This window comes from Limanda limanda, chromosome 6, assembly GCF_963576545.1.
Source record: "Limanda limanda chromosome 6, fLimLim1.1, whole genome shotgun sequence".
Taxonomy (NCBI): Eukaryota; Metazoa; Chordata; class Actinopteri; order Pleuronectiformes; family Pleuronectidae; genus Limanda; species Limanda limanda.
Window position 1 is genome coordinate 25,496,777 of NC_083641.1, and position 235,944 is coordinate 25,732,720.

The 235,944-nt window shown below is 43.3% G+C and overlaps 2 protein-coding genes and 1 non-coding gene across 11 annotated transcripts; 2 read left to right on the plus strand and 1 right to left on the minus strand.

Moving 5' to 3' along the window:
- Window positions 1–26,694: 26,694 nt before the first annotated feature.
- Window positions 26,695–162,082, plus strand: tenm4 (teneurin transmembrane protein 4). Of its 6 annotated transcripts, XM_061073111.1 has the most exons (31): window positions 26,695–26,917; window positions 27,779–28,051; window positions 61,740–61,989; window positions 65,903–66,001; window positions 66,936–67,171; window positions 76,601–76,765; window positions 77,416–77,421; window positions 78,719–78,933; window positions 80,802–81,012; window positions 87,412–87,513; window positions 88,417–88,611; window positions 91,978–92,178; window positions 96,861–97,046; window positions 100,396–100,422; window positions 105,348–105,494; window positions 106,778–106,994; window positions 112,660–112,779; window positions 116,952–117,213; window positions 119,304–119,571; window positions 119,666–119,809; window positions 123,153–123,402; window positions 123,760–123,780; window positions 128,767–128,999; window positions 129,677–129,831; window positions 135,152–136,029; window positions 140,833–141,005; window positions 144,771–145,006; window positions 149,863–150,159; window positions 151,141–152,755; window positions 155,993–156,135; window positions 161,324–162,082. In XM_061073111.1, exons 1-31 carry the CDS (start codon window positions 26,695–26,697, stop codon window positions 162,080–162,082), a joined length of 8,307 nt encoding a protein of 2,768 aa, XP_060929094.1. The 6 variants fall into 6 exon arrangements, with proteins under 6 accessions (XP_060929094.1, XP_060929096.1, XP_060929093.1 ...); XM_061073113.1 differs by lacking the exons at window positions 65,903–66,001; window positions 77,416–77,421; window positions 100,396–100,422 and adding an exon at window positions 47,257–47,271 and having other exon boundaries at window positions 61,746–61,989; window positions 76,601–76,729; XM_061073110.1 differs by lacking the exons at window positions 77,416–77,421; window positions 100,396–100,422; window positions 123,760–123,780 and adding an exon at window positions 50,733–50,960.
- On the minus strand, window positions 28,922–29,049 carry LOC133004053 (U6atac minor spliceosomal RNA). The gene has a single exon (XR_009678334.1). It is a non-coding gene; the product is annotated as a U6atac minor spliceosomal RNA (small nuclear RNA).
- Window positions 162,083–181,296: 19,214 nt separating the features above from the next.
- On the plus strand, window positions 181,297–232,466 carry LOC133003821 (probable asparagine--tRNA ligase, mitochondrial). Of its 4 annotated transcripts, XM_061073636.1 has the most exons (18): window positions 181,297–181,609; window positions 185,475–185,584; window positions 185,683–185,803; window positions 185,895–186,035; window positions 186,123–186,203; window positions 186,283–186,377; window positions 190,571–190,637; window positions 208,786–209,086; window positions 213,387–213,398; window positions 213,889–213,905; window positions 223,735–223,949; window positions 227,316–227,917; window positions 228,788–228,885; window positions 229,074–229,353; window positions 230,364–230,454; window positions 230,683–230,785; window positions 230,922–231,044; window positions 231,707–232,466. In XM_061073636.1, exons 1-18 carry the CDS (start codon window positions 181,457–181,459, stop codon window positions 231,848–231,850), a joined length of 2,754 nt encoding a protein of 917 aa, XP_060929619.1. In that variant the 5' UTR covers window positions 181,297–181,456; the 3' UTR covers window positions 231,851–232,466. The 4 variants fall into 4 exon arrangements, with proteins under 4 accessions (XP_060929619.1, XP_060929622.1, XP_060929621.1 ...); XM_061073639.1 differs by lacking the exons at window positions 190,571–190,637; window positions 208,786–209,086; window positions 213,387–213,398; ... (7 more) ...; window positions 230,922–231,044; window positions 231,707–232,466 and adding exons at window positions 186,879–187,011; window positions 187,182–187,280; window positions 187,420–187,457; ... (3 more) ...; window positions 188,625–188,651; window positions 188,750–188,912; XM_061073638.1 differs by lacking the exons at window positions 190,571–190,637; window positions 208,786–209,086; window positions 213,387–213,398; ... (7 more) ...; window positions 230,922–231,044; window positions 231,707–232,466 and adding exons at window positions 186,879–187,011; window positions 187,182–187,280; window positions 187,420–187,457; ... (2 more) ...; window positions 188,625–188,651; window positions 188,750–188,912.
- Window positions 232,467–235,944: the final 3,478 nt, after the last annotated feature.

Below are 235,944 nucleotides of genomic sequence, written 5' to 3' on the forward strand. Positions count from 1 at the left end.
CCAGATTTAAAACTGTTTATGTTCGAAAAGGGGACGAGAAGTTTCAGTGTGTGAAGTAGAAGTCTCGGGTCGAACCTTTGACTGAAAACTAGTGTTTAAAACAGCTTTCTTGACATGACATCATCATTATCCCTATTTTTTCCCATTCAGCCACAAGACGTCTCGGTCCCAGCTCTGTTAAAATGTCCTTTTCAAGTCTCTGTGTGAATGACATCAGGTTCCCGTGCAAGTCGTTAAATTAAATGGTGGTAAAAGTTTCTCCCTTGTTCGTGCAGAAAGAACCGGCACATTGTTTAAAAACCTGCTGCTGCGGCACACCTGCACACGGAGGGTTTCGCGGGGGGGGAAGCTGTGCTGAAAAGCAGTTGTCAATATATTTTGCAAGTGTTTGGCAGCAAAGCGGAGTGATAGCTCTCAAGGGGGCTGGCCTTAAGCTGCCATTCTATAAATATTAATAAAGCCCCACTAGCCTGCCTGGGAGGAAGCTAACAGTTTGCTCGTGTCACAAACTGGGCTTCGCCGTGACAAGTCGTGAAAAGAATGATGAGATGACAAAGAGGAGGTAAGGTGACATTTAGTGACAGGCCTCATTTTTCAAATATGAAATGCCGTCAGTGAGAATGGGAGCTGAGGCTGCTGACCTCTTCCTTACAAAACTGTGACACGATAAACAATAACCCTGCTGCGCTTTATTTATTTAGTTTAACATCGCCACATAATTAAATACTTTCATATAAACGCTCGGGAGAAGGTTGATCAAATTCATTTATATATTTTGACAGGTCTCTCATTAAGAAATAATACACTTGCAAAATTGTTGTGCACTTAAAATGTATTTGTTTTGCTTTCCTGGTTTCTTGATATTTTCAAATGTTATCTTGAATTTGAACACAGAGATTCAAGTGTTTGTCACCAAACGTCCAAAATAATGGTAGTTAGTTCAATAATTTAATAAACTGGCCCTAGATTGATGTTTATTAATATTTGAATATTTAAATGTCTATGTATCATACATTTTTCTTGTATGTAACTACCAGTGAATGTACTTTGTGAGTGGTCGGTCAGCCTTTAAAAGTATTTATATATTTGTTATCCGAGCATTTGACCTTGTTTTTTCCATGTTGGGATTGAAACGTTGGATCGATATGAACCAGCAATGAGAATCCGAATCAATAAAATTCAACCCAAACGCTTTCAGGCAGCAGCACAGAGCTTTGTTGGTATTTATTTTACAAACTATGTAACATGCAGATATTGTTTACTTAGAACAGCAAATACAAAGACACATGAAGAGTATTTAAGAATTATATATTATACCATATACAATTTGGATATTGTTTATATCGAAGATCTTCAGCCTGTTGAGATGTAGTGTTGATTTTTTGGATTTGGAGGTTGTCATCATCTCCCTCTGTATTAGTACATGCATTTAACATTTTGTGGTGGTTTGATGCCAATGCATTTTTAGAGAAGTCAACCATTTAAGTATTCAGAAGAACACCACCTCAGTTTGTTTACTGTGGGTCTGGCTGTGAGGAGAGTGGGTTGAGAATCTGTGGGATTATCCTTGGCAGAGGATTAAATTAACTTGTCGTCTCTTATTGTTTGTTGCTTCTGGGAAGTAGTACGTCAACACCCGCTTTGTTCTGGAATGTGCAGTAATCATGTGTTTGAGCCAAAGAAAAGAAGTGAAAGTAAATCAACTGAATACATTACGGTTTGGAATTAACGTTTCAATAATGAATAGGCATTTTTTCGATTCTCCAATATGCAATTATCAGCTCGTTAGGCCTCAGAAAGATACATTCTCAACATTATCCAATCTAAAGTCCATCGGTATGAACCAAAACAGTTAGTTTCCCCTGAAGAAGAGATTTACCATCGCTAATGAAAACCTAAAGCCAATGAAATGCAATAATCTCTCTCATTTCACACGCATCTATACGTTCTTTCTACATTTCTTTTACATCTTATTTAAATATTTATGCACCAAAGGGAAATTGTCTTTAATGGTGTGTGACGGCCTGGTTAGTTCTCCCCCCAGTGGCACCACTATACATTTAATGTGGACACATGATTTTCTCTTATCCAAAGAATAATGACCTGTATCTACAGACATGTTTACAGCCGAGCAGCCATTGTGCAGGAGCCTTTTTCTCTCTCTCTTGCTTTCCTGTTTCTGAAGTATTTTGTATTAACGGCATTTCACACCAGCGAGGAGATAATTCCTGTGTGGTAAGGTGTAAAATTGAGCAGCTTTGATGTGAAGCGTTTTTTATTTGAGATTCAAGATGAGGTTGAGGGTGTTAATTAGTTGACAAAAATCTTTTTGGGTTCTTGGATTTTTCTCCTGTAATCCCTGTGCCCTGAGATTAGATGACTACATTTGGAGTTGAAAGGTAAAAGATAAGATAACAACATGTAAAGCAGTGCACCTCTTTGCATTTGTAGTAATATTTGAATCACAGACGGCATCTTTAGGTTCCATTATTGTCCTCCATTAATTTCCAGAAGCTCGTGTGCTAATGTGGTTTGCATCTAGTGGAAAATTGCTTATGTTGCTCTCTGTAGGTGACTCATTTCTGCCTCATCTGCCAGAGCTGTCCCAGTGAGTGATAAAACTTGACCACAGCATCTATTTGCGATCCGTCTGCGGATGGATGTGAAGAGCCTCGGTGGATCGTGACAGCTGAATACACGGCGGGTCGAGCGGAGATATTAAAGGGCTCGGGGAATATTTATGTTGACAAGTTGTCGGGAAAAGCAAACGTTCTATTGAGGATTACACACAGAGGGTAACCACACCAAAAATACAGGAATAATTCCAAGTGTTCAATGTAATCAAACTGGGTTTTATATTTAATACAAAGGAGTGTGTGTCAAGTAGAGGAACATGTCATCATAACTTCATAATAACTTTATATATAGAGCAGAAATGATCACAAATCACAACAATTAAAAGACAACATTCATTTAAAATAACTCCCAAAGACATAAAAATCTTTTAAATGAGAGTTTTAGTACAATAGAATTCAAATTCATGTAGAATTTGGAAAGGATCTCCAATAAAAGTGTGTTTTAACAAAGGATTTAAAAGGGATATGGTTCATAAAATACTCAAAGTCAATAGAAGTCGATTATAAAACATACAGGGAGCCAGTGTAAAGGCACTGGAACAGGATGTGGTCATGATATATTTTGTGCTGGAGATGGACATGTTTGTTATAGTATTTAGAAAGAAAGAAGGTGAAAGCGTTGAATATCAGGACCTAGTGAACCCTGTCTCACCTCTATAATTATAGTGGATTCCCTAATGGTGGATATTCATCTGGCTGAGGCCCCGGAACTGTGTCAGGCAGCGGGCGACTGGGACTTCAGTGCAGAGACAACACTGCAGTTGTTTCCACATAAAGAGGAGGCAGGAGGATGTCGAAGGAGGTTCTACGTTGGTGAAGTGTAGAATATCGTGCCCGTGGAAAAACAGCATTACGGTCGTATATATGATGAGTCGGTTCCCAAACTCCGGCTGCCAGGTTTTGATGTGAGACGTACGTATATATGCAGAGGGAGCAATAAAGAGGAAGCAAAAGCAGAGGCCGGGCGGTAAAGAGGGAGTGAGTCACTGGATCAGTTCCTTCACTGCTCTGCTGGAACCCCAGGAAACTACTGAGGTGCCTGGAAGAACGTAAATATTACATGTGATGCAGAGCTGGATGATTGTGACAGAGAAATGTAATGGAGGCTTGACGTTTTTATGAAATCTATATATAAGAACTAGAAATAGAAAGAAAACACAATAACAACCCATCCATTTAGATTTTGAACAAGAAAATCTACTTTTTACGTAAAATGTAAATATAAATGCACATTTTCTGCTTTGTTTATTCTCTAAATATTAAGAAAACCAGTTTTTTCATGTCTGACACATCGGTTGACTTTCATTTCTAATTTAATATTTTGTGTTTGTAGCTCTAGGAGTTTAAAAAACAAGTTCTGTTACTTTGATTTTATCACTTCGTTATTAAAAACAAAGTCAATCTCATGAACCAGGTTTGTTCTGTTCAATATAACAGCGCAGATGCACATTTTGAAATACAGCCAGCTGTTCACAAAGAGTCACAGTGCGATGCTTGTGTGTCTGTGTGTGTGTAGATTTGCGTAACTGAGTAAAATAAAAGCGATGAGAACTCAGACACACAGAGAAAAGTCAGCTTTTAAACAGGCCGTTGGGTCTTTACATGCATTTTGTTGTGTGTGTGTGTGAAATTTATTAAAAACACTGATACTGACACTCACTGCCTTCCCCCCCGCCCATCATTTTGTCAGTGAATGCATCTAAATGGGCAATTTTTGGGGAAAGCCTCAGGTCCTGCGTATTATTGAGTTCAACTCTTTAATAGAGGACACATCACGTAACAATAACAGCCTTCATCGTGCACACGGCATATTGTGACAACCTAGTTGAAGATATAAAGCAAAGTGCTTCAGATTCTATGTTTCGTAAATAGAATAAATTGAAGAAAGTGACATTTTCATGGACGTGGAAACATTTGCATCTGTTGTCAGGGTTATTTCTAACTCGTATCTCACTGAGAGTTGTTAAAGTACATTAGGAGACATATTGTTTTTCCTTACAATCGAGTAAAAGGATACTTTAAACTCTTGTCTCTGGTGGTGTAACAGTTCTGCAACTCAGATGAATAAGGTTGATTGTGAAATCAAATATATATATTGTAAAATCACTTAAGTTTGGATGTGTCTTGCAACTTTTGGCCCAGTTGTGATTGATTGATCGTGCAGGAATGGTAAAGTTCTGCTAATTTGATAAGCTCAAGATGAATCTTCTTACCATCAGGAACGCCTGCAGGAGATTCCATTACATCCGGCCCCAGCGCCCATTTGGACTCAAGGATGACTTAATTAGAACTCGGTGGTCAGAGGTGAAAGGTCAAGATCACTCCGGCCTGACAGGAACACATTTAGAATTCGTACGCTAATTATGAGAAAGTCCTATTCCAATGTGCAACAGGTTGTAAGGATGAAGTGCCGACATTTTTAATGTGTAAAAGGTCAAAATGTCAACTTAACTGTGAAGTCACAATGTTCTGCAGATCTCTTTTCTGGCCATAACTCAGAAACCGGAGGAGCGAGAGAGAGAACATCTTTCACATTTGGTTCAGACACCGAGTTGGTGACAAAACTCTTGATTCTCCACCTTGAAACTGAAATTGAAAGTTCCCAGTACATATTTATGTCTGTTCTTTTTAACTTATCACTATTTTGTAAGTGATAAGTTAAACTTTGGAATGCTAAGATTCATTGAATGACCTTTTGACATAAAATATGAATAAGCTGACCGTTTCCAGCAAAGGTTACTGAGCGTAGTAACCATTCAGTGGATCTACAGGCTTGGGACCTTTTACACATTACTGCAGTGTATCCTTGGATCAGAGAGCATATTCTTAATTTCCCAGCTAGCTTGCATTTTCGGCATATCCTACGTGCAGTACTTTGTTGCCGTTTGATATGTAGTACATGTGCGCTGTGGAATAAGTAATGGCCTTGGCACAGCGTGCGTTTCATGCATTACCGGCGCCGATCAACAGAGATGCTCAGTGAAGTTGGCACCCACCGACTTCCCCGTGTGCCCTTACGCCTTTTTCGGTTTGAGGCATCTGTTTTAATGCTTCGCATAGGATTTATTTTATGTAAATATACGTGCAACCTATCAGCGGCACGGCAAAAAAGACGAGCCCCCGGCCCCTGGAGGGATGGCAGACCAGGAGACTGTTAAATATGAGGGAGCTGTGTGTAGTTTATTGATGCCACTTTATCGTTTCATATGCATCACGTTGTACTTTTGACCTTCCAATGCACTCAACATCATTTAGCTTAGCTTCTTTCAGCTTCTCAGTCTCACTCGTGGATGATATGCTTCCCTCCTGATGTCACAGATCCTGGAGTGTACCTGGCTGTCTCCTGCTCTCTCACTTGACTCCCGTGTTGCATAATTCTCATACAGAATCCATAAAGTTCAAGTCACCTTGTATTAAGCTGCTGCCACAGTTCTTCCAACAGGTGTCAGAATCCGACTGCTCCCGAAACACGTCCAATAAAAATCGGATTTGAGACGCCGTTGTCAAAATGTCACTTTGCAGCCACAAGCGTGAACATCACCCGGCGTTGAATCCAGGTTCTTCACTTCTTGCTCTTCGGGTTGAGCTTTAAGGACGAGGAAAAGTAGATCAGCATGTTTTTGTTTTGTGTATCCTACAGTTTTGTCCCTGACTTTCCGAGTATGTGCTTTTTTTGTATTTTAACGGTTTTAATCAGGAGGAAAAAAAAAGCTCTGGCACATCTCAGCCTGTCCCTCTTGCCCACTGTGCCACCCACACACCGCCTCATGTCTCTATTGCTTCTCATTGTTCAAATGCTGTGTTGTGTAAAATGAACAACTTGCTGGAAATGCTTTCTTGCTCATTTTCACAGCAGATACATTTTGGCCTTCCTCTAATGCTCCCTGGGTTGTTTATCCTCGGTTTGAAGCAGTACTCGTGAATGTGTTTGTTAATGTGCTCGGACCAACCGGGCCCCGGTGAATCTGCTGCCCTTGCAAAAAAACCCAAAAGTTTCTTATCGCAGTAATGATGGTAATTAATAGTGACGGCTCTGATGCATGGACATGATCATCAATGCACAAAAAAAAAAGTGTCTGACTAATCATTTATGTTTGCCTGTAATGAATTATTCCAATTACGTGACCTGTCAGTGGTTTTTTTTTCACTTTAAATGTTATCATGCTGCTCAGGTCAGCCGATGATGCTTTTAGTGCACATTATTTCCATAAAGTTTTATTTACTCTTCAGGCTGTGACCTGAAGCTGGCAGGTGTGACATCCATCAATCAAGGACTCCAGATGAGACACGTAGTTCTGCATATTAATGTGTAATTATGCCTCCGTGCCGACGACAGCTGAGCCCGAAGGCGTTGTCGTTTTTTATTTTTTTTCGGTTGTCAGTTCTTCTCGTTCTCATGAACTCTATCTCAGTCACATGTGGAGAGAATTACTACAAATTATGCTAAAAGTTCCACTTAAATTGAAGGATGACCTGATTAGATGTTAGTGAACAAAGGTCGTGGGTCAAGGTCACTGGGCCCTAATTTGACCATTTATCAAGAATTCATTATGCAAACTACAAGACATTTAAACTGGAGTCTAACAGGATGAAATAATTCTTTTTATCCAAAAGGTCAAATGGCAGTATCACTGGGACATTATATTTTTTCCATATTTAGTTGGAAACCACAACTTTATTTATTAACGCTTCAGTTATTCATTGATTGTTTGCATCACTTTCTTTATTCTAATAAAAACTCAAAACTAGGGCTTCCACCCAGAAACCAGATGGTTTTTATTTTTCCCTCTAAAGTGCGTAGAGTGAAAATGAGGGTGAAACAGGAGGAGACATGAAAAGTGCGAGTCCGGCTCAGACTGAAGTTGTGCTGGTTTGACTCACAGCCATCAGTTACCTGTATTTGCTTTCCAAGCCTTTAGTATTCCAGGCCAGTGGCTTCCGAGCTGTAAGTGGAGCTCCGTCTGTGCCTGAAATGTTTTCTTTCTTACTTTCCCCCGTCTGCGCCCGAACACGAGCAGAAACAATGAAGGAGAGCTCATGTGATTTGGATCATGACTGGGAAGGCTGCTGTTGTGCTGAGTTGGAAGAATATCACCGCAGAGGAAACCGCTGCGCCGTGGTACACGACTTGACCCGTAGCAGAGATTATTTATTGCTGTCTGCTCGTAACTCCATTTCTCTGTGATATATTTTGATTTGCTAACATCAGTTCAAGGACTGCTGCTGCACTGTGGGGCTGCCGGGGACATTCTGTGTCTACCAGAGGTTCCAGTGCCTCAGTAACTAACCTGAAAACAACAGCTTCTTTCTTTAGATCTGATATAAAGTTCAGCTGAGTTTGTTCCTTGAGAAAAAAACATAATCTGCTCCTTTTTTGAATATGTATGTTTGATAAATGATGTATCAAGTAGCACTGGCACAAAAAGAGGCAACTTCTTCAAATCCAATGAATCATAAATCGTTTTTGGAGATGAACTCTGCTTAATGTGCGTTTTTTTGCCTTTTAAATTTACAACGCAGCAGAACATTGTTGATTATGGTGAACACATTTTGCTGATTGTCTGCTTTTGGTCACGACATAGTCTTCGCTGACTCGTCCGGCTCTGGTCACATGACGTCTTCCAGGAGCAAACAAGAGGCATTATCCTCGGACACCAGAGTCAAGCACAACATGGATAATCAATTAACAGTGTTTCTGACCCAGTTGTCTTTGCAAACAGCTGTTGTGCAGTTAAAATTCTCCATTTTTACGATGATACAACTGCTAACATGAGTACCAGAAGCCATCTTGCTGCTACTGCAACTCAGAACACAATTTTTAGGTTTGAAAATACTGTTTTCAAATGAAAACGTAGTTGTATGGATGTCGCCCAAGTATTTGTCGACATGTTTTACGTGTATTCCACCTTTCTACATATTTGAAACGTCATGAACACGCCTACTCACTCACTGTTAACACTCCAGACATTTTCCTGCTGGATCGCGGCTCCCTCTCATATTTGAGGGGGCATTTTACCAGGGGCAGGAAAAGTTCCATCTGGAGCAGGTGACTATGATGTTTGTGAAGTTCAGTGTATTGTCTGTGAGCAGCAATACACTGTGACAAAGATAATGAGATAAAAGGGAACAACGAAGAACAAACTCAAGAACAAATTCAAGAACAAACTCAAGAACAAACTAAAGAACAAAAGACAACAGTCGAGTGGAGACAGTGAGCCGGCCTGTTTCTGCCACGAGACCACGTAGCTTTAATAGGCAAGAGACTATCAAATCCCCTGCTTATACAATCCTCTCACAGAGGTGGCTCATCTGCTTGTGAATTGAAAAATATTATACACCATAAATCAATCATTTAAATAGCTCCTTTAAACAAAAAACTGAAAAACACGTTAAGTGCTGTTTCTCTTTGTCCTGGAAATGCCACAGTAAAGAGAAATGTGGATCACCTGAATCTTGTGGGTCTTACGAATGAGTGCAGTTATATTCAGAGTTGGCAAGAAGGAAGACGCATTCAGAAAACTGCCGCCTCTCCAGGGACAAGGATAACCTGCATATCTTAATGTGAATGGGAGGACTGTAATTCATAGAGAACATATTTTTATATTTTATATGAATCGGTGGCCGGAAAAAAATACAGAGCTCGCACTTTATTTTGGATAAAAGAAAGAAAGAAAGTTAGGGAATGCTGAGTTTGGAAGTTGCAGGAACCATTTGTCCTTTTTATTTCTTTCTGGGGTAGATGCAGTGTGTGTCCTTTGTGTGAGCCTGGTTCCATTCAAGCAGGCTATTGATCTACAAAACCACGGGTTTGGTTTTTTTTTTATGCGTAAGAGCGATGATCCACCTGGACTCGATAAACAAGTTTCATCCCGTGTTGAAGGTCAAAAAGCAATGAAACCCAGTGAGATAAAGGAGAAGTAACAGTGTTCCACATAATTATGACGTCGGAGATTATGGTAGAACTGTCCTGGGTAATTATTCCGAGACAAGTGTGTCTTCGGAGGACGTCTTTGTGTGCAGCACTGAAAGCACTTATGCTCATTTACATCTCTATTGCACAAAAAACACCAACGGAGGGATTTTGTTTCATCTTTTTATTTTTTATCCTTGACACCTTAACTCTAGTTGCTTCAAAAAATGGCATTTAATTTATTATCCTTCAGTTTGAGTGCATTTAATCGAACAGAGGTTTCCTGGCTGATTCCCAATCCAGGGATTTGGGAGCATGATGGGCCACTGGTCTGATGTGAAGGTGAGTGGGGAGGAACTTACAAATAATAAAAAAAGTTTATTTATATGTGTTAAGCTGCTCTGCTTCTTGCTTTACCCCTTTTCAAATTAAGGCTGTGCTGATTGCAAATTGCTGTATTTGTCTTTTTTTATTTTTCTAATCTAATCTCCACTCTTTTACAATTCTACAACTATGGCCACCGGGGGCTGCAGCCTATGTCCTGCGTGATTTCATAGGAAGTAAGAGGAAAAGGTTCATATTTTAAATGTAAATTAGAGTCTAATTCAATTGGATGGCAAATTTATAAGAAGGGAAAAACAATACAGGCCGTCCACCCGAGCGAGACATCCAAGATATTCTCCGATACTTGGACAAGGCCCAAAAATAACGTTACTGGAATTCTCAGCGGTGGCCTTGGCTCTGAAACGGGCTTTTATTTTAACACAGCAAAGAAAACCGCTCTGCATGAGTGGGAGGGTTTTAAATAGTCAGATCTGTGAGTTTCTTTTTCATTCTTGGAGGAATTAGCATAAACTCTCGAAATCTCCTTTTCCAAGTTGTTATCTTTGCATGTGTATTTTAATTTGGTGTGTAACTCGCAGTGAATCCTCCACATTCTCTCCTGCTGTATTCTTGTATTCTCACATGAGTTTACTTGGACATGATCTAGAGTTTTCACTCAGGGGAGGAAACTCGCAGGAAGAACTCTTGACCGGAGCCTTTTAGTCGGACATTTGCATTCTGGTGTTCAGCCCCAGGACGATCACCGGAGTTCAGTGCCTGTCTCGAAGCAGCTTGAGAAGGATCTCAGTCTGTTTACCAGTGTTGCGGCACTGGGGAGAAAAACAAACGTTCACTCCGGGATCGTCTCCTGCTGTGGAGGAGCGGTGAGAAGAAGAAGCCGCCTCCTCCGATGGGGGACTGAAGGAAACTCCTGCTTGTTCCCTAACTTGTTAAACACAGAGATGGTGTTAACATGCTTTGTTCTAGCACCACTGCACCACCCCCACCTACCTACACACACACACACACACACACACACACACACACACACACACACACACACACACACACACACACACACACCCCTCCTCCAATCCCATATCCAAACACCCGCCCCTCCCTCTTCCCAAAGTTGAGTAAACCTGCAGAGTCGCAGCGGCAGGAGCTTGGCCCTGATTCCAGTGCAGTGGAGGATCGGGGGGGGGGGGTGGGGGGGTGGGCCCAGGGGACACTCAGGTTACCAGCATCGAATCCTGCAGCATTAGCAGGGCACAGTGAAATAACAGCCTGCCATCTGGAACCCATGCTAAAGCCATCCCAGCCTTGCAGCGCTCAATCACGCTGACCTCAATTAAGTGTTATTTGTGCAGTATATTTTTTTATATTCACTCCTTCCTCCGCCTGCAGATCTTTGTGTCTCTGCAGCCGACGGAAGCCTTAACGCACCGTGGCGGACCCAGAGTTCAGGTTTCCCTCTCCTGCTCTGGACCAGCGTTCCCGTTGGACTTTAAGCACGTCCACCTCACGAGAGGGTTTCAGGAGAGCGCACCTTGAGTGCAGGGGGGGGTGGGTGGGGGGGATAAAGCCTCTCTTTGTGTCGGGAGAGACACTGCATGGTATGCCGGGTTCAGAGCGGGTGTTTTTCGGTGCTCGTGACTCAACGTGGTCTCTCTGTCTTGACCCCACTTCAACAGGAGACAATGGACGCACTTGAGCAGGTCGTCCATGTTTTCAACCTCCATGCTTCTGATTCTGTCAAACTCACATTTTTATCTTTGCTTCTCATTGTCGGTGTGCTGTGAGAAAGTTAGGGCTCAAAATCGCCACGTTGGTAGATGTGGAAATTATTATATGTTATTTAGAAAATCCAATAGAATAGTTGTAGCATTAGAGGTAAAGTGTACTGCTCCTCTCGGCTGGTTTTATATTATTCTTAACGCCTAAAACCCCGTTTTCACTTCACCTCCGGCAGCTTCACTAACTTGTGGCTCTGTGTGAGTGGATGTGAGAAAGTTAGGGCTCAAAACACTCAGGAGGAAATAATCGCCACGTTGGTTGATGTGGAAATTATTATTAAAACATAGTTAAATCTTTATTTTTCTTGCTGACAATGGTCACACAGCTCTTATGATCTTCTCCACTTCAGAGGCTGATTTTTTATTTACCTGAGACGTGATTTAATTGAAACGAGTCAAATAAGTTTTCAACTTCAACTGAACTTGAGAGATTTTCTCACTGATAGAATGTGATGTCAGTAAGAAAATCCAATAGAATAGTTGTAGCAGTGGAGGTAAAGTGTTGGTTTTATATTATTCTTAACGCCTTTAACCCAAAAGGTTTTCACTTCACCTCCGGCAGCTTCACTCTCTTTGTGGCTCTGTGTGAGTAGATGTGGGCGGGGCCAATCCAGTGCGTGTGTGTGTGTGTTGTTAACTGAATACACTGCATATGTTTCATTGAAAAACTATCGGGGCATTTTGTCTCATTTATAATTTAGATAGTTCTAGTTTCTTATTCTGAGTTTATTTATTTAGCTTTGTTCTCTACATTGGTCTCGACTTGAGTACAGAATCACACCAGACAGATTTTAACTTCTTTTCTGTGAACTTTTTAAATATGACATTGCAGCATGGCTCTGATGAGAATTGGGAAAATGCTCCCGTCCTGTGTACTCATGTTTTTCTGAATCGGTCTCCCTGGCTACATTAAGCCTGCAGTTATTACACTTACAAAAAAAAAAAGTCAATTTTAATGGCAGTTCCTTGCCACTTAACTCCTCACAGATTGGATGTGGTTTGAGTGGAGGTCTTTTCCTTTTCCTCCCAAGCCAGGCTGAAGTTTGCAGCATTTTGAGAGACGTGGGGATTGAAGTTGTCTGTAACGATGACAAATTTCTGTCAATTAAATTCCGGAGATCAGTGAATATAAAAAAAAGGGGGCCGTTGGAACCCTTTTTAAAAATTACTGATGAAAAGGAAAGGACCCCACTTCCTTTACTCACAATTGTTACTACTTTATCCATTTTACTGGCAGTGGAAAACCTTCTGAAACAATAATAGTCTTTTTACGATGAGATAAGAGTCTTTTTACTACCCGATAATTTATCAGCATTCGCACTACTGTTATTCAAATCTATTGGTTTTAATGTTGCCTTTTGTTTAACGACGGCTAAAGGAAATGTAATGTTAACTGTCTGTTTAATGGAGCTGTGTATGTGCTGGATTGTCTCTGTTTGTTGTAGTTAACCAGAATGTCCCTGACGCTATGTGGAAGGTTTTCAATGGCTCGGGCCTTTATGCATCTTCTGTGAATTCAATCAGGAGCAATCGAGTACTTGATTTAAGTCTAATGAGGTCGTATTAACCCAGTGTACGGGATCCAAGGTGTCAATTTACAAGCTTGTTGTTGTTTGCTTCCAGGTTCTGGTGTTTTTTGTGTGTTTACAAAATGGACTCGTGTCTTCAAGTGTCTCAGCCTGGCTGATACATATGAACTAATTCATATTTGTGCAGCATATCTGTGCAGTGTAGAGCTGCGAGATGTTTGCAGAATGAACAATATTTCTGTGTCAGTTGATTCAGAATAATGCAGAAGCAGTGAGTATATGTAATTAAAGCTTCCTGGGAGAAGAATTTCTCTTTAAAGAAAAACATTCACACATCAATGAATAAAGTGCATTTCTGTGGTTTATTTAAAACGTCTTATATTCAGGGAGAATCAACAGGAATCAAATTAGCAGAAGACACTGAGTGTGACTGCAGCCTTGGTTGGCAGGTGATGGATCTCTTCCACTTTGTGCATTGAGGGATATCACCCAGAAAATCTTTTCTACCTTGCAGCAGCTACAAATATTATGCATGCATTTTCAGGAAAAGTTTTTAATCATTCAGATTTTTATGCTTTTCAGGTTTTGTTCTTTCTCTCTTATTAAAATTTCATCGTTGCTTCAGAGGCCGTGAAAAACATGGAAAGAGGAAAAGATGAAGAGTAGTGGGAATACATAATGCTGCCCCCCCTCACGGCAGAGGGGATTCGTCCAAACCAGCAAAGAGAAAATTAAATTAATAAGCTTTTTAACCTGATATATAATCACAACTGCTTTTTACTTTTTAAAGAATTAGTTAATTGCTTCCACCGAGGCTGTTATGTTTTGATTTGGCAAACACCTGAATGGATTATCAGATTATAAACTTGGTGGAAGTACGCTGCATCCAGATTAGATGGCGGATCTAGAATTATACATAGATATAGAAAGGTATAGATAGATTTAGGGTGTTTTCCCCATTTTCTCAGAGAATAATACAATCTGCATATTTAAGGAACTGATATTTAAGACTGTGTGAAATCTGGTCCAGCTTGACTGATTCTAAAGGGACCGTTGGGCCTCGGCGAAGTTTTGCGCTCTGTTGAATCACCCGCAGTCACACACCAGCACCCGGTGGGGTCCTGGAGAAATGAGAGGCTCCCTCATATCTGTGTTTACCTCTTGTGATGAGCGAGCTCCGGTCAGAAACTTTCCCGCTGCGCCGCCTCGCCGTCAGCGTGTCACAGCGCTGGCAGCTCGCCAGAGATGCCGAGGAGATACCGGCTGCACGACTGGCATTTTTGAATCCTCTACTAAATATCCCCTGCTATCAGTGACAGGCATCAACAGTGGAGTGTACTCTTAATGGCTGCAGAGGAATCCCCAAACAGGTGACACAGGGGGGGGGGGGGGGAAAGCTGACATTTCATAGTGCTTTCTGTTGGCATGGATTTTCAGTTTGAAGCGCGGAACGTCACAACTACTCAGGTGATGTGTTAAAACTGGTGGTGGGGGAAAAAAATCGATTCTGTTCAGTATCGCGATATTTTGCGCCCGCGATTATATCGATACCGTGGCAAGAAGTATTGCAATATTTAAAAAAAAAAAAAAAAATTCTTTATTTACAATTATATATGTAACAGCCAAGATGAGCACTTTAACATCTGAGCATGTTGACCAACTCCTTTTTCTGAACAAAAATGCCAATATTCCCAAATGAATTTAACATTTTGGGTCATGACCTTGCAGCCAACTGGACTGGACTCTAGTAGTAAACATTTGTTTATTTTTCTCAATTTGATTGAAGCTCTAGGTTACTCTTATTTATATGATTATTCTCAGGTTTATGTTACTCTATTATGTCTGCTTGATGTTACTGTATTGTATTTAAATAATTGTAAGTTATGTGCTAGGAGCTCAGGGTTCATGTGAGAGGTCTCCTATTCAGAAAATAATTACAAAGGTCCTGAATGTTCAAGGACAAAGTTTTTGCACTATCCTTTCTTAGTTTTTACACTTCAGTTAATGTGTAGAAGACAATGTTGTTCACAGAATTAAATGTGACATTTGAAGTGAGTGGAGCAGTCTTATTTTCCTCATTTTTTGTAATGCCTTTGAATAATATGGGGGACATGAATCGCAATATATCGCAGAATCGAATCGCAATACTTGCAGTATCGCAATATATCGCAGAATCGCAATACTTGAATCGTGGCCCAAATATCGCAATACTATTGAATCGTCACATTTTTGCCAATTCCCACCCTTAGTTAAAACCAGTGGAGCCAAAACCTCCATAATCAAATATTCTTATGGTAAAAGGAGTTGGATTTTCTTTTCACCCTCCGAGTCGTGTATCAAAACCTAATTTTTACATGAGTTTAAATCCAGATGGACGAGCACATTTCCCTCCGCCTCTGTTGTTAGCAAATACCAAAGAAGAATTCCAGCCCTGAAAGCCGCCCCCCCCTGTATCCATTTGGTTAATAGATCCATTAAGCAGCGTGGTGTGAGTGGAGTGCGGCTGCCGGGTGGATGCCCAGGATGACGTGTTAATTCTCTGTAATTTATTACCCTGGGTGTCGCTGGGCGAGCAGCTCCTGACGGATCCCGTCTCCCTGGGAATCGAACCCACGGGCTCCCGGGCGCTCGCTCTGCGTACGAGCAGCGGCTCCGGCGGCGTGTGCACGGTCACATCCGCTGATGCAAGTGTGATGTAAAAAGCCTCCGAGCCGGAAAAACAACAGTGAGGCTGCACACGGTTTATTGCCGAGTGGCGGTCTTTGAAGGTAGGTGGCTAAAAGCACACCTGTAGAGGGGGAGAGGGTAATAAAACCCCCCCCCACCCCAGTGTTATGAGCCCTTGCTGGCTCTCATATGGTTTTTATTTATGGGAGTATCCTTTTCTGTCTAGGGCCGGGTCCTGATTAGATCACGGATGCTGATTGTGGCCTAGAGCTGTGGTGATCAATCCTAATTTACTTGGAGAATTAAATTTATATCTGGGAGGAGGCCGGGCGCTGCCCCCTGGAAGATGAAAGGGCATTTCCCTCGTATGCATCAACAATCAAGATCCAGGGAAAAGAAACGAGACGGTTCTTCCATTTTGATTTGTTTTTTTTTTGGTCGTGCGTTTTATTTTAATAACGTATAACACCGAGGCTTTCACCGAGCTCCATTAAAGGCTGGTGGTGGATCAGCTGCAAGAAAAGGAAACTGAACGAGAGTTGGTGCATGAGGGTTTTTTTTTTTTTTTTTTGCCAACATCAGCACTGTCTAATGTTCAGCCAGCGGGATAAGGGAGTACAAACCTCGGGTACCTCGGAGGCAGAGGAAGGAGATTGTTCAGGTCAACACGGCACCGCCGAGCTGCCCGGTGGCCATTTCATGTCATAATCAGTTAGTGGGAAATCAGCATACACCAGCTCCCAGAGCCCCGGGAAAGATTCTCTCTGGATTCTTGTCTGTGCCGTATGAAAGGATGGCAAAATACATTTCATTCTTCCTGCTCCGTGACAGAGCACGGGCTGTTATGTGTGTTTGTGCTGCTCTATTTTCCGTCCCGTGTGTGTGTGGGTGTGTCGGTGTGTGTGTGTGTGTGTGCACAGTGGGCCACTGCAGCAGCCACGCCCTCCAGACGCTGCATCCTAACAGGCAGGAGTTCTCATCCAGTGGCTGATGAAGCTACTGAGTGATCGGCCCCACCCAGAGGCTGCTGCGACGGCAGAGGTGGGAGGTGTGTGGTTGTCAGAGCCGAGCTCGCGGAGATGACTCAGTCAGGCACTTAGAGGAAGATCATTACCATGCAGGAACCCTGCGTCTAGCTTTGCTGCGTGTGCTGTTTTCTTTCTTTTTTCTTTTTATTGTTTATATCGAACAGCCGCTGGTTTTATTGTCTCGAACAAAACAGTCGCGCTTGCAGCTTGTTGTGCACGAGGTTGTCGTATGGTTCTTCTGAAGTCTGCCTTGTGAGCCGATTCATTGTGAAAAGCCCGGCTAAGGTCTTTTCTTTTTTGCCGTTGTGAGAAAATTTAATTTGGTGTGTGTGTGTACTGTGCACTCGGACGGACAATGGCCTGACCATGACTAGCTGTCAGAGATCACCGGTTATTTCAGCAAAGCTCAACAACCAGGATGCTTCACATGATGCAATATTTTACAAAGAAATTACCAGAAAAGCAAAGACTATATAAGAAAGAGGAAATGTGAAGGAAGTGGCTTGGTTCCCTCTGTGGAGGTTCGAGTTTCCGCTGAGCTCAGTGGTGATCGGTGATGGGAGGACCTGACTCGCTCTGTGATCTTTGCAGAGCACTTCCTCCCTCCGGGTCTGCACGAGTTATCGTGAGGAAATCTCAGGACCCCCATTGTGAGTGGACTGTAAGTGGTATCCTGCAGGAGGACAGCACTATCTCAGTCTCTTTGCACTGCTGCTCAGTGCTGCTCCGTAAGAGAGAAATTCAGTGTTGTGTTAATGACCTTGTTTTCTTCAGCAGTCCACTACCACAGCTCCAGGGTGGGATCCGTGGAACTCCGATTTTGAAGATTACTGTGTTTTGGCTGATTAGATAAGAAGGGGACTGTTCTAAATACAGAGGTGACTGCAGCATGGACTGTAAATAAAGACTTCACATCCCACTGTACGGAAACTAAAGCCAAAATATCCCGGATATGGAGGCTGCCATCTTGTGTTTCTGATGAAATTTAGAGCCAGAGTCTGCAGAGTACTGATTCTGTTGTGGAGCCGCGGTATCGAGGTCCTCATCAAACACAATGCTTCAACAATCACGTCATGTCAGTCTCAGCTGTCAATCATTACGCTTCTCCCTGTTCTTACAGCATCAGACAACACATTTAAACAGAAGTTACAAGAAAAATTAATTCTTGAACGTGATTAGATTGACCTAAAGTTACTAATGTGTTCTTTGACCACTAACATGGAGGGCTGGGGTTTATGACCTATCCAGACATCCTGGGTTGAGACACTTTCGGCTTCACTTCCTGGAGCCGTCGTGTCGTCCATCTTTACAGTCTGTGGACTGAATCTACGAGGGTTTGAGAACATATTAATATCCAATATCCCGGCGGCACTTTGGAGGGATGGATGCAGAGACGACCGGGCCATACGTTGTGTTCTGTGAATACTCAACAACGTGCAGCTCTAGTCAGTTATTGCCGGCCGGACACAAATTGAAATGATTTACATGGTGTTTTGCAGAGTGGGCAGGGAAGTGAGATCCAAACACAAGTGGTCACTCGAGACAAAGGTCGGACGCCACGAGTCGACTGAAACCTATTGAGCTCGATTTATTGCACCTGTATGACTTCTTGGCTTCTTGGTGTTTTTAATTTGTTCTGTTCCTCCATCTTCACTGTGTCTCTGTGTCATCCTGCACCACATGTGTTTGGATTGGACCATGATTTATTTTCTATCCCTTTTTTTGAACAGAATCCCCATTAATGAGTAAATAGGTATATTCTACATAATCAGTGTGAGTTACACTCTCATCAGTGTGTTACACTGCCACATATGATGCCTGCTCTCTGATCACAAGCGGGAGCTGCAGGATCATTACTGGCATTAAGGTGCGATAACATCGGTGACTCATTTAGTAAACACTGGATTTTCAAAGGAACTGCAGACGTTTAATTTGACTATTTAAATACAACGTCAAGTGGAGGGAAGTAATCTCAGAGGCCGCCTCAATGTATGAATACTAATGTGACTTAAATTACTATTCATATATAATACTAATAATTGTGAGGCTAATGCAAAGCAGGTTTTTACAATGAGACCAAGCCAAATAGTATTTGATAAAGCCATTGGTGTATCACGTAGTAAAGAAGTAAAGAAAGAAGCAATATAACATTAAATGTCTGAAAACAAGGTCAACTAAAGAGCACACGGTTAATGATGTCATCAATCTTTCTGTTTTGATTGACAGGCCTCTAGCAGCTTAAGTTAGATGTTAATAAGTCATATTAGTTGTTAAATTTAGTTTAGTTTTTATATAATTTGTAGATATTTTGATATTTAAAATAATAGAGTGCCGAGTTCAGATCTACTCAAACAAACCGAGACATTGTTTTTATTTCCAATATTTTTTCTGTGTTGTTATGAATCATAGATTAGTGTTAAATACATGTTAATTTACGTTCGGCTGATGTGTCATGTTGGAGCAGAGGTCAACAGTAAGCTTGTATAAATATGTTATACTTCTTTTACCTCTCACACTAACTCACATTACAGGTAGTTTTGTTTTCACGTACTTAAGATCGAGATGAATGTTTCGTGCGTCTTCTGATCTTGTCTCTGAGCTAAATTGTTTTTGGACATTTCTTTGCGAAAGCCCTTGATGTCCACAACTTTCAAAGACTTCAACCTTTTATAGCTGAAGTCCAATTGACAGCACGGTCCATCAACTATTCAGATTGATTGCGACGTTGCCTCGTTAAAGTAATTTTTCAAACCTGTATGAGCAGCATAAATTATAAAAAAAATCCATTCACCTCCAATGCACCGGGGGCACGTCTCTCAAAACCTTGCATAGGAGACTCAGGTAATTTACCTGCAGGAAGAAAAATGTGTTGTGTCCGGTGACTCGACCCCTGAGGCGTTTCATCGGCACTTAAAATATTGAAGTCACAGCATCAATTATTCTCCAGCATGTTGGTCGTGGACTTTCCTGAGGCGACAGCTGCAAACCTTCAAATACTCGTACCAGCAAGTCTGACAGTTACAGATTCACACTAAGTTGATTATTACTCACTGGGTATTAGGTTTGGTTCGACTGCAGGCGATCTGTAGTTTTTTTTATACTGCAGTATAATGAGTATTAATTGTATCCTACTGAGAGACAGGTCGTTACCTGGGCGACCTCTGCACTCGCTGGCCAGGCTTGAAAACACAAACGCGTCAACCTACCGTTCAGAAGATTTGTTCTTTTACATTAAATCCTTTTAGAATTCGTGACTCTAGATCTACTCTGGATCTGCAGCATCAATTCAGCAAAACCTAGTAACGTATTATCGTTTAGCAGCAATATTGATATCGGATGAGTGGAAATCTCAGCCCGACGTGATCACTGCTAAAGTTTTTGCTGTATTAAGCGAAGGTCAGGGGCAAACATCGGTGCAGAATGTGAATAGAGAGACTTGCTTCTCCTCTCTCTTATTTACCAGGCTGATTTAAAAGCATTATTCCATTGGCTGCTCCCTCTGTCAGGACTAAACCTTGAATTGCTCAGAGTGATTAGTAGCACGGAGCGTGCTGCAGCCGAGCTCCCAGGCTACTTGTGTTTACGCTCAGGCCTTTTTACTCATTCTGTTCCATCGCTCGCTTTTGATCCCGCAAGGAGGTGGCTGCAGAAATACCCCACCGCTGTTCTCCCCCCTCCCTCCCAATTCAGTTTTGTTTGGCAAGCGATTCAGCACCCCCCACCCTCCTATACCCGCCCCATCTACCAAAGTCTCCATTGAAAACACACCTTTCTGTTGACCAAGGAGGCTTTTCTTTCTAAAGAGCCTCGGCATGTGAAAGATCTGCAGAGAAGAAGTAAGTGGGGCCTGTTTGGAGTTTTCCTTCCCTCTCAATGGACCTTGTAGACAATGTTCTTGATATCTGCCCAAATTCCCTCCACGCTGCTCTAAAGGCTGCTCGGGTGTGTGTGTGTGTGTGTGTGTGCAGTGTGTGAGCTAACTGCCAGCGAGCCTTTCACTCCTTCTATAAATATGTACACACAAGTTATTTTAATACGGTGTCACGCGCTTATTAAACAGTTGAGGATTTGACGGAATGTTGCTTTGTTCTGCGTGAGCTGCGGAGCCGCGATCACGTTTAAAGCTCGCGCTCAGAACATCAGCCGTCGTCTGTCTGAAACCTGTCATCGCTAATCAGCAACGCATTACGTCTCGATGTTAGTGATCAATCGTAATTAAGTGATTTCACAGACAAGTAATCATTTGAGATTATGCTGAACAACGTCACCCTCTGTGTTCCGCTGCTTTTTGTTGTTAGTTCACATTTAGTCCCCGGGTTTCTGCATGTTTTGAAAAATCGACGACATGTATAAAAAGCAGCCGACGGCTAATTATCATGGAGAACAGGGCTTGGCTCCGAGAGGGAAGGTTAGATTTATATGCAGCGGCACTGAATAGCAATTCTCAGCACACTGCTAATTGTCTGATGGATGGTACGCAGCCATTTGCATTTATATGGTAGCCCAAACTCCTCCCACCTATTTAGATCCCGTATTTAACTAACTCCTGACACTGGGGCAACGGTCACAACAGGCTGGCCGGCAGAAACCCCGGCGAGTGGGCTGGGCAACCCGCCGCTCACACTGTGGGGGGGTGGTTTTATGGGGTAGTTTGACAGATTTTGTAGAAGCTGCAATTGAATCGTCTGCGGCTGTAAAGTCAGAAACCTCTTTGCATTTTTGCGTTTGGCAATCCCTCGATTTTCAGGAGTCAGGATGTGCCAAATAAATTAAAACCAATTCAGAAAATAACTTAAACTGAAATCTCGACATTGTCCTTAGTTTTGTCAGAGGTACATGATCATCAAATATACAGCAAGTACACATTATACATATAAAAACTGAATTTAGGTTTTTAAGTAAGTAAGTTAAGTAATCAAACACTAATAAGTATTGATTGATACTAAAGATACTCCTTATTGCACCTTCTTGTTCTTGTAAATGAGTGTCTGTTTAACCTCAGTCCCACCACTGAATTGACGGTTTACGCAAAGATCTACAGTGATACAGATACATGATTTAAGACTTTTTAACATATAAGTGTAATGTCAGTTTAACCTATAGGAAATAAAAGCCTCGGTTGAAAATGGTTATTTTCTTTCTTTTTTGGCACCGGCACCACTTTAAAATATGTTTTTCCACAAGAGAGTTTAAACTTTGCTTTCTGTCGGGTGTACTCTGTATTAAATTGGTCTTAATCTATGATCACAAGCAGAGGAATCATACACAAAGGATGAAAAATGATCTGTCAAGACCAGGCAGAGGAAACGCAGAGGCTAGTGATGAAAAGCTGTCTGTTCCAACTCCACTCCTTTCATGCTACAGCTTGTGTAATGTTCGTTAGCTTCCCTGAACCGACAATTAAATCATTTCTGATGAAGCTTTTCTCATGAACTTATTTATGATGATGTGCTTTTAGCATAGTGCAGATTTGCTGATTATCATAATGTTATAGCTTTTACATGGTTTGCTTCCTATACTTGTTTGGTATTTCTGTATTTTATAATCTAAATAATTGCTTTCAGTCATGTACACGTCATGAATCCCATTACCAGAACAGATTGAGAATACATTTGATTATATATATAAGATGTTGTTGATATGCCACCTAATTTTTAGCAGCTTGCATGTTGTGGTGATGTTATCTAACTAGTGTGAACATTGGTAAGTTAGCTTAGTCGATGTAAATAGTTTTCATTGCTATTATTTAACTCATAATTATGTTACTCCCCACCCCCCCACACACACACACACAATCCTTCTCCACTGACTATACTTCCCCCCTCCACCCTGGCTTGGACTGCCACACCCCCTCCTCCAACAACTGAACATTTTCACATTCGTACATTTGCACTGACTGTTACTTTGTTTTTACTACTGTATTACAACGCCTATAGTATATTCATAATTATATATATTTATATTTTTATCCTGCTCATAGTGTATTCATCGTCCTTACATCTTACAATTCCTGTTAATACTGTAATATTCCATATATATTTCTACTGTACAGATCTTATTTATTTACATTTTCACTTTAATATGCACAATACTCTGCACTTTTACTGCCTTTTTTGCACTTCTGGTTAGACGCTAAACTGCATTTCGTTGTATAAGTACTTGTACTGTGCAATGACAATAAAGTTGAATCTAATCTAATCTAATCTAATCTAATCTAATCTATTTATCAAATTCGCTGAATTGCACGTGCAGAATAATGCCAAAATCATTCATTTCTGCTTCGTCGACAAACCGTGGACAATCTAAAAACTCTCGGTTGCACCTAAGTCTCCTCGGCCGCTGTCAGCCGGTGTTAACTCGGCTAACACCTGTTCCCGCTGTAGCTGTGCACGCTCCCATGACAGGCCTGCAGGTTGTTAATAGACGGGCGGAGCCGAGCTGAGGGCATCGGAGCAGCCGACAGGAACAAGCCAGGCTCCCGGATGACGTAATAGGAAACTGTTCGCAGCAACTTATTTCTTGAAAAATCAACTCCTCCGACAGTTTTCTGCCGGCCCACCAGTGGTGTGAGTCTGTCACTCAGTCAATCACGGGTATTTGTGTTGGCTTGGGGGGGGGGGAGCCGCGCTGCTATGCTCCGGCCAAAATCAGTTGGCACGTCCTGTGCATGCAGGGAGAACAGGAAGAGACACACACACACCGACCCTGCTGCCCCACACCCACGCAACTGAGAGGAAACAACTCACACACACTAAAACACTTCATTAGTCAAATTGCTCGTTGTGCTGTTTAATTGCAGGTAATTATGATTTTTTTGCTGGCATCAGTATTCTGTGCAAGGCGAGTTTTCTAAAGCTGCCGAACTCTTCTCGTTGATCACATTATTAGTAAAAATCAATACTGGAGTCTGCAGCCGCAACCTTCACACACGCGGTCCAACACACAACGATCTAACGCAACATCGCTGCATGTGATGACATCCAATCGACACAATTCATTGTTCGTCGCTGCCGGCAGCACTCGCTCTGCAGAAGCACATTATTGGTCGGCTCACAGCTGCCGTACACTTGCTTTACACGCACAGACAAACCTGACTCTTCCCCCGGCCGGTTGTAGACAATGCAATTCAGAAATGTAGAGTCTGCAGTTGTTTTAACGGGGGGGAAACAGACCATCCATCATTTCTTTTGTCTATCCAGAGAGACTTCAATTGATTTTGGATCATTGCATAGATAGGGGCGGTCGTCTCCTTCTCTGCAGCGCTGGAGCTCCTGCAGCTCTCAGGCTGCGGAGGGAACATTGTCTTTGAAATAACAGCATTCGATTGTTATCTTCATTTCAGAGATTTCAGTTCACGGAAGTCAATTTTGCACTGGTCTTTGTAAATAACTTTTTCCAACCGAGCCTTTGTGAACGTGCCCTCATTAACCTTTTTTCTTTCCGTGTTTCAAGCTACTTTTTCCTGCCACCTTATGTGTTAGCTTGAGATGAGAAAAACACTTTAAAAATAACCCTCTTATTATTACTTATGAAGGCACGTAGAGACACCTCGGTTAAATAAAACCTTCTGTTTATTATCCTCACGTACCAGTACAGTTAATACAATGCTGGCGTTTTGTCTGTTTTGGCTCTTTCTCTCAGGATTTAGACATAGACAGATGAACAAAAACAACAGCTTTTCTGTCTGGCGCTGAATTGTAATAATAATGCCAGATGTTGCCGATTTACGACGAACAAACGCTGTTCGGCTTCTACACTTTCCTCTTTTCGTGTGAAAGCTCTTACAGCTGCACATGAGGTGGACGCGTTTCCAGGATCCTGCATTTGCATCGCATATCATCCGTCTTTGTGGCCGGCCTGTTGCTTCATTGAAACACTTCTCTCGGTTTCCCAGGGCCTCAAAGGTACGTCTGGTTGCATACCAGCCGATTAATAATGAGGAGGAACGGCAGCCTCGGTGGAGCGGAGATGGCCGGAGCCCTGAGCTCTTTGGAAACAAAAACAATAAACTTTACAGAACCTTCTTCAAAACTTTAGAAAGCTGCTTGCTCTCTGCTCGCTCACATTTGCATAGCATCAAGGATCCTGAGCAAAAGGTAACAAAAAATTAGCAAACCCCTACAAGCCGCATCTGAAATCTTGAGAGCAGCTGAAGTGCTCTCGCGGCTGCAGAGTGGGAACACCCCCCCACCCTCCCCACCCTCCCCACCCTCCCCACCCCCCATGGGGCGGAGCTCCTGCTATTGAGGCCCATTGAGCCCCCAAGTCATTAATCATTGGGATCTTTTCAGCTGTCAATACGAACGAAAAGAAACCCACAAACCCAACAATGGCGTCTTAAATACAAAGTTTTTTTTTTTTTTTTTTTGGAAGCAGGGGCAGATATAGTTCACTGGGGATTATTGTTTACTGGTTTGTCCGGCACAGAATTCATAAAGAGCTTATCTGGAGGAGAAATCCCTGAGTGAACAACACGGCCATACTGTCAGTAAAAACCTATTTTTAAAGGAGCTGTGTTCCTCTTTGTGTGTTGACTCTTCGAGGGTGGTGAGCGAGTGGTGTAGGAGCAGATGAATAAAACGCTTCTCATGACCAGTGACCACGGATAGATTGTCGTGTCATTGCATTTGGACGCAATAGGGAAATATACAGTAATTCTGCGATACCTGGCTCATTAATCCCTGATGGTCAGTAAATGAGCTTCGGAGTAAACAGCCACCGAGCCTTTAATCAAGTTTACATCCGTATTGACATCTGTTAATCCAACTCGATAGTCTCTAAACCATGTGGTCGCTCGGAATGAGCTGTTTCCTCGACATTTACAATAATATATACTACTCATTTATCACATTTTTGTTATGTTGCAGTGAGATGATAGAGTCTCTTTGTGTCACGTTTGTTTTAAATGAGAATATTTGTATTTGTGTGTGTATATATAGATAAATACAGAGAGAGCAAAACCAAGAACACTTATACTAGATATTGTATTAAATCACGTGTCTTTTATTTTCCTGATTATTCAATCTTGTGTCCTTCAATACAAGAAAAATCCAAAGCAGCTCAGTGCTAAGTGCTGAAATCCCCCCATCCCCACCCCCCCTCTCTATTGATCTTGTTCTCCGTGTGCTATTTGACATTTGTAGTTTTATGTTTTGGATTATAATCATCTCTGCTGGTTCGGTTTAGCCCTGGATTTGTTCGGCTCCTCGGTTTTTTCTTTCCCGGCCAGTGATGATTTCTAACATATAAACAACACATTTCATGGAGGGACACCTGCCGCTTTTTACCGATGCTGCCGGCCCGGTAGTTCTGTGTGTGTCACATAAAATGGAATATTTGTGGGGGGACCTGTACCGTAAACTTTTATAGGAGCAAGATTTGTTGTGCCATGTCGTATTAAATCTAATCCTGGTGGTTCCTCATGTGTCTGTGTGCTGAGGCCTGCGTGCACGACTCCTACATGCACTTGCGTTTTATTTATATCCCTGATTGCCTCGTGTGTGTGTGTGTGTTTGTGTGTCTGTGTTGTGTGTAACGTGAACTAGTATGATGGCTCTCAGAGTAATCGTTGCTCATGGTTGCAAGCGATTAAATGTTTGCCTTAGACATGTTGTTCACATCGTGTAATGGAAAAAAAACAACAATGCATTCCGAGATTCCATTTTAAAAAAATCAACCCTTTTGTCAAAGCCTCTTTTCTAACAGCAAAATGTTTCTCCTGTGTTTCTCTTCTGCAGAATCCCTCAGACTAAACACGCCGTGGTGAACCCCTCGTTTGATGTTGAAGAGCGTGCGGAGGAAGCCATGGAAGTGAAGGAACGCAGACCCTACCGCTCGCTCACCGCCCGGCAGGACACCGAGCGCCGCTACACCAGCTCCTCCGCCGACAGCGAGGATGGGAAACCCAACCCCAAGTCCTACAGCTCCAGCGAGACCCTCAAGGCCTTCGACCACGACTCCAGGATGGCCTACGGGAGCCGCGTCAAAGAGATGGTCCATCACGAGGTGGACGAGTTCAGCCGGCAAGGTCTGTGCCAAGTAGTTCACACACTGCACTGGTATCTGACTGGAAGTGATTGTCATTGATACCGGTTCTGTCCATCGATAAGTATATTAGCGGTGCACGGTGGCATGAAAAGGCCAATTATTATTTTAAGGGCACGTTGCTCCGCGTCTCAATGTTTGCATCAGTGCATTTTCATTAAGGCGTCTCTGGGTAATTCACATTCAGCCCCTGTAGAGGTCACTCTGCAGAGTTCAACTATTAACACGACTTTCCATGCCAGTGTTAAATCTGCATGGGACTCATGTTTATCTCCACCTGCTCATTTACATAAATTATTGATCCTTCAGGAGTACTTCTCTGCAATTGTATGAAAAATATACTTCTTGATTGGGACGGCATGAGAAACAATGGGGGACTTAGGCTGAGATATATATATATATATAAAGTTCATATTAATATTCAATTATATGCATCAGTGACCTTTTATGGGGGATAAACTCAAAAAGAGCAAAGCGCTTCTTATTTAAATTGAACTGAATCTTCTGAGATTCGTAAATCACGGAGGTTTGTGTCTCCTGCCTCGTGGAGATTATTCTTATTACTTTGATAGAGAGAAAATTAAAGTGCCAGATATCTCAATTTTCAAATATAGCACAAAGTCACTCAACATTCTCACACGTGGGGAATTAAGAATACTTCCTGCACCTGCATCTTCACATAACTTCACAGCTTTGTGAAACTTTGAGATGATTGCTCCACGTCTCAAGGCCGGGACACTGCTGTGGTTTCATTCTGCTGTGAACACAGTTCATTATGTTAAGTGATGCAGTTAGCGGCAGGTTTAATCACCAGAGCCCTTTTGTGTTTATTGGCTCGCTGCAGGGGCCGACTTCTCCCTCCGAGACCTGGGCTTCGGGGAGGCGCTGCCGTCCCACGTGGCCACGTACCGGAGCGACCTGGGGATGCCGCACCGCGACTACTCGGTCAGCGTGGGCTCGGACGCCGACACGGAGACGGACGGCATCATGTCGCCGGAGCACGCCGTCCGGTTATGGGGACGCAGCAACACCAAGTCGGGCCGCAGCTCGTGCCTCTCCAGCAGGGCCAACTCCAACCTGACTCTCACCGACACCGAGCACGAGAACACAGAGAACGGTAGGCTCCTTGTTCCTTCTCTCTCTCTCTCTCTCGCTTCTCTCTGCCAGCTCTTCTCAGGCTGCCTGACTTCACACCGCCTGCTTCTACCACGTGGATTTGATTTGGGAGTTGAAATGAAACAGATACGTGCGTGTTCTTCCGACATGTTTTTCTGTTCATCGAGGCAGACAGAGAAACACAACACAGACGAGACCGCTCTGCGTGTCACTGAGACTGGAGGATGATTGTGTTGATTGTGGATTGGTTTTTTCTATTTGACGATCACCACATGAGCTGCATCTTCTCCGTCTGTGTGAATTTCTGGATGTGTTTTCATCCTCTGGAATTCCTTCTGTCCGACTAAATCGAAGTTGACAGATTGATAAAGCTGTTTGTAAACCGTCTCTGAATTTGGCTCCAGACCCAACATATATAGGATCTGAATTCTTAATGAAAAGACAACTTCTATTGTTTCAGCAAAAGCACAATACTCATCACTCTCAGATCACTTTGTTCCCTCTATATTTATTTTTATGGAGTCCGTGGTTATTTTTAAGATAAAGATACATTGATTTATCCCACACACATGCACAGACATGCACAGGCACACTCATGCAAGGAGGGAAATTAAACCTCTGCTTTTAACCCATCTGGTGCAGGACACACAGAGCAGTGGGCAGCCATGTACGGCGCCCGGGGAGCAGATGTTGGGGGAGTAAGGTGCCTTGCTCAGGGGCACTAGACAGGGTAGGGAGAATCCTCTTGGATTTTTGGACAGATCAATCCAGGTTCGTCTTTTTGTTGTTTCTCCGTGGAGTCGAACCGGAGACGAACCAGAGACCTTTTCTGCCCATAGTTCAAGTTTCTGCCACTAGTCCACCGCCTCTCCAAAAAACTTGGTTAGAGATGCCACGAAGTAGGTGACATTGCCTTAACCGTATATGTGTTGAAGACCACAAGGGCCTCTTCCATCCTTGTCAAGGGGAGTACTAACCTTCTCTCCTTTCATACAACACATGGTTATGTACGTTAACTTTGATAGAAATTGGCCTGACAGATTCCTCTTGATGACATCAGTGCCAGGAAAGTGTGCAGCCACATGCAGGGAGTTTATCTCTCCGTAGCTCGGTATCTCTAATTTGCCCTGAGGGCCTGACGCAGCCTGTGTGCTTACTCAGGTCACATGAGCTCAGATAATATGTAAATATGAACCGTGGCGAGTGCCAGAACGAGCCAGAAGATACGCCCGGTTCTGCTGAAGATACAGTATTCGTATTCAGTTTGGTAGATTAGCATACGATGAAGTAATGATATTAGAGAATTCTGTTTGGAAGCGAGAAATACCGTTTGGATTCTCGGCTCCGTCCCCCAGGCGCTTATTTGTCTTGCTTATTTGGCTCTTGAAGGGTTTTCAGTGCATTTGGGAGGCAGCACCTGGCAGACGGGTTTCCTCACGCCGCCCTTTTGCGTCCAAAATGCCGACTCCTCTCTGCATGTGTTTACCGGCGCTCCTGCCAGTTTTGGGATTTTCTTTTCCTCATCCTCCCTCGTTTTTTCTACCATCGTGTTGCTCCGTGGTGAAATTTAAGTTCTGCCCGACATTATGCATACATTACACTTCAGAGATAGTCGAACTCATCAAGGGGCCTGGCAGCGAAAATTCTAATTGCCCCTGCACAGCCTTGCCGAGAACCTTGTGAATAGCTTTGCATTTCAGAGTGTGTCACATTATGTATTAGCTTCTTATTATAACTGACAGAAATGACTCTTGGAAGTGGAATCCATTTGCCCCGATGACTCAGGCAGAGAACGTGGCATCCCTCCCCTTGCTTGATCATCTCAGATGCCAGGGGACTTGGGGTTTTTTGGCTGCATTGTACATAATTAAAGAGAATCTCCTCGGATGGCTGTACGCTGCAGGAATGTATTCGCTGCACCCGGCTTCTCGCTGCATCTGCAAGAGACCCAATCGAGATTCTAAGTAGCTTTTTATTCCACTCACCCGAGCAGCACGAGCACTTGTATTCCAGCGTTTAATTCAGTAATGCCTGATAACATACAATTTATATATGGCAAGTTAATTAAAAGCCATTGAGCGGACCTGCTTGTGTGTGTGCTTTAATCTCCGCGAATCAACAAACCATTTACTCTGCTTTAATGTATTCAAGCCGCTGGGCAGTCCCCCCCACTACCCCCCCGTCTTCACGTATGACTCACTTGACCCTGGTTTTAATTCATGCAAATAGGCAACAGCGAATATTCTTTGAGGGCTCGTGTGACTCCGAGGGCGTCCGTTACTGTACATGCTGTGAGGTAACCCCCCCTCCCACACCCCCTGCTGAACACGACTTTCTCTTAACTCCAGATGTTTTCCAGCTGTGACAAGATGATAACATTAGCTGCTCCGGTGATTGACAGAAAACATAAGTGATCCCCCTCGTATCGCTAGTGTTCAGGGGGTTCGAGCAATTATGTTCCCCACCTACTGTTCGAGCCGGGCTCATGTGTGTGTGTTCTGTCAACACGTATGGATGACTTGCTGTATGTGTGTACGCAGGTTGGTTAGTATTAATAATGCAGTATGTGGAGGTATGTGTGTAGCCGTACTGCCTCCGGTCCACAGGGAGCTCCTTAAGAACACATTCTGCTTGTGACTGCTGAGTCACCGCACATCCGAACCGAGGCCGAGCCGAGCCGAGCCGAGGCCGAGCCGACTCGCCTTGTTTGGGAGAGGGCTGCTGTTTCTGAGTTCGGGCCCATTAAAGCTTATCCAGATGTGTGCTCTAATCTCAGCCTTCCCCCCACTGTGTTGGCGAGACTATTCCATTTCTGTAACCATGAGAACCAGCAGTGGAGATGCAGCCACAAAAGCCTGCTGAGGGACTCTTGTTATTCATGGGTTCCATAACCTGTGGAGAGAAATAATGCGGCTGAGGCCTACGCACTTTTCCTTTTTGATGGGAAAAATGGTCGTGTGAGTGACACTGGTGTTTTTCTACGGACAAAATGTCATTAGTTCCAGTGGCTGGTTAGTTTGTGTACTGAGTTTGCTTTCCTTCCCCTTTCCACCTGGGAATACACACTACACAACACACACACACACACACACACACACTCTCCCACACACAGGTTCATGTACCCTATATATATGCCTACAGCAAACAGGATTTGAGTAATGACAAATAATTAAAAATTACTGTAAAATTTAGCTCCGAGGCTTTAGACCCCTAATAGGTTAAAAGCCTGTACCCAAGATGAACGAGAGAAACATAAGGAAATCCATACTGGCTCAAACAGTAAGAGGAGGGAGCAGGAGAAGGTTTAGATGTACCAGGGGCTGAAAGAACAACCTGGAACAGATGTGGAAGGAGAAATCTAAAGTGGTGCTTCGAGCATGTGGGGCTGTGACCCCAAAAACTCAAAGAGTGGAATCACCCAACATCTCAAATCCAACCCTTATCTGTAACGCCTCTCCTCTGAGGGTCTTGGGGGGGGAGCTGGAGCAGATCCCAGCTGGCAATGGGCGAGAGGCACCAGTCCAACACACCTATGGTTCATTTAAAGTCCCCTGAAGTTACCTTCACCTCCTGAGTATCTAGAGAAAACATGAGGAGAAGATACAAACTCCAAACGGAGAGAACCCAGCCTAACCAGTAACACATATATACGAGGGCAGTATGTTTTTGGAGTTTTATTTTGCCAATTTGGGACTCCAGAGTGTAACATATTTCTTTAAAAGCTAATTAATTTGAATCATTTCTCACGAATCGACTCCTGCCAGCTGCTCGGGCATCGCTTCGGGGGAAACCGCCTCCAGGAGCGCCGCTGAAATGTTTTATTGTGAAAGTTCGTTTCCACAACCTTTCGATTTGAATAACTGCAAAAATTCTCGAGCACATGTGCGCCTGTCGAGATCTTCACACGCGTCTCAAGTCTCCAGAATCGACTCCGATATTTGTCAAACTCATTCAAATTCCATCCGAGCGCCGACCTTGACTGTTGGTTTTCAGCACCGACGGAATCACAACACTTTCTTTTAGCAGACTTCTACCAGTAGCAGTAATTATATTGATGTTAATAACACTGAATGTGCAACAGAAACAGCCAATAACACATGATTAGCAGCCATGATGGCAAATGTCAAATTCACAACCATCATTGAAAAACGAGTGTATCCACAGGAAGGAGATTGAATGATGGAGGCCGGCTCCTTCTGCACTTCAACAAGTTCTCAATAAATTCTTGTGTTTATGGTTTATGGCGGCTCAAAGGGAATCGTATTAAAGCCGACCGGACATAACAAACATACAAATGGCAATTTCATGTTTTATTTTCGAGGAGGGAACCAGTTATGATCGTGAAACACTGAAAGAAAGACGTTTTTTTGAAAGCATAATCAGAATCATTCAAAAATAAGACAGAAAGTATAAATGTAGTGGCTTTTTGTTCATAGTTTTTTTATAGCATTTAACATTTTTATCACCAGACTACAACACTGACTAATGATATTAAGTGGCAAGCAAAAAAAAAAAAGAAGAAAAACCGACTTGAAGACAAATGATCGTCGTGTTTCTTAATTCAATTCTGCTTTTTTGTTCTTCGTGATTAAACTCGAGTCATCAATCTACATTTTTCACCTTCAAAGCAAATCGCGGCTAATTTGCTGATGTGATAGTGCTTTTAGTCGGGGGGGGGGGGGCGGAGCAACATTTATTGACGTTGAGTTGTCAGATGAAAAGTGTCCGGTCCTTTTCATCAGGCTTCATCGTGCACGTCCTATTTGCTTCTGCGTTTCTTTTTACACCGATTTGTTTACAGCTGTGGAGATTAGGATGTTTTCTTTCCTTACTGCTGATAAACCTTAGAACCTTAGATTATCGTACAGAGATATAAACGCCAACTTCTATTATTCAGATTACGTTATGCTAATGAGGCTTATCTGCTTTGCACGTTATCACACAAAATAAACCAATAGTGGCTTCGAATTAATACTTGATTACCTTTGTCTCTTTCGAATCATACTTACAGCTTCTCGTAAAAAACAAGAAAAATAATATTATAGCAATAATTAGAACTTCTTCTCCTAACAGGTGGAACGCTGTGTATCCCACAGTGAGGATGATTTATTCCCTCGCTGCCAAAACTTTGAACCGCTGGAGGGTTCGAGGTTAAAAGCTCCGGGGCGCCGCTCAGTTGCTAAATCTTTGAACATAGCGTGACTCCTGTTTGAGGGACAGGTGCTGTACGTCCACGCGTGTCACAGCCCTGAGAGGATGAAGGGATCTGAAAAGCAAATCTCTGGTGGATTTGAACTTGAGGCGGGGGGGGAACACATCAGTCCCCTGGCTGTGTTTGAGAGGGACGTATTGAAGGAACCTGTCCTCAGCTCTACTTGCTCCTGTTATTCTTGGCCCAAGCCACATTTCCGTTGTGAAATAGCAAAACACCTACTGAGCTCGAGGGTGATTGGTCAACGTGATTATTATTATTTTAGGAAATTTAACCTTTTTTAATGAGCTATTTTTTTCTGTTAAAAGGCTCTGGTTCTGTTTGTTTTACCCTGAGTTGACCCAGGAAGAGCTGCAGCGTCTGATCCTTCATCATCCAGAGGAGAATCAGCACGTTGCTTTGATGTATATTCCACATTTAAGATGTGATTTCTATCTTTGAACTTTTTTCCCCTGGAGCTTCAACACAACACACGGAGCTTGTGGGGTGAAGGGGAATCAGACTTCCAATTAGACGTTTCCTGTATAAGGGGGGGGGGGGGAGGTTAACGCTGTGTGGTCGGACCACAGAGATGGACTTTCTTGATTGTGCCTAAACACACAGGACAAGGTACATGACCACATCAAATTATGAATTACATTATTTATACATGAAATTAAAGACAGATTCATCTATTCTCATATTTGAGAGTCATATTGTGACTGAGTCTCATTAGTTTTTGTTTGAAAAAATGACATTTTGTCCATAAAGCCTTTCCATCTTTTATTCTAATTTCTTTATACACAAGCATTTAGTGGTTATCATAATATTATTTTAGCAAAGGAAACAAAAATATTCATACTATCACATTTACATATAAGCACGTTTAAGTGACAGGTAACTTTTGCACATTAAAATGTCATTATTCTCATATTACATAGAGATAAATACATATAAATAACATCTTTTATATAAGATGCTTAAACCTTGAATATTTTCAGAGTCTAAAAAAAATGATTTTAACTGACTATAGGGAATGATTGTCTTTTTAAATTTACCAAACTATTGATTGTAATTCTCTGAATGCTGTCGATTATTCAGTAAGAGCAGAACCAGTAACTCACATTACTGTACGTTTCTTTTATTAACCTATTTTTCTGAAACTAGCTTTTCCTAAATATTGCCATATTCTCTAATAAAACGCTTCCATTTCCAGAATTACACAGCGATCATTCAAAAGAGTTTGAAACTCACTTGAATCCAGATCAAGTGAAAACAGTACGATTTGTATCGGCTGAGTTATGACAGAAGCGACTCAAGTTGTCTTATGAAGAATCCCAGAAACAATTAAATCCTGTGCACAGTTGGGATTGCTAATGAGCCGCTGTCCTGCCGAGATGAATATAATCTCTTTTGTTAAAAAACAGTTGTATCCTGATGCATCGTCGCCTTTTGGCGTCTGTGACAGACACGGAGACTGTGATCATCTGCTGCCGGGGACATTGTTTCCCGTAACACCGGCTCCTGTAAGTTCCCTGCGTCCAGATCGAGCGCGACATGGAAGCTTGTTTCCGAATCGGTCACGGGCGTCGCGGCAGCAGAATATCAGGCAGAGCGATGACGCTTCAAAGAAATCTCCAGCGGCTCCCCAGCTCCCGGCCGCGGGTATTTCCACCCCCAGTATTTCTTGTGAAGTTATTTATTTGTTGACTTTTTTGGCAGAGTCGCAGCTCAGATCATGGATTAGTAGAGATATTCTCCGGCTCATTTGCAGGCTAATTTGCTGGGTTTTAGAGGCCCGGGTGGACAGTTTTGGGCCGTTATCTGTGGAGTTGCATGCCCACTCGCTGCCAGTGCCTCTGACAGACTAAACCAACAGCACATGGGGGCCCCTCTTCCACCCGGGGGCTCAGGGGTCTCGCTGCACGGAGCCGGATGAGCCCTCGTCCGCCGAGGATCATCCGCACGTCTGTCCCTCTGCACAGCAATATTCATTTTTAACATACAGTCACTTATCTGTGCTCATGTTATATTTATGCTCGGTCCGGGGGGAATACTTTCCCTGCTTAGCCGTGCGCTGACTCCTGATTCTGGATCTGCACATAATACTGACCTTAATAAACTGAGCAGGTACCCAGGTCATTTCTGAGGTGTTTTTTTGGGTATAAAATGTATTAGATAATTTCTACAGACCTTCTACAACAATATAATTGATTGAATATAAGTGAGCGGCTGTGCCTCAGGGGGTAGAGTGGGTCGTCCACTGTCTAGAAGGTCGGTCCCCAGTTCATCCATTCCACCGGCCAAAGGCAAGATACTGAACCCAGAAGTGGCCTCAGTTGTACCATTTGTGTGTAATGGAGACACAAAGATGCTGGGTGTATGAGAGTGTGTGTTTGTGTGTGAACGGGTTTATGGCAAAACCACGTTAATGCACTCTGAGCGTCATCAACACGAGAAAAGCTCGATATAGACACAGACCAATTTCCCAGTTATTTGATATTTCTTTGCCGGTAACACTATATATACTTTTGGCATAAAGTTGCAGACAATTCTAAATGTTCTCTTTAGTGAGAGCAATTAGCTGAAGTTCTTATTTTGAACTTGAAAGCATTCGATTGGAGCCACCTGGGACGCGGGATCCTGTGTGTGTGATAACTTTGATGATCATATATCCCAGCGATTAATTATTCGCAACACTCCCACTTCTTCTCTCAGGGTTTTGTCTTTCTTGCTACGTTTCCAAAATAACATAAGCCTTCTTAGAAACGGGGGCACACGCAGGATTTTTTTTGCGATTCCCGAAAACCTTGTTGTGCCGGACGGCTCAGGTTCTCCCTGGATCATTCGGCTCCCGGTGAAAGTGGCAGAGCACAGGGAAATGTCACTTCCTGTGCATGTTGAAGAAAATAGCCGCGGACATAAGCTCTAGATTTCTGCCTTTAGAGGTTCCCCTAAAGTGCTTCTGTCACGCTAGAGACATTAGTCTTATCTCAGCCGTATAAATTGCAGCAGGTCGCACCAGAGCTGCATCCTCTCCGTCTCCGAACCTCCACGCCTGCACTGTGGGAACAGTCAAGTTTTTTGGGGCATAGAGAGAAACGTGAGGCTATCGAGACAATTTGAGCAAACTCAGCGCTAATAGTGGTTCAGGGATGTTTAACAGTTTGAGCTTTTCGTTTGGTGCCAATAGGGAAACGACGGAAACATTTCTCCAGCCGAGTTCGGGACCGGACGGCAACCTGAAGCCAGACGTTCTCAAAATGTCAATATCAGCGGCTTGATTACGACTTAAATAAAAACCCTACAGAAAACAGCAGGAACAGGAAAGTGAGGAGCAAAGACCTTACCTTGTTTATGTTGCTAAATTAAATTACAATCATTTGTTTACATTCCGGGCGATGACCCCTGATGTCTGGGGCAGTTTTTTGTGAAGTGGAAGGATAGATCTCGGGCGTATTTCATCTTGCAGCAGAGTCTGTAGGATGCGGCTTGTTAGCCAACACTAAACGGACGCTCTGTGCTTTTCAATCCTGGGTCAGGCTTTCACTTTGGTGTTTTTTTTTGTATTAAATGTATTCATGTTCCACCCTTGTAATGGGTTTCATCATCTTTTCAGTGTCAGTCTTGCTTCAAAGACAGTGAAGAGGCAGCGGACTCCTCACCTCACGCAACCTTGGAGTCATACTAGGATCGTATATTTGGTTTATATAGAGTATTTGTAAGAATCCTTTTCTTATTGTCAATAAGCAAACAGATCGTAGCATAATTTAAGGAATGAAATCTTCCCCAACTCTCTCGGATGCCAGTCAATCTGTGGTTCTATTTCTAATTGGAGACTCGTGGCCAAATTATCTCGGAAAAGTCTTGCTCGTCAAGTCAGATGAATTTAATTGGTATGGGGGAGGGGGATATGTTTCATGGACACATAACATTACACACAGACCCTTTAATCTTGAAAACCGCAGAGCTGTAAAACGTGATTTGATCGGGGCGTCATAAAAACGCACAGAGGGAAGTTGTTTTTTGTTTGTTTTTTAATTAATTCATCGGACCGTTATTCGTGCGGCTCGGTCCAGTCACTGTTGTTTACTGTTGCACGGGCGCTCTGTATACACAAGGCAATAAAGCAGGCGTATTACATGCTGCATTTATGAGGGTGAAAAGAAACAGAAAAACAGACATTAAATATATAAAAAAAGAAAAAAATCTGTCTTTAAAATTGAATGTGGAGAAAACAGGATTCAATACAAGATACCTGTTTTACTTTAATGCTCAGTTGCTGTTTCTAAGCTTTTGGAAATAACATATTTAACACGGATGCATTTAATCCTGGAAAGTAATACAACAATAATAACAAGTGATAAAAGTTGCGGTGATTATAGGACTGTGGATCAGACTTCAAATTGTTTTAACTGATCAATAATTGGTCGCTCTGTTCCTGTGGATCAACTAAGGACAGGTTTGTTTATTTGTTTATCACGGTTTCGACACGTACAGATGTGTTTTACTGTATCTTCTTCATAAGAAAGTTATAAGTCAGAAGGAAGGTCTAGAGGCCTCATAAAGATGTTATAATAAAAAGGGTCTGCTGCAGGATACTGGTACTCCTCACTACCACTGCCTTTAATTAAAATAACCATGTGGTGGAGTTATATTCAGTGTTCGGCAACGAAAAAATATATTTGCAATCTGATTTACTGCAGGATTGACAGAATGTTAAAGGATTAATTGTCTTGTTTAAGTCTCCAGTTGCTCGGACTCCCTTCTACCCGAGGCAACGGCACTTCTATTCATCGCCTCAGTGGAAGTGATTCATTTAAATTGTCTCACCTCGTTATTTGGCCTAAGCCTCAACAATTGTATGAAAGTGTGCGCTGCCCTCACCACTGTGTTCCATACGAACTTGTGTATTTTTTCAGGAAAGGAGATGTGAAAGATACAGGTAGATATTTTGCACTGACGAGATCAGGATCCATATTTTTGCTCAGGTAATCAACTCAGCGTCAGAGCCTTGCTTCTCTTAACATCTCCTAACTACTCCCATTATAAACAATCCTTGTTTGCCGCGTTGCAGACTCTCACCGGCTCAGGCTTTACCATGCCATGAATTATAGAAGTACTTAGAAAACACTGGCCTCTTGACAGCATGTGTTTCAGATAGCCTTTTGAACTGTCATGCACTCAGTGGGAGCTGGGAGGCATTCACAAATCAATTCTTTAACACTGACAAAGTGTCTGAAATGAAAAACAGTGGGCTTTTTAACGTAAGCTATCTGGAGAGCACGATGAGGGGAGGAAATAATGTTTTGACAGAGGTGTGCGTACACATCACTGCAGTGTTTATACACAGCACGGCCAATCCGTACGAATTAAGTCAAACGTTACGGCCTCAATCCTCCCAGAACTCCCTCACTCCGTCTCTCATAAAATTTAGATTCAAGAAGTTTGGAAGCTGCGATGGTTTTGCAGCTGTTTTGAAGCAGTGCTTTAGCTCTTTACTATCTTTTATTGGGAGTGTAGCTTTTACTTAAGGGTATACTTTTGAATTTTATTAGGCCAGGCCTAAAATGTGCCAAGGAATGACAGGATGGGGATCTCGCCATCTTTGTTCAGCGAGGCCCCAGGCAAGCCACATGTAGCCCTAATGAGTCGCTTACAATTTCAGGCTCCGCTTGCTCTCAAACACCAAAAGTAAACTTTTGTCTCTTTTCCCCCCACACTATTCGGGGACCTTAAGAGGATTGTGGGGTCATTATTTATTCATGCCATTGTGTTTATTCACCAGCCTCTGTGTGTGATGGGAGTGGGAATAGAGCAGCCAGTGCAGACGGAGTAAAAGCTGATAATTATCCACTATTAGCATTGTTTTCTCAGCCACAGTTTAAGTCGGCTCAGTCGATGATCAAGCTATCTGAGGTCGAGGCCTAGAAACATCCATTTAAAGCTGATTAGCATGCGCACGTCTTTGAAGTCGGGATTGGGAGCGAATGCGTCCATAAGCCGGTTTTTATGGCACTTTTCGCAGTTGGAGGAGAATTCTGTGTGGAGTTTAGTCACAAACTGTCACCGGGAGATCCTGAGAATCGGCCATCACATGCCTGCAGGATGTTGTTAGCAGCCCAGAGGTGAGGAGATTGGAACCTTTACTTTTCATCCTCGAACAAAGAGAAGCCCCAGGGATGCTTGAATGGGGCTGCATGGAGGGATTTAGCCACGTCAGTCCATGTCAGAACCAACATTGATTCTTGAAGTAAAAGAGCAGAGGAAATTGAGCTTTGGAGTTTAAGAGGAAGAAGTCTTGAAAATGTGTTATTACTCAGTTCTTGCAGGAGGAGTTTGCTCATTCTGTTCTCCAGGTTTGTGTCCACTAAACATTTTGCAGGAGGTGAAATTGCTCCTCCCGGACTTTTCTCTGAAGCTCGCAGTGCAGCAGCAGCGCCGAGGTTTCTCCTCTCCAGCACAAGAAAGTTCCATTCGCTCCGTTTAGGGTTTCAATTTCACATTTCCAGCCCGATTCATCCTGTTTGTCGCAGAGAAGTAGAAACAGATGGTGTCTCTGGGCCGGAGCGCCGGGGCACACACGGCTCTCCAGCACAGAGAAATGGACTCGGTGGATGAGAGAGGCACAAGCCAGGCAGAGATGACTGTGGAGGAAGTCTGTGCTTATTATCAGCCAGAGAAGAAGAAAAGACATTTCTAGACCCAGCCACTTTCACTGCTCTTCTTCTTCCCAGGGAAATATTATATATATTCCTAGGTATGCATTCTGCTGTGTGCTACTGTTCTGGATATTCTCCTCCTCCTCCGTCATGCAGATGAATAGATTATCACTGAGTAATTACATTTTAATAATAGTGTCATTTGAAGAAGAGTGAGAGGCATATGCTTGATGTGTCTGGGATCCGTGGCTTGCGAACATATGGACAATGTGACAACTGCTAATTTCCTCTAAATCACACCTTTCTATCCAGCACTGCATTTGTGTTTGTTCTTCGCATGATGGCATTTCATCAATTTAAAGTTTCTCCTCTCAAAATGGGATTGTATTTAATTAAGCTTAAGTGGCAATTCAAGAGAACACGTCTTAAGAATGAAAAGCTGATTTTAGAAATGTACATATTGTCTCAAAATGGGGATGAAAATGAGGTTTAGTCCAGGTGCTCTTGTGATGAGATTCAATCCTTAATGATAGTTGTACTTAACAAGCTGTATTTCTAAGTCAGCTGGTTCTGTGCAATTATGAATATTTGGGATAAAAATGCTGTTTTTTAGGTTAAATCTTTCCCCATATGTAGAAAGTTTCTCTAGAACGACTCATGAACTCATCAGACTGAGGCCAAATCCTGGTCTGTGTAGATAACATATCCTCAAAAACTTTATAAATTCAAACCCAGTTGAAAATCGTCCTGTTCACTCTCTTCAGAAAACTATGCAACAAGAAAAACACATCTTCGACCCGTTGTTGGATTCAGAATCTGCTGCAATGTTCACACAACCTCAACACAACCTTAACAAACTCCTGAACAAAACAGCTTTGCTCCTCCAAATTAAAAACAACCATGTTGGAGCCCATATCTAACACGTGATCTTCCGGAAGGTGGAGATCTAATAAATTGCGTTTGCTCCTGGAGGAGATAACAGATCCTGGAGGTTCTTGGGATTTAAACCCACCACACGTCACGCATGTCAGGAAAGCCTTAAAGCCAATAAGAGGGGGGGGGTGTTCTGTTGTCACGGGGGTGATTCAGCCAGAGGAGAACTGCAGCACCTGAGTCAGAGAACTGCATCAGCTTTGCTCCTGGGAGCTTCGGACGTCACGTAAATCCTCCTTGTTTGTAACCTAATGCGATGATGGTATTGTTGTGACAGAACTTGATGCAGATGACGTGTTGATTCGGATTCTATCGTCCAAACTGTCCCGCAGGCGACACAACATCTATACTTTGAGTCAGAGATATTTCCTCTGCTTGTTTTCTGGTTGCATATTAGAGAAGCATTTATAATCTGTCTTTCAGCATCTCTCCTAAAGAGAGCGAACAGCAGTTGTAAGTAATGGATGCTGGGTTTAAAGTGCTGATAGAAATGTTGTGGGTCAGCCTTAAATGGAGTTGTGCCTGGTGTGGTTAATGCTTTTTTATTACGCTCATTTATAATTTTCCATTTTCTCAGTAATGGGCAGGCATGTCCACAAACATTTACAGGTGCAGGATTACAATTAGTTTTTCTTGCCTCATCATACATTATGTTCGCTGTGTAGATATTGATCCCGAGCAGGTAAACGGCAGAGTCAGAGAAATTGTTATCGTTTCTCCGATGTCGACTCATAAAAGCTCATTTTCCACTTCTTCTTTTCTTCCAAGTGTGTGTATGTGTGTTTCTCATCGTACAGTTTGAGTTTGGAACTTCTGCAGCTTGCATGACGAATCCATAACACTTGCACCGCATCAAACAGGTCAATTCTTGTGAAGAAACATTAATTTTACAATATTGCAATAAACACACACGTCTACAATGTTTGCACAATGATTACAATACAGCTCATCACTTACATGTGATGCTTCAGGCGTTTGTCTTTATCTGAACTCTCCCTTTGTGCTGCACGCTCAATTTTGTTTCTGGTTTTCTTGACTTAGATTAGATCACCTATCAAGTATTTATTCCATAAAAGGCTAGTTGTGGCTTGCAGCTGTGCAATAGAAAACAATTATGTCAATTTGAGAATCCTAATAATGCAAAATGCTGAATTAAGCCGTCAAGTTTGTACAGCCTGGAGAGGTCTGGTAATTATTACCTGAGCACAAACACCAATAACTTGTAAGGATTTCAAAACCTTTTCACATATTGAATTTATTTTTATTACTTTTTGGCACTACAATGGATTTAGATAATTCAGCTTCATCTTATTTATTCAAGCTACAGTGTGATTATTTATGATTTGGATTTCCATTGACCAGCTACAATCGTCGACCGGTATCATTACCATTATCAAGCACAAGTGATAAATTGGGTTCATGGATATGAATTACACATCTGAAAATCAAGAAACAAATTATCCTGTCAATTTAACATTGCCAAAGAGAAACCAAACAGTCCATTCAGTCCTAATACAGAAAATAATACTAAACACTGTTTATTGATTACAAGGCTCAGTTATCTCTGATTCTATTTGTTGCCATTTTGGACTTGTTTGACTTGTGTACTGTTATGTTCAGTCATTGTTCTTATGTTGAATGGATATAAATTTACTTTGTAAGTAATTCTGTTACTTATTTCTTCTTTCATAGTAATTTTCCTTCATACTTACCATACCAGTATGGTCGTGAAATAGGTCTTAAATTCTATTCAAAGTGGTCTTAAAAAGTCTAAATTTATCTTGTTAAAACCTGTAGGAACCCTGTTATCATTATCAAGCACAAGTGATAAATTGCGTTCATGCATATGAATTACATATCTGAAAATCAAGAAACAAATTATCCTGTAAATCCAACATTGCCAAAGAGGAACCAAACAGTCCTAATACAGAAAATAACATTACATACTGTCATTGTAGACGTTTGACAGATTTTTAATTTGATATAATTCTCTCTACAGTCATGTCACACGACCTCAGCCGCTGTGTGTGTCTGTTGTTGCCTCGTCTTTCATGTCACGTTACAAAAACACCTATGTGAAGCTTCATTTCCTCACTTACGTCACTAACACATTAAATTTCTAAGTTTGCCGGCGGCTCGACGCTGCCTCTCCACACGCTTTGAAGATCAGTCCAGACACAGAGCAGTGATACTACAGGCGAGTGGGGGGGGGGGGGGGGGGGGGGCACATTTAATCAGTGGTGGCAGCGTCACATACTGCCAGGGAGTTCGGGGGAAAAAAAAAACTCAAATCAAAAGGGGCATCAAGCGTCCTTTCAAGGGTTTAGCGACTCTAAGACCTTTGTGTTGCATGACATTTCCAGGACAACTTGATCCGGCCTTGTGAACATTCGTGTTGCAGACTGTAAACACTGGGACACTCGAGCCCAGCTACAGGACAGGGGGGGGGGACCATGTAAGAAGCGAAAAGGGAAATAGTTAAGGCGATTTAAAAGCTATTAAATGCTCAATTACGGTACCTTTGTCTGCCAAGGTCCCTTGTAGGCAAATGTAACTCAATTAATAGACTATTATTTGCATTAGGTTTGACATATTGAGCTTATTTATTAAACCACCTGCTTCCTTTTTCCCCATTTGAACATTTACAGTAGATCTCTGATGTTTTATTGCAACGCTCACATGACCGTGCACATTCGTTACTATGACTCAGCGTTCTTGTCTCAACAACAAGGTTCATTTCCACCCCAGAACTCCAGAGCCCACCCCTGCTCATGATTCATTATGATCACCCACTCTGTAATATTTAGTTTAGCCCCGGCAGTTACTTAAGGCCTGTGTGCAGGATTAATATCAACAGTGGACAGACATTCATAACAAGGTCCTCAGGACGCCCGAGTCCCCAACGCTGCAGCTGATTTAAACACGCGTCAGACATGTGAAGAATATCCAAACACAACTCTGACAGTTCACGAGAACACAGAAGTTTGTGCGTTGACTTTGCAAAGAGCTCCGTGCACGATTGAATCAAGGTTACCAGAGGATGTGGTTCCGGTAATCGCACTTTCACAATGTGTGCCACTCAAATTAGTAAACTGCAGAAGGAACAAATACCTGCCGCCTTCATGCGCCTCCAAAGGGAATCACTCAGCTGAAATGAACACTTTTCAAGAAGGTGTGCTTCCTCCAATTAGCCGTGTGAATGCCACAGAGCATCCTTGCAGCTGTGGTGCGCCGCTGACTCGGTGAGAGCAGGAAGGGGTGAGGAGAAAAGCTGTGGTGAGTTGTTCGCCCCTAAATCAACAATGTCCTGCTCTCCTGGCTGCCAGCGACAGGAAGGATTGTGTCAACGCTGCGGCACGTTACCGACGTTCACGGCAAAACACCGTGAAGGCTCCGGCAAGGAATACAAACCCACAGCACCTCAGGAAATACAGACTCCTGCCATGTGCATGCACAAGAACAGAGCTGTGCATGTCAGCGTGAGCAGGAAGAGCCCGAGTGAGGAAGAGGAGGAAGGTGATCAGAGTCAGACAGCTGCAGATATGACAAGAGCTTTGAACAAACTACCACAGGCTGAGAATCCTCCTATATAATACCTAATTTTACCAAATGATTACTATCAATATCCAATTTGGAAATGTTTAAGTATGGGGTGAACATTTTGAATTCTTGCTCAACAGATAACGGACGCATGTTAACTGTTTATTAACCATAAACCAACAGGATCAGAAAGATATTCACTGGACGAGTGTCTGATGCAACATCTGAGGAGGTTAATTGCAAACAGCAGCATAAACAGTTTGTCTCCGTCGGGGGAGGAATCCAGTGGACCGTAAAAAACGTCGATACCTCCAGGTTTTTTTAGCGTCTTAGGGAGGCTGACATCAGCGAACCTTTCTGCAGTGGCCACGCCCCTTCCTGAAGCCGTGACGGCCGAGCAGTCACCACGGCGTGCAAGAGAGGAAATTGCCGACGTGCACAGAAGGCAATCACCAAAATCACCCCTCATCAACAGGCCGGCTCAGATACAACCACATGTTCTGGGTTCAGTCTGGTGCACATCTGTCCAAATTCATATTTGTTGGCTAAAGTGTTAAACGGTTGATGGTTCGCACCATAGATTTATATATAAAGACTAGATGTCTCGTTCGACGGAGCCGGACGTCCGCACATGGCGGCCATCTTGCTACGGGGCATCTCGCTCACCCATAACATTGTGTTGGTAAATAACCATAACTTGCTCAATTTTCAACCGATTTTTTAAACGGTTTGATTTGTTATAAACGTCAGAGATGTAGTTATGACACTGCATAAATGATGTATTATTTTTTTTAGAAAATAACATAATTATTCATAAGTATTCAGTGTCATATCTACATCTCTGACGTTTATAACAAACCAAACCGTTTAAAATTGAGCAAGTTATGGTTATTTACCACTACCAACACAAGGTTATGGGTGAGCGAGCTGCCCCCTAGTAAGATGGCCGCCATGTGCGGACGTTCGTCTCCGTTGGCCGGCAACGCAGACGAGACATCTAGTCTTTATATATAAATCTATGGTTCGCACCCCCTGACTAAGATGTGAGTGCAGAATTAGCACCGAATAAAACACAATCTTCCTTTTACGAGAGCAGCGGAGTGATGATGCCTCTCTGAGTCCCGTGTGTCACCTTGGCGTCGGTCAACGCTGCAGGACGGTGGTTGAGCACACGGATATTTCCTGGCGCCACCGTGGAGCGAAACATCCACTTCACCACGCTCGGTACCGAGAGCGTGCAGCGCGGTTAACCAGCGTGGTTACGATGAATTGAAGAGCGAGGACTTTCATCTCCTCTGATCCATCTGAGTTTCAACGTATAGCCTCAGAATTCTTGGCAGTCGGAGGCGAAATGAGAACGATTAGCTTGGTTTTTGAGAGAGACGATTAAAAATAAGGACTCTTCAGTGGAGAGATGGCGTCTCCTCTCACTCCATTTCCTTCCCTCGTGATAGCATCCTCGCTCGGAAGTTTATTTTCCTCGAAGATAACTTAAACGTAAATGAATTAAATGTATATTTTCATGCGGTAGTAATGACTGATTCTGCCTCAGTGTCATGCACATGGTTTCCAGCGCATGATTCTGCATCCCAGTCCCCACATTAATGTTTGCAGTGGCCGTGGGGGTGTGGGCTGGAGTTTTCATCACTCAAAAACCATATATACACAACCAGAAACACACACACACACACACACACACACACACACACACACACACACACACACACACACACACACACACACACACACTTACACATGCATACACAGATTAAACCATTAACATAATATACAGAGGTTTTAAAATGTCTTTGAGCACAAAGTCTATCCACAAATCATTATGAAGTTTGTAATTGTTTATTGGTTTTAGTGCCGAAGCAATTAGTCGATTAATTGATTGGCGGATTGACGCAAAATGAATTACAAAGCAATTTTGAAAGCTCAATTTATTGTCAGCATCGTTAATAATGTTAGTGCCGGCCTTTTAAATGTGAGAATTAGCTTTTCGCTGTTGTTCTATGATTGTAAATTCGATATCTTTTGGGGTTTAAGAGCGTCAGACAACATTTGCAATGCTTTTACTGGAGCAAATTATCAACTTATTAATTTAACAACTGAATAATTTGGAGTAGTAGTAGCTGTTAGTTGCTGCCCTTGTGTTGCTATGAAGGTGTGTGGTGTCAAAGTGATGTGACAGATGGGAGATACTTTATCTTCAGCAGCTGTAAATCATGCTGTTGATAAAAAATCTTGCAGTGAGATTGTGTTAAAGGCAGAAACACATTTTTAATATTGATGCTCCTATTAGCTGATAGTTTGTCAATAATTCACACTTTCACAAAATTCACAAAATGGCCTTTTTAATGATTTATGTGGCCTTTTCCCAGAAGCTGATCTCGGCGGTTTGGGGAAGAGACGGTGACACAGCCTCGTGCTGGATGATATCACAGTTTATATAACCTCAGCTTTTAGAGATTTGTGAACCCATATGGATTTCTTAAGCTGCAGAGATAGCTTTCCCTTAAATATCTACACTTGTATTAGACACTTGCTGGGAAAGCTTTCAATCAGATGTGGAGATTTGATTTTTCTCTTCCTGACGCAGATTCTGATCCCAGAACTTCCTGCGTATCGGCCCGATAACGAGAATCGATCCCATGCCAGTGCATTTAAAAACAAAGCTTATATCACCCTGTGTGGAAGTGGTGGTTGCTATCGTTGTTTGGCCTTTGAAAAACAAATGCAGAATTTTATGCGGTTGCTAATAATCCATCGTTGGACTCTCAGGCTTGAAATGGCTGATATTTAACGCAGCTCTGGCTAATGCTATATCGCAATAATTTCATTATTCATTGAAAACTCTACTTGCCAGTGGCAGCTCAGCAGTTGTGGAGCAGCGTGTGATTTCCAGGAAAAAATAAATTTGCAGTTTAATCTACAGGAAAAAACATCCCCTGCAAACACAACTCCTCCGCCTCTGCAGGACTGCATCACACAGTGTCCTCTCTCAGTCTCCGAGTACAACACAGTCACACGCTCTTTCTTCTTTATTGTAAGTTGTAGGAAATATAAAAATATTGACGCACTGCCGTCCGCCCACATTCTCGTACTGGCACCACATACTGTTGTTGTTTTCCCTTGGAAATAAATGTCATTCTTTGAACCGGAGCTTTGATATAAAGTTTACTTCGTTTGAATTATTGTTGCGTGAGTCTCACAACGTCGACAGTTGGAATATAACACTATAATGATAATAAAAAACAGCTTTTAATGAATCTAATCAAAGTGAATCTACTTTAATATGATCAGAGGGTAAGATTTCATAATTATTCACTGATAGAATTAAATAATTACACCGTCGTGATATAAAATCCTTTATATTCCCAGACATGTATGTGGGATTGTGTCCTGTGGGAGAGGGTGTTGCACTAAATGCTCCGATATCATTTACCAGTAATCATCACCTGCAGATCACAGCCACCAATTTGTTCGTCTGGGATTTTAATTGGTTCACTAACGAGCTGATTAACACCTATAATGCAGTGAGTGGTGGTCAATGTTTGCAGTCGGGGCCAAAGTCACCGCTGCCTCTCCTGCAGCTGTCAGGAAGTAGAGCCGGGGGTTTGAAAGTAAAGGTTCCCTCTCTGCAGCCGGTACATCTCGAGTGAAGGTCGAAGTCATCAGCGCCCGAGCCACAGGAAGTCCTCCGGTGGTCTGGAGCGGCGGCGGCGTGCGTCTCTCCCGTCAGAGCGTGCGGCTCACGCATGAACCGGCCGTGTTAATTAAACACAGCGAGACAGTCAAACCCTTTGTGCGAAAGAATAACGTCCACGAAGCGTGACCACCTCGACCTCATTCAGGTTTTGACTTTGACCATTTTTAGCAGACTTTCATCTCCTCTTGTCTCATTGATCAACTCCCGCTTTAAGGTAAAAGCTGTAGTATTCAGCCGAGGACCTGGCGGAGCTCGGTTTTTTATCTTTTTTCTTTTCATGTCGACATTTTTCACTCTTGATCTTTCAAAGCGACGGATATAAACCAGCTCAACGGGCGCCACTTGGTTTCGGCGGCGAGGGTGTTGTTGTTTTGATGCACGTTAAATGCGAAGGGTCTCAGATGTTTATCTGAGTGATTCCGGGGAACGACTGTAATGACTGTTGTTTTCCAACAGCTCCTCTCCTCCCGCTCGTGTGGCGCTGTATATTCAAGCCCAGCCGTGTCACAGTCGTTAACCCGCAGCATGGCGACTGTGCCTCTGCAGCCATTACTGCATCGGCATCAGAGGGTTGAGGGAGAAATGAAGTGTGTGTCGTGGTGGTATATGGGAAGCACCAACTGTGACTCTCTGGGGCAGTGGACGTTTTGCTGCTGGTGTTGGAGGCTCTGGCTGATATGTTCATATCGCTAATTGTTTCCTAATTAGATGCGAGTCAGTGAGTCGTATTTTAATGCTCTTCAGGGATCATTACAGAGCGAGGGGAAATGTATCTTCGCCGCTGATGGATGACGGTCCAGTCAGCAGGAATTTCAGCATGGAGGCCGGGGGGGGGGGGGGAAGCACTAAACTGACGGCTTTGTTCGCCGCGGTCACGTTTTTCTGAAGTACTCCCATTTTCAGCGCCGAAATCAAAAGTTAATCATACATTAATAGGAGCTCTGTGGAGATTTAACATTCCATGACAGCGCTGGGATCGGAGTCAATAAGCCTGCGAGGGAGAGAATAGAGAGAAAGTGCGTGATGGGTAAGAATTGGGGTCGCACATCGGTATATAACAAGGGGCTATAAATAATCACACCTGTAAATTATTCATAGCGTGCTGTTCAGGTGAGTGTCCGGTCTGATGACTGAGGGAGTTTCTGCTACTGACGAGCAGGAAAGCTGAGACGGACACGGGAGCAGGAGGAAGGATTGGTTCAGGATGGAGTCATTTCTCGGCTGGCAGCGTTTTTTTAAAATTTTGATGTGTTTCCACGAGAGACTATATTAACGACTCCGCCTTGTTTCAAGAACGTATTTGAACGGCGGCTGAAACCACGTGTGAATCTGCCAGCGTCATTTGGAGAAGCGCAGTTTATCAGAAACATATTTACAACTAGGGTTGCAAAATTCCGGGAATATTCAAAGTTGGAAACTCTCCATGGGAATTAACGGGAATAAACGGGAATTTACGGGATATAAACTGGAAATGTTGTGGGTAATTTATATTAACTGTATTTACCTTGTCATATACAGACATTAATATAAACATTTTGTTTTGTCATAGGCTGATTTGAGCCCTGAGGAAACTTTGGGCACTTGACTATATGCCTCTGCATCGCTGTGTCATTCTTAACATAGATCTTTGCACAGTATTTGCAAATGTACACAGCCTTTCCTTCTACATTGGATGGGGTGAAGTGTCTCCACACATGAGAGAGTGCACGTGGCATTGTTCTGTAGAATAAGATGAAAAAAGTTTGTAAAAAAACACTAATGCAATGCCAGAGATATAAATAGTTAGCCAAACAATTGGAATTGTCTGTAAACATATTTTACAATTGATGGATAAATTAATGGAAATAGGCTAGATGAACAGATGAACAATCCTCAATCAGCATGCTAATATATTTTCCCCAGTAATATCATCGAAACTTATCTGACTAGTCCTTCACTCTACAGCAGGCCTCAAGAGCCCTGCTGTAGAGTGAAGGATGCTGGGAGTTATCTGTGCATGTGATGGAAGAATGCAGAGTGGAGGGTTGAAATTCAACGTTTCATACATCTTTAAAATAGAGTTTTGAATGATGTTTTTATTGCTCAGCGTTTAATTTGCGTATTTTTTTTTTTTTTTTTTTTCAAAATACCCCAAATTCCCGAGCTAAACTTCCCATGGAAAGTTTCCGGAAACTTTCCGCCCCTTTGCAACCCTATTTACAACTGAGTTCAAATTTTGTTTTAATTTGTTTTTATGAATTATCATGTGGCTCTGCTCTGATGTTTGCATGCTATAACCAATCAGCGTCTTTCTTTATAAGATTTGAGCTGCAACTGTTGTTTATATATTTTTCTTTAACTTCCTAAAAAGGCTGTTTCGTTGTTTTTCTTTCTCCAAACCGCTGGCACACGTTTACCTTTTCCATTCTCTCTCACACTCGTTTCACTTTTGTGTGTATTGTTCTTCCCAGCTGGTGGGGGTGGGGGGGCAGACACAAAGGCTGATGTGTCGCTGTTTTTCTTTCTCTTTCTTTTTTGAAGTGTCAGAATTAACTCTTGCATGTTTGTGTGTGTATGTGTGTGTTTGTGTGTTTTTGCTCTTATGTGATGTTGCCGTTGTTTGGGTGTGTTTCATCCCCCCCCCCCATGTGTTTGTGGTCTACAGGTCCTCCGCTGCATTGTTCATCCGCCTCCTCCTCCTCCTCCCCTGTCGAGCAGCTCCCATACCCTCCCCCTTCCATTGCAGCCAATCAGTACCAGGGAGGGTTGCTAGGTAACTGTGCGGCTCAGCCAGCCCAGGACTCTGACTCTGAGGATGAGTTTGGCCCCAATTCATTCTTAGTTAAAACTGGCTCAGGGAACCTGTATGCTCCTGCCACTGCGACTGCTGATGGTGAGTTGGTTTTCAAACTACTGTAGCTTTGTAGAGGTGAGCCTTCCCCCTGTTCCTGCACATGTTGTGTTATAGGTCATGCAGATGGCTACGGGCAAGAATATGTCCCTTTTTTTTTGTGCTTCTCTTCCCGAGCGCCACGAGAGAGAGAGCGTTGAAACTCCGAGTCAATATTTAGCCTCGGGAAATGCACAGAACTCTCCGAAGCAAGGTCTGCAAAGTTCAGAGCCGCAGTCACAGAGGTGGAGCAGTTCTGGTTCAGCGGGAGATATTTGTCACAGATATTTTCTCTTCAGTTTCTGCAACACGCTGGTGGGAGTAACCGGCCTGAACGCATCCTCTGCAGGTCAGAGAGGAAGCAGAGAAATCAGGAGAGCTGCTTCAGTGTTGTCTTCATCCTGCTGTTTATCACTTAAAGGACCTGAAGTTAAACTGAAATCAGTGTCAGCTCCGGCACTTTGTCTTTTTGATTAAACTCTTTTATGAGATTTGAACAATCCATATGTAGTTTTCTCATTAATTTACAATATTAATTCCTCTTGGGTTTCCTTGGCCTCACATTCATTCAAACTGAAAACACTGCATTTAGCACTGAAACAGTAGATTCACGTGGAAGCAGTGGACGTGCGTGACACTCGGCTCCAACTGTTAACTCGTCTCCTGTATATTTATTGGGAACATTTTATTTGACGTGTCACTCTGGACACTAATGAATCGTGTGTGTGTCAGATGATGCAGCTTGGGTGGTCTGTGGGGGTGAAACTGTGTAAGCGTGTTGTAGCTCTGGTATAATATTACTTGTGTGTCGCTATAGGCTCGAGTGGATTTATTACCGAGTGGGCCTCACGCTCAGTAACTCAATGTGCTTTGTTAATTATGCGGAAAACTCAGGGGGACAATACGATGATTTCAAGTCTTTCCTATAGGAGACGTCACGTTTAGAAGTGTTGCAGGTTAAACTCTCTGGTTTTATGATCCGGCAACATGAAGACGCCTCTTATATCTCATTACTCATCAATTTGCATGCTGAATTCGTTTATTTTTTTAATATCAGATCTCTTTCTACCCACTTCCCAAACAAAATAAAAACATGTAAATAATTGATTAAAGCTAAACTACCCAAAGGGTTGAATTATATCAAACTCCAAAGTCCCACCCCCCCTCCCTGGTTGCCCAAAGCTCAAAAAAACCCAGAGAATGAGTTATTAATCCTGTCACAAATCTCTCCCACCCCCACCCCTCCCCTAATTCCACAGCAGCAACAAGCCGGTCACCCAGCGGTGACATGGGCGGGGGGGGGGGGGACTGGCCTTTACCGCGGCAGATTTGTCTGATAACAATGACTCTGATTTGCATAGGTGCAGCGTTCAGGTGGGCCCGGGGGGGCACAGCAGAGGACTGAGGAGGGATCTGGTTGCTTCCTCCCTCGGCCTCGGGCTCGCTGAGACTCCGGTTCATTTGCAAAGCTCGGCGTGTTCCTGAGTCTCTGCAAAAAGACTTTCTCTCACTTTCATATCTCCAGAAAGTGTCCAACCAGTGCGGTACTCAAAATAAATTGAGTCTCTTCTCCACATCGAGGACGTTTCACCCCATCTGGTGTTTTTATATGAAATAAATAGTAAATTATCCAAAATGAGTTTTTCTTTGGCAACGCTCATCGTTTAGTTTCATGATATTTTTGACAGTAAGAAGCCAATTACAAGAAGTGAGAGAAAAGAAAATAACTTCTAACGAGCGATGTAAACCTGCTCATGCATTTCCACATCACAATCAAATACTTACACTTTACGTCCTTTCAAAGCAGCTATTCGAGTTTAGTGAGACCGGCCCAGTGGGAATGGGCTGTTGACTCTGCCTGTGGTGACGCTGGTTAATCTGTAAAAAGTGACTTGTAGTAATTGGTGAGCGGCTGCAGGAGTCAGTCCACAGAACCCTGGAGCTGCTCAGATGTTTGCTCAGAGTTCAGAGCTGCTTGACTCCGGAGGCAGAACCCAGAACTGGAGAGTCCCTCGTACCAGCTGTTTCAACGCTGCTCCTCCACGGACCCTTAATGATAAACACGCCAAGGGTTAAGCCCATAAGATGGATGGCCACTGAGATATGTGAGCCACAGAGAGACAAAGATCTATCTGGAATTCTTAGATAGATTGTGATATCTAATACAAATAACCCACATTCGATTTTTGATACAGATCTGAGAGTGGATCATGGATTTTCTGTTTTACTTTTTGATTGTTTTCATGATCCTAATTTAAGTTGGATATTGTTTTGTATCCTCCTCAGACACGTGTGTAGATTGTCACTAAAGAGAAAGTGATATCTCCTGGCTCCCTGTGAAAATTACCTCTAGCAGGGTTCCTACGGTCATGAAAAACCTGGAATAGTCATGGAATTGTAAAATGTGTATTTCCAGGCCTGGAAAAGTCCTGGAATTTCTTATATTCATATTTTCATGTCGTTCATTTACGCTGAGTTTTAAATAATTCATATGCTTTTAAAGAAATACACTCAAAATATAAGCAGGCATACGCTCTCAAACTAACTGAGTTGGTATGAGAGCCTATGCGTAAGGTATACTGTATGCCTTAGAATTCTCATTGCTAGTTTAATTACTTCACGATATCATTTATACACCGAGATTTCACAAAATGTTTGGACATGGAAATTTGGTTTAAAGTTGTTGAAAAGTCATGGAAAAGTCATGGAAATCCATTGGTGAAAATGTGTATGAACCCTGCTCTAGACAAATATTTGATAGAACTGAAGAAACTCCATCAACCCAGGCTGGTTCCACCATCTCAGGGAATGATGTAACTTTGCTGAAGCTACTTCGAAGTGTGTCGTGTCTTCGTTTCCCTTCAGCGACAAAACGACTAATCTTCTGAATGTGACAGAACCTCGGTTGTGGTGCAGATTTGGCAAAGACCAGGGTTATGAAGATTAAACCAGTTCTCTTGAATTGTAAACAAGGAATTTTCCGTTTCTGATGCAGATGTTGGAATTCCCGTTGTGGAAATGAAAACCCCTGCGTGGTGCCAAGTGTAATGTGATCTTGAATTAAGCATGCACGTCAGGTTTTCAGTTGGAATTACATGAGCAAGAAAAAAAAAAAAAGTAATTCAAAAGCCACCATGGTAAAAAAAAGAAAGATGACTGGAATATCAAATCAGATCTTTTTTCACACACGGGTCAGTTCCTTTTAGAAATATTCAAATTCCGAGTTGACACGCTACGAGAACTCTTTACTTTTGTGTTGTCGGTAAACTATCGCGGGACGGATAAATTGTATGCCTGGAAATAATTGTCTGGCGGCGTGTGTGTATCTGTTGCCGTGGGAAACAGGTGGCGTCTTATCACTGCAGATTCCATTTGCTCAAGGTCGTCTCTCCGAGCCCACACACAGGACTTCACATGTTCTGCTGGATCTGGAAGAAGTAAAACGCTTTCAGCCGCATGTCGTTATTCACATTAGTCGCCTCCGAGGTTGCGCTTGTGTTTATTTTTTGTTCCGAGGTGGTTTTTGTGGTTGGGTGCATGGGTGGGGGTCCCGTTTCTCCCTTTGGAGGATCACTGAGCCGGGGGTTTCTGTAAGCCCGGCGCGGCTGCTCGCTGAGGCCTGCAGTCCTTTTGTGCGGCATGTGTTTCACCGCGGCCCTCGGCTTTCTCTCGGGGGGCTTCTTCCCGGGGAGGCTGCCAGTGGGAGCCCGCCGCCACGCTGAGCCCAAAGATCTGAGCCCCCTGCAACCCTCCTAGCATTAGCATCTCTTAATGCAGAACAGCATGGGGGCCCGGGCCTAGTGTTGGCTTTCAGCGCGGCCCGGGCTCCCACTGGTGAAAGAGCCAAACGCACCACGACCCCGGCAGCTGACCAAGCAGGAATCCTGAGCCGGCCTTGGGGGGGGGGTGAGGGTGAGGCTCGGGGATGTGAATTTCAAATAAGTCTTCATTTGGAACTGCTTAATCTTCCCCCTGTGTCGGCAAGGACGGGGGGGGGGGGGGAATCTGGTTAAAAGAGGTCACACCAGAAAGTAATTTAGCCACAGACACCATGAGGGATGAAGCTATCTGAGGCCAGATAATAATTTAATGAGCAGCACATGGCACTGTCCCTGTTTCCCCTCAATATGTGCGAGCTCACTTTCGACATATCAAAAGGAATCTGTTTCCCCTTGATGTTGAGTCGAGTTTATCAATAAAGTGAAGCCAACAGACGATTTGTCCGGTTCCATTGAGCTGGCTGTTCGTCATGGATAATGCATTTTGCATACCTACATATCTTCTTTTCATTGACATAAATGGAGATGCATTACTTTCATTCCATGATAATTGCCCGACCATCTGTGCCCTCTAACAAAATCTTCAACCTCTTGATGGATCTGCGGCGGAGTGACACACACACACAGCGGAGCAGACGTAACCACTCGTCTTGTTCTCGCTCAAAAAAAAATTGACAGAAAATCCATTTGATCTCACAAAGGTGGAGGGAGGCAGATGCCGGGACCCTTAATGGATCAGGCTGCAGACTGCGGTGGGCCTGAGCTGGAGAGAAAGCAAATTGATTCGGAGAGTTTTTATTTCTCTTTAAATAGTTTCTTTTGTTTGTGTTTGAATTTTACTTTTGCAAGGACTCCTATTAGGGTTGCAAAATTCCGGGAATATTCAAAGTTGGAAACTTTCCATGGGAATTAACGGGAATATACGGGAAATAACGGGAATTAACGGGAATAAACTGGAAATGTTGTGGGTAATTTATACTAACTGTATTTACCTTGTCATATACAACATAAATATAAACATTTTGTTTTGTCATAGGCTGATTTGAGCCCTGAGGAAACTTTGGGCACTTGACTATAGGCTTCTGCTTTGTGTCATTCTTAACATAGGTCTTTCCACAGTATTTGCAAATGTACACAGCCTTTCCTTCTAAATTGGCTGGGGTGAAAGTTTCCGGAAAGTTTCCGGAAATGTACCGGAAACTTTCCACCCCTTTGCAACCCTAACTCCTATTACTATTTTACCCAGCATGCACTTAGAGTAAATAGCATGAAACTAATTCATTTTTTTTTTTAGTTCCATGCCTCATTTGGTGTCCTCTGTGAAAACCGGGGACAGGATGTTATACATGGGCCATTTTTTTTTCTTCCATCCTCCAGGTGCTAATGAAGGTGAACTTAAATTCAAATTACACAAGGTCCTTCTCCCCCTTTATTTTCATAGAGAGGAACCAGTGGAGAGCGGATTGTTAAGCCCACCTTGTGTTGTTTGTGTTGCCTGTTGTCTCTCACATGAGTCCAGGGGAGACATGATGCTATTCCCTCCCCCCCCGGTGCAGGAAAACGTCGAGGTCGGCGGAGAGAGCAGCTCCACTGCCCTCATGACAAATGCTATTTGTACTTTTATAGACAAACGGTGCTCAACTGGAAATTGTGCTCCTATGATTAGCCATAGGCGCTACAGCAGTAAGCAAGATTTAATGATTTATCCGGCTGCTGGATGGCTTTTGATTAATTCTGCATCGAATGGCTCACACCTCATTGCTTCGATGGGGTGTCCGGGGCCATGTCATATCACCTCATTTCATCAGGTGTGACCATCAGCGCTCTGTGTGATTTCTATCCTCCGCCCTGGTTCAGAAATAGACCTTCTCCCTGGAAACCGCACGGAGACGCTCATTAACTCGGAAAAGCAAGTGTTCCTGAATATGCGTGTGGTCAAAAAAATCGCACAACCTGATATTTGTAGTTTAAAAAATACAATTTAGTTCAAAATTGACCATTCTAGGTGGAGAACTACTCCAGCGGGGCCAAGTTTTTTATATTTCCTGTTTGAGTTTTATCTGAGCCGCTAAAAAAGACAGTGCTGCCTAATTACAAGTGCCACCATCTGGTTGCTCAATACACGAGGAAACGTGTATCCAGTAAAAAAGACTGGTGTACACACACACGCGTCTAACTGCTGCAGTTACAGTATATTGAAACTGTTTCCATGACGACTGTCGCTGACTCGTGGCCATGCGGGACGTACTGTACTACGCTGCTGATGTCTCAGGCTGGAGATCTGCTCCTCAGCTGCAGAGCGCCATCATTACTGACAAGTCAATTTCAGAGTGTGATTTTATGTAGTCCCACTCCCCCCCACTCCCTCCGCCCCATACACTAACTCATCTCCTGAGAAAAAGCATAGTTTGGGGTTTTGTAACTCAGCGAATTCACTAAGTTATTCTCATAATAAAAGCGTTAACATACTTTAGCTTTCACTGCACCACAGCATTTTAGCTGCAGGCTACTGGCTGTTGGCCAACTTGATGCACTAAGCACATTTTAGCCAATAAGAGGAGTATGGCCGTCCCTGAGGTGAATCAGGTTAATTAGAATATTTATGACATTTTGAATTATTTAGCACGTGGGATTTGTTTATTTGAATCACCTTTGGATGTGATTTAATGGAGAATTACCAAAAATGCACTCTTCAATCTGGGTTTGATGTGTTTTATGTTTTAAATAGATAAATTCAACTTGAAACTTTTAGAAACAGAAAGAATTCAGAAAGCAGCATCTGCTGACATGGGTCAAGAAAGAGCTTTTTCACATTTTCCACGATTTCCCAGGGAATCATGCAGATCTTAAAGACGTGAATCCAACATATTTATGAGTTTATGGGATTTGGTGCAGTTTTCTATAAGAGGACTGAATGCTGATTCTAGTTGTTGGTCTGGATCAACACAGAAACAAGTACTTCAGAGTCCTGAGATACATTTACGAGTTTGTAGTAGTTCATGAGTAAATAGCAACATTTTCAGAAAACACAAAATCACAGAAAACAAATCCTTAGCCAAAATAAAAAATAAAAATCCATTACTCAGTTTGTATCAGTTCAATATGGTTAAAAATTCCCTGCTGTCTTCTGTTTGAGTCGTGTTGTTATTTGTAATGAACGCCCTGGAAAGTTACCAGATTTAATTTCATAATGAAGCTACTTGATACCTCACTGGTTTGAAATAATAACATCTTACCATTAGTCAGACATTCCTGTGATCCCTCCCTTAGGGTGGGGGGGGGTGGGGGGGCGAGGTGGCGGCTAATGAAGTGGATTTGCCTTAATTACTTGTCTGGAAGAGCATCAGGAGGTCTCCACCGGTGCAGGCATCTGTTGGGAAGAAAAATGAAAAAGCGCATTCCCAGACTGAAAGGATATTCTTTAGGCCTCGGCTCTGAATGCCATGAGAACGTTTCGGCCATTGTGGCCAAGCCTCCTTCTCTGTCTCTCTGATAACAAATTAATCTCCCTTTTCCGCCGCTTCCTTGTGCGAAGCGGGTCAATAGAAAACCATTTATTTTCCCTTCTGTCCTTTGAATGCTGGTGAAAAATTCTTGCTGAGTCAGCACATCTGTGGGGGTCGTGCTGCTGCCGCCGCTTTGTCTCAGAAACAGTCGTGTTTCTCATCTTTCTGTTTATCACAACACAAAAAAACACAGCACGAGTTCTGATGTGGCTGGTGAAGGTTTAGTGGTTGGACAAGGACGAGCGACATACAGTCAGTTAATATATTCAAGTGACGATTCAGAGCTTATCTGGCTCCTTCTCTGAAGAACATGTTCTACTATGTATTATAATGGTAATAGCTTATATGCAAATGATTTAGCAAGTGGAGTCGACTGGTTTTGCAGACTGTTAAAGCATCTGGAGGAAGCTACATGTAAAACATAGTTAAACAAACTTCTTACTTTTAACTTGAATGCAGGTTTTGTCTTCACCAGGAAACTTTTGAATTTAGTATTGTAATTAAATATGTATGGCTGTTATGTTTAGGTTGAATAAACCTTCATTGCACTTAACATACATGTTAAAATAACAATTTTGTATTTAAATATACATTTCAATATTTATACATGTATATATATTAATATTTTAACTTCACGATTATTATTAGATTTGATTTATATAAGTGAATTTATGTTCTAATTTAATACATATCTTTAAGATTTCACTGTTCATCCCTGTATTTTTTTTTACTTTATAGTCTTAATAGATATCATAGTACAATTAAGATATCTTATCATTTCTAAAGAATATATTTTTCTAGATATTCTTTTATCAGCACAGAAGTTGGTGAGATATTATTTGCAAAAGTTTTGCTCCTGGTCATGAAAAAAATAATTTTTAAGTTAAATTGAACTTATAATACACAAAACAACAGAGTCACCAGACAGTGTGGAGTCTTAACCAGCATTAACAATACCTTTGTGTTAAGTTTATGGTACATATACATATATATATATGTATATACGATATATATTCATTCGCTTCTGTGGTAATTATTGAGTCCATAGTGCAACTTAAATCTGAATTACTTATTGCCTCACATCGGCTGGATCTTCCCAGGAGGTGAAGTATTTGTTTACTGGGCAGTGAATGAATTCCAGACCAGTGATGCATTTGTCCCTGTGATCTATTTCTCCGCATATGACTTTACTGTCCCCGACTCACATTAGCATAACCTTATTAATGGCTTTAGGGCTCAGGTACATTACCGAGCAGGAGGGAGGTCATCAACAACTGTTTGGGTTTCACCGTACAGCGGTCTATTGTTCAACAGGACGGAGGCAAGAGGCATACCTCTCTCTCTCTCTCTCTCTCTCCCTCTCTCACTCTCTCTCGCTTCCTCGTTCAGTGTCTCAGCTAATTACGAGGGCAGCATTGTGCTCAGTATGGAACCATCTGTCAGTGCGACAGATGCCGATAATAGCGCTTGCTCCAAAAAAAGAAGTAAAACAATTCCCATCACTGGTCCATCCTGAAAAAGTTTGTGAACCAGATTCAGAAATCCAGTCTGAAGGTGGGGATTCGAGTTCTCTGCTTTTTATTATTTTTCATTGATGACAAATGAATAGGTTGAAACACGGGTTTGTTTGTGAAGCACGTGTCTGTCGGGAGGTTTTACAGGATTAACCTCAACACGGCACATTTCTTCTGCCTTGTTTCTTGTTACCTGTAAACACGACAGGCTCGATTTTCCATTTCCCACCAAAATGCCTCAAGCGCTCAAACTTAGTGCCACTTTGTTCCCCCGCAAATCCGGCTCCCCCACCTCCAGCAGTTGTTTTCATTTGCCTTGATTGGCACGTGTAGATAAGGCAGCTTCATGCTCCTGACCCCTGAACTGACTCTTAGCTTCTCCACCGGCACGAGGAGCTGTTGCTCTAACGAAGGAGCTGATTATACAAAGTAAGCCTTCTCTCCCTGTGTGTGTCTGTATTCCACTCGTTCTGCTGTAAATTGGCAATTTAGTGTCGTGGATATCTGTGAAATAAAGGGAGGCTTGCCGCTCTAAAGAAAAGCCGCTCTTTCAACTCCGTGTAAAGCCAGGTCATTGATTGATGAATGGCTTAGCAGATGTGGAAATAAATGGAAACAGAGTGCACAAGGACATTGGTCTTCTATCTTGTGAAGTGCAGGGAGTATCAGATAGTGCATATAGGACCTCTGGGCACAATCTGTTCTCCTACACTTCATATCTAATAGTTTTAAATCCTCTGGTGAAAAGTGACAACAGAGCTTGTAAAAGACATAAAAAGAGTAAGTTTTTGCTGATAAAACGACACAAGATGGAATCGGTGTTTCTGAGGCTGAACACTGCAGATGTGAAGGTGACAAGCAGCTGATTCTTAGCAAATAGCTGCGAGTTATTACATATTGTTTTAAATCTTACATTTTGCTTCAGTTTAGGAAAGATTTGCTGGTTAGAACATGACTTAGCTCCTGTATGCGGCGGGAATTATGTGATTTCCGTTTACGGCAAATCAACGCCTGCATCGGCCCTTACCACCACAGCTCTTGAAACTCATCTTTCCAAGTTGCAATCTTTGCAGCCGTCTTCTACACGTATGGCTCCTCCTCTTCTTCATTCTGAGATGAATGTATTCTTCCGTTTTCAGATCAAGAGCAACTGACTCGGACATTCTCACGGAAATGTTTAGGAAACTGTCCAGGCTTCAGTGCATGTCTGATAGAGGATAGAGGAAGCCTGACATAAGCATGTTGTTTCCCAAAAAGCCAAATTCGGATGAAAAAGGAAAAGTTATTTTTGGGGGTTGGGTTCAGCCACGTTGAGTCGGCTATCTACCGATTCTTCTCAAGCTACCTGTAATCAGAGAAAACTTCGGGCTCAGGTCGGGTTGGGACACAAGGAAATAGAAAGTCTGCCGGCCCTAATGTCTGTGAGCAGCTCAAATGTTTCTATAAAAAGACTTCACAGACTCAAATTCCCTCCCCTGGCTGAATAAATGCCCCCCAAAAAACCCCCCTGTAAAGAACTGGTCAGTTTCCAGAAGAAGTCGGCTCGTGTGTTTACACAGGGGCCGCTATCTCGTCTGAGTAAACTTTCTCAGGTCTCTGTGGGAGGCAGAGGCCGCACGGAGATAGAAACCAGTCTGGAGAAATAATGAGCGGAGGACGGACTTGATGTGTTTCAGAGGGATTTGTGGCTCTCAAGTCGAAAGAGTCTTTAGGCGGGAATTAATGTGCTGCCGGTGAAACCACAACTAATCATTTATCAGTCCCAAAGTTGATGCGCTGGGAGTTAAAGAAACACCAGGAGGCGCTTGTAAATAATCCTGCCGGCACACACAGACGCACGCACGCGGCATCCAGAGAAATCCTCGCTGTGCCGGGGCCTCCGAAGAAAACCCAGATTCAAAAGTGCCTGGAAAACATCGGTGAACTGAGTTGTGTTTATTGTCTGTAACGTGTTTTTTATTGTTTTTCCTCTCTTCCTCTCAGACGGAGCCTTTCAAAACCACTCTCGGCTACGGACGCCTCCTCTCCCGCTCTCCCACTCCCACTCGCCCAACCATCAGCACCATGCGGCCTCCATTAACTCCTTGAACCGGGGCAACTACACGCCTCGGAGCAACCCGAGTCCGGCGCCCACAGACGGCTCCGTGCCCACCGAGGGTCCGGCCAGCGGTCAGGAGCCCGGCAGCGTGCAGGACAACTGGCTGCTCAACAGCAACATCCCCCTGGAGACAAGGTACCGTGCCGCTCGGCTCCCGGTGGCGTGTGGTGGCATCTGTGAGACTGTGAGCTTGACCCGGTGCCGTTGAACGCAGCCTTCTCATGCTGTCTGCACCATGTTGAATTAGCACTGTGCTTACAAGGAGTAAAAGCAATAGAATGGGAAATACCCTGCAAGGGGCAAAGGCCGACGTTTGTGATGAACATGATTTTGTGGCAAACAAGAGAAAAGTGCTGCTTTTGGGTCTTTGGTTTAATCAAGTTTTAAACATTAGAGAGATTTAAATCACGTTCAAAATGAAACAGTTGTTGGAAAGTTACTTTCCGAGCTCCTGCGCGTCAACCCAGTGGTTTATTAATTTCATATTAATCAGTATTCAGTGCTCTAGCACAGTTCTCAATAGGAGGCCCTCGTGTGAAGTAGATCTTTCAAGTGTTATTGTAACAGAGGGAATATGTGTTGGTATTTCTTCGGCTGTGAGGTGCTATGAAATCAGGAATAGCAAGGCGGAATTTTCTCAACCCTCCTGATGATCACGTTACACCGATCGCAGGAGAAAAAACTCCCCAAACAAAAACCCGACTTCTCAGCGGGAACAGGTTGCCCGCTGAGCAAATTTGAATAAAAAGACAGTAAAACCCCGTCTTTGATGGAACTTACTATAAAAACATCATTATTTAGATTATTTATATGTGTTTACCAAACTTTTTTCAAAGCACAGCAGCCGTTCTAAGGAATTGTCTTTCTTTTCTTCAGCCCCCTTGCAATCCAACACTCATTACAGCCCGCATACAGGCAGTTTCAACAGCTTTAAATATTGTTTTCCTCTTATATTTGTTCTAAAATGAAAGTATATTATATTTAAGCTGAGCTTGAGTGTACTGTTGCAGACACACTCTCTCAGAGCAGAGAGGGTGAAGCTCTGACCACCGAGCAGCAGTTTCTGGACAGATACGGTGTTTGGGAGATACCTCAGTTAATGCACTATCGCTGAATGATGGATATCCACAAGCGGCCCGAACGTGGCTCTAAGCCAAGCACTCAGTCTGTAAGGGTAGTGTTGCTGGTCAGCTCCCACTCGGGGGTCTCAGACCGTGACAATGTCTGAGGCGCATTTCTTTAAACTCTATGTCGCGTTTTTCTATTTTCCCGTCGCCTGCTTTGATTTACACAGTTTATTCCGTCTGCTGAGCCCCAGAAATCTCCGGAAAAGAGTTGTATTACCATGACAACTACTCACTGGGATGTCATGTTAAATTATTTTTTTATATTTGTTATGTTTTTCTGTTGATATATTCTGTTTATATTATTTATCCTTTATTTAACCAGGACCGTGGAGATATAATGAAGTCAAAATTGTCAAAATTGTCAAAATTAACAAATAAATATAGGGATTTAGAGTACAACAACAATATTGAACTAACATTTTTCTTTCTCCACACAATAGATATCATCATATCGCACAACCCTCAGTCACAACGAGGTGTATTAAACTCTTTGTCGTAAATCAAACCGGTATTGGCAGCAGACGAGCCGATACTGAAGTTGGCAGCGTAAACAAGCAGCCGTGAACAGACTCTCCGTCTCTTCCCACAGTTTTTTGTGGGACGGTTCAGTCAACAGGATAATGAGCATCAATTTCATCTGGTAGAAGGACAGTTAGAGCTATAATGAATGATTATGCGTCATCCAGCTCTGAGTTAATCCTACACAGGTATTCCCTGTGGAGCAGAAACCAGATGGTGAGGAGAGTGGATCTGCAACAGGAGAGAGCTCTTGCTTTAAACCGCATGGAAAGTCTCTTATGATCTACTGCCTTGAAAAGAGGATCAACTACCAAAGTTGCGATAATGAAATTGAAACCATTAGTAATACCCACACGGACCCTGAAATATTAAATGTCACTTTTGCTTAGTTAATCGTATAGCAATGGCCCTCTCTCGTCACTTTTATGGAATGTAATGGCCCTGATAAATTCTGTGCTGGTGGGTCTTATCCCGCTCTGCCACTGGAGAGACGCCAGCAGTTGGCTGGCCTTTCCCGGGCTGAACGCTTTCTGCCAGGCGTCTCTCTTTCTCTCTCCTCTTCATTAAAAAGTTGCATTCTTCCCCGAGAACTGTCTTCACGAGCGCTCGGGCCTCGATGGGCCGGAGATAAAACGACAGCGAAACAACCAGAAGGCTTTTCTCTTGTAGCACTGGACATGTTCAGCCTGCCCCATCGCATGTGGACGGTTCATTTCTCCATTGCATTGCCGCAGTGTTTCCTTATGGAACGGAGCTCTCAGAGGGGAGGAGTGCATTGTGGGAGAAGTAGGTTTGCAACCTCTAAATAGGAAACAACTGCACCCACAGATACCATCCAATGTGAAAGCCAGTTCATTTGTTTTTTGAGAAGCAAAGTAAGGAATACTAGAACTGTTTTGTCTGAAATAAGTGAGCTAAAGTTCTTATTTAAGTTCTAATTAAGTGATGCATTGTTTTCTTCCAATCACGACCTTAAAGGAGCCAGAATACTCTAATGTTTATCAGAGAAGAGCAGGACGCTTGCAGAGAAGGGCAGGGCTCGTACAAAACCAGGTATGCAGAGCCCAAACCAGGGGGACCAGACAGCTAGATGTTATCTGTCTCACACTTTCGTAGAAGTAGTTCCATAAGGGCCTTGGTTTCCTCCCCCCCCCACACACACACACACACATTGTCTTGATCTCCATCTGTCCGTTGGTGTTGTTGATGTTGCTTGGTGAGGGGGGGGTGCAGTGCTTTGCGGCCGGGCACCACAAATGACGGAATCGTATACATTTGCATTATGATGATGATGATAAAAATCCATATCTATATATTTAAAAGCACTCGGAGATCCAATTCAATGAGAGCCAATCTAACCAGATGGAGAAGGTCAGTCGTCACGTTGACATCCGAGTTGTTATCGATTGATTCACGACGGCAACTCGTGCACTTACAAGAGAACGGTTCAACATAATTATTGCCGCTAGCTGCCGGTAGCCTTTGAGAGGAAGGGTGAATTCATAATCTGTTCCCACCTCGGTAACTATGGTAAAGATGAAAACATAGAAGAAACATCTTCAGCTAGGAGCTAGTTTAGGCTACATCCACACTACAGTGTTGGGCTCCGGTAACGGCACAAGATTCAAGATTCAAGATTTTTATTGTCAAATGCACAGAGATAACATGAAGCAGTCGCTGGCAATGAAATACTTGGGTCACAGTCCCTCTGTAAGCAATGCTCAGTAATTACATCCAAAAAAATAAAATAAAAATAGAAATAGTATAACATAGAATAAAATAGAATATCACTAAAATAGAATAAAATAGAATATCAAAAATTTGAAATAGAAAATAAAATATATATATATCTAAATATATCTTTACAGATGAAGAGAAAAATAAAACAACAATAGTGCAATTTGTGCAGTATAGTGCAAATATTCAAACTGATGTAATCCATGTTGTGCTCGACACTAGCAGCCGCGGCTAATGCCCGTTGTTTTCATCCGGAAGAGGGTCATGTGATAGGAGCCTGACGAATCAGCGAAGACTAGGACGTGACCTGAAAAGACCCAATCAGAAAGTGGTCGTCTTTATCATCGTTTCCAAACGTCTGTGTTTCCGTCGTTTTCAAACTAAAACAAGACCAGCAGCATTTCCAAACCTGATGTGTTTTCAAATGAAAATCTAGTAGTGTGGATTTAACCTTTGCTAAAACCTTGACCTGAACTTGACCTGAACTCGACCTGAGCTCGACCTCCTGTCAAATTGATGTTTCCAAAGCCAATCATCCGTCATAGGTGCGCTCCGGCAGAAACACAGCACTTCACCCCCTGCCCACACACACACATGTATTTCTGTGTTTTCTTGCATGTTCATCTCAAACTAGCTTCATCTTCCATCTTTCCACCTGTGTGTAGAAACATAGCAAAGCAGACATTCCTAGAGACTTTACAGGACAACCTCATTGAGATGGACATTCTGGCATCGGCTCACCACGATGCTCCGTACAACGACGGGTATGTTGCATGTTTCCTATCTGACTCACACCCAATGCCAGGTTCTGCTTTGCCATGAAAACAAATGTGCCCGTGCTTTTTGTTTTTTATTCCCCCCCCATCAAACATCCAGTGTTTTTGAAATGTCGTCAATGTCATATCTTCTGCAGCGGTGCGATCTTTTGCTGTTCTCGTCCCATCCCTGTTAAATACGACTTTATAAAAACCAGATTGTCAGGCTCTTAAGCTTTTGATTAATGTGAAACGACCGCTTTGTGAAGCACAGTTGCCCGTGTTATCTCCGACTGCTGGAACAGGGATATATGTCCTGATATTTAAAATATAAAATATGCGACTATGTGACTTTCCAAATCATACATTGTAATGTGACATTCCATCACGTCCATGTCACTGTAGCCCGAGCGCTTCTTGTAAACTTGTCAGGAGAACGGCCTTGCCACTGACTCTCTGATTGGCCGATCACATGCACTTGGACATGCAGCCCGACACATGTTTTCAGAGATAGCCGGCCGTGTTCTTCAAGGGCAAATAAATCTGCTCAACTTCACGCCGCAACCTTATATAAACCCTATCTCTCCTCTGGACGGTCTTGACACATAGTCACGGGGAATTAACCCTCACCAGGCTGGCATGAATACATAAACAAGAGCCAGCTGCGGTCACTAGTCCTATAAATTGGATTTAATATTGATTCACAGCTTCGACTGAGCAAAGCCCAATATGCTCTAGTATTCTTACTAACCTAGCAGAAGCGTGACTATGGCAACAGTAGTGAAAGTGCTTGGAAGCAGAATGACTTACCAGTGGGATGGGACTGCGCCGGGATCGACTGTAACCTGCAACATCGTGATGACTAGAAATCCTGCAGAGGTAGAGAATATGAGTTTTTGTTTAGAAAATATCGTTTTTTTCTTCCCCCTCCCCCCCCTTCCAGGCACTTCCTGTTCAAACCAGGTGGAACCTCACCAATGTATTGCACAACATCACCAGGATACCCTTTGACCTCCAGCACGGTGTACTCGCCTCCCCCCCGCCCTCTGCCGCGCAACACCTTCTCCCGCCCGGCCTTCAGCCTGAAGAAACCCTACAAGCACTGCAACTGGAAGTGCGCCGCCCTCAGTGCCATCCTCATCTCAGTCACACTGCTGTTCCTGTTGGCCTACTTTATCGGTGAGTCACCTCTTCCCTTGCTCCTACACACCGGGGTGGGCCACCTCTTCACCTCCCCGAGCCCCGCCCCTCACTTAGCCGCAGACACAGGTTGAATCCATTGTGTTTCCTCCATCAGCCGTCGAGTCGGCGCTCTTTGTACGGGCGGCGCTGCAATCGGTTTCTCGCCAGATTGACTCGTCCGCCCTCCTCGTGCAAAGTAACATTATCATTCATAGACTTGGTCGACTGAATCTGAGATGAGTAATCCAGTTTCTGGCTCGTGTGAATAGGTCAGATAGGGAATGAATTAAAAAGACATGGGCCATCACACTGGAGGAGACGACACGTGCGGAATATTCATCTTATTTGATCTGCGGAAGCCAGACCAGCGCACCCAGGTCTCAGCTGGGATGTGAGAATTACACTGTTTCATCTTTTGACTGATGTTAGTCCTCAAGGGGATAATCTTCATATCTGATAACACAGCCTCGTATTTATCTCTTATTTACGAGTAGGAGACATGAAAAAGAAGTGGATTAACATCCCAAAACAGAACTAAAAAAGGGAATTTTAAAGTACATGTAAGTGGGTTCTGCAAGTAATTGCAGATAGTTAAACAAGTCCAACTGTTCTCACTTGAACTATAAGTTTTCTTTTCTGAACTGTTCAACAATGCAGCCGACCACTGCTCTGTGTTTTTTCTTAAAAAGAAGAAAGATCGTCCCAAATCCTGATGTTTAAAACAAGCACTCCCATGATTTGAACTGGCTGGAGGGAGAATCAATCAGTGAGAGCAGGAACAATAGAAGGAAAGACAAGGGATTCATAGGTTTACAGTGTGGGTAGATAGAGAAGAGATGGAGGATTATGGAAAGGTCAGGGAGAATGTGAGTTTACTTTCTGCCTGTGCAAAGACCTTAGAGGAGATTTAAGGTCACATAGCAACTGCAGATGTTCAGATACCGAAACCAGCATCAGAAAAGCTTCCTGTAGTGTTTAAAATACCAGGGCAGGCTTTGCCATGTTCATGAATCCGTTGTCGTGTCTTTAAAGTGTATTCATTGCACAAAAAAAGATTAAATCACTTCTGCTTCACTGCTCCAAATCTGCAGTTGTGCTGTACTACCACCATAGCAAGTATTGTTTTCAGAGCAGTGAAGAAGCAGTGATTTCCAGTAGCGTAGTTTTAACCAGAGCCAGTCACCGGGAAAAATCCTGTGAATAAAATGGTGATGTGTAGGCAAGACCTCAGTTTCAAGCTACTAAAAGGTAAAAATGTTGCTGTTTCCTAGATGTATTTATTTGCGTTAAACCAAATTATATAAGAAGTTCTATTTCATATGATTTAACCTGAATCGGGCCTGACAACAATGAGAACAATCCTCACATCCGTACAGTACAGTGTAAAGCTTTTAAAATACATTATATAAGTTAATATTTGTTATATGCACTGATATTGACTGCGACTCAAAATCCAAGTATCGGAATCGGGATTAGGAGGCAAACATATCTCTATTTGGGGGATTGGGGATATAGTGGGAGGACATTGGCTAAGCATTGGAGATGAGGATGCAATGAACAAGCCCAGAACAGGAGGGATCACACATGGAGGTTTCTGTTTCCCAGTGAGTGAAGAGAAAACAAGTAGAGATCTTAAAATAAGGTAATGTCAAACAGGTCTGAGAGGTTTAACGTCTCTGAACGTCACAGAGAACATTCGTCTCTGTTGCTTCAAGTGGCCGACGGCTCCTAAGATGTGGGGGGGGACTGACGTGATAAAGATAGCAGTCCCTCCCCCTCTCCCCTTTTATTTTTTTTAGTTCAAGAGATAACAAATTCCGCCTCTCCCATTGTTACAAATTCAAATAAGGAGGTGATACACGCGTCTCTTTAATATATTTTACCGTATAATATACGTCTGATTGGCGGTGGGCACCTGTTTAACATATAAATGGTTTCACTGTTGAATTCACTCTGGCACAGAAAAAAGAAAGTTTCTCACACTGAGGGATGGTGAGAGCGACGCAGTTCATTTGCATGAAGTCAATGAAAGAACAGCTCAGATCCTTCTGTGTGGCCTTCATCACGGAGATAAATGAATTCTTCATCGAGGACATTTGTTAGAGATATGTATTATGCCATAACAATCGCGAAAAGCTATCGTTTCTGCTTGAGGCCAAACGAACTAAAACCTGATTATTCATTTTTTCTTTCTTGTCACCGGAGCCATTTAGATTCTTTCATTTGGAATTCTGGGGGGGGGGGATGAGAGGAATCAGCTGGTTGCTTCTCATGGTGATGAATCCACGGGTCCAGTAAGAGGACAGTGGGTGTGTCCGGGCTAGGGATGTCACGAGAACCGATACTTACGATACCTGTCGATACTAAGATAACAAAACACAGACGACGCCCATTTTTTGAAGCACCGTAGGCACCGTGCGCTTCGATGCCAGCTGTTAGCAACTTAGCATTAGCATCGGTGCTGCGCCAGTCGACGTTTACATTCAGAAAACCAAGACGGCAACTGCGGCTGCAGCGTTCTCCCCACCTCGACTTGATTATTAAAAAGGCACAAAGAGTCGTGTATGGAAGTACTTTGCGTTTGACGCCGGGTTTACACCGGACACGGATCAAAGCCGCCGCGCTAATCCTTTACACCGGAAGCTGAGGACCCGCACAAAGGTTTAACATGGGAGTGGATGGGAGCCAGCTGTTATTTAAAAATAAATAAATAAAAATAAAAAAAAAATTACTAAACTTACTATTTAAGGCTTGGTGCTGCGCTTACGCGTCGCTTTGGCGTCGCTTCAGCGTCCGGTGTAAACCCGGCGTGAGGCACATGACCGTGGCATTATCATTTAATGCATAACGTGTCTCACAACAAAGCGTCACTCACATGCGTCCGCAACTACCGTATAACCCTCAGTTTATGCGCAACCTCATTGAACTACCGTATATTACATTAACAACATCCAAAGAATGCACTTTTTTTTTTACCGTGGTATCGAAATTGGCATCGAGAATCGTGTTATTTTACTGGTATTGGCACCGACTACTGAATTTTTGGTATCGTGACACCCCTAGTCCGGGCGCTGGTTTGGTTTGTTTTCTGGCACCGGCAGCAGAAGAAGAGATACAGTACGAATCTTCTGTTTACGGCGTGCAACCTGGCCGAATGCCAACGAGCGCCATCCGCCTGATTTCGCCTAATCAGCCGGCGTAATTACACCCTGCTAAACTCAGAGCGTCTCCCGGTGCACCACAAGTAAACATGTTGGAGACCGAAACCTCACCCGAAGATCGGAATTTCCAATCAAGAACGAGGGGCCGTGTTTAATTAAGGGCTGATGAGAAAATACATTTAATTTGAAGTGCAATTAATTATTGAGGCCTCTAATTGGGAACTCTGGGTGAGACGTCTAATGAACCCAATTACGCCTCGTGACAGATGTTTGTGACTTGCAGCCTGGTTTTGTTTTGTCACAGGCTTTTTCTAGATGGACACGTTTTGAAATACAGAAAGGTTTCGGGCTCCTGGCTCATTCATTAGCACATTTTGTTATACTTTAGTCATTTTAAGGTCATTGCTATCCCCCCGTGTTCCCTTCCATTCACTCTGGGTTTCCTGCCAAGGACAAAGAGGTTGGGCCCCAGATAAAAAAAATATTCATATCATGAACATCCAACCTAGAAAGAAAAAAATCTCCTCTGCACCACAGACTCTACCTGTTGGGTCGGTCCTTCATCGATTTTAATATTAGATCCTCGCTTGATTTGAATTTTCATTATCCCTGTGTGGTATTTGCAGAATCTAGATTTATCAATACTGACGCTTATTTTAATGAAAAATAAAATAGGTGAAGGACGTTTAAGGGAATACTGGAGCATTAAGGGAATTTCCCACCGCTTTTATGATGAAGGTTACATCCATCTTACTGATATCTAAAACCAAAAGTCACTTAAATGGAGAAACTTGAACTGTCGTATCTGACTTTGTTTAATGGTCAAGAAAAGTCCTGCAGTGAAACTTCAAATAGATATTCTAAACCGGCTAATTTTTATGCTGCAATGTTCAGTTACTGGCAAACATTGACTTAAACAATGAAATCCCTCGTTACTGTTGCTATTACAAAGATTCTAGATGTTTATACAACACACAGGGAGCAGGGAGGCTCCATTAGCAAAAAGACATAAAGTTAGATAAGTAATAAAGAAGAGGCAATAGAGACAGAGAGATGGAATATAAAGAAAAATAACTGCAATAACAGAAATAAAAATACATTTGTTTTTACAAAAGAATAAACACAACAAGTGCATTAAAGTAAGAGACACCAGGATTTAGATATAAGAATTAATTGATTGATTGATGTGCCCAGCCAAAAAATAAAAAAAATAAAAGAAACCTGAAACCATAGCAGCATCAATAACAATTATCTAAACCCAATAAAAAGCAAAAAACGAAGCTCTTCATGTATAAGAAGTCCCGTCCAGCTGCTAAACATGCATCACTCCATTGTATGCTTGATATTATTGCAAGCATTAACATTAGTGCTTCATTTTCATATATTTATTTATCTCACGAGGCCATTTATTGTGTTCATGAGCTCAATCAAGTGTTCATATTGACAAGCGCGACTCATTGACCCGACCCTGGCTTTCACATTGAGCTGCTGCTGCGGTCGTGATGTGAACAGAGAACAAAAACATATGAATCTGAATTAGCTCGAGTAGAAAAAATAATATCTGGTCTTTGTACACAGTGACAGGGGTTGAAATACTTTGGTGTATTTAGAGATTCTCTCAATACACCGAGCTTCAAGCTACGTTGAACTAATTCTCCGGTTGCGCAGGCAAACTGAAACCATGCCACGGTTTCACATGCTCACCTGGTCATGTGTTTCCATCACTATCCGTCTGATTTCATCCATTCCTGCAGTGCAGAGGGAGAAATGCTCCACGATGCATCAGGTAAATGGTGAAGAATAAGAACAACATTAAGGATGAAAGGGAGAAACGTGCATAACATTTTTTTCTTCCCAACCTAGATGATGCAGAATTTAAGACACAACCTAATTCTGAAGAGAGAAAACACTTTAGCCCAAACTCAGCCTTTGTGATATTCCAATCAGTCTGTACTATATTACCTTTTTTATTATTATATTTATACGAAGGAATTCAGCACGGCACTTATGAAATGATGTGGTGCTGAAGATGTGAAGCTTTAATTTGTATTCGTCTCAACTTTGTACCTGGAAACGAGAAATTGTGTTAACAGGATATTGCAGAAATTGTTAAATTTAACCATAGACTGGCAACGGAATTCAGAAAATCATGTTTTTTGAAACTAGATCAAGTCCCCATCTGGTTAAATAATTCCTCACACCGAGCCACATGAGACTATGCTTCTCCACCGTCTTCCTTTTTGAAATACCTGAAGACGTATTTGATGATTTCTGACCAGTAAGATGTTTAAAAATAAAGATTTCTACTCATCATAGCTTCCCTTGAAGTGTGCACTAGCTGGAAAGAGCTCCACAGATCAGAGGATCGAAGCACGGGAACGCTGGCAGATGACCCACAGCAATAAGCAGCGACTTTCCTCAGATTGGCCGAGAAGTCTCCCTACTACAGGACCTCTGTTCCCTAATTGGCACATAGCGTGACCCAACTTCCTGCCAAGAGATGAGCGAAAGGAGGGCACAACATGTGCTCAGGACAAAATGGGGGATGCTAGGAAGTGCACTAGTCCTGACAGGTCAGTGTTGTCTCTGCCAGTGGCCGTCTCATTAGAAGTACCTTGTTATTCCTGCAACCTGTCTTCATTCCGCAGCCAATTGCGGCAGCCCCTCCGAGTGTCATTGCACAGCGTTTGCAAAAGTTTGAAAAGTAAGCAGAAAACAAAAAAATCAGGAGGCTTCTCCCTGGCTCGGGTCCAGTGCTCTGCATATCACAGATACCAAGAAGGCGCTGAAGTAAATCTGTACGGACGGGAGGGGGAAGGCAGGCAACTGTTTTCCATTAGAGGCCTGGGGGACGGATGGGATGAAGAGCCAGCCTCACAAAGACATGATTACTGGGACACTTGGAACGACAGCCTGCATGGTGACTTTGCGACGGTTCTGCCGGCGACACTCGCTAACTCTTTTTCCATTTCACCGGGCAGCGCAGCGCTACAAATCTAAAGGAATGTTATTTTTAACTCGAGTGACAAACAAAGCTATCCGTCTCTCGGCTGACACGTCCACGTCACCGGGAACCGGACGGACGCAGGACAGATGCTCGAGCTGCGGTTTCACTCAAGAGTTTCTATTGCATTTCCCCAGCTAACCAAAGCTATGGCTACCTACAGTTTATCAGAAAACCATTTAAATAGGTCAATAAACATTTGATTTATCTAGAATATCTTTAAACATACAGACAGAATATTAATATTGCGTATAGGCATCTAAATGAAGGAACCAGACATGGCCTGTTCTTCATCACACGATTGCTTTGTTTGATTTGCTGGTGTTTACATAGATAGATAGATAGATAGATGAATACTTAATTAATCCCGAGGGAAATTTAGATTCATCCAGTAGCTTATACACTTAAATATTAAACACCTCACTGACATACATACATAAATCACATACGGAGAACATATTTACAGATACAGGAATGGGATGCAATTATCTGATAGGGTCAGTGTCCAGTAGGGAAGTGTTCTTGTGCTGCTGGAGTGGAAAGTACATTAAAATATATATATATATAAAACAACAAAAATATATACATATATAAATATATAAGAATATGAAGTGGTGAAGTCCGTGTATGGGGTTATTATAGCCAGTAAAGGGATGGAGAGTGGGTTGGTATATAATAATGAGATGAGAGGAGAAGAGTAGAGAAGGGGAGGGCAGACTGACTGACTTCACATGGTCAACTTGAAGTTAACAGCACTTTTTCTCCAGCAGTCACGTCTGAGCATCGGTCTGTTGCTGTTATTTGAGTCTGCGAATCAATCAATGCACGCCAGCTCTTCTCTTTCTCTCTTGAGAGTTTCCGTCCTTGGTTTGAGAAGCAGACGATTCGGCTGCAAGTTGCCGTGAGATGCAGGAGGGAAAGTTTTTTACATGTAGAAGCTGCTCAGCGATACTGAGCAACACGTGCTGAACATACAAACAGTGAGAAGACCATCGTACTTGGGATGAATGATTGGTTTTTATTCAAAAGTTAAAAGTGAAGTTCATAGTAAATGTTTGAAAGAGCCACTGGGCGCGTGTTCCTTCAGCAGAACGAGAGGATTCAATCGGGTCAGCACTGGTTTGGAAAAAATATTTTATACTATATTTTGATTCACTCATGTTGGCTGATTCATTGATTGTTAGAGGAAAAGATCTGGTTTGGACACAGAATGACCGTCAGGTCCGGCTCACTTAGTTTTTTTTCTCAAGGTCAAACGGACAATTGTGACTCGAGCAGCACTCTCCTCCAAGTCTGAGGTTTGACTCCAATTTGTCATTTCTACGACCTTGTTCCCGGCTCTCTCTCTTGAAATGCACTTTAAAAAGCAGCAGGAAGTGGAACAGGTCTTGAGTGAAAGAAGACAGTGCAGTAACATCGAGTGAAAAGCATTTTTTCTTACCCACAAAGTTATGTGAAAGCAACACACGATTCCATTTGGCTCAGTTTACGAATAGATTCATATAAATGTGCTCAAACTGTAGATGTGTGATCATCTCTGAATTCACATGTAGGACTAATCAGGAGGGAACGATATGATGAGAAGTCTGTTGATTATTTTAATGGCGATTTCTTGATTGGGATGTGCACATATACATGTTTGCATATATAGACGTGTGTGTGTGTGTGTGTATGTATGAAAATCAGGCCTATTTCTGCTTTTTGTTTTATTTTCTTACTCTAAAATTAAAGTTATTCATCTCTCCATGTGTAAAAACCTCAGTGAGTATAAGTTGTCACAGTTTTTTTTTTTGAGGATTTTTATCAGCGGTATTACAATCCATCCGCTAAAGCTTCGAGTCCCACCAACAAATCGATGTGTGTGTATTTGTCGAGTGATTCTGTCGTCTCGTCAGTGACTGAACGGCTTAGCGCTGACACGAGCGACTTTCCGCTCATATGAGTGAGAAATAAATAAAACGCATCCAAAGAAAAACAACTCGCTCCTTCCCTCAGTCTAGACCTGTCATATAGTAATTTCTATCTCTATAGTTCAGTTGTGTGTTTATGTACCTGAGGAGCTCAAGAGAAGCAACAGACCAATAAAATCTCTGTATTGAGTTCCTGGGCCTGTTTTCTGCTGACTGGTGACTTCCACGGTGGCTTCTGCCTCGCTAAGCTCGTCTTGTCCATTCTCTTATTGGTGATCTGTCATGGTCGGGCCCCTCCCACTCCGTCCCGCTCCCCGGCACCATTGTTCCAGAGGACATTTCTTTTGTCGACCTTGTGAAATATCAGCGTGCTTCGTCCACCGGGTTCACATTGAAGCGCCCCTCGTCTCCTTCCTGCTGATGGCTTTTTTTTTTTCTGTCCCCCCCCCTTTGTCCCTTAGTTTTGTGGAGGGAATTGAAAGGTAGAAGGGGTGAGGAAAAATGACAGGGCTCTGGGGAGGGTTCCTGCCGATGCTGGTTGAGGAGACAGATGTCGTCCCCTCGGGGTCATTCGTCTTCTGATCCGAACTCATCAGCACTTTTTGTCAAAAAGACGCCATTAACCATTAAACCGTGCATTGTTCTTTATTCTTTTGGAAAAGCTGACACCTTAAGTTAATTACAGGCACCCTCCAAAATATACTGCAAGTGTAACTCAAGAGTTTGGGGGCGTTGCTGACTGAAGACGCTCGATAAGGACCAAGTTTCAAGAGAAGTCAGAAGTTTACGAAAAATAGTCGTATTATAGGAAAACAGTTGTGGTTTTACAAGAATAAAGTCTTAATTTCAAGCTGCATGTTATTTTTATAAAGGAAATATCTAGAGGCAGTTGAAGATGCACACCTCACCAAGGAGTCACACAATTAATCATTTATGGATATACAACTCTTTAATAATGGTTTTATAATGGAATCACAGCCCTTTGAATCTGAATCTAATTGTGAGGTGCCTAGAGATTCACACCCCTAGAAATTTATAGAAAGTTATAACCATTTCACAAATAATGTGTTGTTGGTAACATGTGTGTGATCCAGGGGGGAATCTCAAGAACAGGTTCTCCTTGCTGCTTATTTCTAATAATTATTCGTGTGAAATTACACCTTTTTCCTTATTCTTTTATATGATTTGTTAATACTTATTTTTTGCTTCAACGTGGCCCAAATACTTTCTCGTATTTTCTGTATAACTGATGGGGAAATGTTTTTTTTTCACTCAGATAAAATGATGAAATATGTTTAAAGCCACTTAAAAGCAAATGGACTCTGACGTCGCCTCATGTTGAACATTTCAGCGATGCACCTTTTCGGATTAAACTGGCACCTGCAGCCGATGCAGAGGCAGATGTACCAGCTGTCCGAGGACAACACCAGCGGCCTGCCCTTCCCCACGGACCTGAGCCTGCCACCGCTCGGCAACACTGGTGTAGAGATACCGGACCGCAAAGGAAAAGATGAAAGTAAGTTTGATATTTCTTTTGTTGATGGATGTATTCATATAAATAAACCCGTCCGAAATGCAGCAGCTTTTCGTTTTCAAGACCATTTGCGTCTCAAGCTGTTTGGTGCACATTAGAAAACACTGCACTGGGGGTGGGGGAAAGAAAGTTTCTCAAATCTTCCAAGTTTACAGATGACATTTTGCAGCTCCAGCGAGTTCCTTCAGATTTTTCCTTGTCCGGCTCCGCATTGTTTCTGCTGGTCTCCCCGGTATGCAGAGAGATCTGCTTTGTAATCCTATGAAAGTTGTTGTAAGTGGGAAAGTGTTATTTGTTCCTGGAGGGAGAGAAAATGGGCCGGCTTAAGGGACTGAGTATCCAGGGGGCTGGGGGGGGGGGGGGATTAGCCACTCGGTCCCCTTCAGAACGGATGTGATCCTTTCATGTCCTTTTGCCTGGGCTGGCTTCCCTGGCAGCCACAGAAAGCATGTGCTCGCCCCACGGTACCAACTGCTTTGACTCCAGGAAAGTTTGCTCTGCTCCATTCTCCGGCAAAATGGGCTCCCAGATTTAACCAAGTGATTTGCCGCTGGCGGACGACAATAGGTAGAAGATGGGGGTCATTACCATATAGAGTAATCCCGGAGTTGTCTCTGTCATTTAACAGACAGCAGAAAGTGTGTTGAGCAAACAGCAAGCATGACAGCAGCAGCCGAGCTTCAGACACCGGCACGGCAGCCGGTGCTGATGCCAAATCAATAGCTGTAGCTTTTCTATACAAGTCTCATTCTGCGGCGGTTTCCACCAGAAACACCGCGGATGTTTTATCGAGGTGATGCAGATGTGAACAGTTTTTTTGATATTCAATGTAGCTCTCTTCATCCAAGAACAATAATCATTTATTTAACCATGAGTCTTATTATCCCAGGCCTGGGCTTATGATTTATTTAAACAAGCTGATGAGCACCCCATTAATGTGCTGCATAGACACACACACACACACACACACACACACACACACACACACACACAGACACACACAACCCCGACGTGTGGAAAACGAGCCCGTGTTGCCGCAGCCTTATGCAAAGTCCGGATCTGAGGCACGGGAGTGTGTCGTGTGTCGTGTGTCGTGTCTGCTCGGATCAGACCCGCCCGCCGCTGATGGACTTTGGAGAAGGCCGCCATCTGCCGCGCCACGTGTAACCTAAAGCCGTGTCTGCCTCCGAGTCCTGGGGGTGGTTTGTAAGGACGTCTGCTTCGGTCGACGTCGCTGCTGAAATTAGCTCATCGACACAGCCCGACAGATGTTGCCATTTCCACAGAGTCCAATAGAAGTTGCATTACGGAGCTTATGAGCACATTTTGTTTTGGCAGCGAAAAAGTGCGAGTACCTGAGCGAGGCGCTAGCATCGGAGAGCCCTCTCTACTGTCATTACGGATTTAGATTTTATTATTTTTACTTAAATTATAAATGTGTTTTATCGCAGTGTCGAAGCGGCTGTGTTTTCACCGCAATCTCTGCACCATATGTTTGGTCTTTTAAATCATTAATCAGAACTTGTCCTGAATATTTACCGTAATGAACAAGATTTATGAAATGTTTTTAGATACAAAATGTACCTTGTTTAAGAAACCAGCCTCAAACTAAATAAATTTTGCCAGATCATCAGGTTTATTTATTGGATGTTGGTGTTTTCATATTATCGGTGCGACCTGTTTTCCATCTCGGAACTAGATCTCAGATTATCTTACTTTCGTTCTTTCTCCGGACAACATTCTCTGGCAGCGGTCAGACCGGGCCGTCCATTATATTTCCCTCCTCTGCTTGTCAGCGATGTGATTGAATATGTGTGATATGGTCAGACTATCATGCTCCAGCAGACTGACTCTCTCTCTCTCTCTCTCTCTGCCCTCCACACGCTGGATTAATGGCGTGATCTCTTTGACCGATTTACTTTCTGTGCATTGCAGGCAAATTGGACAGCTTGTTCCCGGATGACAGCTATATAGATATGGGGGAGATTGACGTGGGACGCAAGGTCGCGCAGCAGATTCCTCCCGGTATCTTCTGGAGGTCCCAGGTCTTCATTGATCATCCCCTGTACCTGAAGTTTAACGTGTCCCTGAGCAAAGACGCCTTAGTGGGAATCTACGGGAGGAGAGGTCTCCCTCCGACACACACACAGGTGGGAATGTCTCTGCTGTGTTTGGTATTAGTGTTTCACTTTGGCTACATCCACACTACGACGTTTTCAAAGGTCTGCCGTCCAAACTACTGCAGAGATTTTAAGCGTCTAAAGCAGAGAAGTCTCAAAATGCTGCTGTTTAGGATATTCATTTTCAGGTGTCTCAGTATGGAAGGATTCAAGATTCAAGATTCAAGATTCAAGATTTTTTATTGTCAAATGAGCGGAGATAACATGAAGTAGTCACTGTCAATTAAATGCTTGGGTCACACACTCTTTTTAAGCAATGCTCAGTAATTTCAACCCAAAAAAATAAAATAAAAATAGAAATAGTATAAAATAAAATAAAAAAGAATAAAATAGAATAACAATGAAATAGAATATCAAAAATTAAAAATAGTAAATAAAATATTTTAGGGCTGGGCAAGTTAACTCGTTTTAATCGAGTTAACTCAAGTGATGAGTTAACTCGATTGTTTATCCGCCAATTATTTTCTTTTTTCCTGTTCTGCAGCATTCAGCAACAGACTTTCACAAAATAAAAGCCTGACTTTCACAATAAAACAATAAATAATCAAACCTGAGTTAATGCGAGATAAAATAATTAATCGAGTTAACTCATCACTTGAGTTAACTCGATTGAAACGAGTTAACTTGCCCAGCCCTAAAATATATACATCTAAATATATATCTTTACATCATTACGAAGCTAAAACGCTTAGATGGAGAGTTTAAAACGAAAAAGCATCAGCATGGATGTAGCCTCTGTTGTGTTTATTCCGAGTTTAAACTCTAAAAGTGTCTGGGGCTCTGTCTTGGCCCATTTCCATGTTTTTCAGTGAGGAAATCGTTATGTTTTGTTTGTGATAAACAGCAGCAAGTTGTAAAAAATATGATTCCTTGTGAAACAACTTAAAATCACTCCTGCCTGTGTCGTATAAGGATTCAGCCTCTTTTCTTATTTTCTTATTCTTCCCTCATCTGCCGCAGAATAAGAATCTATCTCACCGCGCTGCTACGCATCATGAATACAAACCAATTCATACATCTCTCTATTGTGTTATGAATCACTTTCTTTGTTGCACGAAAGGATTTATGGCAAATTTCTTTCAGGTTCAGTATCATCAATGAATCACACAAAGGAAACAACACAGAGCTCAGGGGCCAAGAACAGGAGATTTTTCTTTGCGCTAATTCCCCATCTCGGTGCTGCACAGAATCAGATGCATCGAGCTATTAATCACGTCTGGCTGCTCGGTTCACAGAGTTTACATTTGTGCTGTAAACGCAACTGTAGTTCAACATATCGTTTCGTGGCTTTGTTTCTTTTTCTGCGTCTGCACTAACGTCCAGTGTGATTCATTTTCTCCGTCCAAGCGTCATGTTTGTCTCTTCCCTCTATTTTTACTTCAAAGAATCTAATCTGCCGGAGTTTTGCCGCTCTGTGACTGATTGCTCGCGGAGTGGCGCATGAGTCAGGACTTCTCTCTTTATGCAGATGAAAACCAAAACGCTGCCTCATTGCTATTCATTGAGTCACTGTTGATATGAAGCAAAATCTTTGCAGACGTTATTTGGTAAACAGTAAGTAAGTTACATTTATTTTTCACCCCAGCTTCTACTGTGATGGCTTTGAACAGCCTTTCACATGAGATATATGTGGAAGAGGAGATTATCACACAGCCTCTCCAGCCCCGATGTTCCAGGACTTACTCCAGCTCCTCTGGAATGATGAGTTATTCATGCAGACCACATGACGCGCCGCCATAAAGAGGGCTGAGAGCACTCACGTCTCACATGTCACTCTAATGGCACGTCTGCGGTTCCGCTCCGTCGTTCTGTCTCACTCTCCCTGTGTCTGTCCACAGTTTGACTTTGTGGAGCTCCTGGACGGACGGCGGCTCCTGGCCCAGGACTTCCACGGCCTGGAGGGACCCGCGGCCATGCAGCGGAGCCTGGCGCCCATCACCACCCACGACACGGGATTTATCCAGTACATGGACTCGGGCATCTGGCATCTGGCCATCTACAACGACGGAAAAGACACCGAAACCGTCTCCTTCCTCACCACAGCCATAGGTGAGCGCCCCCCCGAGCACGACCCGCCACTGAAACCTGTAATAGCAAAACCCACATAATCCCTATAATACCAACCAGCAGCGATCCACAACAGCTCCCGACTCCGGGGCCATGAGTCAGAGACCCGTTTCTGACCGATTTCAATAGTCAAGGAGAGTGCAGGTTAATCAAGGTGAAGATGAATATTACAAAAATCAGGACATCAGTGCCATCCTGCCATGCCCCGGAGTGGAGCATTGAGAGATCATAATATCCTCATTAGCCCGAGTGTCTCGCGAGCGAATCAGGGGTCCGGCTTCTGGGAACCATTTGCATACAATTCAAAGTATGATTGTACCCTCCTGCTAGTGCCATTTTTGATCATGATTTGCTCCAATTTCCATCTGCTTTCCATATATCAAAGTCGGGGGGAGAGATATTCCTTCCTCCTTCCTCCTCTGACTCTGAACTCGGCACACAGCTTGCGTTTCAGACACACGTCCTTTTTTTTATATATCTTTTTTTTTGAAGGTGATTCTGGGTTTGCACGCCACCTCTTTGTTCTCCCTAAAGCGCCTTTGATTAGCACGGCTGTACCGGGCGAGGTGCGAGAGGGCCCGAGGTGTCGGCTTGCACAGCTGGGAGCTGTTCTCACATGCTCTTTAATTAAAAGCTCCTGGGCCAGAGTCCATCTGTGACACAAGGGGTCGTGCCAGGCAGCAGATCGATGAGGAGCTGTCCTCAACATCAGTGGAACACCGAGAGGAGACAGGCGAGAGATGCACCGTGCCGCCCCCCCCCCCTTCGCTGTGCCAACAACGACCGTAATTCAATACGTAATATGTGATATGACACAACCGGGGGGGGGTTATGTTATACGTCTTCTCGGCTGAGCGTCGGAGGAGGCCCTCCCGTGGTTTTGCATCACGGTAAACACGAGTCGATGAGGTATTCTGCGAGGCGGCCGGGGACAGGAAGGGGCGGGGCCGACTCACTCAGAGCTGGAATCCTGCGTCTGTTCATTTTGTATTGGAGCTGATCTGCTCGGGGGGGCAGAGAGGGGCCCTTTTCTAAAATGGGTCACCGGTTAAGTGCCCTTCAGCAGAAATTGAATCTCACCAACTGCCTGGATTGTATTGAGCCGTGGAGGGATGGAGTTGACCTTCAGGTGGAGGAACCCAGGTATAGAAAATGTATGTGAGCGATATCCAGAACAGGCGAGAGACACAAGCTGCATTGTTTATCAGACACCGGCAGTGAAATGATTTTAGTGTGTTTGCCGCGGTGTTGGTGGGAGAGAAAATGTCTCATTTGACCGTCGGTGAAGCATCGTGAGCTCTACTACTGTTTCTATTTACCTGTAAACTCAATAATATGAAGGCACTGTGATGAAAAACATTATTGTTTTCTTACCAGATGTATAAAAATATGTTTATCACGTGTTGAACATGGCTCATAATGTCATTTCCTCTTGGAGCTTGTTGGCAGATGAATATAATGTCTCTGCATCATGACATTTACACGTTAATGGTTTCTAAACAAGATGTTAGCTAGATGTTATTCCAGTAGCTTTAGTTTTCCCACATCCCTACAAATACTCTCCTTTAAACCCATATTAGCAGGTTCATGCAGGTTTCTCATTGACCTTGGAGTGAAGGCCGATTCTTTCCCTTTATCATTGCAAACAAAACCCAAATGTTAGCGGATGTCAGTGGGTTTTTAGACCAGTGGAAAAGAGGCTATGGATTCAACGTTTGGGGAAATCTCTCTATATCATTTAGAGATTCATAAGCTGTCAATAATATGAAGGCACGGTGATGAAAAACATTATTATTTTCTTACCAGATGTATAAAAATATGTTTATCATGTGTTGAACATGGCTCATAATGTAATTTCCTCTTGGAGCTTGTAGGCCGATGTTTAAAACATCTCTGCATCATGACATTTACACGTTAATGGTTTCTAATCATGGATGTTATTCCAGTTGTGTTAGTTTTCCCACCTCCCTACAAACACACTCCTTTAAACCCAAATTAGCAGGTTTCTCATTGACCTCCGAGTGAAGGCCGATTCGATCCGTTATCGCAGACAAAAGCCAAATGTTAGCGGATGTCAGTGGGTTTTTAGACCAGTGGAAAAGAGGCTATGGATTCCACTTTTTGGGGAAATCTCTCCACATCATTTAGAGATTCATAAGCTGTCAATAATATGAAGGCACTGTGATTAAAAAACATTATTGTTTTCTTACCAGATGTATACAACTATGTTTATCATGTGTTGAACATGGCTCATAAGGTAATTTCCTCTTGGAGCCGGTTGGCCGATGTTTAAATCGTTTCTGCATCATGACATTTACACGTTAATGGTTTCTAATCAAATGGATGTTATTCCAGTAGTGTTAGTTTTCCAACCTCCCTACAAACACACTCCTTTAAACCCATATTAGCAGGTTCATGCAGGTTTTTCATTGACCTTGGAGTAAAGGCCGATTCTTTCCGTTTATATCGCAGACAAAAGCCAAATGTTAGCGTATGTCAGTGGGTTTTTAGACCAGTGGAATAGGGGCTATGGTTTCCACTGTTTGGGGACATCTCTCCACATCGTTTAGAGATTCATAAGCTACTGGTTCATTATCACACACAGGATATTGTGTTAATTTACTAAATGTGGTCTGGTCCTGTTCCAGTAGCGTAGCCTTGGCTCGGGCGCCTCCCTCCGACACACATTCTCTCAGGAAGACGTGTCACTGCAGTGCCAACACACACCTGGATAGAGGACATCACAGTGTCCCCTATGGACATATTCATGTCATCGCAATTACATAGCTTTGCAAATGACTCTGACGTTCACTTTAACGTTGGCCTCCTGACTAACGTTACATTCACCCACTCCCTCAGCCACCAGTTTTTTAAGCATTGTTCAAAATGATGCAGTGGGTGGAGTGAGTCTCTGAGCCGAGGCTGAAGTTGCACTTTAAATGGAAGGTTTGCACGTAGCCGTGCCCACGAGGCATCTGGGGGATAGAGTGTCCCCGTCTTTAATTTGGGTTACTCCTCATTACTTGGCAGCGGCTCCGTGGCAATCTGAGATGTACTGAATGTTTTGTCTCACAGCCCTCTGAAGCATGAAGCCATTTGTCCCTGCTGCCTGCTGCCAGACATGCTTTCGTCCAAACGTGGCTTCCTATACAGGGGGAAGCAAAGCAAGAAGGGAAGAAAGACTTACTGCTAACGTCTCGCCCCATCCTGTCTCACTCTGCACGCGGCGGCCCATCATTCAGAGGTGCTGAGCATCCTGGGAGAGCGTGGCAAGCCTCTGATTAAACCTGCCTCTGTCCTCGCCGGCTGCAGAGACTCACACAATAGTTAGCTCCCCTGATATGAAGGGTAATGAATTTCAATGAAGCCCTGCTTGAATCCATGATTTATGCGTTGGCCTATGTCGAGTGTGCGGCTAAGAGATATTCATGGCCTCCCCATCCTGCTCTCGGAGGAAACAGGCGTTTTCGACATGGGGGGGGGGGGGGGGTGAAGTCTGCTAAACTGCGTCAGCGTTCAGAACCGGAGCAGATTGATCAATTAAACTCTGCTCGGCTTGTTGTTCCCCAAAAGGAAATACCCCATGATCGATAAAGGTAAGATAAGCTTAATGAGAGGAACATTAATGTGGAACAGAATAACTGCCTTGATGCTTAATATGTCAGGGAAATGCGGTTTTGAAAGTTAGATCTTTCCGTGCATCGCTAGGTGAGCAGTAAATTACAAACCCACTTAGGTTGTTGGTTTTTTTTCTGGGCCCGGTGTGCATGAGCGGCAAGATTTACGCCAAGAATCTCCCCGGCATAATTATACTTCTGGGAGGAATTTCTAATGGCAAGTATGCACACACACCACACCTCATTTTCCCAACTGCCACCCACCCGCACACACACACACACACACACACACACGCACGCACGCACGCACGCACGCACGCACGCACGCACGCACGCACGCACGCACGCACGCACGCACGCACGCACGCACGCACACACACACACACACACACACACACACACACACACACACACACACACACACACACACACACACACACACACACACACACACACACAAACACACACACACACACTGACACAGCAACACAGAGAAGCCCAGGCCTCCTACTGTAGTTCAAAATCAAAACGCCAGTAAAATGCAGATTTGCCTGCACCACGCTGGAGGATAGTCCCCCCCCCCACACACACACAGACACACACAGACACACACAATCATACACACACACACACAGACTCAGCTGGTTTCCCGAGCTTTGAGCAACACAACATGGCAAAGTCAAGCCGGCAGCACAGAAGACATCAGTCTGTATTTCCCAGCTCTCTCTCTCTCTTTTTATTTTTTTATTTTACTGTACCTCTGGTCTGCCTCCGTCTCCGTCTCCTTCCCCCCCCCCATTCTCTCTCTCTCTTTGTCTTTTCTCTCTCTCTGTCTTGAGTTGCATCCTCCGTGATGATTGACTCTCCAGAGTAAAGGGAAGCTGAATCCACGGCTCACATTTCTCGCCCCTTTGTGGAGCACAAGAGATCCTTTGTTCAGTAAGTTTTGCCTCAGAGCCTCGGCTGCCTGGAGGCAACGGACAAGACTGAATATTTTTCAGCACCATTTCAGGCTTAATTCGGCGAGCGTCGTGTTTCCCCCCCCCCGGACATGCTGCCTCTGTCGAGCACCTCCGAGATCACGGGTCACTTTTGTTCCTAATAAAAGCAAGTGGCAGAACACGGAGGTAGAAATAGTTATTTTGTCGTTTGTTTGATTTTAAGTTACATCAGCAGACAAGATGGCAAATGCTCTGTTTGCATTGGATAAGAAATGCCCTAGATTGTGAGGAAAAAAGAATAAAGCTACACAATCAACCAGAGAGGAGATGAATCACAACCAGTGGATGCACAAGACGTAAATACTGTAATGTCAAATGCAGCCGAGCTCCCATTGAAAATACTGGTTTCTATTTATAGGGGAACGTGTATTTCTATGCAGCTTTTTTCTTAGAAGGAGAGAAATAATGATATTCTTAGAACTTGAATAGGAAAAAGAGGACTGAAAGCCATTTTCAAGCATTAGGAATATTGATTGTAATGTCTTATAAACTGTTGTACTGAGCAGACATATTAAAACCAGTTTTTTGATCAGAGGCTTTAATCACTGCAAGATTATTTCAGCCTGAAAATAAAGTTGTATTTGGATTTTCACTGGAGAGGAACACAATAAAATGTATTTATGTATTTCTTACACTTTTTATTTTAATTAATTTTTCTTGAAATCAATCGCACCAGTGGTTTTTCAATCAAGTTTAATCTCACACTATTTAGATTTTTAGCCAAAATGGAGCTAGACAAGTTTCTACTATAACCTGATACAACACAATTGTTTGTGTTGTATCTGCTTTTGCTAGTACATGAAGCAGAAACACTTACGATTTTATTTTAATTAACACCATAGAGGAAAATATGTTCATGATTGCTCAGTGGTCAACTGCAAAAAATACGGTGAAGCAGCTTTCTGTAGCTGTGCTGATTTTTGTTAATATTGTTTTAACATCTTTTACTGTCCTAACGCTTCATGTCCCTTAAAGCTTCTGTTGTTCTGTTGCACATTAAAGGAAAAACACAAACGTACGAGCCAAAACACAAAAGCAAAAGTGACAACAAAATCCACAACACAATGGGAAACACAACCGCAACAGCAGTGAGTGACAAATGGTGTTGACAGCCAAACGAGCAGTGTTACCAACTATGATCGAGCCAGGCGCCGCTTAAAAATGTGATGCTTGTCTATTTGAGGTGTTACGGTAGAGCTGCTCCTTCACCGTCAACATCAGTTGTTGCTCAATTCCGTCGTGGTTGTGTTTCCATTGTGTGTGGCTCTTGTTGTCACTTTTTGCACTTGTGAGAGACGTCTCTGCCACCGTAAAGCACCTTAAGCCGCATTGTACGCTATGAAAAGTGCAAATTAATATTATTTACTTGACTTATTTCAGTATGGTGCTAGTGCTGCTGCAGTTTTAAATCACCTGCTTGTGTTGAAAGTGTCGAGTTGGGTTTGCCACTTATCACACGTATCACTCTGTGCAGTGTCTGAGTGTTTATCTGCTTCGTGACTCGAAGCCCGAGACGATCACAACACTTGTTTACTCTCTTAGTCAATTCTCCCTCCTGACATTAGTAACACTCTCAAAAAGGTTATTTTTTCGCGGAAGAAACCGAAATGTTGACAGCATCGGAGGCTGGTGTTTATCACTGTCATTAGGACAAAAGTGGGGGGGATAATAATCAAGCCATGGAGAATGTGTGGGAGGAAAATGTTTTTTTTTGTTTTCTCAAGACACATGACTCAGAAAAGCTGCTGATTGCCTTCTTGCAGAATCTCTGGACGACTGTCCCAGTAACTGCTTCGGGAACGGCGACTGCGTGTCCGGAGCGTGCCGCTGCTTCCTGGGATTCAAAGGACCCGACTGCGGGCGAGGTGAGTTCATCCCTCCGTCGTAAAGAAGTGTTTCTATCCATCATCGTTCTCACACACACGGCGTTTCACGTCGCTGACCAAATTGTATTCACCGCACGACAAGAACAAAGCCGTTTTAATTTGTCGTTTACTTTTAATCGTTCTTCAGATCTGTTTCGATGCCGCTCCCCGTGCTTCACTTTTACCTCTGTCACTTCTAAAGCTGTGTGGTGATCACACATAAAAGAGCTCTCGACTGACTGTAAAGGACAGAGCTTTAAATTGCAGGATTGAAATCAAGGCTGTATTTGTTGAAGTGGTTTGTTTTAGTCGCATCTTTACACATCCCTTTTTACTTTTTAACAGTCACACAATCGTGAAAGTGATATTTCTAGAATCTGTAATTCCAAGTGCAATAATCTATGCTGCATGTTGCACAGAGGAAAGTGAACCTCCGATCGTTTTGCCGCCGAAGCTCATTGTCAGACTAACTTAACGCTGTCCAATCGTGATCAGATCTCTCAGGACGGATGTCAACACCAGGTCTGAACATTATCGGCAGTTTATTTTACTTTAAGGCCAATTAAATAACAATATACACCTATATCAACCGTAAACATCTATGAATGAGACTTTACCTTGTATTGTTATTCTCTGTCAGATAAAACTCTATACACGTCTCTTATCCATCTGGTTTTTTTATTTTAACAGCCACACAAATGTGAAAGTGATATTTCTAGAATCTGTAATTCCAAGTGCAATAATCTATGCTGCATGTTGCACAGAGGAAAGTTGAACCTCCGATCGTTTTGCCGCCGAAGCTCATTGTCAGACCGAGGCTTTCAGCACCAGCTCCCTATTCTTTGAAGCCATGCTTGGAGGAGTCCATTCAAAACGGATGTGTGCCGTCTGCTCTTTTCAAAGCCGCCTGTCCGGTGCTATGCAGCGGGAATGGTCAATACCTTAAAGGTCGCTGCATGTGTCACAGCGGCTGGAAGGGCGCCGAGTGTGACGTTCCCACCAACCAGTGCATCGATATCACGTGCAGCAGCCATGGGACCTGCATCGTGGGAACCTGCATCTGCAACCCGGGCTACAAGGGGGAGAACTGCGAAGAAGGTGATTGTTTTAATACGTCCTGGTCATGTGTCCCTACAGGTCAAAGAAACTCTACTTGTAATGACATTTGAAAAATCTTTGCTAGCAACAAAAGCACTCAGAGGATCAAAAATTAATTCCAAATTGCACACACTCATTAATATCAGTCCCCTAAACATCAATGAATTATTCTCTGAGAAATCTATGAAAATGTTGATAAATCTCTCAATGTTAAAGAAAGAGAAAAGAAATTTGTAGATCTGTCTTCTGATCCAGATCTGCACCACCGATTTTGTGGAAATCCATCTCAGAGCTTTTGTATAATCCTGCCAACAACAAACAAACGCAAACAATATGGTCTTAATAGAAACGCCATAGCCATAACTCATCACATAATACATATTTGGTGATTTTTCCTGGATAGATCATGAATATAAGGAATTATTTTAATGTGAAATGATCTTTTCTGTTTGAGATGCACACACACACACACAGAGTCTGATGTTAATCCCTGAGGAACTCCACATTCATGACTCTGGGTGAAGCTTGACCAGATAGGATTGAAGGAGCCATTGTGTTTGTCATCTCTTGAAGGCTCTCAGTTCAGGATGAAAAATGGGCCCCGGGACTTTGATAAATGGGGGTTGGTGACATCCATAGGCCCCCATTCTATTTCGGGTGAAGTGCCAGCCACGAGGAGTGGAGGGGACGGCGGACCAGGGCCCTTTAACATTTCTACCTTTCTTCCGGGCGACCTTCAGCCGCGATGATTAATTGCCAGGAGAGAGTTGCTTGTCAGTTAGCCTCTGATCTTTGTGCCTGGTGCCCGAAACCATCTGCTAAGAGGCGAGAGATCCTGTTTGTCTCACCATAACGGCCTTTATACCCATTTATGTCGTGGTAAAGGGGAGCTGCCACGCCGCGGCCCCACTGCTCTCCGGCTCGGCTGCGGCTCGGCGCCCATATGCCATCTGTGTGTACCGTACAGATATTGTCTGGCAGGAGGAATGTTATTTAGATTGGACGCTCCCACAACCCCTTGCACCTTACCACGTGAGCGCTCAGTTAACGACAAGTCAAGGGAGGAGAAGCTATAGAAACGGACCCTTAATTTGATATTTGCATACGAATTAAAGTTGAACCGAGAAGTCTCTCATGTGGCCCCGGGCTTTTACTCACTTAACCCTATTTTCTACTTTACCACCTATTAATGGGCATTTTGGAACTGCTAATATAAAGCCTACAATGGAGTGATGCATGTTTGGCAGCTGGACACGGCAAAAACACAGACTACTGTTCACTTCTTATTAGGGTTAAAAAATTCCGGGAATATTCAAAGTTGGAAACTTGCCTTGGGAATTAACGTGAATAAACGTGAATATACGGGAATATACGGGAATTAACGGGAATAAACGGGAATAAACTGGAAATGTTATAGGTAATTTATACTAACTGTATTTACCTTGCCATATACAGACATAAATATAAACATTTTGTTTTGTCATAGGCTGATTAGAGCCCTGAGGAAACTTTGGGCACTTGACTATATGCTTCTGCATCGTTGTCATTCTTAACATAGGTCTTTGCACAGTATTTGCTCATGTACACAGCCTTTCCTTCTACATTGGATGGGGTGAAATGTTTCCACACATGAGAGAGTGCACGTGGCATTGTTCTGTAGAATAAGATGAGAAGAAAGTTTGTAAAAAAACACTAATGCAATGCCAGAGATATTAATAGTAAGCCAAACAATTGGAATCAAAATTCCCAAAATTCCCGTGCTTAACTTCCCATGGAAAGTTTCCGGAAAGTTTCCGGAAAGTTTCCGCCCCTTTGCAACCCTACTTCTTATACATGAAGAGCTTTGTTTTTAGGTTTTTATTGGGTTTAGATAATTGTTATTGATGCTGCTACTGTGGTTTGAGGTTTCTTTTATTTTTTAATTTTTTGGCAGATCAATCAATCAATCAATTCCTATATCTAATTCCTGGTGTCTCTTACTTTAATGCACTTGTTGAGCTTGTTTATTTTGGATAAACAAGCTCCTGTTAAGGCAATTTGTTTTTTGGGAAGAGGTGTTCTTCAGTGCGGCCACTTTCAGAGGATGTCCATGCAGTGATGTCTGCACTTTGTCTTTGCACATGTGAAGAACACAGCAGGAGATAATCCGGTTAAACACGTCCACGACAACAGGGAACTCTGTGGAGCGTTCAAGCACATCCACCACGGGGAGCACCACATTTCTGTTTAGAGCACATGACCACTGCGTTATCTTTCACATCTGACATATTTCACTCTGACTTCTTCTTCTCTTCAGCTCCTATTATTTAGTTTATTTTCAGATTTGCATCCATCTCCTTCAGAAAGTTTACACATCTTCCGCCGCAAACTAAAAACACACCTCTTCCGACTATACCTTGAATAAAAAATAAAAAATAAAAAATAAAAAATAAAAAATAAAAAATAAAAAATAAAAAATAAAAAATAAAAAATAAAAAATAAAAAATAAAAAATAAAAAATAATAAAAAAAAAAATATTAACAATTTTTGAAACTAACAATTTAGTAGCACTAAAAGGGCACTTACTTTTAGCATTTTGTAGTTTTGCTTTATTTTTGAAGAAATTGTACTTTCTTGATTCTTGTTGTTCTTGGTTTGTACCCTCGGGGTTGATGCACTTATTGTAAGTCGCTCTGGATAAAAGCGTCAGCTAAATGAATAGTAATGTAATGTAATGTAAATCTCCTAAAGCTCATTCAGACGTTATCTAGAGTTTCTTCACGTGTTCTGGCAGGAAAAAACTCACATTTCAGGAGTTTATCTTTCAATAAACAAACTCCCATCACCACACCACATTTCTGTTTAGAGCAAATGACCACTGCACCTTGGATCTCCTTATCTTTCACATCTGACATCTTTGTCTTTGACTTCTTCTTTTCTGTGTGTGGCTCTTATTATTGTAGTTTTATTTGCAGTTCTGCATCTATCTCCTAAAGCTCATCCAGACATTATCTAGAGTTTCTTCACGTGTGCTGGCAGGAAAAAACTCACATCTTTCGATAAACAAACTCCCATCAAGGCACTTTCTCTTTGTGGGATGAGTTTTCACTGTGAGATGATGGGGAATCTCACAGCAGGAGAGTGGGCAGTACCTGCAGTCGACCCCTGGAGTGAAAACAGATGTTGGATTTGCTTGTTTGTGAATCTTTTCTGTGTCGTTTCTTTAGAGAAAGTGAGCGTCCTCTCTCCCCTCTTCTGTTCTGTGTGCTTCCCTTCTGCCTTTGTCACTTAACTGGAGCTCAAGCAGAGGCGACAGGTTGCTGCTGACAGAGAGAGTCCCAGCGGGTGACTGTTGTGTCTGACATTGTCTCTTTGGACCCCTTCTAGTGGACTGCCTGGACCCGACATGCTCCGGGCGAGGGGTGTGCGTCCAGGGAGAGTGCCACTGCTTTGTGGGCTGGGGGGGGCCCGGATGTGAGAGCCCCAGGGCCTCCTGCATGGACCAGTGCTCTGGACACGGAGCGTTCCTGGCGGACACCGGAACCTGCAGCTGCGATCCCAACTGGACGGGACACGACTGCTCCACAGGTGAGTGCCTCCCCCCCGACATTCTCCTTCCAAGGGCCGGTGCTAACTCAGCTGTAAACAAGTTGTAAAACATAAGTACATTCGTGGAGAACATGGCTTCATTTTCTTTCCTGCAGAGTGGAAACAACATTTGTGCTACCATCTGAGCTGCTTCTATAAATTCAGCTGCTTTTTTAATGATGCGTGTTAAAGGAGCATTGGATAAAAAAAGGAAAATATACTTTCACTACCAATTCAGTAAATAAAGAAATAAAACAAAGACTGAGCTCTAATACAGATGAGTCACAGCTGTGGAGATAAAAACATTATCTGTTGTCTTGTTTGTAGTTTTAGACGTTTCCTCAGTTGTGTCATCTCTCTTTCGTATTGATCCTCAGCTCCAGACAAACGGTTTCCACAAACAGTCGATATTCTACTGTATCCAGAACAATTTCTTTACTCTTCAATGTTTGTAACATCATGTTCCGACCTTGACACCTTCTGTCATCTCATCTGCGATAACGTCCCCCTCAGAATCCCTTTGTTCACTGTTTGATTGATTATAATCTTGGCAATTGCTCCCCACAGAAGTAAATATTTCTGATGATATTAAAACAAAATTGTCACATAAAAGCCCAAATTCTTCACATCAGCGATCAGTCGGGGGTCCACAGCTAGCAATCAATCTGTGCTATGATTCTGTCCTGAAGTTATTTCTCTTATGAGCGGTTCTCAGCCACGATCGCCACATGCTTCGTCGGCAGAGACGAGGGAGAAGTTGTCAGAGGAATGATCTAATGCGAGTTAATGCTCCTCGTTGTGCTGCAGATTTCTTCACGCTGGCACAAATCTCACAAGTTTTTCTGCTCCAGAGGATTGTTGCCATTGTTTTTATATTTTGTCCACGGGGACTGATGTCTCGTGGCAGTCGGGACTCGGCCGAGCGTGAGAAACAGAATATACCGTCTTGGACTCTTAAGGATGAGGAGAAGTCACGAGACATCAAACTACAGAAGGATGTTTCTCCTAATGAGGCTTCAGTGAACTTGTTGGTTTATTGTTGAGGAGTAAATCTAAAGACCCTGTTCAGACCTTTTATTAACATCCATCCTGAGTGATGTTAGTTTCACTCTTCAGAGCCCATATGGTGATTTGTTTGTGGTCACCTCCGCATCATTGACACAGACCAACACATAATGATAATAAAACTTTTCCTGAATTAGTAAAAACTACCTTCAGAGACGATCTGTACATTCATTCATTCATTCAGTCCCTCCTGACTCTACCTGCTCTCTTTAGCCCTTTGGTCAAAACACCCACTAACATTTGGATTTTTATAATCTCAGACTGGGTAAAAGCAGCATCATTTGGTGTTGGAGAACACTAATAATGGACATTACTGTTTTGCATGTAGAGCAGGGAAGTGAGATTTAATCCCAAGATGTCACAGAAGACACAATCAGGATGAATTTGAATCCCAGGTGAGGAGAGACAAACTTAACGCTGTAGAATCGTGATCGCATCTCTCAGGACACATTATCGGCAGTTTATTTTTTCTTTAAGGCCAATTAAATAACAATATACACCTATATCAACCGTAAAAATATATTAATGAGACTTTACTTTTCATTCAGTCCCTCCTGACTCTACCTGCTCTCTTTAGCCCTTTGGTCAAAACACCCACTAACATTTGGATTTTTATAATCTCAGACTGGGTAAAGCAGCATCATTTGGTGTTGGAGAACACTAATGACAGACATTACTGTTTTGCATGTCGAGCAGGGAAGTGAGATTTAATCCCAAGATGTCACAGAAGACACAATCAGGACGAATTTGAATCCCAGGTGAGGACAGACAAACTTAACGCTGTAGAATCGTGATCGCATCTCTCAGGACACATTATCGGCAGTTTATTTTTTCTTTAAGGCCAATTAAATAACAATATACACCTATATCAACCGTAAAAATATATTAATGAGACTTTACTTTTCATTCAGTCCCTCCTGACTCTACCTGCTCTCTTTAGCCCTTTGGTTAAAACACCCACTAACATCTGGATTTTTTCGTTGTTATAATCTCAGACTGGGTAAAAACAGCATCAATGTTTTGCATGTAGAGCAGGGAATTGAGATTTAATCCCAGGAGGTCACAGAAGACACAATCAGGATGAATTTGAATCCCAGGTGAGAACAGACAAACTTAACGCTGTAGAATCGTGATCGCATCTCTCAGGACGGATGTCAACACCAGGTCTGAACATTATCGGCAGCTTCCTTTACTTTAAGGCTCATTAAATAACAATAAACACCTATATCATCCGTAAAAATATATTAATTTGTATTGTTATTCTCTGTCAGATAAATCAAGCTTCAGACCTCACGTGTAAATATCACATCAACTCCGTCGGATACAGTTCCCGCCTCCAGCTGCCGTTATTAAGACGAGACAATTTGATCCTCGCAGAACATTTTCTGAAATGAGGACTCAAATTGGAGTCCGGCGGTAAACTCCACGAATCCCTTTATATTCCGAGCAGACACAATGACCTATTAGGTAATCCTGGGGATTTTCGAGGGGGAAATGGGCAGTTAGTCTGAGTCTGCCTCGCCAAAGAAAGAGCTCTGTAAATGATGATGAGTCGGCTCTTTATCCTCCTTTATCCTGTTCATTGTCGAGCGTCCTGTGCTCTAATACAACACTAAGCTCGCCGCCGCTGCCGTGGTTCAGCTACTAGCCTCTAACCTTGGAGACTGGGGCACGCCGAAGACGGAAAGCCTTTAATATATCGTTCAAGATTCTTTAATCCCCCCCAACCCACCCACGCTTCCCCAATACTTTTAAGTCACAAACTCATTTTCTCGTGTGGTTTCGGAACAGTACAACCTGGACGTGCCGCCGGTACTGCCCATAAAACAATGCCTCGGGTTTTATGATCTCTAATATGTGTGTTTTTATGCCATCTTTTGCTGTTCTTCCACCCAGAGGAAAGTTTGTTTACACCTTTAGTGCGAATGGTCACGGGCCACCTGGGGACCGGGGGTGTTTCTCACCGTGGTCGACTCTTACCGCGGATAATGAGGGTTTGCCTGCAGGCTGTAATTGCAGCTTTATCATGTTAAAGGTTTCCCCCCCACCACTTGTTTCTTCACAGTGAGCTGTTGTCTCACAGTGAGTTTTAGTCTGTTTCTCCCTGACCAGCATGTTTTGCTCTGATAATTCAGAGGAAGAATGCAGGAGAGTCAGTTTCTACATTTTAAAGTCCACATGCGTGCAAATGAAATCACTCAACAGGTCCAGTGTGTTCATATTGTCTTAAGGCATCGTTCGCCAATGAATATATTTTTACGTTTGCATGTGTAATGACTTTAATTTGTTTGTACGTGTGTCAATTTTCAATATTCACACGCTGCTCTGACGCTGTAACTCCAAATCAAATGTAAAATTAGCATTTGCGTAGTTTAACAAAGTGCCTCGGCTGTAATTAGCTGGGGGGGAAGAGTGATTTTTTTAAAAAGCCTTTTAAGCTGGTAATGTCACGTTATGGTTTGTGGGTGAAAATACCCCCTCAAATTTAATTTGTATGACAAAATACGCAGTAATTGACTTATTAAAAGATTTTACCTCCAGCCGGGGTCCCCCGTGGTCATATTTGAATTGGTTTGGCTAATAAGCCAGAAATACTCGGCTATTGTTCCTCGTCGCCCATACGGCTAAGCCTCTTCTGAAACAGAATGGTTAATAAAGAGGTTAACATTTCAATGCGATTAATAAGTAATCTGTCAGTGTTTAATTTCTTTGAGTCGTGGTCTTGTCACACTCTCCCTGGTGTTCATGAGACGGGGGGGTAATGTGCCGGGCTCTATCTCGGCCTGGCAGGGAGGTTCTTTCAGCCGCGGCACAATGGCACCAGCCGAGCTTCAGTCGCCCTTCCTTCCCCTGGACCTCCTCCCTCCCCTGTACACCGCTCCTCCAGGTAGAAGAAAGACAGCAGATATAAACGTGAATCTCCGCAGCTTCACCTCCTTCAGTTTTTCAGAATCAGAATCAGAATCAGAAGGTATTTATTGCCAAGTAGGTTTACACCTAACTGGAATTTGCTCTGGTTATTGGTGCATACAATGAACATAGAGACATAAAAACACAATAAATACACCACACATAAGAAAAACAATTATTATAATAGAAAAACAATATATATTTACTCACTATTTGGCAATAGCAAAGCTGCGAGCTCTGTACCACACAGGAAATCAAAAAAATGTACACTTTAATCAAGATGGTAGCGCCGATGTTCTTCCTGCGAGAGGCTCCGGCCATATTTTTCTTTCCACTCTTTACCTCCTTTGTGATAGAAAGAGGTGAATTTAAAATAAAAAAAAAAGGAGAGGAGGCCCCCGGGGGGGAAGAACAAGTCTGCAAAGGTCGCCACAATCCATGTCTTTACTTTGTAATGGACTTATTAGATTTGTATTGTCAGAGCGGATTGCTCCTTATGAGGTGGCAGGAATTTCTTTTCAGCCGCCATCAGACCGGCTAGTGAAGCGTGGCCGCCGCTGCCTGACAATAACTCCTGGATTTGTCTTTTCTTCACCCTTGTTGCCTCTGTCCTGTCACCGCCTTGTCTTCCCCTTCCATCCCTCCTCCTCCTCTGTGTCCGTCCCCCCCCCCCCCTGTCTCTTTCTCTGTCCCTGTCTCTCCCACAGAGATTTGTGCAGCGGACTGTGGTGGCCATGGCGTTTGTGTGTCGGGCGCCTGCCGCTGTGAGGACGGCTGGATGGGCAGCGGCTGTGACCAGAGGGCGTGTCACCCGCGCTGCAACGAGCACGGCACCTGCAAGGACGGCAAGTGTGAATGCAGCCCGGGCTGGAACGGAGAACACTGCACCATCGGTAGGAGGGGAAGAGGGTTCTGGGGTCTGGGTGTGTGTAGAAAAGGGGGGGTGCAACAAAGGCGTTGGGTTTGTCTGTCTGCCAGTGTGTGTGTGTGTGTGTGTGTGTGTGTGTGTGTGTGTGTGAAGCGCTGGGTGTGAGGGGAAGGGTCCATTCTGAGAAGAGGGGGGGGGGTGGGAAGCATGCTTAATTGAATTTGTGCAACTCGGTAAAGCATGAACAGGTTTACTCAAGGATCTGAGGCTTGCCTTCTTGCATTTTAATGTGGGAATGTGCTAAGGTGTCCTTTCATTTGAACTCATCCTTTTCCTCATCTCTTTCTTTCTTTCCTACCCCCCCGCCCCCCTTCTTTCTTTCCATTTGCTATTAATTTCCAATGCTTACGTGTGTGAGTCCTTGTGAGCACGGCCGACAGTTTTCTGTAAAGAAACTTGTTCGAAGAGAAGTTTTTTTCGAGACCTTGACCGAATGTCAAGAGCTGTTCTTGAAAACTCTAACCGCTTCAACCCCAAAAGTTCTGAGAGTTTTCACTTTGTTTTGCAGAGCCAGACAGAAGTTATTATCTAGCATTGTGTGTTTTTGTAGAGGATTTCATAACCGTGAAGACAGAGCCAGCCAAACAGTGATTCATGCGTTTCAAATGTTGGCTCTTTATATATTTTTGTTCAAATCTTCTACGCAGGGAATAGTGAAAAAGGTAGAAGAAGCCAACTTTATTTCCAAAGTGTTTGAATTACCATATATTGAAAATTTGACTTTCCTGAAGAGAGGATTTTGCTGTTATGAGCATTAGTTTGTCCTAAGGACTCAGAGCTAATATGTAAATTCCAGCAATAACAGAACGCAGCCAAGCTGTGTTCATAGATTAGCAATAGCTGACCTCTGACCTCTGATGAAGTGCCCACTGCCAGGTCGGCATGACGATATTTTGGGGTTCTGTTGATGGATGTTCTGAGGTTTGACAGTTTTCGACGAGAGTTTTTTAATGTGATTTATATTCACGATATTCAAAGTCTGGACTTTCAAACCTCCTGTGAACATCAGCGGAGATCATCCAGAGGACATGATGATGCCTGCGCTGCAAGTTTGCAAGTTTACCATCCTGTGTTTCCTCCTCTCCTCTCTTCTCTTCTCTTCTCTTCTCTTCTCTTCTCTTCTGTTCTGTTCTGTTCTGTTCTGTTCTGTTCTCTTATCTTCTCCTCCCCTCTCTTCTCTTCTCTTTTCTTCTCCTCTCTTCTCTTGTGGGATGAAACTAAGTTCATTTACTGAATAGATTAAATTAAAGTACAAGTTTAATAAGCAGTAAATTCACACAAATCAGATGTTTAACAAGAGATTTAACAAATAAAGATATTCAAAATAAGATGTACAGGTTTCCCTTATGAATAACAGTGAAAAACCGTATTATTGTTTGGATAACTTATTTAGTTTAAAACCTGTAAGGTGCTGTTGAATGTATGTATAGATATGTGCAATATAGAGATATTTGGGACACATGAGTATTTCAAATATCTATTTAGTTTTTCCATTCCACTATATATCCAAGGGCAAGAGAATGATTTTGACAATAAAGATAAAGATAAAACTTGTATCGACAATTCAAGCAATCACAAATCAATAGAAGCTAAATCAAATAACCCTAACCCTAACCCTAAATCAAATAAATAAAGTAGAACACTATAAGTTATTAAAATAATCAAATAAAGTAGGGGTAGAATATGGTTGTGCACATTTACTCGAATGTTACTGATTAATATCTTGCCTACAAAATGTGTATCACGTAAAGTATAATTAGTTCTAGTTGGATAAACAACCCAAAATAATATATCATTGGAAAGAAAAGGTCCTGTCATTAAAGCAATAGATCCACTGCCTCTCTGTTGACAGCTGCGGTCTTACAGGAGAGTAAAGACATAGATATATATAAAGAATAGATGTATCATTCGACGGAGCCGGACGTCCGCACATGGCGGCCATCTTGCTAGACGCAGCTCGCTCACACATAACATTGTGTTGTAGTGGTACTTACTTTTTAAATAACCATAACTTGCTAAATTTTTCAACCGATTTTTAAACGCTCTGGTTTGTTATAAGCGTCAGAGATATGAGTTATGACACTGCATCAATTAATCAATTTTTTTGAAAATAACATAATTATTCATACGCATGCAGTGTTATATCTACATCTCTGTTGTTTATAACAAACCAAACCGTTTAGAAATAGGTTGAAAATTGAGCAAGTTATGGTTATTTACCACTACCAACACAATGTTATGGGTGAGTGAGCTGCCCCCTAGCAAGATGGCCGCCATGTGGTGACGTTCGTCTCCGTTGGCCGGCAACGCAGACGAGACATCTAGTCTTTATATATATCTATGAGTACAGGCGTCTCCGAGGGAAGTGGGATCACACTGTCCAGCTCCTCCCTCTTCTGCTGAAGCATTTTAATGGACATGAAATTTGCAAACTGTCACACATCTGAGTTTAATACACAGACGGGACAAAAGTTCAGAGTCTTAAAGGTGAGAGCTCTGTCACAGGTTCAGAGAGAGGAAGCAGTTTACTCTCGCAGTGTTCTGCTGCAGATCCCTGAGCCTCGACTCCAAACTGTGAATGTTTTATATGCCGGCCTTACATAATTGATGGGCCTTTTATAAGTGCCATATTGAGATCCCCACTCCCTGGACAAGAATATTCCTCGGTGTCATCCATTAAGAAGCCAAAGATCTCAATTTAAATCAATTTTCATTATTGAGAGTTCTGCGGAGCGCTGGAGGTCCGGCGCGGCCCCCCCGGCCGAAGCCTCCGGTGACCTCATCGTCCGCAGAGGTGTTTCGAGATTAAAAGTGCTTTTTGTCGAACATCCTCACCCCCCACTCCCCCCCCCCCCCTGTCAGATATTGCTTGAGAGATTTAAAGGCGGTAATATGTGCATCAATCATGTTGCTTTTCGAAAACACTCCCCTGAGATATTCTGCCGATCCTGGCAGTTGATAAATGGGGACAGATTGAAATGTTCTTTCTGAACATATCACTTTTTTGTAACCCTCTCTCTCTCTCTCCTTCTCCCTTCTCTCTTTCTCTCCTTCTCTTTCTCTGTGTTCCACCCCCTCACCCCCCCCTGTGGTCTTCTTCCTGTCTCCATCCCACCTCCCTCGGTGTCGGATCGTGTTTGTCGTGCTTGTCGTAGCGCATGCTTTTTGCCTCATGACTGCTGCACATTTCTCGTTTCTTCTTCTTTACATTCTGTAAAATGTAAACTAACACACCGTGGCTTGCCCTTGTCTTGTCCTGGAAGTGGCACTGTTTCAAAATCCTCCCTTATATGTCCTGTCTTTTATCTCCCAAGCTCACTATCTGGATAAGGTAGTGAAAGGTATGGCATACCTCCTTCCTTCAATTTTCACCTTCCTCCCATTGTAACAAATCATGCACACACTCCATAACCTAACCCCTCCCCTTCCCCTTCCATACATCGACATATGCAAACTTCACCCAACGACTCATTCTAAAGACCCTCCACTCCGCCATCAACGTTTTTTGCCATGTCCTCTCACGTTATCTCCACTTAGCACTTTCACACCTGGTGAGTCAAGTTGTGCAGCTTTTCTTTACGTGTTGAATATTTTGGGGGCTTTTCAATAGTGGGAAGTGTTGGGGGGGTGGGGTGGGTGAGGTAAAGGGGGTCTTCATAACCTGTGCCATGCATTATGGATGAGTGTGCAGCTGTGAGCGGTGGACCTGGTAGGTGCTGAGGCCGCATCCTATCTAATTAAAAGAGTTCATGGTCTGGTTGGTGCAGGGCGGGGGGGCGGGGGGGTGGAGGCTGCTCTCGCTCCGCCTGCAGCCCCCCCACCCGCTCTCACTCTCACAGTGTCCTTGGTAATGGACCACCTGGCAGTGCAGCGGCTGCCGGAGGAGTCCTCCTTTCCAACACTCGCACGCTCACGTTCAGAGCTGTTTTCGGGCCGGGCGCAGCGGGGGGGGGCCTCTCTCTGTCCAATTACGTTGAACCGATGCCAGCCAGAGAGCGGATCTTTATTTATCCTCGGTAATAAACATTCAGAGCGCACTAATCATCTGTCTCCACTGGTCGAACCCCGAGTTGTTTTGTCCATTTTGCTCAATAAAAGGACAGCTAATGCACGAGCATGTCTCGGAGGCAAGGAGCGATCTAACGGTATTAGCCTTCTGACGGTCGCTTCTATTCTTCAGGGAAACAAGAGGAAACATGGAGATGGAATTATTTATTTTTCTTTAAAAAAAAAAATGTTAATGCTCCATAATTCATCCCCGTGGTTGAATAGCGTGAAACCGGGGCCATGCTGCTTTTGTTATTCACCTGTATTGATTCAGCCGCTGAGGAGCGAATCGCAATTCGACAAAATAAAACCATATTTCTCCTCTGAAGTAAATGTGTAAAGTGAAGATGAATGTCTGTGATGGTGAAAGCACAGAGACAAAGAGCTGTCGCTGTATTTGTACAATTTGTTTTCATGAGGCCATTCCAACCGACTAAACATGTCTTTATAATTTAATGAATTGATAATTTAAAGTTGCAATATCTAACAGCTCTCAAAAAAAAACAACGAGAACTCTGTTGTATAACTTGTTGACTTGTTTACTCAAGTTATCCAAAATGTTCAAATCCAGAGAAATCCCCAGTTCTCCTCCTCCTCCTCCTCCTCCTCCTCCTCCTCCTCCTCCTCCTCCTCCTCCTCCTCCTCCTCCTCCTCCTCCACTTCCTCTTCCATCCTCCTCCTCCTTTTCTTCCTCCTCATCCTCCATCCTCCATCCTCCATCCTCCATCCTCCATCCTCCATCCTCCATCCTCCATCCTCCATCCTCCTCTTCTTCCTCCTCCTCCTCCTCCTCCATCCTCCATCCTCCATCCTCCATCCTCCATCCTCCATCCTCCATCCTCCATCCTCCATCCTCCATCCTCCATCCTCCATACTCCATACTCCTCCTCCTCTTCTTACTCCTCCTCCTCCTCCATCCTCCATCCTCCATCCTCCATCCTCCATCCTCCATCCTCCATCCTCCATCCTCCATCCTCCATCCTCCATCCTCCTCCTCTTCCTCTTCCTCCTCCTCCTCCATCCTCCATCCTCCATCCTCCATCCTCCATCCTCCATCCTCCAACCTCCATCCTCCATCCTCCATCCTCCATCTCCTCCTCCTCCTCCTCCTCCTCCTCCTCCTCCTCCTCCTCCTCCTCCTCCTCCTCCTCCTCCTCCTCCTCCTCCTCCTCCTCCTCCTCCTCCTCCTCATCCTCCTCCTCCTCCTCCCTCCATCCTCCTCCTCCTCCATCCTCAATCCTCCTCCTCCATCCTCCATCCTCCATCCTCCTCCATCCTCCATCCTCCATCCTCCTCCTCCTCTTCTTCCTCATCCTCCATCCTCCATCCTCCATCCTCCTCTTCCTCCTCCTCCTCCTCCTCCTCCTCCTCCCAATAATTTGTCGATAATTCGTCGCCATTAGCGTAACGTGAATCAAACCAGGTCTTTAGTTATTGTTTTGAAATGAAAGGCGTCAATCGGATAAAGTTTAAAGTGTTTTTTTTATGTATCAGATCAAAAGGAATCTAACAGCTCTTCATTCAAATGTCCTCTGTTGTATAACTTGTCGACTTGTGTACTCACATTGTCCAAAATGCTCAAATCCAGAGAAATCCCCAGTTCTATTCCAGGTAATGGGACGTTTCACTCTGATCGCCTTTTAATAGCGTCACATCCGCTTTACCCTTGAGTTTGAGTTTATCCGTCTCTGCTGAAACGTCCGGAGCAAATGATGTGTGACGACGGAAAAACACGCTGTTAGACAATTAGCCAGCTAGCGTCTTTTTCTCCTAGGTCACTCGTAATGGATCCTGATCATTTGTTGCCAGTAGCGTTACGTGATTTAAACTGAAATACTTCATCCCCGTCTGTTTGGCGTCAGGTGGATTTCCATCGGTAATTGTGGTGAAGAAATAAACTCCCATGATTCCCTGCTGCTTCACGACATCATCAAACCAGGTCTTTAGTTATTGTGTTGAAATGAAAGGCGATAATCGGATAAAGTTTAAAGTGTTTTTTTATGAATCAGATCAAAAGGAATCACTGAACGTCAGGAGTTTTTCAGATAAAGTCAAGTCTCGTTTTGCTTTATGAGTATTAAATGTACAGTAATATGTATAGATGTGGATGATTGCTGAGTCATGGTAGTGCGACTCAACAACAACCACAAAGCAGCTGATGTCACTGAACCATGTGATCTGCACACCCGTCTATTCTTGGTGCTGATTCTATGCCTTCATCTTTCTAAACACTTTTTCTCTCATCACTGTTTCCTCCTCTGGGACTTTAATGAATGTCCCCCATTCACATCCTCGAAGCTCCTCCTCCTCCTCTTCTTCTTCCTCCTCCATCCTCCATCCTCCATCCTCCATCCTCCATCCTCTTCCTCCTCTTCTTCCTCCTTCTCCTCCATCCTCCATCCTCCATCCTCCATCCTCCATCCTCCATCCTCCATCCTCCATCCTCCATCCTCCATCCTCCATCCTCCATCCTCCATCTTCCTCTTCTTCCTCCTCCTCTTCTTCCTCCTCCTCCTCCATCCTCCATCCTCCATCCTCCATCCTCCATCCTCCATCCTCCATCCTCCATCCTCCATCCTCCATCCTCCATCCTCCATCCTCCTCTTCTTCCTCCTCCTCCTCCTCCTCCTTCTCCTCCTCCTCCTCCTCCATCCTCCATCCTCCATCCTTCATCCTTCATCCTTCATCCTCCATCCTCCATCATCCTCCCTCCTCCTCCTCCATCCTCCATCCTCCTCCTCCTCCTCCTCCTCCTCCTCCTCCTCCTCCTCCTCCTCCTCCTCCTCCTCCTCCTCCTCCTCCTCCATCCTCCTCCATCCTCCATCCTCCATCCTCCATCCTCCATCCTCCATCCTCCATCCTCCATCCTCCATCCTCCCTCCTCCGTCCTCCTCCTCCTCTTCTTCCTCCTCCTCCTCATCCTCCTCCTCCTCCTCCTCCTCCTCCTCCTCCTCCTCCTCCTCCTCCTCCTCCTCCTCCTCCTCCTCCTCCTCCTCCTCCTCCTCCTCCTCTTCTTCTTCCTCCTCCTCATCCTCCATCCTCCATCCTCCTCCTCCTCCTCCTCCTCCTCCTCCTCCTCCTCCTCCTCCTCCTCCTCCTCCTCCTCCTCCTCCTCCTCCTCCTCCTCCTCCTCCTCCTCCTACTCCTCCTCCCTGCTCTTCTCTAGTTGATAAAAATGGGTCAGCTTAGCATTCTCTCTCTATCTAGACGTCTTGTTAACAACACAAACTGTGACAGAGTCGTGTGTTTTGACATCCGGGGGGAGACGTCCCCCCCCCCCGGCCTCTGCCCCAGCTGGGGGGATGCGACGGGCACCAGATAGATTCCAAACAGCCCCTGAAAAAAAAAAGAAAGAAATGGGCGAGATAATCCTGTGATCTGTGCCCTTGTGAAGACCTATTCGGAGAGAAACAGAGGAATGTTCCACCTGTCGTTCTGCTCCAGACTGCTTTTAGCTTCCCTGGAGTCACATGACCAGGAACATGCCCCCCCCACACTCCCTCCCTCCCCTGCATAATGCGTCTGAGCTCATCCACTTTTTTTTTTTTATATTCTGCATTCTCCTTCTCTTAACGACAAAACACCCGCTTTCCCTGTAGGATAATCTTATTGATTTCTAACAAGAGTCTGGAGACGATTTATCAAAACGGAGAGCGAGTACTGATATACATCTTTTCTTCAATAACTAATGCAGTTTGGTTGCGGCCTATTCTGTTTTCTTTCTTTTTTTTTTCTGCCGACGACAGCAGAGGTAATTCTATGATCATAACGATGGTCGCATTGGAAAATCATATAAAATATCGGATCCAATTATGTGCGAGAACGCCGTCATATATACACACCAGCTCTCTCATTACCCAGCTTCTGTAGCATAAGGCCAATGTACCGTTGTAATGAGTGAATATTGATTCAGAAGATCCCTCTTATCAGATTCTTTACTGCAAAGGGATATTAGCAGCTTCACAAAAGGTGCACGATATTAATCAACTTCAGCGGAGGGTCATTAAAGCCACTCTCACGCATTTACAAGTCTTAAAATGACTTTAGCCTTTCTCCAAGAAAAATATTAGCAACAATCCATTGTCATCAACAAGCTGCTTTGTTGTCATCGTTTTCTACTGTTGGAATTCTATTAACAGTTTTCATTTGTGTCCCCATTAAACCTGCTTTGGTTGATATTCTGTGCCAACCGCTGTCTTTGTCCTTTTCTGTCACACAGAGGGCTGCCCTGGTCTGTGCAATGGAAATGGTAGGTGCACTCTGGGTAACAATGGCTGGTACTGTGTGTGCCAGCTGGGCTGGAGGGGCACTGGCTGCGACACCTCCATGGAAACGGCCTGCAGTGACGTCAAGGACAACGATGGAGGTAAAACCACAATCGGTGCAGCGTTACCTTTTCTGAGACCAGGGACACACACACAGTTAGACGAATAGAATCGGCCGCACTGTACCGGTGTTACACTTCCCAGGCTCGTTTGTACTCTTCTGTAGGCGAGGATGAGGAATCGCTCCCAGTCAGTCGCATGGACACCGGGTTTTTTATTAAAAAGCAGACTAGCACGGAGCATTCGCTGGCCCCGGGAGAAAGTCCCGGCCCTGCCCTCTAACTCGCCCCGAGCAGAGCCAGGCACACACACACACACAAACACACACACACACACAGCCAGCCAGGGGGGCCGCACCACTCCCGGGGCCAAGTGGGAGACGTGACTTCCTTTCTTCCAGACCTTATTCTGGGCTTAAGCTACGGCGCTAGCATCCCTTATTCATGCCGAGGCCGCTTGTCTCCCCGTGACACCGGGCCGGGACCACACGGCGCTCAGTGGCGAGGATTGGAAGCTGCTGGGGATTTGACTGACTCCTGACAGCAGGGTTTATTTTTATCACCCATCTGGCCAGATAGACCCTGAAAGCAAAGAGAAGGGAGTCCGATGACCCACTTCAGCAAAGGAACGAGCGTAGCACAGCAGCTCCCTCTGCATTATTTCATCTAAAGTACAGATTAGAAATGACAACGAGCGCTGCTGGTTTTTTGAACGTTCTCCAGGATGAGATCGTGCGGTTGTGTAGTAACACAGCAGCCGAAGTGCTAAACTAATAAATTTCCGGAAACTTTCCGGAAACTTTCCACGGGAAGTTAAGCTCGGGAATTTTGGGAATTTGGGGAATTTTGGGAATTTTGACAAAAAAAAAAACAACTACGCAAATTAAACGCTGATTAAATTTAAAGATGTATTGGATGCAGCACACACTGCACGTTGAATTTCAACCCTCCACTGTGCATTCTTCCATCACATGTACAGATAATTCCCAGCATCCTTCACTCTACAGCAGGGCTATTGAGGCCTGCTGTAGTGTGCAGGATGCTGACAAAACAAAATGTTTATATTTATGTCTGTATATGACAAGGTAAATACAGTTAGTATAAATTACCCACAACATTTCCGGTTTATTCCCGTTAATTCTCGTTAATTCCTGTTAATTCCCGTATATTCCCGTTAATTCCCATGGAAAGTTTCCACCTTTGAATATTCCCGGAATTTTGCAACCCTACTCAGATGCACAAGTGCTTGGTTTCTCTTGCCAGGTGTGTGTGTGTCCGGGTATTTGTTAAACGAGAGGATGTGTGTGTGTGTTTGACCTTGTCAGACGGCCTGGTGGACTGCATGGATCCGGACTGCTGTCTGCAGTCGACCTGTCACACCACCCCCCTGTGCGTGGGCTCCCCGGACCCCCTGGACATCATCCAGGAGACCCAGGTGTCCTCGGCACAGAACAACCTGCAGACCTTCTACGAGCGGGTGCGCTTCCTGGTGGGCCGGGACAGCACCCACATCGTCCCCGGGTCCAACCCCTTCGACGGCAAGTGAGTGACGTGTCCATTCCTCCCACCAGACACCCCCACCCCAGCACAGTGGGAGATTCCACAGCAAGACGAAAAGCTATTATTTTCATGGGGAGGTTGTCTTTTTTGACATCAATATTAAATTGAATTTTCTTTTTTTCTTCCACGTCGTCCTCGGGTCTTTCATGCGTCGGTTTCCAGTGAGACCTGCACTCATTCCGCCAGCTGCTGGATTCAATACGTTTCACATTTTAATTCCGCCTCCCGGTATGCTTGACTCTGATTGTACACACAGTTGTGCGTCTCTGCTCATTTCCATTAGATTCCACAGCGATGCAGTTTGAATTTGCATCCGAGCTAACCTCGCGCCGGTAATGACTTTTCAGGTGCAAGCACATATCAATCGGGCGGCTTTCGTTTATTTATGTCGGCCGGTGCAATTACAATGCCACGGTTATTGCACTGACATCTCTTTGGATGTAAAATGTTTGCTCTTTTCAACCCCATGGAACAAAATGTCTGTGTGAGGGAGGCAGCCATGGGCGATGGAGGCTGAGATGGGCAGGGACTGGTTTCCCACACGCCGCCGCTCCAAGGATGATGGACAGATGATGATTGACAAACATAGAATGTGGCAAAAAAAAAGCAAAAGAGCATTCTCTGGCAGGCGAGGCATCTCATATTCATGTATTGTGATTACTCTTACTGTAATCCATCTGAGGCCCAGTCCCAGAGGCAGAGCTCACGACACCCCAGCAGTGGAATCGGAGACGCTTTCATATCAGGCAGGATGGCTGTCAGAGTCCCGTAAGATTCCCCTGCCTCCCGTTCCCTTTGTCTCCGTCTCTTTTCATCTCTAATCGCTCGCGAGGCTGTGTCACCTTATTTGCATCTCACTTGGTTATGGATCTCTCTCATCTCGGCGCATTATACTCACTGAGAAACAAACAATCACAACAAAATAGCGGAAAAGTCGGGAATAAGTAAAAATTACTTTTCTCCCGTTGATAACATTTCATAGAACGACGTCAAAAACAGCCGAGAAATCACACGAACTAAGCAGATGTTATTTGAGGCTTTCACACTTAAATCTTTCTCACAATGAAGGTTTCACACGTCACTGTTCTTACTGCAGTGGAGCTGTTGCTTTGTACGTGAAGGACGGATCCGTTTTTAGAAGTGTTCCTGGTCCAGCAGGGTCGTTTCCTTTGGTATAATCATCTTTTGATTATTGGGTGCTTGTTGAGAATAGTGTGATGATTGCAAAACCTAATGTGTTCAGTCTCACCTCATGGAAACAGTCTGTATTCAGCCTGTTGGTCTTTAACGCCGTAGTTTGCTTGTTTCAGGCATGAACTCTGGAAAATGCACGAAAAAATCTGTTAGGATTTAGTCTTTTACAAATGAAGAAGGCAGCAGCAGATTCTGTGGGTCAGAATCAGTCACTACAACCTCAGTTTCTTTTCAAGTTGCCATTTCATCTGTGTCTTACGTATATCTTCTCTTTCTGATCCTGAGATACATCAGTTTTGCGTCCATCACGCCCACTCAAACTCAATATGAAGTTTTCCGACATTTCCAGGGAATGTCCGTGGCAACTGATTGGGACCTTTTGTGTTGTCATATAAAGTGCTTCTGGAAAATATCAGGAAATACTGGTGTCTGTCTTGAAGCAGCTTAAGAAATACAGAATGATCGGGTTAGAGGTGACACGTGTGAGAAATCATAATCAACACATCGTTTACAAAAATTTAATTTGTCTTATTTACGTGAAGGACAGATCCGTTTTTAGAAATGTTCCTGGTCCAGCAGGGTCGTTTCCTTTGGTATAATCATCTTTTGATTATTGGGTGCTTGTTGAGAATAGTGTGATGATTGCAAAACCTAATGTGTTCAGTCTCACCTCATGGAAACAGTTTGTATTCAGCCTGTTGGTCTTTAACGCCGTAGTTTGCTTGTTTCAGACATATGAAGAACGCAGATTCTGTCGGTCGGACTCGTTCACAACAACCTCAGTTTCTTTTCAAGTTGCCATTTTCCCTCTCTTTTTGATCCTGAGATATTTTAATTATATTTGTTTGTTGTTTTTTTCAGTTTTGCGTCCGTCATGACCACTCGCCTCAATGTGAAGTTTTCCGACATTTCCAGGGAATGTCCGTGGCAACTGATTGGGACCTTTTGTTTTGTCGTATAAAGTGTTTCTGGAAAATATCAGGAAATACTGGTGTGTGTCTTCAAGCAGCTTTAGAAAAATACAGAATGATCGGGTTAGAGGTGACACGTGTGAGAAATCATAATCAACACATCTACTCGCTCGCTGTGAAGTTCTCTGACATTTCGGGCGAATGTCCATAGCATCTGACTTGGACATTTCTTAATGTGTGTTCTAACATCCAGTATTTCAGGAAATACTGGTGTGTGTCTTCAAGCAGCTTTAGAAAAATACAGAATGATCGGGTGAGAGGTGACACGTGTGAGAAATCATAATCAACACATCCACTCGCTGGCTGTGAATTTACATTTCCCTGCCGCCTCCTCACACGGCCTCACTCTGACGCCTCGGAGAACCACTCGTAACATCCATTGTGACATTTTCCCTCATTGACATTTTTGTATCCCCGGGATTTTCAAGAACCACTCAACATTTTGCAGATCTCCACCGGACAGAGGGAAGAGGCGTACGGGATTGAGTAATACTCTTGTCTCTCTCTCTCTCACAAGAAGATGCAGTTCATAAATAAGTAAAAATCAGAGAATCCAGAGATGAGCTGCAAGATTGGAGGCCTGGGCTCACCTAAAAATATCAGTGCTGATCTATTATTCATGCCTGGTATTCATTCCCCACCCACTGACAGATATGAGCAGTTGTGACAGGGGGCCCTGGGCTTCAGATGAGCCTTCCAGGCCCCGGTCTCGGCATCCTCCCGATACGCCTGCCCCCCCCCCACGTCACCCGATCATCCCTCTATTGATCCACTAACCACTTCCTCATGCTAGCAGACATGTTGGAGTGCTATTTCTGATGTTTCGCACCACAAAAAGCTGCAAAGGTGCCACTAAATAAAGCATCTGCCACTGCATAGAATGTCTCGACTCTCCAGCGTGACACACAACACGAGGCGCTGCCCGGGCCGGGCGACGGGCGCTGACTAGAATAGTAAACAGGGACTTTGTCCGAGGAACAATTTGACCGAAGATTGATAGCTGGCTTATAACAGCAAGGCAGACGCCAGGCCCTTAATTTACAGGCTTGCACTTTCATCATTTTATTTACAACTCTTTTATTAGCATTAGTGCCTGGAAATCTCTTGTTTGTTTTTTTCCTCAGTGGCGTTTAGCAGCGTTATATATTTGGAGAGCTGAGAATTTACCCAACACGGTGCTGCAGTGACACGCTTGTATTCACAGCAGGCTTCACCCTATAATCAACTAATTTGCATTGGTAATTATGTTTTTGTTGCCTCTGCGGTGATGGTACCATTTATTAGCCTTGCTCACTGAAAGGACTCTATACTTAAGTCGGACGTATATTTTTGGATCTCGTCTGAAATACTACGGAGCACTGTCGTTCCCTGGTGCTGGTGAAGTGGACCGTTTTCAAAATTCATACCGTACTGTCTGTGATATTTATGTTTTGTTAACCAGTGGTTGTTGACGCTCATTAGCAGTCACTGGTTTTCCGAAAGCGACACGCACACCTCTGTGGTTTGTGGTAAATTAGTAGAAGAGGTAGTGAGTCGCTGCTGTAAATATCAATCCTGCTCCTCTCAACACGCGAAAACCCAAAAGACTGTTATCCGACAGCGACCTTGATTCACACCGCCACTTAGAAAAAGCAGATACCGAAATTTGTCCTGTTGCGACACCGACAGTTTCCTCAGAGATGCGTCTTCGAATGGAGCAAGTTCTTAATGTCACAGAGTTAGTGGAGCAGAGACAAACATCCATCTCAAGACTCTGGTGGACCGAGTCTTGTCTTCTAAAATACTCCTTCTTAAAAGAAGCCAGAGCAGAGACAATGTCCTGCAGAGTCCAGGGGCCTCACCTGTTTATCTTTCACCGCATGTCCTCTCTCTGCCCTCTGCGGATGATGAACGAGAAACTGGAGGTTGGAGATATTGTCCTTTTTCGACTTTGTGAAGCCTCCTGGACGAGTGAAATCTCACACATGAGGGGGCGGGAGAAGAAGTTTCCGCGACAGAACGCTTCATGGTTCCTTTGCTGCTTTTCCCCCCCTCTGCTGTATTTGATGTCAATATTTAAATCATTTGTCTTGACGGCGAGGAATCATCTCCCCATGTGGTTCACAGAGGCAGCGTGGAGATAGTTCCACTTTCACGGCTCCGTCTGAAGAAAAATGTGGATGATTGCCTCTTCAAACATGACTCTAAAATAAACTGCCGGCATGAATGATTAATCGTAGACAGCCAGGCTAACGCTGGGTTAGCTTTAGTAGTAATTCTATGTAAATGAATCTACAAGGATCTTTGGGTATAAGCTGAAGGATTCAGAGCAATGTCTCCTCGCTGGTGGTGGACGGCCAAGGTCTTCTGAAGGAGACTCGCCCTAATTAACATAAAACAGGGTTCCTGGGGACCGGGCTAGTTTGGGGTGAATGATCTTGCCTCTGGTAAGGACATGTTGAGGGCAGCTACTAACACGCTAGTGTTAATTGTTTCCAGTATGTGGCAGTGTTTAAAACCCAAATGTATTAAAAATAGCTTCGGTCTAATGAAGAAGTGGCAGCGCGGCATTTTGTTTGGGGACCGAGTTTTTTGCAGACGATTACAGAAACACCGGCTGACCGATAGTCGGGTCTCGCTAATGATGAGGGCAGAGCTCAGCGGGGGGGGGGGACGTGATACAGAGAGGTCTGGTCTCATCACTTCACTGAGATTAGCAGTTGAGTTTGGATGACGTCCCACTATTGATTGGCGGGGACCGATGATCAGATCTAATTTATTCGGCTTCTGGAGACTCCGTGTCAGTCTGGGAATCTGTGGAGGTTCCTGATAACCAGCCAAGCAAGTCCTGCAATCTGCAGGCCTATTATTTCCCGCTCTTGCATTCTGTAATGGGAAAAGATAAATCTGCCTTCTTTTTTTTTTTTTAATTAGAGCAAAAGCAAAATAAAGCTTCCTTATCTCATTATCCTGCCTTTCTGGATGGAAACACCCTCAGAGAGAAACCTAGGAGGTGTTATCATGTTCTGATTCTTCTGGAGCTCTCTGCTTTTATTGTGTACAGTATTTCCTTTTGATAACAACCACCGTTTCCCACTGGTTGATTTCTGTTAGTTCAAGGAAGCAATCATATACTTGTGTACGTGTCATTGTGCATTGGATCTCTGATGCCTGTACACTGCACTGACATCCAAGATCCTGCTCTCCAATGATTGACACTTTGTCAAAACTGAAATCGTCTTTTTCATTGTGGTGTTGATTCATCTTTATTGTATTCTTTGACTTTCTGGTTATGATATATCAAACCAGCTACTATTGATATGTGTTTTTAATATTTTATCCATATGTCAGGTCGGCAGATAACAGTAGAAACTCAGCAAAACAAAAGTGTGATGCAATAAAAAACAAAAACTGTAGTTTACAGAAGTTATTTGTGTATTTGTTGTGTATTTGCACTTGTTGATTGTTCCATCATTCTAACTGTGTGGCTCCTTCTCACTCAGCCATGCTTGTGTCATCCGTGGACAAGTGGTGACCTCGGACGGAACGCCGCTGGTCGGAGTCAACATCAGTTTCATCAACAACCCGTCTTATGGCTACACAATCACCCGGCAGGATGGAAGGTAAGAGCCACACACACACACAGACACACACACAAACACTAACTGCTAACCTAAACATGCGCTGCGGAGATGATACAGTGATGCTTACATTATTGTCAGATTGCTGTTGTTTGGCTGCGCTGAATTCTAATGACGGCACGGAGAGAAGAAAAAGGAAAAAACCTCAGTTGCCACAGCAAACTGTGCAGCCATTGATCTGCTTTGCGCTTTCATTTGGTCCAATTTTGGAGTTCTCGGCTCAATTCCCAGAGAAATCAAACAAAGCCCTTCTGGTGCACTCATGAGTTATGCTTCAGTAGCAACAAGGGAGGGGGAAAGCATAAAATATGCCGATTCAAAGCGGCTCACTGGGGCTATGAAGCAAAGTGCAGATGGACATTATTTATCTGACAATGGAGGATTCGGAGAGTTAAGTGAGACATTTAAGTTAAGACACGCGATTAATTTACTGTGCATCCGCCTCCTTTTGTCGGCACTTATTTAATTTGCCATCAATGTCACGCATGGGACAATATTTTGGTCCCTAACCACAAATTTACCGATGTAGCTGCAAAGCCTGCATCCATAAAATACCACTTACTGACTGGGCTGATTGACGTGGATCATTAGCGTTATCTTCTTCAGACGAATCCATACATCTCCTGCCTCGGCAAGAAGCCTCTGACCTTGTCAATAAACTCATTGTCTGAGGTGCCGCTTGATTCATGGCGCTACCACGAGAAGCCGTTTGGAGAAAAAAGACGAATTGTTGTCGTGAAGAGTTCTAAAAAGTGGCCGTGTGTCTTTTCTCCTGGCGACTCGGCGCCACCACCTGCTCCGGCGACTCGCGAGTTTCTCAGAAAACACGCGGACCAACACCTCAGATTGGTTTTGCTGTGAAAGAGAGAAACTCCGAGAAATATTATGTCTATAGCTTCTGGTTTCTTTTCCTCTCAAGATCAGATTGCGAAAACACATACAGTCCCCCATATCTGTCATAGTGGCCGGTGTTAGAGAAGCTTTGTGGCCAACCAAGCCCCCCCGATCACAGCACAGCAGGGAATCGGTGTTTGCTCTCCGCGCCCCACTCCCCCCCGACACTTTTATCAGACACTCAGGCCCAGGTTTCTGCCGGCCGGTTTGATCTTGATCATTCTTGCCTCCGTCTTCTTGTCACTCTCCTCTTCTATCTGATTTTACACAAAAAAAAAAAAAAAAAATATCTCTCATCTTCACCTCATCAGCTTGACCTTCCTCCCTCTCGCTCTCCATCCCTTCACACTCTTCCTCCTCTAATCACCCGGAGCCCTTAAGCCTTTCCTTTCCCTTCCGGCCGCTCCTCCTTTACTTGCTTCCTCTGCTTTTCCTTGAGCTCAGGTCTCATGTCCTTTCCACCACACTGGCTTTCCTCATCTCCATCCTTTTCCCTTTTATGCATGTCCCATTTTTCCTTATGCATCCGTCTGTTTTTCCTTTTTGCAGAGCTCAGTACTCTTTCTTCTCTTTCGGAATATGTGTAAACACTACTCCATCTCCCAGGTTCCCCCTGTAAACATGCCCGGTCTCCTGCAGCTCCCCTGCAATCACTGTAAACACGCTCAGTGCAGCGTGAAATCAGAAATGCACCTGTTCGGCCACTTAGAAATAGGAAAGCTGTCTCAACTCATTTTTATGATGTGTTCTTTATTGTCTAAGGGCTTACTTTTTTAAATTACCTTTTCCACTATCTAGAAAACTTTTTCTGGCCTAAACAAAAGAGGTTAGTTTAGTTTCTTTGCAGCTGTGTAGCCATTTTCCGCCTGGCTGAGCTTTGAGACAGACCCGTTCCCGTTTATGCTTTTCTCCAATAATGAGTAAAAGTCTGACATGGAGTCCGGCTTATTGCATTATTAGGTGAGGCGAGGACCTCTATAGGAGCCGTGATGTATAGGAGCAAACCGGCCTTCTCTCTATGGCTTGATTTAAAAGGATCCGTCCTTAAAATAGCAACGATTACCTCCAGGCGGCAAGGAGGAGATGTTTTCATCTGCGTTTGTTTATTCGCCTGTAAAATCACAGGTTTACACAAAAGCTACTGGACAGATCAACCATGAAACATGTTGGAAGGATGTGGTGCAGATCAGGAATCAGGAATAGAAGCCATTACATTCAGCTGTGGATCCGGTTCAGGGGTCGGATCTAGGATTTATTTTAACATTGCGAGATCGGGTGTTTTTCCACATTTTCTTTGATTTCTCTGAGAATAATTCTTGGACATGTTTGAATAAATCAGGCATGTTTAGGGGAGTGTGTGTAATTTGGTGCAGATCCACATAAAACAAAAGTGTAGTTGTTTTTTTTTGAAATTCTCTTTTTATTTAGAAAGGCACATTTCCATCACATACATTAACTACAGCTTTAGTCTGTTAAGGACATAAGAAAGGATGGATGTAGTACGTTTGGGTGATTTTGTTCATACTGGGGTTTTGTTTTATGGACCTAAATTACTCCATGTAGGAATAACAGAGGTACAGAGAACACAACCGGGGAGCACACATCACATCACACAAAACACAAGTATATTCAAATAACATCAGATCTAACTGGTTTTACATACTCAGTCCATTTGGTCCAGGTCTACGAAAGTGTAGTTTTATAAGGGGATTCGATAGTTTGAATTTGTACTTCCTGTACTCGTTATATTTCGCCCATTTCAATCACACACCCTCCGAAGTTCCCACCACACCTGCATCCCGAGGGTCGGCTCTTTTTCATTCTTACGGAACTCGGCTGTGTCCTTGATGCCGCCCGGTTCGTTATAAACACACATCGGCCGAGGAATGATTGTGTATAATTTGTATGAGGCATGCCAAGTTCATCGGCAGGGTTAACTCTTCGAGCTTGATGCGTTTCCCAAGGGCACCAGCAGGCAAGGCTGTTGTAGGTAGCCTAATAAGTTTTGTCACATGGCTTAAGGCTGTTGTCATGATCGATAACGACCAGTGAACCTCGCCATCGACTGGCCCGGCGCCGCCCGTGGGGAAACTGTCCAGAAGTGTTTTGGCCGTCGCATAGCCAGAGCCAGCCAGGTGTCACGCGGGGCTGACCGGCTCCGGCTGCACGGCTCGCTGACGGATCGCCGCAGCACAAGGGCAGCGCCGTCCCAGCCCCCCCCCCTCGTCAGTCGGTTCAACTCACTCCGCTCCGACCGAGCCAAGGGCAAAACACCAAGGGCGGAACAAACCGTTGTTTATCGCCACGGCCAATCAGATGTTCCCCCTCAAGGGAAGCTAGATTGAGCAGATTCTTTATATAGGAGCTTAAACCAGGAGGGATTTTTCCCCCGTTTAGAGGCCATCATTTGGACCTGCTTCTTTTACCTGTAAAAGGATGTTTCCCATGCGAGGATAAGGCCCCGGTCCCCCGAGCCGCCGGCTGACCCGCGGCTAATTGGCTCTTAAAAGAGAAGTGACAAGCGCTGCAGAAGTCCGGTGCAGGTGCAGGCGTGCCGTTGTCACCGGGCGGCAGTTAGAGGTGATGGAATCGCCCGAGCTCAGCCTGTTTTTGCCGAGAACCCGCTCGGGTCAGTGTGCGGAGGTAGAGGTCCCACAATGCAACAGTAGATGGGATTGCATTGCGGGGCTTTTAGACTGATGTGAGAGTGGACAGCCTTCGTCTCAGAGATCGATAGAGAAGTGGCGGCTGCTTCCCTCCTGCAGCACAAATCTCTTTCTCTCCCGCGTATAAATGTGAGCACAGGAGCAGTGCATCACACTCTCACACTCACACACACACACACACACACACACACACACACACACACACACACACACACAGAAGGGAAACAGTCATATTTGAACTCATGCGTTTACTGTACTTCAAATAAAATACACAGATTATAAAGCTAATTAAGAGATGTGCGTATAAGATTGTGATCAATCATCCTATTGTATTTTTCCGCCTGTGTGTTTCTGAAAGATAATGCTCAACAATGAACCTCCATCTTTTTTTCAACCCCCATTTATCAAAATGAGACTTTATGACTCTTTGATATGCTCTAACAACACTTAATTAGAAAATTACCCATTATATTCCCTGTAAATTGTTGTTTTTATCCATTTTTACCGTGTAACATGCATTGTTTACTTTGTGTGTTTGAAATATATTTACTTCACATCCATCCTCCTCTGACATTGTTCCTGTCTGTGTTCCAGTTTTGACTTGGTGACCAACGGCGGCATCGCCATCGCGCTGCACTTTGAGCGCGCTCCGTTCATCACCCAGGAGCACACGCTGTGGTTGCCATGGGGACGCTTCTTCGTCATGGACACCATCGTCATGCGGCACGAGGAGAACGACATCCCGAGCTGTGACATCAGCGGCTTCACCCGGCCGAGCCCGGTGGTGTCGCCGGCCGCGCTCACCGCCTTCGCCGGCTCCTGCGCCGAGCGCGGGACCGTGGTGCCCGAGATCCAGGTGATTGCCCCCCCACCCACACACCTGCTTTCCCTTCTAGCCTGCAGGTTGTGATCCACACGGGGTCTCTCCTCCAAAAATGATTCATGCCACACATCTGGTAGAGACCACCACGACTATTCATCAAGCACGAGTGTGATAGTAACTCCGGCTCAGGGCGGGCCGTTGATTTTATCTCTCCGGTGTAATTGGCTCGAGGAACTCGGACAATTCACAGTGTTACATTGTTCTGTCCGGCCGCAGAGTGATGATGATTACCTCGCCACGGCAGAAAAACCAGCTGGACGTTTTTTTAATTTCTCCAGGGTTGTTAGCCCCCAGGTTAAAAGCGCTAGGTGCCAATTGAAAGGATTTGTGTTTTTATATCGACTGTATATATATTTTGATACCTGTCCAAATTGACTTCATGTAATTTGTAGGGACAGAAATCGGCAGGGACCTCCCGATACGATACTATCACGATACTTAGGTGGCGATACGATATGTATTGCGATTTCTGTGGGTATTGCGATTCGATATTACTATTTCCTGGGATTTCTTTTGGTTATTTTTTTTTTAAATACTGGACCATGGAAAAATGTTTAATCATACCTTCAAATACAACACAGTCAAATTCACTTAGAGCTTTACAAGTTTTATTTCAAATATTAACATTAACTTAATGACTGCCGGGTAGCCAATAGAGAAAATAAATACAAATGTGCCCTATTATTGTATAGCCCCTGTCAACTGCACACAAACTGACAGATTAAGAAATGTAAGCCACCTAGGCTACTTTTAAACAATAAATAAAAGGTAAATTAAATAGAATGAATAAAAGTTTACTTAAAATATACATAAACTTTGAAATAAACCAAAAGTAGGCTATTGTTGTTTGCATGTAGGCGATACAAAGCTACTGCTTGGGTATGTTTAGATTCTTGTGCAAAAACAAGAGCTGGTTAACATGCTCTGGGGTGATGTTGCTCCCCCCATATATCCCCCCCCTTATAAACCAATAAATATGTTGTTTTTTTAAAAAAAAAATCGATTTGGTAGGCAGCATGGCGATTTAAAATCGTCATTCACAAGAATCGCGATTTGTAACTGAATCGATTTTCCCCCCCATCCCTAGTAATTTGTCTTGTTGTCGGGCAGAACACACCTGCATGGGCCTGACTGAGCAGCTGCATGTGTGGCTGCACTGTGGCTAGCAGGCGTCTCTGTGCCCTTCCCTAATTACTTTGTCTCCCAGTTTGCTTCATAAGATTTATGGCATATCAGTGAATTTAGTTATGCAGTCCGCTCTATTTATAGCAGCCTCGTCTTTTCCTTGAGCTGTAAGTGCACTTTACAGGGACATCATCCAAATCGTCCACAGAGAAGAGGAGGATTCTGATTTCCAGGCGTAGCTACACTCTGATGAAAGGAAGCAGATTGTGTGTGTAGTTGTTTTAATTGTCGTCCTCTTCTTCTCCGTGGAGACCAGCGAGCGGAGGTGACTCCATTAGAGCAGAGTTGGTCAACCAGACCTGTGATGTCGACCCTTGACTCTGAATCCAAACCCCGCTCGACTGCTGACCTGCTCCTGCATCATCGAGAGGTCGCAGGTCTGACCTCAGCTGAAATACCCACATTAACTTTTAATAACATTGCGCTATAAAATCCCTGAGCCCGGGGGGGGGGTGCTCTTGTGATGCCTTTGTCATATGGATTGCGGGGGAAAGGCTATTGTCCTAATGAAGGACCTGCTATTATTCAATCAATTATGAAAAATACTCACTGGAGTACATAATGAACAAATCCGTCATCGCGCATGAGTGTAATTGTCGTCCGATTGATATTTCTAATTCCCCTCGGGTCCAAATATTCAGCTGGAGATGAGGCTGTGGAAAAAATATCTGACAAAGGTGAGAGTGGCCGCTGACCAGAGAAATGACAAATTGATAATCTGCCTGAAGAAAAGATGACTTATCACTTTTTAATGCAGACACAAACCCCAAAGACAATACATTTCTAATCAGTTTAGCATTTTCAGCGCGGCCGGCTAACGATTTGTGTTTTTCTTTCTGTCGTCGATAAGCATTTGTTGTTTTGTTGTGTGTCCACAGTCCCTGCAGGAGGAAGTGCCGATTCCAGGATCAGATATGAAACTGGGCTATTTAAGCAGCAGGACCCCAGGTTACAAGTCAATACTGAGAGTGACCCTCAGCCACTCCAGCATCCCTTTCAACCTGATGAAGGTTCACCTCATGGTGGCCGTGGAGGGCCGGCTGTTCAGAAAGTGGTTTCCCGCCGCCCCCAACCTCTCGTATTACTTTGTGTGGGACAAGGCGGACGTCTACAGCCAGAAGGTCTACGGCCTGTCTGAAGCCTTCGGTAAGCAGAGTGTAAATCGAATATAGAATAATGCTTAGTTTACACACAGAGAGTTCACTAATGCTGGTTTTATGTTTACTTCTCTCCCTTCCAGTATCTGTGGGTTTCGAGTACGAGTCGTGTCCGGATCTTATTCTGTGGGAGAAGAGGACGGCCGTTCTGCAGGGATACGAACTCACAGCCTCCAAACTGGGAGGGTGGACCATAGACAAGCACCACGCTTTAAATATCCAGAGTGGTGAGTCAGCGCCTGATCCTCTGTTTTTTAATTCCCCATGCTCGGCCTCTCATTCATCAAAACACAGTCTCCGGGGATCATTATAAACTGCAAGACATCTTAAAAATCAGCACATTATATCTTCCATTGTTAAAACATTTTTTTAAACATAACAGAGCAGTAAATAAACCTGTGAGTTAATGTAGGAAGCTTCTAAGAATTTGTCTCAGCACAATGCAGATTGCTTTTTATAGTAACTGGAGCACGAGTCTGTGGTGATGCTGGTTTGCAGTTTTCTTTCTGAAACTGTAAAAGTGCCCTGTAGTAATTGAACAAAAATTAGAGCTATAAGGACAATTATTTAATTTAAGCTTGATTTAAAATAAATACACCATTTAACTATGACCTTTTTACTTAACTTAAGTTTAAGATGGCCCCATTTGTTGCTCTACACGCCGTAAGTTGGCTGCTGCCTGTCACATTTTGCACTTATGATCCAGAATGTGGCCCAGAGTGAACCTAAGTACCCCCATGTCCACGCTGAGCCCTTTGTGTGAAGCTTTTAGTCCAACATTGAATTGTCCCTCCTGTCAATAGCATTCTGGGTCTTTTTCCCCCTCAGCAGGGCCATGTGCCGTCAGAGAGGTCTCACTCTTTTTATTACCACTGTCCGTTTTTTAGGAAAGATCAATTTTCTTATTGTGAATTACTCCTGAAAGGCAAGAAGGGAGGGGGGTAAGGGAACAACTTTGGGCCGCTCCCGTCCCGAGCCGGGGTCTCACAGTGTGTGTGTGTGTCTGTGAGGGGACTCATCAGAGGAGATGAGGCGTACTTATATGAAAAGTGCTCGGAGAAGGTGGCACTTTGATCCATCGCACTAAAACCTGCTGAGTCTGAATGTGTGGTGTTCCGGGAGGAAGGAGGGAGCTGCTCCTCCAGCCCCTCCACCCTGTGGCACCTCAGTGTCGGGTACATGCCCAGCATTTTTTAGAATCATCCCTAATTTAATTGCCAACAGTCTGCGACTCGCAGCAGCAGCAGCAGCAGCAGCAGCGGCCCCTAAGATTAAATCATGTCCCGGGAAGGGGACGCTTGGCTGATCCTTTCCGATCCGACCACGTTTCGCTGCTCAGAGAAACTCAGGTCACCGAGAAGCATCGGGAGCAGAAACACATGCAGATGCTGAATTTCTAATATGATTACATCGACTGGGCAGCAGGAACATCTTTACATTTGCATATCTGAAATCTCTCCAAGAGAAGATTGGCAACGCTAATGGAAGCAAAGTGTGCGTGTGTGTGTGTGTGTGTGTGTGTGTGTGTGTGTGTGTGTGTCTGTGTGTGTGTGTGTGTGTGTGTGTGTGTGTGTGTGTGTGTGTGTGTCTGTGTGTGTGTGTGTGTGTGTGTGTGTGTGTGTGTGTGTGTGTGTGTGTGTGTGTGTGTGTGTGTGCAGCGCGATGGCGATGCCGCCGTTGGTCACCAAGTCAAAACTGGAACACAGACATGAACAATGTCAGGGAGAATGGATGTAAAGTAAATATATTTCAAACACACAAAAGCAAACAAGGCTTGTAACACGGTAAAATGGAAAAAAGAACAATTTGCAGGGAATATAATGGGTAATTTTCTAATTAGGTGTTGTTAGAGCATATCAAAGAGTCATAAAGTCTTATTTTGATAAATGGGGGATGAAAAAAAGATGGAGGTTCATTGTTGAGCATTATCTTTCAGAAACACACAGGCTGAAAAATGCAATGGGATGATTGATCACAATCTTATACGCACATCTCTTAATTAGCGTTATAATCTGTATATTTTATTTGAAGTACAGTAACCTCATGAGTTCAGATATGACTGATTCACTTCTGTGTGTGTGTGTGTGTGTGTGTGTGTGTGTGTGTGTGTGTGTGTGTGTGTGTGTGTGTGTGTGTGTGTGTGTGTGTGTGTGTGTGTGTGTGTGTGTGTGTGTGTGTGGGTGGGTGTGTGTGTGCGAGCCTGAATGCCGGCACGCGAGCCGCATGCGTGCTGCCTATTTTTGCCGCTGCACAAATCCGGCGGAGGTAGAAAAGAGGGCGAGATGCAATTTTTTACTTGAGGAAAGTCAATTTCTCTGAGCCTGTGTGGTAATTTTCCAGCTCCGAGAGATTCCACTCGTGCCGAGGGCTTTTTGGTCTGTGCTGGTGTTTCACCTCTATATGCAAACGTGAGTCACTCGGAGCAGTTCTCGTGGCCTGAGTTGGCAGAGCTGCACACACAGAAATAAAGTGTTTCTCTTTTAAAAATTGACATTTCATGTGCATTTGAACGTAGGAAACCTGCAGCATCAGTGCATTGGAACGGCCTCTGCTTTTCAAACTCTCTCTCCTACCTCGCCCGTCCACATGCAGTTAGCGTCCCACTTTAATCTTGTTGTTCGCCACTCGCTAATTGCACCTCACTTTATTACACAAACACACACACGAAGCAGCGAGAGTATCTTAGTTATTTAATTCAATCTTGTGACATGAAATTTCCAAACATATTTGCAGAGCCCTCTGTGCGTCTCAGACTGGAAATCTGTTCTCCGCTGATTCCAAGTCGATTTGCATATTTCTGGATCTGAAGCTGCCAGAATCCGGACATAACTTTACTCTGCTTTCAATATTTCCTTTTTTTATTGAAGTGAAACTGCAGACGGTATTTCCTCCATATAATCGAATAAGAATTAATTTTATGTAAAAAGGATAATAATGATAACAGCTAATGAAGTAATATAAATTGCATAAACAAGTTGTGGAGCTGGAGTTAATATATGCATGTAAGCATAAAAACTAATTGGGTGCAGCCTTTATTATCACTGTGGTGAAAAGAAGAGGTTATAAAAATGTTAATGCATTTCCCACTGTAACTGTTGACTCTAGTTTTTGCCACAGCTAGTTTTATAACATTATATAACTACTTTAATTAATTGTAAAATATATGTTTTGCACATTATTACATATGGACAGTAAATGTAAATTCTACTTCAACACCTTTTCCTTTTGTGACATATATTAGATGCTCTAGTTTCTGTGTAATTATTCTTCTTTAACAAGTTTTTTTCTCAGGAGAAGATGGCCTGGATTTTTTTCCAGAGGCCAAGATGCCCCTGGAAGTAGTAACACACATAAAGAAAAACACAAAAACAAGGCTGGACTTGTAGAACCTCAGTCGGCTGAAGGCTGTTTGACTTGATGACTTTCCGGGGGCAGCCCTCAAAACCACTTAAGACCCACTGCTCTTTGTTTGGTTTAAATCTCGCTTCCAATCTTTAGCCCCCAGCCTTGGAACTGCTCAACCCAAACAGGTTGCAGGTGTTACTTCTTTCTTTCCTGTGTCCTCATTAGGAATTCTTCACATGGGAAATGGGGAGAACGTCTTCATCTCCCAGCAGCCTCCTGTGATCGGCAGCGTGATGGGAAACGGGCGCCGGCGCAGCATCTCCTGCCCCAGCTGCAACGGCCTGGCGGACGGGAACAAGCTGCTGGCGCCCGTGGCTCTGGCCTGCGGCTCGGACGGGAGTCTGTACGTCGGGGACTTCAACTACGTGAGGAGGATCTTCACCACGGGGAATGTCACCAGCGTCCTGGAGCTCAGGTAAGCGAGGAGGAGACTTACTAACATTCACTCAGAGCCGAGGCCTCAGATGGGCTCGAGCACAGGTCATCAACCACCGAGGTCGACTGGGATAGAGAGAAATGCCCTAAAGGCCCCAGGATTGATGGTCTGGCCTCCTCTGGTCCACCTGTATCAGCTGGAGCTCGGCTCTGTTAGAGGAGGAAGAGGATGTTCCCAGTATAAGATGAATTTGTTTGTCTTTGTCAGCACCGATGATCTTTGAGTGTAAGGCTTTGCATGATTCTCTCTTATTCAATTCTTTTTTTACTAACAACTAACATTTCCTCTCCTTTCTCTTCCTTCTCTCATTTCCTGCTGCTTTTGTCAAACTGAAAGAAATAAAGACTTCAGGCATAGGTAAGCCGCCCAGCGTTTGTCCAAATCACGATGAAAAAGTGTTCAGTTCACATACTTGATGCAGAAGTGACCTTTACAGCCAATTTCACACAGGCAGCGGGAAGATCCTTTATTAAAACACTGACTGCATCCGCTCCATCTTCATAAAGCTGTAGATTTTTGTGGGGGTTTAATAACTACGTCCTCCGAGCTAATCTCTGGATTCAGTGGCTTGTTCCCTTCTGTGTGTGTGCGTCTGTACGTGTGATTGCAGAGAGAAGATCCAGTTAATTGTTGAGTCGATAGAGGCTGTACTTTCACTCAGGGTTAATAACAGGAGTCACGTATTGTCCGATATAATATAATTTATACAATTGTCACAAAGGAGTGATGTGTTGAATTAACAACACCTGAATAAAGTAGAATATATAGAACATGCACCTTCCAGAGTATTGCAACACAACTCTACTGCAACAAATCCAACCTTCATGAAAGGCGTGATTCTTTTTTTTTATCCTGGCACTGTCACAGAAATGTTGCAGGATGAACTAATTCCTATTGAAGGAGCAATATTTGAAAAGTATTGAAAGCGCCCTAAAAATAAAGATTTGTCGCTGAATTAAATCAACGGCTTCCTAAAGGCGTCGATGTGAAATCTGATTAAGACGTGGTTTTATGAAGTTTTTATGTACAAAGCCTCCGAAAATGGCAACTCGGTGAAGATTGCATCAATGGCTTAAGATGCACAGACCTAATTTTCCATGGCAGGAGGCGGCAGGGGAAATCTCTGGTTGCTGTCTTTAGATATCATGTCTGCAGCAAAGGATTATTGATTGCCTTTCTATCAGGGGGGGGTCACGACTTCAGAAGGGGGAACATGTTGTCAGGCTGAAGATGAAAAACCTTGTGATGCTGGTCACTGGCCTCAAAAATGACCAGATTAATAAAACAGTCAGACACAGTTTACTGGGGTTAATGATTCCACAGCACAACAGTGGTCTCATGTCTGTTCTGTGCTTGTGAACACGATATCTCAAAAACGCCTCGAGGGAATTTCTTCAAATTTAACAAAAAGATTCTATCAGTCTCAAAAACAAACTGATTCAATTTTGGTTGTTGTAGGTCAAAGGTTTCTGTCACAGTGATCTTGTGAACTTGATATATCACGAAGCCCCTACAGGGAATGTCATTACATCTGGTTTATCTGGAGGTCAAAGGTCACTCTGACCTCACCAACCCTCCCCCCACCCTCTTCTGAACATGTTAGCCTAACAACACCTCGAGATAATTCTTTCAAAATTGGCACCAACATTCACTTAGACTCAGGGATTAATGGATTAGATCCGGGAGGTCAAAAGGTCAATGTCACAGTGACAATTCTGATCAGTTTTCTCTCAAACTCAAAGATTAGTTTATTAGATTTCAGGGGTCATAGGTCACAGTGATCTCATATGGGCCTGAAAATAAACAGTAGGGATGCAAGGCGAGTAATTCTACTTCCCTCTGTGCAACTACCTCCTCTCTTTACTTCTTAAGTGTCTTTGTGCAGAACACAAATGTTGTCTTACGTACAGGAGCTTATAAACCTCTCTCACACACACACAGCCACACACACACACACAGACACACACATGATCCGTTCGCCAGTGCGAGACTAAAGAAATGTCAGAGCTCTGTTCCTTTGGCCTCGGCCCTCCTAGCACATTTGCAAATTATGAAGGAGCTCCATCCTGGTAAACACAGCATGTGTCTGTTTAAAATGGGTGGCTGCCTCCTGTCCGTGTGCGAGCTGGCGGTCGGACTGGCTGCTGGGTGATCTCACCGCGGTGTTCATTGACCCCCTACTAAGGGGGTCCCCATCCACTCCAACACACGCTCCCTCCATTGCCACACCAGCATGCGGCAAAATCCAATTATCTTCTACAAACTAGATGTTGTCAGTGAATATAGATGGAATATATGGCCGTAGCTCAAGGTCAGGCAACAGCGCCTCATAGTTTCAAACACCACGGGGGGTCCAGGACTGTTCGACATGCAACTGGGAGCTGATAAGGTATCAGCTGAATGCACATGGCAGATAGAATGCAAAGCAGGATCCGGTTATTGAGGCTTGCTACTGACCTACTACTCCGAGGACCCTGTCAACAAACACACAGGGATCTTTTAAAACAAAGCTTTAGTCTGGGAGTTTCGGCCTCTCGGGTGTAATCTGTGAATAAAAATCAGGCTTTTTGCAGAAGCTCCATCCAACGTGGAGATTTTCTCAAACACGGTAGATAGAGTTTTCTGCTTGTGTCGTCGTGTTACTCCACCACAACAGCTAATAACGTTTTTTTGTATTGGTTTCCCTATAAAGATCGACTGATACGAGCCTTTCACAGACAAACCTGCATCAGCTCATATGTTTGCTGATGTGAAATCTTTTATTTTACAGAATAAACAATACAGGAAGGATATGCATTTAGGTGTTATGTACCTGTAAAAAAAAACAGAAAATATTTCCTTTTATTTAGTTATCATTAAACGGTAAAATATCAATTCCACTTCTTTGTCATAAGGAATTTTTACCAATTCACTTTTGATGTTATATATATATTTTGGTTGTTGAAGGTCAAAAATATAAATATATATATAAATATTATATGATTGCAAAACATTTTAGATATAAATACACAGCAGTTGTTTTTCTAAAGCAGCCACTTGCACCTGGAACTACAAACCAACACATCAGTCAATCTGGTCAGTGGGCAGATCTTTTGACGTGTGTGCGCCTGAGGTTCACTGTCATCACGGATTCAATGAAGGTCAATCGTCAATTTAAAAATCCTGCACCGGAGTTGACAATCCCACAGAACCACCAGTGGTGTGATCTCGTTGCGTTATACAAATATATGAGCTTTGGCACCGTCTGGCCTGTCGAGCACAAGCTCAAGGTTGTAGTTGAAATTCCGTCTTAATCCACTTTGAATGATGCCCTGCTGACAGGTTTCTCCATAATGCTTATCAGATCTGGCAGAACTGTGTTGTATCCTGACCTGAGAACTCTGCTTATCTGCAAGGGGGGGGGGCGACAACCAGCAGTATAAAGACCTAACAAAACAAGGAGGCTCAATTTATAGTGATTCAATTAAATTAACTCATCAATTAGAAAAGCTAACCTATGTAATCAGGGGTAAAGCACAGGAATTTGAAGAGGTGTGGGCCTAACCCTTAATGGACTTTCTCAGGCAACGGTAGATTATATCTATCTGTAGGGATATCGAGTGTGACATTTTTATTTTATTTTATTTATTATTGTTATTATTTTACGTAGGTATGTATGTTTGTGTGCGTGTTTTGTCTTTATTTTATTTTTATTTTTTTTTGTATGTATGTGTATGCAGTGAAGTTCGCCTGCATTTCATTGTGCAACTTGTGTGATATGTGTCAATGTGTTTTGTAGGTTCTTATTGGAAATGAATAAAAAAACATTTTTCAAAAAAAATGAACTCATCAAAACTGTACATTTACAGTTAAACTCTGCATTTGTGCTTTTATCGAGTAGCCAAATAGTTGATGATACATTTTCTGAGTCTAGCTTGGACTTAACATTTAATATCATTCAGGTTTTGCCTTGTTGCTTGATCTATCCACTTCATTTTGTATGCTGCATGCGGCTATACTCGAGGAAATCATGCACATAGCCACAGTCATTCTATTATCAGTAATGAAACTAACTTAACTGTGTTAGTTAAGTTTTTCACATCTCTGACACCTGCAGACAAAAGGCTTTCATTTGGGCCTTGTGCTGTTTTAATGGGAGCACGGGCGAGCTTGTAAAATCTTTATTAAACCTTCACCAGTCCCAGTATCCCGTGGTGTAAAGTGGCACTGGGACTATAGCGTCATTGTGTCATGCTTTAATATTTTCACATGGCCTTTCCTTTGCAAGAAATAGGGTGGATGGGGGGGGTTTAGTGTGAGGGTTTGAGGTTTGGAGAATAAACCTTCTCCGTCACTTCATCTGTATTTCTATGGATGTGTCTGAAGTCGTCTCTGTGTGCTGACACGGATCCTGACGAGGAGTTTTCCAGCAGATCTCAGCAGGGATTGGTTATATTTGGCTCTTTTGTCTGTCTGTCTGTCTGTCAGGTTTGGGGGGGGGGCGACCTCCTGTGTGTGTGTGTGTGTGGAGAATTTACCTTGTTGACTTGGTTTGGGGGGTTTAAAGGGTTGTTGTTGTTTGTTTTTGTTGTTTGCTGCCTGATGGATACGTAATGTGTTTGGTTTGCAGCTTCAGCAGAACATTTCTGTTTGTCTAAAAAAAAAAAAAAAAGAGTCCCAGGGGAAATAGAAAAACATACATGTGTGTGTAGTCGTTCCAGCGATAAGCAGTTCCCTGCCGCTGTGCGTGTGTGTGTGTGCGTGTGTGTGTGTGTGTGTGTGTGTGTGTGTGTGTGTGTGTGTGTGTGTGTGTGTGTGTGTGTGTGTGTGTGTGTGTTTCATGTTGTTGTTCTCAGATGGTATCACAGAGATTTCTCGGGCCAGGGGAGGAATTTTAATTAGGATTCCTGTCACAAAGTCTTTAGAGTCCAACTAAACCCATCATGTCTCTTTGTCCTCTCACATTCTCTCCTTCAACATCACCACCTCTTCAATGATTTGAAATAAGGTAGAGACGTGTGTTCTTCCCTGGAAAGTGTGTCTCACATATCGGTGCATGTGGAGGAGTTGAGAACCCACTCACTTTTTGACAACAGGGATTTTTCCCTCTAAGCCGACTCTTGAAGATGAGTTATAAGCTCCATCATTATGTCACGTTTAATCTCATTCTGTTTTTTTCCTTTTTCCGTGTCACTGGTTTAAACTCTAATTTTGCCCAATTGACTCTCTCAATGGCTTTTGAATCCATTTTAATTGTATTACACAATGTTTCTTATTGAAAGCACTGTAGCCCCTCCAGCTTTATTGACCTCCTCCTCCTCCTCTTCTTCCTCCTCTTCCTCTCCTTCTCCCTCCTTCCTGCAGCAACAGCCCGGCTCACAAGTACTACCTGGCCACCAGTCCGGTGAACGGCGCCGTGTACCTCTCGGACACCAGCAGCAGGAAGGTGTTCAAGGTCAAATCCCTGAACGTGGTGAAAGACGTGGCCAAGAACCTGGAGCTGTTGGCCGGCACCGGGGACCAGTGTCTCCCGTACGACGACACGCGCTGCGGCGACGGGGGGAAAGCGGTCGAGGCCACGCTCACCAACCCCAGAGGTAACGAATGGATGTTATTATAACCAGTGTAGTGTGTCGGGTCCGGCTCATCATGTAGACTCTTCAGATTCTCTCCTCTCGGTTATTATAATAACATAATTTATTTTTTTTTAAAGCCTGCCTCTCCATGTGTTATCCCGAGGTCCTTTTTTTATTCTCGTTGCTTCCATATTTGGATGATGCATTAGTCATTAGATCACATGCTCTCTCTTTGTCCTCCGCCGGGATGAAGTCGTGATTCATATGCACTGAAATAACACTCTGGTCCCTCGGAGATGGGCAACATGTATAGACCGGGTTTGAGTTAGAATCAGAACATTTGGCTCTAAAGCCTGAACATGTTCATCTGTGTTTAAATACACGGCTAAAGTCACTGTTCTCCTCTTCGTTGTTGTTTGAGTCCGAGAGCAAAAGACAAAGAAACTGCATCGATGGAATTTTCCCTGTAATTGAATCAATGCCTACAGTACTATTCATCTATTTTGATGTTTCAATTGTTCCCAGCTATTGATTGAACAAATCAATCCTAGCATTCGTTTCATTGCCGTGATTACTCTTTAATTTCTACCCCCTAACAAATAGCCCCAAATTGCAATTAGCGGTGTTCAGTCCTCACTTTAGCTCCCAGATATACAAAATAACCGATGAGTTTTTTGCCTATCTGCCTCTATCTGCAGGAATTACGGTGGATAAATACGGTGTAATCTTCTTTGTGGACGGGACCATGATTCGCCGGATTGATCAGAACGGCATCATCTCCACTCTGCTGGGCTTCAACGACCTGACCTCTGCCCGACCCCTGAGCTGCGACGCTGTGATGGACATCTCTCAGGTTCGTCTCTGACCCGCGTGGCCAGCGTGTGCTTTCCTGTCTCTCAGCCAACACCGCTCTCCTTGACTGACCCTGGACCCCGGGACACCGAGAGCTGTTGTTTGTGTAGATGGAAACTCTTTGCCGGGATCCAGTAGCCCTCGGTTTAGTCTTTTTTTTTTTGTTTATCGGCCACATGATGCCAGTTTTTTCAGATTCGCAGCACTTGCAGAGGATACGGAGGATGAAAGTTGGAGCTTACAGGCATTTAGCCGTCTGCTGGGATTCTGCCTCCAGTTTTCAAACTGAATACCGTTTCCTGTGTTCACCTGAACCCGTGTCAGTGAATTCTCTGAAAACTGTGGTATGTCAGGAATGATGACGAGGGATGAATGAAATAGTTCTCAGGTCATTTTTATTTGTCGAAAAAGGAAATGTATTTTAACAAGGGGAACAACAAAAACATCAAAATACAACATGACAGTAGAAGAACTATAAACTGAATACTATAAACACAATGCAAAACTAAAAGTAGAATACATTTAAATTCACTCTGATCTGATATCAGTCCCTTAAATATGCCTGATTTATTTTTTCATATGTTAAATATAGTGAAAAACAAATCCTGGATTCATCTCCTGGATCCTCATCTGCACCAAAAGTGATTGGTTTCTTCCTCTTTTAATCTTCCTTATAACAAACAACAAACAAAGAATGAAATCATAACCTCCTCGGCGGCAATAAAAAACGAGGAGTGATTATAAAAAAATCTAAAATAAGAACAAAATAAAGTTCTTATCTGTGAGCAGAGGCCGTGTGTGGTTTATTAGACTTATGCATGTTTATAGCTTTAGAATAAATTACATTTTTGATGTTGCTGTATTTTTTTAAAAGCAAAAACCTGCATCTCTGACCAGAAAGGAGAGGATGTTAAATTCATTGCATTACGAACGGGCTGGATTCACCACGATGGATTTAATTGGCCCACGAGATAATGAATTCAGGAAAGCGGGCCCCAAACACAGCTGTGCAGGCTTTGGGTGCATTATAAAAAATTTAAATCATCTTACGGTTAACACACAAATACGTATAAATAATGAAAATGAGCAGTTAATTGGACTCGGCCCAGACTGGTCGAGGAAATCACAGGAATATAAAGGCGAGCGCTGAAAGTCCCAGGAGCTCCCGCGCCGGCGTCAAGTGGCCGCACCTCCACAAACACAAAGGGCCACTGACCTATAGCTGTAGGGGGGGGTGACAAGGCTGACCTTTGACCTCAAATGCTCTCAATTCACTCATGCAAGCAAAAGCATATACAGGCACACACACATATGGGCATATGTACCATACTGCTACACCAGACAGAACCCCCCGGCCCCCCGAGGCAAGGGCGCTGCACCGAGGTCACACCGGTCTCTCCGCTCAGCGACAAGACAGAGCTTTCACTGTTTTCTATTCTTGCAGCTGTTATTTTCCTCACAATTTTCACCCAAAGTAGTTGAGGGTTGTTTTTTGCTCATATTTAAAAACCACATTTCGGGTTTTTTATGTGTTGTCTTCAGTATCTGTAATTGTTTTCGTTTCGCTCTCGTGAACGAAGCATTTCTTGGTTTTAACGATGGGATCTGATCGACTCTGCTCGGCTCCGTGTGTTCCCCGGCACCAGTTTGTTGTTTCTGGCCCTCTCGTGTGTGTTATTGAGTACAACGATCATAAAGAAAACCTCCTGAGGGGCCGGGAGCTCGTCTTTTGGAGGCTTTTTGTTTGAAATGAAGTATTCAGCGGAGGGAGCGAAGCCTCCAGTTGCCCATTTCCAGCCCGAGGGAACTCCATCCCCATCATGACCCCTGCTCGCTGCTCTCTTACACACACCCCCCCTCTCCCCTCCCTTCCCCACCCCACTACACACACACACACAAGCGCCTATAGATGCTCGCCGTCCCAGTGCCAGAGCCGAGAGGACACAGGGAGACTTGCAGCTCCACAACGATGACAAATCGCACAAGCACTAGCAGAGACACTCAGACGGTAAAAAGCATCCATTAAAAATTCATCCAGGGCACACGCTGTAGCTTCCTCCTTCAAACACTCCCCAACCCCTCACTTAGAGCCCGGGTTTCTCCAGAGAAGACTCATCATAGCGGTCATTACTTCTCCGGTACTTCACCTGTTTAAGGCAACAAAAAAAAATACAAATAATAATAACGTCCGATTTCCCTGTCGCCCCCTGATGAGGTCGTTGTTATCTCGCCATCTGTGCAGGAAGCGACGTGCAGCTCAACTCACTCAGGATTCCAGGTCCGTCGCTGTAACCTTCCTCCCGTCTAACGTCTGATTATCACTTCAAGAGGACAAGAGTTTGACCTTGTTCAGGAATCTTTCTACGGTTGTTTACACCGCGGCCCTCAGGTTCCTCCGTGTTTCAGATTTCATATCGGCTCCGTTTTTGACGTCAAGTCTTGGAAATCTTCTCCACCTCCCGCTGCTGAGTTCAATCTCAGATAGAGGGAAAAACCCGTGTCTTAAAACAAGTTCTCTTGAACATATTTCAAGGGTGTTAGCGGCTTCAGAAGGCTTTATCACGCCTCTGACTGTGACATTCAATTAAAATATGAGAGGGCCTTCAAATAATGACATATTACTTTTCTTCAGACAGGCATCACGCTGGTGTGAGCAAAGAGAGGAGAGATGGCTAATGGAAAATGTCATTAAAGTTCTAATGCCGGAGCAAATACATTTAAAAATAGTCCCGGGGTGTTGTGTTGTTTGATTCCGTGGCCCGGGCATCTCTCAGCTGATGAGCACATTGTGGGTTCTTCGGCGAGTGGCAGACATTACTGACAGCTGCCCCACTGTATGAGGGGGGGGGGGTGTTTGATCGGGTTACAGCATATGGGACAGCAGCTCGGGAAATCTCCCCCTCATCAGTCAGAGTGGCGTGAAAACCTCCTCCCAGGCAGCTCCCCCGGGCCACTCCACACTCCGCCTCATGAAATATTGAACCGCGAACTGTTGACAAGATATAGGTTTTAAGAAATTGAAAGTCTCTCCATCATTTCCCCCGAGCAAACGCATTTTTCTGCTCATCAAAAGGACGACGTGTATCCTCTCAGCTCGTGTGTTGTTTGCTGTTTGTTGCTAAAGATGTGGAGTATTATTTAAAACCTCCTCCGTTTAGTGTGAGTGTTTTTTTATGAGACCGGAGCTGCGTCAAATTTATTTTTCAATCAAGGGTGGACAGATTGTAAAGAGGAGCAGAGATTTAAAATAATCGTCTCCATATCCACAATCAGTTTGAAATGATTTCCACTGCGTTAATGTCTGGAAAATTAGGAATCTTTGCCCGATAGCAGGTAAATAAATGGCTTTTAGCTACTGTTTGCTCAATGTGATATTGTGATTGTGGTGCAGAGAAGCAACGTTAAACGAAATGTTATTAGTCAACCTTGACTTTATTCCTCATTTATCAGCAGAAACTATTTCCCTGAAGCACTTTAACTGCAGTTTTCTTTGTATTTATCGGGATCTTACTTTAGCACACGAGCAGAAGAGCTGGGCAAGTTGACTTCTGACTTTCTAACAGTCAATAAAAACAAACAAAAGAGGAATGAGAACCTATATGCTCTGGTTTGAAGTGTCCATTGTCAAAGGGCACATACAAGTCTTATCTAAGTTCTTATATCTAATCTTATAGTGTACAGGCATTTTCAGCTGCATTAGAAATCATCAATTTCTGTTTCATAATTTCTCAAATAGAGCAATATCTAGTTAGAAGAAATATTATAAGAAACTCGCAAGAAAACAAACCTCTTGCTGAACCACACGTTTAACTCATCAGATTCACGATTTGTCTGTGGTTTGTTTTTGTTTTGACAGAATCCTGTCGTTTGAAAATACATCTGACAAAAGAGAATGAAACTGATGCAAAATACAAAACTTTATTCCCGTTTGAAATGTTAGTGGTTATGATGGGACAAAGACACAGTAAGAAACAGGGGAAAAATAAAAAAGACGGGTACATGTACAGGTATATAACTGCATATTATACCGTATATACTTTGTACAATTCATGTACTTTTCCCCCAAATAAGTATAATTTAGAGCTCTCTCAAAACAATAGGTTTGTTGTTCCTCTCTCTTAGCGCAAATCTATTAAGTTATTTAATTCAAATTGTCCATTTATTCTTAACCACAGATAGTAAGTAGGCAGCTGGCCACTTTTTACTGGCTCCCACAATCACACAACACACTTATTTTGCTCTATTTCGTGAAGCTGTCTCACTTGACTAATCTAAAAGGTTCTTTTTATTCCAAAAAGCATAATTAAGGAGTATGATACGGTGGCAGAGGCAGCAATTTATTTCATATTAAAGAGCACACGACCTGATGCTCAGGAGATTTCCTCATTTTTAGTGATAAAGGTCGATGCAATTTGCCTTTCCAGGTCATTATGACAAATTAGTCAACGGCAGTAGCAAGCCACATGAATTCATTCACCTTCCCATTTCCCAGCGGTGGTGCAAAGTATTAAAAACACTGCTAACGCTGCTCTTGTGTCTAAAATCTGAACCTGTTTTTGTATGTTGGTCCAGATTTTAATCAGCCTCCATTGTTGCTGCCCCAAGGCTTCTATTGAAATATAGCACTTCATATTATGCTCCTAAGAGATCCCTGTTGGATCATAAGTGAGAGGGAGACCGGTAAATTGGATGAATCTAATCATTCCAATTTGTTAAAAGCCTGATACATTGTTAGCAGAACAATAAGTCATAATTTAGGACGCCAGCGGCAGGCTAGACTTTCATTTGGTAAAGTGTGCTCCAGTTTCCTTTCAAGGACTCATGCAATCTCTCGTCATTACAAAATTAATAACCCCAAGCGAGGGAAAACAGTGACTTTGTGGAGGTGAACGAGTCGGACGCCCGGTCCTGAGATGTCCACACTTCTCGTGATCAATTGAGAGTGCTGCTTCTTCTCTCAGTTAATCGGATCCTTTGAATGATCTCCCCTCGTCTGCCCTTCCTCACCGCTATCGTTTGATCTTAAATTTCATGTTTTTGTGGTTCAAACCTTTTAAGAGTAAAGCTCCTTTTTTCTCCCGTCTTATCAGATAAAAAATCGTTTCAAAAAATGTATCTGCTTCCAGTTTACACTTTGAGATCGCCCACCTCTTTTCGCAGCAGCAGCCGATCTCCTTTTTCTAAACACTTTTCTGTGATTCTTCCCTTGAGGGACTGTTTCCCTCTGATAAAGTGAAAAGCGTGTGGATCGATGAGGGCTCGGGTCTGTTTCTGTGACCTGAAGCTGATGTTTTTTGGTGTGTGTTTGCTTTTCCTCTCAGGTGCGTCTCGAGTGGCCCACAGACCTGGCCGTGAGTCCCATGGACAACTCCCTGTACGTCCTGGACAACAACGTGGTTCTCCAGATCTCGGCGAACCATCAAGTCCGTATTGTAGCCGGCCGCCCGATGCACTGCCAAGTCCCCGGGATCGATCATTTCCTAATGAGCAAAGTGGCCATCCACGCCACCCTGGAGTCCGCCAACGCCCTCGCCGTGTCCCACAATGGCATTCTGTACATCGCCGAGTCGGACGAGAAGAAAATAAACCGAGTCCGACAGGTGTCCACGAACGGAGAGATCTCGCTGGTTGCCGGGGCACCGAGCGGCTGCGACTGCAAGACGGACGCCAACTGTGATTGTTACTCCGGGGACGAAGGCTACGCCAAGGACGCCAAGCTGAACGCGCCCTCCTCGCTGGCGGTTTGTCCAGACGGAGAGCTTTACATCGCAGACCTGGCTAACATTCGGATCCGCTACGTGCGCCGGAACAAGCCCTACCTGAATCCGCTCAGCATGTACGAGGTGTCCTCTCCCATTAACGACGAGCTCTATCTGTTCGACTCCAACGGCAGCCACATCTTCACACAGAGCCTGACGACAGGAGACCACCTCTACAACTTGACCTACACGGGAGGAGGGGATCTGAGCAGCATCACCGATAAGAACAAGAACACGGTGATCATCCGACGGGACACGACAGGAATGCCCCTGTGGCTCATGGTCCCTGACGGACAGACCTTCTGGTTCACCATCGGCACCAACACTGCCCTGAAAACTGTCGCCGCTCAGGGTCAGGAACTCGCTGTGATGACCTACCACGGCAGCTCGGGACTTCTCGCCACCAAGACGAACGAAAACGGATGGACCACCTTCTTCGAGTGAGTGATTTTTTAAGAAACGTTTTTTGCAAAACACCTTTATAATCCACATAATCTGGAGTCTGGATCCCGGGTGAGCTGATTATAGATTAGCGCTTTGCCACCGAGAGCAAGTAAATAGATCTGTTAAATCTCCTAAATCCAAAATACAATTCGTACAAAGTCATTTATAGAATATCTCTGCAGTATTTGTTGTGGCAGTAAATGCTGTGATGCTTTAGTGAGTAAATGTTCAGAGTTGAAGAGTTCAGAGCTTTTTGGCACTCGAGGTGCCTTCCTATGCCTGGATGTCTACGCCAATACGAATACAGGACCTGTTCTGGTATGGGTGTAATCCTATTTGCCCGTTTATAGGATTACCGCATGATATGTTGCTTATTTGCACCCTTGCTTGCAGTGACAGCATCCAGGCCGCGGCTTGTTTGGAGTTGTGTTGGGTACAGGAACATAATAGATTGGACAGAGGAAGTAATTGATCGAGGCAAACCCGCAGATTGTGAGGGAACAGTCGGACGCTCCCACGCGCCCGCAGCCCGTAAGCCCGGGATTTCATGTTCTCCGTGACTTCCACTGAGCAATCTGTCCCTTAGCTTAATATGCTGCACCGGGGGACACTGTGCTAACCGGTTGTCACTCCAAAAAAGTGTGATTAAGCAGATCGGCTGGTCAGACATCTGTTACAGCTCGCCGGAGGAATAGAACACTCTGACACATAATCAGGCGCTCTGTTTAGTCTGAGTAGACATTTATCACCTGTGTTTGATTTGGTTGTCATCCGAGACGGTTGAACTGGAAGAAAGGAAGGAAAAAAAAAAAAACGACGCAGCGGAAACGGCACAAACGCAGCCGTGCAGTTCTCAAGGTAGAGTGAATCGCCTGCGGCTTAAACAAATCCAGTGGGTGGTTTGAATTCTGAATTCTGTCTCTGTAAATGGCTGCTGTTGTTATCAGCTTTGAGCTCAGTCTCAGCCATTATGTAAAGAAAACAGTGAGTTGCTATAGCAGCGTTAAGGCAAAGGGGGTTTTGTAAAGATGCAACGCAAACAACGATGGAGATGTTTCCCAAAAAAAAAAGAAATCTCACTTTCACTTTAAGGAAATAGAAAAAACAAGTGCGGCGTTTTTTCAGATATTTGAAAGACGCATGTTTTATTCAAACACAGAGTTAACATGAAAGAAAGAAAGAAAGGAAGGGGGGGGGTGAGGGTTCTGGGATATGTGTACACGTTTCACTCCAGAGTTGCATCATTGTTTGGCTTTGGCTCAGGGGGCACGGCAGGTCATATTCTAATCACAGGGTCGGTGGTTCAATCTGCAGTTCCTCCTCTTCGCCTGCTCAAGGGCACTCAACATGTCCTCCAGTGGAGCAGGACTCTAGACCCCCGATTGCTCCTGATAGGCCGGGCATAATAGCTCCCTGCCATCTGTGTGTGTGTGTGTGTGTGTGCGTGTGAATGGGTGAACAAGATACATAATACAAAGGGCTTTGTTTGAAAAGTGTCAACTTAGTGTTGAGTTCTCTGGTAGAAGCTTTATACTGTATTTACTGTGTAAGTAAGGATTAGAAAAGAGCAAGTTTAATTTAGGTTGTGGAGCCGTCACCCGTTCATTTCCTTTTTAAACTTGCATTTCAACCAAGGTTATGTTTTCACTGTGGAATGATCCGGTATCTGTCAAGAGAGATCGAGCGATTTACAACATGTTTGTTGATATCTCAGAGAATAATTAGTAATTAGAAAAAATTGGTGCCGATTCAAATGAATATAAAATCATTTAATTTTGGATTTAGTGATTTTAAATGTGGTTTAACAACACTATTGGGCCTTGGTGCAGGTATTTGCTCTCCTGAGGGACATTCATATTATTATTATTCCAATCACTATTAGTAGTAGTAGTAGTACTACTAGTAGTTGTGGTATTGCTATTATGTTGTTATATTTATATAAATTCTCTTTTTGGGAAATGATTCCATACTTTTCTAGAAATGAGTCAGATAATCCCTGTTTTAATTTCCACCTCATGGAGTGGTTGTTGTTTTTCGCCAGAATTATTCCATTGGGATGTAACTCCACCACCTGAGGGTCAAAGCAATAAGTTTCTATCATCCAGATTGATATCTGCCTTTATCTCTGCTCAGCAAAGTGCACGGCTGAATATGTTATGCAATCTAAATGTATTAATTAGTGCACGGCTCTTGTCCTGCAGCCAGGAGATCAGGATTTTTTTGTGTGTCTGCAGAAGTGAGAACATGGAGGATTGACTGGAGAACAAAGGACATCTGGTCCAGGGTCTTTCTTTCAGTCTCATCTGCTCTGACGTTTACTGTAAACGCAGATGCTCCGCTGACCTCCTAATGTTTCTGTTGTAATGATAAGTGCTCACACTAAGGGGTTACTGTAAATCTATTAACTCATCTGAAGGATGCCTAATTGTTCTCTTAGCCTCCAATTAACAGGCCAGCAATGCTTCTGTTGAGCAGCAAACAGGAATAAGCTGCTGGGTTTTCGAGAAAATGTTCTCCAGCTGATTAAACACATCAGGAGCAGCAACACCTCAATCACGTGAAACATCTCGTCTGTATGTTCCTGTCTTTACGGTCGTTAGCCACACGTGTTCCGAGATGTACAGGCAGCGACTGGAAGTGAAAGCATGAGAGTAGCTCCGTGTAGAGCAGAGTTTAGGTCTGCTGCAGGCGACGCTGATGTGAAGTGTCCGGCCTATTGTTGGGCGCCAGCGTGAAAGGTCACGGAGTTAGCATGTGACACGGGGGTGATGCAATCGGAATGGACTTGTGTGGCCATCCGTGGGGAAAGCAGTCCTCTCTCCCTTCTGCTGAGACCGCTGCCCCCGCCTGCCCCTCATGTCCAGAGAAAGTAAGCTAATAGGCAGCTGAGCCGAGGCACGGCCATTACGGCTCAGCGGCGGAGCCCGAGGAATGGCTCCGGCTCGAGGGCCTAATTGAGACGGAGAGAGTTTGGGTCAGTGATCAAGCCGGCGTGTGCAGCATCGCTCAAGACTGAGATGTCTGTCTTGTGGCCTCGGTCTTTCGTGCGGATGGTGATGGAAAAACAGGGATCCACCGAATGAACGGATCGGTTAAAAGTACAGGACCGATAACGTGCAGCTCGTCTTTGATTGTTACAGAGGGAGAATGAGTCGCCGATAAAATACAGGCGGTATCAAAAGAAATCAAATGCTTTAGATATAAATGACTCTGCTATTTAGTGTTTCCTGAAGTGGAAGGCTGGGGCTGAAATGCATCTATATGAGTCCCAGTCCCTGCAGTGGAAATCAGATAACGTTTATCTCTGGGAGATGATTCCTCCCTCACTCTTCCTCTCCATATTGGATATTTGAGATGGCAGCGCTGAGGAAATATCCGTAAACCAGCACCCACCATCTCATTTATTAGAGGCTTTATTATGGCAGGCGGCAACACGGAAGAGGGGCTTTTTCCAATCTGTATTCAGCGCGCAGATAAAAGTCTTCATTCTAAGTAATGCACCGTTCACTCACTCCTATTCTGGAACACTGGCAATCTGAGAGATTTGAAATTGTTCCGTGCTGATGTGCTCCGTGAGTGAAATGAAACAATCTGGCCACTCGTGTTCCTGTTTGTGATGAACCGACTGATTCTCTCCAAGGAGTCGTTCCCGTTTCACCGACTGTATCACGAGATTAGGGCCACATCGCTAATCTCTTAAACTAATAAGCAGATTTCCCAATGTGACGAGGTGTGTGCTTTTTGATTTTGCCCATAAGTGCGTCCATCCTTTTAAAGGTTACTCCCCGAGCCGAGCAGCATTGATATTCATGTCTCGTGCACGCCCCTGTTGGAAGAGCTGGAAAAGTTCAACTCGTTCGCGACGTTGCACATTGTGCACGAGGTTCTGCTGATTGTGCTCCGGTGATTAACGCCAATAGTTTTTGAGTTTTATCACCTCGGGCTGCCAGCGCCGATGGATTTGTTGCCGTGTTTACTGCCGGGCGTTTGACGCATTTTCCGCAATTTGTGACACCAAGAGGGAAATCTCAGGCTCTTCTCCTACCGTAATTACTGCTTGATCAGTTTATCCCAAAGAACAACTCATAATCACAGTAAATCTAAGGTGACAGAGCAACTCATTAGTCACATTTATGCACCTTCATGAATTTTATGCAAACCTGACCAGCATTTATGATGATGTTGATGGCGTCTTTATGTTTTAACAAATCTCACCCAACGCCGGGCAAAGCGCTTTACGTGATTCTACCTCCGTCACTGTTTTACCACAGCTTCAGATTCCTTTTGGCTCACGTCTAGGGTTGCAAAATTCCGGGAATATTCAAAGTTGGAAACTTGCCATGGGAATTAACGGGAATATACAGGAATTAACGGGAATAAACTGGAAATGTTGTGGGTAATTTATACTAACTGTGTTTACCTTGTCATATACAGACATAAATATATACATTTTGTTGTGTCATAGGCTGATTTGAGCCCTGAGGAAACTTTGGGCACTTGACTATATGCTTCTGCATTGTTGTGTCATTCTTAACATAGGTCTTTGCACAGTATTTGCTAATGTACACAGCCTTTCCTTCTACATTGGATGGGGTGAAATGTCTCCACACATGAGAGAGTGCACGTGGCATTGTTCTGTAGAATAAGATGAGAAAAAAGTTTGTAAAAAAACACTAATGCAATGCCAGAGATATAAATAGTTAGCCAAACAATTTGAATACTCTTTAAAAATTTCGGAAATTTACCGGAAACTTTCCGCCCCTTTGCAACCCTACTCACGTCAGTGTATTTCTTTGCAGGTATGACACTTACGGGCGTCTGACTAACATCACTTACCCGACGGGCCGAGTGAGCAGCTACCGCACGGACGCCGACAGCTCGGTCCGCATCCAGGCGGAAGGCTCCAGCAAGGAGGACATCACCGTCACCACCAACCTGTCGGCCTCCGGCACCTTCTACACACTCATGCAGGGTGAGTGTCTGTAGGTGGAGCTGCTGATGTTTGAGGTGTTCTATCAATGTCAGTGACAAAAACTTTTCTATATATGAAGTTATTCTCATTCACTGTAAATATCATAAACCTCCAGCGCTACATTTATCACACTTTAGTACTCTGGATATATATTCTGAAAGCAACACCTATTTTAAAAGATGTAAGCGTTTTTTCAGACATGCACTGACTTCTCAATAATTATGAAATATATTCAAAAAATTGCATAATCTCCTGAAATTACCTTGGGGGGGGCTTTATGTGAGAAGACAAATGTCAGAGGCTCTGAACAATCTGGAGTTTCCCTTGCCAGCTCTCCAATACAACTCCAGATGAAATCCAAACAAGGCAATGAGAGAATACAGCAGGGGATTATCCTGGAGTTTTGATGAAGTTCTGAACAAGGGGGGAAACTGAAAAATACAAAAAGTATAATAACTTGGTCGCAATACGAGCCAAGGCCAGGGTCAAGGGTTCTCCACCCCTTCACCAGAACACTCCGGACATTATCCTGTTGTTGTGAATGGGTCTGACCCCAGAATCCCCTTCTGCTCTCTCCTTACGTGAAAGGCAGAATTCAGACCACACTGTGCCGACACTTTCCAGAGTTCTTGTCTGAAAACGGCTTTCGTGTCAGGGATTGTCCACAGTCTCCATTGCTGCATGGTTTTATGTTCTTCTCTGATCCTGTAAGGTTTGTTGTTGGGGGCGATAGCTCTTTGTACGACGTCCCAAGACAAGTAGTGTTAGATAAGAGACGAGAGAATGAGCAATTCAGAGACTGTCACTTTGGGACAGAGCCTCCGAAAGTCAGGGATTCCTAAATGGGAGACGAGCACCGTCTGCCAAAGACTGGTGTGGTGGATACTATAGTTTAAACTGGACCTGGTAAATTGTTCTTTGTCTCTGGACATTTTCATAGAAAACATTTTAGTACCCAAACCTATTTCAATTGTTTTACCATTTTGTAGTGGAGGCTGACCTCGGTTCCAGATCCCTGATTAAATAAGACTTTAACCTCCTGCATGGTTAAAACCAGGAGTTAGATTAGAAACCAGAAAGGGCACTCAGAGAATCCATATCTCCACCAGGACCCTTTGAAATCACATTTAAATTCACCAGATCGTGATTTTTATTTGGATCTGCACCAAAGTACACACACTCATCAATACCAGTTTCCTAAACAAGCCGGATTTTCTTTATCAAGATCCATTATTCCGCAGCCTTCCCCCAAGTCGCCTGGTTTTGTGTCCCACAGTTTGTGTGTAATCCTGCTAAACGACAGACACAAACACACACTGATGGAAACACAACCTCCTTGGCGGAGGTAATTATTTTTGTGTGTTTCGATTGAACAGACTTCAAATGAAGATGTAATGACTCATTGCTTATCAGTCACAGAGCTTTCCCACAGTGGAGTTTATTGCTGCTCTGTTTTTAATAAAAAATAATATGTTGTGCAACCTCCATTTACCAAAATGGAAATTGAATTGATTTTCTGTCATAAAACCCAGCGCTGGTTGTCCACTGCAGATCCTCCAGGTTGAGGACATTTAGCGAGAGATGCAGACAGAGGACGGAGGGATGTTGTGGTTTGTTTTGATAATTTTGTCTCACTGATGTTCTGTTTTGATGAGCTGGTGTTATCTTTGAATTTTCTGGACCTGCTCCACCCGCACCTTCCACCTGCTAATGTTTGATTTTGGGTTCGAACGCGTGTCCTCCACCCTCTCGTCCCCCTGGCTCGCTGCAGCGGAAGATGAAACTCTCCAGTTTCTCGCTGTGGCACAAAGGAGCGGTCACCTCCGCGCTGTGACCTTGTCTCAGACATCTGCTGGCGAGGGGAGCGGCGCCAGGATCTCTGCTGTTAATTAATTCACTGTTGTCGGCTTTGTACGCCTGCGACTGTGGCGATCACATAACACACGAATGCACGGCCTTAAAGATTCCTTCCTGGTCATCTGTTAATGGGATTGTCCTCCTCCTCCTCCTCCTCCTCCTCCTCCTCCTCCTCCTCCTCCTCCTCCTCCTCCTCCTCCTCCTCCTCACGAGCTGCAACGCACCGCAAGGTTAATTGTGTCGTTATGAGAAGCTGATAACCATAAAACTCAAAAGATTGCAGATTACTTCATTTTTTTTGTAAACTCCAATCAGGTGAAGACTCATCACGAGATAATAAAATATATATCGTGTATAAAAGCCAAACATGACTTTTAAAAATGTGAATATACTGCTGAATGTAATATTGAGATGAAGCCAAAGTAAAATCATCAATCAGACTGAGAGTCAAGTGTGGAGTAAAGTCATCGTATTGCACTTGAGTAGCTGTTAGTTATAATAACTACAAGTGAACCTTTGCTGTATTATTTAATTTTATTATCTAACTATGCTCAGCAGGGTCTTAAAAAAGTATCTTAATATTTAATAAGAAGTTAATACGTCTATCTGCCATGAATTTGACAGCGTGAGTATTGTGTCCTGATTTGTATTTGATAAGTGAAAATATAGAGCCCTACCATGAGGGTCAGGTGTCCTGTCATTTGTTTTCCTTTAAGCAGACAACAGCCCAGTTTTTAAATGTGAGTGCAGGTCAGATCCCCCCCCCCCCCTGCTGCTCTGTGCTCATGCATTAGCACCAACATCCCAGTTCAGCAGTATTTTCCAGCTTCATCTGGTCCCAGCGGCCTCCTCTCGGGCCGGGTGAGTCCCAGCGGCCTCTCGGTCAACCGGCCGAGGTGTCTGCATGATGGAGCGAGGTGAGGGCCAGTGCAAGGTCAGCCCTGCCTCCTCCTCCTCCTCTTGCTCCTCCTCTTGCTCCTCCTCTTGCTCCTCCTCTTCCTCCTCCTCCTCCTCCTCCTCCTCCTCCTCCTCCTCCTCCTCCTCCTCCTCCTCCTCCATCCTCATCCTCCTCCTCCTCCGCCCGTTTCTCTTGTCTCAGCAACACAACAAAAACGCGAAACTCCGACCAATCTCGTGACATTTGTTGTTGCCCCTGACGTGTCAACACGAGCAAAATTAAAGTGCAATGTTTTGATTTTTTTTTTTTTTTTTTTACCCTTTTCTGTTAAATGAAGTCAACTAATTAATTTAATGTTTGACAAGCCATTAATTTCCCCTTTGTTCTTAATGAGAATAATATTCCTCCTGGTCCCTGTCAGTGGACGGATGGGGGGGGGCGAGCAGGAGACATCTCTGATGAATGTACATGAGATGCTCGGTGGAAACATTAGTCACTGGTCTGGAGCTGGAACACAGGCTGTCGTCACCTGGGGACAGTAACAGACAGGCTCAGATTTATCCCCTGAGAGAGAGTGTGTGTGTGTGCGTGTGCGTGCATGTGTGTGTGTCTGTGTGCATGTGTTTGTGTGTGTTCTTGCACTAGCGACTCGCCTTCCTTTCTCTGTGGCCACAGGCAAGCTCGAATCTTTTGCTAGTTTTCATTCTTCCATATCCTCCAGGCTGCCGCAACAGCTGTAAAACTTTACTGGCGCTGGGAAACCTCTCACTATTGATCTTTGTTGTCACAGACCCAATATTATTGCAGAGGGCTCGGTTAAATACTGCTGGTAATGGCTTTCTTTTTTTGCTGAGCAGCCATTTTGGGTCATTATATTTGTGTCTGACCGGGATGAATATTAGATTTAGTCCTCGTGCTTCAGCTGCAGAGAGCCTGTGATTGTGTGTCTCCTTCCAATTCCTAATTATAATCATTTCTTTCCCCCCCCGCCCTACGATCCCTCTCCCCAGATCAAGTACGCAACAGCTATTTCATTGGTCTGGACGGCTCGCTGCGGCTGGTGCTGGCCAATGGCATGGAGGTTTCCCTGCACACCGAGCCCCACCTGCTGGCTGGCACCGTCAACCCCACGGTCAGCAGGAGGAACGTGACCCTGGCCATCGACAACGGCCTGAACCTGGTGGAGTGGAGGCAGAGGAAGGAGCAGGCCCGCGGACAGGTCACTGTGTACGGACGCAGATTAAGGGTAAGCGCGGCAGCTTGGGAAAAGTGACTGGCGCTCACACACACACACTCGAAAAGGATCAACAAGGTGACTGTTTAAAAATGGATGAGGGGTGAGGAGAATTTCTCTATCGGGCTCAAAATGGAATTGAATTCCAGCTTCTTCCTGGATGTGACCGGGCTCTCTGCAATTTATCCTTGAATGAAAAATCCTCTGCTTTCTTCAGCAGCGTGAATCTGAGTTTACAGTTACAACCTCTTCACTGGAGGAGTTTGTCAGGAGGCGACTTTGAGACTCACTGTGATGTGAGTCGACAAAAGAATCCTAATGTGATTAAAGCAGCTTTTATCTTAAGGTTTTTAAGAAGTGACTCAGCATTTTGCATTGTGCTGTGTCAAAATACAAGATCAGAAAACTGACTTTGGTTCAACCTCTCATCTAGCAATGCACTGCAGGGGACTATCACTTACATGCACACATTCCTTGAGTTATTTTAGCTTGAATAGTGTAATTCTATTGTTTGTAGCTTATATTGTTACTGTAATAAGTTAGCAAGAATCACAATGTCTTATATATCATCTCTATAAAGTGCCATGTAGTGTTTCGGGATTCATTGGTCTCTCAGATGTTTTCCTAATCCTAATGTGATTAAAAGCAGCTTTTATCTTAAGGTTTTTAACAAGTGACTCAGCATTTTGTAAAAAATGCAAAATCGTTTAAGGACAGAAAACTGAATCTGGCTCAACCTCTCATCTAGCAATGCAGGGGACTATCACTTACATGCACACATTCCTTGGATAATTATAGCAAGAATAGTGTAATTCTTATGTTTGTAGCTTATGTCTAATGATTATTGACACTGTAATAAGTTTGCAAGAACCAAAATATCTTATATATCATCTCTATAAACTGCCATGTAGTGTTTTGGGGTTTCATTGATCTCTCAGATGTTTTACAAGATGAGTTTCCTGAATCATATCAAAGCTTTTCACAACACACAAATTGCATTTCTTAGTTCCGACTTCTTTTCTTTCCTCTGAAAGTGTCCAATGACTCAAGCTTGGCCAATAAAAAATCAGCCAATATGAGGCTTTCGCAGACAAATTGGAATCTGTGTTTATGTTTTTGTCGATATAAAAACCTTTATTTTACAGAATAAACATTGCAAAAGGGGGTTTGATAAAAACAACTTAGCAATCATTGCCGATTCATTTTCAAATACACATAAATTGGCCGCCATATCAATTTTTCTATGCATCCATCCTGTAAATCAACAGGTCCCTTCTCATGACAGGTTGAACAGCCGATGTTTAATCGTACAACATCTGGTTTTTCAACATTAACACGTGGAGAAGCAGCCGAAGATCCCGGCTGATTGTCCTGTTGTGTTTTTCTTGGGCTTTCCCAGGCAAATAACAACTTGGTTTAAGTTGTCTTCCACATTCCCTGGGAGGTGACACCGCTAATGGGGAGGTGCCACTTTGTCTGTCGTGTGCTGTTCATTTAATGGCCCTGTTGTCCCTTTGGAAGTGAAAGCTTCTAATGTATGTTACAGACAATGGCCCCGGGGGCGAGAGAGGAAATGGGAGCAGCCCTAATGGCGAGAGCAGAGGGGATGAACAGAGCTGGAATCATTGAGCGACCTTGAGTGGCATGTCAAGTGATATTATGTGGGTGGCTGGGTGAGTGTGTGGCAGGGGTGGGGGGTGGGGTGGGGGTCTCGTGTGCAGAGCAGAGTGATGCATGGGAAAAGGAGAAAGACTTCACGGATCCTCGTTCTGCTCGGAGAGAGAGAGAGGAGCATTTAGGTTGTTGCTGTTAGTTTATCAGACTGTAAACTTTGTTACATGGCGGAGCTGCTCGCCGTGTTCTGCTCCTCGTGTCCTCGGGGTATAAGTGGGTTACTGACGGTGCTCGGTTTGTGCCCCCCCCCCCCCCCCCCCCTTGGCTCGCCCTCACCACAATGATCATGATTAACGCCGCCGAGGCACAATAATGGTTTATCTCCTCGGAAGAAAGTCCTCCTCTTAAAGTGGTGTGCACATTAGAGAGAGCAAGAATCCTCAATCGCTTTAAAGCGACAAAAGGCTGAGGTTTGCTGTCTGCTACACAATAGCTACACAAGGGCTACACAGGGGCTACACAAGGGCTACACAGGGGCTACACCTATAGATTCACTGGAGGTGCAGCCTGAGCCGGGTCTGAAGAAACCGGCCACCTCAGACGCCCAAAGAACCAAGTCACCTGACAAGTTTTTTTGGGATCTGACAGAGATTCTGTGCACTTTCACTACACAAGCTAATAAATCAAATCACACTGGATAATTTTGCTTACTTGCTAAACCTCTATTGAAATGGGTTTACCTGGGTTCTGATGAGAAACTTTTGCCTTTCAAGCAAGGAGAACAGGAAGAAGTCACAGCAAACAAGCAGAGGTTATAACTTAGTCGTCCAATAACAACAAAGATGGCATCGTTTGCTCCTCTTCTTAATTTCCTTCAACCAACCTCCTCTTCAGTTATTTCCGGCTGCTCTGCCGTGATGTACGTGCTGAGAATGTCAAGCTACTGATCTCTTATAGCTATTTACTAACTCTGGCCCTGGTTGTTGTGTGACATTTAACGTAAAGCTCCAGGTGGCGCTGTGGCACTAACTGACATGCCCTTGTTTCTATTATTAAGTTTGTGAACCATCTAAATGATGTCGAAGCTGTTAATTTAAGTTATAAAAATATAAAAACACGTGACTGATATCTCTGTCTCATCACAGCGTATTATTAATCAGGCTGTTTGTTCAAAAGAGAAACAAGTCAGCAACAAATGAAATGATTGAATTAGTTTTCTTTGATTGTTGGAATAAACAAAAGCGAGTAATTGTTGACATTATCATGAAACAGTTGAAAGCCGCTCTCTCTGGTGAAGCGACAGATTGGGATTGTCACTCGACACGACCGTCACTCGTATTGATTGAGAGATGAGACGTGGTCTGTGATGTTTTATGTTGAGGAGACTTAATGTAATATTCTGGGTCTAATGTACTGTAATAGTCCTTTCTACACGTCTCCTTTCTTTTAGAAGCTCCTTTTAGAGGCGATGTCCAATTTAAAATGATTCCTCTTGAGTGGGTTTGCATTCTCCAGGGATCCTGGGAACTCTGATATGAGAGAGTCGTTTTTTTTTTACCCTATTGAGTCTCTGGCGAACCCGATCCTAGCATTCGGAACTTTCTCTCTCTTACACCTTATTTTATTTCTTGAGCAAACCTCAACACGATCCCGTCGGACAGGTGGCTGCCTACGACTGCCTGAGTCACTTATCTGTAAGAGTATAAGTAGTTTAGGAAATGTCCTAACAAGTGTAGCAATTTCGTTTTCTGTCAGTGAAATCTGTATGTGAAGGTAAAATAGAGGATAACAAATGTGGGCCACCTTTCTATTCCCTGACCCCCCCCCCTCCACCCCCCCAACCCCAGTCTCAGGGATCGGATTGTTTGTGCGACTCACACACAATCGCCGTCCTCATGAATTTGTTGCTTTTAGTGCAACGTAATCCTCTCAATTAGGTATCAGTGACCTTAATTGCCTCTGGGGTAATTGTCCCTTCACAGATGAGAGACCTAAGCATCCTTTTTCCCCCCCGACGTGAAATTGAAAAAGTGTGGCTTCTCAGCAGGCCCTGCTCCGCGGCATGTGTCTGGTCGGCCGCCAGAAGCAGCTTTCTGAGCCGCCTCAAGATGGTTTCAAGCCTTGCCAAGTATTTCAGCTCGCCAAATGGTAGCTCACCTAAAGAGGAGCTATTAGAGGGGGAGAAAAGAGACAAGAGCACAGAATCAGAGGAGCAGTTTAAAGAGACGTCTTCAACTGTATTTTCAAAAATCTACCACATGAGAGTTAGTGATTATTTGAGGATTCGCTCTGAACTGCAACCCCAAGTCATTTCATTTATCTTTCCTCACTAGCTTCTGCTCACAGAGGCTGTTGGGAAATGTGAGCCAAGAACTAGAAGACAAGAACTCAATAAGATCTAGACTTTTAGCCTTTAATTTTGCCTTTAAGGAATATTGTTAAAACAATTAACGCCATTAACAAAATCTGTTGTTTTTATGTGTTCAGAGTATTTAATCTTTCAGAAGAATGTCCAGAGCAACTGCCTCAGACATTAGGGTTCCCACATTCATTCCCTCCAGAGAATTTCAGAAGAATAACCTGAGCTCAGTGTCTGAAATCCTCAATGTCGGTTTATCTTGTTGTCTGTAGCACAGGAGCTGCTTCCTGACTAAAGGAAGACAGTGGATTGCTCTCAGTGCCGAACCCTCATGGTCTTTACACTGAGGAGAGTCCTGCTCGGCTCTGATCGAAGGGTCAAACGAGCCAAACAATGCAAAGTGTCATTTAAACAATCTGCTGAGTCACACGGCAGGAGAATTGATTTTTTTATTCTCCCAATTTACAGAAATGGCTAAATAAAATAAAATGAGTGTCATCTGCGCCGGGTAATTCCTCTCAGTGCGCAGTGAAAATGAATTTAATGATCAATGTGACTCTAATGTTGTGTGCATGAATAGACAAACGCCCCCTAATACTGCTGGATTTTTACACAAACAAAGAAATATGGTAATTCTTATAATTTCATCACTTCAGTGGCTCCTGCAGTCCTGAGATAGAGCTCCTCTGCTGTAATTAAAAGCTCTGAAAAGAAAGAGGAACATAAAATAATCACTTTGTGATTAAAGCTCTCCTCGCAAGGTCCCACCTTGGAGGAGCCCAGGCACCAATTCCTCTCCGTCATTTCAAGCATCCACACTTGTTTACTTCCTCGTGGTGGAGCTGATGAGGTCTAATTAAATTTTTCCAATTCTCCGCTTCCCTTTCCTCTGTAGGTTCATAACAGGAACTTGCTGTCGCTGGACTTTGATCGAATCACCAGAACAGAGAAGGTCTATGACGACCACAGGAAGTTCACCTTGCGGATCCACTACGACCAGGCTGGTCGACCCACGCTATGGGCGCCGAGCAGTCGTCTCAACGGGGTCAACGTCACCTACTCCGCCGCCGGGCACGTGGCCGGCATCCAGAGAGGAACCATGTCGGTTCGCATGGAATACGACCAGAACGGAAGAATCACCTCCCAGATATTCGCTGATGGTAAATCCTGGAGCTACACATACCTTGAGAAGGTAAGAATTGTTTGCACTGTAACATTAATTAAATGGTTTAAAGATAAAAAACATTAAATACAAGACGACGGGGACATGTCGTACCGTTAAATTGTGGAGGTGTGTCTGTGCAAGAACCTTGACGGGAGTCTTTAGACTGGAGTTAAAAGTTAACTTGTAATACTTCAGCAGTGTTTGTGCCGCATTATCAGCCTCGAGAGCAGATATCAGCAGAAACGTAATTAAAACCTGTCTGGTGCAGCACGGATGTTAGACTTTGTTCCATCCTGACAGCCGAGTTCAGCCTGTGAGAATGAAATGTCACTTTTTACTTACTAATTGAAGCCAAGATTGTTGGAGAAAAGGTGAAGCGCTGCGATTCTCCGCTGCAGACGAGAGGATATGAAAATAGCTCCGAGTCACCTTGTCCACAGTCGTTTGTCAGTTTTTCCGTAACCTCTAAATGCCGAGATGGCGGCCGCGTGTTGTGACAACCACAGAACAGACTTAAAGACTTCATTTAAGACTTCAAACCTTTGAGTTGCCGACTTTACTCTGTTTGAATCAAAAGCTCCAAGGAAACAAGTAGCGGCTTGTTTGAGAGATAATCTCTGATGGAAAATCTTGATGTCGGAGGAATATCAACAACTCTTACTTTCAAGATGGAAATTAGATGTGGTCCGACTCAGACTTGCATACGTGATATGTTATTGCTTTTCATATTTTGTTCGTCCTCTTGTGGACAGGACGAGTGACTGGTACATTCACAGCCTGAACTTACATTTAAAAACTTGGGTGTGGATCCTGATCAGGCGGCGAATCCAGATACAGTGCTTTTAGTTTTTTATTTATATATTTGTGCAATTTGGTGCAGATAGAAATCCAAATCTAGTGGATTTAAATGTGATTTCACATGGGGATTGTTCTGGTTTGCGCTCTTCTGTGTGCCACTCTAGTTAAATGTAATTATAAATTTGTCCCTTTTTTCTTTCCTCTTTCCAGTCCATGGTTCTCCTGCTCTACAGCCAGAGGCAGTACATCTTTGAATTTGACAAAAACGACCGTCTCTCCTCTGTGACCATGCCCAACGTGGCACGGCAGACCCTGGAAACCTCCCGCTCCATCGGCTACTACAGGAACACCTACCGGCCCCCCGAGGGTAACGCCTCGGTGCTCCAGGACTACAGCGAGAACGGTCAGCTGCTGCAGACCACCTACCTGGGCACGGGCCGCAGGGTCATCTACAAGTACGGCAAGCTGGCCAAGCTGCTGGAGATCCTCTACGACACCACGCGCATCGGGTTCTCCTACGACGAGGTGGCCGGCATGCTGAAGACGGTGAACCTGCAGAGCGAGGGCTTCACCTGCACCATCCGCTACCGGCAGATCGGCCCGCTGATCGACCGGCAGATCTTCCGATTCAGCGAGGAGGGCATGGTGAACGCCAGGTTCGACTACGTCTACGACAACAGCTTCCGAGTCACGAGCATGCAGGCGGTCATCAACGAAACGCCGCTGCCCATCGACTTGTATCGCTACGACGACGTGTCCGGCAAAACGGAGCAGTTCGGCAAATTTGGGGTGATCTACTACGACATCAATCAGATCATCACCACGGCGGTGATGACCCACACCAAGCACTTTGACGCGTACGGCCGGGTGAAGGAGGTTCAATACGAGATCTTCCGCTCGCTCATGTACTGGATGATGGTGCAGTACGACAACATGGGCCGGGTGGTGGCCAAGGAGCTGAAGGTCGGGCCTTACGCCAACACCACGCGCTACACCTACGAGTACGACGCCGACGGCCAGCTGCAGGTGGTCTCCATCAACGACAAGCCTCTGTGGAGATACAGCTACGACCTGAACGGCAACCTGCATCTCCTCAGCCCCGGGAACAGCGCCCGCCTCACGCCGCTACGCTACGACATCAGAGACCGGATCACCCGCCTCGGAGACGTCCAGTACCGGGTGGACGAGGACGGCTTCCTCAAGCAGCGAGGGAACGAATACTTTGAGTACAACTCCGCCGGCCTGCTGATCAAAGTGTACAACAGAGTGAGCGGCTGGAGCATCAAGTACCGCTACGACGGCGTGGGCAGGCGCGTGTCGAGCAGAAGCAGCACCGGCCATCACCTGCAGTTCTTCTACGCCGACTTGTCCAGCCCCACCCGGGTCACACACATGTACAATCACTCCAGCTCGGAGATCACGTCCCTGTACTACGACCTGCAGGGACACCTGTTCGCCATGGAGCTGAGCAGCGGGGACGAGTTCTACGTGGCGTGTGATAACATCGGAACTCCTCTGGCTGTGTTCAGCGGCTCGGGCCTGATGATTAAGCAGATTCTCCACACGGCGTTCGGGGAGGTGTACCTGGACTCTAACCCCAGCTTCCAGCTCATCATCGGCTACCAGGGCGGCCTGTACGAGCCTCTCAGTAGGCTGGTCCACATGGGGAGGCGGGACTACGACGTGCTGGCCGGCCGCTGGACCACGCCCAACCACGAGATCTGGAAACGTCTCAACAGCAACCACATCGTGCCGTTCAACTTGTACATGTTCAAGAACAACAATCCTCTGAGCAACAACGAGGAGATAAAGTGCTACATGACTGGTGAGTTCAACACAGAGACACAAATCCACTCGACCTGGTTTTAAAATAGAAAAATATAATTTCAAAATGTTCAGTGTACACACTCTAATGACAAATACCATAGTTGTTTATATAGCAGCAGCACAACACAGGTTTTAAAGACATGCTGAGAGAATATCGAACTGCAGACTAACAGTTAACTAGTGTTTAATTTAACAAAAGAAGAACATCAAAACTTACTGAATTGAGATATTTATGGGCCAAACCATTTACATATAGGCAGTAACAATCCTATGAGGAGATAAAGTGCTACTTGACTGGTGAGTTCACGTCTCGTTCAACACAGACACACAAATCCACCCAACCTGTTTTTTTTGCAAGAGGATGGAAGCTTGGCAACCCAGAGAATAGAGAAATAAATGTGTTAACAAGTTTCAAAAGGGAAATTTCTCCAACCACAGCTGCCATCCTCTTGTCAAGGCCACATCTCAACTCTTCAGGCAGAGTGTTCACAGAGGCAGGACTTTGTGTAAAGTATTCAGCTGTAACTGAAGATAGTTTTGAAGCAGCACCAAGATTATCACATTTATTGAAGTGGTAAATAACTGTGTACAGTAAATGGCAGTTTTTTATTAAGTCAGCATTACTAGATTCATATCATTACTTCCACCAGGGAGGTTATGTTTTCGTGTTTTTCTGTTATTCAGCAGGATTAATCAAAAACTACTGGATGAATTACCACAGAACCAAACCCATTTCATTTTCGGTGCAGCTCCAGCTCAGGTCCCGGCTTCTGGCACGTTCTGTCTTTAACTTTGCAAGATTGGGCGTTTTTGCATCATTAACACAGATTTCTCAGAGAATAATTCATGGATAAAGGATAAAAAAATCTGTATCTAGTGAATTTAAATGTGGTTTCATAGTAATAGGACTCCTGGGCCTTGGGTGGAGGGATATGCGCTTCATGTAGAAGAAATAAAAAGTAATGGTGGGATCGCACCTGAAGCCTCAGACCTGCGTGAAACTCGCTTTTTCTCCCAGCTCAGCAAACTATTCTCACTTCAGGTGTTGACGCTGAATTTTTTAATTTATTCTAAACAACAAGCCACACATGGAAAAACAAATCCTGCCAAAATTAAATTTGAAAATAGAAATGCAGTGTGTAGGGGGCGAGAGAGCGAGAGAGAGAGAGCTTCCTCACAGGGACGCTGAGCTTGTTTTTCCTGCTCTGCTGTTTGTCTGCGTGCACGTGCGTGTGGCCGTGCACGCGTGTGCGCAGTGGCTGTCGTTTTGAAAGTGCTCAAAGGGGAACAATGCTGTACGGCAAAGCCCCCCCCCCCCCCCCCCATCTGTTGCTGAACACTCAGGTCCCTTCCCAGAAATATCACATCGCCCTGTGTTGCTTTGTGGCAGGGAGGAGGTAAATGGCAGTGAAAGCAGCCCAGCGGAGAGGCAGAGCACAATAGATCCATAGAAGCGTCAGCCAGGGCCGGTGGTATCAACCTCTTTGGCTGCAAGTTAAACAGCATTGTTAAGGATACTCGCTGAATACCACTGTGGGGAGAGAATTCTCTCCGTTTGATGCGGCGGGATATTTTTTTCCCCAGTAACGCTCACGCTGGCTGTGAATTATTATTTTTTTAACCTTTTATCCTTCATTTATTAACCTGTGTAGACAACGATGAGAGGAAAAAAAACCTCCGCTCCTTTGTTCCGGCTGCTCTGCTCTCCTCCGGCTCGCCGCCGCTCTCGGATCAACAAAGCCATTTAGCCTTGTGCCAAACAGAAGAAGGCGTTCGGCTTCACAGTCCGACCATTAGCGCCCGGCCGGCGGTAGAATGCTAAGCAGCCTGTTAGATATACTGTAGTGGCTCTCCGTCTCAATTGTGATTGATGGCACTGACATTTCCATTCCTTTCACCGAATTACCCGGGTCCTTTCATTGTCCTCAAACAAATTCTTAATTAAAAAGGCTTTGTCAGGTGCGACAGTGTGGCGTCGCCCGTCTGTCACCGACTTAACCCCCGAAGTGTCACGCCAATGATTCCGCTGTCCGTTTCTTTTCTTTTTTTTTATCTTCCAGTCATGTCTGTCGCCTTTTTCCTGTGTTTTTCCGAGTTAATGACAACTCATCACACGGGAATTGGCGGCTGCACCTACAAACGCAGCTGCTGCTAGATGACCCGCGTTTAATTTGATCGCATGGATTCGAATCTCCGACATGTCACTCTCCTGCTTTTTAGCATCTCATTAGAGGATAAAACCTGCTGAGTCGTCAGAATGTGTTGCGGCTGCTTTGACGTGACATCAACTTTTTCCGTGTGTAATTATCAGACACTCGCAGATATGGCTTCGGGCGATATCGTGGGCCCCAGCTGCGCGTCGTTAGTGAGGAGGCACCTGCAGGAGTGGACACGAGTCCGAGACGCCGCCTGGAGTGTTTATTACAGCTCGTCCACTTCCACAAACAAATCAAGTGCTCCCAGCGACTGAGGAGTTTATTAAGCAGACAAGCACTTGACTGCAGAATCTCCAGTGTCAAATGAATCCTCAGTGTTCAGCGTGCACTCAATTTGAAACTTTCCGAGTGCAGTGAAAACCCCTCAAAACGGTTTTCCAACTTCAAAAACACTAGTGCAATTCAAAACATGATATTAACACAATCCTATTTCATTCTGTGTTATTTTTTTAAAGTAATTTTCTGTTCAACCCCGAACGAGTCCGACCTCAAAAGTCAAATCGATAACCCAGCGAATGTGACTGAACCCGACTCAAACCCAAATATAATTTCTAAATGTTCAATCTAATCACCAATACCATAGGTGTTTCTGAAAGAAGGAAATTGTTTACCAACTTTAAAAAAAAGAGTATTCTGACCCAAGTCCGATGTTTTACCCAATTACAGAAACGTGCAGAGTAAAAAGTCAAATCGATAACCCAGCGAACACGACTGAACCGGACTCAAACACAAATATAATTTCAAAATGTTCAGTCTACACACTCTAATGACAAATACCATAGTTGTTTCTATAGCAGCAGCAGAACACAGGTTTTAAAGACATGCTGAGAGAATATCGAACTACAGACGTACAGTTAACTAGTGTTTAATTGAACAAAAGAAGAACATAAAACTTACTGAATTGAGATATTTATGGGCCAATCCATTCACATATATACTCAGTAACTGGTTTTAGCTTTACAGCTCATCTCTGTGTCCTCATCACTGTCTGATCTTCTGTTTGAATCCCTCCTCTGCAGATGTCAACAGCTGGCTGGTAACTTTCGGCTTCCAGCTGTACAACGTCATTCCCGGCTATCGGAAACCCAACACCGAGGCCATGGAGCCGTCCTACGAGCTGGTCAGGACCCAGATCAAGACCCAGGAGTGGGACAGCACCAAGGTAAACCCAGTCCCTCTCAGTTTCCCTCTCGTCAACTTACCACAGATTCACCCTCTTCCACCTCTGCCTCTTCTCCTGCGTTTCAGCACGATTAGAGAATAGACATGCTCCATGTAGCCCGGCGTCCCAGAGGAGCTGCCAGCCACCGGGCCGGCACACGGCCCAGTGAGCCCTGCCCCTGCCCCCCGTCCTGGGGAATGGGGTCAGGCTAAACAGCTCTTGTAATTGTCCTGCCATTAGGGAAATTCACTCTCGATTCCCTCCACCACCGCCCATTGATTTCATCTCAGTCTTACACCGTTAGCCAAGGTCTGAGGAGTAGTAGACATGCTCTGATTCCCGCGTTTATCAGCCCCTTTTAAGTTGCCCCCAACTCCTTCTGAATTATTAAAGAGGCCAATGTTGTTGTCTGGGGTTTGGTTACAGCTCGCCTGGTGAATGCCACCCATCAGGAGGTCAGAGTCATGTCGAGCGACACTCCGGCTGCCACCTTAACACAGCAGGGATTTGCTGTTATATAAAAAACGTGTTCTTGTCTATTTATAAGCCTAAAAGCTTATGATAGAATACAAGGTTATCTGGTTGTGTGACCTCTGATCTGAGCAGCCATCCATAACAAACAGGCCGTCCAACCAGGCATATTGAACAGAGGAGGCAGCGGCACCAGAGAATATAAAGAAATAGATAGTTGTAGAAAATTCAGGGAGTGGAGGTAAGTGTGAAAGCCCCCCCCATCCCCCCGGGGACGGACACGTGCACGCTGCTCGTGCCCGACAGTCCACAGAGAATCTCTGAACTCACCCAAGGTACCGATCTACAAAGGAGCGGCAACAGAGGAAATATCTAATTCAGTCCAAAGACATCCTGGGCAATTTCCATTTCAAATATTGGAGGGTAGATACTGCGTGATGGAATAGAATTGTAGATTAGAAAGAATAAATGCAAAAAGAAAAGCATTCGCAATTCTCACTGAATCCATGGATGAGTCAGATCTGACAAATTAATCATTTTTTCAATGATTTATTTTCCAATTTAGCTTTTTTTTTTCATTTCTTAGTCACTAAAAACATCCTTCTTTGTTAAATATGTCATTTTCACTTCACCACATCGAGCCAAGACACATCAGGTTGTGTACATTTCATTTCCACCGTTCTGTTTCCTAGAAGCACTCGGGGGTTAAAAGAACTTGTGTTCCGCTAAATTGAATTAGTCACATATGCATCTATATTCAGTTTGCTTCACTCAGAGAAACACGAGGCACAAGTTGATATGATAATATTTCCTGAAAGCTATAATTTTTTTCTCGCCTCTTGCCTTTCAAGCGCGTGTTCAAGAATATCCGTGATCGACTGTGATATCTCTGGAAAAAAAACCCTGTGATAGAAGCTTTAAATAGCAGCGTCAGCACCAGATTTGGAGACGTAGCTTGTGTGTTTGTTCCGGAGCTCGTCCGTCAGCGCTCCTCTGAAGTATGAACAGTAAACGGTATATTAGGAACGATGGAGATAATGAGGCTTTAACCCTCGTGTGAGCCTAAGGCCTGATTCCTCTGGTGCTGGTTGATGTCAGGTCCGTGCTCCCTGCAGATGGACACACCAGCCTCATTAAATATTAGGTTCTTTGAAGCGTAAATAGCTTCAAAACCACACATGATACATCCTGGGCGCATCCCTGGCTCTTTATTTCTATTCTGTACAGGAGACAAGTCGGCCCGGCCGTTCCATCTCTTTTCATTCAAGCCCCCGAATCCGCAGCCAGATTGAAAAATGCCACCAGGGGCCAGACAGATGAGGTTTGTTCTCTCATCCTGCCTGGTGCTGGAGGCTGATTGCCCCCCCCCCCATGCCATGTGAATGATGCCTCTCCGGGAGGGAGGGTCCCGGGAGGCTGTTTGACTCCCGATGCCTCCGGGACGTCTGACCCCCGGGTCACACTGTTGGCACGGTAAACAAACATGGAGTGGCGTGGTGTGAAGTGTCCCCCCCGGGGCCCGGGAGCACAGCTGCCCCCCCCCCCTCGCTGTCATGTGTTTCCCCCTTCATGTGTGGTGTCAAGTCAAGGAGCGTCCACCACATCAGATTCTGTCTCACTGTCTCCGTCCGACAGTGAGACAGAATGAGAAACTGTCAGGAGGACTTTTGAACGTGACTGGTTGACTAAGACTCATTAGGACGCTCGCAGCCTCTCATCTCGGGCGCCGGCGAGAAGGAGGCGTGGTTGAAACAGACTTTTTGTCGCCGCACAGACGCGTTCGGGCGACCGTCTCACCGCTGGCCAGCATCCATTTCATATCGCTAACATCCCTCTCTATTCCCGAAGAGCGTCTCTTGTCGAGCAGTATTAAGACAGAGGGCAGCGGCGTCTTCCAGTGAGAAGCAGCAGCGACTTCCTGTGATGCCACACGAGGCCAGAACAACAAAGTCAACTCCACAGGAAGAGAGACGTGGCCTGTGTGTGTGGAAACACATCAACCCAACTTAAAAGCTCCAGATTAGCATTTAAAGAAAAAAACGCCGTCATGCTGTTTACCTGCTGCAGGAGTCAGGAGCTCTGCTGTGCTCGCTGCGGTTATTGTATTTGAAGCATTAGCATATATGAGAATCCTGCTCCTTCCCCTCCCCCCCAGAATACACCTGGAAACTTCCAGCTGTGTTAAACCAAAGCAGAATCTAATATTGGAAAGGACTGCAGTGTAAACAGGCGCGCTGGTTTCAATGGGGCTGCAAAGGATCAGGACAAGAGACTCTGAAAGGAGAAAAGCAGGTTTCCATTAGTGGTGGGGGAAAGATCGATTCTGTTCAGTATCGCAATATTTTGCGCCCGCGATTATATCGATACTGTAGCACAAAGTATTGCAATATATATATATATATATATATATATATTTTTTTTATTTATTATTATTTATTTATTTTAATACTTTATTTACAATTATATATGTTATATAAGGGGCTGGCAAAGCATGACGAGGAGAGTGTCAGAGTTTAAAAGATACCTAGTGTGTATGAGGAAAGGATGTTCTCCACTGCAGGAGATATAGTAACGGCCCAGAGGAACTTTAACATCTGAGCATGTTGACCAACTCCTTTTTGTGAACAAAAATGCCAATATTCCCAAATGAATTTAACATTTTGGGTCATGACCTTGCAGCCGACTGGACTGGACTCTAGTAGTACACATTTGTTTATTTTTCTCAATTTGATTGAAGCTCTAGGTTACTCTTATTTATATGATTATTCTCAGGTTTATGTTACTCTATTATGTCTGCTTTATGTTACTGTATTGTATTTAAATAATTGTAAGTTATGTGCTGGGAGCTCAGGGTTCATGTGAGAGGTCTCCTATTCAGAAAATAATTACAAAGGTCCTGAATGTTCAAGGACAAAGTTTTTGGACTACCCTTTCTTAGTTTTTGCACTTCAGTTATTGTGTAGAAGACAATGTTGTTCACAGAATTAAATGTGACATTTGAAGTGAGTTGAGCAGTCTTATTTTCCTCATTTTTTGTAATGCCTTTGAATAACATGGGGGACATGAATCGCAATATATCGCAGAATCGAATCGCAATACTTGCAGAATCACAATACTATTGAATCGTCACATTTTTGCCAATTCCCACCCCTAATTTCCATATTAGGATTGTTTTCCACTCCTCAATTTCTTAGATTTACTTGCAACAGCTTTTCATGTCGATGATGTTTTTTGCCCGTGGACGCAGACGCTCGTCTGTAGGGGACGAGATCTAAACTGAACACGAGTCACCCACAGATCCCTGCTCAGTATTTAGTGCAGCGCGGCCGTCAGGAGATTCTAATTTCACCCTTTTTCAAAATATCATGCCTGTCACGAATGATCAGAGAGATTTGCATTTGCCGAGCAGCACCTCTGCCCCGAGCGATTCATTAGCGGCTTCAAAGCTTCACAGATTTGTTGTTTGCTTCTGATGATGAGTGTGAAACAATTACAGAATTATTTATATGCAGCACATTGTGTTTTAAAAGATATTCCATATCGACATTTTTTTTCGTACCACCTGTAAAGATGTTATTATACCTTATACATCATTGGCTTAAACCAATTTGTGGCATCTGTCATCCTTATATAAGTGGATGATTATGAATTAATTAATAAATTCAATCTAACATTGAAGAGGTGGGATTTATGATCCATACGGCAGCCAACCACCAGGGGGCGATCAAAACAGTCTGTAACAAAAAGTAATGAAACAAAGAACTGTAACTATATCCAGAAGGAAAGATTAAAATAAGGAACTCACCGGCTGTGACCTTCCTGGTCCCGGTCTGAGCAGTCAGGGTGAAAGTGTGTGTGTGTACGTGTGTGACATCACGTTAACACACTCTTTACAAAAGGTGTTGAATCATTTAATTTCAGTCGAAACATATTAACACGCAAAAAAAAGAATGTTTTAGCACCGACTGTAAAATGTGTGAGGTGTTAATGAAGCGGTATGAATCTAATTTAGTCCTGAAACTATTCTCTCCTGCTCGGTCTGAGCTCAGAGCTGAGTGAAGACGAGGGTTAGAATCCCAGGTGTGAAGCAATCAGAGGTAGTGTTGCAAAATTCCGGGATATTCAAAGTTGGAAACTTTCCATGGGAATTAACAGGTTATCGGGAATTAACGGGAATAAACTGGAAATGTTGTGTGTAATTTATACTAACTGTATTTACCTTGTCATATACAGACATAAATATAAACATTTTGTTTTGTCATAGGCTGATTTGAGCCCTGAGGAAACTTTGGGCACTTGACTATATGCTTCTGCATTGTGTCATTCTTAACATAGGTCTTTGCACAGTATTTGCAAATGTACACAGCCTTTCCTTCTACATTTAACACTTCAACGTTCAGCGTGTGCTGCATTCCATACATCTTTAAAATAGAGTTTTGAATGATGTTTTTATTGCTCAGCGTTTAATTTGCATATTTTTTTTTTTTTTCAAAATTCCCAAAATTCCCGAGCTTAATATTCCTGTGGAAAGTTTCCGGAAAGTTTCTGGAAATTTACAGGAAACTTTCCGCCCCTTTGCAACCCTAATCAGAGGTGAAGATATGGTCAAGAAGAACGTCTTCAAACGAGCGAAGGAGCGATATTGTGTAAATCTGACAGAAATGATATTTCAGTGTGTGTACTTGTGTCTTTAAACTGTGTCGTCTTTGTCTTGCAGTCCTTGCTCGGCGTCCAGTGTGAAGTTCAGAGGCAGCTGAAGGCCTTCGTGAAGCTGGAGCGTTTCGGCCAAATCTACAGATCCAAAAGCGCCGGATGCGCTCAGACGGAGAGCAAGAAGGTCTTCGGCTCCGGCGGCTCCATCTTCGGGAAGGGGGTGAAGTTCGCCATCCGAGAAGGTCGCATCAGCACCGACATCATCAGCTTGGCCAACGAAGACGGGCGCCGCATGGCCGCGGTGCTCAACGACGCCTTCTACCTGGAAGACCTGCACTTCACCATCACCGGCACGGACACGCACTACTTTGTCAAACTGGGCTCGGTGGAGGGAGACCTGGCGCTCATCGGCATGACGGTGGGCCGCCGCACGCTGGAGACCGGCGTCAACGTGACGGTGTCTCAGGTCAACACGGTTCTCAACGGCAGGACTAGGCGCATTACGGACATCCAGCTGCAGTACGGCGCCCTGTGCCTGAACACGCGCTACGGCAGCAGCGTGGACGAGGAGAAGGCTCGCGTGCTGGAGCTGGCCCGGCAGAGGGCCGTCGCCCAGGCGTGGTCCCGGGAGCGCCAGAGACTGAGGGACGGAGAGGAGGGCTCGCGGACCTGGACCGAGGGAGAGAAGCAGCAGCTGCTGGGCTCGGGGAAGGTGCAGGGCTACGACGGGTACTACGTGGTCTCGGTGGACCAGTACCCGGAGCTGGCGGACAGTGTCAACAACGTTCATTTCATGAGACAGAGCGAAATGGGCCGAAGGTGACATGAACATGAGGCTCTGGAGGGACGGACTCACATGTAGGACATGGGACTTCTTGCCAAAGACAGTTGTGTACATGACCACTTCTTTTTTTTTGCGTTGTTTTTTTTTCTTTGACTGTGCTCAACTTGGTTTTTAAAAATACTGTAAAAACTATACAAAAAAAAACTTAAAAAAAGAAAAAACATGGTTGCAATCAGTTGCACTGTATTAATAGAAGAGTGCCCTTCTCCGTTTGAAGATTCTTGAACAGTCTTTGCCCTTCAAGTGCGGCTGCTAGAGGAGGAAGATTTGCGACGTCTGTGACTTATTTTTGTGACTCCCATTTCCTCATCGCTGTTGGTGATTCTGTTCAAAGGAATCCAAGAGGAGTCCCGGTAATGCATTACGTTCCCCGGCTCACTCCGGTGCCAGACGTGCAGATTGTTATTCACAAGCTCGCTCCATTCTGCCTTTTCCCCCCCCGCCCGCCCGCCCGCCCGCGCCTCAGCCAAGGAGATTCCTTCTCTTTTAATCACTTCTTTTTTATACTTGAAGCCCTCATAGCCCCAGTCATCCATAAGTGATGAGAGAGATTTCTGTTGGCGGTGGAGCCCTTCATCACCACCAGCTGTACTTGTCGAGGCACCTTCGTTCCTGTGATGTCTTGTCATCCGTTTTTTTTTTTTTTGAAGAGGAGGTCTGATGCTCACGCGTGGTCGTGGCGTGGAAGGCTTCGTCCTGAGCGCCTTCTCCATGAACTACGAAAATGAAACAGAACTGCTGAGTCATGCTTACGACGTGTGGTGAAGCCAACAAGGAGATATGAGGTCACTTTTTTTATTTTCATCGTGTGGGGTTCTTTCTTTTCTGACTGGAATCGTTTAGTTTTATTTAAAATCCAAGTAAGAGAAAATGAAAACAGAATAAATTGTCCTTTTTTTCATTTGGCTGTGGTCAAACAACTCAATTCTGAAAATAGCGAGGAGCCGAGGAAAAATACCGTGGCGCTCATGTGTGTATTAAACGACAAAAAGTATTTTACAGGAATGGTTTTGAATTACATTTTAGTTTCGTTTTTTATAAATAGCTATATGAATTAACAGTATAACAAATGTGAATTTAAAGAAAATGTGAACTATTGTCCCTTTTATTGTTAATTGTTGTACTTGAACAATACTTAAGGGTGTTTCAACACATGGAATAAACTATGACAGGTGGTTTAGTTAAATCAGTTACTGTGTTTTTTTTATTTTTCATTAGACCAGCTACGTTTTTTACTGATCTCATATGAAAGGCAGTGTTTGTTTTATCATCGAGCTTGAGTCAGTATTTTCTCGCCACGATTACCAGTCGGATACGGATTGAAAAAATACGTTTTTTTAAAAAGTTACCAGGACGTCTAAAAAAGGAACCGGTCTCGTTAGGGATGTTTTTTCCACATTAACATATTGGCCGCGGAGATGTATAGGCTTTGCATTCTGTCGTGGTTGAGGTGAGAGATACAAATTGCCTTTGCCCTAAGGGCTGCCTGCAGGTCAGCATCCAAAGTGCTTTCATTCCCCCGGAACGCGGCTGAGATGCATCAGACCTGCAGGTCCACTTGCTCCCGTTTACAGACTAAAGGTCGTCTATACACGCCCGACCTTGAAAGCAAACCCACGTGGACACAGTCTAGCTCTGAAACACGTGTGTCCGCCCCCCCCCCCCCCCTCAGTGGAGACTGCAAAGGGCAATTTGAAAAACATGTGAAAACGTAGAAGAAGAAAGGAGTCGCAGGCTATTTTGGAATTTGTGTGACATCGATTTGACTCCTGGTACTTTATTGTTTTTGTTTTTAAACTATGCCAATCAACTCCACACTCTTCTCATCGTTTGTTCCATCAAACATATAAACCTGTTTGTGTGTGTGGAGGTGGGGGGGGGGTGTGGGGGGTGGGAGCATGACTGAGCGTCTCAATCTGTACAAACCTTAAAGCTAACAGTACACGGTTATTATTATTATTTCTTTTTTTTTTTATTCTTTTCTGCTGTCGGGTGATTCAGTGATGTTTGGTTTCCAAAAAAAAAAATGAAAAATATGTATGCTCAACCTTATATGAATGAAGGATATTTGCATTGTGGAATATTGCACTGAGAACTGTTGCGTCATAAGACTGTATCTTTTTCTAACGTTTTGGACTCATTTTGAGTTTCGGTTTGTTCTCGACACTGTGTTTTTAGCGCTTCTCTTTGACTATGTAAATATGAAGACATCAAAGTAAGCTGTAAATAAAATGCAAATGTAGATACCTCTTAGAGCTACATCGGTGACCCTGTGTAGTCTTAAGGTAGAAAAAAAATAAAGGGAATATTTTGTGTTTATTTCGTGTATTTTCTTTCATGTACTGTTTATATATTTACACGATACACATGTTATCAGTTTCTCTTAGGGCTCATTCAAACATATCTTGATTGGTCCAGAGCTTCAGACATTTTTAGTTTAGTCCAAACCAAAGCATCAGGTGTAAAAGTGCATTGGACAAAGATGCAGAACCTGGTCCAGACCAACCAACCGCGATTTAGTTGAGCCATAGTTGTATATGTTCTCAGAGTGAAAACACTTTTCTGGATAGTTTATAACTTTCGGACCAATTACAGGAAGTTGAGAATTAATCAACAGAAGAATTAACAGAAGCTAAATCACAAGATGAGGCCACGGTCACAGATACTCAATATGATGGGTCAAAATTCACCAAAGTTAAACTCCTTGTGAAGCCACGCTGCAGATTTGCTTCGCCCACGAGAAGCAAATGTTGTATTTGCTTCCTTATTCAAAGAGATTGAAGGGAGGAAAGTTCGCTACAGCTAAGTTAGACAATATATGTGAATGACGAGGACGTTAATTCGGTGCATTCGAGCTAGCGTGGAGAGATGCAACTGAAGTTATTGATGCTGGAAGTGAAACCAAATTATATATCTGTAGCAGCTAAATTAACTAAATGACCCAGTTCATTAATTTTCTCCATTCAAAGGGGAAAACTAACTGATTAACTGATTAACTGCGATCTACAAACCAATCAATATCAAATCTAAGCAGATGCAGCCCAGGTAGGTGATGACAGGACATAGGTTTGTTATACAAGAGTTTTTAGTTTGTTCCAAAAAAACAATGTGAAGCCAAAGTGTGGAAACGCCCTATATTCACTGATTGTGGATTATCAACTTACGGTATATTTAATTGCTTGTAGGGATTGATTCGTGACTTCAATGATACTGTGACAATCCTGAACTCCTCAGGGACTCAGTTGCAAAGAAAGCACGTGAGACAGAAAAATAAAGTATCAAATAAAACTTTATTAAGTGGTCCAACGGCAACGAGTCCATACAGGGAACAGGCAGAAATCGAATGTCGTAAATCCAAGCAGAGTTCAAAAAGCAGGTTGTAAAAACACGGAAGAATTCGCTGGAGAGCATGTACACACACAGGAGACAATGACAATCTGGACACAGGATGAGGGGAAACACAGGGTATAAATAGGGAATGCTTAATGACAAACAAGGTACAGGTGTGTGGGGAAACCAACAGGAGGTAAAGCTAGACACAAGACACAAGAACCCAGACACCAAAATAAAACAGGAAGTGAAATACAAACAGACACAGATTACAGATTGTTACAGATACGATAATGTGATATTACACCACGTGCCGTTATTTAGTTAAATATTCACTTGTACGTGTGAACATTAGGTCGATCACCAGCACGTAAAACACAGACTGTTAATATAGAAACAACATCCCTGTGGTAAATGCATTTAAGTGTCATGATAATATAAGCAAAGCCTTGAGGAAAGCGCTGTGAGAAACCTGACTATTAATTTACTTGTCAGAGTCGAGGGCCGATGTGTAGATGTTGCAAACGCCACCGAGAGACTGTGTTTTTTTTTAAACTTTATAACTTTGTGCAAACAAGTGGAGCTCAGGGGCTAATCCTGTTAGCAGGGGGGGGGGCGACTCGGGAGTTAGCTGCCGGTGTGGCGAGGGAGCCTGGAGCCTAGAAGCCTAGAAGGAGGCGTGAAGGCCTGCTTTACCTCAGCAGACACTACTCTCTCTCTCTCTCTCTCTCTCTCTCTCTCTCTCTCTCTCTCTCTCTCTCTCTCTCTCTCTCTCTCTCTCTCTCTTTTGTTCCTCTTCACTTTACATTAGGGGTTGAAAACAGCAGATGTCCCTGTGTGATACGTGAGCGTCGATGGAAACGATCTCACCCTCCAGTGTTTGCTTTGGCTAGTTCGACTACACACGTGTGTTTTTTTTTGCTGAGTAAATTTTAAATCTGCGGCTCTCATCTTCCCCGAGACAGCCGGAGCCTCCAGCGCCACATGGCTCTGGTAAAGAGGATTTCTTCACAGGGGAACAGAAAGTCCTGCGAGCAGATCGAGGCTGTGCAGGATGAGTTCTGCAGCCGAGAGGCAATATCCTTTATTTAGCCTCGAGGACTGAAGTCTTACGGAAGAATCTTAATAACAAGAAACTTCACCTAAACCCCTGGTGCAGAGGAAACACACACAGTGCACTCTTATGACAGAATAATGCATTTTTACTCGAAATGAAGTTGAATTAGGGACAATTTGGGGAAACTGAGCAGCCACAGCATAAAATTCCATGAAGCGAAATGATTGCAAGACACAGAATTCACACAAATTCAAACTCTGTGTTATTTGTGAGTAAATATTCAATCATAATGTGAAATGCTGCAGTGTTTCTCTCTTTCTGCCTTGAGAACAAAGTGTCCTGTGGTTGCACTTCAACACTGGGGACTGGGAGGAAAACAGTTTGTTCCAGAAAGTAATGGCAGAGTCACTGGTGCTGATGAACGACCTTATTAAAACCTCACAAATTCGCTCCTGTCGTGTTGGAAAACGTCTCTAATTGTGGTTTTATCGAAGCAACAAATCACGATGCTACAACTTGCCGATGATCTTTTAATCAAATGAGACGCAGAGCAGACCTCTGTCTGTTATCAGGCCGCATGAATCAGACCAGATTAAGGGGAAATGATTTCTCTGCTCTTTATTTCCTGTTTTCTCTCTCCTGTTTTCAGACAACTTGTTCTGCAGAAATCGTTTTCTCAGTTCAATCAGAGACGACTCTCTGACAGCTCCACCGGTTCTGATGCATGCAGCCCAGCTCTCACTCGACACCCATTACATTGAGATTTGACTTACTCCTTCCAGATACATGTGTGTGTTAGAGGAAAAGGAGAAAATCCTGCTTATTGTCAGGTTTCACATCGACGACCGCGGGCGATGGGAGGTTTTTTAAGAACCATGCATGAACTGTTTCCCATTACCTGAGCCGAGCCCTGATGAGAAGCGATATCTCCACATTGCTTTCACACTCCATCTGTTTCCTCTCACTGATAATTTGAACATTCTGAGCCGGAGTGTTGGATAAACACGGGCGAAGGTTGCCGCAGTTAAAACGCAGCTGATTCCCGCCGAGGTCCAGAAAAACCGGTGTGGAATCCAAAATTAAACCACTAAAATGAAACACCTGTCTCTCCGGTTTCCCCTCTGGGCTTCACCTTCCTTCGCACGACATGAGCAAACTCGGATAACAAAATTACCCAGACCCGCGTTGACGAAGATGAGATTAAAACATAAACTGTATTAATGTGTTTTCTAGTTTCCCCTGCGCAGACATGTTCATGCTGTTTCCTCACCGGCGACACTCAAGTTTCCTCAGCAGCAGTAAAAGAAGCAGTCGCTACCAAGGTGCACATCTGCCGTGCCGCTGCAGATTCCGTCTTTAATCATCCACAGTCCCCTCTCCACAGGTTATGCAAATGGCGGACCAATCATAAAAGGCTAATGGCGCGAGGAATGGTAAACCAACTGGCCGTAGAAGAGGCGAGGGGCGAATTCTTTCCTCAAGGTTCGGCTCTCGCTCGGACGCCCTGATGACAGAACGCACCCGCGACAGCAGCGCTCAGCGGCGGACATAAAACCGAGGTGATGGTTTTCATAGTGTCATATTTCTACGGGTCACACAAAGGCCAACGTCTCATGCGACTGGCCTGCATAAGGGCAGGAGGAGGGGGGGTGGGAATGGAAAATGTGCAGTACCAGCACCTTAAGCAGCTCAGTGCCTTCATGCTCGTAATGTGAGAGGCATTATTTCCCCCCAAAAAATGAGACTTGAGAGTCCTGGGAGACGCCGGCTGCCTCCACTGGAGAGCAACACCACCAGGCTGGTGCCAGTGTGAGAGAGAGGGACTCATTACATGGCTTTCAGTGTCGAAGTCATTTTCACTGAGACACACATCACAGGGATAATCAATAATCTGTGAAGTGCAGCCACATCCGAGCGGCCTCACACATTCACAGCCTGTAGCTGCTCACTGGAAGCGAGAAGCTGTCGACTGTGTTCGCTGTTCTTATGAGAAATATAAAAAAAAAAAAAAATAAGACAAATAGAAGAAATTGATTTGCGTGTCGCTGAAAAAGCCTTTTTTTTCTTGACGATTTGTGAAATGTGAATTAATGTGACTCAGCTGTGTGTTTTTTCATTATTGTCTCCTTGGTTACCTGGGCCCCCGTGCAGCCGAGAAACCACGGTTCACGTTCGATTCCCGCTCCGGTCTCCGTGGATTATGTTGGAATCGACGCGGTAAGAAATTAATCCTGTCAGCACAAGGTGAAATTCTTTTTTTTTCCTCTTTTCCACAGATGCTTACTGTGAGCGTGTGTGTGTGTGTGTGTGTGTGTGTGTGTGCTTTGAATGAGAGCCGGACTCCAGTGGGGGTCTCGCTGGTCGTGGTGGACTCACCGGAGGCAGGAGCCACAGCTGCAGCTGCCATCTCCCGTCACATTTCCCCTGACAGGTGTGAACAAAGGACCCGGAGAAATGTCACCGCAGCAGTTTGAAGCCACTCGGACTCTGTTTGCATTCAGCGATGAAGCTGCCTTTGCACATTATGCAAATCATATTGACAGCGTGCCCGATGCTTTTATTAGGCTAATTATGCTTAAGGTCAAATCTGTTCATCCAATAAAAAAAAGTGTGAGGGAGCAGCGTGGTCGACTGGAAGGTTCACGGACGCTTAATGTCTTAGGACAACTTCTCGTGTAGCACTTTACGACCACGACAGAGGAGGTGTTATTGATTTCTTGGGGGGGGGGGCATCTTTAAAAAGAACGACATTGATGATGAACAACAAAGATCTGGAAAGTTAGTTTGAAAATCGTCATCTGCAGAAGCAGCTCAGTCAATCATGTGGAAGTGTGAGAGGACGTTAATAAGATGGGGGGCAGAGGTGAGTCATAGAGGTCGGAGGTCGTCCTCAGTGGAGATTCTCTGTTGTCTGTGTTGAAACAAGGCGCATGTATATTTAATAGGCTTCAGCTGCTGCAGGTATTTAGCACTACCAGGATATATTAATAACGTATGGAGCAGTGGAGAGAGTGTATTTCAAGCTGCCTGTGATTTTAGCCCTTAAAGGGGACATAATATTATGAAAATTCCACTTTTGTAGTGCTTCTCCACGTTAATTTGGGTAGCTAGCATGTCTACCGTCCCAAAAACTCTGGAAAAAAACAACTCCCGCGATTTGTTGTGATTCCTCGATGTCAGAAACGATACGCTAGAGGGCGTCGAACGGGATTACGACCAGAATTCACGTCATTCAAAACATTCGGCACTCAAAACAGGTCAATATGTTTAAGACAGGGTAAATAGGGTGCTGTTTTAAATGATCCTTGTGGTATTTTGACCAAAATATGTTTCAGACATTTCATTAAGACCCCAATGAACCATATCAACTGGGGTGAAATGGGCATAATATGTCTCCTTTGAAGGTTCAGTGTGTAAGATTTAGGTGAAAGGTAAGTAATGGCTGAAATTGAAAATATAACAATCCTTCTTTTAACTAGTTTGTTTCATCTAAATTGAACGATACGTTGTGTTTGGAAGTGGAGGGTGAGGTGAGGGGTATTCAGCTGCAACATGCAACTCCACCACTAGATGTCACTAGATTCTACACCCTGAACCTTTAAGTCGTTTTCATACATACGAAGACACGTTCACAACAACAGGAAAATCTGTTGTTTCTGTTCACAAGCGTTGTTTCTCATCCTTTAGCTTTTCAAATCTTCCAAGTTCACATCTTTGTCAGCGTCTTCCACAGGCTCGTCTTTTTTTAGCCTGATATATTTGTATTCTTTACATCATCAATACGCCTACTCGCTCGCCGTGAATGTTACATAGGTTTTCCTGCTGTATCCTCACATGGACTCACTCTGTATTGCTGGCAGGACGAGTTCCCGACACTTGCGTTCTCACACACTGCTCCTCCAGAAGATTTCTACGAGTTCGGTGCACGTCTGACTGCAGCTTTAGTCACAAACTTTTGGTGAAGGGAGTAAAGTTGAGAGCGAGACTTTGTGCTGCTGCTGCACCGGTGGGAGTTTTTGAATGTGTGACAGTCGGTGAAGTGCTCAGACAACAGAAAAGATTCCAGCCCAGACTGAGGGTTGAGATCCCAAACTTCATAAATCTGTCACATTCCTTGTTTTTATCGCTAGAACTATTAAATCCTACAATTTACGACATGTTCCCTTCAGACAGGCGATACGAGCGATTCATGGGGAGGAAAAAGAAGATAAATATTAGTGTTCCTGAGTTTCCTGAGCTCAACAAACCCTGTGAGCGGTGGAGTCAGTGTTTGTATAAACTTGGTTCTGTTCTACATTCAGATTCGGTTGGAATGATGTGTCTCCTATAAAGACAACAGAAGCTCAGCAGAGACTTTTTATTTCCTTCCCGTGCCTTTTCAGTTTGAGACACAGCGCCTGAAGTCAGTCTGACGGAATTATTTTGGTTACAGAACCTTTGGGCCCATTATGAATACTATTATGTAGATCAGCCTCGGGGAATTTGTTTCCACGGCGTGCGTTTGGATTGTGACACGCCTGGCCTCTCATTTCATTTACCCACACAAATCAGCCTGCCAGTCCCAGCGCTTTAAAGTTCTGCAGATTCTTTATTTATTTATTCTTAGCACATTTCACCGAGAGACACATTTTCTTTAAATGTAGAATTGATAAAAATCACTGACCCACCTCCTCCAACACCTCTTCCTCTCACACACACACACACACACGGCACCGCAGGCAAAGCACGAAAACACAATTCTTATTGCTGTCAGGAAAGAAAAAGTGTTTTTAACCTCAGGTTTTCATAGTCACTTCCTATTTGAAAGACCATTTTAGAAAAGCTTGAATTCTGCTGTTGTGTGACACACTGAATATAATTTAGATATGAAACAGGAAGACAAACACACACAAAAACACACACACACACATATAAGAAAATGATTTTATCGGGTGACTCAGTTTACTCTGATCCCTCCTGGCTTACGAGGAGTTTTCATTCTCTGTCGTCGTACATGTGCAAATGTTTTGTTTATTGGCAACAAACCTCCGACCAGAACATGTTCGTGCAGCAGAATTAAATTATAATTCTGCTGTTTACACTCCTCAGCTTTCACCGCTCACTGTGGCTACTGCTGCTGCTACTCTTGCAAATAAGAAAAACCTATTTATCCGACATGTTCCTTTTGTACAATGATGCAGATATTTGTTTGTTTTTTTTGTCTCAATTCGAGCCATGAAACAGAAAATCAGGAATAGCTCTCACTTCCTGATAAAGTGATTTCCCAGTGGAGTAAAAGCTGTTTTTATTGGGATAGGGGGGGGGGGGGGGCTGTCAGAAATAATCAAATCTGCATAAAAAACAATACAAAGGAAGATGACAACTTTCACAACTAGGCTGAGACCAAGTGGTCTGGTTTTTCACTTCCCCCTTAATTATGAGTATTAACAATCTGATAGCAAAAAAGGGGGAAATATACAGGGACATAAATAGATAAACCAAATGTTTGGTGTTTGAAAAGTAGAATTTGAGCTGAAAACAATGTTTGCTGACCCTGTTTTTTTTTTTAAATGATGACACAAGCAGCGACTGTGCCGACTCCCCAGTTACACTGCAGGTGTTTCTGTTGTATCCCATAAAAAAATATATATATATCTTTATTATTTCTGCGTCTCTGATGCTGAACAACAAAAGGAGTTGAATGGGAATTGGCTGCATAAATAAATCTGATGCACAAATCACCTGCAGCTGGAGGAAAACATTTTACTGTTAAAAAAAAACTGTTTTTTTGGGAAAATAAATAAAATAAGCATTGCCATTATTTTCACAAAAAAAAAAATTCACACCTCCTTTGTTCTTGGGACGTGAAAAGACGGCCCCTTAATTTTGAGGGATTGTTCAGAGAGGTCGTAATTGTTCCATAATTAACGAAAACAGCATATGGGAGCCGGCTTTGTTTGCATAAATACGCGGAAAAACAGAAAATACTTTGGTTGAGTACTCACATCTTCGGTTTGATGCAGTGAGTGAGTGTAGAAAAAGCCCAAATGGAAAAGCAAGACATTACCATACATTGTTTGGCTAATTAGAGGGCAGTTGGTGTGTCTTGATAAACTAAAGTAATTAGTCATAGATTTATAGCGGCGCTGCTGAGGCAGCAGGTTCCTGCGTCTACTGGGGGGGGGATTATTGTCTCAGTGAGGACGCCGGAGAAGACGAGACTTCTTTTTTAAATGTGTTCCAGTAAAAATATATATAATTTCAGGAAAAATCTTCAGCGCCGGACACAAGGACGCAACAAGGACGGACGGACGGACGTGTTCCACCACAGGAGAAGAACATTGTCCAACTTTTCAAACTGCCCTTGACAAGCTGCCCCGGGGGTATCACACCCGTTACCTCAGCATACCTGGCCTCTGTGATTAAAAGTACATGTCTCAGATATTCTTAGCTTCAGAGGAGTTGGTGTCAAACTGGATCGGCCGAAGTTTCCCCATTGAAATTACATTATATGTCGTGATAGGACTGTAGGGTCGGTGCTTGAAGGAGGAGTTCAGGTGCTGGTTTAAATCCGATTTGATTTGTAGTTCATAAAACAATGTCTGAGCAACAAGGTAACTCACAATCAGTCCCTACACACTACCTAAAATCAGATTAGAACTGACCTGAGAACCTCAACTTCCTCCAGCAATCAGCAGTGTGCACAGTGACGATGTTATCTCCTGATTGGCTGAGAGCAGCTTGGACAGGGACCCTACTATACGTTGTTTTTGTTCTTCCTAAAAAAAAATTCATATCAGATCTTTCCTTCTTCAACCAGGGGGTAAATATAATAAATGGAAGTTGGGAAGGAGCACATGGAGGACTGCTCCCCCTGCACACACATTCACACACACACACACACACACACACAAATAGGGCAGAACCGCCCTCACTGCTCATTTGTACTTTGCTGTTAGTGAATTGTTCATCATCTTTACTGGCATTCAGGAAGTAGGACACTGTGTCTTGCCTCTAAACAAGTGCTTGTTGAACAGGAAGCAACGGAGCAGAGAGCAGAACGCGGCCACGAGGCCGAAAAAATCCTTCATTTTGTCTCCTCTCACACGGATCTAAAGTGTAGATTATGAAATAGTTGCGTAAGGTAGATAATGTTTGATGTGAGAGGGTAAAAGAAAGGTCAGGAAATGGCTGCCGACAAAAGTCAGTGTCTCCTTCTTGGATGATTAAATCCAGCTGTCATCTGTACTGCTTATATGCTTTTTAAAGGGCTGAGGCCAATCGTGGTTGAAAATAGGTGAGAGAAAGGGTTCAGCCTGGACTGGTCACCAGATCAACACAGAGACAAACCCCCAGTCACACCGCTGCACCACCGCGCCACCACTCACTTAGGCTGCAAAGTAAAAAAGAGAAAGAATTGTGAAGTGAACCAATGATAATGGAATCATTTTTGGGGGGAATTTATGCCTTCATTGAGAGGATGCTGCTCTCAGGTGTGAAATGGGAAGAGAAGTGGGGGATAAAACAGCACCAGAGGTCAGGGTGGGACTCAACCTCCGTGTGAAGGTGCACGTACCAACAGGTGAGCCACTGAAACTTAACTTACTACATGTTTTTAAGTTTTATTTGTTGCTCTAAATCAATCAATCAATCAATCAAATTTTATTTGTGTAGCCCATATTCACAAATCACAATTCGTCTCATGGGCTTATGAGACGTAAATGTGCTGGAAAAAAAACAAAGTTGTTCATTTTGACCTGAATGGAGGCCAGGTCAAAGTTATCTAAACGGGGTCTACTGATCATTTCTGCAGGAGTTTTTGTCCACATGCTCTCATCTCTCTTTGAGGAAAATGTGATGATCCACGACAGTGAGTGGTTTTGGTCAAATATAGAGTTAGATTTTCATGTGTTGATTTTTCACATATCTGGAACCTACTAAAAGTGCTAGGACTCAAGATATGAACTTTGTGTCACGTTTAAGATTTAACAAAAGATAATAAGTTGGTACAACTAGTGATTTTCTTCACTCCATTGAGTTGAGTTGAATTTCAGTTCACTATTTTACTTATAGAGAAGCAGCCGTACTCGTGTAAAATGGATTTGCACAAATGCATAAGCTCTCTGGGGAGATTAGAAAGACCTGCCTGAACTATTCCTCAAAATTAAGACTTTGGGTGCAGATGAGGTGAAGTCGCAGCAGGTTGCAGAGACGTCAGGGAGCTAAAAATGTCCAAAGGAGTTGTTCTACCTTCAGGTGGAGCTATAGATCATACAAAAACCCACAGCAGGCGTTTCCCTTTCAAAACCTCCCTGGAAATATCCGACATGTTTTCTCAAAGTCGTCTCCTTCGTAGAACCAGACTGACAAAATACTGTTTCCAAGGCTGTGAGGTGTTTTCAATACAGTGAGTTCTAATATTTCACACTATGACAACATGTAGTCATACAAATAACAGATGTAAAAAATGCTGCATGTTTCCCACAGACACATTCTTCATACTGTACGTCCCGCAAGGTGTGAAAATGGATTCCACTTGTGACTGGGCTGACCTAGATAGAACCTAAAATCCCTGCATCACAGTTGAGATTAACATTTAGGATCTTTTGTGCAAATGATCCTGTAAATGAGGACGAGGGAGACACACGTCCTTATTGGAAGTCAAATGAAAGAACCTGCGGGCGGAGAATCGTGCCATCGCTGTTTCCCCGCTGCCTGTAAAGTGTTGATGAGAATGAATTGTTTAATTTGAGCGTGACCAATGTGTGCGGATGAGAATAACACAGGTTGATGAGGTCGGGTGTTTGGATATTACCGCTCCGCTCCTCTGGTCTCAGCCTCCTCACGAGAGACGTGTCTTTGACGACACGTTCGGCGAGAGAACGGAGAAGAAGAAGTTCAGGTGTTAAACTGTTGTGACATTTTTTAAAGGTTGAAGTTGTAATATTCTTATTGCTCCTCACGATATGACCGACGCACAGTGCTGGGACCTAACAAAGTACATTTACCCTGTTGCTGCACTTAGGTACAGTTTAATGTATCTGTACTACGGAGTAATTTAGAATTATTATATTAAACAAAATATAGAGAAGATACACTTGATATAAGTGTAGAAGTACTTTAACTTGTAATACTTTAAATATATCCCAAAGCAAGAACTTGCTTTTACTCAGGTAGAAAGGTTAATGTGTTCTTTTTACTTTAGTATCTATTCTGTTCTTACAGATAGATGAATGGACAGATAGATAGATAGATAGATAGATAGATAGATAGATAGATAGATAGATAGATAGATAGATAGATAGATAGATAGATAGATAGATAGATAGATAGATAGATAGATAGATAGATAGATAGATAGATAGATAGATAGATAGATAGATAGATAGATAGATAGATAGATAGATAGATAGATAGATAGATAGATAGATAGATAGATAGATAGATAGATAGATAGATAGATAGATATAGAGAGATAGATAGATATAGATAGATAGATAGATAGATAGATAGATAGATAGATAGATAGATAGATAGATAGATAGATAGATAGATAGATAGATAGATAGATAGATAGATAGATAGATAGATAGATAGATAGATAGATAGATAGATAGATAGATAGATAGATAGATAGATAGATAGATAGATAGATAGATAGATAGATAGATAGATAGATAGATAGATAGATAGATAGATAGATAGATAGATAGATAGATAGATAGATAGATAGATAGATAGATAGATGTACTTCTTTAGTAAAACAATTGAGTACTTCCTCCACCAAAAAAACAGAAAATACCCAGAAATCTTTGAGTATTTGTTTGGTTTGGATCTCAAATTATGATAAATTCATGTTTTACTCCAGCTCGATTCGCAGTAATCACCAGCCTCACTACTGCAGGATCATTGCCTCCAAATTACACGTGCACGTCAGATACCGATTCGATGGTTCCACTGTGAACGAGTACAACAATTTCTCGTAAAGAGCATCACTGTAAGTCACAGAAAAAGAAACAGTAATTTGTCGCACTGCAGTGTGAGAACAATGGGGTAATCAGGGATTACAGCACATTGTTCCTCTTCACCCCGAGTGAATCATCTGAAGGTTCGAGTGCAAAGAGAAGATCTCATTCAGCTCCGCGGGAACTCGACAAGTTCGACTCAGAATCAGCAACAGCTTTGAAAATAGCTTCATAGAACAAAAACCTCACTTTGGGGTAATATATTTATAACTTAAATTACTACACCGGAGCGGTTGAAATAGAAGAAACTTTACAGTCCGTCACAAGTCGGTTCAGCAGCGAATAAAAATGTGCTGAATAAAAGAAAAAGATAAATATGATAATTAAAGTATAGCTGCACCCGAGGGGAAAACCTCAAGGAGACTTTTCTTAAATATCTTTAATTTATTCTCGACCGTTCAGGAGAAGAGAAGTCAAACCTGATGTCAAGTACTTTTTTTTTTATTTCCCATTATAATTTCAGTTCTCTCTTCACGTGATTTTTACACCAGACGCTCTGCAAACGTCTCTGCATGAATTAGGAATGTGGCCAATCATTTCTTGTCATTATTAGTAAATTAGTTTTTAAATAGATGAATGAATAGAGCTCTAAAATGATTTGAGAACGTGAAACATTGATGCTCTTTTCTTGTCTCACCAGCAAAACCCAAATATAACCCAACACTCAGTTTAGTATGCGATTAAAGAAATAGCCAATTGGATGAACTCAATTAAATTGTGGGCAGGATTTACATCCAATAAATGTAGCCCCAACTCAAACTAAGTACATCTATATAATGTGACTTAATAGTGTTTGTCTAACTCAGCCTAAGTTCATTCATGCAATATAATGTTGTTATAATGAGTTTCATTGCAACTGAACTAAAATAATTCAATCTAACAAGTTAAATCCATGTTTCTACAACTCAAACTTATGGAATTGATTGGAAATTAAATTAGATAAAAACGAGATGAACTCTGGTTAAGGTGTTTTTTATTGAAAAGCAAAAAAAACTCCAGGAAACAAGACAATTTACACAACAATACAATGTTAGAACCAGGAAAACAAAGTGCAAATCATCAGGATTTTACTTTCTTCAACATTGAGAGACAATTTCCCAAAGAATCATTCATAGATCTTAATGAAAACAATAATGGAAATGACATTTACTTGTGTTTAAGGGGACTGTTGGGTTGATTTTGATGGTTGAACATCATCATTTCCCGACAGTAAAAGTCCTGAGCTCTGTTGACGGACATGATTTTCTTCAGTCTGCACATTTTCTGCTGGTCCATTAGAAATAAATCGAACCCCAGCCCAGTGTTCTGGTTGGAACTGGAGATCTGTAGGTGAAGCGGTGCACTCGCCCAAATCTCCCTCAGTGTAAGGATTGTTAGTTCCTTTTGATTTGTGTTTGGCCGCCTGTCACCCAAACCCATTCCCTGGAATCACATCACTATAATGGTCTAATCAGCACTTAACGAGCCATGTTACACAAAATCAATGCACCCTTCCATTCCAGAATGCAGAATATTTGGAGGAGCTGATGAAGGCTGGTGGACGGGGGCGGCAGGAGCTGCTGTCGATACCGGACAGTCAGGCCTGCTGAGAGCAAACGATGCACTCGCCCTCTAAGTTCAGAGATCCTCCCGAGATCCAAGCTTTTACAGCAAAATCCTTTGTTTTGCTGACTAATCACGTATTGATTTGAACTGGTTGTTAAGCCCAAATAAGGTTGTCAGGCCACTGCCAAACACCTCCTGCACCTGTGGAGGCTTCGGGAACACGGGGCCATGCGGCTCCCGTTAGGAATAGCCTTTGACTTCCCTTCTTGATTTATTAGGCCGACATGTGGAGTGTAAACAGGATAACATTTCACTTCGGGGTGTTTTTTCCTATAGTTTTACACAGACAGCAGAGTATGTTGCTGCAACCTTGTTCCGTGCCTCGCCTTGTGGTTTGTGTGGGCTGATTTGTAGGAATATAAATAGCCTCTGCTACATGCAACAGCATCAAGCATCTCTCCCACGTGCAGGTCGACACAGGATGTGTCAGGCCTGCCAAAAAGGGAGGAAATTACTAAATTACAGTTATGGATCTGAACACTGGGGGATATACCTCAACCTCGCTGTTTTCTGTTTTGTGGAAAACAGTTCTTGGATGAAACATGAATTCGGTGTTTGCTCTGGACTCTCTGCAGACGGTGGAACGCAGCACGGCCTTGGAACTGCAGAGAGAACATTACAATCCCAACTTGGTTCCATTCGAGCAAATTAATAATGTACAGGAGGCAACTGAGGGGTAAATGAATAAATCTGCAGCTGGTGGAGATGAGGAAGGTGAATGGAAAGTCTGGTGGAGCTACAGCACTACCCTGTGGAGGAGCTGGATATTGCATATGGTGACAGTGAAGAGAGCAGGTTTTACATACAGTGATTTCAAAGCTGAGGGTCCATATCTCTCCATTTCCTTCCTCCCTTCAAGATTCTTTAAACAACAGCATAGTTTTGCTACTGGCTTCTATCTCCCTTTGACTTCAAGTGATAATCTAAGATCTTGCAACCAACATTTGCTACTAGTTCCTTTAAGTCGAGGGTGGAAAGTACAGCTGGAATTCCTTGTTTGAGGAGGTTAGATTTGCCATTTTACCTCTTTATCCCTGACTTTTGAGGCCTGTTTTGGACTTGCACTCTTCATCCTCTTTTGAATGTCTCTGAAATATATAATTTTTTGTGGATATCTCACTCTGTTACTCTCTTTTTTTTACCATTTCACACAGTTGTCTATCTTGTTTTCACTCTTCACACTCCTGTAACACTTTTTATTTCTCTGTTCTCTAAAGCTGTTTGGTCTTCAAATTGTTTTTAACTCGTTCCTATTTTTAACGTTTAACTTGTAAAGCAGCTTTAAACTGTGTTTTGAAAATCTAATTTAAGTTTTTTATTTTTTATTATTATTTCCTGTCATTGATTAAAACACATTTTATTAGGAAAACCGTATCTTTTATGTCATCCTCCCTGTTTTGATCTTGATTTGTTTTTTGTTATTTTTATGTTACTATTATTCCTTCCTGTTTTCTGTATTAATTTATCTTTAGTTGTAAAATGATTGGTGGCTTCCACAGCTCCGACTGTCAACATGTCTCAACTTTGCTCCAGAGACACAGAAACATACGTGACCTCTGCAAAATTCACCCCCCATCATTTCTGTTGCCCTCTTTCTCAATGATTCAGAAAATAGAATTGTTCTGCTCCCCATTAAGATGTAACCATGTGCATAATTGCTCCATCCATGCTGAAGATAATTAATATCATTGACCCTGCTGACTCTTCAAATGCATCATGTTGGGTTTAATGATGATGTGTCACGAGCAGCCGGAGGTGGAGACACCCGGCTCTGTGTTTTGCTGGCAGGCCCAGACCAGGGGCTCCAAAGCTGACAGGCGAGACCAGGTGAATAATTGTCTATGGAATCTTATTACATCGCTGGCATGATCTGATTTACTCCGGCAGCAAATGGTGGGAATAAACCAAGTGTCGTTGTGGGTATTGAATTAACAAGGTTTATGTGCACATGGACTCCACGCTGACGGCAGATACCTCATGCAAGATTAAAGAGGATTTCCATGTGGTTGTGATAGCTGCTCTGCTTGCTTCATTAAACTATTGAATCACTCCACATGTGTTGCCCTTTCCTTCGGCTATTTTACATTTCTGCCTGCTTGTAGGAAGCAGCTTGCTCTGTGGCCATTTGTATGAAATATTCTGCCCAGTGGACCCGAGGAGCGGATTTAGCATGCATTAGAAAATGTGTCACATTTTTCACACTGTTTTCCTACATACCCACTGCAGATAAACGCAATGACTGGAACATTAGAATTTCAAATTGTTTTACAAAGTGAGAGAGTAATATTAGAATTTTTGTGTTTTTTCCATGCTGTACATTTAACCAGCAGTTAGATTCAGTCAAAAGGTAAAATGAGAGGTGACTAAAGTAAAGTGATTCTATTAATATGAATACTACTCTTCTGTCTCACATTTAATCTTCCCTGAATTTATACAGCCAACATTTAATATGATAAATTTGATATTTTATAGATTATTCATAAATGTAATAAAAAACCTTAAACTGCTGACCTGCATCTAAAACGGTTTTCAAGCTAATCGTAATAAATCTACCTCTCCAGATACTGAGAGTCAAAGAAAAAACAAAAATGCTAATAATAATAGTAATAACAATACAACTACTACAACTAAGACTACTACTACTACTACTAGTAGTATAATTATAATGATTATAATAATAATTATAGAAAAATTGTATGAATCCATAAATTAATAGTTTAATCAAACAGGAACAGATAAATGGAACAAGAGTATTTCTAAAGTGAGAAAATAACATGAACAGGCAATGTATTTTAAACTGCCTTAAAAAATCCATATACTTAAATCAACGTATAATCTAGTTTTAAAAGTTATAAAAAATTCCTTTATTTTATTATGAATTCATTCAAGTGCTTTTTAAATATTTGTATTATTTATTGGTGGATCAACATTTTGTTTTAACAATTGATTAATAATTATTGTATCCTCTTTTTAATCACCCATGAAAATATCAAATCATGAAATCTTTTTTTTATTTCTGGACCAATACAAACATTTTCAATCAAATTAATGTTAAATGTATTATTTTATTGTAAATAGAACATTTTTACAATATCCTTGACCCGTGTGAGCTTCCATAGTTCCTGCTGTGACAAACCGGAATCTGATTGGTTCATCTCAAACCATGTGACCGGATTGGCCCAATGGCGCAGGACCCAAACAGGAAGAGAAGTGACACAACGTGAAAGTCGCAGCGGAGCTAAACGCTGTGAATCTTTATAAAACACCATTAAACTCGTGTTTATCTTCCTGACTCTGTCACACTATGGTGAGGGTTTAGTGTGTGTTACATGTCGGGACCAGCAGCGGAGTCTCACGATGTTTCAAGCCGCAGTTAAGACTCTTTCCTCGGCTTCGACCTCCTCAGTTTCTCGGGGAATCTCGTCCAGTGTTCGACTTTATTGTGAGAAGACGCTGCGAGTTTCTGAGGCTCTTTCAGGAGCTGATCTGGGATCCAATGTTACAGTGAAGGTGACGTCTGCTTCTATTACGTTATGTTCTCTATCTATCTGTCTATCTGTCTACCTAACTGTCTATCTGTATGTCTGTCTGTATATCTGTCTATCTAACTGTCTATCTGCCTGTTTATCTGTCTACCTCTCTGTATATCTGTCTACCTGTATGTCTGTCTATCTGTCTTATCTGTGTCTGTCTGTTTATCTGTCTAACTGTCTAACTGTCTATCTGTCTAACTGTCTCTCTGTCTAACTGTCTCTCTGTCTAACTGTCTCTCTGTCTAACTGTCTCAATGTCAATCTGTCTATCTGTCTAACTGTCTATCTGTCTAACTGTCTATCTAACTGTCTTACTTTCTAACTGTCTATCTGTCTACCTCTCTGTCTACCTGTCTGTCTGTCTATCTGTTTAACTGGCTATCTGTCTGTCTATCTAATTGTCTATCTGCCTGTATATCTGTCTACCTGTATGTCTGTCTATCTGTCTAACTGTCTAACTGGCTATCTGTCTAACTGTCTATCTGTCTAACTGTCTCTCTGTCTAACTGTCTCTCTGTCTATCTGTCTATCTGTCTAACTGTCTACCTGTATTTCTAACTGTCTATCTAACTGTCTTACTTTCTAACTGTCTATCTGTCTACCTCTCTGTCTACCTGTCTGTCTGTCTATCTGTTTAACTGGCTATCTGTCTGTCTATCTAATTGTCTATCTGCCTGTTTATCTGTCTACCTCTCTGTATATCTGTCTACCTGTATGTCTGTCTATCTGTCTTATCTGTGTCTGTCTGTTTATCTGTCTAACTGTCTAACTGTCTATCTGTCTAACTGTCTATCTGTCTAACTGTCTCTCTGTCTAACTGTCTCTCTGTCTAACTGTCTCTCTGTCTAACTGTCTCTCTGTCTAACTGTCTCAATGTCAATCTGTCTATCTGTCTAACTGTCTATCTGTCTAACTGTCTATCTAACTGTCTTACTTTCTAACTGTCTATCTGTCTACCTCTCTGTCTACCTGTCTGTCTGTCTATCTGTTTAACTGGCTATCTGTCTGTCTATCTAATTGTCTATCTGCCTGTATATCTGTCTACCTGTATGTCTGTCTATCTGTCTAACTGTCTAACTGGCTATCTGTCTAACTGTCTATCTGTCTAACTGTCTCTCTGTCTAACTGTCTCTCTGTCTATCTGTCTATCTGTCTAACTGTCTACCTGTATTTCTAACTGTCTATCTAACTGTCTTACTTTCTAACTGTCTATCTGTCTACCTCTCTGTCTACCTGTCTGTCTGTCTATCTGTTTAACTGGCTATCTGTCTGTCTATCTAATTGTCTATCTGCCTGTTTATCTGTCTACCTCTCTGTATATCTGTCTACCTGTATGTCTGTCTATCTGTCTATCTGTGTCTGTCTGTTTATCTGTCTAACTGTCTATCTGTCTCTCTGTCTCTCTGTCTCTCTGTCTATCTGTCTATCTGTCTAACTGTCTACCTGTATTTCTAACTGTCTATCTAACTGTCTTACTTTCTAACTGTCTATCTGTCTACCTCTCTGTCTACCTGTCTACCTGTCTGTCTATCTGTTTAACTGTCTACCTGTCTTTCTAACTGTCTAACTTTCTAACTGTCTATCTGTCTATCTGTTTAACTGTCTATCTGTCTGTCTGTCTAACTGTCCAACTGTCTATCTGTCTAACTGTCTACCTGTCTTTCTAACTGTCTATCGAACTGTCTGTCTGTCTGTCCAACTGTCTATCTGTCTGTCTATCTGTCTATCTGTCTCTCTAACTGTCTATCTAACTGTCTGTCTGTCTGTCTGTCTGTCTGTCTGTCTGTCTGTCTGTCTGTCTGTCTGTCTGTCTGTCTGTCTGTCTGTCTGTCTGTCTGTCTGTCTGTCTGTCTGTCTGTCTGTCTGTCTGTCTGTCTGTCTGTCTGTCTGTCTGTCTGTCTGTCTGTCTGTCTGTCTGTCTGTCTGTCTGTCTGTCTGTCTGTCTGTCTGTCTGTCTGTCTGTCTGTCTGTCTGTCTGTCTGTCTGTCTGTCTGTCTGTCTGTCTGTCTGTCTGTCTGTCTGTCTGTCTGTCTGTCTGTCTGTCTGTCTGTCTGTCTGTCTGTCTGTCTGTCTGTCTGTCTGTCTGTCTGTCTGTCTGTCTGTCTGTCTGTCTGTCTGTCTGTCTGTCTGTCTGTCTGTCTGTCTGTCTGTCTGTCTGTCTGTCTGTCTGTCTGTCTGTCTGTCTGTCTGTCTGTCTGTCTGTCTGTCTGTCTGTCTGTCTGTCTGTCTGTCTGTCTGTCTGTCTGTCTGTCTGTCTGTCTGTCTGTCTGTCTGTCTGTCTGTCTGTCTGTCTGTCTGTCTGTCTGTCTGTCTGTCTGTCTGTCTGTCTGTCTGTCTGTCTGTCTGTCTGTCTGTCTGTCTGTCTGTCTGTCTGTCTGTCTGTCTGTCTGTCTGTCTGTCTGTCTGTCTGTCTGTCTGTCTGTCTGTCTGTCTGTCTGTCTGTCTGTCTGTCTGTCTGTCTGTCTGTCTGTCTGTCTGTCTGTCTGTCTGTCTGTCTGTCTGTCTGTCTGTCTGTCTGTCTGTCTGTCTGTCTGTCTGTCTGTCTGTCTGTCTGTCTGTCTGTCTGTCTGTCTGTCTGTCTGTCTGTCTGTCTGTCTGTCTGTCTGTCTGTCTGTCTGTCTGTCTGTCTGTCTGTCTGTCTGTCTGTCTGTCTGTCTGTCTGTCTGTCTGTCTGTCTGTCTGTCTGTCTGTTGCATAACTGTACTATTTGCTGTCATCTCTTATTTATTTTTAAGTGACACTTTTCTTTTTATTGGATTCTAGTGCTTCTGGTATCATATGTAAATATGAATATTTTAATCATTAAATCACATTTATTTAAATAGCTTTATGTCCTGAACCACTGACCAATCCTGAATGTATTATTACCAGTTTATAACACTGGCTCAGAGTCACAAGACTTTGAAGCTATTACAAGTGTTTTTTAAATAAATATTAATTGTGATATTGTTACAGCAAACAAAGAGACTTTAAAAAAAACTTAACAGCCAGGAAAGGTAGAAGAGTTGGAGTGATGAATGGATTCCACTCAAAGTGAAACTGTAAACAAGAGTCTGCAGAAACGGGACAATGACTCAAAACAAAACTCAAAGTCCAACAAGGAACAGAAACTCACGCTGGAGCTTCTGGGGTTGTCCTGAAGTCCAACATGTGTTCAATCAAATCAGTTAATTTCTGGATATTTCAAAGCTCATTAAAAATGCTTTGCTCAATAAGTTCAATAAGAACTGATTTGATTGTACACATGTTGGACTTTACTTTGAAAAATCTCTAAATCTATACAGTAAATATGTTTGATATTCAGTACATTGATAATTTGAGAGGTCCTGAACACAGGCATATCAGTCTCTTTCTGGAATTATTGATCAAAGGGTTTTTACAGTACTTTGAAATATCCAGAAATTAGCTACTTGAAGCTAAAAAGGTGTGACTTTTATTTTGTAAAATCTCTAAATTGATACAGTCAAAATGCTATTCATAAAAATGACACGTGAGACGATATATACATCTTGTGAATAGAATCCAATCCATTTCCTTTTCAATTACGCATGATTCTCCATGTCAACAGTTTATTTTAAAAAAACACTTTGGATGCGTTTACCATAAATGTCAGTATATGCGCGCAGTAGAATTTCTGTCAGCTGATTTGACCACAGAGACGTTCCCTGATCTAAACACAGCTGAATAGAAAGACCAAAAAAGTATTTTCAAACTGTGATATAAACGTGAAAAGAGGGAAATTTACACGTGTAACTCACATTTTATTTATTGAGAAAGAATGAGAAGTGAAATTAGTAAATAAGATATTTCTGTATTAAGTTATTTTTATATCTCTTTTTTAGGGGTGGGTTCGTTCTGTCAGACCCCAGAAGACAAATCTCTTTCTCCACGTGAATGATGGGAGCTCTTTGCAGTCCTTGCAGGTCGTCGCAGGCTCGGAGCTGAATGATCCGTAAGCATTTATTTCTACACACATATGAAGGATGCACATATCACGTATATGTCACATATCTGACTGTCTGTAATTCCCCTTTTCCTCTTGATATACAGGTCCTTGACGTTTGGCAGCGCTGTGGAAGTCACAGGGATTCTTAAGAAAAGTCCACGTCAAACACAGCCGGTTGAACTGGAGGCTGAGCAAATCCACGTGGTTGGAAAATGTAATCCACTGGTACGGAGAATAATTTCCTCAAACAAACCCACGTGCAAAACTCACATCAGCAGCATATTCAATAACTTAATACTGTTGCTTTGTCTTTCAGGATTTTCCCTTTAAAATCAAAGACAGACACAGCCTGGAGTATATTCGTCAGTTTCCTCATCTCAGGTGTAGAACAAATACCTTCAGCTCCCTGTTGAGAATACGAAGTGAGGCCACGGCAGCAATTCACTCATATTTCAAGGTCAGTGGAAGAGAAGAGGTCGGTGGAAGAGTTATTAGCCAAATGCAGAGCGTGAGCGTTCTTCTATTTCTTTTTTTCTTGTTTCAGGAAAATGGCTTTTTGCAAATTCACACTCCAATCATCACCTCAAATGACTGCGAGGGAGCCGGGGAGCTCTTTCAGGTTGAGGTAAGGAATTAAAGATAAAGTTTAAGTTGCTGTAAAACGCAACGGAAAAGGATTCATGATATTGTTCTAATCTTCACAGCCGTCGGGTCCAGAGCACGAGGAGGATGAGAACTACTTCTCCGTCCCGGCTTTCCTCACCGTGTCCGGCCAGCTTCACTTGGAAGTGATGTCAGGGTGAGATTAAGTATAATAAATGTATTTACTAGTGAAAATCTGCATGTATTTTACTTTATGATCAGCCCATACACTATTTATAAAGATGGACTAAATGAACTAAAGTGAAGCTTGGTTATTTGGATGGTCTCCTAGTGGCTGCCTGCAGTATAGAGTCCTGTGTCCACTGGTCAAAAACCACCAGCTAATATCTTGTTTGTCTGTAATGGGAATGGATACGATCGACTTTCACCCCCCGATCAAATAACTCACAAGTTTTTGAGGACTCTTTCTTCTACCGGCTTGGGAAAGAAGTTCTTTTTAGTGGGTTTTACCCGAGTATATACAAATCTGCATATACCTGCTGCGTCTGTGTAAAAGAGGTTTGTTAACCAAACGATATTTAAAGAACAAGATGGCAGCCATCCATCTTTATGTGCAGACTTTGGTTCTTCCTCAGAGACGCATGCACTCACACTGGAGTGCCTTCGTAATTATGCCTTGTCACTCATACTCCTGCAGAGCTTTTTCTAGAGTGTACACATTTGGGCCAACGTTCCGTGCCGAGAACTCCCAGAGCAGGCGCCATCTGGCCGAGTTCTACATGGTGGAGGCGGAGGTCTCCTTCACACAGTCCTTGGAGGATCTCACCAAGGTACAGCATGTCATTGACCTCAAATACTGTTTTGCCCTGATATGGATTACACTAGCACAAAGAGGTTTCTTTATTTTTTCCCCTACACGCAGCTTTTGTGACTTTTGAAGCTGCCCTTGTGCACAGTTGCCCAGTGGAGCTTTAATTATTAAACTGGGTCCACTCCTCAGGTCATGGAGGGCGTGTTCAGGTCGGCCACGGAGCATGTGTTGGCTCGCTGTGCAGAGGATGTGGATTTGTTTCACAAGCATGTGACTCCTGGACACAGGGTGAGTGCCGGCGCTGAAGGACGCTTGTTTAACTCGGGGCACATAAACCCGGCTCCTCATACCGACCAGCGCCAACATCACCTGACTTCATTATCCTCTCCGCTTACATTGTTTTTCTGTCGCATCCACGCAATCAAAGGGCAGAGTAGAGGCCATGATGAAGAGGAAGTTCCCTGTGTGAGTCTGGAGTTTTCTGAACATGCCACAGAAAAGAAATCAGAATTAAGAGAAATGCTTAAAAGGACTTGGAATTAATGACACTATCCTAATTTCAGGATTACCTACAGTGAGGCTATAGACATCCTGAACAGCAGCTCTGAGACATTTGTCTTCCCCACAAACGTGAGTGCTGATCCTTATATCTTCTCCTTTCGCCTGCTTCTATCTGTGTGTTTGTTACCAACCCTCTCCCTCCACACTGACCTCAGTGCTTCTCTCCTGCAGTGGGGATGTGACCTTCAGACGGAACACGAGAAGCACCTGGTGAAACATTGCGGCAACACTCCGGTCTTTGTCATTGATTATCCGTACGATCTTAAGCCGTTTTATGCAAGAGACAACCTGGACGGTCCCCAGCACACAGTGAGACAATGTTAAAAAATTCCCCAGCGAGTCAATAATGTACCTGCTCAGTTATTTCCTTGTTATGTTGCTGCTGTTTTGCATATCTGAGGTTACAGGGAGTGTTGTGTGTGTGTGTGTGTGTGTGTGTGTGTGTGCAGGCAGCTGCAGTGGACCTCCTTGTGCCGGGGGTGGGTGAGCTGTGTGGGGGCTCGCTGAGAGAGGAGCGGCTGGATCTGCTGAGCGCTCGGCTGGAAGCGTAAGAACACATATATCAACCCGTGCTAATATATATCTGGTATACGCAGGGTTCCTACAGTCATGAAAAACCTGGAAAAGTCATGGAATTGTAAAATGTGTAATTCCAGGCCTGGAAAAGTCATGGAAAACAATAACATCCCAAAAGTTTTGGAAAAGTCATGGAAATTTGTTATATTCATATTTTCATGTCGTTCATTTACGCTGAGTTTTAAATAATTCATATGCTTTTAAAGAAATACGCTCAAAATATAAGCAGGCATACTTGGGTTTGTGTCATTTAAGCTGAACTGTATGCCTTGGAATTCTCATTGTTAGTTTAAATACTACATTTCGTCACTTTTTCACATATATACACAGAGATTTCACAAAATGTTTTTATTCATGGGAATTTGGTTTAAAGTTATTGAAAGTCATGGAAAAGTCATGGAAATCCATTGGTCAAAATGTGTATGAACCCTGTATACGGTTTGTGCTTAGGTGCCTTAAATTAATTGTCCAAGACTTCTTCTTTTTCTTTTCCAGGGTTGGTTTAGAAGAAACCTACAGCTGGTAATAAAAACCTCATACTAATATTGACATGAACAGCATTTTAAAAGCATCATCCCAACAGACCAGCAGAGCTCTATTGATATTTCATCTTTTTGCAGGTATCTGGATTTGAGGCGTTTCGGCTCGGTCCCTCACGGCGGCTTCGGGCTCGGGTTCGATCGATTTTTACAATGTGTCCTCGGAGTCGACAACATAAAGGACGTGATTCCTTTCCCTCGATTTTCCCATTCCTGTCCTCTATGAAACTATAAAACTACTGTTCCAAGTGTGTAAAGTCTGATTTGTGGTAAACGTTGAATAAATGATATTTAATGTTGTACATTTTTGAGGTTGTTTGTGTGTGAATATGAAAATAAACCTGCATATGGTGTATGAGTTAAGTGATATCGTTGGTATTTGAAATTGGGCTGAAAAAATAGTAGAAAAACTAATGAGTTTCTTTTCAAATTGAAGTGTCGAATTGTGTTAATATAACTTATTATAAAGTTGTTTTTTTTTAAGTCTGTCCAACATTTTTCTCTTTTCAAAAGGCCTTAACATAATCTCATGCAATTTTAAGCTCTACTGTTTACTACTTCAACCAAACAATCTCTGATACCAAATAAAGTTCATCTACTTATGTTTTCATGTCTTTTGCGAGAGTTTAGTCACGACGAGATGGTTTCAAGAGGAAAATCAGTTGATCTCTATTAATTATTATGATGAAAGTCAAATTATTCATGTTTAAAGATAGATTTTTGCTACTTAATGAAGGTTCTGGTTTTAAACTCATGAGCAGAAAATGGCAAAACGTTTGACAAATCTGAGGAATAACATTGAACTTGATTATTACACCTCAACATCATGCTCGTACAATGCATTAGCAATCAATTGATTCATTTATATTGAACTTTTGTCCTATTTCTATTGATAACACTCATATTGTTGTCGTTCTATCACAAAGCCCTAAACTCTCTTACCTTTTCAACTTCCATATTTTAATATTTGAGGAGAATGTTGATTTTCAGACTCACTGTCATGTCCTCTCCACCAGGTGGTGCTTTCCCCCCCCCTCCCTTGCGCCTACAGTTAAAAACACATGACCCCCTTTACTCAGTCCAGCTGTTGACTATTGATTTAATACTCATTTACAAACAACAGGAGGAGGAGAGGAGGAAAAAAATGAATAAATACCCTCTGTTAATTATGGTTGCTGTAATTGATTGCAGGATTTGGCACATGTTTGGATTTAATCATTTGAAATCAGATCGGTGTCAGGGTTCAGAAAAAAAAAAAAACAATGAAACAACATCACGTCAACGGAAGTTCTTAGAACCCCCCCACCACCGTTATTCATACTTGGAGCCACTTTGTGACGCGCACTTCTCCATCCTGTTCATCCGAGCGCGGCCCATCCCTCTCTCTCTCTCTCTCTCTCGCTCTCTCTCTCTCTCTCTCTCTCTCTCTCTCTCTCTCTCTCTCTCTCTCTCTCTCTCTCTCTCTCTCTCTCTCTCTCTCTCTCTCTCTCTCTCTTGCACCGTGGGCGTGGTGTGAGTTGGGAAAACAAGCTGCAGACACCCTGTGACACTTCCTCAGCCCGCATCAGTCGAGCTGGCCCGCGGCTCCTCGTCAGCTGGCCGTGCGTAAAATTCATCCAAGCGTCTCCTGGCGAGGGGGGGGTCTTTTTACGCACGGTGCCACCAGGAGCGTCCCCCTCGGTCCCTGCGTCTCTCTCCAGCCACCAGCTTCCTCTCTCTCTCTCTCTTTCTCTCTTTTCTCTTCCTCTTGTGAGTGTGACATCAGATGGGGGGAGCGGGCTGCACCACAGGGAGCCGGACGCCGACAGCAGCAGCAGAAGCAGCACTTTGAAAAAACGGGAATCGAACCTCCGGGAGGAAAAATTGTGGCAGATTGTGAGAGGAGGAGGAGGAGAACATGAGCGGAGGGGAGATCATCTTCCAGGGCTGGCTGAGGAAGTCACCGCCGGAGAAGAAGCTGCGGAGATATGTGAGTGAAATGCACTTTCGCTTTGTTTGTTTACGAGTGAGTGTGTGTGTGTCTGTGTGTGTGTGTCTGTGTATGTGTATGAGGGTGTTCGAGGTCCAGATGTGGCAGGTGCATCCCACTCACATCTGGACCTCCGCTCTCTTAGAGGAGGAAACTTCACATTGTTGCTCCATCACCCAATAACAGCCTGGGATCCTGGAACTATAGTTTGTTTTTAAATTAAAAAGAAATGCACTTTGCCACATTTCACCCACTTGTAGTCAGGGCCGGGTCTAGACAGGCATGTATGAGGGGGCAGCCACAAATCTTGAGGGGGCATTGTGCTTTATTATATTATTATTATTATAAATTGGGATTCAGTTTGAGGGGGCACAACATTTATTTGAGGGGGCCAGGCCCCCTCTTGCCCCTGCCTAGACCCGGCCCTGCTTGTAGTTCTACGGAGTCCTACGTCCTATGTCCTATGTCCTATGTTCTCCTCCTTCTCCTGGAGGTAAGCCTGTGTAATACCCAGCAGCTGCCCCATCATTTTGCCCCCAGACTCACTCAAACTGCCATTTTTTTTGCTTTATCCGATGGACATGAGGTAACGTCTAATCAAGGCCTTGCTCGGTGGGACCACTTTGCCAACGTCCCAACAACAGTGGGCAACTGCAGCCGCACTTGAGTGCCTTGGAATAAAGCTCCACACACATTTAAGCCAAAGCTGCTCCTCTCCCCGGGTGCCAGGCAGCCTGCAAATCAGATAATAGGATTTATGGAGGCAGATACAACCATGAGACAATCTCCTGTAAATACAGCTGTCCACTGTTTACGCCTGGTGTTGCATTACCAGAGCTCCCCATGTTCCTAGGAGCTGACTTTGCCATGATGTCACCTCTCGTGTGTTTCATCTGGAAATCCATCCTTGAATGTCTTCAACACACACACACACACACACACACACACACACCTCGCCTCCCCACCCCTGCTTTTGTCCTGTCATTTCCTCATTGTCTTCCACTTAAAGCTGGTTAATGTTTACATAGAGAGACCACCGTGGTCAGTATGGAACAGCAGCTGCAGCGGTGCATGGGGGAAAAAACTTGCTTTTGTTCATAGCACTACTGTATAAACAACAGGAGAGAGAGAGAGAGAGAGAGAGAGAGAGAGAGAGAGAGAGAGAGAGAGAGCGAGAGAGAGAGAGAGCATCTGACCGGGCATAATGGAGCTATAACATAATGGCCTTCCTGAGGCAGGAGAGCAGGGAGCAGCCTCCCAGCTCTTCTCAACCTGCTTCTCACCCTGAGCAAAAAACCTATAAACAACCACACACACACACAAACACACACACACACACACACACACACACACAAACACAGTGTCATGAGATGGAGTGTCCAGAACAGGCCGACTTGTGAATGCGATAATCGGTCCATCTGAAATTCCTTCCACTTAAAGTCAGGCCGCAGGACAATCGGGTCCATTTACTCGCCAGATTTGCTGTCATCTGACATAGTTGACGTCCTGATGCAGAGGGATATTTCCAGATACTACTCTCACATACCCGCTGACATTCCAGCCCCAAGGTGTATACCGGGCTTCTCAATAAACACGTCTGCGAGTTTTGATCGGTCATAGCGTTGGAATGAGCCTAGGAAGGTGGAAGGTGGAAGGTGCACATTGTTGTGGAGCCGCAACACAACAGTCCCTTGGCTGTTTCAGGAGATTATTTGCATGAGTGAAAAGCTGTTTTTTTTTTTAATCCTTAACAACACATTCTCAGAGTCAATATTCCACCGGCCCCCTAACATGAAGTCTGTCCCTGAGTAGAGTTCCCGGTTAATCAGTAGTTGTATCGTTATATCCTCCTTCTTCCACGGGAGGGTTGTCTGAACTTGTGGCTCACACATTGCTGCTCGGGTTGAACGTGTAGCAGTGGAACCCGGGGGTTAGGAGAGAGAGAGAGAGAGAGAGAAAACTGGTACTACCACCGCAGCCCTGCCATGCAAATTATATGCAAAGTCAGGGAAGAACAAACACTTGTGACAGTTGAAGCCGGGACGCGGCAGCTGGTGACGACAGGAGACGACATGTTCACGCTCCAGAGTAACAAGCACTCGTCCCGGTTAAATGTTTCTCTGTTTACAAATGCGATTATAGCTGGAGTGACTCACTTTTTCTCGCAGCAGCTCAAACACATGATGAACATAAACTTTTCTGTGCCCCCCCTTCTCTCCCCTTCCCTCCCTCCCACCCACCCACCCACTCAGCCAACCCCTGAACATGTGATAGCACCACTATGTGTGTAGTCTCGCCGCAGCTCCCCCGAGGAAAAACAGCGTTTGTCTCCGAGCAGCTAAAGTGAATCACTCAGCTGGAGTTTGGTTGGGGGTGGGGGGGGGCTGATCGCGGCTCCAGAGGTGGGCATGTGTTGTAAGAGAAGGTGGGAGGGGTCTAGCGTTGCTGCTGTTTTTTTTGAACAATGTCCAGAATAAGCAGAGGGAAACATGAAAACAACTGACTAATCCAGCAGCACTCGCCCAGAGCCTCTTGCACAGATCTGTTCAAGTTGTTTTACTCGTCTCTCGTCATCCGTCAGGGGTCAGAGGTCATGCCTCCTCCTGTCTGCTGCATCAACCAGAGCCTGATCAAATCTGGCAATATTGTTTTTTATCACACATCCTGAAGGTTGTTGGTCCGTTTAATGTGGAGATGAGAAGTTTTACTGGGTTTTATTACCCACAGACAAGGATGTTGTGTTTTTGTCTGTATGTGAATCTTGGTGGAAGGATGGGGTCGGGAATCAGGGAGCAAAGGGCGTTTGTTTTCAACGTTTTTGTTGATTTCCCAGAGAATAATTTGTGGATCTTGTTGAAAGACAAATCAGGCATGTTTACAGGACTGATATCTGTGAGTGTTTGCACTTTGCTGCAGATCCAAAGAGAAAACACAGATTTAAATGTGGTGTCACAGGGTTGTTGGTCCTTGGCGGAGCTGTGTGCCATCCGAGTGTGATTCTAGTTGTTTCTGTTCACTTGTTCCAGGGCAGGAGACGACACATGGAAATAAGAAACTTGGTGCAAAGTGTTTGAGACTTGAGTTTTTAAAGGTTCAGTGTGTCTAATTTAGTGACATCTAGTGGTGAAGATGCATGTTGCAGAGAACCTGTGGCAGCCTTCAGTTTATCATAAAAACTCAAAAGGCTTTAGTTTGTCCAGTTTGAGCTACTGCAAGAAAAACATGGCGGCCTCCGTAGAGAGGACCTGCTCCAGATGTAAATATAAAGTATTTAAATATAAAGGACTCATTCTAGGGTTAAAGAAAACAAATGAAACACACTAGTGAAAGCATCATTAGGATTATGTCATATTCAATTTCTCCCAATAGATCATTTTAACACACAAAGGAACTACAACTTAAAGTTAAGTTGTGACCTATATGGAAACCTGGGTGAGGAAACTGTGCCAGTTACACCTCTGTGTGGCTTGTGGTTGATTAATGCTTAATTATAAGTCATCTACGTGAGTCATGCACGTATAAATGCACGTTATGAATCATACAAGCGACGTGTCACACTGTAAACAATTTAATGGCTCTACTTCAGATCGGTATCGGGCTACCGTCGGCTTTTAACCCTCCCACTTGTCCGCCGCGGTATCTGACATCACAAACGTGTCTGTTCACATACAGTAGAGCTTTGCCACATTCCAGACAGATCTCATCGGCAAAGGTGATCGCTGCTCAGCCATCTCGCCCCTTGTGAGTGGAGGAGAGGGCTTTTTTTTTCAAGCAGGCATAGCAGCAGCCGCCTGTGTCCCACCACTGTCAGCTGCCGGGTCCTGTGTTGTTTTGCAGAGGGGCTTTGGGAAGTCCTTGCCCTCAGAGGTCAACTGAGAACGCCTCCCAGTTCCTGCTTTGACAGACACCCGGCGCTCAGACACTCATTTTCCTTGTTCCACTTTGTCTGTGGAGCCTCGTAGCGAGCGGCCTTTTCCCCAGTAGCTACAAAACTGTGAGGGGGGGGGGGGGGTTATGTGACGGCAGTATTAGTTTACTATCGTTAGACGTGTGCAGTCAAAGGGAATCTTGTGATCGACTGGAGGCTGCAGATGATCGTCACTGTTGATTAACTCTTAACTTCACTCTGATTCACTATGGATTCTTCTTTACTGTAAATGTGTCAGAAAACAATATATTTCCAAATATGCTGCTTTAACCTTAAAGCTTCATTTCTATAATTTTTGATAAATCTACCCAGACCACCTTCTCAGTTTTCTTGTCAGAGGAGCACCAACAGTCTTTTTGACGTTGATAACACACTAACGCGTAAAAGTCACAGTTGTTTGTCCCACAATCTGTCTCTCGTCCGTCCTCTCACGTCCCCTGGTGGCCTCGTCTGAACCTTTGTCACAATATCCTGTCCTTTGCCATGAACTCTGCCTTCGCCGGGTGTGTGTTTTCTGTCCACAACTTAATTATTGCACCAATAGCAGATGCCAGACTTCCTGTGGATGGTACCTACAGGAAGTGCGGTGACTGAGCTCCCCTGACAGGGAAAGGAATTAAATTGGCCTATGAGTATATAAATGTATTTCCATCCATCAAGACTCTATCAGCTGAGCTTAAAATAGTGTTGTTCACAAGGAAATTAGATCCCATTGATTTTTCTTTTTGTTTTATGCCTCCGTGCCGTGCAGGGACAGCCGCTGCCTGAGGGTTATCATGTTTTCTGGTTGTCTGTCTGCACATCTGTACGTCCATCCCTCCCGTTCTCCATGTTTCTAGTACACCTTGATGGAATATCTTCAAAAATGTCAAACGTTCACTTGGATTTGAGGAGAACTGATCAGAGTTTGTTGGTCAAACGTAAAGAACCTGACGTGTTTCCCATTCTCGTGAACATGAACACATCATGAACACCTTGAGGGAATTTCATCACAACAGGCAACGACAACCAGTTGTAAAGGAGTGAAGAGTGAAAACTTGTTTGTTGTCAAAGGTCAAGGTCACTCTGACTCAACAACACCATCAATACGCTCATTATGATGTTTCATACAGATGGACAATAGGATCAAAAGAAGTGATGACATGTTTCAGTCTTAAAGGTCAAAGTCAACGTCACACTGTGGTTTTCTGACTTATGACACCAGAACTGAAGAAGGAGTATTCTTCATATTTGGTCTGATTCTAGAAAAGGTTAAACTTATCATCGGTTTCCGTCTTGAAAATGTTCCATCAGGAAGAACATGTGAGTTTAGCTTTTGTGTCTCAGTCTGTTGCTTCTTTGTTGAAACATCCATGTTTGAAGAATTGTTTGTTATCATATCTACAACTGTGTTATATCTGAATCACCGTTATTGACCAAGTTGCTGAACACATACTGACACAGATCCGGGGGCCGATACCGATTTAGAGAATAAAACACTTCCAATACAGATATACGGATTGATATATAGGGGCATGGTATTTAAACTTTATTATAAATATCTACAAATAATAAGAAAACACAAATACACCCAAATATATAGAACTTGAATTAAGTAAATAAGCATAAATCTTTTTACGTAAAATACAAACATAAATGTTTATCTTTTCTACATTGATTAATCCGTAGTATAAAGGTCTTCATAGTTTTCAACACTGATACTGATGTCTTTAAAAGGCTAATAGCAGCTCATAGTACTTCAAATATATATATAAGATTAATAGGATCATAAAATGCATAAGTAGATAAAGATTATACCAGGTAAAATTTAAATTTTTCTGCTGATCCAAGTAGATGTCAGTTAAGTAAAAACTATATTGTACTCAGAGATAATCTACACGCTGTGGATTGTTGTTAGTTTGTCTATAACAGCAAAATGAAATGGCCACTGATCACAGATGCAGTATTGTCCGGGAGTGTTTTCTGTTTTGTCCATGAAGGAAATGCACTTTCTGCAGTGCTGATTATATCCAAACATGGAATCACGAACAGGAATCATCCAACTTGTCATATGACTGTCGCTGGATCGCCTCTCTGACGCAAGTGGACTCTGTCATGGTGACGCGTGTCAGTGGAAAAGCCTTTCAGCTTCCTGCTTGGCAGCAATTATAAAGACATGTAACAAGTTAAAGCTAAAAAAAAACTTAAATGCCAGTTGTGAAACATGAGGATTTAGGGGATGTACTTGCTTTTGATCCTGTGTGTGGAAACCGGGAAGGTTCACCGACAACTAGCACCTTTTCTTTTATGGCATTTATTTGCCCAGGGATGTTTGACTGAGCTCACTCGCTGCTTTTTACCGACACCCTTCGTTACGCTGAAAACACCTGAGCACCGCTGTTTGACCGCTCTCTCTATCTCCCTCTCTCTCCTTCCAGGTATTTTCAACTCCCTCATTCAAGGATTCAAATTGTCCACTATTGTTTATTAATTAAAATTCAGATATAACGTACTTAAACTAAGTGATTGAGTGATTGAAACCCTGCAGATTACATCACCAGACATAAATGTAGGTTGTAATAACCGTAACACGACAGGGAGAATTTGTTATTACCTCAGTACAGTTTATTAGTAGCTCATGATATTTATACATGTCCTCAGAGGCAGGACATGTATAAATATTACACTCAAGTTTAATTTGTCAATGGAAGGTGTTGGTCAGGAAGAAGAAATCTAAAACAATAAAAACATCTATTATCATATTATAGACATAATAGATATGATGTAACATTGATATTCATGCAAGTAAACAAACAGTACAAGCAGATCTGCAGAGAATATTTAAATTGAATTATGATGTAATAATGAGTCATTTTCTTCTCCCCCCCCTTCCTTCCTGGAACATGTTTGTTTTTCTTTGACTTATTTGAACATAAAAATACATTTCTGTGTCATGCTCTATATTTTAGTGGACGTTGACTTTAACTGTAACCCTGATAACTGTTAATAAGCTGATATTAGCCTGTTTACACTTCTTGTTAAACACCGTCACTACTTACTGATAGTTTGTCAGAGTTTGAAATGTGAAGTGTTGAGTTAGAAACATGTAGTCAAACTGAAAAACAGCGACAGTCACGCACAGGTTATTGCAGTAATTCATCATTGTGGGCAGAGAGACGGTGGGAAAAAAAACAATCTTTTATTCATGAAATCTTCAAACCACCTTACAAGTGGGCATGAAGCTGATGAAAGGGAATCACATCTCAGAAACACCACAAACAATCCTACACGTCTCACCAGTGCTTATTATAGAAACATGGAAGGAAACAGGAAGTAGATAATCTGCATCGTCCTGTACAAATAAATATATCTGATGTTTTATAGAAATATACATCGATTTTCTCGCCCAGACCTAAAGGAAATATAAAAAATATATATTGCTATGTTAAGTAAAGTGTTAAAAAACCTTTAGCTCTACTTTGTATGGACATTGCTTAATTTGTCCATTTGTCTTCTTCTGAAGATCCAGACGGGAGATGAGTCATTTCTCTTCAGATGAAGGAACTGAAATTTCCTACGACTGAAACTCAGATAAGAATAAACTCTGAGTAATGTGTAAATACAGACGGAACACGGTGAGACGATGTGAAATCAGCAGAGACACTGGTGCCCGTCACTGAAGTGTCTGAAGTCTCCGGGTCACTCTTCAGATGCAGCCGTGGAGTTTCACAACCCCAGAGAATAGTGGAGGCACAATAACAGACATTTTGTAATCTGGATGTTAGAATCAGATATTCAGAATTTCTCCAATAACCCGTATTGCCAAATGAATTCCATTTGCACCACAGGTTCCATAAAGGAGAACTTGAATTGAACTGATTCTTTATCTCGACTGAAACAGTTATGGAAATAGACGGCAGGTCGATTTGCATATTCAGAGATTTGCAAAGTCTAAGTGAGGCAAAGGTGGAGATTTACATTCAAGCCAGTTTAAGAGGGATTTTCCATCATGGGAATTTTTTATTTGTGAATGTGTCATCATAGAGTTCTTAGTTAGTTAATCAACACCTGGTTAATCAACAAATCCTGGCGCTAAACTTAACGTGGGACAATTATAAACAATAAAGAAACGATAAACTAAAACTATATCAGGGTAAAACAAAATCATATCAGTCAATATCGATAATGTCACAATAAACGTAGAATTTAGGCAATGATACAAAGATGCATCAAAATGCTGCTCTGCAATGTGAATACTACAAAAAGAGATGTTCTGCATTAACATTGTTGAATGATAAGCAAAAACACATTATTCATGTTTTTGGCAGAAAAGGCTTCAGAGGACGAAGACTTACTGTTTGCATTCTGTGTTATTTCTTTTAATTTCTCAACGCCTTCTTTTCTTTTTATTATGTGTTCATATTTTGTATAAAACTAAAACTATGAGAGATTTTTAAATATATTTTAATTCAGAAATCTGAGCATTTAGACGTTACCTGACAAACCTGCTGTTTTTAGCATGATGTGTTTTAAATACATTTGCTGTAGATGTGAGTTTCCAGCTGCAGCATCAGCATCAGACTGTGATGGTGCACACAGCTGAGTGAGGAGAGATACCTCCACTCCTCCATAGCCGCTGTGACATTAGAGCTGGAGTGAAGGTGCAACAAATTACGGAGAAGCTCAGGTCAGCTTCTCCCCTTGAATGTAAATGTTCTCCCCCCTCTTGTTTTATCTGCCCTTGTGCATCTGAATCCACCTTGGGCGGAATGGGAGCGACCAGGAGGAGCTTCGTGCTCGGCTCCCCAGATGTGTACGAGCAGCAGCAGATGGCAGCGGCAAGGGGAAGTGACACAAAGAGTTCTGATTGAATATAATGCTCATCATTAGTCACAGTGTCAGGGGGGGGCTCACTCTAAAGACGCTCAGCCCTCTGCTGATACCGGGGCCGTTGCAAAGAGATTACTCACGTGCCTCGTGATGGAAGTGTTCGGCTGCACATTGAAGCTGATTCTATTCACTGAGAGCTTTCGAGGGGGCCTGTGTTTGCAGGATATGCGGCGGATCCTGCAGAGCGTTGAGACGAGGACTGGAGGCTCCACATGCAGCTTCTCATCAGCGGCAGCACCTGTAGGATGGAGCTTTTCCATCACGCTCACGTTGTGGCATTGTGCACGGAATCATACTCGCTGTAAAGTCGTTGAAGCTGAATCCCATCAGGCCCCGGTTGCAAATGGGTTTCAGAGCTGACGTCTTTGTGAACGAAGCGGTTGGAGAGGATCCTGTGTGTCTCTGTTAGGGTTGCAATATTCCGGGAATATTCAAAGTTGGAAACTTTCCATGGGAATTAACTGGAATTAACGGGAATTAACGGAAATTAAAGGCATACTGGCAACTGGAAATGTGTTGGGTAATTTATACTAACTGTGTTTACCTTGTCATATACAGACATAAATATAAACATTTTGTTTTGTCATAGGCTGATTTGAGCCCTGAGGAAACTTTGGGTACTTGACTATATGCTTCTGCATCGTTGTGTCATTCTTAACATTGGTCTTTGCACAGTATTTGCAAATGTACACAGCCTTTCCTTCTACATTGGATGGGGTGAAATGTCTCCACACATGAGAGAGTGCACTTGGCATTGTTCATGTAGAATAAGATGAGAAATAAGTTTGTAAAAAAATGCTAATGCAATGCCAGAGATATAAATAGTTAGCCAAACAATTGGAATTGTCTGTAAACATATTTTACAATTGATGGATAAATCAATAGAAATAGGCTAGATGAACAGATGAACAATCCTCAATCAGCATGCTAATATATTTTCCCAGTAATATCATGGAAACTTACCTGACTAGTCCTGCACACTACAGCAGGCCTCAATAGCCCTGCTTTGCAACCCTAGTCTCTGTGCTCTGTGGCTTATCTCCCACCTTCTACTATTAACACACCAGGATGCACACAGGCCTGTTCTGGTCCTATCCTGCATGCGTTCTGTCTTGCAGCTTCCCCGGCCCTTCGAGGGTCAGTGTTTTGACTTTTTTGGGGAAACACGAGCGATTTAAACGCCTGCAGCCTCAGACACTCTGTTTAACATCTCTCGGTGTTTACTTCTCTGGGCACACGGACCGAGCCTGAGCCACGTCCCGACCCCGGGGAGCATCTGGATCTCTTCATGCACTCGGGACAGATAAACGCCCCAGGATTTGCTGAGGATACAAAATGGCCACACGTTGTTGGCACGGCCGCTATCTCCTGTTTTGTTTGTGACCTGAAGTTGTTGGAAAGGCTCCAGAGATGTGCATTATAAACTCTGTCCGGAGCAGCTGTCTGCTCATCGTCTGACTCAGAGCGGACATGTGGAGCGTTGTCTAAACTGTTCCAAGAACCGTCTCCATGTGCTCTCACGTCCATTTGTGTGGTTTATTTTAGCTCCTTGCTGCATAAACTGCCGTGTCTCCCACAGATTTAACATCTATTTTCAAAAAAGTACTTTATATGAGGTGCTCCGCTGCAAATATTTTAATTGCTATGAACTTTGAGGCAAATTAAAACTATAAAAACTCTCAGAAGAGCACAAATTGCTGCTCAGACCGTCTTCTTAGATTCACTTAATTTCATACACTTTTAGAAATTATTCCCTTAAATACACCCTTTTTTTCATAAAAATGCATGAATTATGTCAACATTTTTATCATAAACACACCCTATTTTGCAAAGTTAAAAATAAGGTGTTTTAATCAGCTCTTTATTGGCCCATGTCCCATGCTTCCACCGAGTTTCATGAAAATCCATTCAGGATTTCTTTGTGTAATCCTGCTGACAAACAAACAAACAAACAAACAAACAGACGGAGGTAACAATATACAGTAGCCTACACATCTCCACGTCCTCATGCTCAACACATAACAACCCTCAGGTTTGTCCCTCTCATTAAAAGACAAGTTTTGATTGTCTGAAATTAAAAGGTGCTTTTGTGCTGTGTAAATTTCCAGGCAATTATCCCTCACGTGTAACCGGACTGCATTCCATCGCCGGCTGAATCTCCTCGTCTGTTCCCGTAATGCGGGCTGACGTGTGACCCGCTATTGATTAGAACCAGATAATCAGGCCTCTGTCATCATTGTCCGTCCAGCTTTGTCCCCCTCACCACATCACATTCACCAGAATCAGTGTCCGGGCAAGTCGGCTCGTACAACTGGGCCATTATAGCAGGTCCCACCTTTTTTAATTCATGCATCGCAAAGTGGAATCACTGCCGCTCCTGCTGCCGGGAGGAGTTTTCTGGGAAGATGAAATTCAAGCCTGCTTCTGCCACCGGACGGGCCGAGCAGCAAAGTCACTGATGTGCTACATACATAGATTTATATATAAAGACTAGATGTCTCGTTCGACGGAGCCAGACGTCCGCACATGGCGGCCATCTTGCTACGGGGCATCTCGCTCACCCATAACATTGTGTTGGTAGTGGTAAATAACCATAACTTCATCAATTTTCAACCTATTTTTAAACGATCTGGTTTGTTATAAACGTCAGAGATGTAGTTATGACACTGCATAAATTATTCAGTGAGCGAGATGCCCTGTAGCAAGATGGCCGCCATGTGCGGACGTTCATCTCCGTTGGCCGGCAACGCAGACGAGACATCTAGTCTTTATATATAAATCTATGGCTACATATTCCTCTTTTCTTCTTCACTGACTCTGAGAAGCCTGAGAACAACAACCACAGAGAAGAGATGTGGGAGGGATGCTTCATTTGAGTCTTTACTTAGAGCAGCTTTTAACTCTTTTGCAGTCATTCATAATACAGTTGGATATATCATCTTTTACATGAGAAATTCAAGAAAACAATATCCTATTTGTCCAACCCAGAAACACAAAGTCTGAGCGTGTTTATCTGTGCATGGACTCTGTCGGATATCTTTTTGTTTTTATGAATCTTTTCTGTTTTAATCCTGATGACCTTTAATATCTTTACAAATGAGTGATACAAAACATGTAAAACATTCTTAATAAATGCTGCCTTTGCTTGTATAATATAAAATTAAATACTATTTTAAATCAAACACTCATATGATCAAGAACCATTTTCATTTTATTTGGAGCTCACTTCCTCTCTTAAATCTCTTCCTGCCCAGTCCCATGTCCTCAGAACACACTGGTTCCTTTCCAATTCACCTTTTATCCAAATGAAGCATCACTTGGCCGAGCACCAGTGGGTTTCATCGCTAACACGCTCGGATCAAACATGCGACACGTTGCCCGAGGCCTCCAGTTCCAACGTACTCGAGCGTCACAAAGTCACGAGAGGTAAATCCCCTCGCCGCAGCACATGACCTTTACCAGAGCAGGTAACACACGAGGACGGTGTGTTTGTGCAGCTGTGAGTTGTGTGTCCTGCAGCAGCAGGTAAGGCTGGAGACTCCGAGACAACAACCTGCTGTCTCCTCCTCCGCCGCCGCTCTCATAGGAGCGAGAGGTAAACAAAACTCTTCCAGCCTTTTTCTACGTGGATAACAAACGTGTTTAGTTTGGATGTTTGCTCACGCACATTCAAAAACATGTTGACTGATGCTTATCGGCCGCCCTGTTGACGCAGCCTACTACTACACACACACACACACACACACACACACACCAAACCACATATTGTTCTGTGGCCGTAAAAGACACACCTTGGATAATTGTTTTGGCCGCAACCATCTGTAAAGTGCATTAGAACAGCAGAGAAATACGTTTTGTTTTGTTCTATTACACATGTGCAAATACAGTTACCGTGGACGACACACACCAGACTCCTGTGTCCCTTTTTATTCCTCTAGCTTTTGTATGAAATTTGTTTGTTTTCCCACCGAATCATTGTTTTGCCGACGGCCAGGAATAGAGCCGGAGCCTGTGTCCACCTATCAACATGGGGAGAGACAAAAGGAATCGACCAGACAAACTAGTTTTGATCCTATTTTTAGACGCACAAAAAGATTGTTTTGTAATGTTTTCACTGCCGGCCGCCGCAAATAGATGCAGGACTCGTGTTCTCCTTTGTAGCCCGACAAGTCTGTGTGTGTGTGTGTGAGTGTGTGTGTGTGTGTGTGTGTGTGTGTGTGTGTGTGTGTGGTCAGGACAAATGAGACAATGTTAGAACAAGGAATGATCAAGCTCATATGGGACGATTGAATAAAGCTGAAGGGACTAGCAGCCGGGTTTTCAAGTGGGAGCAGGCAATCCTCTGAGACCCTTAAATAACATGTTATTTACAGTCAAGTTTTCCTAATCGTTCATTCTACATTTGTTTTTGCTTTTCGCTCTCACACACGTCTGCTTGGATTTGACCTTTGTTTGACTTTTGTCTCCTCTGTCCCGTGTCTTACGCGCTGACTGTCTTTGATTCGGCGTTAGCTTGGGATGTGATTAGCCGACTCTCTGTGTTTCCAGCGCTCTGTCCAGTCCACTTGATAACAAGGGCAGTGTGTCTATGCTTTTTTTTTTTTTTTTTTTTTTTGGGAACAGTGATGTAGTTTCAAACCAGAGCCATGAGGGGGGGGGGGGAGGGGACGGTTGTGGAGAGCTGGGAGAGTTCAGCCTAGTTTTACAGCTTCCCAGTGCTTAGACAATGATCGATGGGCTTAGACATGCTCTGCAGAACATGGCGGTGGGTGGGTTCGCTCGTTTCGCTGTAGTCCTCCTCCCCCCATGATTTACTTCGCTGGGGAAGTTTTTTTTTTTCTTTTGCAAATTTGAAAACAGTGCATGAGAAAGAGATAAGAGAAGCCGCACTGCCAGTGGAGATGTTTTCCTACGTCAGAGAGCGTGACGGAGGGAAAAGTAAATTAATTTGTTCTCGAGTTAACTAGCAACTGGCTTTACCGTGGAAAGACTCATTCTATATTTAGTCGGATAAGGTCCTTTTTTTTTAAATGAGATGTCTTCCTCTGTGGTGGAGCTCTGCTGCTGTCGTGGGTTAATGTGCTGGCTGAGGCTGAAGGATGCCAGGAATAACCCAGATGGGTCACACTGACCTCGTGAAACTGGGCACGGCTCCAGGTCTCAATTAACTGACGCTCGCTCTTTCCAGAAAAGGCAATAATATTTAAATGGGGTTTGTAAAAGTTATAATCTTTCTGACTCGTGTAGTCTCGCTAAACTCTGAGGCCATGTGCACTCGGGAGAAAAGAGAAATGTGAATGTGTCTGTGGATTGAACCTAATCTTTCACGCACACTTTTTTCCCCCTATTGCACGATACATGCGTCTGCATTAAAGCTGCTTTTATTTTCAAAAAAGTACTTTATATGAGGTGCTCCGCTGCAAATATTTTTATTGCTATGAACTTTTAGGCAAATTAAAACTATAAAAACTCTCAGTAGAGCACAAGCTGCTGCTCAGACCTGTCTCCTTAGATTCAATTAATTTCATCACTTTTAGAAATTAGTCCCTTAAATACACCTTTTTTTTAATCAAAATGCATGAATTATGTCAAACTTTTGTCATAAACACACCCTATTTTGCAAAGTTAAAGATAAGGGGATTTAGTCGGCTCTTTATTGGCCCATGTTCCAAGTTTGTAAGAGTTATAATCTTTCTGACTCGTGTAGTCTCGCTAAACTCTGAGGCCATGTGCACTTGTGAGAAAAGAGAAATGTGAATGTGTCTGTGGATTGAACCTATTGTTTCACACACACTTTTTTCCCCTAATGCCTGATACATGCTTCTGCATTAAAGCTGCGCCATCGATGAAAAGAAAAGAAAGACCTGGTCCAAGTCGACCAATCGCAGAGCTCGCTCCCTGAGGCAAGTTTTGAATTGAGTTGAAGCAACGAATCACAAGGCATGAATCAGCCTCAGGATGTTCACAGCAGCAAGAACCTACTATCAACACCATGAAGGCCATAGCGCCTCTTATCAGTGGATCAGTCTGACAGAAAACAAAATGAAGAAGTCTCACCCCCCCCCCCCCCCCCCCCCCAATACCTCTGAAGTTCAGCTTTGTGTTGAAGATAAGATCGAACTCCCCACTTCCTGGACAAAGAGGAAGTGGGCTGCTGCCTCCTCGTTGCTGCGTCGACTTCTCAGAGGAAAAGCAAACAAAACCGGCAGCATAATGAAATGATAAACATTTTGCATCAGAAACAATGGATACAATCTCAAAATATAGTGATGAGTCATTGTGTTATTTCCACTTGATTTACCAGGACTTTATAAAGACTTTACAAATATTTAGTTCCATAAAATATGACTGGTTAGACTCTGAAAGCAACAATTTGCTTATGTATAATAAAAGCTGCAAATTAAATATTTGCTGTAAATTAAATATTGTTTTTTTTTCAGTTAATGGAACAAAGTAAATATTTGATTATTTCACGAAAGTAAAATCAGCATTTGAAACAATATCTTAAAGGTTAGATATTCTTTACTTCAGCCGTCAGTGTGAAAACAATTGATAAGTTTAATATTTTTCAACCAGTTTCCAGGTCCAAGGTTTTTTTTTTTTTCAAAATCTGAAGGTACAGCTGCTTCTTCTTAAAGAAGTGTCTCTGTTCTGTTAAACCCAACAACGGCTGAAGCTCTGCCAATTAAGCAACTACCTCCATCACCCACTCGTGTCTGGAAACCACATTCAGGTGGCAGGAAAAATATAGAAAAGCCTTGTTAATGTGTATACAAAATATATAATAAGTATTTTATGTAGATAAAAGAAAACTGTTCTTGTATTTTCCTTGTGTTAGCGTTAGCACTGAAAACCTGTGTCACTGGAACCAAAAGGCAAAGTGCCGTCCTGCAGCTACTTAAACGGCCACGATTGATTTATTTGACTCCGAAGCACCACAGCATTGATCAATGAGCAGAATGCATATTAAAAATTAATGTGGAGTCCGAGAGGCCTTTTCCACTGGAGACATCCCAGTCCTCTCAGTCCCAGGTTCCCAGTGAGGAGCGACAGAAAACCAATATGCACGACACCGTATAGAGCTGAAGCTGAATATTGCTAACATCATTAATTTAACAGCGTATAGGAATATGTAGCAGATATTTCCAGGGGAACATCGTGGAGGTTTGTGCATCTGTATGGTGCAAACCTGTTTTTTTGGGGGGTGGGTGGGGGTGGGGGGTGCCGTTAGCCTTGCGGCAGTGTCTGTGTTGATGGAGAGCGAGGGGGTGGGGTTGGGGGGGCCCCGGCAGGATCCTGTGTGTCAGCAGCCTGCATGTGAGAGACACATTGCCTGGCGGAAGTGCATCACTGGCAGATGTCCAACAATTCTCCCCCCCCCACCGTTACTCCCCCCTTTCCCTTCCTGGTCTATCTTCCTCTTTTGTCTCCGGGCACAGAGAACACAGAGTCCCTTACAAGACGGCCACTGGGAGAACGTATGGATGTGTTGCAGTCAAGGCCACTGTTCTTCCTTTGTGCTTCCCCCCCCCCAGTTGAGAAATGCAACAATGGCGTTTGTTGGTTTCCACATGTTGCGTTCGGACGCTTCCCGTTCTCGAGTCCTCTGCGCTGGCGTCGCTGGAGCATGAGCTTCTACTGCGTTTATCAGTCAATCAACTTGTATTTGTATAGCCCATATTCACAAATCACAATTTGTCTCATAGGGCTTTAACATGATGAGACATCCTCTGTCCTTAACCCTCAACAAGAGTAAAGAAAAACTACTAAAAACCCTTTTAACAGGTAAAAATACGTAGAAACCTCAGAGAGACACATGTGAGGATCCGTCTCCCAGGACGGACAGAAGTGCAATAGATGTCAAATCACCTTTGATTTGCTTTAACTGAGACATTTTCACTATCAGTGTCGATCTGCGTGGATTTAAATGCACTGACACACTGGTTGTTCGCTGACAGTGTAGTAGTGGTATGTTGTCACGCTATGTTATGAACAGGGTCATAGGAAATGGAGGATGAGGCAAGTTTGCACAGCTATGCATGTAAGGACTTTGCGTTTACCATTAATAAATGTGGACAACCTGACCCTAACCTTAACCAATTAATCAATCAATCAATCAAATTCTTTTTGTATAGCCCATATTCACAAATCACAATTTGTCTCATAGGGCTTTAACATGGTGAGACATCCTTTGTCCTTAACCCTCAACAAGAGTCAGGAAAACCAATTAAAAAACATTTTAACAGTGAAAAATACGTAGAAACCTCAGAGAGACACATGTGAGGATCCGTCTCCCAGGACGGACACAAGTGCAATAGATGTCAAGTGTAGGAAAACATCATCAGGATAAAGGTTTTAGCAGCATTGATGAGGGTAAACAATTAACCGCTGACCAATTCATGCCTAACCCCTCATTTTAAACAGGACTTCAGCAATTACATTTTGCCACATTACGACTGAGTTTTGGAAACTATTAAAAGTCTTCTGGTTCTAACAAGGTCAGTGTGATAGTGGGAAAATAGATGTCAAGTGTAGGAAAACATCATTGGGATTAAAGGTTTTAGCAGCATCGATGAGGGTAAACATTTGGAAGGATAACTTCAATACTATATGTCAAGCAGTCCTGCTGCATCATAGTCTCTGGTCAGCAGCCAGCAGGATCATGACGAGTAGAGTTTGTTTACGTCCCCTCCAGCTGCAGCAACTCTGTCGTGTGCAGATGTAGGACGATGATGTGGCGTCACTCATCAGTTGTGGAGGTGGGAGGAGCCTGAAGTTTGTTGGAGCCACATGTTGCGTTTGGACGCTTCCCGTTCTCGAGTCTTCTCCGCTGGCGTCGGTGGAGCATGAACTTCTACTGCGGTTGTGACGAGTAGAAGTTTGTTTACGTCCCCTCCAGCTGCAGACACACAGGCGTATGCACATGTAGGATGATGTCGTGTGGACCAAAGTGGCGTCAATCATCAGTTGTGGAGGTGGGAGGAGCCTGCAGTCTCGTGAAACAAAGCTGTCGCAGAGGAGCTGTACAGGAAATACGTTGGCAGGGAGCAAACACCTGCTGCCTCATTTACGCCGCCTCTGAACGTGCACATGCAAACCACACACGACCACGTGCACGCCACAGAAACCTGCTCAAAGTTAGCAAAGACGCCATCAACAGTTTACACCACAACCCGAGTCCAGCTGTGGACGAGTGTCGCTGCAGCGTTCTGCACCTTGCGTAGGATTCTGCAGCTTCTGTTAAAATCCAGTTTGAATGACATATTTCAATTTGGCTGCACTGGCTTTTTGTTTTTTTTCTGTATTATTGTCACGTTCTTACCTTTTTCAATTCTTCCTGCTTCTCCCCAGGCGTGGAAGAAACGCTGGTTCATCCTGCGCAGCGGCCGGATGAGCGGTGACCCCGACGTGCTGGAGTACTACAAGAATGACCACTCCAAGAAGCCCATCCGGGTCATCGACCTGCACTGCTGCGAGCAGGTGGACTGCGGCCTGACCTTCAAGCGGAAGGAGTTCCAGGACAGCTTCGTGTTTGACATCAAGACCTCGGACCGAACCTTTTACCTGGTGGCGGAGACGGAGGAGGACATGAACAAGTGGGTCCGCTCCATCTGCCAGCTGTGCGGGTTCAACCAGTCGGCCGACAACCACGGTAGGGAAGCCCTGACCTCTGACCTCTGCTCGATGCTCCATCACTCTGCTTCTGTGTGTCTCTGTCTCTGCTGTTTCCCACATCGCCAACTCTCTGACATTGGTAACCGCACCGATTTAATATCAAATTTGCTGATAACAACCCATAATAACATATCAAAATGACTAAAAAATTAGGCCCTTTAATCAAAAACATTATCAATTTTATTCATTCTTTCAACTTTGCTTAATTGTCTAATTTTGGCCTCAAAGAGAACCACAGAAGAGCATCAAGCGTCCACTATTATTTAGTACTGAAATTATTAGTCAGTTAATAAATGTATCAATTAAACATAATCCAATAATTATTTAAATATTTTCAATTATTTAAATATTCTGCTTTTCCTTGTTTAAATACCTTTACGTTTTCTCAGAGAAAATAAGCAATTTGAAGAAGTCCCCTTATACTTTGGAGACATTAATGGACATATTCTAAAACATGTTGTGGTCAGAATAAACAATATTTGCAGTATATACCCATAATAACATCTCAAAATGACCACAATAATAAGACCCTTTAATAAAAAACGTTATCAATTTTATTCGTTCTTTCAACTTTGCTTAATTATCTAATTTTGGCCTCAAAGAGAATCACAGAAGAGTATCAAGCGTCCACTATTATTTAGTACTGAAATTATTAGTCAGTTAATAAATGTATCAATTAAACATAATCCAATAATTATTTAAATATTTTCAATTATTTAAATATTCTGCTTTTCCTTGTTTAAATACCTTTACGTTTTCTCAGAGAAAATAAGCAATTTGAGGACGTCCCCTTATACTTTGGAGACATTAATGGACATATTCTAAAACATGTTGTGGTCAGCATAAACAATGTTTGCAGTATATACCCATAATAACATCTCAAAATGACCACAATATTTAGACCCTTTAATAAAAAACGTTAGCAATTTTATTCGTTCTTTCAACTTTGCATAATTATCTAATTTTGGCCTTAAAGAGAATCACAGAAGAGTATCAAGCGTCCACTATTATTTAGTACTGAAATTATTGGTCAGTTAATAAATGTATCAATTAAACATAATCCAATAACTATTTAAATATTTTCAATTATTTAAATATTCTGCTTTTCCTTGTTTAAATACCTTTACGTTTTCTCAGAGAAAATAAGCAATTTGAAGACGTCCCCTTATACTTTGGAGACATTAATGGACATATTCTAAAACATGTTGTGGTCAGAATAAACAATATTTTCAGTATATACCCATAATAACATCTCAAAATGACCACAATAATTAGACCCTTTAATAAAAAACGTTATCAATTTTATTCGTTCTTTCAACTTTGCTTAATTATCTAATTTTGGCCTCAAAGAGAATCACAGAAGAGTATCAAGCGTCCACTATTATTTAGTCCTGAAATTATTAGTCAGTTAATAAATTTATCAATTAAACATAATCCAATAATTATTCAAATATTTTCAATTATTTAAATTTTCTGCTTATCGTTGTTTTATATCGTTGTAAGTTTAAATAACTTTAATTTTATTCTGAGAAAATAACCAATTTGAAGACGTCACCTTATTCTTTGGAGACAGTGATGAACATGAACTAAAAAAATGTTGAGGTCATAATAAACAGTAGAATATGTGAAGATGTATAATACTGCATCTTTCAGGCAGATAAGAAGAACCAAATTATACACGAGCATCTCCATCTGTCTCCCACTTTGCTCTCTCGAGTTATTTGGAGCAGCCTGCGTCTCAGTTTTCACACAAAAAAAATCAGCAGCCGAGGTCCGACCACATGATATCATCGGAGATCATGTTTTTTTCCATCTTTGTTATTTGAGAGAGAGGAATCGGAGCGACGCTGCCAAATCAACGGACACAGTGTCTGAGAGGCTAATCGATTTTTCTCTTAATTTGTTTTTATAGAAGGGGTCTCATCGCTGCCTCTTGAAGTCAGGATGATGGAAATTCTTATTCTGGATGTGCAGCCTTTTGAAAAGGTTGCAGCAGAAACAGACACTCGGTTTCTTGTTGTTGTCCTTTTGATATTTTGTGTGTGAGATTGGCCTATTTTCCACTGTTGCCACCTATGATTAGAAACTATCACACAAAACACGACCACTTCCTTCTCATGCAGTGATGTTCATATGTTAAATCTCCCTTTATCGCCTGAACGTCACTCTGCGGTGACCTCTTGTCATTAAAAAACTAAAATAGTGTGACTTGAAATGATGACCTCAAATCAGAGACAGATAGCTACGTGATCACAGAGTCTCTATAGCTGCGTAAATGTGGTTTCTATAGCTGCTGATGGGCTGATAGCATCTCTGTGCTCCACGAGAAAAAAATCAACACCTTATATTCAGCAGAGATGTTGCGATACCGTTACCAGCAACATAAGCGCCTCTGATACTGCAGAAGATGCAGGAATCGGGCTTGAATTAAGTAAGTTTCACACGGATAAAAATGCAATTTTCTTTTTACACAAATCTCTACGAATCAGCAAGTCCTGTTTCTCCAGCTGCTGAGAAGAAGTGAGCTTTAGCCAGAGCTAGCTAGAATTTGGCAATATTTTTATTGACAATTGCAACACTAGAAATCTCCTAGAGAGCATTTAAAGAACCACATGTGGAATATGCAGCTGTTAAAATGTGCATAAAGGTTTGTTTGTTAGCTACTGAAAGGATTACCACAGAACTTGTTGGAAGGATGCAGTGAGGTTTAGGGACGAACCTTTAAGAATAATTCATGGGTCTTGATGCATAAAAGGAACTGATATTGATGCATGTGTGAAATTTTGTGCAACTCCAGGTCTCGGAATCAGCACTGAGAAGAGAAAATGGTACCGAAACATCTCTAATATTCAGTAAAGTGTCTGTTTCTGCGTAAAACCTCCTCTCAGTTTCTTATTTGTTGATGCTTTTGTTTTTCCAACCATCTGGCGGCTGGTGGACGTTACTTCTTCGTGCACATGGTTGATCATCTGTAACGTGCATTATGTCCAGGTGTAGGATCACAAAAACAAACAGCTGTGCAGAGTGTAATATATGTTATGTTCACATACATAAAGGGGAATCCCCACCGGGTCCGCGTTCAATAATTAGCAGGCTCCTCTTTAGCAGGGCGTGGCTGGGTGGGGGGGGAGTGAGAGGCTTTCTGTCATGACCGCTGCATTAGTGATGCTGCTTTCTGAGAGTGTAAACACCACATCAGGCCTAATCTGTCATCTTCACTGAAACGTTGAGTCGCTGTTTCTGAGAAACTTTATGAGGAACTGGGAACTCTCCGTCCAAATGCAATTGTCACACTCTATTTCAGTCCAGGGCAAAAGTAAAAAACTTGTTTACCAAACGTCTCATTCTCCGAAAAATCTTCTCACTCCTCTGTGTGCCAGGGGCTGTGATTTCCAGGGATTCTGTGAATATCACACCCCCGCCACACATTAACCGATTCAGACTAGCATTTGACTAGCATCACTAAACCGAAACCAACTCGTTCTTTACGTGACTTAATGCTCCGGACAGCCGTGGAGATGTTTTGGGGGGAAATGTTACGGTGCCGCTGACCTCACTGCCCTCGTATCGTACTCAATATTCTCAAGTAGCTTAAAAACCTCCCGTGCACTCATGTTTAAATAATGAACCAAACCGGATTGTAGATGTTATTGTTTCATATATCTGTTCTGCACGGGGTTATTTCAACCGCTGGTTCCCCCATTAGGTCATTATCACCGTCTTCAGTAAGTGGAAAAGCAAAGAAATGAATCGAGAGAGGCAGCCGCGGATCCTGAGGTGATAGACTCACCGGCTGAATGCGTTTAAAAAAAAAAATCCTCACCAGATACACGCACTCCTCTTTAGATCTGTAGAAATAACATGCACCTTTTACTTTTGAAATCCGTGTTTGCATGACAGGCTTTTCCAGGGAAGAAGCTGTTGACTCACAGTGTATGCAGATCCATCCCCCTCTTTACTGGGAATAGCTCCGGCCTCCTGCCTCCTCCCTCCTCCCTCGTGTGGTATCAAGTTGTTGTTGTCAAGTATGACGCTGGAAATAAATACTAGCCTCCTGTTTTCATCAGCACCGCCCTGGAATATAACTAAGCTGCTGTTTAAGTGATGTTTTTACACATTTGGAAAAACTGTCGAGGCTGCTAATCTGAGGGGAAAATACATTTTGACGATTACACTGTTGTTTTCAATGAGTTTTACAATCGCTGTCGCATATGATGCCCTCCGTTTCACAAAGGGTTGGTATAAAAGATTCTATAACTCCTAACACAGCTAATTAGGTTCCATCAAAAGTAACTGGACCAGTACCAGCGTATGTCCTCTTAATTGTCCAGGATCAAAAACAAACTAAGGATCAGGATGACACAGCAGCGACTTAACAGGAGTTGGACTTTGGCGACTTAATCAATGACAATGCTCCATAAAAAGTTTTCACAGCTTGTACGATGTTTTACCTTCATTTAAGATAAGATAAGATAAGACTTTATTGATCCACACACTGGGGGGAAATGCAGTTGTTGCAGCAGCAGCAGTCAGGTCAGAATTAGGAAGACCAGGGAATACATGTATTTAAATAAGGCAATAGAATAAAAACAAAATTTTAATAATAAATGCAGAGTGTGTACTTTATCTACACCTTTCATTGTGGGTTTTATAGAAATGTTATAAAGTAAAAAGCGAGCAGGTAAAAAACACTACATAAACACAAATGTGAAACAAGTTATTTTCTGTTATAAATAGTATTTAATGTATTTATTTATGTGGGTTCTTAAAGTTGTACAGACTTGTCTTCACATGGGGTTCATGTAAGGCCGTAATTCAACTCGTACAGAAAACAAACATCATTTCAGAGTGATCTATGCCGTGTGGCTGTGTGAAGCCTCCGGGCACATGGCGTGTTGTGTGTACTATTTGTGTACGGGCAGGGGTCTGTGGTGTGTTTGTTACCAGGTCCCGTGGTCCTGATAATCCCTCCGTGGATAGTTCAGATCATCAAAACCATCAACAAACCCTCCGACCTTTGACATCTAAGTAGCTCAAAAAAAAGAAATGAATCAAAGCAGTGTACACTCTCAAGCAAAAATAAAGTTATCCTGGTTACCGAGGTGGAGAACACAGACTCGCTGTGTGGAAACTTCTGACTAAACCGGGGCTGGAACAAAACTACCTGTCAACAATAAGGTGCATTGATGCAACAGCTGATGTCACCAGAGCGTGTGTTGGCAAAATGGAGCGTGTCAGATGAGAGGACTTCCTGCCTGCATCAGTATTCCTCCCACAGCATCTCCCATCTCGATCTTAGCGCCCGGGAACATATCTCGTAACGCTCAAGGAGCCGAGCCGCCCCAGAGCTTCTATCAGCTGTATCTTGTATCCACAGGGTTATATTTTGTAATCATACTTTGATTAGGTGACTCAGACATACGGGGCGGTAATTGGGAACTCGCTGTTCACACACCTCTCTGAGCAGGAGAGGCTGCGGGTTTTCCCTCCAGGCCGACAGCTGCAGCTCTGAGCCGGTGTGTCACCCGACAGACTGGGAGTTACCTCGCTGACGAAGAACAGACTCGCTCGGATTACACAACCCGACAAACAGAGGACAGCACAAACACCAAGTTGTGTAGATAGCACAGTGGAAGCAGGGAGGAGCTCCACCCGGCCTGGAGGTGGTGTGTTCTGCAGCCACAGCGTTTACACACTGTACACAAAGTTAAACACAATGTCATATCTGTTGTTTTAACGTAGCCGCTGTGCAAAGTAAAGCACCAAAAACGATTGTGAAAGGGATTAACCGGGCTTTGCCAAACACTGGTGGGAACTAAGTAGTGTTGACACGCCTGTTTCTCAGCGTATTTTCCTCAGATAATGGAAACCATCAGTTGTATCAACGTCTCCATCGGAGCTGAACCTCTGGTTAGTCAGAGTTGGCTCCTGCCGCCTCTGGGAGCTGTGAAGAGAAGTTGGCCGAGGGCAGCACATGACGATTCAGTGTTACGCAACCTTCCACAGCAACTCTCTCCCAGTCTCTCTTCCCACTAGGTCTCGATTCGTGTCTGTGCATTTTTGCATTTAGATTCTGGGACCGATGTGATATGTGTTGCTCATCGTTCCCGTCCTGATATCTCAAGAACGCCTTCAGGGAATTTCTTAAAATTTGGTACAAACGCTTGGTCGGACTCAAGAATCAACCTGATTAGATTTTGGTGTTTAAGGTTCAAGGTTGCATCACACTTTTCCCCTTTGCTAATCTAATATCTCAAAAAGGCCTCTCTTCAAATTTGGTGCAACTTCTCATTTTTTCCTCATCAGAGTGTTTTCTTAAGAGCACCTGAAGAGAATCCTTTCAACGTTGGTACAAATGTTCACTAAGACTAACAGATAAAGGGATTAGATTGAGGTGGTGAAAGGTCAAAGGTCACAGTTGCCTCATAAACCGTGTTTTTGCACCTATTTGGAGAGGCGGTGGACTAGTAGCAGAAACTTGGACTATGGGGAGAAAAGGTCTCTGGTTCGTCTCTGGTTCGACTCCACGGAGAAACAACAAAAAGACGAACCTGGATTGATCTGTCCAAAAATCCAAGAGGATTCTCCCTACCCTGTCTAGTGCCCCTGAGCAAGGCACCTTACTCCCCCAACATCTGCTCCCCGGGCGCCGTACATGGCTGCTCACTGCTCTGTGTGTCCTGCACCAGATGGGTTAAAAGCAGAGGTTTAATGTCCCTACTTTGCATGTCTGTGCATGTGTTTGGAACAAATAAATTTATCTTAATCTTAATCTATAGGGAGTTTCTTTATATGTTGATCAGTTTTAACTTGACTTAAAGACTGACCACCACAACAGCAGTGTTGTATTTAGAATTTTACTTTAATTTACCTTTATTTTGCAGTTGTTTTATGTGCAAAAATTTAAACTTTTAAAGAAATATTTACAGTATAAAGGCAGCAATAGGTGCATATAAACATACAGTATGTTACATGCGTATACAGTATTTTAAATAAATGCAAACACTCCCATCCTTCGAGGTCTCAGTCCACCTGCATGTCTGCCTCCTCTCCTCCCAAACTGCCCTTTGTCTGCATCGATTTTTGTAGGAATAATGAGGCTCCATGGCACTGGAAGGTCAGGTTTCTGCTGCCACAGAGCTGTCTGAGGACGGTGCGCTGCTGCTGCCACGGCTGCGCATCCCATTAAACCACTGGCAGCATCTGAGGGATTGCTGGAAACCAGAGACTCGAGAATGCACTGTGCACACACCCATTGGTCCAAATCACCAGAGAGAGGATGGCAGAGATTTCTGTCGGGTGAAAAAATACAGAACAGAAGTCAGACATTAAAGGAAGTGCAAAGGGTGCATTGGGTTACGGTTTTATCGATTCCTTTTTTTGGATTTAACTGAGCAAAGGATAAATAGATGATAGATAAATGCAGGTTTCTTTTTAAATTGGGCGTCTCTGCGGATTCTGATGAACCTGATTTCCTGACACATGCGTGCACTAGAGTTATCGTGTGTTTCTAGGTCTCACAATCTGTTGGTGGGTGTTGGCGCTGTTGTTATCAGATACTGATGGCCGGGTGTGTGGCGTGTGTCTGCACCCAGGGAGACCCACCCCCGAGCGCAATCTAATGAATGGAACATCATCTCGTCAATCACGGGCTTTGTTCTGCTCTCTCTCTCTCTCTCTCGCTCTCTCTCTCTCTCTCTCTCTCCTGGCTGTTTGAACTCAGAGACGAAGCTCAACTAAGGGACGAGGTTTTCACTCGTCAGCACTCCTCTTTTATTTTTCTTGTGTATGATGGCTACCGCTCTGTTTTTTTTCCCTCCTCTGTATTTTCCACGCTTTTTTTCCCAGGGATTGAAATTCCATATTGTTTTTCAGTGTTACTACAAAAATCTGGCATTTCCAGCAGTTTTGAAAAGCGCTTACGTTTATTCACATAGATCTTTTTTTCCGAGGGGGCGTTCACATTAAACTCCAGCTGGGAAGCCAGATTGATAACTTGTTGTGTGGCTTGTGAATGTCGTCATGGTGACAGTGATCAACATCATCGTGATCGAGGGTTTTCCATCTCACTCGCGTCTCCAGTTTCCAAAATAATACAAATGTTTTCATTGGAGAGAAATCCACTTAAACTCTCCCTCTTGCTTACGAAGAAAAGGGGAAAGATTCAGTCTCCACTTAGCATCGATGATTAAGGAGGATGGTACTTGAGAGATAGTAAAGCTGTGGTCACCCTCAGTTAAAATATGACATAAACCTTCCCTGACTAGACAAGAATTGTATCTAAATAATCAAAATCATTCAAGCAGTTTTGTAACATAATGAAATCAAGCTTCTCATCTTCTCATGTGATTATAGCACGCCGCAGAATTAAAATATCTTTTCAGGAAACTACAGTCGCGGGTTTGATTTCATTTATTTGGCTGGTTATCAATGTTTTTCTACATTTTATTTTCTTATTATTCTTGCTCATCCCAGAATATCACCCCCTTTGTGAATTTAGAGCAAAATAATTCTTCGTTTTCAATTTGGCATCAGCCTGACACTTTAAATAACGAGTGGAAAAGCCAATCTCTCCTAATGGAAGCTCACATCAGTCAAGCTGCAGCAGCAAGGAAACTTGCTCTGTTGCCAACTGTTTATACTCAGTTCAGCTGATGTCTGTAGATGTTTATACTTGTTTTTCTATTTTGTAATCAGCCTCCTGTCTTACACACAGGCCGCCCACTTCTGTCCCTGTGTATTACATTGACTGTAATCAGTCGGCTGGTGGTGTCAGCAGAGATATGAAGTGTAGTTGCAGCGCCGCCTCCTTCTGTGCACAGAGGAATCCTTGTAACTGTTTAAGTGTTAAAGTGTGTAAGATAAAGGTTAAAAGTGATCTTTTGGCAGAAATTAATTTGAAAAATAATCCTAGTGATGTTTTTACAAGTGGGTTTCATCTAAATTGTACGAATTGTTGTTTTCTTTAACCCTGGAATGATTCCTATATATTTAAATACTGTATATTTACATTAGGAGCGGGTCTTCTTTACAAATTGGACAAACTCAACACCTTTACCTACAGACTTTAACTTTGTCTAAAGTCTTTTGTCCTTTTCAGCATTGATGCACACATATCTATCTAAAATGCAGAATGATTACAACAGAGATTGTTTTTTAAATATTGAAAGTATTAAAGCATATGATCACAGAACCTATTTAAGCCGAATAAGCTGTGGCTTGTCCAGCACTAGTTGATCAGGCTGCACGTTGATGCAATCACAGAAACCCATTCACCCCAGAATCCACCCTGGAGCTCGTCCTGACAGAATTACGACAGCGTGTGTGTCGTTGCTAAGAGAATCAACAAGTATCACATTCTGCTTCATCGGGACTTGTGTGTTTGTTCCCGTTCTGTAATGCACCGAACTGTCACAACGGTTTATCCTGGTTTTTCTGGCCTGGTTTGGTTTGGTTCGGTTTCTCCAGGTGTACGTCGGATTGAGGTCCTGCAGTTTTTTTCCGATGACATCACGAAAAGTAACACTCATCCTCCGCCACAAAATCTCTCAACTTTTCTCTCAACCCCCCCCCCATTGCTTCACAGCTACAGTATTCATCCACCCACCACCAGCACCTTGCAGGAATGAGGTCATGGCGTTTGAAAAATGAGCCATTGTTTCTACATGCAGCCAAACTGACGAGCCCGAGCCTTTCAGGTGACTGATCAATCCGGCGTTTTCGAGATCGCAGATTGATGTCGAGACGTGGTTAAGGGGGCGGAGCTCACGTGACGCCGCGGAGAGCGAGCGAGCAGGCACAGGGAAATAATGTGATCAGGCGAAGCGCTCCTGTGTGTCTGCTCTGCTTAATGCACAACCGGGAGGATGGAACAGCCATGTCACTTTGTTCACTTCAGCAGAGCGAGGGAGGAGGCCATTTTCTCTCTCTCTCTCTTCCTGCCGGGCGCCACGCTCCTTCGGGGCTAACGGCTCTGCTCGGTCTTCCTACCTTTCCCATCTCGGCTCCCTCTCTCAGTTATGTCCGTCTCGTTGAGAGCTCCCAACCCCCCCCCGCTCCACCCCACCCCACCCCCTGCTAACCACACATGCAAATGGATTCCACTATGTTGCCTCCTGGGACGCTGTGTTGCTTTAAAGAGCCACTGGTCCAGCATCCCCATGAAGGAAAACAAGTAATGTCGGATTATACTATAAGACGAGAGATTAATCCCCTTTTCTCCAGGTTCGATGCCTTTCTTCAAGGGCACCTTGACCGGGAATCGAACCTGTTCCTTCACCTTTGTGTCACATGACGGCCTCGGCCAGAGCCTTCACATATCTGAGGTTAATTTGCAGAACCCGTCGTAGCCTGGTGAGCTCAGAGGCTATAATTCTTCAACACAATCTCTTATGAAGCCATTAAGGAAATTGCGTTTTTCTAGCACTCACTTTGAGAGGCAGGTGGACAAGCGTGTACCCTCAGATGATTATTGTTTATGGAATATTTTCATATAAGCACACGACAACACGTACCGAGAAAACATTCAAACGCTTCCCTCTTCCTTCACGTCTCCACCGGGCACGCTTTCATTTCAATAGGTCAGTGATATGTTCTATTTCTGTATCTGGTTTCAGATTAGATTATCGTATGTCCTCTGCTAATTCTGGCCGGGGCCGAGAGGAAATGAGCCCCCCTTACAAAGACGTTCTTGTTCTTGGCGATACAGCAGGGTTCTAATTTTGGCCCCCGGAGAGACCAGCAGCCAGCTTCTATTAGATTATGGTGAGAGAGCAGAAGAGACAGTAGGTGATGTATTAGAGAGAGTTAATTGGAAGATGGCGCATGAACTTAGGGGCTCTTTGACCCGGAATAGCCATATGTCGCCCACCAACCAAAAAGAGATCCTTTAATGCATCGCTGCTCTGATGTTTGTTTCAGGCCGAGGAATTTCCCGGGAAGAACGAGTTGTCTCTTCTGAGTGATTTGTTTGATGTGGACGTTTTCAGCGTTAGAAAACTGGAAATGATATTAAGCTTGTAACTCAAAAAAACTCCAACAACAACAACCCTTTATTTTACCCAGATGTGTTTGACGTAGTTTAATATATTACTTGAATTTAGCACCTTGCATCAGATGACACAGCACATTCGCCAGTGGAGGGAATATTCCTGGAAGGAACCTGATGGGGAAGATTCAGTGTTTTTGTTTTCTGCCTTTTTTCTATTTCTGTGTTGTGGTTCCAGTGACTTGATGGAATTGCCTCCCAGTGGTAACATACATCATCAGAGCCATTAGTGTCAGTGATGAGCCGCGTTGGCTCTTCCATCAGCCGGCCGGCCCGGTCCTCTTTCATTTCACACAGCCACACGTCATACACTTCATCAAAACGTATTTAGGGCACAGACACACACTCCTTGATGAGTATATTTTCACGTTTTTAAATCTCTTTCCCTCCCCCTGCATTGCATCGAAGGGATCAATCCTGCTTGGTTTGTTTTTCCCCCGGTCGCTCTGCACACGAGCCGGCTGGAGGAACGGCCTTCCTCTCAGAGATCAATATATCTCCCTGTGTTAGTGGGGCCCAGTGCTCACCGCACGGGATGAAAGCTTTTACAAAGCTTTTTGTGGAGAAGGGAGATGATGCCTTAACAGCCTGAGGAGAGTGGAATCACTCCGAACAATGGTGTAATTGAGGATCATTGGGGGGGGGGGGGGGGGGTCCCTGCCTGTGTGGTTTCGGGCCGGGGCATCTCACTGAAGTCCACTGGCCTGAAGACCCAGCAGCAGAGGCCCTTTTCCCCCCCAGGCATTGATGTGACCTCATTTAGCTAACTAGGATCCAGAATACCCCCCCCCACCCCCCCGCCCTCCTACCACTCCACATGCATACACAAACGCTCACACACTACATGTGTGTGTGTGTGTTGTCTGTTTCTCCCCGGGGTTGCGGTGTGTCTGTGTGGTCACCACTCATCGTGACTCACTAGGCTCCGCCCTCTTGTTAAAAGGCCGTTTGACCCGTGACGTGCTTTGTGAAGGTCTGAGACACGAGAGAGACAGTGACGTCACGCCCAGGAAATGACCTCATGTGCATCATGTGCAGGGACATCTTTTATATCACAGCTGAAGTGGGTTTGGATGATATTTAATATTCACTGCTAGGAACCCCTAACCAAAATCATAGACATTTTCTCAAGAAACTTTGTATAGAAGGTTGAGAACTTAACCTCTGGAACCAGACTCGACATCTGACTCGACGGGTTTTTGTGTGCAGAGAAAAAATGTGAAAGAGAGGAGAGGTGGATGGAGAAGAGAGGAGAGAGAGAGGAGAGGGGGAGAGAGAGAGAGAGAGAGAGACCAAGAACAGTTGTGTAACCATCATGTTCCAGCGCTGACTGACTGGTTGTTATAATCCAAACAATAAGAGAGAAAAGTCTCCCTCTGTTTAAAACGTGGCTCGCACATCTCCAGAAACATTCATCTTATCGGCTTCACACTTCTCACCTCGGTGTTGAATCTGGTGCGAGTTGGACGCGCTGAAGGTGAAACTTTGGATTTTTAAAAACAGCAAACCGTCGACTGTGAGAACAGCTCGTTCACAGAAACTTGGTTCTGAGTCGAGCTTTAAATAAACAGGCTGAATCCTCAAATACTTGCAGGTCACTTTAACAGTTTCAGAACAAACAGTGCACTTGTTTTTTAAAGCAGTAGATTTACAGTTTTGCTTGTAAATATCTTTGTTTAAATCTCTAAACCTTTTTTAGTAAATCATGCAATTTTCTAGCTGTCTCCTGAGCCTCTTAGAAATTGCACGGTGCATTAATTTGACTTGTTGACTTTGACATATTAAATTGAACAATTAGTCAAAGACACAATTGATATAAAAGCGGTTATTTGGGGTATCTGTAGTGAATCTCATTAATCAGCCCACACGTGATCATGCATAACCCTCGGATTTACAGTGAAAAGACCCGAGATTAGATTCTGCAAAAGACCTGTTTTGTCTTTCTTGTTTCTTCCTCCTTGTGTTGCACACAGCTCCATGGGTCGATGGATCAGTGGGCCGCCCACTCTCTCTCTCTACTCCTACAGCTCGGTGTGCGCCCCCCCGTTTGGCCCCCTGCCCAGCCCGTGTGCAGTATCCCCATCTTAGATCTGCACTTCCTTTAAAGCCTTTAAACGCAGATCACAGGAATCCTGCACAGAAACACACGAGTGCACATTTATTTCTTGCACATTTGAATTTGTATATCTATTACAATGACTTATTTACTTTAGCTTTCCCTGACTGTATGCTGTCTGTTTCTAACAAAGCACAGATCAATAGAGGGTTTTTTTTTTTCTCCAGATTTTGCAGGAGCATTTTGTTCTCACAGTCCTGCTGTGCAAAACAGGGCTCGGCTCAATAAAATCCAACAAAGCACATTGACCCTGGTCATAAAGGATAACTTGGATCATGTGCTTTTGGACCACTCACACCCTGCAGCCCAAAAAGAGCAGAAGGACTCTGTTTTCTCTCCTCCCCTGAGACAGATCCATCCTGGCTATTGATCAGAGAGCCGACTGAAAGCTACTGAATACAAGACTCCGTGCAAAGCAAGGTCACATGAAGGCTTGAACCCCTCAAACGAATTACACACTTTGACTTCAGGGTTTTTTTTTGACAACAAAAGGAAAATGTTTAAGGGATGATTACATGACTGGTCTTTAGATTCAAGATTCAAGATTTGTATTGTCAAATGCACAGAGATAACATGAAACAGTCGCTGGCAATGAAATACATCAGAATCAGAATCAGAAGGTATTTATTGCCAAGTAGGTTAACACCTACCTGGAATTTGCTCTGGTTATTGGTTCATACAATGAACATAGAAACATCAAAACACAATAAATACACCACACATAAGAAAAACAATAATAATAATAAAAAAAAACAAAAAAACCCAATATATATTTACTCACTATTTACTTCTTATTTACTCACTTTTTCTAATATTTATACAAGGTAGCATTTATTTAGACATAAACATATCTATATAAAAATATATAAAAGACAAAAGATATAAAAAGTGAAGTAAAAACTGAAATTCAAAATGCAAAAAGCAAAACAGTGAACGGTGGTCACAGGGAGTCACAGGATCTCTTTAAGCAATGCTCAAGTAATTATCAAAAAAAAAAAAAAAAAATAGAAATAGTATAAAATAGAATAAAATAGAATATAAAAAATGTAAAATATAAAATAAAATATATTTATCTAAATATATATCTTTACAGATGTAGAGAAAAATAAAACAACAATAGTGCAATTTGTGCAGTAGTGCAAATATTCAAATATGCTCATTACGGTGCTGGTTTGGTGGAGTTATTGCAGTTCAGAGGAGTTTAAAAGTCTTATGGCCTGGGGGATGAAACTGTCTCTGAGCCTGGTGGTGCCGGCCCGGATGCTGCGGTAAAAAAGTTTATGGATGTGGTGAAAGAAGTCTTTAATAATCCGGTTGCTCTTCTTTACTTTGAGTCGCATATGAATGTGCAGGACGCCTCATCTGCACAAGACTGATTTAACATGTTTTAAGAGAAAAACCTCTTGTGGGGTTAAACAATCAATAACTTCAGTGTCTCCCGTCTGCAGATGGCAGGTCGCAGCATCTGCCACGGTCTGTCGGAGCAGATGACGCCGGCTCCGCGGCCCCTCTGACCGGAGACCGCAAGTCCTCGGGCCCGGTCCACTCCAGGCAGCCGGTCCTCTTCACCTTTGACGTGCCCGTTCGCCACTCACACTCCGGCTCCTTGTCCAACAGCGCGCCCCAGGACTACCTCCTCCTCCACCAGTGCATGAGCAGGAAGACGGAGAGCGCAAGGTAAAGGTCACGACCCCCGGGCGTCCTGTGTCAGTTTCCTGTTATCCGTTAATGCAGGTCAACATACAGGTTTATGGCGCTTCCTCAGTTTAAAGCCCCCGAGGGTTTGAACTACTGTTGCAGGGAGGGGGGGGTTAGCTAACTGTGTGGTTGTGTGTGTGTGTGTGTGTTTTAGATTATTACTGTATTAATATTGTATAACTTACTAACTTGAAGGTCACTCTCCCAATGGAAACACCTCTAAATTCACAAAAATATTCTTTTAAGTATTCTTTTGAGAAATCAATAAGAAAAAAAAATTGCAAGGTCACGCATCGTAGAGATGGTGGGAGAAAGTTCTCGGATCCGCCCACTTATCATGATTCACATTCAACATGTACTGGTTGATTAACAGATACAAACCACATCCTGGCCCCTATGTTCCATGGAAATCCGCCCAGTAGTGGTTGTGTAATGCTGCCAACTAACTGACAGTGAAACAAACAGATGAAAGCATAACTTCCATGACAGCTACTAATAATAATAATATGATAATGGTGTATACAGGCAAAGGGGATATGGATTAACACAGAATCTGTCATTTTAATCAGCAATATTGATTAATTATAGATCACATGTAAATGTCTTATTTTGGACCATCCAGTGAAATGCCAGAAAAATTTTATATATTTCAACTTATTTCAAGAGTTTAAATGATTAGTCAGTCACGAATATGCACAAATCAAAAAGTGTACATACTTGGTCAGTTACTGTTTCTATATGGATATAAATGCATATATTGATAGTTGTGCTGAGCATTAAAAACAAAGGCCTTTCTATTATTAAAAGCACTCGCATTAACATTCCCCTCACCTCCTGTGGCCAATTCCAAGAATCAAAAGGCAGCTGTAATAATAATATGATAATGATATATACAGGAAAAGGAGATATGGATTAACACAGAATCTGTAATTTTAATCAGCCGTATTGATAATTATTTAAAGATCACATGTAAATGTCTCATTTTGGTCCATCCAGTGAATTAAATGCTAGAAAAATTTAAATATAAATTTATAAAGTCACGAATATGCACAAATCAAAAAGTCTGTTTCTACATTGAAACAAAAATGCATATGTTGACAGTTGTGCTGAGCATTAAAAATAAAGGCTTTCTTTTATTAAATGCACTCCTCAGGTTTTTCCTATTAACATTCCCCTCACCTCCAGTGGCCACTTCCAAGAATCAAAAGGCAGCAGTAATAATGATGCCGTTCTGCAGATAGGCCGAACAGTGAGATGATCAATGAGGTCGAGGCTGTAATTCATCACTGCTCCCGGTCTGGACTCGCCCAGGATAGAATCGCCCTCTCCACATAAATCTGCTGCGCTGGACCTCGGTGGGACGCAGGAAATCAAACCGCACCATCCATCTCATCATCAGCTTTATGCAGATATTTCCAGCGTCTGCTCCGTGTGTGTGTGATAATTAAAACTGGCATCTGGTGATTTACGTCAGATTCAAACTGGTCTGATGACCGAACGGCGTTCAGTTCCCAGTGACGGACGGAAAAATGATGAACAAAATTATTGATCGATGATCGAAGAAATCCTGAGGAGGCAACAAAACGTTATGTCGATATTAATTACGTCACTTTGATGCATTATTCATTCAAATTTTGTTCCATTTATAACCAGGAGCATTAGCGGCTAGTGCTTATGCATAAAATCCCAAAGTGAGATCACTCCTGGAGGATTTCTTGTCTTTCCATTGGACAACTTAGTCGGGCCATTGCTCGGCTAACTGGCTGGAAACGTCTGAACTGTTTCGCTGGTTGTAGTTGCTGCTCAAGGTCAGGGCCTCCACCAAGGAGCCAGAATAAATGAGGCATGTCCCTGGGGTGTCTAAACCCAGGCCGACACACTGTGAGAAAGTCGCTCGCCCTCTGAACGTGGTCGCCCTCTCTCTCCCTGTCGAACACGCTGGGAACAAACATGTAAACAAATCAGCTCCTCAAAGAAATGAAATAAACAACAACCTGGAAATTCGATTGCTGAGCCGTAGCTGCATAGATATCATATATAAAGACTAGATGTCTCGTCTGCGTTGCCGGCCAACGGAGACGAACGTCCGCACATGGCGGCCATCTTGCCAGGGGGCAGCTCGCTCACCCATAACATTGTGTTGGTAGTGGTAAATAACAATAACTTGCTCAATTTTCAACCGATTTTTAAAGGGTTTAATTTGTTATAAACGTCAGAGATGTAGATATGACACTGCATACTTATGAATAATTATGTTATTTTCTAAAAAAAAATGAATAATTTATGCAGTGTCATAACTACATCTCTGACGTTTATAACAAACCAGATCGTTTAAAAATCGGTTGAAAATTTAGCAAGTTATGGTTATTTATCACTACCAACACAATGTTATAGGTGAGCGAGATGCCCCCTAGCAAGATGGCCGCCATGTGGGGACGTCCGGCTCCGTCGAACAAGACATCTAGTCTTTATATATGATATCTATGCGTAGCTGCACCAAGGTGCTGGATGCAGAGATGTGTCTGTTTGTAAATGTGCTGCAGGCTTTAGAGGGGACGTGTCCTCTGAAGAGCTACAGTGCCATCTCCTGGCTCTATGGAAAGTTACATCGAATGCAACTGATAGATAGATAGATATTTATATATGATAGTAATTATACCAATATAATAGCAGTATATAGTAATAATGGCAGCAACAGTATATATAATAATAATAGTAAATATAATAATAATAACATGTACACATGTATAAATATGTGTATATAGACTTATATATACAAAGAATATACAAAGAGTATGATATAATATGATATGATATATAGTAGAGGTATAAATATAAGTATTTGACTATACAATAGATAATATAATATACTATGAGCGTAAGAATATGTAGACAGTGTGCAAAAGATAATATTAATGTATAAAATGACATATAATATCAATATGGTTTATATTAACACTAGGGCTGGGCAAGTTAACTCATTTTAATCGAGTTAACTCAAGTGATGAGTTAACTCGATTGTTTATCCGCCAATTATTTTCTTTTTTCCTGTTCCGCAGCAGTCAGCAACAGACTTTCACAAAATAAAAGCCTGACTTTCACAATAAAACAATAAATAATCAAACCTGAGTTAATGCGAGATAAAATAATTAATTGAGTTAACTCGATTAAAACGAGTTAACTTGCCCAGCCCTAATTAACACATATCACATATGATGTGAAGTAAGTGTATATGGAGCGGAGTGTTGTACAGGGTACACAGTGCAAGGAGACAGGTATATTTAGTGCAACATGGTATTATCACAGGGCTGATGATGTGTGTGTGTGTCTTTGTCCATGTTGCAGGAGTGCCAGCTTCTCCCAGGCATCACGCAGCAACCTGTTTGCCGGGAGCGACTCGGCGGTGCAGAAACTCTCTCACGGTTTCTCCCACTGTCTGAACGGCATGGGCGGCCAGCTGCACGGCTTCTACAGTTTGCCCAAACCAGGAAAACACCAGTTACCTTCGCAGGACGACTCGTCGGAGGAGGCGTGCTACGTGCTGCCGCGAGGCTTCAGCTCCGAGGCGCCGGCCCTCGGCGGCCTGGGCCTGGGCGACTCGGAGCTGGAGAACGAGGAGGTGTACACCTTCAAGACGCCGTGCAACGCCCTCGCCACCACGCACGACTGCGAGCGGCCCACGGACAATTACGACATCCCCACCACGCCCGGCTCCTTCTACCAGATCCCCCGGACGTTTGATAAGAATCACAACGCCTTGACGCCCTCCAGCTCCGAGTCGTCCTGTGCCCCCCCGCCCAGGCCCCCGAAGCCCAGCCAGGGGTCGGAGGGTCAGTGGGGGAGTCCCCAGTCGGTAGGAAGCCAGAACGGAGAGGTGACGTCTGCGGTGTCGGTCATCCCACGCAGGAACACTCTCCCTGCTGTGGAGAACATCAGGCTGCACAGAGGTACACAGCTCTTCTCTTTCTTCTGCTGTTTTCATAACGTGTTCCTCCTGAACGCCGCTGCCGACGCCGCTTCTTCCTTCAAACGCCGCCTCAGTCGACTCGCTCAGATCTTTTTGAAATCGCACTTTTCACCTGTTTCCTGTTTTCAAAATGAAGCACGGCCTCCTCGGGTCCATCCTCTCATGGCGTTGCGGCGACTTTGCACTTCCTTTTCCTCCCCAACCCTCCCCCTCGCTCTCTCCCTCTTCTGCTATCTCTCGTTTTACTGATCTACCCGCCGCAGCTGAGCAGAAACAAAGGAGCCCGGCCTGGCAGACACAGTTCTGTCAGGACAGTAATGAAATTCAAGCCGGACAGCAGCTCCAGAATGTTTGGTTCCAGGCTGATGAGCAATACAAAATGAAAAACCAGAAGCACTTGCCGACGCGGCGCCCGGCCTCTTAGCACGCCATGTCCTCCGCTTTGCAAAAGTCCTCCGCTCGGGCCTGGTGTAGCCCGAGGCCAGACTTGACCTCTGACCCTTGTTAGTGAGGCTACAGGCTGTTCACACACCTGTGCTGCGAAAAAAGACTAATTATAACCCAGTCGGGCGTTTAATGAAATGCCACTCATGTCGTGTTTGTTCCATTAGAAACTCGACTTTTCCTCCTTGAGGTGTCTTATTTTTTTTTCTCTCTGTGACTCCGCCTCCTTTGCTGCGATTACTGCACAACGTCAGACTCGTGCAGACTTTGCACCGCTCGGTTTGACTGTGAGGGGGGATGTTGTTCTTTTTCCCTTTCCCAGTTTACAGCAGTGGTAAATATTGATTTCTCCCCTCGCCCCTCTCTCTCTCCCTCCCTCTCTCTCCCTCTCTCTCTCTCGCCACAGGCTCCTCCTTCGAAACGAGCAGCCATCACCGTCCCATCCATTTCAACAGCTCAGGCCAGTCTGTGGAGTCAGTCAATGACGGCTTCAGCTCCTACTTGGTGAGTCACCGGCTCCTTTTCACTGCTCAGGTCAATTCTGTCGCTGCCACATCATGAAAGGCACAGATAGAGAAAAAATGCATTTCCTCCATATTTTGCTCGAGTCGAGCGTCGCTGCAGTTTTTTCTGCAGAGTAGAGCCCAGAGAGATTGAGATGTCATGTGACCGCTGTGTCTCTTTGACACCAGAGAACCAAAGCGCCCCTGACTCGCTCCGACAGCGGCAACTCGGATGACAACTACGTGCCCATGAATCCCGGCTCGTCGCCGCTCAGCGCCGCCCTGGCTGACAGTCCTAAGAATATCTACATCCCCATGAGCCCTGGGCCACATCACTTTGATTTCCCAGGATTCTCTGCAACGCTACCTGCCCGCAAGGGGAGCAGCGCCTCCCTGTGTCACAGGCCCAGCCGCCTCAGCGACGTGACGCCACCACCCATCAACCGCAACCTCAAACCCAACAGGAAATGTAAGTTTCAGGCAGTGGGATTCCTCACTGGTGTAAATTCCTGAACTGCAACGTAATAACGTAGTAATAACATTATACTAATAAGCTTTATTTCTATAAGGGCCTTTCAGAACCAGAGTAATAGGGTGTTACACAAAATTAAACTGTGAAGTTAGCAAATCATAGGAAACCAGATCATATTTTTCGCACATACAGATAAACAACAAGACAATAAATGAACAGCAAAAACAATAAGTGCAAAATATATTAAAAACTATAACATGCCTATAAAAACTATGCATAAATACATTTTCACTATATGAAAAAAATGATCAGTATCTGCAGTTATAACGTATTAATAATAATATTATATTATAATAATAGGCTTTATTTCTATAATCGCCCTTCAAAACCAGATTCATAAGGTGTTTCACAAAATGAAATTGAAATGTGAAGTTAGCAAATCATAGGAAAGCAAGATCATATTTATCGCATTTTCACATAAACAACAAGACAATGAATAAACATCAAAAACAATAAGTTAAAAATATATTGAAAAAACTATAACATGTAAATTAAAACTATACATATATATATTTTGCTATATGAAAATAATGATCAGTATCTGCAGTTATGTTTGCTGATATAAAAACTTTTATTTTACAGAAAAACCGTGCAGAAAAGATTTAAAAAATATATTAAGTTTATTGAATTAAGTTCTTAATATTTGCAATTTATTTTAATTCATAATTATTTATCATAAAGTCACTCTCATAAAGCTGTTAGATATCAAGCCTAGATACTTTTCTCGGTCATAAGGATCTGAAAACGCAATTTTAGGAATCAGAATTCTGAATTTTCTTTTCCCTTATATCATAATATCAACCCCCAATACTTCATACATGTCGGGCTCTAGTTGTAACTATTGAAATCTCTATCTTTTCCCATCAGCTCTCCAGGCTTTGCTTTGTTTACTGCTCAACAAAGACGAGAGTTATTTTGTTGACAGCGTTCGCTCTTGTTTTCCACAGCGAAGCCGACACCTCTCGATCTGAAGAACAATGGGATTATTGATGAGCTGCCATTTAAGAGTCCGGTCACCATGTCCTGGATTCGGCCCATGTGAGTCTCACATCAGTCATTCAAGATAGATTACCCCCCGGCTAGCACACACACACACACACACACACACACACACACACACACACACACACACACACACACACACACACACACACACACACACACACACATACACACACACACACACACACACACACACAGTTTGATTTTCTTCCTGCCTGAGGTCAGAAGGTAGACGCACTCACTGCCCTCTTTGCTTTGCTCCAGGCCGCCTATGAACTCCATCTCCTCCCAGCACTGTCGACCCATCTCCACACAAAGCATCACCAGCACCGACTCTGCAGACAGTGAGGAGAACTATGTGGCTATGGTGAGTCCCTAAGGCCGGAAGGGGAGAGATCAGGAGGGGGGAGCACATTGTGTTCTTTGTTTTAACGATTCCACTCGTTTGCATGCTAGTAGCTCTGCGTGAGTAACACCTCCCCTCCCGCCCCCCCCCCCATTAGCAGAACCCAGCGTCTACCTCGCCAGCCATGAGCGGCACCAGCAGCCCGGCGCCCAGGAAGTGCGGCAACGTGGACTACCTGGCGCTGGACTTCCAGCCCGGCTCACCCAGCCCGCACAGAAAAGTAAACAGATGTTTTTTCTGGTGTCGACTTAATGTTTTTTTTTTCTCCTCATCTGTAAAGATATATATTTAGATTAGGGCTGGGCAAGTTAACTCGTTTAATCGAGTTAACTCAAGTGATGAGTTAACTCGATTAATTATTTTATCTCGCATTAACTCAGGTTTGATTATTTATTTTTTTATTGTGAAAGTCAGGCTTTTATTTTGTGAAAGTCTGTTGCTGACTGCTGCAGAACAGGAAAAAAGAAAATAATTGGCGGATAAACAATCGAGTTAACTCATCACTTGAGTTAACTCGATTAAAACGAGTTAACTTGCCCAGCCCTAATATTTAGATATATATATTTTATTATCTATTTTACATTTTTGAAATTCTATTTTATTCTATTTTATTGATATTCTATTTTATTCTATTTTATACTATTTCTATTTTTATTTATTTTTTATTTTTTTGGTTGCAACTGCTGAGCATTGCTTAAAGAGAGCCTGTGACCCAAGTATTTCAATGCCAGCAACTGCTTCACGTTATCTCTGTGCATTTGACAATAAAAATCTTGAATCTTGAATCTTGAATCCATTCCAGTGGATTGTTCTTGTTTCTCAGCCGAGCGCAGTCCGCCCTCAGGCCAGTGTCTCACTCCTGCCTTCCTTATCCTCCCACAGCCCTCCACGTCCTCCGTGACCTCCGACGAGAAGGTGGACTACGTGCAGGTGGACAAGGAGAAGACCCAGGCTCTGCAGAACACCATGCAGGAGTGGACCGATGTGCGGCAGTCTACTGAACCCGCCAAGGGCGTCAAGTCCTGACACTGACTTGTACGAAAGCAAAACACAGAATCCCAATCTTAAGACATCAAGCATCGCCAGTGTCACGTTCCTATCCTCGCTATGAATGCTGGTCCGGCTTGTTTAAGCCTGAGATGTTTGGACAAAAAAAGCCATAACCGACCCGACGCCTGTTCTCTGTGATGATTACTACTGTCTAACGTGCAGGATATCAGGCCATAGAGGTGAAGCTTCCTGCCAAAGCTCTCCACGCAGACTGTTATAACAGAGTATGGACAGATGATAATGTGTATGTATGTATATCATCCTTACTTATCAATCATTCCTTTTTTCCCCCCATGGAAGCTGTGCCACCCGCCCTCTGCAACGTTTTAATTTTAATTTTTGCATCAAGCGAATAATTTACCAAGTTGCTGCCATTTAACACGGTGGTTAAAACCGGGTCGATAACCATTTTAAATATATAAGGTAAGAGTGTGCTCGCTGGTCTCAGGAATGCCAAGATGCACTCCCCCATTTTTTTTGGCATGCGGGCAAGACTCTCTCTTCTTCTCACTTCAATCCATCATTTGTGCTGAGTCTTGCAGAAGCGGCGAGGAGATTATTTTCACTGCGGGCAATCATTTCAGCTTAGCAGTGCATGTCTGCGAAGAGGAGGGCGGGAGGAAGGGATAGAGGGAGGGAGGGAGGGAGGAAATACAGAGATGCAAAGGCCTGTGTCAGAAGCCCTAATGATAACTGTGCATGACTGTTTGCCTCAGTTTCAATTAAGCACGGCCCCAAAGCGGGTTTTTTTTCAAAAAGCAGTCAGGGTGGGCGTGACTTCAACGCAGGTACAAAGTCTGTAACGTCCAAATGTGCAGAATGAAGAAAACAAAAACGAGTTCCACGTGAGGAATCGTGTGCAAAGTCTCGTGCGGAGGTTTGACTTCAGGTAATATTCTAATGCATTTCATTTTTTTTCAAATGTGCACTGACCAAGGAGACGATGGAGACGGAGGAGTTAATATAAAGCTGGAGTTCAGAGACGCCCATAAATTCAAGCTAAGTGGGAGGAGAGAAGCATGTTGATGTTTTCAGCTCCTCACTGATTTATGTCTCCGGGCTTTGATACGACCACGTACACAACAGCAGTTTGTTTCCTGTGTGTAAATTATTAATAGAATGTCTTGTCGACTGTTTGATGCACTCGTCGTCGGAGACACACACAAGCAAAGAAAAACATGCACCGCGGTGATATTGAGCCAAAAAAAAAAGGAAAACAACGATGAAGATTTGCCACTTACACAAAGAAAAGAAAAAGCAGTTGAGGAAAGAATGTGCTCTTAATTTCCTTAACTCTTCTTATTGTTTAATTTGCCTTATGTTTTCATTTCACTTACGACTATAAAGTTTGCCTTGAAGAATTTTTTTTTTAAATTTTTTTTTTGCCATATTATTCAAGGAAGAGCCATATTGTGTTTAGGACAACTGAATGATTCTAGTTCAACCTAAGTCCAGTATTTCATTGTGGGCTGGAACCACTGAAGGGAGATTCCCCCCCTGCCCCCCCCCCCCCCCCCCTGGTCTGAACAGTGCAGTGCTCGATGGTGTTATTGATTATTTCATTAAGATTTACTTCTTAATGTTTTTTTCTACCATTTTTACTGCTTTTGTATTCTTTCTATCATTATTTTGTACTGATAGGTGTGAGCACGGGGGTCCGGCTGAATTAAGCTAAGTTTGTTACAACGTGTATTTTATTCCTTTTTTTATTGTTAAATCCCCCTTTTTTATACCTGAGGATGGGGGGAAGGCCGGTGGTTTGAGTTGCACTGAACAGGGGAGCTGGATTTTGAAAGAGGAAAAAGCAAAGACTGAAGAAGATGCCTGTCTCTCCCCCCCCAACGTTAGTCTCCGAAGTGAAATAGATGTGTAATTTATTATCTAGAGAACGAGAGGGACCCGTCGTGAGCAGGAGAGCCGTGTATGTGTTGTGGTAGATTGTGAATTGTAGTAAGTTAAATAAATGACAGCCTGACTGGGTGACACTGAGAAAACACAGATCTGCTACCGGGGACTGTCACTGGGTTGACGTACTGTACCAGTAGAGACCATGTTTTTGTTTTTATTTTTTATTTTTTAAAAACCACTCTTAATGCTACTACTGTAAAAGCATTCGCAGATTTGCTCGTGTTTTAATTTATTAATTTATTGTGTGTTTTTTTTGGAATTGTGTGAATAAATAAAACAAACCAGAGGAAGAAAAATCAAACAACAACGTTCTCACCACTAACACTGATGTATGCAAAACTGTCTGGATTTTTGTGAAGCAATATGACAAATGATGCCAGTGTGATGGTAACCATGTGGTACAGTTGACTTGGGATTCACGCAAGAATACAAGGTTTTTCTTATTCCTGTATTATTGTAGACTTTAAACTGTGGACAATAGAATAAATCAAGAAGTGAAAAGTTTCATGTGAGAGTTCGTCTGTGAATATGAAAAACGACTCCACCAACTCATCTCTCAAAGAGTTTTAATTGGTGCTGTACCATAGAATAATGCGACGTCTGCTGCCCCCTGTTGTTTAGGGACAACAGCTGCATTTGTAGACGGATCAGATGACGAGCTGCCGGTGACGGATTCAGCCCATATTTGGATTTAAAAGCTGATACACTCACCAGCCTGTTCCTACCAAAACCTTACACATGTTAATCCTCAATTTTATCTGGTGTTTGCACATTTTATGTTATTTGTTATACTTTTTTTGACTGAAACACAATTTTAATATTCTCCAGAATCTCTCAACTTCCCAGACCGTACTTTTATTGAACTCCAACACGTGTCACATTTTCCAATGACAACCAGTAATAACGTGAAGTCATTTCCCATAAATAAAAATGACTGATTGGCCACGTGTGTCTCAGTCAACCAAAAACCAAAATGACAAATCAGTTGAATCACTGACCAAGAGGAGCAGGCGGTGGAAAAAATAAAATGACTGAATATTTCTTTACTTTACTTCTGTACTTTATTTCTTCACCTCCTGCAGAATGAGCCCCCCCTCTTTCTCTCTCATGGATAATAGTGATACTGATACGAGCGGGTGTCTGGCCAGACAGCGGACAGAATCGACCGTGCTCGTATTGATCTGCTCCTGGTATGAGGAGCAGCTGCAGAGAAAGGAAAAAAACTGTTACACAAGACTCTATGGACTTTTGTCTGACCATATACAGTATATATAAATATATATATGTGTGATCTGGGGATTTGGGAATTGTACATACAGAGGTCTGAGGTGGTTCTTCCCCAGCTAAAGCTGTAATATCTTGTACCATCATGCCTTGTTACAAACTCCCCTGGACTATAGTGTCCTTCAAATGAAAAAACATGAATTTTATATTATATAGTTATTTTACCAGCATATTTATTTACATGTATTTACTTCGGGGGTCCTCTTAGAAATCATGAATTCAAAATTGTTTAAATTCAAAAGCACACTGGGGTGTTGTCATACAAAGGCTTTAAAAAGTCTAAAAAGCAAAAGTATACATTATGTAGCTGAATGAATTTAGTCTTCATCAGCTTCAGGATCTGGCTCCTGATTATATTTCAGATCTTTTAAACCTGTATGAGCCTTTGCTTCAGATCCATGTGTTCATAGTGAAGATGATTTTGTATCTTAAAGACTAATAGTAATAAACTAATAGTAGCCAGGCAGGTCAGAGTGATGTGAGAGATAACTGCAGCCATCTTTCTTTCTTCCCCACGACAAGGTGCTGACAGCTGTTATTATTGTTGTGATTATTATTGTTATTTCTTTTATTATTATTATTATTTCAAAGGGAAGGTAAGTCAGGGTCCCGGGGGTCTTATTTCTCTGTGGGCTCTCTTTTGCGTTGACATGTCCTCCCGCAGTGTTTTTGTGGTTTTCCTTCGAGAGCTGCAGTTTCCCCCCCGAACGTTACCAGAACATGCATTCTGTCTCTGGGTCTGTCTGTGGTTTTACTGGTATCCAGTACGACCTCTTCATGGTGGGCTGAGTGTGCAGCCCCCTGCAGTACGACCCTCTGCTGAAGTCATTAGGTCTGTTACATTGAATTAACTGGAGTGTGTGTGTGTGGGTGAGGGT

Coding starts and splice junctions, on each gene's coding strand:
- tenm4 (XM_061073110.1), top strand. CDS start 26,695: ATGGAAGTGAAGGAACGCAGACCCTACCGCTCGCTCACCGCCCGGCAG. Junction 28,052..50,732: donor GCACGAGAACACAGAGAACG/GTAGGCTCCTTG, acceptor TGTGGTCTACAG/GTCCTCCGCTGCATTGTTCA. Junction 78,934..80,801: donor TCCCTCCGACACACACACAG/GTGGGAATGTCT, acceptor GTCTGTCCACAG/TTTGACTTTGTGGAGCTCCT.
- LOC133003821 (XM_061073636.1), top strand. CDS start 181,457: ATGTTTCAAGCCGCAGTTAAGACTCTTTCCTCGGCTTCGACCTCCTCA. Junction 185,585..185,682: donor GGCTCGGAGCTGAATGATCC/GTAAGCATTTAT, acceptor CTTGATATACAG/GTCCTTGACGTTTGGCAGCG. Junction 229,354..230,363: donor CCTCAAACCCAACAGGAAAT/GTAAGTTTCAGG, acceptor TGTTTTCCACAG/CGAAGCCGACACCTCTCGAT.